Source organism: Delphinapterus leucas, chromosome X, assembly GCF_059928025.1.
Source record: "Delphinapterus leucas isolate spDelLeu-1000000601 "Yukka" chromosome X, BTC_Dleu_Yukka2, whole genome shotgun sequence".
Taxonomy (NCBI): domain Eukaryota; kingdom Metazoa; phylum Chordata; class Mammalia; order Artiodactyla; family Monodontidae; genus Delphinapterus; species Delphinapterus leucas.
Genome location: NC_143150.1, coordinates 40,315,498 through 40,537,765, shown reverse-complemented (window position 1 = coordinate 40,537,765; position 222,268 = coordinate 40,315,498). Strand labels below are relative to the sequence as shown.

The 222,268-nt window shown below is 39.2% G+C and overlaps 3 protein-coding genes and 1 pseudogene across 11 annotated transcripts; 3 read left to right on the top strand and 1 right to left on the bottom strand.

Annotated features, from left to right (window-relative positions):
- Positions 1 to 2,291: 2,291 nt before the first annotated feature.
- RNF128 (ring finger protein 128) lies at positions 2,292 to 100,683 on the top strand. Of its 2 annotated transcripts, none has more exons than XM_022566418.3 (7): positions 2,292 to 2,886; positions 66,721 to 66,968; positions 85,903 to 85,974; positions 89,914 to 89,996; positions 90,886 to 90,982; positions 91,779 to 91,947; positions 99,256 to 100,683. In XM_022566418.3, the coding sequence occupies exons 1-7, from the start codon at positions 2,481 to 2,483 to the stop codon at positions 99,387 to 99,389; spliced, it is 1,209 nt and encodes a 402-aa protein (XP_022422126.1). In that variant the 5' UTR covers positions 2,292 to 2,480; the 3' UTR covers positions 99,390 to 100,683. The 2 variants fall into 2 exon arrangements, with proteins under 2 accessions (XP_022422126.1, XP_022422125.1); XM_022566417.2 differs by lacking the exon at positions 2,292 to 2,886 and adding an exon at positions 40,875 to 41,885.
- Positions 100,684 to 107,329: 6,646 nt separating this feature from the next.
- TBC1D8B (TBC1 domain family member 8B) lies at positions 107,330 to 193,352 on the top strand. 7 transcript variants are annotated; one of them, XM_022566412.2, is made up of 21 exons: positions 107,330 to 107,627; positions 123,647 to 123,757; positions 126,181 to 126,299; positions 126,807 to 127,032; positions 127,747 to 127,987; positions 131,107 to 131,314; positions 131,973 to 132,140; positions 155,970 to 156,119; positions 156,649 to 156,799; positions 157,281 to 157,495; positions 174,825 to 174,942; positions 175,883 to 176,168; positions 177,120 to 177,249; positions 177,782 to 177,880; positions 181,729 to 181,797; positions 181,971 to 182,211; positions 182,997 to 183,062; positions 184,948 to 185,031; positions 186,522 to 186,578; positions 187,927 to 188,024; positions 189,837 to 193,352. In XM_022566412.2, exons 1-21 carry the CDS (start codon positions 107,498 to 107,500, stop codon positions 190,230 to 190,232), a joined length of 3,363 nt encoding a protein of 1,120 aa, XP_022422120.1. In that variant the 5' UTR covers positions 107,330 to 107,497; the 3' UTR covers positions 190,233 to 193,352. The 7 variants fall into 7 exon arrangements, 6 of the variants coding, with proteins under 6 accessions (XP_022422120.1, XP_089760357.1, XP_089760354.1 ...); XM_089904231.1 differs by having other exon boundaries at positions 107,458 to 107,627; positions 123,630 to 123,757; XM_089904228.1 differs by lacking the exon at positions 107,330 to 107,627 and adding an exon at positions 107,634 to 123,382 and having other exon boundaries at positions 131,155 to 131,314.
- LOC149744210 (cytochrome c pseudogene) lies at positions 162,033 to 174,798 on the top strand (annotated as a pseudogene).
- A 17,416-nt stretch (positions 193,353 to 210,768) lies between the features above and the next one.
- RIPPLY1 (ripply transcriptional repressor 1) lies at positions 210,769 to 213,437 on the bottom strand. Of its 2 annotated transcripts, none has more exons than XM_022566424.2 (4): positions 213,295 to 213,437; positions 212,348 to 212,423; positions 211,668 to 211,732; positions 210,769 to 211,130 (listed from the first exon to the last, which is right to left on the bottom strand). In XM_022566424.2, the coding sequence occupies exons 1-4, from the start codon at positions 213,435 to 213,437 to the stop codon at positions 210,881 to 210,883; spliced, it is 534 nt and encodes a 177-aa protein (XP_022422132.2). In that variant the 3' UTR covers positions 210,769 to 210,880. The 2 variants fall into 2 exon arrangements, with proteins under 2 accessions (XP_022422132.2, XP_089759977.1); XM_089903851.1 differs by having other exon boundaries at positions 212,369 to 212,423.
- Positions 213,438 to 222,268: the final 8,831 nt, after the last annotated feature.

Genomic DNA, 222,268 nt, shown 5'->3' with positions numbered 1-222,268 from the left:
AGCCCGAGTGCCTAGAGCCCGCGCTCCACAGCAAGAGAAACTACCGCAATGAGAAGCTCGCACATTGCAATAAAGAGTAGCCCCCACTCACTGCAACTAGAGAAAGCCCACGCGCAGCAATGAAGACCCAACGCAGCCAAAAATAAATTAATTAATTTAAAAAAAACTACAACTAGATCCCGTACTATTCATCATGTACAACTTGTACGATCTAAAGTTCTTAAATTGTAAAGTGTGTAAGAATTACCTGGAGAGCTATTTAAAATGTGAATTCCTATATATATTCCTCCAATTTTGATTCAGGCTGACCCAGAAATCTTCACTTTTAATAAACTTCCAAGTGAGTCTAATGTAGGTGTTCCACAGATAAAATTTTAAAAACACTGAATAAGTACTAGACCACTCACCCCCCCCCCAGCAAATTACCTTAAGACTTAACTGGAAAATTGCATTGATGGGTATTTATCGTTCTAGGACTAATTTTACTTAACTGTAAAATTTTAAAAACAATCTAAAATTATCTTTGTGAGTTATGACTCTCTGAAAGCCATACAAGGAAACATAAAAGCACTTACATACAAGGTATATAATGCTGGTTACCATACAAAGTCATGCACTTCAAACTTCAGAGCAATTAAAATAGTTTAGCAAAGTTCACCAGCGCTGCCACAAAGTGTTATGGAAAGTTGTCATTTTAAAAGCATATAATGATGTTCCTTTAGAAGCAATTTAATAACTGGTAGAGAAGGTTAACTCAAATTTCTACAACTTTACTAATGAATTGCCTGTTGAATGCTGATGTTGAATTTATCACAGATGTCTATTAGCAATTAGCAGACTAATCATTTTGACAATAACACTTGTTTTCAGTTTGATAGTTTTCTTTATCTAGTGAATACAGTCTTTATTATGAGTTTTAACGTTGGCGATAGTGTTTACTCTGAAATAGACCATGAGCTAATACACAAGACCTTTAAACTTTTCATGAATAATTATTAAGTGATTACTGTGTGTAAGTTGTTACTAATACCAGGTACTGTGAGGGAGATATGAGTAATCAGCAGCTGTAACAGGATAAAAAGGTTCATATTTCTATTGTGCATCTGCTGGGATTTATCCATCAGGTTCTACTGCAGATTCCGTGAACTCTCCTCTGCTGTTAACTGTTGGTTCCCACTTTCAGGGTCCACTCCAATGCTAATACCTCAGATGCCCAAGAACGGACAAGAAGTGTGTGTGGAGGAAAATAGCTTTATTGATCATGTCCTTCAACAATGTTTCCTATTTTCTGTTGTCCTGTCCCCTTGACTCTAGTGGTATTCCTTATTTCAGACTATTTTCCTTGGACTTCAGGCTACCATTGTGTCTGCCTTCCTTTTGACCTGGTGTCTTTCTGCTTCTCTGATAGCCTGTTGCCTATTTGTGTAGTTTGCTGACTCTTGGCCCAGTCAGACTCCTGATACCTCTGTTTGTCTTGTTGTCCATTCATCTACTCCTTCACTAACCCCTGATTCACTTTGTTATAAAGCAGAAACTAACACACCATTGTAAAGCAATTATACTCCAATAAAGATGTTAAAAAAAAAGAATATATAAAAAATGCAAAAAAGAACAGAGCTTACAGTAAAGGAAGCGATGAAATAACTAAAGCTGTCTATACATTTGAAAGAACTAGAATTAAAATTTTTAAATGTTAAAAGATAAACCTTGAACAGTCTTTTGTTAGAGTATAACACATGGGACATAAAAATTAATGGAATGCATCAACAGATATTTGAGTGCCCACCATGGGCAAGGCCTTGTACTTGAAAGGATCTCTAACGACGAATATGTTTCCTTTTCAATGAATAAACAAAGGTAGCATAAGATGTTCCTTGGGGAGCCTGTTAAGAAAAATTCCACAAAGAAATAAGAGAAAAAGGCTGTGAAATCAATTCTACCAATGCCGTAGCAATTAAAATGATGGATCTTAACTTACTTCCGGCTGAACTGGTTGATAGCATTGTTTCAGCAGGGCTTGGAAAACCAGTTCGGTGTTTTAGATGATCTGAGAGAGGTGACTTTCATTTTGTCACATGGTAATCCCAAGAGTCCAGTTCCTCATTCCAATCCACTCCATGTTTATGAAAGTTCATTAGCTGGAACAGTAAGAAGAAAAAAATGTCAGTGAAGGAAGTCATCCAATCCTGATAAGTTGACATGTAGAATAAAGTTGATGGTGTTATTTATTGCTAAGGTAATCCTGGTTAAGGGTTACATGTGTGTACAGTTGGAGGAGGGGCAGGCAAAACGGAATGTAGCTAAGTAAAGTGAAATAGAGCTGATGTATTCAGAGCTTACGTTGCTAGAGGTGAGATCAGTTACCTACTTGCAGCTGAAATTTCAAACTTCTGCTTAGTGGGGACCTGAGTGGACAAATGGTGACTGATAGTTGGAAATATCAGCAGACATCTTAAATTTTATGCTCAAATGAATGAGCAATGAACCAGGAGAATAAGTCCAGTTGTTTTCAGCTGCTGGTAATTTTTACCTTTTTATTTAAAATCACAGCGCCTTTTTCAATGAATGCCCGTGTGACTGTGGCTTATTACAATGAAACCAGCAACTACACTTCAACAGAGACATGTGAATGTGGTGTTTATGGATTAGCCTCACCGGTGGCTAATGCTATGGGGGTGGTGGGCATCCCTAAGAGCAGTAACTACCTAGCTTGTGACTACAACACTGAATTTACTAATACTAAGAAGCCCTGGATTGCACTGATAGAAAGAGGTAATTGTACATTTTCAGAAAAAATTCAAGCAGCAGGCAGAAGAAATGCTGATGCTGTTGTGATTTACAATGTTCCAGACACTGGCAACCAGACGATACAGATGGCAAATTTCGGTAAGTAAGAACTGATTCCCAAAGAGGGTGAATGTCTTTGTTTCTCTTAACATGGTATTTCCATCTACAATGACTCAGGGTCTGGCAATGAGGTTGTAAAACAAGTGTATTTTAAATTTTCTTGCCTGGCACTACTCTGAATTACTTCACTATTATTTAATATTGGCAATTAATTTGTTTCAAGGTCAAAAGCAATTCATGAAGTGGTTCCTGTTTTCTTTCACGATGTTCTTAGCTCTACTAGTTTTCTCAGTGTGTATTACAGAATTGCTTTTTAATAAATGTGCCTTTACCTGTAACCATTCAAGAAAATATAAATATTTAAATTTCATTCTTAATTTGTACTTTTCAGTTTGATTCAGGGTTGTATGTATTCAAGTGTGCAGTAACTGCAAAACTGATTCATTATTATGATTAAACAGTAGCATATTGTAAGTGTGAAAAATGCTTACAGAAATGAGAATTCAACTCTGCTGTGTGCATGTGATATTTTAATGTCTGTGGGACTAATATACCTAAAACTACTCTGTAAGAAACATTATACATTGAAAACGGTAAGGCTGAAATTGGATACCTCTGTAATTCACACCAAAAGTAAAGATTTCCCTTAAAAATGTTTACTTATGACTTCTTAAGTAAATATAATTATCAAATTTATTAATTTTGTGAAGGAATGTACTTCTTAGAATTACTGTTTTCATTTTGTAAAAAATGCCACTTTCCAAATAAATGGTTTTAAACTAATGAAGAAGTAGACTTCTGAAACAAGTTTTCTATACTGTAGGTGGGTAAAGGTTTTTTTGACCCCAGACTTGGCCAAAGGAGAAAAATGGTAATTTCAAACAGGGTAAGATCTGGTCGAACACAATACCAGGATAATTGGTATTCTCACCACCAAGTTTGGCCTCTGAGAAGATTAATGTAAATTAAATCAACCAGATTTCAGAACTGTAAGAAAAAAACAAATTTGTGTTAAGAGTAGTAGAGTGGAACATCCAGGTTGTGTACCTACAGTATGGCAATTTAGTACTAATCTTTGAAAAACAAGCTGCTTGTTTCTCTGGGTATCAAAAACTAGGTAACATGGTCTTTAACAGTACAAAATTATTGTAAATGTACAAAGCTCTACTCGCTACCTTTTGTAATATATCCTGGACATTTCGAGAACCCAGGCATTCACATTTTTTTCTTTTGAAGTTAAGAGCACTTCATAAACATTATCTGCATGTACCTATAATTTTACGAGTGAATTTTATTTTTGTAGAAATAAAATGAGGTGGCTTTCTGTTGAAAATTAGAAATTAAACCTTTTCTAAGGAACCTACTTGCTCTATGTTTCAACTTAGAGATTCTGAGTATTCTAGGTTTCCTTTTACATGCATAGCCACATTCTGCTGTTCACTCCCCTGCTTTCTTTGGGATAATTTTCTTTCTTTTTTTTTTAATTGAAGTATAGTTGATTTACAATGTTGTGTTAGTCTCAGGTGTACAGCAAAGTGAATCAGTTATATATATATATATATATATATATATTCTTTTTCAGATTATTTTCCCATATAGGTTATTATAAAATATTGAGTATAGTTCCCTGTGCTATGCAGTAGGTCCTTGTTGTTTATTTTATATATAGTACTGTATATATGTTACCCCAAAATTCCTGATTTATTATCCGTCCCCACCTTTCTCCTTTGGTAAACATAAGTTTGTTTTCTATGTCTGTGAGTCTGTTTCTGTTTTATAAATCTTCTGCTTTTTTAAAAGTATAAACAGTATCAAACTAAATAGTAGTCATGTTTTCCAAACTTGCTTTGCATCATGCAGCAAGGGCCAACTACTGGGAAGTAGGTGCTCAGCCACTGAATTTAAAAGACTGACCAAAACAGTAAATGTCTCCAAAAGGCATGCACAGTCATTTGAGTATATGTCTCTGAGCAGAATTTAAGAAACAAAGCAGTTACATTTATCATTGAATATATACTTCCAATATAATCAAGGATATGTGATCAAAAACATTTTTTAAAGCTACGGCATTGCCCGTTTTAAAATAAGCACATTTGAAAAGATAGCATAATCATAGTAATTGTAATAGTTAATATTTATTGCCATTTAATATATGTCAGGCACTGTTTTAGGGTCTTTATTTAATGAATGTTGATCTTTAACGTTGAACGATCTTAACCCCAAAGAATTAAAATTGTAAGTTTAGTGTTTTGCCGTTATAAAACCTGTCAACTAGTGTGTCATTGGAGTTCTTCCTTCCCAGAAATTTCTCTTATATAGATACTATTATATGATGCAGTTGACAAACACAGGGAAGGGAGTGTGGATACGAAAACTCTATGATCAGCCCCTAGACCATTAAAGATTGAGTCATTATTTTATAACATAAGCCAAAATTGTGTTTGTTTTTGCTGTCTTTCATTAGGGTTTTGTTTAGGCACAGAGGGTAGGGCAACAACTCCTCCTCCTCCTCCTCCAAAAGCTCAAGGCTTTACCATCTATCACATTATCTATTTTTTATTAGTTATCTATTTTATACATATTAGTGTATATATGTCAACCCCAATCTCCCAATTCATCCCACCACCACCACCCCCCGCCAAACTCCCCCCTTGGTGTCCATACGTTAGTTCACTACATCTGTGTCTCTACTTCTGCCCTACAAACCAGTTCATCTGTACCATTTTTCTAGGTTCCACGTATATGAGTTAATATATGATATTTGTTTTTCTCTTTCTGACTTACTTCACTCTGTATGACAGTCTCTAGATCCATCCACATCTCTACAAATGACTCAATTTTGTTCCTTTTTATGGCTGAGTAATATTCCATTGTACATATGTAGCACACCTTCTTTACCCATTCGTCTGTCAATGGGCATTTAGGTTGCTTCCATTACCTGGCTATTGTAAATAGAGCTGCAATGAACATTGTGGTACATGACTCTTTTTGAATTATGGCTTTTTCAGGGTATATGTCCAGTAGTGGGATTGCTGGGTCATATGGTAGTTCTATTTTTAGTTTTTTAAGGAACCTCCATACTGTTCTCCATAGTGGCTGTATCAATTTACATTCCCACCAAAAGTGCAAGAGGGTTCCCGTTTCTCCACACCCACTCCAGCATTTGTTGTTTGTAGATTTTCTGATGATGCCCATTCTAACTGGTGTGAGGTGATACCTCATTGCAGTTTTGATTTGCAGTTCTCTAATAATTAGTGATGTTGAGCAGCTTTTCATGTGCTTCTGGGCCAACTGTATGTCTTCTTTGGAGAAATGTCTATTTAGGTCTTCTGCCCATTTTTGTATTGGGTTGTTTGTTTTTTTAACATTGAGCTGCATGAGCTGTTTATATATTTTTGAGATTAATCCTTTGTCCATTGATTCGTTTGCAAATATTTTCTCACATTCTGAGGGTTGTCTTTTTGTCTTGTTTGTAGTTTCCTTTGCTTTGCAAAACCTTTTAAGTTTCATTGGGTACCATTTGTTTATTTTTGTTTTTATTTCCATTACTCTAGGAGGTGGATCAAAAAATATCTTGCTGTGATTTATGTCAAAGAGTGTTCTTCCTATGTTTTCTTCTAAGAGTTTTAAAATGTCTGGTCTTACATTTAGGTCTCTAATCCATTTTGAGTTTATTTTTGTTTATGGTGTTCTAATTTCATTCTTTTACGTGTAGCTGTCCAGTTTTCCTAGCACCACTTATTGAAGAGACTGTCTTTTCTCCATTGTATATCCTTGCCTCCTTTGTCATAGATTAGTTGACCATAGGTATGTGGGTTTATCTCTGGGCTTTCTATCCTGTTCCATTGATCTCCATTTCTGTTTTTGTGCCAGTACCATACTGTCTTGATTACTGTAGCTTTGTAGTATAGTGTGAAGTCAGAGAGTCTGATTCCTCCAGCTCCGTTTTTTTTCCCTCAAGACTGCTTTGGCTATTGGGGGTCTTTTGTGTTTCCATACAAATTTTAAGGTTTTTTGTTCTAGTTCTGTAAAAAATGGCAGTGGTACTTTGATAGGAATTGCATTGAATGTGTAGATTGCTTTGGGTAGTATAGTCATTTTAACAATATTGATTCTTCCAATCCAAGAACATGGTATATCTCTCCATCTGTCTTTGTCATCTTTGATTTCTTTCATCAGTGTCTTATAGTTTTCTGAATACAGGTCTTTTACCTCCTTAGATAGGTTTATTCCTAGGTATTTTATTCTTTTTGTTGCAATGGTGAAAGGGATTATTTCCTTAATTTCTCTTTCTGGTCTATCGCTGTTAGTGTATAGGAGGAATGCAAGAGATTTCTGTGCATTAATTTTCTATCCTGCAACTTTACCAAGTTCATTGATTAGCTCTAGTAATTTTCTGGTTCCATCTTTAGGACTCTCTATATATAGTATCATGTCATCTGCAAACAGTGACAGTTTTACTTCTTCTTTTCCCATTTGTATTCCTTTTATTTCTTTGTCTTCTCTGATTGCCCTGGCTAGGACTTCCAAAACTATGTTGAATAATAGTGGCGAGAGTAGACATTCTTGTCTCGTTCCTGATCTTAGAGGAAATGCTTTCAGTTTTTCACCATTGAGAATGATGTTTGCTGTGGGTTTGTTGTATACAGTCTTTATTATGTTGAGGTAGTTTCCCTGTATGCCCACTTTCTGGAGAGTTTTTATCATAAATGGGTGTTGAATTTGGTCAAAAGCTTTTTCTGCATCTATTGAAATGATCATATGGTTTTTATTCTTCAATTTGTTAATACAGTGTATCACATTGATTGATTTGAGTATATTGAAGAATCCTTGCACCCCTGGGATAAATCCCACTTGGTCATGGTGTATGATCCTTTTAATGTGCTGTTGGATTCTGTTTGGTAGTATTTTGTTGAGGATTTTTGCATCTATGTTCATCAGTGATATTGGTTTGTAATTTTCTTTTTTTGTAGTATCTTTGTTTGGTTTTGTTATCAGGGTGACAGTGGCCTCATAGAATGAGTTTGGGAGTGTTCCTTCCTCTGAAATTTTTTGGAAGAGTTTGAGAAGGATGGGTGTTAGCTCTTCTCTAAAGGTTTGATAGAATTCACCTGTGAAGCCGTCTGGTCCTGGACTTTTGTTTGTTGGAAGATTTTTAGTCACAGTTTCAATTTCATTACTTGTGATTGGTCTGTTTATATTTTCTGTTTCTTCCTGGTTCAGTCTTGGAAGGTTATAACTTTCTAAGAATTTGTCCATTTCTTCCAGGTTGTCCATTTTATTGGCATAGAGTTGCTTGTAGTAGTCTCCTATGAAGCTTTGTATTTCTGCAGTGTCCATTGTAACTTCTCCTTTTTCATTTCTAATTTTATTGATTTGAGTCCTCTCCCTCTTTTTCTTGATGAGTCTGGCTAAAGGTTTATCAATTTTCTTTATCTTCTCAAAGAGCCAGCTTTGGTTTTATTGATCTTTGCTATTGTTTTCTTTGTTTCTATTTCATTTATTTCTGCTCTGATCTTTATGATTTCTTTCCTTCTACTAACTTTGGGTTTTGTTTGTTCTTTCTCTAGTTCCTTTAGGTGTAAGGTTAGATTGTTTATTTGAGATTTTTCTTGTTTCTTGAGGTAGGATTGTGTTGCTATTAACTTCCCTCTTAGAACTGCTTTTCCTGCATCCCATAGGTTTTGGATCATCATGTTTTCATTGTCATTTGTCTCCAGGTATTTTTTGATTTCCTTTCTGATTTCTTCAGTGATCTCCTGTTTATTTAGTAACGGATTGTTTACCATCCATATGTTTGTGTTTTTTACATTTTTTTCCCTGTAATTGATTTCTAATCTCATAGCGTTGTGGTCCGAAAAGATGCTTGATATGATTTCAATTTTCTTAAATTTACCGAGGCTTGATTTGTGACACAAGATCTGATCTATCCTGGAGCATGTTCTGTGTGCACTTGAGAAGAAAGTGTAATCTGCTCTTTTTGGACAAAATATCCTATAAATATCAATTAAATCTCTCTGGTCTACTGTGTCATCTAAAACTTGCTTTTCCTTATTAATTTTCTGTCTGGATGAACTGTCCATTGGTGAAAGTGGGGTGTTAAAGTCCCTGATTATTGTGTTACTGTCGATTTCCCCTTTGATGGCTCTTAACATTTGCCTTATGTATTGAGGTGCTCCTATATTGGGTGCATAAATATTTACAATTGTTATGTCTTCTTCTTGGATTGATCCCTTGATCATTATGTAGTGTCCTTCTTTGTCTCTTATAATAGTCTTTATTTTAAAGTCTATTTTGTCTGATATGAGAATTGCTACTCCAGCTTTCTTTTGATTTCCGTTTGCATGGAATATCTTTTTCCATCCCCTCACTTTCAGTCTGTATGTGTCCCTAGGTCTGAAGTGGGTCTCTTGTAGACAGCATATATATGGGTCTTGTTCTGGTATCCATTCAGCGAGCCTGTGTCTTTTGGTTGGAGCATTTAATCCATTCACGTTCAAGGTAATTATCGATATGTATGTTCCTATGACCATTTTCTTAATTGTTATGGGTTTGTTTTTGTAGGTCCTTTTCTTCTATTGTGTTTCCCACTTAGAGAAGTTCCTTTAGCATTTATCGTAGAGCTGGTTTGGTGGTGCTGAATTCTCTTAGCTTTTGCTTGTCCATAAACCTTTGGATTTCTCCATTGAGTCTGAATGAGATCCTTGCCGGGTAGAGTAATCTTGGTTGTAGGTTCTTCCCTTTCATCACTTTAAATAAAAAATGCCACTCCCTTGTGGCTTGTAGAGTTTCTGCTGAGAAATCAGCTGTTACTCTTATGGGAGTTCTCCTGTATGTTATTTGTTGTTTTTCCCTTGTTGCTTTCAGTAATTTTTCTTTGTCTTTAATTTTTGTCAATTTGATTACTATGTGTCTCAGCGTGTTTCTCCTTGGGTTTATCCTGCCTGGGACTCTCTGCACTTCCTGGACTTGAGTGGCTATTTCCTTTCCCATGTTAGGGCAGTTTTTGTCTATAACCTCTTCAAATATTTTATCATGTCCTTTATCTCTCTCTTCTCCTTCTATAATGCAAATGTTGTTGAGTTTAATGTTGTCCCAGAGGTCTCTTAGGCTGTCTTCATTTCTTTTCATTCTTTTTTCTTTATTCTGTTCCACGGCAGTGAATTCCACCACTCTGTCTTCCAGGTCACTTATCCGTTCTTCTGCCTCAGTTATTCTGCTATTGACTCCTTCCAGTGTATTTTTCATTTCAGTTATTGTATTGTTCGTCTCTGTTTGTTTGTTCTTTGATTCTTCTAGGTGTTTGTTCTTTAATTCTTGTAAGTCTTTGTTAAACATTTCTTGCATATTCTCGATCTTTACCTCCATTCTTTTTCCGAGGTCCTGGATCATCTTTACTACCATTATTCTGAATTCTTTTTCGGGAAGGTTGCCTATCTCCACTTCATTTAGTTGTTTTTCTGGGGTTTTATCTTGTTTCTTCATCTGGTACAAAGTCCTCTGCCTTTTCATTTCGTCTCTCTTTCTGTGAATGTGGTTTTCCTTCCACAGGCTGCAGAACTGTAGTTCTTCTTGCTTCTGCTGTCTGCCCTCTGGTGGATGAGGCTATCTAAGAAGGTTGTGCAAGTTTCCTGATGGGAGGGACTGGTGGTGGGTAGAGCTGACTGTTGCTTTTGTGGGCAGAGCTCAGCAAAACTTTAATCCTCTTGTCTGCTGATGGGTGGGGCTGGGTTCCCTCCCTGTTGGTTGTTTGGCCTGAGGCATTGCAACACTTGAGCCTACCTGGGCTGTTTGGTGGGGCTAGTGGTGGACTCTGGGAGGGCTCACGCCAAGGAGTACTTCCCAGAACTTCTGCTGCCAGTGTCCTTGTCCCCAGGGTGAGCCACAGCCACACCCATCTTTTGCAGGAGACCCTCCAACACTTGTAGTAGGTTTGGTTCAGTCTCCTATGGGGTCACTGCTCCTTCCCCTGGGTCCTGATGCACACACTACTTTGTGTGTGCCCTCCAAGAGTGGAGTCTCTGTTTCCCCCAGTCCTGTCAAAAAGTCTTGCAATCAAATCCCATTAGGCTTCAAAGTCTGATTCTCTAGGAGTTCCTCCTCCCATTGCCCGACCTCCAGGTTGGGAAGCCTGACATGGGGCTCAGGACCTTCACTCCAGTGGGTGGACTTTTGTGGTATAATTGTTCTCCAGTTTGTGAGTCACCCACCCAGCAGTTATGGGACTTGATTTTATTGTGATTGCACCCCTCCTACCATCTCACTGTGGCTTCTCCTTTGTCTTTGGCTGTAGGGTATCTTTTTTGGTGAGTTCCAGTGTCTTCCTGTCGATGATTGTTCAGCAGTTAGTTGTGATTCCGGTGCTCTCGCAAGAGGGAGTGAGCGCATGTCCTTCTACTCCGCCATCTTGAACCAATCTTTGAGTGTTCTATCACCTTATCTTTTATCACCCCTAAAAACCACCTTTTCAGAAAAACACACTCTAGCCCCCCTCAGGGCTGTGGACCCCCTTCACTTCCTTGGTTGCCACTATCTCTTCATTCCTTCCATCCCATTTTCCATGCTAGGCCTTCCTAGCCTTTCCACAATGCTGTGCCTCTTTATGTCTTACTGATGTCAATGCCCTCCAACCAAAGGCTCCTAGGAACAGACCTGTAGTTGAAAAAGTTGGGTTTATTACTTACTGCAGCAAAGGGAGAATGCACACCACGGGAAGCGATGGGGTATCTCAATAAGAGGGCTTAAGAAAGGATTTATAGGATTTGGGCTTGCTTCAGATGATTTGGGGGAGGGTTTAAGGAAGCAGGCCATTGACCAGCCAGCCCAGTTTGCCTGAGACAGGGATTTCCTCGAACTTGGGACTTTCAGTGCTAAAACCAGGAAATTCCTGGGAAAACCAGGCTGAGTAGGTCACTCTAGCTGGCTTTATTCTGGATTTGGATACTGTCAGAAAGTAGGGGGTAATTCTGTGACTGGATTTCTAAATAAACCTTATTTGTAAGTGGGGAGGACTAACCTGAAGCTACAGCTATAATTAGTAAATAAGCAACAGTCACTCATGTTAGCCAGGATGGGAGATGTTTGGTCATTTTTGGATGCTGTTCATATTTTGACTGTGTTCAGACATGATTACGGAATGGTCTTGTTTTTGTCTTGATCTATCATGGCACAGAATGACCTTCTCTACCATTGATGCTCTGTGAAATTATTTATGTTCAACAAGAAAACACCAAAGCCTGATTGGTAGTGCCAGGCCAGGTCCCAGATATCAAGGGCTGCTTGCCTCTTTCTCAACAACAGTATACTACGCCTATGTCTTTACTGCTGTGCAAATACATTATCTCCTCCCATTTTATGTATCAGTCCTTCTCCATCCCCTATAGCCTGCCTTCAAGGTCCCCAGCAAGCCTAAGGGATGCTTCTGCACTCCTTGCTTCTCATGGTTTCATGATGTGGATACAGAATGTCTTTACTCCTGGGCCCAATCCATTCATAGCCCCCCTACTAGCAATATCCCTTTTCTGAAGGGGACAACTTCAGTCTGAGAAGTGCTCCCACCGAGGAGGAATGGTGTCTAACCTAGTACTTGGAGGTAAACCTTTAATTCTAAGTTTCCCAGTTTGAAGTGTGTTTTGATTTGCATTTTGATGCAGTTGGAAATAGAAAGATATGCTTATGGTATCCTTAAGTAATTATGTAACTTCTTAACAACCCTTTCCAAATGCTCCAGAGACGTTCATCCATCCAGTTGTCCCAGGTGTGCAAGAAAAGGCAGGACTCCTCAGTTATTAAAGCAGAAAATTCAGACTATGTTAAGTACTTGCTTGCTGACAGAACAGGTTTTGAAAGTTAAATATGCTATTAATAGGTTAATTGCCCTAAGGATTAGATTTTAATGTAGTTTATTTCAGCAAAATCAGTAATCTAAGAGGAATAAAATGTTTCTTAACGTTTTTATCATTATGACTGTGTTCAGCGAAGTGTATTACAGGGTGAGGTCTGCAGCATTTCAGAATCCTCCAAACTCACCAATTCCCCAGCAAATAAGTACATGGAAAGGAAGGGTTTAATCAGAGTAGCAAACTCACATGTTTTAGAAAAAAAAATTTTCTAGAACTGAGAGGGGAAATAAAAACATAGTATATAAATGAAGTGAGAAGATAATAAAAACTTCAATAAGGCTTAGACTCTGATATATACATGAGTTTAATTCAAGAAAACTAATCAGTTCCACTTCAAATGAATCTCAGATCTGCCCAGCACCATCTCCAAGACTTCATCCTCAGAACTCTGCAATAACTTCCTAACTCATCTCCCTGCTTCTCTTGTCCCCCTTTAAGCCCACTACCCACACTGAAGCCAAAGTGGCTTTTTAGAATAAAACCAAACCACACCTTGTTTAAAACTCTTAAGTAGCTTCCCACTGCACTTAGAGTACATTCAGACTCATTTCCATGTCCTCACCCAGCCATGAATTACCTGGCTCATGCCCACCACTCTGACCTCATCTCCTCTCACCTCCCTGCACGCCTCCTGCCCCCTACACTGAGCTCCAGCCACACTGGGCTCCTTTCAGTCCCTCAATCCCACTAAACCCTTCCCTGCCTTGAGCTTGAAAATACTTGAAACCGCCCTCTTCTTCACACTCACACATCTCATTAAAGATCAAGTCCTGTTGATTCAACCTCCAAACATTTCTGAAATCCATCCCTTTTCCCACCTCTGCTGCATCCATCCAAGTCCAGGCCAATATCCTGTCTCACCTGGACTATTGCAGTAACCTCCCAGCGGGTCTCCCTCTTATTCTCGCCCCCCTATAGAGTCTTGTCTTCCACCCAGCAGCCAGAGTGATCCCGTAGAAAATGGAATTCAGTCCCAATTAGAATAAAATCCAGGCTTCATGCCATGTCCTACAAAGCCCTGTGTGATGAGACCTGATTCCACACCCCTCTCTCCCACATGACTATGCCTCAGCCACTCTGGTCTTCTTTCTGTTTCTAAACCAAAAGAGCTAGCTTTTGCACTTGCTGTTCCCTCTACCGAAGTCATTTCTCTTTCATGTTTTCACATAATGCTTCCCCCAAAAATATAACCATGTCACTACTTTCTCGACATGGCAGCTGGAGCGATCCTCTAAAAATCGAGGTTGGATCACATTGCTCTTCTTCTCAAAACCCCCCAGTGACTTTTCATTGTTCTTCAAATAAAGTCTAAACTTTGCCATGCTGAAAAGGACTTGCATCATCTGGCCTCTGCCTACCTTTCCAACCTAACAGTGCCACCCCTGCCCTACCAATGCCTAACCACTCTGACCTTCAGATATTTTCTCCAACCCATGAAGATTTTTCTGTGAGACCCTTTGTGCTTGTTTTTCTCCCCATCACTATCATCACTACCACATGTAACAGGTTCTCCGAATCCCAGTTTAAATGTCTCTTCTTTGAAGAACTGCCCCCCTACCGCATTAATTCCAAGCAAAACCTGGTGCTCATTTCTGTTGAAATCTCTTATAATGTGTAATGATTTTCTTATTTGCATATTATCTTAAGATGATTATTATAATGATTTTCTTATAATGTGTGATGATTTTCTCATTTGCTTATTATCTGTCTTTCTGTCTTTCCCACTTGATTGTAGGTTCCAGGAGGGCAGAGACCATGTCATCCATTGTAGTGCATAGTCTTCACTAGTTGTTAAATGAATGAAAGTTTAAGAAACTTGAAAGCAATTCCCTTTTATATATGAAAAGATATACAAGTTTAAGTGAAGTTGATTAGGTGAATTCAGCAAACTATTGTACTTTAAAATTGTTTTTATTTTTACCTATACAAGTAATACTTTCTCCTTTAAAAAACAACACAAGATATAAAGTCCCCCTTGACTCTTGCCCCCAATCTCAGGCCTCTCCCAAGAGATAACTGTTGTTATTCATTCAGTAGGTAACCTTTCAGGCTTTTTCTATTAATTTTTACATATGTATACCTGTAGAAACTGCAAAGTCAACCTGTGTTTTATTTTTCACATTAACGAAGTTATTCTGTAGCCTGCTTTTGTCACTCAATAGTAGGAATTGGAGTTATTTCCATACTAATAAATTTATATTTAGATCTAATCCATTTTTAACTACTGCATAATATTTCATAGTGTGAACACACTCATAACTTATTCAACCACTCCCCTACTAATGGACATTTGGGTTGTTTTCAACTCTGCTCTTTTACAGACAATACTTCAATGAACATAATTATTGCTGATACCTAAGGAAGTTAACGATATGACCTCGCATCACTATTGATGTTGCTCTTGCATGTGACTGCCTTGTTGAACTCCTATTTCATTTTAATAGTTGGCTCTTGAATTTTCAGGATAAATGACCATTTTCTCTACAAAGCTTTACCTCATCTTTTATATTAACTGTACCTCTTCATTCTTTCCAGTGGTCTTATTTTATTGTCTAGGGTTCTAATAGTGATAATATACACACGTTTGACGTGTTCCTGACTTTACTACCAAAATGCTCCCACTGTTCCACCATTAAGTGTGTTGTTTGATAGAAGTTTCTGGGAGATACTCCTTATCAAGTTTCAGGACTTCAGTAAGGCTTCTGAATCGTGTTATTCTCACTGGCAAGCTATAATATAAATACATATATATATATATATATATACATATACTTATGTATGTATATGTGTAGATAGATATAAGATACAGCTATAGGGCTTTCCTGGTGGCGCAGTGGTTGAGAGTCCGCCTGCTGATGCAGGGGACACGGGTTTGTGCCCTGGTCCGTGAAGATCCCACATGCCGCGGAGCGGCTAGGCCCGTGAGCCATGGCCGCTGAGCCTGCGCGTCCGGAGCCTGTGTTCCGCAACGGGAGAGGCCACAACAGTGAGAGGCCCGCGTACTGCAAAAAAAAAACAACCAAAAAACACATACAGCTATAGTCACTATTGTAGGATATGATCCAAAGGGGAAATCCAATAGTTTACTGTCAGCTAAGGGGAAATAATAAAGTGATATACAGAAACAAGCTGAAACTAACACACCATTGTATAGCAATTATACTCCAATAAAGATGTTAAAAAAATAAACAATAGGTAAAAGGGACAGTTTTGGTTTTCTTTCTTTTTTTTAGATATCATTTTGTTGGTGCCCTTGATAAAGGGGATTGAAAACATTTTTGTTGCTTATACATATGACTCCAAGTTGAGTGTCAAATTGTAAGACACAAACAAAATTTAAAAGTATCTTGACAAACTAGAAAAACTGTTTATTAAAACAAGATGAAGTGCCACAGTGAATAGTAAAGAATAATAAATGTAGGGACAGATATAAAATAGAAAAACCTATCAGATTTATAAGCAAAATATTTGACAGCCACATTGCACCACAAGTTAAAGAGTGATACAGTTATTTTAAAACTAGTATGATCGTGAGATATGCCAACAAGTATATAATATGTTAGGTCTGGAAAATACCTCGGCTATGCTTGGAATTCACAAAACCATGAAAACATCATAACCCTTACTGTAACCTGGCTTACAAAACAGGATTTTAGTACCTCTCTCTCATACTCTCAAATAAATTCCCAAGTGTCTGTCTGTCTGTCTGTCTCTCCCCGCCCCCACCTCCCGCCATATAGGCACAGACATACATAACTGCATAAGAATTTATATTTTTATAAGGGAGTCAAAGATACAGTACCTCCGGATGCTGGTTTCCAGAAAGAAACAAAATGAGTAAATTCACTATGAGCTCATTAAAGTACATTATCTCCCTTTTCTCCATTTTAAAATCTAGGAATACTTTTTTAAAATCAAGGAATATTTTGTAATATTTTTGTTCATTGATATATATTGTTCATTGATATATATTCTCTACTTACCTCTTGTCCTCTTCCTTCTAAACTTTTAATCTTTTATTTATTATATTATTATTTGCTGCCAGGACATTGATTGCCCCCCAAATTATTGAGAATTACTTGGAAAGAATGTGCACACGGATGTGTGTGTGTGTGTGTGTGTGTGTGTGTGTGTAAGTACAGACAGAGAAATGCCTGGATAGGATTGCATAAAATAGAATAGTTCCTCTTAAGTACCCTCTCCCTCTATTTTCAGCAATCCTTGGTTCCTAAGTTCTCTTACCCCAGCTACCCCTCTTCCATCACTCAGGCTTACCTTCCCTAGACAGCAAGGACTTCATGTAAATAAATTATATCTGTTTCCATCTAAACTCTCAAGTCTTATGTCCTACTCACTTAGGTAATTGTTAGATATGCAGGAGCTACTTTGTTAAAGTATCCCAGGGGAAACTTTATTTGTTGTACTTGGAAACAACATGACTTAGACAAACAAACCCAATTTCTAACTGATGATAATTTCAGGACCTTTGAAAGAACTGTGGAACAGTAAATTGGGGGAAATCATATTTCAAAGCATCCCTTATCACATCATATAAGCAATAACCTACTCCACCTAACGTTTTAGATTTTTAGATGTATATCATATTTGTATCTAAATTTTTAATAATATATATTATCATGTGATCTTTTTTAAAAATTATTGTATTTATTTATTTATGGCTGCGTTGGGTCTTTGTTGCTACGCGTGGGCTTTCTCTAGTTGCAATGAGTGGGGGCCACTCTTCATTGCGGTGCGCGAGCCTCTCATTGCGGTGGCTTCTCTTGTTACAGAGCATGGGCTCTAGGTGCGTAGGCTTCAGTAGTTGCAGCACGAGAGCTCAGTAGTTGTGGCTCACAGGCTCTAGAGCACAGGCTCAGTAGTCGTGGTGCATGGGCTTAGTTGCTCTGTGGCATGTGGGATCTTCCCAGACCAGGGCTCAAACCAGTGTCCCCTGAATTGGCAGGCAGATTCTTTTTTTAATAGATCTTTATTGGAGTATAATTGCTTTACAATACTGTGTTAGTTTCTGTTGTACACCAAAGTGAATCAGCCATATGCATACATATGTCCCCATATCCCCTCTGTCTTGAACCTCCCTCCTATCCTCCCTATCCCACCCCTCTAGGTCATCTCAAAGCACCGAGCTGATTTCCCTGTGCTATGTGGCTGCTTCCCACTAGCTATTTATTTTACATTTGGTAGTGTATATATGGCCATGCCACTCTCTCGCTTCGTCCTGGCTTACCCTTCCCCCACCCCGTGTCCTCAAGTCCATTCTCTATGTCTATGTCTTTATTCCTGCCCTGCAGCTAGGTTCATCAGTACCATTTTTTTTAGGTTCCGTATATATGTGTCAACATACAGTATTCGTTTTCTCTTTCTGACTTACTTCACTCTGTATGAGACTCTAGGTCCATCCACCTCACTACAAATAACTCAATTTCATTTCTTTTTATGGCTGAGTAATATTGCATTGTATATATGTGCCACATCTTCTTTATCCATTCATCTGTCGATGGACATTTATGTTGGTTCCATGTCCTGGCTATTGTAAATAGTGCTGCAAGGAACATTGTGGTACAGGACTCTTTTTGAATTATGGTTTTCTCAGGGTATATGCCCAGTAGTGGGATTGCTGGGTCGTATGGTAGTTCTATTTTTAGTTTCTTAAGGAACCTCCATACTGTTTTCCATAGTGGCTGTATCAGTTTACATTCCCACCAACAGTGCAGGAGGGTTCCCTTTTCACCACACCCTTTCCAGCATTTATTGTTTCTAGATTTTTTCATAATGACCATGCCAACCGGCATGAGGTGATACCTCATTGTAGTTTTGATTTGCATTTCTCTAATAATTAGTGATGTTGGGCATCTTTCATGTGCCTCTTAGCCATCTGTATGTCTTCCTTGGTGAAATGTGTATTTAGGTCTTCCGCCCTTTTTTTTTTCCCCGCCCATTTTTTTTTTTTTTTTTTTTTGCGGTACGCGGGCCTCTCACTGTTGTGGCCTCTCCCGTTGCGGAGCACAGGCTCCGGACGCGCAGGCTCAGCGGCCATGGCTCATGGGCCTAGCCGCTCAGCGGCATGTGGGATCTTCCCGGACCAGGGCACAAACCCGTGTCCCCTGCATCAGCAGGCGGACTCTCAACCACTGCGCCACCAGGGAAGCCCCCGCCCATTTTTTAATTGGACTGTTTGTCTTTTGATGTTGAGCTCCATGAGCTGTTTGTATATTTTGGAGTTTAATCCTTTGTCCTTTGTTTCATTTGCAAATATTTCCTCCCATTCTGAGGGTTGTCTTTCGTCTTTTTTATGGTTTCCTTTGTGGTGCAAAAGCTTTTAAGTTTAATTAAGTGCCATTTGTTTATTTTTGTTTTTATTTCCATTACTCTAGGAGGTGGGTCAAAAAAGATCTTGCTGTGGTCTATGTCAAAGAGTGATTTTCCTTTGTTTTCCTCTAAGAGTTTTATAGTGTGTGGTCTTAACCAGATTCTTAACCACTGGGCCACCAGGGAAGTCCTATGTGATCTTCTTTATCATGCAATGATAGTGATACCACGTGGTTAAATAAATTAGTCTCTAGCAATAATCAATATATTGGCACCTCCTCAGTGGAAAGCACAAATAGAAGGAAATGAAAATTTGCTTAATAATTTACTTGCTTTCAATTTGTATTTTACATGACTGTCTCCATATCATTATTCCTAATACGGGGAGCTCTTTCTTTTCTTTCAGCATTGCACCTAATTCCTATTAAAATATGGGTTTTTTTGCCCTTTATGAAGACAGTTGTTAACAATAAATATTCTATTAGCTATGTGCTGCACATTCTTCTAAGAGTAATTAATCACTTCAATAATCCATGAGGTACAAAGTGTTAGTATCCCCATTTTATATATATATGGAAACTGAGGCATAAAAACGTTGGTTAACTTCCCCTCATGGTCATACAGCTAGTAGATTGCAAAACTAGGGTTTGAACTCTATACCTCTATACCATGACTCCAGAATCCGTGCTTTTAATCAGTACACAATACTATAATACCTTTCTGGTGAGCATATACTATGCAAGGCACCATACAAAAATGGTACCAAAACACGATCATTGCCCTCAAGGAGGAAAATGTAGTAGGGAGAAACGATATTTATACAACTAGTAGAAGGCAGAATATAAAAAGCACTATTAATAGAAGTGTTAAGATTATTGGAGCTGAAGAGGTTAAGAAATTTTGAGGTCATAGTGTTGGGAAGGTCATCAACGTGGATGTTAAAGTTATAGATGATTATAACAGAGAACTGAAAGATCAGTAGTGGGAGTATAAAAGGGAGAGCTACAGAGTAGGCAATCAGAAAGTGGAGTATTTCTGTTACGATTTCAGAAGTTGAGCAGATCAGGATGATAATAATGTCCAGAGTCTGGTCATGGCAGTGGGGTGACTACACTGGAATAGAGACAAAATTCCCTCAAGTTGAATCACAATGAGGTCAGAGTGTTGGATGATGGAAGAACTTAGGGTGGAGAGAATGCCTGTGATCCAAATGACAAAGTCTTCATATATGTGGTGGAATGACTGGGAGGCTGGTCCATGACCAAACAGGGAGGGAAGGAATAGAAGGTGGTAAAACCAAGTGCCATGAGTCTCTTGACTGTCATGAGTCTCCAAAAACTGGGTTTTACTCATGACGGTGGGGGAAAAGTAGTCTGGAGACAACCATGTGGGAGTGAGGAGACCCCTTGTAGCCCTGAAGTATGTAGGATACAGAAGGATGAGCTGCCTCTACTAAAAGTAACTGAAGGAGAAGTGGTGTTCTCAGGGGTAAGATGGGTCAGGGACCATAAGGAAACATAAGCTTTAGTGTAATCCTCAGTGAAGAGGAAATGACAGAAATTTACCAGTTAGGCATGCGTCACGTAACCAGAGATCTAGAAGACACAGTGGAAATTCGGGGGAAAGAGCAGTAGAAGAAGAAAGTAATGAACAGTACAGAGAGGGGAGCACAGAAATGAAGATTAAACATATTAGCTTCCATTTGGGGCAATAACTAAGGATGACATGAATGTGAGAGAAGGAAGCATTAGTGTGAAGGTAAAAGTGTCTCAGACAAATAGAGGACTTGGGTTACCAGTGAAGAAGGCTGGCAGTCTATATAAAACGTAAGAGAATTATTCACAAGAGAGCAGGCACTCTTGAAGGAGTTGAGAAGGGCAGAGCTGAATAGGGTAGAGATGAAAATATGAAAGAATTTAGATCAGTGGGGTCCTAGAGCTGTGGCTGTAGATTACAAGGGTGAAAGATGGGCATGTTAATGTTTGGGCAGGGAGGGGGAGTACACTGAAGGTAATAGGTGCTGAATGACCCAAAAGTAAAACTAACCAGCCTTAAGGTTCCAAATGGAACTTCTTTAAAGTCTTAAGTCAGGTGCAAGTTGGGGCTTGAGTTAAGTGTTACATAGGTATCTGGAGGATGTTTCATGAAAATATGAAATCCTTATAAAGAATTAGCTCATGACAAAATTCTTTGGGGCCATTTTAATAAATCAAATGTTCTGGGAAATGATCTGTTTGTTATGACTAATGCTTTTAGTAAAAACTGGTAGAAACCTAGTCAAGGCCTTAGGATTTCAAAATTGCAATGATTAAATGTCCGTATGCCCCCCATTCCAGAATTGAATTAAATCCAATCTACATTTACTTGTGTATATTTTTAGCTTTTAAATGGAAATGTAAATTGAGTTCTTCTCCTCAAGCAGTCAATTCAGTGACAGAGGCTGAGGAGGAGGAGTGTAGAATCAGTCACATAGGAGGTCTGACATTATTTTACCTCTAAAAAATGCCTACATGGACCAAATAACCATTTGTCAAACTAATTTTTCCACTGATTATTTTTATTAACCTCATACAGGATATAACCAGCATCTAAATGCTCAGTAACTTGTGTATGGTAAGATCAGCTGCAGTTGGAGGCCACAGTGGTTAATTCTGAGAAATTTAGTACCATTCCGACCATACAGGCAAATGTTCTTCGAAAATTAGTCTTGTCAAAAAGCCAGGATATGCAAAAAGGCCGTATTTACCAAAGGGCTTTGAGGAGAATTCTTGGAACAGAAGTTAGATGGAGAGAGGGGTAAGTTGCATTTTGGCTGAAGAAAGATGTGTGGTTTCTCTGACCATTTCACAAAGAACACATCCTTTCTCCCCTGAAAACTGTAGCCCTTTGGCTGAACAAGGGAAGCTTAAAGAAGGCCTAAAGAGAAATACTAGGGCTCTAACCTGATGCATATTATCACATGACATCTCCCTCACCTAGGATACAGGGGTGAGGTTAAACACTAGGGCATAAAACCCTTGGGTGCTATTCGTTCTTGTTTACATACCCATAGCCTGGGCCTAGGGATAGCTCTGCAGTGACTAAGAGGTAAGCTCCTAGGGAGAGCAAGCTCTGGCTGACAATTGGGTTTTCTAACATGGGAATAGAAGAAGACATAAAAATGTGGGGGTTTTTTAATCTAACTGTTCCCAGTGCAGAACTAATATACACCATAAACTTCCTTTCATCATAGAATAAGTCCTAGCCCTTCTCCAAAATAATGAAATATTACTATATTCTATAATTCCAATTATAGAGCTTGCCAGCTTCAAGCAAGTCTAATTTAGTAAAGTTTTACTCTACTTGCAAAATAATTTGATAATGAAAGTAGGGTTCTATTTTCTTTATTCTGTATGCTTGGACTGTACTTCTGGCAATGAAAAAAGTTAAATCTAAAAGAATATCCACATTGTTCATTTGTGAAAATTGTTTAAACTATTGGATGTCCTATTAATACGTCTCTGAAAAAAATTGATGTCCACAGCCCATTAATTCTCACTCTGTGAACACTTAAAATGTTAGTAAAGTGGTAAATACAAGATGTGTCTCCTTCAAGCAGTAATACCTTACAAATCTGGTCCTTTAGGTTTCCATTTAATGGACCTGTGCTCTTAACCTGTAATTACATTTTAAAAACTTGCAGTTGTGGTGTTTTGTGGGGTTTTTTTTATGACATTTATTTGGGACATTTTTATGCTATAACTTCGTATGGGAATATTTCCATTTCCTTGCAGTAAGATCTTGGAGATAGTATATATTTTTAAAATATCTTCTCATAGGGCTTCCCTGGTGGCGCAGTGGTTGAGAGTCCGCCTGCCGATGCAGGGGACACGGGTTCGTGCTCCGGTCTGGGAAGATCCCACATGCCGCGGAGCAGCTGGGCCCGTGAGCCATGGCCGCTGAGCCTGTGCGTCCGGAGCCTGTGCTCCGCAACGGGAGAGGCCACAACAGTGAGAGGCCCGCGTACCGCAAAAAAAAAAAAAAAAAATCTTCTCATATCACATACCCTATTTGCACGTTAGAGAAAGAAAATATTACTCAGAGTAGAAGGGTAATTCAAGGCTTCTTTGCCTTCAGCTGAACAAAAGGGCAAAAACAAAAAAACAAACAAAACCACTATTGTCCTAAATTTACCTTCAGATACATTTAATTACTGCATAGATTGTAGTATTCTGATTTCTGAAAGGCTAAACAGTAAAGTACCATGTTCTACTGAAATATGGAAAAATAGATAATCTAAATTCCTTTAGTATGTTTGTTTTCCTGTCCTTGAGTCAGTTTCACCCTTGTCTTTGACATACCAGTAACATTCATAACAAAAGGAAAGCAGGGAAGACTAATATATACCACAAGACAAATCTCTAGTGCTCCAATCATTACTTTTGCACCTGTTGTTATTTTATTTTGTTAATGGTGTAAGCAACTGGATAAAACTCAGAGAACAGTAATTTCATTGAGGGAATTGACTTAAATGAATCCAGAAGAATTTTCAGTTTGATAAAAATGAAAACCTTTTTGACTCCCAGGGGTATGAAAGCTGATCTTGGCACCTTAGGGAGAAATTCATAAAGAAAATAGCCAGCTATATTCTGGCCAGTTCTATTTTTTGAGCGCCAGTTGGCACTGGGGAGAGTACAAACAATAGTCTCTAGATTTTGTGTAGTTTCATGATTTGCTTCTTCTGAAGCTATAAGCAGGAACATGTCAAGTAAAATGTGGCTATGTGTACAATTTATACAACCGAACTGTGTATACCCCCATTTCACTGTAAGGAAGTTGTGGGGAAGATACTTGCTGGATGGTCCATGGCTTGTTAGGAACCGGGCTGCACAGCAGGAAGTGAGAGGCGGTTGAGCGAGGGAAGCTTTGTCTGCCGCTCCCCATCCCTCCCCATTGCTCGCATTACCGCCTGAAGCACCCACCCCTGTCTGGTCCATGGAAAAATTGTCTTCCATGAAACCGGTCCATCGTGCAAAAAGGTTGGGGACCGCTGCCATAGAGGATGTTGGGGGGAAGGGTAAGCTGTGACAAAGCGAGAGAGTGGCATGGACATATATACACTACCAAACGTAAAATAGATAGCCAGTGGGAAGCAGCCACATAGCACAGGGAGATCAGCTCGGTGCTTTGTGACCACCTGGAGGGGTGGGATAGGGAGGGTGGGAGGGAGGGAGACGCAAGAGGGAAGAGATATAGGAACATATGTATACGTATAACTGATTCACTTTGTTATAAAGCAGAAACTAACACACCATTGTAAAGCAATTATACTCCAATAAAGATGTAAAAAAATATTTTGATCCAACAAAAATATAAAAATAATTTTTGCTGAAGAAAACACTGAATCTAAATCCCCATTCTTCTCCATAAGCAAAACACCCTCTTAACTTATAGGAACACCTGCTGATTCATAGGATATGGTCTCAGACAAAACCTTTGGGATAGGGGCCGGGCAGGAGGTAGGTAGAAATGCATCTTTGCAAACCCTGCAAAAATCTTGAATTAAAATCCACCTCTTTGGGGGCTTCCCTGGTGGTGCAGTGGTTGAGAATCTGCCTGCTAATGCAGGGGACACGGGTTCGAGCCCTGGTTTGGGAAGATCCCACATGCCACAGAGCAACTGGGCCTGTGAGCCACAACTACTGAGCCTGTGCGTCTGGAGCCTGTGCTCCTCAACAAGAGAGGCCACGATAGTGAGAGGCCCGCGCACCGTGATGAAGAGTGGCCCCTGCTTGCTGCAACTAGAGAAAGCCCTCGCACAGAAACGAAGACCCAACACAGCCAAAAATAAATTAATTAATTAAATTTAAAAAAAGAATCACTTATTAAAAAAAATCCACGTCTTCACAGATATCCTCTTGTGGCAGAATGATTTAGTTGGTTTGTATAATAATGTAACAATTACATAAAATATAATAATGGTAGAGTTATTTAGTTGGTTTACATATTTATGCAGCGATTACCTGACAATAAGATTATCTTCATAAAACACAGGGGGATTCTCAAGTGCATAACAAAGTTTTCGTTTCTTTGGGTCTAGATAGCATTTTATTTTTTAATTTATTTTTGGCTGCGTTGGGTCTTCCTTGTGGTGCGTGGGCTTCTCATTGTGGTGGCTTCTCTTGTTGCAGAGCACGGCCTCTAGGCGTGTGGACTTCAGTAGCTGTGGCACATGGGTTCAGTAGTTGTGACTCGAATGCTCTAGAGAGCAGGCTCAGTAGTTGTGGCACACGGGCTTAGTTGCGCTGCAGCATGTGGGATCTTCCCGGACCAGGGCTCAAACCCGTGTCCCCTGCATTGGCAGGTGGATTCCCAACCACTGTGCCACCAGGGAAGCCCTAGATAACATTTTAAATCTTCCTTTTGAAACCAGCTAAGTGAGCCAGACTTATCCGTGCCAGAAAGACTCATGAATCTGTATTTAGGGTTTATTCATTGCATGTGATCATTACAGGGCAATTCCTTTTCTCAACCCACTGTACAACCTGATGACACAGCATTCTTCAATTCCAATCTTATAAAAGAAAGGCCCAGCAGAGGGCACGTTAAGCATTTTTATGACTAAACACCTTGGTACTTGTCTCAAGGATATTTAAACAGTAAGATGCTATATTGGCATCTGAAGTAAAGTTTCCAATGTCTTCTGACATCATATGGCAACTCTTTCAATTAAGAGAACACCAAGATACTCAGTCAAGTTCAGCCAAATAGATTTAAATAAAACAAAAATCAATCTAATTGATTACTTTAAAACCAAGCACCTTGAAGATGTGAATAAATTCCCAGAATGAATAAAACTAGTGAGTTCATAGATCCTCTTTAGTGGTTACATGCTCATGGGAGTAAGGCGATATACAGAATATAAATATGCTAAGTTATGCCACTAATTTAATTACCTGCATGCAGCTAGTCCACTGGCAGTGTTTAAATCTCAGGCTAACTTTCTTTGATCACTCAAACTACTTCAGAGTCACCTCTTATGGGTCTGAAGGGAACACCTGCATAAAACATAAGATGAAAATGTGCTGAAAAATGCATTTCAAAGCCAACTCCAAGTGTCTTTGATAATCTGCTCTTTTGTATTATCTACATCACTGCTTCCCATCTACTAGTATCTATAACTGAGATCTGACTCCTTTCTTAGGGGACTAATAAACAATGACCCTGAGAAAACTACACCTTCAGTATAATAATTCTGGTGTGTACCTAGCTTTAGGTGGAAAATGAAATTCAACTCAAAAAATAAAATAGTTGATTTCAATATCTGAAGGAGAAAGCCAGGAAGGCAAGAATATTGTTTACATTTTAAGAATATAATTCTTCTAATAAGAGAAAGATCATCAGAGCTTTGGTAAATGACTACTACTTTAAGCATGAATGCCCTCTATTCCTAAGTACTTGACAAACTGCAATGAACTAGAAAGTTGCTTATTGCAAGACACCATTTCCCTTACATTTTTCTCCACCTTTTTTCTGCCTACACATCTAAAATGTTACTCAACTCAGCTGTTTATTTTCCCATCACAGCATTTAAACTCTTGCTCTTCCCCCTCTTTCTATTTTAATAACCCTTTGCCACAGTTAGCATCATATATGTTTACATGCTACCAAAATAAATAAAAGATACTAGTTGAACAAGGCAACTGGATGTTCCACTTTTAAACAATTGTTTTGGTATTATGTAGGTAAGCCTGACTCTTGAATATGTCCTAATATCTATTCATCTGCATCTATGTTCTCTTCCAAAATTACTTTATGCACTTGAAACAATTCTTCCTATTTTTAGCTTCTTTTTTTTTTGTGCGTTACGCAGGCCTCTCACTGTTGTGGCCTCTCCCGCTGCGGAGCACAGGCTCCGGACGCGCAGGCCCAGCGGCCATGGCTCACGGGCCCAGCCGCTCCGCGGCACGTGGGATCCTCCCAGACCAGGGCACGAACCCGCGTCCCCCGCATCGGCAGGCTGACTCTCAACCACTGCGCCACAAGGGAAGCCCCAATTCTTTCTATTTTTAAGTGCCAGCCCTGTCTTCTTCCGTCATTATATTTAATAATTGAAATGGTAAAACTTTAGTTTCTGTAGCCTACGTAATTCAAGGGGATTTCAATTAGTCCCTTGGTTAAATCCAATACAAAAAATAAGACATTTATGGATAAAAATAGAATCCATCTAAAGAGGGGATTCTTAGGCTGGGGTCCTCGGAGATGCGCAGATAGGTCATACAAGGTCTTTATGCAGCTGAAGTTTTCTTTTTTATTTGCTTATTTATTTATTTTTGGCTGCGTTGGGTCTTCATTGCTGTGCGTGGGCTTCCTCTAGCTGTGGCGCGTGGGCTTTCTCTAGTTGCGGCGAGCGGGGGCTACTCTTGTTTGCGGTGCGTGGGCTTCTCATTGCAGTGGCTTCTTTTGTTGTGGAGCACGGACTCTAGGCGCGTGGGCTTCAGTAGTTGTGGCGTATGGGCTTAGTTGCTCTGTGGCATGTGGGATCTTCCTGGACTAGGGCTCGAACCTGTGTCCCCTGCTTTGGCAGGTGGATGCTTAACCACTGCACCACCAGGGAAGTCGTTATGCAATTTTATTACATGTTTAGGTTCTTGTGCTCACCACCACGGTCAAGATTCAGAACAGTTCCATCACCACATTGTTCCCTCGTGGGCCTTTTATAGTGACACACAACTCCACCCCATACCCTCTCCGTGGCTCTCTTCTTCATTACTACAATTTTTCATCTCAAAGATTTTATATAAATGGGATCATACTGTATGTAATTTGGGGGGATTGGCTTTTTTCACTCAGTAAAATTATCTGGAGATTCATCCAGATCATTGCATATATTCATAGTTCATTCCTTTTCATTGCTGAGTAATATTCCACGGTATGGCTGTATCACAATTTGTTAACCATTCACCTATTGAAGAGCATTTGGGCTGTTTCCAGTTTCTGGCAATTATGAATGAAGCTGCTATATATATTCACATATATATTCATATATATATGTTTTAGTGAATATAATTTTTCATTTATCTAAGATAGAGGTCCATGACTGATATTGCTGAGTCATATGGTAGTTACATGTTTAGTTTTATAAGAAACTGACAGACTGTTTTCCAAATTGGCTATACCATTTTACATTTCTCACCAACAGTGTATGTGTGTGTGATCCAGTTCCTCCACATTCTCACCATCATTTGGTGTGATCACTTTTTTTTTTAGCCATTCTGATAGGTGTGCAGTGATATCACATTGTGGTTTTAATGAACATTTCCCTAATGGCTAATAATGTTGAACATCTTTTCATGTGCTTATCTACCATGTGTATACTATTCTCTTTGGTGAAATGTCTGTTCTTGTCCCAGAAAAAAAAAAAAAGCATCCCAAATAGGAATGGGTTCTTTTTACATAGGAATTTGAGTAATATCAGTGGATAACAAAGTTTTACAAAAGAAAGAAATGCTGTTAAACCAGAATTTTTTTATTGGCTATCTGCTAAGACAGAAGCCATAACATTAATTCTTACTTAACCCAGTGAAGGTGTTTCTGTGGAGAATCTGGAAAATAGAATCCAGGAACAATGCTTGGCTTTTGGATAACTTGACTGTAGAGAGAATTGAGAGAATACAAGTGAATGAAGAGATAAGAGAGCTTTTGGTAAGTATTAGATTCCGTCATTTCATGAACACGTTTTCTAGCGAGTACCAGTAGTGCAGATATTTTATATCCTTGGTATGCTTTTGATATATTTAAATATCATTTGTGGCCTTGTTTTACGGGTCACAGTTGTATACTCACCCAGAAAGAGAGCTGTCTACTTCAGCTCAGGCAGGGTAACAGAATTACCTACAGGCAGAACTATTACTCTCCTCCAAGAAGAGCTTGAATCAAAAACCTGCAATAACTATCCACTGCCTAATAAATCAAGACCAAATTCCTAAATACCTTTTCAAGGTCAACAAAACCCTAACCTACCTTTTCTGCCCTATCTCCTGCTACTCCTCCTCTTATGCTCTCAACAAACTGAAATAATGTTTCCTAAATCCCCTCTGCTCTTTCCTGACTCTGAGCTTTTGTTTCTGCTATATCCTTTACTGAAATATCTTCTCTCACCATTGGTACCTATAAAAATCCCACCTATCCCTCAAGGCCCTGCTCAGACAGACGTTGCTTTCTCCATGAAATCTCCCCTAATTTCTTAAGTCAAAAGCAAACATTCCTGCCTCTATACTCACACAGGACTTTGTACCCCTTCCCAGCACCCATCTCTCTGACCACTCTTTTGTTTAAATGCCCTGCCATTGCAATAACATGGATGAATCTCAAATGCACTTTACTAAGTGAAAGAAGTCAGACACAAAAAAAACTACATACTGAGTGATTCCATTTATATGACATTCTAGAAAAGGCAAAACCATAGGGACAGAAAACAGATGAAGGGTTGCCAAGGGTTAAGGAGGTGGGGGGCTTTGACTATAAAGGCATAGTATGTGGAATTTTGGGGGTGATGAAACTGTTCTATATCTTGATAGTGGTAGTGGCTACATGACTATATATTGAATATTTGTCAAAGTTTATGGAACCGTACACTAAAAAATGTTTATTGTATGTAAATTATACCTTAACAAACACAGCAGAAAAAAAATCATACCAGCTAGCCAGCAAACTAACCAGCCTGCCCTCCAGTTCTTGCCGTCCACTTACTGTTTTTCAAATGTACTCTAATGTGCCAGGCTAAGAGCAGGGGCTACAAAGAAGAAAAATACATGGTCCCTCCTCTCAAGGAACTCAGTCTCTGATGGAGGAGATATGTAAGTAAATAAATGCAGCATGGAAGATACTATATATAATACACATATATTTCAGACACAGTGGAGGTATAAAGGAGACAGTGGTCAGATGGACCTAGATTGTTGAGATCCTAGCCATCAAAGCTTAGAAATTTCTATTCTGTTCAATATACAGTGAGAAATGACATAATCATAGCTATGTTTTCAAAAGTATAAATGGCAGTAATATGAAGGATGACTTGGAGTAAGGGAGAGACTAAAAGCAGGGAAATCAATTAGAAGGCTATTTACAATAATCTGAGAGAAAATTAATATCACTTCTCTTCCCCATTAGTAGGCAATTGAGATTAGACTAGGCTTTCAACTAAAGCTTGTATTGCTTATAATCTAGATTCACATAGGCAAAAACAAAGAGAGGGCTCACAAAATTTTCCTTGGTACAATTTACCCCAAGTAGACTAAGATACTAAATGGAGGGACCTTGTTGCAACTATCATAAGACTTTGTAGATATTAGAAGCTCTAAAAAATGTTTATTATTCTAAGGAATAAATTAGAGAATGTGTGAATTTTCTTTTAAATCACCGAAACTCGAAAAGAGAAAATTATAAGTCCTGTATGCCCAGTGATGCTTATTGCTTATCATTTTGTATGTCGGATGGCCCAGAGGGTCGAGGTTAGTAAAAAAATTTTTTTTCCTAAATTCAAATACTGACTGCAGTTATCAGGTGGGATTAGTCTAGCACATTTTTTTCCCAGAAAGTCTGTTTCTTCTTTGCTTGTTCACTGCTACATAACACAACTTGCAGTGACAGGGCTAAGATTCTGTTAAAAAAAAAAGGCTGGATAACAGCAGGCGTTATAAATCTACTTTGTTCCAGTATACTACCCTTAAGCAATTGACTGTTCCACCTGTCTCGGAACTTGAAAACCTCTGCTGAAAATGCCTTATGAGGGCATAACTGAAGGCACTGATATAAGACAGCCTTATTCTTGGAATGTGTGTGCTGAAAAGTTTTCATACTGCCTTGAATCCAAACAAACAGAAGGTCCTAAAACCATCAGGGTATTGAGCCCTAAACACCTTGTAGGGCCCAAACATATGCTCTCATCGGGTCTGTAAACACCTCAACCATAACCGCCTCAACAAAAGGAAAACATTTAATGAACTGGTGGGATTATTGAAGGTAAAGTTGACAAACTCTTCTTCAAACAAACAGGAGCTTCAGGCTTTCAATGTCTGCTCCCTCTCTCTTTTTTCCCCCCACAAAAAGCAAACATTGCTGAGCCACTTCATTGCCTCTGCTAAAAGGCTTTCTGTGGCTCCAGAGCTGACAGCATCTAGAATATTAAGCAGTTGTTGACTTCTGTGTCCAAACTAGTTTGTTCTGAAGGACCTGAAGTATACTGATCCTATCTGCACACAAAGTTACATAGAGACAACTTAGAAAAGAGTATACCCACCCTCTGCTAATTGGAAGATTGGCAGCTAAGGGAGAAGTGATTTTATGGATTCCTGAGTGTGCTGTGGTTCAGTGGATCTGGACATTTTTTCCTTTTGATGATTCCATTAGTGTTTTTCCTCATTAAAGTTCCTATACTTTATACTGCATGATTTGTGGTGAAGTCAAACCAAAGTAATTTTTGTAACCACAAAATACCCTTTTGGGTTTTTTTGTTTGTTTTTTAAAATTTATTTATTTTTATTTTTGGCTGCATTGGGTCTTCATTGCTGCGTGTGGGCTTCCTCTAGTTGTGGCGAGCGGGGGCTACTCTTCCTTGTGGTGCGCGGGCTTCTCATTGTGGTGGCTTCTGTTGTTGTGGAGTGCGGGCTCTAGGTGTGCGGGCTTCAGTAGTTGGGGCTCGTGGGCTCTAGAGCACAGGCTCAGTAGTTCTGACACACGGGCTTAGTTGCTCAGCGGCATGTGGGATCTTTCCGGACCAGAGCTCAAACCCGTGTCCCCTGCATTGGCAGACAGATTCCTAACCACTGCGCCACCAGGGAAGCCCATAAAATACCCTATTGTTGAAGGCCTGCTTGTCTCTTGCCCGTTTCCTGAGACCAACATAACCATGACACATCTAATTCTGGTGTGACAGAACTTAATTACTATGTGAATCATGAGTGGGAGGCCAGCTAATTTCAGTTGTCTCAACTGTTTGCTAGTACCTGGTCACTTATTGCCAGATACTTGTTTACTCCAAGTTTTTGATCGATTTTGAGCCCTGGCCAGCAGCAACTAATCCTAATGCATATAGTTGGCAGCTGTGAATTTTTGACTTTGCCCCTTGGAATACAAAGGCTGCCTTTGCCCACACTCAGGCTGACTTTAGCTTCTAAAGAGTAAACCTTGGGACTTCTCGAGTGGCACAGTGGTTAGGAATCCACCTGCCAATGTAGGGGACACAGGTTTTATCCCTGGTCCAGGAAGATCCCACATGCTGCAGAGCAACTAAGCCTGTGCACCACAACTACTGAGCCTGCGCTCTAGAGCCCATGAGCCACAACTACTGAGCCCACATGCTGCAACTACTGAAGCCCGCCTGCCTGGAGCCTGTGCTCTGCAACAAGAGAAGCCACTGCAATGAGAAGCCCATGCACCACAATGAAGAGTAGCCCCCGCTCACCATAACTAGAGGAAGCCCACGTGCAGCAACAAACAAACACAGCCGAAAAATAAATAAAACTTTAAAAAATAATAAGTAAAATAAAGTTTCTACTCTAAAAAAAAAAGAGTATACCTTGGCCTCAGTAGGTGATTGTGATTATGTGCTACAATATAACTATGTTTATTCTTTTTTTATGATATTTAATTAATTAATTTATTTCATTTATTTATTTTTGGCTGCATTGGTCTTTGTTGCTGCATGTGGACTTTTTCTAGTTGCGGCGAGCGAGGGCTACTCTTTGTTGCAGTGCGCGGGCTTCTCATTGCTGTGGCTTCTCTTGTTGCAGAGCACGGGCTATAGGCGCGCGGACTTCAGTAGTTGTGGCACGTGGGCTCAGTAGTTGTGGCTCACGGACTCTAGAGCGCAGGCTCAGTAGTTGTGGTGTAGGAGCTTAGTTGCTCGGCGGTATGTGGGATCTTCCTGGGCCAGGGCTCGAACCCGTGTCCCCTGCATTGGCAGGCAGATTCTTAACCACTGCGCCACCAAGGAAGCCCACTATGTTTATTCTTAAACTGCTTTTCAGAAGCCTCAGCTTTACTAGGAATTATCAAATTAGGCTCCTATTAGAATGGAATCCCATTCTGTCTGTAGGCTAAAAAAAAGCTTACTGCCCATGTGCATTTTAAAGAACTTAACCCCTCCCTAATTTAGTAAACTGATCTTATCCATGCCTGCGAGGCCCACTCCCTTCTACAGCGATTCTGTCATTTGTCCTAGGCAGTGGCAAAATCATAGATATTTATTTTAGCTACACTAGCTGATTTGGTAGGCTTTAATCTGAAGGAACACTAAGTGGTTCAATATATATCTGCACAATTTTCCATTATTATTATCCCTATTTTGTAGCTGAGAAAGAAGAAAGAGAAACTTCCTTGGTGTCACATAACCAGTCAATGGAAAAGTTAAAAATAACAACAGAGACTGGAATGAGGGAGTTCTGTGGATCTAGTCTACTGAGTAGCACAAACGGATTGGAAGTAAACCTCAAATATGTGGCCATATCTGTAGGGCACAATTCATTAAAAACATTTTTTTCCCATTTTCCCCAAGCAATTGTTTTTCTTTCTTTTAATATACATAAATCTCTTGTGGACACAAATTTAGTTCTTTGGAAGTCTTCATCTTACTAGAAACCTAAAAAAAAAAAAAAAAAGGAGAGAGGAGACTGCATGAGAACAGATTAATTTCCCAAGTAGGTTGTCCTGATACTGCAGGCGAGGGTAAAAATCACTCATGTCCATCTTTCCCTCCAAGCACCTCCCCTGCCCAACTTTCCCCTGGAGCCATTGCTGCCCTCCCATGCCTTGGGCCCTTCCCCACTCTTATCCCTTTTTAGCAATCTGGGATCCCCTCAATCATCTCCCCAAACTCAAGATAGCTAATCTGATCCCTCAATAGCAATCAACTTGACACAGCTTAAATTTTCTGCATTATCCTTATCAGTACAATTCCTTTCTGTACCAGTTTTCGTCAGTGGACAAAAAACACCCTTTCCACACATAACACATGTTCAGGCATTCCACTCCACACATGCATGGGAGCGAGTGTGTACAACTGAAGATGTAGACATTTATAAATGATGATGAAGCACTTGACAAAATGTACTTTCATAATCTCTGTTATCTAGGATTTCCAGGGCTGCTCAGCAAGAAATCAGGGCACCCTGATGAGGGGTTCTTAGTAGGTTAAATGTGTTACCATATCTGGTTGAAAAACACTGACTCTTTCCACCTTGTAATAATATCCTTACTACGTGTGTGGAGAGGTAGTACAGCAGAGTGAAAATGGTATAGAATTTGGAGTCCGATATGCTCCCATGTGAATTCCAACTCTGCCACTTACTAGCTGTGTGACCTTTGGCAAGATACTTCACCTTTCTGAGCCTCATTTTCCTCATCTGAAAATAATGGGCTTTTATTACTTGTTGTAAGAATCAAATGATATAATTAATACACATACAGTGTCTGGCACATAGTAAGTTCTCAATAAATATGTTTCCTTCCTACCTCTACTTTGGAAGGTAGTGTTATAAGGAGTGGAATGTTGCATAAGGAGAAGAGTGTAGTTTTGTACTAAGATGTTGGGTCAAATTCTAATCCAGTCATTAGGTTATTCCCTAATGGGTGCCCTCAGCAAGTTACTTAACCTGAGCGCACGTTGCTTCTTCTGTAAGATGTAGCATATAATACTTATCTCATGGTTGTAAAGTATCTGGCCCCTAGCAGGTTCTCAATGGTAGCTATTTCTGTTACAGGTATAAGACTGTTCTTAGTTTCAGATACAGCACACCTACTGTTGTAAAGCCCCTCTCTGAAATTCTGTCTTTTCTTCGAGTGCATGAATTCTTTGTTTAAAAATATCCCCTGTTTTTTGGGCTTCCCTGGTGGCGCAGTGGTTGAGAATCCGCCTGCCGATGCAGGGAACGCGGGTTCGTGCCCCGGTCCGGGAAGATCCCACATGCCGCGGAGCGGCTGGGCCTGTGGGCCATGGCCGCTGGGCCTGCGCGTCCGGAGCCTGTGCTCCACAACGGAAGAGGCCACAACAGTGAGAGGCCCGCGTACCGCAAAAAAAATATATCCCCTGTTTTCTAATGGTTGTATACCCACTTGAGCTGACTGAGGTTTACCTGCATTTGCAAGTAACAGTATAGTATTTGAAAGTATGCTGCAGCATCACATTTGGGGCTTTTTGTTCTGTTTTGTTTGGCTGCTCTCTCTCTCCACACCACCGTCATCTTCTTGCTATAAAAGGGGCAACTGCCTTGAGTGGAAATTTGTTGCCATTCATTCTCTACACCTATATTGTCCAGCTGTGTGGCCACATCATCGCTTTGATGCCAGGACACTAGTTGTCTCAGATGGTGCTTTACCATTTAATGGTAAGAAGCCAGATGTGGTGTCTCATTTCCTGCAGACATATTAAAGGCTGAACACTATGGCCCATCTCTGCACCACCACAGAAACTCAGTATGATCGGAAACTTAATTGGCCATGGTGGTACCCTGCTGTTGCTTCTGCAGGATGCTGCTCTGTTTACCAGTTCATCATTAGATAGTGCACTGCTCAGGGCAACTTTCAGTTCAGTGTTGCTGATATAAATATTTGGCAAGGCTAGCCTTTGTGGTAGGATTTGAGGAATTCAAAAAGCCTCCTGGCCCAAATATATCTCTGTCACTGGTCACAGTGCCTGAAATGCATGCAAGAAACATTTCACATGAACTTTCCTTCTTGGGTATAAGGCAATGTTAGAATGCAAATACCACTCTCTAGAGGGAAGATACTGAGTCATTATCGGCTATTAATACTCAGAGTCAGAAGTGCATTGGAATCCTGATTCTGTTACTAGCTGTATGAACTTAGGGGGTTGCTAATTCTCTCTGAGCGAGTTTCCTCTTCTGAAAATGGGGATAATAATGGATGGTTGTGAGAATTTAATGAGAGAATGCATGTAAAGAACATAGTAAATGCTCAATGAACAATAGCTGTTATTAGCCTTAGGGACAGCAGGGCTCCGAAGGAATACATTTAGGACCTGGTAAATTTGGTTTGAGGGTCAGGAATAAGGTGAAGTCTGGTACCAGGAAACTGCTCACAGCAAAGGCCCTGGTGGAGTGGTGATATTACAGCTGGGGAATAGCATGGAAACTCTGGGGACCTGGGGTTGGAAGAGTTGGGTGGGAGGAAGAGGAAAGACTGAAGCAAAATCACACTGCATTTCCATGAACCTTCCAATAAGAAAAGCGCAGTACTACTCAGGATGCGATGCTTTGTGAGGTAGTAAGCTCTGACACTGGGAGTGTTCAAGCAGAGGCTGAGTGCTGGCTACCCTCAGGATACTCAGGGCTTCTCAAACTTATATTTACATACAAATCACCTGGGAATCTTGTTTAAATGCAGGTTCTGATTCAGCAAGTCTGGGTGGGACCTGAGATTCTTCATTTCTCATGAGCTTGCTGACAGTGCTGATGCTCCCGATCAACAGATCTCATCCTTAGTAGCGAGGCTCTGTTGCAGTTTGAAGAGAAATCACAGTGAGACAGAGGGATATGGTTAGGGAAAGCCAGAGAGTTACCCGGACAAGGCTCCATAAAGTAGGAGCACTCTGATGCAGTCATGATCTACAGTCTGGTTCTTGGCTTTGTAAGCTTTGAAATTTGATTGGTAGTATTAGCAGAGCCTGGGCTCCTGGGGACTGACTCACAATTAAACAAATTCACGAGACCAGTATATAAACCAGAATGCCAACTGATTAATTTATTATGAGAAGTATAACTTCCAGTGGAACAGATACTAGTGTTTGCTGATCAGAGAATTACCTCCCTGTAGGCATATTTACAGGAGGAGCTAAATGATGAAAAGAAGGTCGCTTGGTGAGGAGGAGCTCATAGCAAGGGGAGTTCATAGGATGATTTTAATGGTTCATGTCATCAAGCTATGATAGTCTGATACCTTCATCTCCACTACTGGTCTAGACCTCCAGATAGTGCTGAGGGTGTTAGCCTCCGTATCAGTCTCTCTGCCTCCTGTCTTGCCCTCATACAATCCAGATTATCTATGTAAGCCTAGGTCGATACTATCATTTGTTTGATCCACTGATTTCAATATAAATTCACAACCTAAACTCATCATTACAAAAAGTTTAAAATATAGAGAAAAGTTGAAAAATATTACAGCGAGCACCTATATACCCACCATCTAGATTCAACAATTGTTATCATTTTGCCATATTTACTTTATGTATCTGTGTGTGCACATGTGCATTGAGCCCACACTCTTTAACATAGATTTCTAAACTCTTCATGTTGTGGCATAACCCACTTGACCTGCTTCACTCCCCTGGGCTCCCCCTTTGCTCCCCCAGACATGCCTAACTATTGAATGTTAGTTCCCTGAAGTTCGCTGGTGTTCTCATGTATTGCCTATTGCCTATGCCTGAATATCCTTACTTTCTTTTTTCTTGATTAGCTCTATTTGTTCGCAATGAGAGCCACGCCCATGTTGCCATAGCACCCTATACTCTTCTCAGTGATAACATGTATTACACTATACTGTTATTGTGTGTTTGCCTCTTTGACTTTCCTACTAAACTATGAACTCCTTGAGGGCAGGGACTGTTTCATTTGTCTCTGTATACCTGCACCTCTCAAGTGTCTTGCGCTTGGTAGGTGTTCAGTAATCAGAGAATCCAACTACCTGCTGGACAGTTCTACCTAGTTACATCATGGGTACCTTGAATTCAACTTGTCTAAACTGAACTCATTTCTCCTCCTACCCACTCTACACATTTAAAACCCTCCTCCTAATTAAATGCCATTCAGTCTTCCAAGCCAAAAGCTTCAGAGCAATCCCTAACTCTTCCCTCTCATTCATCCTCCAAACAAGTCCTGTTGATTCTATATCCAAAATACATTACCAATCTGTCCATTTCTCTTTATCTCCACTGCCAATTTAGTCCAAGCCACCTTCATTCCTCACCTGGAGCACTGCCAGCAATCCTGTATCTGGGGTCCCTGCTTCTACTCTTGTCTCCTCCAATTTTTATTCACAGAGAAGCATAATGATCACTAAAATTCAGATCTGATTTTATTACTCCCTGCTTAAACCCTGATTATATTACTCCTTGCTTTTGAATTAAGTCCAAACTCCTTAGCTTTACCCAAAGGACTCTCAAGAACTGACCCCTTTGTCCCTCTATAACTTTATCTCTCGTACTCTGGGTTCCAAACACTTGGTGTTTATAGAGCCTGTAGTATTTGTTGTTTCTCAACATTTTCAGTTTCATGCCTCAGTGCCTTTTCTTGTATTGTTCTCTGTCTAGAAAGGCTAACACTCTCAAAGTCAGCACAGGTGTAACCTCCTCTGGGAAGCTTTTTCTTACTTACCAGTCTGGGTTAGTTCCTCTTCTCTAACACCCACTACTGCCCTATGCATACCTCTAGTGTAGCTCTTATACTATATACATCAGCACTCTCTCTCTATATATATTACAATTATCAGCTTGTTTGTCTCATCAAAGGTAATTTATGAGCTTTTTGAGAGCAGAGTTAATGTCTTATTTTGTTTTAACCCAATGCTTAGCCCATGATTGGCATATAGTAGATTGCAATAAATATTTAAGAAAGAATGAATATTAACAAATGTCTCTCCAAACTTCATTTTTGTAAATACCTTATAAAAGATCTCTTTTCTTTTAAACACATTGTTTCTTCAAAGTACAACATAGTTGACTGTCATGCAGGTTTTATATGTATATATTTTCTGCCGCACAGCGCGGCATGTGGGATCTTAGTTCCCCGACCAGGGATCAAACCCACACACCCTGCATTGGAAGTGCGGAGTCTTAACCACTGGACTGCCAGGGAAGTCCAAATCATGCAGGTAATATTGATTGAATATTGAGTGTTCTTCACCAGCAATTTCAGACAATTTCTGGAACTGTACCATTTCTTTTTTATATATAAATTTATTTATTTTTGGCTACGTTGGGTCTTCGTTGCTGCATGCGGGCTTTCTCTAATTGCAGTGAGCAGGGGCTACTCTTTGTTGCAGTTCGCGGGCTTCTCATTGCTGTGGCTTCTCTTGTTGCAGAGCACGGGCTCTAGGCACGTGGGCTTCAGTAGTTGTGGCACGTGGGCTCAGTAGTTGTGGCTCACAGGCTCTAGAGCGCAGGCTCAGTAGTTGTGGCACACGGGCTTAGTTGCTCTGCGACATGTGGGATCTTCCCGGACCAGGGCTCGAACCCGTGTCCCCTGCATTGGCAGGCGGATTCTTAACCACTTCGCCACCAGGGAAGTCCCGTACCATTTCTTTAGAAGACAGATGCTACCCTTTTATTTTCCCCTAGGTAATTTTTATCTAAGAGATTAACATCATCAGTAGTTGGGGGTGCCATGCTATTGGTCCCATATACCTCCCTTGACTTCTAAAGTCCCTTTCAACACCTACGATTCATGTTTCACAAAATTGCCCATTTATTTGGATTCTAGGTGCTCTTTGGTTATGGTGTTAATTTTCCTCTAGGTTTCTCTCAAGCCATAAGAGCATCACGTGCAGGATTGTCCCATGCTTAATCTTTGCAAATAATATTGATTAAATAAATGTTGGGCCAGGGGAGTGGAATGATTGATTAGGAATTTAACAAATGTTGGGCTGGATAAAGTAAATTATATTTATTTGAACTGAAAAAAATGGCTAAAAGTAAACATCCTGAACATTACTTTCTCTGATTATTACCTCAAAGTAACAACCTTAATATTATTTTAAAAGTATTGGGTCCCTGAATCTGTTTAATAATAACAGTATTTAACAGATATAATTTTTACACTCTGCTAAGCACTGTTCTAAGTGCTTTATATGTATGAACTCATTTAATCATCTAGACTACTCTATGAGGTAGGTACTATTATTATCCCCATTTTACAGATGATGAGGAAACTGTGGCACAGAGAAGTAATTTCCCCAAGGCCAAAAGTTATCCATAACTGTCAGACACCAGAAGTATTAATTCAGTTTAATCTATGCATATTTATTGAGCACCTACTAAATGTAACAACTGACAGGGTAGATAAAAATTGTACACTTAAAGTAAGGAGAAATCTTAACGCAATAGTGCTGTGAGTGAATTGTCAAGGTGAGTCAGGCTCTTTTTTAGTTAGTGGGAGATGGAGAAAGATTGTTAATGTCATGAATGGCGCAGACATATCTGTTTGGGTAAGTCTGGTTTGCGGAAAATGGAAGAAAAGAGGCTTAGTTTTGAGGAGTATGAAAATGGTCATTCCTTTTTGAGGGCTAAGATTACTTTTAGAAGGGGCATCTGATGCAGTATATTTAGTATGAGGTAAGGGTAAGAAGGAAATACATAGGTATGACGCTTGTTTAGAGAAGGAAAGGAAAAAGTTTAAAACAAAAAAAGGCAATGCTCTCTTCTGCACCCCCCCCCTCCCCCCCGCTTAGAGAATTAGTAAATAGCCTGCTTAAGCACCACTCACCTACCCAAATTCTCTGGACTGCAAGTCAGACCTTTCAGATCTGCGCTTTTTAGAAGTACTTTCGCATTCTGGCACCTTAAGCCAGAAATGCCCCGCAGGCAAACGTTACGAGGGAAAAATATATTCTTGCAATTCAAAAGGGACTCAAATCCTACCAACGAGCGTTTCTGTTCTGTTTCCATAGTTCCTCGCCTGTCCACTTTTCACACAACGACTTGACACACCTGACCACACAGCCTCCGATCCTATTCTAATGCCTGCCCATCTTGTTACCCCCTTTTTTTTTTTAAATTTATTTAGTCTATTTATTTTGGCTGCTTTTGTTCTTTGTTGGGGTGCACGGGCTTCTCATTGTGGTAGCTTCTCTTGTTGTGGAGCACGGGCTTCAGTAGTTGTAGCTCGCGGGGTTGGTTGCCCCGCGGCATGTGGGATCTTCCCGGACCAGGGCTCGAACCACTGTTCCCTGCATTGGCAGGCAGATTCTTAACCACTGCGCCACCAGGGAAGCCCCCTGTTACCCTTTTAAAAGGCGGATCCCGCAGTGTCCTTTCTTCCCTCCCAGCCGCCTCCACCCCCAGTCGGCTGGGCGGAGCTTCACGCTAAAGCCCCGAAGCCCGACGCGGCCAAGGCAGTAGCAGAGAGGACTGAAGCTCCGAAGAGCTGCATCTGCGGCAACATCTCCAGCGACGTTACGTGCCTGTCGGCTTCGACCCAGCCCGCCGCGCGTGCCAGTCGCTCCCCGCCCCCTCCCCACCTGGCGCGCACCTGGCCAAGGCCGGGGTCCCGCCGAGAGCCGGGAAGGCGCGTGCCAGGGGCCCTAGGGAACCGCAGAGCGCGCGCGCCATGGGGCCGCCGCCCGGGGCCGGGGTCTCCTGCCGCGGTGGCTGCGGCTTTTCCCGATTGCTGGCCTGGTGCTTCCTGCTGGCTCTGAGTCCGCAAGCCCCCGGTTCCCGGGGAGCCGAAGCAGTGTGGACCGCGTACCTCAACGTGTCCTGGCGGGTTCCGCACACCGGAGTGAACCGCACCGTGTGGGAGCTGAGCGAGGAGGGCGTGTACGGCCAGGATTCGCCGCTCGAGCCAGTGGCTGGGGTCCTGGTACCGCCCGACGGACCAGGGGCGCTGAACGCCTGTAACCCGCACACGAATTTCACGGTGCCCACGGTCCCGGGGGACTGGGGCAGCAGCGTGCAAGTCTCTTGGTTGGCCCTCATCCAGCGCGGCGGGGGTTGCACCTTCGCAGACAAGATCCATCTGGCTTACGAGCGAGGGGCGTCTGGAGCCGTCATCTTTAACTTCCCGGGGACCCGCAATGAGGTCATCCCCATGTCTCACCCGGGTGAGTGCCGCTACCGAATTGCGCGCCATCAAACCCCTGCCAAGGCCATTTTCCCTTATTTTCCTCAGTGTAATCTTCCCCCTATCCCCTTGCTCCGAAGGAAAACGAGTGTCCTTTCTGTCCCCATCGAGTGAGGGCAGGGTCCTCTCTTCCCCGAGATTCACCCTGCGTCGGGGGTTTGGGCGGAAAAATCCTTTAGAATTTGCCTCTCTGGTGAAAAAGGGTGAAAACAGAGTGAGGAGGCTGGCAACTCGAGAAGGACTGTTTGGGCTCTTTGCGTCGTCTTTTCCTGCTGTTTCACGAGGGTGGTTTGCATTGGATTAATTGGTTGGTGGTGGGCATTGGCTTTGAAATGACTGGGAAGAAGCCTACCCGAGAAGCCTGCCTGGAAATCCCTTCCTCAGTCTTGTCCTGATTAACAGCCTCAGGCCCGCAGCAGATTTTTTCCCTCCTCTCTCACTGTTTTCTCTGCATGTTTCCTAGTATCAGGTACAAGATTGTGTTACTGTGCCCTGTTAACCTCATTCCAGTTTTGGTGGAAACTTTGCTCAGCTGTTGGGTTCTTCTCTGCCCAGGGGTCTCAGGTCCCAAGTGATTTTTGGTATCAGTGCTTTCCTTTGCATTTGAACAAATCTGATTCAGGATATTGAGTGGCAAAACAGGTGATTAGTGTTATTAAAGAAGAAGAGGTTTCTGCATGAGGCTAGCAAAGGCCTAGGCTTTGGAAAATGTAATCCAGGTAGGTCTTAAATTTGTGCAGATGAGGTGGATTACTGTTTTTCCCCTCTTCAGTTATCCTTCCAGAAACCTTCTCCCTATTTGTGATTAGGTATCCATACCATATGTACATAGTGATCCTAGGCCCCAAAAGACAAAGAAAAAAAAATCGGGGGAGAAAAAGGCAGAGACACGTAATAGTAGTAGCAGTATATCATAGTTGTTGAGAGCTGGGCCTCAAGTCAGACCTTGGTTAAATTCCGGCTCCATTGCTTACTAGTCCTGTGACCTTGAGCAACTTATCTGAAGTCTAGCCTGGATTCCCTCCTCAAGCAAATGGGAAAGAACTAAGAATGAACCACTCCCACAGGTTTGCCTTGAGGATGAAATGAAATAATGATGGGAAAGAGTTTAACACATCATCCTTCTCTGTAAAGGTTAGGTGATAGGATCAGCTTTTCAGAGTTGTTGGAGAGATGAATCTGCTTGTTTAGCTACTGGAGATTCTGTGTTTTTCCTAAAACAGTATGTCTGGCCCTGTCTAGAGAGCACTTGCACTGCGTGGCTGGGTGGTATAATGGAAAGAGCACTGAACTGGAACTTAGGAGATTTTAGCTCTTTTAGTCCCTTCTCTGCCTCTACCAGCTTCACAACCTTGTACAAGTTACTCACTGGTCAAATGATAGTATAGAGGCAGGAGGAGGAAGCCAGGTTGGCAGATCGTGACAAAAAATGAACTAGATGAACTCCCTTCCAGCTCTAAAATGCTGTGATTCTTAGATTTTATACTGATTAAAGAAAGGAGCAACTGCATCTCTTTTGGTTGATAATTCGTTGATTAGAATGAAATTACTTTTTAAAGGCTGATAGAAACAAAGAATAAGGGCTTGGTATATTTTAAAGTCCTTACATATCAACTGGCTACCTAAATGCAAGGGTTTGACTTTGCTTCCTCCCAATGAGATTCATTTGCACAGATGATTTGGAATTGAAGAGTACTCTTTAGTTAGAGAATTCCAATTTAGACTGCTTTCATCCTACTTCTGTTAAGTATATAAGCTTATATTTATCTGATAGATTTAGGGGACAATAAAATTAATTTTGTTGAGCTCCCACTATGTGCCAGGCACTCTACATACATCTTACTTATTCTTTATTGAAAGACAGTATGGTGTACTAGGAAAAGCAAACGCATTGTAGTCAAGAATGAGAATCAAATTCTGGATTTACCACACAATAGCTTTGTGTCCTTGGTCAGATTATTTAACATTACTGAGTTTCAGTTTTCAGAAAAGTGTTTTGATACTTTAAAAATGTATTATTATCTGCGGGTTCGTGCCCCGGTCCGGGAGGATCCCACATGCCGCAGAGTGGCTGGGCCCGTGAGCCATGGCCGCTGAGCCTGCGCGTCCGGAGCCTGTGCTCCGCAACGGGAGAGGCCACAACAGTGAGAGGCCCACGTACCACAAAAAAAAAAAAAGAAAAGAAAAGAGGTGCTAAAAATGTATTATTATCTGAGATGCTGACTGTAGCAATGTTACACTTAGGCTAACTAGCTAAAATAACTAGCTAGTTACTTGAGGAATGGAATCACGTTTCTTCCTTGAACTCCTGGAGAAACTACTTTTCAACACGGGAAAAATCACTTTGCATTTCATCCACATATGTTGTTAAATATTTGTTTCCAGAGTGCTGTGTTGTTTGCTTTGCTCATTCCTGAGAGTAATCCCAGGGTTTGTTGTAATCTCTGGTCAAAAACGATTTCTCTTGGATTTTAGTGGCAAAGAGGTAGGACTGAAGTTTATGTGTTGATTAACAATATATATTGCCATGAATTCTACAAGGGCCACCAAATGTGGAAAAGCCATTGCTGTGGTCTTTGTTTACAAAACCTTTCTTCACCCCCTCTCACAGGGGCCTATGCTTGAATTGTCTGTCCTTTGTTGGAGTTCGTGTTGATCATCCACACCCACCTATCACAGTCCTGTGACCATGAAGACCCATTTGTTTCAAGTAACAGAACTAACTGGTTTAGAACAGTAGCTTTAAAACTTTTGTGTATTGGAGAGAAACTCCACTATATAAGTGCAATCGATTAGGAAAATCAGACTATTTTTTTTAAAAATCAGGCTATTTTTATGGATACCAAATTTTCCCAGAGGGTAGCTGTAGGCTTGCAGCAACCCATGCAGTTTATTTCTGTATATTATCTTCCAGAAAATCCTGATTCACACAGATAAAAAATTTTAAATGACAGATTTTTATTAACAGATGATCCTGCAGTCTCTGGATATTTTTCATTCAAATGGATCCAGAAACTGGGAATAAAATGCAGAGAAAATTTTGGTTTCACAGTTTAATCACTATTCATGTCTTATTTAAATATGAAAATCAGATAAGAAGCAGCCAAAACAGAGTAAGCACTAAAGCTGTCTAAAAGGTATGGTTGTCACGATGAGACACGTTATGCATGTTCTTGTTGTTGCACAACTAACTAGTCTCCTTTCGCCAAGCAGATGAGCCTGAGCCTTGCATGCTTTCTAATTGAGCACAGCCCACGGGTTGAAGTGGTGTCAGTACTTCCTTACACAATTTTCCTTGAGTCAACATGTGCAGGCATGAATTTATTGAAAGACCTGTGCAAAGCTTCCACGTTCATAATCCATGACGCATTTACAAGAACTTGAAACATATTCAGAGGGATGGCAGGAGAAGCATTATTCCTGAGGGCTGTAAAAAAGTGAATGAACCAAGCCATTTAAGTTAGTGATTTGGTGGTCTTCCCTGGGATAGAGTTTGCTATATAAAACAGTTGCTTGTATACATTGTTGAAAGACCTCTTAGAGTGTATTAAGAAGATGGCCTCTACCAGGTTTTTTTTTTTTAGGTTTTCTTTTTCTTATTGAAGTATACTTGATTTACAATGTTGTGTTAATTTCAGGTGTATAGCACAGTGATTCAGTTATATATATACATATATAGATTCTTTTCCCTCATAGGTTATTGTAAAATATTGTGTATAGTTCCCTGTGCTATACAGTAGGTCCTTGTTGGTTATCTGTTTTATATATAGTAGTGTGTATATGTTAATCCCAAACTCCCTCCCTCTGCCACTTAATATTTTTAAAATCTTAGGCCAGTATTTTACTTCTCTAAGTCTCAGTTTTCTCCTGTGTAAGATGGGCATAATAAAAAACTTACCTGAGGACATATATACACTACCAAATGTAAAATAGATAGCTAGTGGGAAGCAGCCGCATAGCACAGGGAGATCTGCTCGGTGCTTTGTGACCACCTAGAGGGATGGGATAGGGAGGGTGGGAGGGAGGGAGATGCAAGAGGGAAGAGATATGGGGACATATGTATATGTATAACTGATTCACTTTGTTATAAAGCAGAAACTAACACACCATTGTAAAGCAATTATACTCCAATAAAGATGTTAAAAAAAAAACTTACCTGTTAAGGGATTAAATGAGATACTACAGATAAAGTGTTTAAATGAGATACTACAGATAAAGTGTTTAGCATAGAGCCTGACATTTAGGAAGCTACTATAATTTTTCTTTATTACAGTTAAGATAGTTAAATGTATTTTAGAAAATGAAAAGTGATTTGTATGTTGGTGGTATACAATTTGAAAATGAATAGCCTAGAGTACTTCAGGGTCCATATTACCTGACATCTGACTGTAACCCTTTAGGAATAAGTTGAGTAGACTGACTGTTTTACCAGAAAATGATCTTTTGGCCCACCTGTGTTTGTCATTTTTTTCTCAAGTAACTGCTTATCCCTCAAGTAACCAATCTTCTTCCCATTCACAAGGACTTTGAAATAGGATTTTCCACTGATTTATTACCACCCAATCCTTTCTCAACCACTTGACATTTAGTTTTTATTCTTTGTTGGGTTTTTTGTTGTTGTTGGCTGGTTTGGTTTGTTTTTTTTTTTGCCCCCTAGTAAGTTGACATCAAAAAGAACCTATTTTAGTAGAATGATAGGCTCAAAAGAAGTTGAGAAGAGAATGGGTGGTGATGATTTACCAACGTAAAATACCATTCCAGAATCTGTTCCACGTGCATCCTTTTTGATCTCTCTGCAGTACTGTATTTGATATTGTTGATCACTACTTTGAAACTCTTTCCTAAGCAGTCTCTTGCTTCTCTTGCCTCTCTTTTGTTTCATTTCTGTTATTTTATTAACATACTCATCTCATACCTTTTCTTCCTTGCATTCATACCCAGGCCCCCAACACTCTCCCTCCAGTAAATATCTGCCACGTCCAGTTGATTTCAGTCTTCTCACATATGTTCCTTTCTCCCTCACAATTGTTTTTACACTGCTTTCAGTTCCTGTGTCTTCTCATGGGAACAAATACTTAGCCTTGGTCTCCCTGCCTCCAGTCACTTCTTCCCTTCGGTTCTTCCTCCACGTGGCCACCGGAACACAGCTCTGGTCACACATACGCCATTGCTCAAAAGCCCATTACTTATAAATTTGAGACTATGCTTCTCAGCATGGCATATAAGACTCTTAATGATCTAGTCCCAACCTACTTGTGAAGCTTTATGTATTTCTTGTCTCATATTGATCCCTAAACATGTTCTCTACCCTTTCCCATTATCATTCCTTTGCTCGTACTTCTGCTTTTGCCTACATACCCTTTTCTTACCAGCTTTGTTGGTCAAAACCTTACCCATCCTTCAAAACCGAGCACAGATGCCTCCTCATCTTTGAAGACTTTCGTAATTCTTTCTTTTCCTCTTCCCACCACAGCCCCCACACCAAAAACAAAATAGTCTCTTCTCTTATCTCCTGTAGAACACCATCTCTTATAGTACTTTCTGCATTTTTTTAACATCTTTATTGGGGTATAATTGCTTTACAATGGTGTGTTAGTTTCTGCTTTATAACAAAGTGAATCAGTTATACATATGTTCCCATATCTCTTCCCTCTTGCATCTCCCTCCCTCCCACCCTCCCTATCCCACCCCTCCAGGCGGTCACAAAGCACAGAGCTGATATCCCTGGGCTATGCGGCTGCTTCCTACTAGCTATCTACCTTACATTTGGTAGTGTATATATGTCCATGCCTCTCTCTCTTCGCTTTGTCACAGCTCACCCTTCCCCCTCCCCATATCCTCAAGTCCGTTCTCCAGTAGGTCTGTGTCTTTATTCCTGTCTTACCCCTAGGTTCTTCATGACATTTTTTTCCTTAAATTCCATATATATGTGTTAGCATACGGTATTTGTCTTTCTCTTTCTGATTTACTTCACTCTGTATGACAGACTCTAGGTCTATCCACCTCATTACAAATAGCTCAATTTCGTTTCTTTTTATGGCTGAGTAATATTGCATTGTATATATGTGCCACATCTTCTTTATCCATTCATCCGATGATGGGCACTTAGGTTGTTTCCATCTCCGGGCTATTGTACATACAGCTGCAATGAACATTGTGGTACATGACTCTTTTTGAATGATGGTTTTCTCAGGGTATATGCCCAGTAGTGGGATTGCTGGGTCATATGGTAGTTCTATTTGTAGTTTTTTAAGGAACCTCCATACTGTTCTCCATAGTGGCTGTACCAATTCACATTCCCACCAGCAGTGCAAGAGTGTTCCCTTTTCTCCACACCCTCTCCAGCATTTATTGTTTCTAGATTTTTTGATGATGGCCATTCTGACTGGTGTGAGATGATATCTCATTGTAGTTTTGATTTGCATTTCTCTAATGATTAATGATGTTGAGCATTCTTTCATGTGTTTGTTGGCCATCTGTATGTCTTTGGAGAAATGTCTATTTAGGTCTTCTGCCCATTTTTGGATTGGGTTGTTTGTTTTTTGTTATTGAGCTGCATGAGCTGCTTGTAAATTTTGGAAATTAATCCTTTGTCAGTTGCTTCATTACTTTCTGCATTTTGCTGGTAGTTTTTTGTTTATATATTTTACCTTCCTACTGTATCGTAATCATTTTAATGTTTTATTATTGTCATATTCCCCATAGGAACCTTTATACTTTATGTGCTCTGGAAATGCTTCTTGAGTGGCCTTAAATACACAACAATGCCAGAGGGTCATATGATTCCCTAGAAAAATATCTAACGGAAGGGGATTGAAATTCAATTCATTAAACATTTATCAAGGGTCTATTGTATGCTAAGTACTGTGCTTCTTGCCTGAATATACAAAATAAGGAGGACTAAAATTGTACAAATACTTCAAGATTGCAAACGCCCTAATTTTTATGTTGGTCACCATCATGTGCCAGTTTATGGGTTTTTAATGGCAAAATGACCTAGGTAACAAAGAAATAGTGACAGTGAGTATTTACGTTGAACTTTCCCTGTTCTATTTTTTATTGATGTTTTAAAATTTTGATTTACACCATTCAACTTATGTCTCCAATTAAAGTGCTTCCAGTGAACATGTTGATGAATGTGGAATCCCATAACATAAAAACCTTACAAAAATATAGCCTGATTGGTGAATTGTTTTTCTAAGCACATAAAGAACTATTTCCCCCGGTCCATGGAAGATGTGTGTTGTCTCATATAGAATGCCACATTTAGTCTCTGTTCTCAGGCTTAAATGGAGAAAATAGAGGAGAGTACCAAAGATATTTTCTAAGTTATTTTATGATTATAAACTTAACCATGCATCTTGCAGAAAACTTGGAAAATACAGAAAAGTATAAAACTAAAAATAAAAGCTACGTATAATTCCACAATTCAGAGATGGTACCATTAATATTCCTTCTAGTCTCTTTTTCCATGTATCCTACTTTTATCATAATGGTTATTTTTTCATGAATATTAATGTAGTATTAATAAAATACAGACAGTTTAAAGGAAAACACAAAAAGCCATAAATATAACCATTTTAGCATTTGGGGGTTTTTTTTTGTCATTTGCTCTGCATATATATTATTTAAAGAATTATAATTATATACTATATATACAGCTTTGCATCCTGCTTATTATTGTAAGCATTTTCCCATGTGATTAAAAATAGAGAGAGGGTTCTCTTGTAGACTGAAGATGGTGGTCATTGATTGGAGGGGTGGGAATTGAGCTTCTCTTCCATTAACCAGCAGAAAGGAAGTGCAGAAATGGTGACAAGGAGGGGTGTGAATTGGAACATTTAAAACAAAAATATGCCCCAAAGAGCCTTACATAAAAATATACTTACTAGCCATAAATGTGATCTGGTCTAACCCATGTTCATTGCCTATTGTGGCCTTGGTGTTTTGAAAGGTTTGATCACCATTTGTACCTTAGTTCCTCTTCTCCTATAATATTCCTATAGGTGATGTCTGTTACAAATGAGGTTTGCAACCAGTTTCCTTGTTGCTTGGTTAAGTAGCACCTCATTGACTAAAATGGCCTTTCTTATTCATGATGACCACTGAACTGTAAACTATTGTTGGGGTTTTTCCCAAAGTTTTCTTGATAGGGTACCACAAATACTGCCTAGCGGTGAATAACTTTTTGTATATGTAAATTTCATCAAAGAATAATGTACATACCAAATAGGTACAGAAATAATTAATGTATAGCTCAGCGAGTTTTCACAAAGCAAGCACACCTGTGTAACCAGCACCTGGCTCAAGAAGCAGAACAGTACCAGAACCCCAGAAGACTACCTTGTGCCCCAAGACAAAGAATCTTTGAAGCAGCACAATTGTCAGCTTTGTCTCCTGAGGAAATGACTTCTTGCAGCATGTGGCAGGAGCCTAGTCACCTACAGAAACAAATCCTTCACTGTATTGGAGCTAGTTAACTGTGGTGATCCTCAGCTGCACACTGTAGGTAGTTATTTCCAAGCACAGAATACACGCACTTTTAAAAAATAATTAATTAATTAATTAATTAATTTTGGCTGCATTGGGTCTTCGTTGCTGAGCACGGGCTTTCTCTAGGTGCGGCGAGCAGGAGCTACTCTTCGTTGCAGTGCTTGGGCTTCTCACTGTGGTGGCTTCTCTTGTTGTAGAGCACAGGCTCTAGATGCATGGGCTTCAGTAGTTGTGGCGTGTGGGCTCAGTAGTTGTGGCATGTGGGCTCAGTAGTTGTGGCACGTGGGCTCAGTAGTTGTGGCTTGTGGGCTCTAGAGCATAGGCTCAGTAGTTGTGGCACACGGGCTTAGTTGCTCTGAGGCATGTGGAGTCTTCCCGGACCAGGGATTGAACCCGTGTCCCCTGCATTGGCAGGTGGATTCTTTTTTTAAGTGATCTTTTAATTTTTTTATTTTTAACATCTTTATTGGAGTATAATTGCTTTACAATGGTGTGTTAGTTTCTGCTTTATAACGAAGTGAATCAGCTATACATATACGTATATCCCCATATCTCTTCCCTCTTGTGTCTCCCTCCCTCCTACTGTTCCTATCCCACCCCTCTAGGTGGTCACAAAGCACCGAGCTGATCTTCCTGTGCTATGCAGCTGCTTCCCACTAGCTATTGGTTTTACATTTGGTAGTGTATATATGTCCATGCCACTCTCTCACTTTGTTCCAGTTTACCCTTCCCCCTCCCCATGTCCTCAAGTCCATTCTCTAGTAGGTCTGTGTCTTTATTCCCATCCTGCCCCTAGGTTCTTCATGACCACTTTTTTTTAGGTTCCATATATATGTGTTAGCATACGGTATTTGTTTTTCTCTTTCTGACTTCACTCTGTATGACAGACTCATTCTATCCACCTCACTACAAATAACTCAATTTCGTTTCTTTCTATGGCTGAGTAATATTCCATTGTATATATGTGCCACATCTTCTTTATCCATTCATCTGTCGATGGACACTTAGGTTGTTTCCATGTCCTGGCTATTGTAAATAGAGCTGCAATGGACATTGTGGTACATGACTCTTTTTGAATGATGGTTTTCTCAGGGTATATGCCCAGTAGTGGGATTGTTGGGTCGTATGGTAGTTCTATTTGTAGTTTTTTAAGGAACCTCCATACTGTTCTCCATAGTGGCTGTATCAATGTACATTCCCACCAACAGTGCAGGAGGGTTCCCTTTTCTCCACAGGCAGGTGGATTCTTAACCACTGCACCACCATGGAAGTCCCCATGGACTTTTTGACACAGTTATTAAGCCAGTTTAGAGTTGCCACATTTTGCTGTTAACACCCCACTTTGGAGCCCTATGGGCAAAGCAGAGCACAAGGGCTCTTTGTTATTTTTCCATTTCTTGTTCTGTCTTTTTCAGCTGTATGTATGTATGTCTTTCTAGATATCATGACATATAATTATTGCTTGAATTTACCCATAGGCTTGTTACAATATTGATTTCTTCCGAAAAGAAAGTTTGGTGATTCATGCCTGACTTGACGGAGGCTGTTGGGTTCAGACCTAGTCGCGCTTTACTTGGTTTTAATGCTTGAATGCTCAAGTTAGATACAAATCAGTGATTTTGAGTTTAACCTTATTTATTTTGACCTTTTTTGAAAGAAGATGGTGCTTGAACTCACTTGTTGGGGTGTGTGTGTATGTTTCCCTCAAGATATTAATCATTATCATTTCAGATAAAATGTTGAAGTAGCTTAGTTAAATGCTGCCTGCAACTAAAAAGTCTTAGCTTTTGAAAGGAAAATATACCAAAATGTTAACCTTGGTTATATCTGGTTGGTGGAATTATAGGTGATTATTGTCCTCGTCATTATCATTTGTCTGTGTTTTCTGAATTTCCTATAATGAATGTTTTATACTTGTAATCAGAAAAAATCAGGTATTTTAGAAAATCCAAAATTCTCCTATAGTGTTGATAAATCCTAAAGAAAGCATTAATAATGTGACATTTGCAACAACAGGAACGAAGCATACCTTATAATAGAAATGATTTACTGACTATTGTGAGAATTTAAGGAAGAATTACTTTGGTCTTTTGAATATATCTAACTTACATAATTGTTAGTGACTAACTGTTAACACTAACTGGTTTCTTTCTTGTTAACACTAACTAGTTTCTTCATATGTAAAATGAGCCTTGAACACTACAGAACTTTAAAGAATGACTTTTTCTATTTTAATATGGAATATTTCTCTTCTCTTCCTTTTGTATCACGAGTGGTGTTTTTTTCTTTCCCCCCTTACACATATCTCACCTTTCTTGGTTTTTTTGTTTGTTTCCCATAAGAGGCCTGCTTCCCTTCACTAGCCCCCTTCAATATCTATTCTATTCAATACTTTTAAGATTAGTGCTAAATTTAACAGCTTAGGAAGAAGAATCCAATATATTGGCAGTTTTAACCCATGACACACTGAGTTCATCTGATGACAATAGCTTCTGTCATTCTAGAAAAGAGGAAGAGTTTTTGTGAGAATAAGGGCAGAGGAGAATCATGGTGTTCTTATTTTACACTTCATTAATGATATGCAGAACATACAAGCTCAATCAAAATTGCATTTAACACATCAGTAAAATTGAATTACAGATCTTCCTCAACTTATGATGGGGCTACATCCTGATAAACCAATCATAAGTTGAAAATATTGTTAAGTCGAGAATGCATTTAATACACCTTAACCTACCTAACATCATAGCTTAGCTTGGCCTACCTGAAATGTGCTCAGAACATTTATATTAGCCTACAGTTGGGCATATTTGATAATAAAGTGTTGAGTATCTCATGTAATTTATTGAACACTGTACTGAAAGTGAAAAACAGAGTGGTTGTCTGGGTACAGAACGGTGGTAAGTGTATTGGTCACGTGGCTGACTGCTGCTGCCCAGCATCATGAGAGAGTATCATACCACACATATCGTAAGTCAAACCATCATAAGTTGGGGAACTTCTGTACTTGTTTTCAAAATTGGCATTTCCCTTGAAATACTATTCTGCTATGTGAATCTCCACAAGTTGGTGGTTTGCACAAGAAACTGTCAAATTCAAGGGTAGCTTCTGTACCACTTCTTTTTCTCTTAGGATACATTTTGTATCCTACTTTTATACCCACTTCCTTTGCCTTTCATAGCTTAATTAATTGTACCTTAGATATTCCCCCCACCTCTCTCTCTCACTGAACCCCATCTTCCTTTTCAAAAAAATTTGAGCTTCTTTCTATGTGATGCCATTTATTTTGAAGAGAAATTAAACATTATAAGCAGCCAGTGCTTTCAATATCTGACGAACTTGAATGTGTCCATAACTCAGTCCCACAGTCTCCACAGAAACTTCCCATTAACCATGTAATCCTCCTGATTAAATATGCATTTTCCTTACGTCCCACTATTTAAGATATTTTAAATGTTTTTTGTTTTGTTTGTTTGTTTTTTGCTTTAAGTATTTCTGTGATTTTTTTCTGAGAAGTTTTATTACAAATATAGGTTAAATAATAACTTACATTTGCTTTGAAGTTTTTAGTCCTCCAAGCATTCCACACGGAAATAATCTGTGGGCTCATTTGGGAGCTCAGACACTGTTTACCAACATTACTATGGGAAAATGTATTGTCTCTAGTTCCAAACAACTCATTTACAAATGAATTTTTTTTTAGTTCTTTAAAAATTATTAACATCTTTATTAGACTATAATTGCTTTACAATGTTGTGTTAGTTTCTGCTTTATAACAAAGTGAATCAGTTATACATATACATATGTCCCCATATCTCTTCCCTCTTGCATCTCCCTCCATCCCACCCTCCCTATCCCACCCCTCTAGGTGGTCACAAAGCACCGAGCTGATCTCCCTGTGCTATGTGGCTGCTTCCCACTAGCTATCTGTTTTACGTTTGGTAGTGTATATATGTCCATGCCACTCTCTCACTTTGTCACAGCTTACCCTTCCCCCTCCCTGTGTCCTCAAGTCCATTCTCTAGTAGGTCTGTGTCTTTATTCCTGTCTTACCCCTAGGTTCTTCATGACCTTTTTTTTTTTTTTTAGATTCCATATATATGTGTTAGCATACGGTATTTGTTTTTCTCTTTCTGACTTACTTCACTCTGTATGACAGTCTCTAGGTCCATACATTCTTGTACTAGTTTCACCTGGTCTGAAAATTTGAGGGTAAAGTGGCATGATGGAGGCCATGTCAGAATTTTATTTTATGCCTAGTCTATGGCCTGGTTTTGTGCTCATTTTTCCCCCCCTGGGTGCAGCAGCAATTTATTCAGTGGAATTCTCCTTCCCAAGGTCTCACATTACAGGAAAACAGAACCAATAACTACAAGGACAAAAGAGCACCATAATTTCCAACATTCACTTGTGTAAGTTTCCTTTCCCCGAAACTCCTAAATCTCCTGTTTATCTTTTTTACTGCCTAACAGAGATCTGATTATTTTTAACCTGTTGTGTATATATTGTTAGTCAGTAATTGCTTTACCTTGAGCCATTAAATAGTCTTATCAGATTCTGAATAGCTCTGGATATCGTGCAATTTATTATCCCAAAGGGTTGAATACATTGACGCTGTGGAGTTTACTGACTAGCATTCCTCCAGGAAACATTAATAAAGAGCAGCAACAAATATTGAATTTGGTTTCTAGAAATCTTACTACTCCAAAACAAAAGCTATGACAATAGAAAACTTTAGCATAAACATTTTAATACAATTACAGAATACCCTATTAATCAAATAATATACATACTACAATTTCTGCCTGGCCTGGCAATAGCATATCTTATTATTTTATTTTCCTCAGTATCAGCACAAATTTAAGGTTGTATAAACACTCAACCTGTTCCAACTGCTTCAAGACTTCCCTTTTATGTCCTCTGAACTTCCTCATAAGTGTCCAAACAACCAGTCTGCTAGTGAACCAGGATAACTGGGTTCTAACTTGAACTTGGGGCTAAAATGGCATCCATCCTAGCTCCTGAATGTAAGTGTGAAACTGAAGTGGACTCAAACCCCAGGCTGGAGAGGGATTATTGCCACCATTAGTGCTGCTCTGGCAGTATGGTGATTTCAGTGGGATCAGCACTGTAGCAGTAAGCGTCACACTAAACCCAGGGTTTGCAGAATAGGATTACTATTTAATTTGTTACCCGTGTATAGATAATTTGTCCTTGCTTATAAGCAAACAGTGTTGAAGAAATGCCATCTTTGAATGCAGGGAGGAGGCGCATCTTAGACTCTGTTCACAATTATCTTTAAAGGATGAATTTGTTTTCAGATTCAATCAAGATTCAAATTACCACTAAATATAGCACAGTTAAAATTGCATTCATCAAATATTTATTTGACATGTGTTACGTGCCAGGCACTCTGTTAGACATTGTAGTTACAGTGGTGAAAGACCCAGTCCCTAACGTGAAAGAATCCATAGTTTAGTGAAACTCAAGTAAACCAGATAACCTCAAGGGAAGCCTGCACTCGACAGTGTAAAACCTATCTAACGCAGATGAGTCAGGATCTTATAAAAGGAGGTTGAACTTTATTCTGTAGGTGAATAAAGCTACAGAGCTTTATGGAGACCAGTTAAGGGCCTTTGGCAAAGAGCTCTTTAAAGGCCTTTGGCAAAGGAATTACATGAACATTTTTCCCATTTAGAAAAATTTATCCAGTAGCTGTGAGGGGAATGAATTGGAAGACTGAGACTGGTGGTGTAGAAACCAGTTAGGAGGTTGTTACAGTGATTTTGGTGAAAGACAATGGTGACAATGAAGCAGTATTATAACAGAAAAGAAATGGGCCTGTTTATTATGTAGCTAATTTTCAAAAAATAAGTCTATTGGCAGAGTTTTTCCATGCAGGGTAAAGGATTGGCATTGATCTGGCTAGAGTGACTGGAACACTATCTTGAAACTCCTTGACCATAACATCAAACTATAATCAAACTCCAGCCCGATACTTCTGAAAGTATGGGCCACAGACCACATGCAGCAAAAGAACCCACAGAACTTGTTAAACCGCAGATTTCCAAGCCCCACCCCAGACATACTGAATTAGGGAATGGGGCCCAGGGAGTTCAATGTTTTAACAAGTTTCCCAGGTAATTCTCATGCATATTAAAGTTTGAGGATCATTGATCTAGCCTGACAGTTTTCAAAATATGATCTGGGAGCACTGGTCCCTGAGATTCTTTCAGGGGCCCATGAGGTCAAAACTATTTTCACAGTAATACGTAGACATTATTTGCAGAATTCACTATGTTGACATTTACACGGATGGTATAAAAGCAACGGTGGGGAAAACCTGCTGGCACCTTAGCACCAGTTAAGACAGAAACAACAAGCTGTGTTGTATACTATACCTCCATGCATTTACAGTAAAAAGAAAATGCCAGTTTCACTTAGGAATGTCCTTGATGTAGCAGTAAGAATAAGTAATTTTATTAAATCTCTACTCTGTCATGCACAACTTTTTTTTTTTTGCCTATTCTGTGTGGTGAAATGGGAAGTAGGCACAAAGCACTTGTATGACTGAGTTGTGAGCTGAACTAGCTGTTTTCTCCAAGCAACTCCTTTTTAACTTGAAAGAACTACTGACAAACAATGGTTATTCAGCCTTGGGTGTTTGGAAGACCTATTAAACACTCCTCAATCTTCTAATTACATATCTGTGTGAGTACAGATTCACCTTCATATACTTCAACCAGAAAAACAGTTCACAGTAGATCTAGTGCAGAAGCAGATATGAAGATCCAACTGTCTTCTATTAAATCTGACATTAAAGAGGTTTGCACAAATGACAATGCCACTCTTATTACGTTTTTTGGGAAAATAGTTATTTTTGATTAAAAATGTTAATTAACATATATTTACAGCCGTTATTTTAAATGAATGAATAAACACATGTAAAATTTCTCTGTTAATTTCTAATATGATTAATATGAATAGAAATAATCTACATAAACAAAAGTTCTTTGGAGTCTTCAATAACTTTAAAGAGTATAAAGGAGTCCCAAGTCTAGAAACTTGGAGAAATGCTGATCTAGCCCTTGGGTTCTTAACAATGTGCTAAACATTACCACTTGTGGAAATCAGAAGAGGCCTGGTAGGACTAGAGTTTTTAATAATAATTCTAAGAATTGTTTATCTGTGAATATGACATGTCATCCACAAATTATGCATCTGTGACCTTTGGAACAGCATGGTTTCTAATTTCCTAGTGTCTTTAATATGCTGTTTCCTGAGGGTTCCAGCTCCTGAGATTTTTTTTGGTGCCATATCAAATCTGTGACCCATTCCCTAATGTAGTGTTACCTTCAAAACCTGGGGGTACAGGACAGAAAGAAAGGCAACTTGCTGAACTACCCATGGCTGTGTGCTTCTGTTTCATTTGTTGGCTTAAAAGGATGCTAATAATAGAAGGTGATTTTGGTCATCTTCACTGCCACCACCCCTCCCTGAAAAAGATGATTTGTAACAGTACAAAAAGTTAAGAACCATTGCTTTAACTGACAGGCAACCTGTACTAAAGCCTATTTCATATTCTGCTATAGACTAGAATTTACCTAAAGACTAGTTAGGAGCATAACATATTAAAGGGATGTGCAGAACTGATTTGTCTGGTTCCCAGTAAACCACAGACATGTATTTCCAGATACTTTTAAGAAATCATTTGTATATTTGTTTGCTGAGGTGCAATGATAAAACTTTTCTTTTTTTCATCCAGAGAGCTGCCATGAAGCAGTCGATTTAAGAAACTAAATTTGGTTCATTGGTGACTGGCAATAACTAAAAGGGGGCAAAAAACCAAGTTGTCACAAAACAGGAATTTGAATAAAAAGAGGCTAGTCTGGCTTAAAAGTTTAGATAATTTTTTTTATTGGTTTAAAAAAATCCCACTTAGGACTGCTTGGTCTGGGGAGCTTTGATATCCCTCTTTGAAATACATTGACCTTCCCCAGTTGCTCAGAGTTTGGGCTATGAGGGAGGGGGTGGGGGGGAACCGCACTTTTAAAAGCTACTGTGGACAAAACGAATGTTTAGAAGTTCACTTGAATTGGTTCCAGATTTTCTAATGGAGGAAATATTTGTTAGAGAATTATGTTGGAATTTGTCACACCTAGATCTTGTTCATTCCAGATACAAGTAAATTCAGAAGTGGTGACCCCATTGTATCATCAGAATGTTGGGCAGTATTGAATGTGAGCTTATTTTTAGAAGAGCTACTTTGGCTTTCAATTGCCTTTATCATTTGTAAGTCGCTCATTGTGAATACTTCTTTCTAATATTAAAAGTGGAAAACTGGTTGAAATAGATACTAGAACAGCTTTCCTCGCCTCCTTGTATTTTGTGTTTGAATGCCAAGGTGCTGTAAGTACGCCATCCATATGCTTAGGATATTTCATATATTGTAAAATATTTTAGACTTTATTTTACATTTTGACATGTTAATATTAAAATGTGGGGGGGGGGAGGAAGATCCAGAAGCACAGAGCTCACTACATGGTTTGCACTTGATAAATAATTTATTCAGTGAATTTGTCTGTGTTCACAAATAAATAAGATTAGACCAAAACCATAATATCATTAGTTTTTTTGAAAGAAATGAATGGGGTTGGCCACCAGCAGGATCCTAGGGTCAAATTTCTATATATTATGAATAATAACTAAAAAGTATTTTTTGCCAGTAGTGCTGAGGATAGATAACCTTTATTTATATTAATTATAATTGAATGATATTTTAATTGAATGATATTGAGTAACAATAGTAAGAGTTGCTACGGCCTATTTTATTACCTTTGCTCCCAAGATAGGCACATGCCAAAACCTTTATTCACTGTTGAACATTTGAAATTGGAGTCTGAATTTTCTCTTCTGCTTAATTATTATCTATTCCTAATCTGTCCCTTCTCCCAAAATACTCTAGATATCAGAGTGAGAATGTGAAAAACTTGAGGCATAGAATGTTGTTAGTGATTTTTAAGTGGGAAGTTCAAGGATTCCCTGTAGAATTGAGTGACTGCTACAATGATCCTATCAAGATAAATCCTATCAAGATAAATTAAAGTTCTGCTGGACCCAGGAACATGTGTTTAAGCAACAAGGGCCCAGATTAGCTATTCTTGACCATTAAATTGTTAATTATAAAGTGGTGTTAATACACTAGAATTGTAAAAATGACAGCTTGTTTTTAATTTTTTTTTTGCTTTTCAACTCTGAAAATTTATCAGATACAAAGCATTAAAATTTATGTATTTGCATAGCACAGGGAGATCAGTTCGGTGCTTTGTGACCACCTAGAGGAGTGGGATAGGGAGGGTGGGAGGGAGACGCAAGAGGGAGATATGGGGCTATATGTATACATACAGCTGATTCACTTTGTTGTACAGCAGAAACTAACAGCATTGTAAAGCAATTAGACTCCAATAAAGACATTTTAAAAGTTTATGAATAAATCCTTGAAACCAAGTGCAGATTTAGAGAGATTCAAATCCTGAAATGACAGCTGTTCTGTGATCAGGGTTTAGGCCATAAAGGTTTGTTGTCCAATTAATGATCAGTCTTCCTCACCAGACATTTTTAGCACGTTAAAGATTTTTCTTTTCTTTTTGGTGGGAATGGGTGCTATGATTTTTGGAAAAGCAATTAAATTAATAGCTGTTTGAAAATTCCATAAGGATAGCAGGAGAGATGTAGTCATATTCCTTTGCCAGAATTGATTTTAGAAGCTTAGTACAGCCCTGCTTCCTTCAGGCAAAAGCTGCAACCCAATGGTCTGATTCCCACTTCAGGGTTATTTTTGCCACGTGATACTTCTTCCCTCCCTCAAACTCTAGTCTGTTTCTGGTTACCAATTTTTAAATAAAGAGCACTACCAAGTTCAGAAATATCAAAACAAGTACAGTTTGTTATATTACAAATTACTGGACATTGAAGGAAATTAAGTTGTCTTTTTTATATAGGAACCTATTCTAACCCAGTATCAGTTCGGAATGTGATTTGGAAATCCTTTTTTTCTACTACTGGCCATGAAAATGGATATGTACAATTCATTTCGCTGGCTTAGTTCATATTCCTAGTGGTGAATGGCTAATATATAGGAGACATTTGCAAGTGCCTAGAAGGCAGGGACTATATTTTATTCCTTTCTGTAGCCCCAAGGCCTAGCACAGTGTCTGGCATGTGTATAAATACTTATAAAATACTTAATGAGTTTAGAGGTACTGTCTTCTGTATAACTGATCCACAAGAAGATTAATTGAATAGCCTTGATCTTATTAGCACCATGTTTTAATCAGCTGAGCTGTACAACCCATATTTGGCTTCTTAAGCCTGGTACTTTCCAAATGAGATAGTTGTTGTAGCAATATTTTGGATAGAAAAGTGAAAAGCTTGACACCTTGTATAAGAGTCTATGTATTAGTACATCAACATTGGTTTTAAAGATCAACTGTAAGGGGCTTCCCTGGTGGCTCAGTGGTTAAGAATCTGCCTGTCAATGCAGGGGACACAGGTTCTAGCCCTGGTCCGGGAAGATCCCACATGCCACGGAGCAACTAAGTCCATGCACCATGACTACTGAGCCTGTGCTCTAGAGCCCACAAGCCACAACTACTGAGCCTGTGCTCTAGAGTCCAAGAGGCACAACTACTGAAGCCCGCGCACCTAGAGCCCGTGCTCCACAACAAGAGAAGCCACCACAATGAGAAGCCCGTGCACCACAACGAAGAGTAGCCCCTGCTCGCCGCAACTAGAGAAAGCCTGCACGCAGCAACGAAGACCCAACGCAGCCAAAAATAAATAAATAGATAAATAAATTTATAAAAAAAAACAAGAAAGAAACTGCCAAACTGTTTAAAAAAAAAGATCAACTGTAAGAATGGTTTAAGGAAATAGCGATAATTTTAAAGATTGTTAAAACTATTTCCGTTTAATACATTATTGTACTACTGTGAGAGAATAAACCGATATGCAAAATTCTGCAGCATAAAGAACATAGATTCAATGATACAGGTTAGGTTTCTGTTAACTGAGCTTGTTTTCTTGAGTGTCTGAACTCCTGTCTTCAAAGAAGATCAATTCTTATAATCACTGAAGAAGTGCTTTGAGTTTCTCCAGGAAGGGAATAACAATACTTCATCCTTCCAAATAGGCAAAAGATTGTATTTTAATCATCCCGTTGAAAAAATGTCATTCTTCATCTTTTCTAAATCTTATTTAAGATGAGAAAAACTTCTGGGCTTTCTGTGCATTTTCAAAGTTGCCTTCAAGTTTCTATTCCTCAACACACCAGAAATCAGAGAAATTAAACATTCAAAATAAGTTCTGAATACGACCACATCTGTGTTTCTTATAATAAATGGCTAACTTTTTATACAGAATATGTTTTGTGATGCTTTGAAAAGATCACTTTCAAAGTCATTAATTTTAATTTGAGAGGTTTGGAATTAGCTGAAGCATAACAGCCTCTTGAATCTCCAATATTTTAAGGACAGGAAGAAAGCTTAAGGGAGAAAAAGGCTCCACATGCCCGCTGTAGCAAAACACACACACACACACACACACACACACACACACACACACACTCTCTCTCTCTCTCTCTCTCTCTCTCTCTCTCACTCACTCACACGCCCCAGTCAGAAAAAGGTTTTTATTCCGTTCCACAAAAAGAAGTCTGATTGTTCTTCTTTGAAGTTTTAGGGTACATATTTTGTGTTTTTAACAATAGCAAATAGGAAAACAAATTTTACTTGGGGCTGTACATGAACTTTGGCTTTTTAAAGTAGGTATGAATAAGTGAAAAGAATAAGCAAAGTAATTTCGTTATAAGTTTTGGATTGTATACTACTTGTATTTAAGTTTTGACTCGGTAATGTCCAGTGGTGCACTGGAGTCATCTGACTCAGCCAATTGTACCCATATTTTCCCAACTCTACATTCATATGGCCATGGGAGTAGTATTTATACCATGGAAATTGGCACACACTACAAATCAAGGTTTCTTCCACCTCCCCCAAGAGCCAGTTGTTAAACATTTACCACTCCCCATCCCGAATGTACCTATTTAATTTTTATTTTTTACAGTCAAATAATAGCTTTAGGTTTCATTGAAGATAGAGAACTGATGTAGAATGGTGGTGAAGAGCAGAGGCACTGAAGCCAAACTGCCTGGGTTCAGATACCAGTTCTGCACGTATTAGCTTGTGTTATCCTAGGCAAGTTAGTCACTCTTATCTCTAATGGGATAATAGCAATGCCTACCTTATAGGGTTGATGTAAGGATTAAATATGTTAATACAGGTAAAACACTTAGAATAGGGTCTAGTTTACAGATGAATCTTATCTGGCAATTTCAGTTATCCAGAACATAGCCAGGGTTCAGGAAGTAAACAAAAATGTCACTGAGCAACCAAACTAAATATCAGAGGGTGGTACTTGCACTGAAGCCCTCAAGCTGTCTCTGGGAGCCTGTTTTATTCTTTGTTTAGATCCAAGCTTGATTGACTTTTCATAGCTGACAGTAGATTAGATGTATAAAATTAGAAAGAGGGGAGAGATGCTGCTAGAAGCAACAAGTGACAACCTCTCTCCCCCAAAGAAAATTACCCAAAGTGAGAACTCAAAAATGAGTCAGAGGGGCTTCCCTGGTGGTGCAGTGGTTGAGAATCTGCCTGCCAATGCAGGGGACACGGGTTCGAGCCCTGGTCCAGAAAGATCCCACATGCCGCAGAGCAACTAAGTCCCTGTGCCACAACTACTAAGCCTGAGCTCTAGAGCCTGCGTGCCACAACTACTGAAGCCCACACGCCTAGAGTCCGTGCTCCGCAACAAGAGAAGCCCATGCGCTGCAACAAAGAGTGGCCCCTGCTCGCCGCAACTAGAGAAAGCCCGCGCACAGCAACGAAGACCCAACACAGCCAAAAAATAAATAAATAAATTTAAAAAAAAAAGAGTCAGACTGGATGATATCTAAGGTCCATTCCAGCTCTCCAAGTCTGTGACTTTGGTGAAAAATCATAACAGTTTGGGGACAAATAACCTAACTACTGTATTAAATAATGGCTTACAAAGATGATCCACTATCAATAGTAAATCATAATCAGTATATCCTAGTTAGGAAAATAGGGCTGTATGGATGCCTTTTTAAAATGTCCGTTCAAAATTGTTGAAATTAAGTATTTGTGTAAAACTTTTTGTTACTTGGGAATTTAACTTATATGGAATACCTAATTCTCTGACAATACCAGATAAAGGAAGGCGTTACTGTAGTTAATTAAAACAGTCTCTGCCCTTAAAATGTTCTTTAGAGAGGGGGTAACAGAGGAGCAAAGAGGGAACATTTACATTCTCACTTGGAACTGGGGAAAATAACACAGGAGGCAGCATTTGAGCTGGGACGTGAGTAACACATAGGCAGAGAAGGAAGGGGGAGTGTTAGAGCAGATGTAGAGCATTTTAGGCTGAGAGAACAGAATGAGCAAAAGGAAAGTTATGAAGAGTGAATGACACTAGCCGATCCCATGTGGCTGGATCTAAGTGTTCATGAGATGGGGGTGTAGTGGAGGTACATCAAACTGGAAAAGTTGGCTTGGGACCAGATCATGTAAGGCTTTAAATGCTAGGCCAAGAAGTCAGAAATTTAATGAGTAATAAGGAGCCATTAAAGACTTTTGAGTAGGGAAGAGGCATGATCCAACCAAGTGATGACAAATGTCAACCAGGAAGGCTGATGAAACTTTAAGGGAAGGGCGAAAATTGGAGTTAGAGTGACCAGTTAGGAGGTTACTGAAGTAGCTCAGGCAAGGAAATTATGAGGGCCTACATTATAGGGCAGCAGGAATGGAACAGAGGATCTGATAATGGGAGATGCCAGGGCAGTATTATCTGCATGACTGACTACGTTAGCAGTGAGTATTCAAATGTGATTCTGAGGTTACTAAACCTGGTGACCAGAGGGTTGTGATGCCATTAAGTGTGATCAGGAACAGTGGAGGGGGAACAGTTTTTAAATAGTTGCAAGGGTGTAAGGAGGAGGAGATATATAATAATGCTTAGAAATAGATCTTTTATATGATTAGAAAGCTAATTCAGTAGATAGTTGGACTACATATAGCATATATGAATATGAATTGGGGCGATTGAGGCACAGCATTGTTCCTTATGTGTAGACAATGTATATTTCTTGACTATCCTTGTTTTTTATTTTTTCTCCTTCCTACCCTAAATTTATTTTATTTTATTTATTTATTTATTTTACAACTTTATTGGAGTACAATTGCTTTACAATGGTGTGTTGGTTTCTGCTTTATAACAAAGTGAATCAGTTATACATATACATATGTTCCCATGTCTCTTCCCTCTTGCGTCTCCCTCCCTCCCACCCTCCCTATCCCACCCCTCCAGGCGGTCACAAAGCACCGAGCTGATCTCCCTGTGCTATGCGGCTGCTTCCCACTAGCTATCTATTTTACATTTGGTAGTGTATATATGTCCATGCCACTCTCTCACTTTGTCCCAGCTTCCCCTTCCCCTTCCCCATATCCTCAAGTCCATTCTCTAGTATCCTTGTTTTTTAATCTCCGCTTGACCACAATGGCCAGTGTGTTCCTGAGCATCCAGCCCTGCCGCCCACCTCATATCTTCTAAAAGAATGAAAACTTACTTCTGTTAGTCAAAAACATTTAGAAGGACACATCTGTGATTTAAAAAGAAATCTTTAAAATTATCATATATTCCCAAACCTCATTTTTAGAATGATATATGCTTTCAAAAATTATTCAGGTTACAATATCAGAAATGAACACTAGGTTATATAGTTAATCAAAACTTTATAGCCAGAAATTCTCCTGATAGATGGCTTGTAGTGAAAAGCCAAATAGTGACAATAGAGAATTGAAATAATTTCTGTGCTTTTAGTGCCAAAGCTAGAAATGTAAAGCCCCCAAATAAAGAGAAAAATGAGCCTCTCTCTTGCAAAATAGCCAGTTCTTTAGGACTATTTGCATTATATACTGATAGAGGAAAGAGATGCAAAGAAGACATTTCAGCCTCGTTCACTTCCCATTGCTTCTGAGATTTTCCTCATGTAAATGGGAAGAGAGTGAGTCGTCAATGTTACCAAACTGAGTAATGGCAAATGAGTCAGCAAAGTTATATAAAAGGGTTTAACTAAATGGCTGTCATATGTAAAAATAATGTCTTTGGAACTTTAAGGATCTTTAATAATACCCTATGAATATATTTTTTGAATTAGTAACTTCAGGTGAGAAGAGGATCTTGATCTTTCGTAGACTTTGGCCACTGGGGGCCATAAACTTAAGGGATTACTTGCATAATAATTCTGCTATATACATTGCCATTTAAGGTTTGTACTCTTGATTTGATCCACTGAAAGTGTGAATGCTATTAACATTCAAAGAACTCTATTCTCTTACTAAAGATTATTGGTCTCAGGTCATTTAAACTAGAAGGAATATAAACTGTGATAAGCGTTGGAATGGTGAGAGTAATCTAACATTCACACACCACTGGGAAAGATAATGTCTGTTCTTTATTTTTATCATAAGATTTATAAAGTCGGTAAAGTGGGAGATGTTATAGAGATTTAGCCTTTAGACTAAGACTTATAGATGATTAGACTAAGTAATAAGTTTAGTCTGATTTCAGACTTGACTTTAGTTGGGGTTGAATAGAAACACATTTCTATCAATTTTACATGTTATATTCATTGCTAACCTGATTAGGTCCATGCAAAACCTTAGAGCATCTTGGACAAATTTTATATTGCTCTTGAGGATATAGAAAAATGGCACATGGACATATATATAGGTTGTCCATTTGGGCTTGTAATCATTATTTGTCTCAAATTACTAATCCTGATATGTAGATCCTTATACATTTTAGTAGTGAGCTCATGAGATAGTCTATCACTTCATAAATTGGGAAACATATAGTTAAATAGTTTTGTCTTTCTCAAATCTCAGATTCTCTAGGAGAATCCCCTACCATCCAGGTGACTACTTGTCTTTAAGAAAGCCTTCATGTAAGAGGCAAATTGGGTCCCAAACCCAATACTTTTGAATTATAGGTGGCAAACCTGAGGGGAGGGGAGGTATTTGTTGTATATCATAGCTTCCTTACTAAACTATGAGTTCCTTAAGATCAGTAACCAAGTCTCAGCATGTTTATGTTTCATTGAGTGTCATTTAAAATCATTTTAGCAATTGGATTTTTATACTAAGAATGCTTTACCAAACTAAAACTGAATTCCTTTTCTTTTACAGGTGCAGGAGACATTGTTGCAATCATGATTGGCAATCTGAAAGGCACAAAAATTCTACAGTCTATTCAAAGAGGCATACAAGTAACAATGGTCATTGAAGTAGGGAAAAAACATGGACCTTGGGTGAATCACTATTCAATTTTCTTCGTTTCTGTGTCCTTTTTTATTATTACGGCAGCAACTGTGGGCTATTTTATCTTTTATTCTGCTCGAAGATTACGGAATGCGAGAGCTCAAAGCAGGAAGCAGGTTTGTAATGGCCTTTCTTCCAATTTAAAAATATTTTACTGTTTTAATTGTAGATTCAGTGTCATGCATTTTAATATTCTTCACTTGCTGGACAATGATCCATGCATATGTTTTGTGAAAACTGGTAGTTTTTAAAAGTATGTCACCTTCTATCCTCTGAAATCTCTTATTTTCTGAAATTTGTCTATGGCCTTAATCCTGCCTGGTTAAGTCTTCTAATACCTCATTAGGGAGCACAGCCAGCATTTAAGTATATATGGGTGTAAATACATATGTTCATTTACACATTTTTTCTAAATTACAAAAGCATTTCATACGCAATATAGAAAATTTAGAAAGTACAAGAGAAAAAAACCTTCACCCAAAACTCCATATAACAACAACAACAAAACTGTAGTCACCACCCAAAGGTAACCACTGTTATTTTACATGTAAGTGTGTGCCTGTACATGTGTGCATTTGCATTTGAGGGCAGGGCTGGGAAGAGAGACTAGACTGAATGTCATGAGTAGGCAAGTTTAAAGATCTAATTGTGCATCATATAGTACTAGGCTCCAAACAGAGTCACATATTCATAATCTCTCCCATATTTTAACAACTGATGTATAAACAGGTACAAAGTACAGAAATAATAGAACAAAAATACCAAAGCATCATTGAACAGGGAAGAACTTCTGGTTATGTGGCATTGATCCTACCACATTTAAAGTGCCCCTCATTCCTCTTATATCCTTACTTCTCTTCCATACCCAGCTTAACTTCCATGGCCACTCCCATGCGTACGTCTTCAGTTTCCTTGGCCCTTCTCTCTCTTTGTTAACTTGCTGTCAAAACCCAACCCTGATTAAATCCTACTTCCCACCTACTCTATGCCAGTTCTTTGCTTAGCTGAAGTAGGAGACAAACATTAGCATCTATACAGGCTAATCTCATTTTTAAATTTATAATCACAAACTCAGAGTGAGTTTGCCTACTGCTGCCCAACAATCATGCCATGTTTTCTTAACAATTTCCTCTCCTTTCCTAGGTTACTAATCATACATATTCCTTTCTCCTTAAACCTCCAACACGTCCTCCAACTTTACTCTCAACTTGTATTTTGGATCTTATTCCACTGAGAAAATTGAAGTAATCAAGAGTACTTCCACAAGCTTCCACCACATGTACCCATCTATCTGCATCTGTGTCTATACCCGATATCCTCTGCCTTGTCTTCTGTTGCTGTAGACACCCAAACATGCTATTAATTGCTTCCATTTTCAGAAGAACTTCTCTTGACCCCAGGCCAGAAACCTTGGAGTAAATTCTTTATTCTTCTCTTTCTCTCACTTCCCGCGTAACCTCCATCAGCAAGTCCTGTTGTTTTCTACCTTCATTATATATCCAGAATCCGATTACTTCTCACCACTCCCATTGCTTCCACCCTGGTCCATGCCACCGTCATTTCTTAACCTCCTCTCCTTCTCGAGAATTCTCAACACAACAGCAGAGTGGTGTGCCACTTCTCCAGAATGATTAGTAGGGATTTAAGGCTTTCAGCTGATCATATAGTAGAGGCCAGATTGTATTTTATATGTACTGAGAAGTTCCTCCAAAGGCAGTGAAATTCTGGCCACTTCATGCACTCTATCTCGAATAAGCAAAGATGAACCCAATTTATTTGAGAGTAGGGAAGCAGTGAGGATTTCTATATGGCAAGAAAGTTAATTAAATTTGGGAACAGATGAAAAATTGAAATCGTGTTCTAAAACCTTTGTAAAGATTTAGACACCAGCATGTGGTAATGAGTGATGATTATCTCAATGTTTAAAGTTAATTGACTTCTGTACTTCTCCTTAGAGAAGCAGCTTATCACACTGGTGGCAGGTTCAGCCCGTTACTAGCTGTAGTCAAAAGGATGTTTAAAATTCCTGTGCCAGGCCATTCAATAGTCTCACACTGTGTTAATATTTGGCATTTGTATATAGTGCTGATCTTATCTCTGAAGTTGAAAAGAAATTGGTATCCAGTATGACGAACTATTCAAATGTTATAGTTACAGTGACAAGAGTGTTTGGTTCAAAGTTTATAGTTACAGTGACAAGAGTGTTTGGTTTGTGCATGTTCATGGTGGGGTATGTATTTCTGTACGCCAAGTGCTATATTAAATCTATTAATGTGGCATTAAAACCCATAAGCAAGTCATACAGTTTATAAAGAACTGTCTGGTGTTGCACAAGCTCCATTGGATATTTGACTCCGGTCTCATCAAGTAAATTTCATAGTTTATAATATATCTTAAGAAAATCAGCTTCTGTACACATGGTTAAGAATAGCATTAAAACTTCTCACCTCACCAGTACTGAACCAAGATGGTGGAGTAGAAGGACGTGTTCTCACTCCCTCTTGTGAGAACACCAGAATCACAACTAGCTGCTGGACAATCATCAACAGGAAGACACTGGAACTCACCAAAAAAGATACCCCACATCCAAAGACAAAGGAGAAGCCACAATGAGACGGTAGGAGGGGCACAATCACAATGAAATCAAATCCCATAACTGCTGGGTGGGTGACTCACAGACTGGAGAACACCTATACCACAGAAGTCCACCCACTGGAGTGAAGGTTCTGAGCCCCACATCGAGCTTCCCAACCTGGGGGTCTGGCAACGGGAGGAGGAATTCCTAGAGAATCAGACTTTGAATGCTAGTGGTATTTGACTGCAGGACATAGACAGGATTGGGGGAAACAGAGACTCCAGTCTTCCAGGGCACACACAAAGTAGTGTGTGTATTGGGACCCAGGGGAAGGAGCAGTGACCCCATAGGAGACTGAACCAGACCTACCTGCTAGTGTTGGAGGGTCTCCTGCAGAGGTGGGCAGTGGCTGTGGCTCACCGTGGGGACAAGGACACTGGTGGCAGAAGCTCTGGGAAGTACTCCTTGGCGGGAGCCCTCCCAGAGTCCACCTCTAGCCCCACCAAACAGCCCAGGTAGGCTCAAGTGTTGCAATGCCTCAGGCCAAACAACCAACAGGGAGGGAACCCAGCCCCACCCATCAGCAGTCAAGCGGATTAAAGTTTTACAGAGCTCTACCCACCAAAGCAACAGTCAGCTCTACCCACCACCAGTCCCTCCCATCAGGCAACTTGCACAAGCCTCTTAGATATCCTCATCTACCAGAGGGCAGACGGCAGAAGGAAGAACTACAATCCTGCAGCCTGTGGAACAAAAACCACATTCACAGAAAGATAGACAAGATGAAAAGGCAGAGGGCTATCTACCAGATAAAGGAACAAGATAAAACCCCAGAAAAACAACTAATAGAAGTGGAGATAGGCAACCTTCCAGAAAAAGAATTCAGAATAACGATAGTGAAGATGATCCAGGACCTCAGAAAAAGAATGGAGGCAAAGATCGAGAAGATGCAAGAAATGTTTAACAAAGACCTAGAAGAATTAAAGAACAAACAAACAGAGATGAACAATACAATAACAAATGAAAACTACACTAGAAGGAATCAATAGCAGAATAACTGAGGCAGAAGAATGGATAAGTGACCTGGAAGGCAGAAGGGTGGAATTCACTGCCACAGAACAGAATAAAGAAAAAAAGAATTAAAAGAAATGAAGACAGCCTATGAGACCTCTGGGACAACATTAAACACAACAACATTTGCATTATAGGGGTGCCAGAAGGAGAAGAGAGAAAGGACCAGAGAAAATATTTGAAGAGGTTATAGACAAAAACTTCCCTAACATATGAAAGGAAATAGCCACCCAAGTCCAGGAAGCACAGTGAGTACCATACAGGATAAACCCAAGGAGAAACACGCCAAGACACATAGTGATCAAATTGGCAAAAATTAAAAACAAATTATTGAAAGCAGCAAGGGAAAAACGACAAATAACATGCAAGGGAACTCCCATAAGGTTAACAGCTGATTTCTCAGCAGAAACTGTACAAGCCAGAACAGAGTGGCATGATATACTTAAAGTGATGAAAGGGAAGAACCTACAACCAAGATTACTCTACCCGGCAAGGATCTCATTCACATTCGATGGAGAAATCAAAAGCTTTACTGACAAGCAAAAGCTAAGAGAATTCAGCACCACCAAACCAGCTCTACAACAAATGCTAAAGGAACTTATCTAAGTGGGAAACACAAGAGAAGAAAAGGACCTACAAAAACAAACCCAGGGGCTTCCCTGGTGGCGCACTGGTTGGGAGTCTGCCTGCTGATGCGGGGGACACGGGTTTGTGCCGTGGTCTGGGAAGATCCCACATGCCGCAGAGTGCCTGGGCCTGTGAGCCATGGCCACTGAGCCTGCACGTCCGAGGCCTGTGCTCCGCAGCATGAGAGGCCACAACAGTGAGAGGCCCGCATACCGCAAAAAAAAAACAAAACCCCAAAACAATTAAGAAAATTGTCATAGGAACATACATATCGATAATTACCTTAAACAGAAATGGATTAAATGCTCCAACCAAAAGACACAGGCTTGCTGAATGGATACAAAAACAAGACTCATATATATATGCTGTCTACAAGAGACCCACTTCAGACCTAGGGACACATACAGACTGAAAGTGAGGGGATGGAAAAAGATATTCCATGCAAATGGAAATCAGAAGAAAGCTGGAGTAGCAATACTCATATCAGATAAAATAGACTTTAAAATAAAGAATGTTACAAGAGACAAGGAAGCACACTGCATATTGATCAAGGGATCAATCCAAGAAGAAGATATATCAATTTTAAATATATATGCACCCAACATAGGAGCACCTCAATACATAAGGCAACTGCTAACAGCTCTAAAAGAGGAAATTGACAGTAACACAATAATAGTGGGGGACTTTAACACCTCACTTAGACCAATGGACAGATCATCCAAACAGAAAATTAATAAGGAAACAGAAGCTTTAAATGATACAATAGACCAGGTAGATTTAATTGATATTTACAGGACATTCCATCCAAAAACAGCAGATTATACTTTCTTCTCAAGTGTGCATGGAACATTGTCCAGGATAGATCACATCTTGGGTCACAAATCAAGCCTCTGTAAATTTAAGAGAATTGAAATCATATCAAGCATCTTTTCTGACCACAACACTATGAGATTAAAAATGAATTATAGGAAAACAAACGTAAAAAACACAAACACATGGAGGCAAAACAATACATTACTAAATAACCAAGAGATCATTGAAGAAATCAAAGAGGAAATCAAAAATACCTAGAGACAAATGACAATGAAAACACGATGATCCAAAACCTATGGGATGCAGCAAAAGCAGTTCTAAGAGGGAAGTTTATAGCTATACAAGCCTACCTCAAGAAACAAGAAAAATCTCAAATAAATAATCTAACCTTACACCGAAAGGAACTAGAGAAAGAAGAACAAACAAAACCCAAAGTTAGCAGCAGGAAAGAAATGATAAAGATCAGAGCAGAAAAAAATGAAATAGAAACTAAGAAAACTATAGCAAAGATCAATAATACTATGAGCTGGTTCTTTGAAAAGATAAACAAAATTGATAAACCATTAGCCAGACTCATCAAGAAAAAGAGAGAGAGGACAGAAATCAATAAAATTAGAAAGAAAAAGGAGAAGTTACAACAGACACCGCAGAAATACAAAGCATCCTGAGAGACTACTACCAGTAACTGTATGCCAATAAAATGGACAACCTGGAAGAAACGGACAAATTCTTAGAAAGGTATAACCTTCCAAGACTGAACCAGGAAGAAATACAAACTATGAACAAACCAATCACAAGTGATGAAATTGTGAAATTAAAAATCTTCCAACAAACAGAAGTCCAGGACCGGGCTTCCCTGGTGGCGCAGTGGTTGAGAGTCCGCCTGCCGATGCAGGGGACACGGGTTTGTGCCCCGGTCCGGGAAGATCCCACATACCACGGAGTGGCTAGGCCTGTGAGCCATGGCTGCTGAGCCTGCGCGTGTGGAGCCTGTGCTCCACAATGGAAGAGGCCACAACAGTGAAAGGCCCGTGTACCGCAAAAAAAAAAAAAAAAAAAAAATGTCCAGGACCAAATGGCTTCACAGGTGAATTCTATCAAACCTTTAGAGAAGAGCTAACACCCATCCTTCTCAAACTCTTCCGAAAAACTGCAGAGGAAGGAACACTCCCAAACTCATTCTATGAGGCCACTATCACCCTGATACCGAAACCAGACAAAGATACTACAAAAAAAGAAAATTACAGACCAATGTCACTGGTTAATGAAGATGGAAAAATCCTCAACAAAATACTAGCAAATAGAGTCCAACAACACATTAAAAGGCTCATACACCATGATCAAGTGGGATTTATCCCAGGGATGCAAGGATTCTTCAATATACGCAAGTCAATCAGTGTGATACACCATATTAACAAATGGAAGAAGAAAAACCATATGATCATCTAAATAGATGCAGAAAAAGCTTTTGACAAAATTCAACACCCATTTATGATAAAAACTCTCCAGAAAGTGGGCATACAGGGAACCTACCTCAACATAATAAAGGCCATATACGACAAGTCCACAGCAAACATCATTCTCAATGGTGAAAAACTGAAAGCATTTCCTCTAAGATCAGGAACAAGACAAGGATGTCCACTCTCACCACTATTATTCAGCATAGTTTTGGAAGTCCTAGCCACGGCAATCAGAGAAGAAAAGGAAATAAAAGGAATACAAATTGGGAAAGAAGAAGCAAAACTGTCAGTGTGTGCAGATGACATGATACTATACATAGAGAATCCTAGAGATGCTACCAGAAAACTACTAGGGCTAATCAATGAATTTGGTAAAGTTGCAGGATAGAAAATTAATGCACAGAAATCTCTTGCATCCTATACACTAATGATGAAAAATCTGAAAGAGAAGTTAAGGAAACAATCCCTTTTACCATTGCAACAAAAAGAATAAAATACCTAGGAATAAACCTACCTAGGGAGACAAAAGACCTGTATGCAGAAAACTATAAGACACTTATGAAAGAAATTAAAGATGATACCAACAGATGGAGAGATATACCATGTTCTTGGATTGGAAGAATCAATATTGTGAAAATGATTATACTATCCAACGCAATCTACAGATTCAATGCAATCCCTATCAAATTACCAATGGCATTTTTTACGCAACTAGAACAAAAAATCTTAAAATTTGTATGGAGACACAAAACACCCCAAATAGCCAAAGCAGTCTTGAGGGAGAAAAACCGAGCTGGAGGAATCAGACTCCCTGACTTCACGCTATACTACCAAGCTACAGTAATCAAGACAATATGGTAGTGGCACAAAAAGAGACACATAGATCAATGGAACAAGATTGAAAGCCCAGAGGTAAACCCACCCACCTATAGTCAACTAATCTATGACAAAGGAGGCAAGGATATACAATGGAGAAAAGACAGCCTCTTCAATAAGTGGTGCTGGGAAAACTGGACAGCTACATGTTAAAGAATGAAATTAGAACACTCCCTAACACCATACACAAAAATAAACTCAAATGCATTAGAGACCTAAATGTAAGACCAGATGCTATAAAACTCTTAGAGGGAAACATAGGAAGAACACTGTTTGACATAAATCACAGCAAGATCTTTTGTGATCCACCTCCTAGAGTAATGGAAATAAAAACAAAAATAAACAAATGGGACCTAATGAAACTTAAAAGCTTTTGCACAGCAAAGGAAACCATAAACAAGACGAAAAGACAGCCCTCAGAATGGGAGAAAATATTTGCAAATGAATCAATGGACAAAGGATTAATCTCCAAAATATATAAACAGTTCATGCAGCTCAATATTAAAAAACAAACAATCCAATCCAAAAATGGGCAGAAGACCTAAATAGACATTTCTCCAAAGAAGACATACAGATGGCCAAGAAGCCCATGAAAAGCTGCTCAACATCACTAATTATTAGAGAAATGCAAATCAAAACTACAATGAGGTATCACCTCACACCAGTTAGAATGGGCATCATCAGAAAATCTACAAACAACAAATGCTGGAGTGGGTGTGGAGAAATGGGAACCCTCTTGCACTTTTGGTGGGAATGTAAATTGATACAGCCACTATGGAGAACAGTATGGAGGTTCCTTAAAAAACTAAAAATAGAATTACCAAATGATCCAGCAATCTCACTGCTGGGCATATACCCAGAGAAAACCATAATTCAAAAAGACACATGCACCCCAATGTTCATTGCAGCACTATTTACAATAGCCAGGTCATGGAAGCAACCTAAATGCCCATTGACAGATGAATGGATAAAGAAGATGTGGTACATATATACAATGGAATATTACTCAGCCATAAAAAGGAACGAAATTGGGTCATTTGTAGAGATGTGGATGGATCTAGAGACTGTCATACAGGGTGAAGTACGTCAGAAAGAGAAAAACAAGTATCGTATATTAACGCGTATATGTGGAACCTAGGAAAAGGGTACAGATGAACCGTTTTGCAGGGCAGAAATTGAGACACAGATGTAGAGAACAAACGTATGGACACCAAGAGGGGAAAGTGGCGGCAGGGTGGGGGGGGTGGTGTGATGAATTGGGCGATTGGGATTGACATGTATACATTGATGTGTATAAAATTGATGACTAATAAGAACCTGCTGTATAAAAAAATAAAATTAAATTTAAAAACTTCTCACCTTTTAGAGAAGGCTTTTGAGAGGGCATTTTCCACTCCTTAATGGGTTGTATCTGTTTATCCTTTGGTGACTAAAGGATTAAATATATGACTGATAATCGCTTTTGCTTGTATATACTTGAGAGTGCTGAAATGTCATTTACATATTATTTAATTTTCCTGACTTCTTATTTTTAAAACATAAAGCTTGATGCATATGATGGTTATAACTATCACTAAATATTTAACTGCATTATACCCATTTTGCTGGTAAAAATAATACTGAAACTGAGTAATGAAAATTTACCTTTGTTAAAATTCATTAGAATGTTCAGGAGTGTCTTCCCTCTGAACCATTATGACACATAGTAGATAATGTCAGGCAAACTGATAAATGTATAACCATAAATTTTGATGACCATAATGCCCAATTATAATGGACAGCATATAGTGGTCGTATGCCTGAAATTCCGTAGTATGATGTATCAGAACACACATCATCCCTGTTTTTGTGGATAGAAAGCTTTTAAACAAGATGAAAAATATCAATGGGTTGTGAATGAAAATAACATATTAGGCATTATATGGTGGATTCATGTCTTCACTGGGAACAACCCTAACCTAAGACAATGAAGATTATGGAAAACCTTCTGGCATGCTCAAACTAAACTGAGTTTGGGAGTCACCATTATCCACTTGGCTCTGGCATGAGACACCCAGCATTTTTGGGATATAGTGCATGTACCTTAACCTTACTCAAGCAGTCAGTACTCAGTGGAAACAGGGTATGTGTTGGATTAAACATTGGCCAGTGAAACAAAACAGGGCTGTAGGTGAAAGAGAAGCTGGCCTTCATATAATGGAACAAGCTGAATTTACTTTTAATGAAAACTGTCTTTCAGAAGAAAAGAAGTTACTCTCTGAAATAGATTGGTAGGAATCATCTTCCAAGAGCAGAGAAAAGAATGGGAATCCACTTGGAAAGCTGATAAAAACTTAGTAATATGGTCACACAGACCCAATACATAATGCTAGAGAATGTTAGCACTCAACACTTGAAAGAGCGTATACTCTGACACAACAGGGTCTGTTAACTATTTTACTCCAAATGGGGACCCAAGTAGTCATGGGGTAATGACCTTCCATTTTTAGTTATGGAAGTTCAGGAAGAGCATCTTTTTTTTTTAAAATAAATTTATTTATTTATTTATTTATTTATATTTTTGGCTGTGTTGGGTCTTCATTTCTGTGCGAGGGCTTTCCCTAGTTGCGGCAAGTGGGGACCACTCTTCATCGCGGTGTGCGGGCCTTTCACTGTCGCGGCCTCTCTTGTTGTGGGGCACAGGCTCCAGACGCGCAGGCTCAGTAGTTGTGGCTCACGGGCCCAGTCGCTCCACGGCATGTGGGATCCTCCCAGACCAGGGCTCGAACCCGTGTCCCCTGCATTGGCAGGCAGACTGTCAACCACTGCGCCACCAGGGAAGCCCCAGGAAGAGCATCTTTGAGACACATGCAGAGCCACAAACTTTCTGGGTGAAATTGTAACTTACATTGCTGATTGCTGACTCACCTCTCCCAAAGGATGGACCAAAATAAGATGAGTTATAGGAATAGGAATAATACTGAACGATACCCATGTATTCCCCATGGGAGGGAGACAGCCTTTCTGCACAACAGTCAATGGGAAAATTGTATAATAGTGTGAGTTGAGACAAATGATTGACTTTGTCCTCAGCTAACATGGAACCTAGAAATGACAGAATCATCACCACTGGTGGTAACACTTGTCCATAAGAATATCTGGTATGTGGGCAAAGAACAGTTTCTTCTAGGAAGATTTAATAAACACTTCTGTGATACTTCCTGACTTCTTTTGTAACCAGATGAAACTGTATCATAACCATACTGTGATATGGTGTAATACTGGTATTGTTGGTAAGGTTCAACTGCCTTATATAAATACATCTTATGATAATGAAATGTATTGGGAAGCTGAACTAAAACCTCCCCAGGATGTGATACCAATGGAGAGTGACTGGCCTGAGGAAGAATTAGATATAGTTCATTACTTTAAATAGCTCTGTACAAGTTTATCCCAAAGTTCAAGTGGCCATAGGTCAAGGGAGTAAAGAGATAATTAAATTGGTACATCAATATAAAGATGTTTTAAATGGTCTTATAGATTGGAAGAATTATTTCTTTGAGCCTATTTTCATCCTTCATTGCCTTCTGCAAGTATTAGATATGGTTATGTTGTTCTTGCTTACCTTATATATAAATGCTGTACTAATTGTAAAAGCCCAAAATGACTGTTTTGTTGTTAAAAAGACCATGATTGAGAGAGAGAGTAGATTGTAAGGAAAGAGACAACACAGTAGGTCTAGCTGCTTACTCCTTGAAAGTCTCCAAGGAAACCATGCTTGGCCCTTGGCCAACCCTGGGAATGTGGTCGTCAAATGGTTTTATTTTGTTTGTTTTGTTTTGTTTGCTTTTCTGTTTTCTTCCAGTTTTATTGAGATATAATTGACTTATAGCACTGTATAAGTTTAAGGTGTACAACACAATGATTTGACTTACATACATCCTGAAATGATTAACACAGTAGGTTTAGGGAACATCCATCGTCTCGTGTAGATACACATTAAAGAAATAGAAAAAAATATTTTTTCCCTTGTGATGAGAACTCCTGGGAGTTACTCTCTTAATAACTTTCATTTATAATATATAGCAGTGTTAATTATACTTGTCATGTTGTACATTATATCCCTAGTACTTACTTATCTTATAATTGCAAGTTTGTAGCTTTTGACTACCTTCATCTAATTCCCCCTTCCCCCACCATCTGCCTCTGGTAGTCACAAATCTGATCTCTTTTTCTGTAAGTTTGTTTGGTTGGTTTTTGCCTGCGCCACGCGGCATGTGGGATTTTAGTTCCATGACCAGGGATCGAACCTGTGCCCCCTGCAGTGGAAGCGCGGAGTCTTAACCATTGGACGGCTAGGGAAGTCCCAAGTTTGTTTGTTTTTGAAATATAATTGACCTACAACGCTATGTTAGTTCCTGGTATGTAACACAGTGATTCAATATTTCTATGCATTTGAAAATGATCACCATGATTGTCTAGTTGTCATTTGTTACCATAAAAAGATATTACATAATTATTGACCGTATTCCACACACTGTGCATTCCATACCGGTGACTCATTTATTTTGTAACTGAAATTTGTGCCTCTTTATCTCGCTGTATACAATGGAATATTACTCAGCCATAAAAAAATGAAATCTTAACCATTTGCGACAACATGAATGGATCTAGAAGATATTATGCTAAGTGAAATAAGTCAGGCAGAGAAAGACAAATACTGTATGATTTCACTTATATGTGGACTCTAAAGAACAAAACAAATGAACAAACATAACCAAATAGAAACAGAGTCATAGATACAGAGAGCAAACAGGTGGTTGCCAGAGGTGGGGGGCAGTGGGGGGAGGAGAGAAATAGGTGAGGGAGATTAAAAGGTACAGACTTCCAGTTACAAAATAAATGAGTCAAAGTGTTCTTTATGTTAGTGATTGATGATTTTGTTATACACATCTGGAGCAACAATCAGGATAAATAATATGCACCTGGTTTTGTTGTTGGGGTCCTGAGTTTGGAGCAGCATGGCCAACTGCTAGCAGAATTATCTAGTGACCAGTCCCCCATCTGAGCCTCAGATCCTGAGACTCAAATTGGCTTCCTGGGCAGAGATATGTAACACATGTCCTTATACTTTGCTGCCAAAGAGATAGCACTCCTGTGTGGTCTCAGATGAGGAAGAACTTAGCTACATTAATATCTTAAAATTTGTCCTTGAACTTAAAGCATGACTAAAAACTATCTGAAACATTTCTGGTTACATTAAATTTTCTCTACTGTCCTAGTATATGAAATTAACTGGAAGACTTACCAGGTGTCTGCATGCTGTACCAGTATCAATATATACATATTTGTAGTTGGTGCATTTGTATGTATCTGTTCCTGCCTGAATTTGAGATTTAGAGCCCTTTACAAAACCACTGCTTTGGCTCTTGTATAAGAAGAGCAGATTAAACAAATTCTCGTCTGAGTAGGACCTGGTTTTATAGTCTTTCTCTGACTTTCTCACTGGACAAAAGGAAGCTCTTAAAATGGGTCTGTCGGGATTTTTAAAAATATTCACTTACTCTAATAAAGGTTTTGATTGTCTTTCTTTGAAAAATGCTATAATCTGAGTCATAACCTATCTCTTAGGGTAAATTCCCCCTTTTCTGACTGCTCTTCCTTACAGTGCATTTTCTCACGCTGTTCACAGGGATCACCTTTGTGTAAGTGGTCTGTACTCCTATTTCTGTAGTTCCATAGACTTATGGGAAGCTGTTCTATAGTCTGCACCTCCTCTTTCCTTTAGGAATACTCTCATTCAAATATTATACAGAGGTTTTTTGGGGCTTTATCTTTTTTAATTGAAGTATAATTGACATACAGTATTATATTAGTTTCAGGTGTACAATACAGTGATTCCATGCCTAGGTTTTTGCTGGGGAAAAAAGTAGATTTCTCTCAGTTCTCATATATCTAAACAGCCACATCATTCAAACTTTGATTTTGTTCACAGGAATGTATCTGAAGAAAAGAATCCTCTTACTATAATCCTTGATTTTAAGTATTCTGTTTTATAAATTCCGAGCCAAATTTTTATGAAAATTTTTATTTTAAAAAAGTGGTGAGGGACTTTCCTGGTGGCGCAGTGGTTAAGAATCTGCCTGCCAATGCAGGGGACCTGGGTTCAAGCCCTGGGCCGGGAAGATCCCACATGTCGCGGAGCACCTAAGCCCACGCGCCATAACTACTGAATCCCGCGTGCCTAGAGCCCGTGCTCCACAACAAGAGAAGCCACCACAATGAGAAGCCCGCACACTGCAACAAAGAGTAGCCCCCACTCAACGCAACTAGAGAAAGCCTGTGCACAGCAACGAAGACCCAACTAAGCCAAAAATAAATGTTTAAAAAAAGTGGTGACTTAAGAACAGGGAAATATAGTTTGCTTATATCTACCCTCTTTTCTTGCTTTTACATACCCCAATCCGCTCCCTCCCCCCACCATCAAGTAATTAGGTTTGACTACGTGCCTAGTGTTATTCATGTGGGTTTCAGTTAAACTAAAAGCTGAATGCCGTGGGACCAAAACCCAGGTGACAAATAACCAGACTAAAACATTTATTTTACTTAGTTTGATATAAATTCACAGATGAACTAGGTAAAATATCTTTGAGTTCACTGTAATTTAAAAATTGAACATTGTAATATAGGGTAAGAATTGACCTGACTCTTCATTTTCAGTCCACTTAAAGTGTCACTCAGAAACAAAACAACTATACAGCTGAAATTCTTCAGTGACTAGAACCATCCCAGCTTTTGAATAGACTAATGGCATTAAGCTTCTGTTAAGAAAATTGGCGAAAAACCAAGATGCTTTGAATCAATCTTCTACTCTGCCAAATATTCTTAGACCAGGTATCTCTTAGGATTGGGGAGAGGTGGGTAGAGTCTATTGATATAAAATACCTGTTTAAAAGAGCTCCCCAGGGCTTCCCTGGTGGCGCAGTGGTTAAGAATCCACCTGCCAATGCAGGAGACACAGGTTCGAGCCCTGGTCCGGGAAGATCCCACGTGATGCGGAGCAAATAAGCCCGTGTGCCACAACTACTCAGCCTGAGTTCTAGAGCCTGCGAGCCACAGCTACTGAGCCCGCGTGCTACAACAAAGAGTAGCCCCCGCTCGCTGCAACTAGAGAAAGCCCACGCACAGCAACGAAGACCCAACACAGCCAAAAATAAATTTATTAAAAAATATATATATATAAGAGATCCCCAAATCACAGTAAGTAGCCAGTTGAGGAAGGATTTGAAGATTGGATAATAGCTGACTTTGAGGGGTTTTTTTCTTATTTCTTTCATTTATCTTCTTCACAAGGAATGTGAAGCCCTTTAAAGGCTTCTTTGCTGTTACACAGTGGAGGAAGTGTGCTATAGTGGAGAGATCATGGGCTTTAAAGCCACATAGAACCTGGGCTTGAATTGAATAGCAGCTCTGCAACTAACCAGCTGCCTGGACTTTAGTCAAGCTTCAGAACCTTTTCTTGTCCATAAAATTTGGATATTAAAATACCTATTCCATAAGGTTGTTAATGTTTAAACAAGATGACACATGTAAAAAGCTTAGGGTTAAACCTGACGCATGGCAGGGGCCCAATACATGTTCTCTAAACCTTTATTTTCCCAGATTTGATAGAATAGAAGCTTTTAATGAGTCAAACTTAGATGAGAAAATCATGAAAATCTGTTTTTCTAAACTCAGAAGCTATTCTTTGAGCAACTACTAGGCATTATGGGAATTTTTTTAAATGATTAAGGACCAGTCTTCTACCTACTCACAATCTACTAGGAGAAAAAGACACATGAATAATACAACTACAGAATATAAGAGGTAGAAACAATGTGCTATTGGAATTTATAGGGTAGGGGAGAATTCTGATATGGTGGAGAGGTACTGAAAAGGTGTCCAAAGTAATTTGTGTAACAAAGTAGATATACTCTTGAAGTTCTGTTTTTTAAGGAATCAAATATAAATTAAAGTTTGCATTGGGGCGTATTCTCTTTAAATGTTAAAGCCAGAAGTTTGACTTAAACAAAATTACCCAAACATATATTTAATATAAACTACTTGGTCTTAATTTTGTTCTCATATGTCAGTTTTTAGAGGAATGGTTGCATCTTGGGAACTTCTGCTATCAGTGTGACAGTGAAATAGTTTGAGTACTGATGGCAGTTTTAAAAGTGACCTTTATTCAGGTTCTAAAAATACAGTTTGTGCTTCTTAACAAAACCACATGTCGCTCCTCCATATTGAAAGAAATGTCTTTTCTTTATAAAAGCTTGGTAAGAGTTATTGGAAATATTCAAATTGCCCTTTAAAGGATTTTTTAAAATTCTACGGCTGCTTCATAATCAAGTCCCTTGCTTAGGATCTTCTGGTTTTTTTTTTTTTTTTTGGATCTTCTGGTCTTAAGTTCCACTTTTCTCATTCACACAGACTTGGACATTACATTTAAAGTTTGTGTTCAATCCCATCTCTCAAATTAAGTTGCATTAGTCTTGGATATAATCAAAGTTGTATAGTTAGCATTCATCCCTGATGAATTGATGAACACTAGCACTGGAGACTCATGCATTTATATTTCGTAATGAGAAATCAGACTATATAGATATAATCAGGTAAATACACTAGAGATGTATTACTTCCTTGTGAGTGCATTTCCCCAGTTGTGTCATAGAGCTTGTTACTTAAACCTAAATCAGAAGTGCTCTAAAGACAGGTTGCAAAATGATTGTCAAAGACTTCTTATCAACTACATTTTTTCCTTGCCCAGTTTTCTCTTGTTGGCTCTATTTTTGTATCATTTGCATTTTTTTCATCTTCGTGTTGAAATAGCTCATGCTTTATAGGAAAAGAAAGTAGTGATGTTTGGAAATCTAGGCCAGGGCCAGAATCCTGTGGGCCTACTGGCTGTTCACTGTAAGGACTGGCCACAATTTGACAGACCGTAGAATCCAGGAGTTGGAAAAACTTCAGAAAGTTTTGGATGGTTGTATCGTAATGGAATCTTGGAATACGAAGAGCAGACTTCCAGTACCAGCCCTATCATTCAGAGGCTGCATGCCCTTTTGGACAAGTTATTTTACTCTTCCAAGCCTCCACTTGCTCAACGTTAAAATGGAAATATCCTCTCCTTTAGGGGATTGTTGTGAGGATTAAATGAGGTAATATATATCAAAAATAATTATAAAATAACTATATAAATGTAAGGAAGTAGTACTAGCTTCCTGCTCCAAGCCACAGTAAACAAAAGATGGCTACCTTGAAGTGAGAGTTAAGTGTTCCCAAACTCTGGGCTTCAGTGGGACTGACACTAACCAACTCTGAGATTTTGAGCACAGCATTCTTTCTCTTTGGGCATCAGTTTCCTTATCTGTCAGATAAGATCTCAGGCTAGGTGAACTCTAAGAGTTTTCCAGCTCTAAAGATCCTAAGTGTGTCTCCTTTCACTGTCACCCTATTATTTACTTGTGATGCAAGTGACAGAAGGGAAAATATTTAAGCTCAAAATGAAGTACCATGCTTCCCTGGTGGCGCAGTGGTTAAGAATCTGCCTGCCAATGCATGAACACGGGTTCAAGCCCTGGTCTGGGAAGATCCCACATGCCGTGGGGCAACTAAGCCTGTGCGCCACAACTACTGAGCCTGCGCTCTAGAACCCGCGAGCTACAAGTACTGAGCCCACGTGCCTAGAGCCCACGCTCCGCAACAAGAGAAGCCACCTCAATGAGAAGCCCGTGCACCACAACGAAGAGTAGCCTCCGCTTGCCACAACTAGAGAAAGCCCGCGCGCAGCAATGAAGACCCAACATAGCCAAGAAATAAAATAAATAAAATAAATAAGTTTATTTAAAAAATTAAGTACCATCATAAAATTCCCCTTGTGAGTGAAATCCATGATTAAGTCTCAAAGAGAGAGTGAAAGGGCTTCGATTAATGCCTCTTTCCTTCTGAGAGCTAGGCCTTCCTATTAACTGTTTCTGTGAGCTATATTTGCCAGTCAGGTAACAATCTGAGAAGTTTCTGCTGCTACTATGCCAGCAAAGAAATATTTTGGCAGTAATGTCCTTGGCATCAAGCCAAATACGTTTCACAAAATGATATCTTATAGGAGGCAGGTTTGGGCATTAAGGAATTTCCTCACATATCTACACCCATGGATTATTCCCTTCCAAAATATATTTGCTACAGATATGTATAAATCTGTAATGCTAATTGATGAATAAATAGTACTTTATATTTTCATTTAATAAACATTTTATTGAGTGTCTGCTATCAGCCAGACATTATGCTGGATACTTTACTTAACGTTATCTCTAATTTTCATGTAACCTCAATGTCACCTAGGTGTCTCCCTGCTGGGGATGGAGGTACATACAGGGGGATGAGGAAGTTGTTGACATCCTCACAAGACCTCTGGTTCTGAGCAGCTACTTTCTGCTGAATTTCTATAAGTTTGTTCATTTTACAGTACAAAATAGGAAGATTGCTTATCATCTTGCCATGCTGCACATGCTATCTCTCTATTCCATACAGCATTCACCCAGGTGTGAAACCTAGCCTCTTCTTCAATTTACACATATAATATCTTCACTTGAGGCATTCGTGTATGTGGTAGATTTTACTGAAATAGAAGGAAGGTTAATTGTGGCATCACAAATAATTTCAAATTAACACCAAATATCTCATACCACCTGGGAGATTTTTCCTCTGGCTAGTTCATCCCACACAGAGGGATAGTCTCTCATTGATTCCTCTCTTTCTCACTTTTCCCTCACCTTTTAAATTTCCCCCTATACCTTAACCTCACTTCTGATTCAAATATATATATTTGAATATATATATATATACACACATATATATACACACATATATATACACATATATATATATACACACACATAGATAGATATAGATATGTATGTAATATTTTAGTCTTTGGTCCCTAAATGAGCCATGGACTTGCCTTTGCATATCCAGACTCATCTAGGTATATGTTCAGTGAAACAAAAAAAAGGCTTACCACTCTCAGAATCCACCCTCCTTACAAGGCAGTAGTGGTTATAAACAGCAATTTTTTTCCCTAATACCAAATAACACTGTAAGGATTGGTATTATCCTCATTTTATAGATGAGTAAACAAGCTCAAAGATTTAATGACTTGTCCAGGATTATTCATTTAGTAAGTGACAAAGTCAGATTTTGAAGCTAGGTCCATTTGCATCCAATGCACTTTCTACCAAACAAGACACGATTCAAAAAAGAAATTGGAAAAGATGTAACTTAAGGTCCTCTGGGCTTTTGAAAATAGGAAAATTGCTTTGAAAATTCATAGCATCCGAATCCATTTGGAATAGGGACGCATAGCTTTACCGTTGTGGCCCCAAAGCTGCTGTTTAAGAAGGTAGGGAAACATAAGGTTTCAGTAATTAAAAAAAACCCTGCTTGGTATCAGATAAATGGGCATTTATTATGGCTAATTAAATTTTATCTTTTAAAATTTACTTAGACATTGACTTTTACCTCATAAATATTTATTAATCCTCTCTACCTTTTTTATCATATTTCTTTTAAAAATACTTTTTCTAATACCTGCTATTTTTTTTATTACAGAGACAATTAAAGGCAGACGCCAAAAAAGCTATTGGAAGGCTTCAACTCCGCACACTGAAACAAGGAGACAAGGTGCATTTATGACTTGTAAATGCTATTTGTTTTAAAGCAGTGCTACCAAGCCATTGTTAAAAGCTAAATGTTCTTCCAAAGTGTGATTTTCATTGGAATTTATAAATCTTATTGATTTTTTAATTTATTTGATGCTGGAGGTAGGCTGAATAATGGCCCCCAAAGACATCTAGGTCCTAATCCCTAGAACCTGTAAATGTTACCTTATATGGCAAAAAGTACTTTGCAGATGTGATTAAGTTAAGGATCTTGAGATGGGGAGATTATCCTGGATTATCCAGGTGGATCCTAAGTATAATCACAATGTCTTTATAAGAGGGAGGAAAGGGGAGATTTGACTACAGTGCAGTAGGAGATGTGACAATGGAAGCAAGAGGTTGCAGTGATGCAAGAAAGGGGCCATGAGCAATAACGGTAAGAGTATAAGTTTGTGTCATTTTAAGCCACTAAGTTATTGTAATTTGTTACAGCAACAGGAAATTACTACAGTGCTTCAGTACAACTCTACTTGAACATCCATTTTCAGATTTAGCACAATTGAAAACTACCATTGATGTATAAAACACGTATCAAAAAATAGCTATGGAAGTTTGTACTACAATAAAAATATAGCTACAGAACTTATTGAAATAAAAAATACCATTTATAATAGCACCAAAACCATTATATACTTAGGTATAAATCTTACAAAATATGTACAAGATCTATATGCTGAAAAGGGCAAAACATAATGAAAGAAAGAAATCAAAGAAGACCTAAAGAAATGGAGGGATATACCATGTTCATGGGTTAGAAGACTCTGTCGTCAAGATGTCACTTCCTCCCCAAACTGATCTGTAGATTCAATGCAGTTTCAATCAAAATCCTAGTTGCATCTTTTGTAGGAATTGACAAGTTGACTCTAAGTTTATTTGGAAAAGCAAAAGAACTAGAATAACCAAAACAATTTTGATAAAAAATAAATTTGGATGACTCACATTTTCTGAGTTGCAGAATTATTTTAAAGCTACAGTAGTCAAGAAAGCATGGTATTAGGGAAAGGATGGACCTTTAGATCTTTGAAACAGAAGAGACAGTCCAGAAATAGACCCACACATAAATGGTCGATTGATTTTCGACAAAGGTGCAAAAGCAATTCAAAGAAGAAAGGGCAGCCAATTGTTGGCTCTCCATACGCAATGACTGAATATCCATAGACAAAAAAAAATGAACCTCAATCCATACTTTATACCCTCTGCAAAAATTAACTTGAAATGGATCACAGACTTAAATATAAAACCTAGAACTATGAAATTTTAGAAGAAAACTTTGGAGAAAAATATCTTTGTAGCTTGGGTTAGGCAAAGATTACTTAGATATGATACCAAAAACAAGTCCATTAAAGAAAAAAGAGAAATTTGTTAAAATTAAGAGCTTTTGCTCTTTGAAAGACTCTGTTAAGAAACTGAAAAGACGAGCCACAGACTGGGAGAAAATATTTGCAAATCACATATCTGATAGAGGACTGTATTCAGAATATATAAAGAACTCTCAAAACTCAAGAAGAGAACAGACAGAAGGCAGATGCTATAAAAGCTATTAATGGGCTTCCCTGGTGGCACAGTCGTTGAGAGTATGCCTGCCGAGGCAGGGGACACGGGTTCGTGCCCTGGTCCGGGAAGATCCCACATGCCACGGAGCCTGCGCGTCCGGAGCCTGTGCTCCGCAACGGGAGAGGCCACAACAGTGAGAGGCCCGCGTACCGCAAAAAAAAAAAAAAAAAAAAAAAAAAGCTATTAGCTATTAGTGGAAAAATGGTCAAAGCAGACATTTTACCAAAGAAGTATATGGCTGGCAAAAAAGCACATAAAATGATGCTAAACATCATTAGTCATTAGGGAAATACACATTAAAACCACAATGCAATACCCACAGCACATTTATTAGAATGGCTAAGACCAAGAGCTGACCAGATGTGGGACAACTGGAACTCTCATGCATTTTCTGGTGAGAATGCAATGTACAGCCAGTTTTGAAAACAGTTTGGCAGTTCTGTGTGTGTGTGTGTATGTATAAATTAATTAATTATTGGAGTATAGTTGCTTTACAATGTTGTATTAGTTTCTGCTGTACAGCAGAGTGAATGGCAGTTCTTTATGAAGTCAAATATACACTCTCAAAAGAACCCAGCAATCTCACTGCTAGATGTTTACTCATTCACATAAAAACTTGTTCACAATTGTTCATGGCAGCTTTACTGATAATTACCAGAAACTGGAAAGAACCCAAATGTCCTTCAAGTGTTGAATGGATAAAAAAAACTGTGGTACATCTATAGCATGGGATACTATTTAGCAATAAAAAGGGGGGAATCCTACTGATACATACAACAACATGGATGAATCACAAATGCATTACGTTAAGTGAAAGAAGGCAGACTCAAAGGCTATATAAGGCACAATCCCACGTATAAGATATTCTGGAAAAGCCAAAACTACAGGCACTGAAAAACAGATAAGTGGGTGGCAGAAGATAGTGATAAAAGGAGGGGTTAATTACTAAGTGGTATAGAGGAAGTTGTTGGGGTAACAGGACTATCCTGTATCTTGACTATGGTGGTGATTAAGTGACTGCATGTTTCTCCAAACTTGAAAAACTGTATACTCAACATTTAGAGTGAATTTTATTGCATGTGACTTATACCTTAATTTATTTTAATGGAAAAACGTAGCCATAGAACTTGTGGCATTGTGTAAATTCTAAAACCAGGAAGAGGTTTAAATCAGTGCTACATGTTTCTCTTTGTACTGTTCCTCTTTGGTTGACTTTATTCTTTTACTTTATTTATTTATTTGTTTGTTTGTTTTGGCTGCACTGAGTGGCTTTGCAGGACTTTATTCTTTTACTTTATTTGTTTGTTTATTTATTTATTTATTTACTTACTTACTCACTTACTCACTCACTTATATACTTACTTACTTATTTTGGCTGCACCTAGTGGCTTTGCAAGATCTCAGTTCCCCAATGAGGGATTGAATCCGGGCCACAGCAGTGAAAGCCCGGAATCCTAACCACTAGGCCACCAAGGAACTTCCTTCTTTTACTTTTTTTTAAAAAAATTATTTATTTATTATTTTTGGCTGCATTGGGTCTTTGTTGCTGTGCGTGGGCTTTCTCTAGTTGTCTAGGTGTGCGGGCTTCAGTAGTTGTGTCTCGCGGGCTCTAGAGCTCAAGCTCAGTAGTTGTGGTACATGGGCTTAGCTGCTCCGCAGCATGGGGGATCTTCCCGGACCAGGGCACGAACCCGTGTCCCCTGCATTGGCAAGTGGATTCTTTTTTTTTTTTTTTTTTTTTTTGCGGTTTGCGGGCCTCTCACTGCTGTGGCCTCTTCCGTCGTGGAGCACAGGCTCCGGACACGCAGGCTCAGCAGCCATGGCTCACGGGCCCAGCCGCTCCGCGGCATGTGGGATCCTCCCAGACCAGGGCACGAACCCGTGTCCCCTGCATCGGCAGGCAGACTCTCAACCACTGCACCACCAGGGAAGCCCCTTTCTTTTACTTTTTAAAGTCTAAATATTTTATTTTATTTTCCAACTTCAATTACATAATACACAGTGTTATTGACTGTAGTCACCATGTTTTACATTAGATCTTCAGACCTTATTCATCTTATAGTTGAAAGTTTGTACCCTTTTATTAACTTCTCCCTATTTCCCCCATTCCTCAGACCGTGGAAACTACTTTTCTACTCACTCTTTCTATGAGTTTGACTCTTTTTTTAGATTCCAATTAAGTCTAGATAATTTTAAACTGCTTATTGAAACAGTCGTTTTAGTGATGTGATGCTCCTTCTTCTGTAGGAATTTATGTAATATATTAAATAATGTATATTCTGATTTTGCTCTGTAGTTTAATGTATTTTTCTTATCCATCTGAATAACAATAACTATTTGCTCTTAGGAAATTGGCCCTGATGGAGATAGTTGCGCTGTGTGTATTGAACTATATAAACCTAATGATTTGGTGCGCATCTTAACCTGCAAGTAAGTTTGATTTTCTTTTATGTCGTCAATAAGAATAGCTGACTTACAAAAATGATTGTAGTGGGGGAAACTATTTCGAATGTTTCCAGTTTGATGTAAAGAAAGTGTTTATTTTTAACTTCTTTTCATTTAAATATAGGTGATTGCTTTATTTTTAATGTCATTAGAAGTGGTATAAGGCTAATTATACAATATTTCCATAATCTGGTACAATTTGGAAACTAGTTCCGTAAAAGACTTAAGAACCTAGCCAGCATCACTGTTTATTTAATTGTGTGTGTGTGTGTGTGTGTCTGTGTGTCTGTGTGTCTGTGTGGTACTGGATTATTTAATTCAAAATAATTCTACCAATCCTATTGAGAAAAAAATAAAATCAGCTTATGAGCACCTATTTGGAAGTCTTCATTCTTTAGCTTTTTACTATCCCTCTCCCGGAAGTTGTTCTTAACACTCTTCCTTTTAGCTATTAAATAGTGGCATTCTTGGAACTTATCACATTGCCTAAAGTATCGGAATTATGTTACACTCAATACTTTATTGTACTATATTATTGAGAATGACTAACTGTACTATTTTATAGTTAGGGAATAACAAAATAATTAAGATCCGAATTACTGAACAAAACCTTAGGTCAGGTAACATCTTAGCAATTTTTCAAGTAAGTGGTATTGAAAATAGTTTTTATGAAGCTAGAGTAATGAGGCTATATTTAAAAGTACCGTATTAGGAAATTTCCAAATTTTGTTTCTGTAATAGTGTGTTTAAAAGGAAAAAAAAAGGCATCCGTTAAAAGACTAAGTAAACTTATAGGGTAACCCATTAGTATATTAGGCAAAGTGTTGCTAGTTCACAACTGATAACCAAAATATGTGTTCTTTTCCTTCATTAGCCATATTTTCCATAAGACATGTGTTGACCCATGGCTATTAGAACACAGGACTTGCCCCATGTGCAAATGTGACATACTCAAAGCTTTGGGAATTGAGGTAAATATTGCTAAACTATTTATACGAAGGAACTTAAGCAGTGTGTTATTTATATATCTGGGCTTTCAGGAAAAAAATCCTTATTTTTTAGCTACATAATGTGCTAGACTTACGGTTTATACCAAAAATTGGACCTACTTACATCATAGTGACAGAGAAGTACCATGTTGGACCACCTCCATTTTCCTCCTTCTTCCCTCTCCTCAAATGTACTTATTATTTGGTCAGAATTGGAAGTGATGACCCCAACTGACTTCTGATACCCCTTGCTGTTTTTTACTCTCTTACTATTGCATAGCAATCAAACTTGTTGTTAACTGAGCATGTAAAGTTTGAGAGAGTATAATAAATATTAAGTTATATTTCGTAAATGAAAAAAAAAACCTACCCATTTCACAGTACACACAACAGAAAGTCAAGCTCAACAAACTCTTCCTGACTTGAGGAGATATACAGACGACAGTGATTCTCAAAACCCCTAGGGGACAGCATAGGAATGTTTTTTGAGTGCCTTCCTTGTATCAGGCATTATATTATGAAGTGTTCACCCAGATAAACATGTCAGATATTGATGGCAATCTGCCTGTAACATCTTTCACCCCATTGGACCCAATTACTCCAACTGCTCTGGCTGGGACCTGCAAGAAATTTTTGTGATCATCAAAAATGAATTGTAGGTTTAAAAGGTTAAGAAGCATTGCTCTAATAAGTCACCTATGAAGAAACTTTGTAATGATACGTCAAGGAAAAACGTATACTCTGAGAGCCTCTTAATGTGTTTAAATGCTTTCCGCAGGTGGATGTTGAAGATGGATCAGTGTCTTTACAAGTTCCGGCATCCAACGAAGCATCCAATAGTGCCTCTCCTCATGAAGAGGATAATCGCAGTGAAACTGCATCGTCGGGATATGCTTCAGTTCAGGGCGCAGATGAACCGCCTTTGGAGGAACATGTGCAGTCAGCAAGTAAGCACCATGCTGAGGGGCAATGAGTGCCCCACAAATGATCCATTGGGGATTAGACACCAGGCAGAGTACTCCTGCTTTTTAGCATTTATTCTATTCATCCATTAACACATTCCAGGTTTTTTCTAGTAACAATGATGCAATGCAGGATGCACCCCTACCTTAACTTAATATACACATTCAAATGTACCTGAAACAGATGAAATGCATTAAGAGTGGGGATTATTCACAGAAGAAAAAGATTTTTTTATTGGAAAGCTTCTCTCCAATGCATTTAAGTGTTGGCTTATTAACTTAGGCTAAGGGAGAAACTTTTCAACTTTAGAAGCCATTGTTTATTGCATATCAATCAGAACTTAAGATAAAGAATTCCTGGAATTATAAAACAGAATTTAATTTCCAAAAGCTTGATTTATACACAACTTCTCCAGAACGCATTTTTTGCACAGATCAGAAACTGTGTTTAAGAATGATGTGCTGCCACCTGTTGATTATTTGCCATGAAGTGAACAAACTGTAGAAAGTAAAACTGAATGTATTAATTTCAAAATTCATGTGAATCAGTATTAGCAACTTAGTAATGTCATACCAGTAGAGAGATTTTAGGGAATTCTGTTACTTTTTTCCTTAGAGAAAACCCATATACAAATTACTTTCCCTTTCTTTAACTTCCACCTTTTTCATGGTTTTTGTTGGTTTGATAGTTTTTCCTCTATCCTCATTTTGAGATAACCTAATTCTGGCATAAAAGTAGAAGGAAAATGAAATGTCAAGATGACTTGTAAAAGTTTCAGCTTCCTATGACATGAACCTTTGTCCTTGGTAGGCTTATCAGTTCCATAGATACCATTTCTACAGAAGTCACGAGGAATACCATCATGCAAACGCAAACCTCATGTTGTAATCTAATCTTTGGACATTTCCTAGAGTACAAAGTAGTCATAAGAATCTTAATAATCTGTGCTTTGTTCTACCTATAATAGATAATCATTGTCTATTTGCCCCAGATGAATTTTTGGTTCCTGTAACTGTGTGGTAATAGAATTCAGTGAAGATAAAGGACAGTGTATGGGATAATTCAGTTTAGCAGCATTGGTGGTTCAGTGGTAGAATTCTTGCCTGCCATACGGGAGGCCTGAGTGTATGGGATAATTCAGTTTATTGTCAGACCAGTTTAAAAAAAGAAAAAAGTCCCAACCTACTTTTTTTGTGTTCTATTCTTGTGGGGGAGGGTAGAAGGCAGAACAGTTTTTGCAGAGAATTTGCGAAGCAAATAAAATGATGATCCCTGTTCCTTCTCCTGTATTCTTTATCTCCATGAATGGTAGTAACACCTACCCGGGTGCGTCAAACCAGAAACTTAGGTAGATCCTAGATCCTTCCCTCTCCCCTTCCTACTGATTCAATATCATTTTTCCTCTAAACCATCCCCTAATTTCCAACCTTAATTCAACAGTCATAGTTTGAGCCACTATCTTCTCTCTGCCCATTCCTTCTACTCTTCCTCCCCCAAGAAATTGGGGAAGCCCAGTCCAACTCCTGTTCCTCCTTTAAAACTTGCTCCCCTTTGAGAAGCTTCCTTTGACTCACCTGTGTGGTCCTACTGTCTAGGACTGTCTAGTTCGGTAGAACTTCTATCGTTGCATTTATTGCACTGAATTGTATTAAAACCTTAAAAAGTCCCTTTGGGTAGGGACAGTGTCTTATTATTCACTATCGTATACCCAAGCACCTAGCACAGACTGCCTGCCACATAGTAAATACTCAAATTAAGTGTTGAATGAGTGACCACATAGAATAGATTAATTTTATCTATGATTATATATTAATAGTTTGGGCATTATGCCTATTAACCATTGATTATTATGGTGATAGTTGTGATTTAAATAACTTTGTAAACATACAATTGATTAGTTCATGCCTGTGTGTTCCATCATTGTGCTTAATTTTATCAGAGCACTGATTTTCAAACATAAGCATACATTGAGTCACCTGGAGGGCTTGTTAAAACAGAGGGGCAACCACCAGTTTCTGACTCAGTTGGTCCGGGGTGGGCCCTGAGAATTTTCATTTCTAAGAAGTTTACAGGTGATACTGATACTGCTTGTCCAGGGACCACACTTTGGGAACCACCGAATAAGGGCCCTAGTTCTTAACCCTGGCTGTACATTAGAATCACCCATAGAAACTTTAAACATTACGAATGCCTGGGCTTTACCCCAGAATTGTTAAATCAGAATCCATGAGATGTGGGGCCCAAGCACAGGTTATTTTTTAATTTTGAAATAATTTCAGCCTGACTATAAAAATGTTTCAAAAACAGTAAAAAGGATGCCTATATACCCGTCACTAAACTTCTCCAAATGTTAACATCTTATATAACCATATACAATTATCAAAATCAGGAAATTAAATGATAAAATGTTATTAACTAAACTGATCTTACTCAAATTTCACCACTTGGCCCATTAATGTCCTTTTTCTGTCCTAGGATCCCACATTGCATTTCCTCTTTTCTCATTTTTCCCCACTTTTATTGAAATATACTTGACATATAATCAGAGTAAGATTAGTTAAATCCATCATCTCACATAATTACGAATTTTGTGTGTGTGTGTGGTGAGAACATTTAAGATCTACTCTCTTAGCAACTTTCAAGTATTTAATACAGTATTGTTAACTGTAGTCACCATCTATATGTTAGATTCCCCAGAAATTATTTATCTTATAACTGGAAACTTGTACCCTTTGACGAACATTTCCCCATTTCCCCCACCTTCCAGCCTCTTGAAACCACCATTCCACTCTGTTTCTATGAATTTGGCTTTTTTTTTTAAGATTCTACATATAAGTGATATCATACAGTATTGGTCTTCTCTGTCTGACTTATTTCACTTAGCACAGTGCCCTCAAGGTCCATCCATGTCATTGCAAATGGCAAGATTTCCTTCTTTCTCATGACTGAATAATATTCCATTGTTTCATATGTGTGTATATACACACACACACACACACACACACACACACACACACACCACATTTTCTTTATGTGTTCATCAGTCAGTGGACACTTAGGTTATTTCCGTGTCTTGGCTATTGTGAATGATGCTGCAGTGAACATGGAGGTGCAGCTCTCTCTTCAAGATAGTGATTTCATTTCCTCTGGATATATACCCTGAAGTGGGATTGCTGGATGATATGGTAGTTCTATTTTTAATTTTTTGAGAATCTCCATACATGTTTCCCGTAGTGCTGTACCAATTTACATTCCCACCAACAGTGCACTAGAATTCCCTTTTCTTCACATCCTTGCCAACACTTAACTGTTTTCTTTTTGATAATAGCTATTCTAACAAGTGTGAGGCAATATCTCATTGTGGTTTTGATTTGCATTTCCCTGATTAGTGATGTTGAGCATCTTTTCACATACCTGTTGGCCATTTGTATGTCTTCCTTGGGAAAATATCTCAGTTCTTCTGCCCATTTTTTAATCAGATTATTTGCTTTTTTGCTATTGAACTGTATGAATTCCTTATATATTTTGGATATTAACCCCTTATCTGATATGTGGTTTGCACATATTTTCTCCCATTTTGTAGCTTGCCTCTTCATTCTTTTGATTATTTCTCTTGCGGAGTAGGTGGTTTTTGGTTTGATGTAGTCCCATTTGTTGACTTTGGCTTTTTAAGTCCTTAATCCATTTAGAGTTCATTTTTTAAGTGGTGTAAGATAGGGGTCCAGTTTCATTCTGTTGCATATTTATCCAGTTTACCCAACACCATTTACTGAAGACTGTCTTTTCCCCATTGAGTGCTCTTGGCTCCCTTGTCAAATATTAGTTCATCTCATACACATGGTCTCATACACATGGGTTTATTTCTGGGCTCTCAATTCTGTTCCACTGATCTATTTGTCTGCTTTTATGCCAGTACCATGCTGCGTTGATTATTACACTTTGTAGTATAGTTTGAAATCAGGAAGTGTGATGCCTCCCCACTTCGTTCCTCTTTCTCAGGATTGCTTTGGCTATCCAATGTCATTGGTAGTTCCATATGAATTTTAGGATTTTTTTTATACTTCTGTGAAAAATGCATTTGGAATTTTGATATGGATTGCACTGAATCTACAGATGGCTTTGGGTAGTATGGACATTTAAACAATATGAATTCCTATTTTTTAATAAATTTATTTATTTATTTACTTATTTTTGGCTGTGTTGGGTGTTTGTTGCTGCACGTGGGCTTTCTTTAGTTGCAGCGAGCGGGGACTACTCTTCGTTGCTGTGCGTGGGCTTCTCATTGCGGTGGCTTCTCTTGTTGTGGAGCACGGGCTCTAGGCATGTGGGCTTCAGTAGTTGTGGCACATGGGCTCAGTAGTTGCGGCTCATGGGCTCTAGAGCGCAGGCTCAGTAGTTGTGGCACACAGGCTTTGTTGCTCTGTGGCATGTGGGATCTTCCCGGACTGGGGATCGAACCTGTGTCCCCTGCATTGGTAGGCGGATTCTTAAGCACTGTGCCATCAGGGAAGTCCAATATGAATTCTTCTGATCCATGAACGTGGGATATATTTCCATTTATTTGTGCCCTCTTCAATATCTTTTATAAATGTCTTATAGTTTTCAGTACAAATCTTTTACCTCCTTGGTTAAATCTATTCATAAGTATTATATTACTTTTTGATGCTATTGTGAATGGGATTGTTTTCTTTATTTCTCTTTCAGATATTTCATTGCTGGTGTATAGAAATGCAACTGATTTTTGTCTGTTGATTTTGTAACCTGCAACTTTAGTGAATTCGTTTATTAGTTATAACAGTTTTTGTTGGTATCTTTAGCATTTTCTCTAGGTCATGTCATCTGGAAACAGACAATTTTACTTCCTCCTTTCTCATTTTGATGCCTTTTTTCTGTTTGTTTGTTTAAATTTTTTTTTTTTTATTTTTTGGCCATGCTGCACGGCATGTGGGATCTTAGTTTCCCCGACCAGGGATCGAACCCACGTCCCCTGCATTGGAAGCACGGAGTCTTAACCACTGGGCTGCCAGGGAAGTCCCTTGATGCCTTTTATTTCTTTTCCTTTCTAATTTCTCTGGCTAGGACTTCCAGTACTATGTTGAATAGGAGTGGTGAGAGTGGGTACCCTTGTCTTGTTCCTCTTGAGTATGTTGTTAACTGTGCGTTTGTCAAGTATGTCCTTTATTTATTTATTTATTATTTTAAAAATTTTTTGGCTGTACCACGCGGCATGTGGGATCTTAGTTCCCTGACCAGGGATCAAACCCACGCCCCCTACAGTGGAAGCATGGAGTCTTAACCACTGGACTGCCAGGGAAGTCCCCATGTATGTCCTTTATTATGTTTGGGAATGTTCCTTCTATACCCAATTTGCATTTAACTGTTACGTCTTCTTCGTCTCCAATCTGTGACTGTTCCTTAGTCTTTTTCTTTCATGACTTTGACACTTCTGAAGGCCACCAGTTAGTTATTTTGTAGAATGTCCCTCAATTTGGAATTGTCTCCTGATTCCCAATGATTAAATTTATTGTCCGTTGTCTATTTCTGGCAAGAATACCACAGAAATTATATTGTGCCCTTCTCTGGCTCATATCATATAATGAGGCACATGATGCCCATGTCTTATTACCAATGGTTTTAATTTTGTTTGCTTGGTTAAGGTGGCATCTGCCAAGCTTCTCCTTTTAAAGTTATTCTTTTTCCCTTTATAATTATTAATTATTTTATAGAGAGACACTTGGAGACTATGCAAATATCCTGTTTCTCATCATACTTTTTACCTACTAATTTTATCAATCACTGATGTTTCTTGCTTACAATAATTATTACTGAAATGTGTGCCAAATGGTGATTTTCTCTTTCCATCCTTCTTTCTACATTAATTAAGCTTCTATTTTAAGGAAGAGCTACCTTTCTCTACTTATTTATTCAATTATTTATTTATAATATTATGGACTCATAGATATTTCTTTTATTCCATAATATTATTCTCATGATTTATTCATGGTTAGATTGTCCTAGATTTGGTCATTGGGAACTCCCTCAAGTTGGTTTGTTTTCTTTCAACATGCCCCATCATTTTTTTTTTTTAGGTTTTGAAGGCCATAGGTCTTTGTTGCTTTTGGTTGTTTTCTCTTCCAACCTCTTAAGAATGAAAAAAACACTCTTAGCTATGGAGTTGGCTTGCAAGCTATAGTTTGCTGATCCCTAGGCTAGAATCTAGATTAATCTTGCACTTTCCTTGTCCTAGCCCTGGAATCAGTTATTTCTACAGGGGGTGGGGGCTTTTATTGGAGAACAGTACCTCGAAATCAAGATCTGGGCACTAGGTATGCTCATTGCTATTGGGGTGTCATTGCTATTAGCCCTTTCAAGGAACAACGCTAGGAAATATGTGTATGTACTCACACAAATATACACACACATCTACATTCACCTATCTATCTGAAGAACTGCTAGTTCATACTGATATTTCTGATTCCAGTCCAATACCACAGAGTTTATTCTAGCCTTCCCCTTTGTAACTCCTTTGTAACTCCTTTCTCTGACATTGAGAAACCTGGTTGTTATTATCCACAATATATTTACTTATTTGTTCAATCCTAAAGTACACCTAAGTTTCAACATTGCTAACACACCCCTGTGAAAAACAGTTTCACTAAACAGTGTAGTTCTTTGGTTTTAGCCTTATAGGATATAGTCAAAGTATCATTTTCCAAAGTTACTTAGGTTAGTTCTTTTCTTTCCCACTCTCTTTGGGATGATTATATATTTCATCTGTAATATAATTATATTCACTTGTTACTATTTGCATTCCATTTTGGGGACTCCTGCCCCCCCCACAACTTCCTGGTTGATTTTTTTTAGTCATTCTGCCTGTCTGTCTGTCTGTCTGTCTCTCTCTCTCTCTCTCTCTCTCTCTATCTATCTATTTATCTATCTATATATCTATGCACAGCATAGGTAATTTTTTAAAGTGCCCAGGTGATTGAAGTGTGATTTAAGAGCTATTACATTTAGAATAGAGAAGTGGAAGATATAACTTTGCTCTTAAGGATGCTATAATCTAGGTACAAGTAAGCACACGTGTGAATCAATAAAATTGTAATTGTAAATTAAAATAATGCCTTATGTGCTTTATGTAAGGCAGCACAAATCATATTAAAGGAACAGGGAATGAGCGTAAGAATCAGGGTATGATGGAATTAGATAAGTAAGCCTTCTTAGACGTGTGTTGAATTTTGTCTTAAAGAAGAGAGGGGTGAAATCATCCTAAAATTACCATTTCTTTAAAGATGAAAATCTACAGCTGGTAAACCATGAAGCAAGTTCCATGGCAGTGGATGTTGTCCCTCATGTTGACAACCCAACCTTTGAAGAAGATGAAACTCCTGATCGAGAGACTGCTGTTCGAGAAATTAAATCATAAAATCTGTGTCAATAGAAAACTTGAACCTTTAGTAATAACAGAACTGCCAATCAGGGCCTAGTTTGCTATTAATGAACTAGAATAACTTAATAAGAATGATACTGAAAGTGATGAGATGACTAATATTATGCTATAGTTAAATGACTTAAAATATTTAACCTATTAACTTTTTCCACAAACTCATTATATAATGTTTTTCATAGGCAAGTTTCCTCTCAATAGTGTAGCAACATTTTTAAACATTCAAAACTCTTGTCAAGTAGTCATGTTTTCCATTTATAACAATTTTCTTATAAAAACATGTTGCTTTTAAAATGTGGAGTAGCTGTAATCACTTTATTTTATGATAGTATCTTAATTACAAATAATACTACTTTAGCTTGGGCTATATGTGTCAGGGTTTTTCTCCAGGTGCTTATATTGATCTGGAATTGTAATGTAAAAAACAATGCAAACTTAGGCTAGTACTTCATGAAATGTCTATTTAAGCTACATTAAGTTGATAGAACAAGATTAAAGCAAAATATTCATTTTAACTATTTTTTGTTTTTAAAATTAGGCTAAATGTACTTCATATGAGTGTCAAGCATAGTTTATCAGAGAATATGGACTGGACTGGATTGATTGGTATATTAGTGACACCAATTTGACAAAAGATGATAGACAAAAACTGTACTTACAGAAACACTGTATAACTATTTCTCAAACTTTACTTATGGGACTTTCAAAAGCAGAGTATATAAATCATCATACTATTTGAAAATGATTATGAATAAGTCACACAAAAATTGGTAATTGATCTTTGTGTATGAATTTGTCTACAGAAATTACTCTGTAGAAAATATTTTCCAAACAATGTTGACTTTGAAAATTGAGTTTACATTTTACCTAAATGGGCTAAAATAACATTAGGTAAACTAAAATTCTGTCCATGTAGCTATAAATTTTGTGAATGCATTTTCTTGGTGTTTGAAAAAGAATTGGGGGAGGGGGAGAATTCCAGGTGCCTTAATAAAAAGTTTGAAGCTTCATCCACCAAAGTTAAATAGAGCTATTATTAAAATGCACTTTACTTCTATTCTCTGTGGCTTATCTTTGGTTTTAGAGTTTTGTTTCCAGTACACATTCCAGCAGAATTTAGGCAAAAGCAGAATAGACATGTATTTTTGTTGGGTAAATGTAGAATGGATGAAACCATTGCATTCTTGTACACTGATTTGAAATGCTGTAAATATGTCCCGATTTGTATTGATTCTCTTTAAATATAAAATGTAAATAAAATATTCCAATAAAAGTTTGTGTTTGGTGTTTAGTTATCATATGCTAACTTTTAATATATTCTTGGATTTAGGAGGGAAAAAGGTTTAATGTAAATGGTCATTGATATATTTGATCAATAAAAACTAAAACTTTACATTTACATATTTCACTACATAGAGAGGAACTGCTGCCACTATAATATAACTGAACCTACCATGAATTATATTTAAATGTCAGCAAGGTAAATAATGAGGTTGACCACTGATAATATAAGGTTAGAAAAAGACCATGATGTCAGTCCATCTTTATACGACCCAAGACATAAGGCCGTTTCATTGCTTTAAAGTTACCTTTTCCTTCAGCCTTCTCTTTGGCAGTATCATTCTTGGGATGCTGTTAATGAGTTAAATGAATCTCTTTATTTTGCCAAACATGTTAAGAATAAACAAACAGTTGCTTGTAACACTTCAGAACCATGATTATCAAACCAGTCTTCTGTGGCAATATGCCAAATGTACGTGTGTGTGATGCCACACAATAAAGTTGGCCTATATTCTTAGAAAATAAATCATTTCAAGCTTTGTGGGGTTTCTTCTGGGGAGGCATTTATAACTTTTTAAATTTTTAATAGCTGTATTGACATATAATTTATATACCAAAAATTTACCCATTGTAAATGTATGGTTCCAAGATGCCTCGCAAATGTATATAGAGTTGTGCGATTATTATCACCACAATCAAATTGAGAACATTTCATCACCCCAGAAGGTCCCCTCATATCCATTTGCACTCAGTTTCTGCTCCCATTCCTAGCCCCAGGCAACCACCAATCAGCTTTCTGTCTCTATGGATTTGCCTATTCTGGACATTACATTTAAATGGAATCATACAAGATATGGCCTTTTGTGACTGGCTTCTTCCACTTGGAATAATATTTTCAAGGTTCATCCATGTTGAAGCATGCAACAGTACTTCATTCTTTTTCATTGCTGAATAATATTCCATTGTACAGGTATTCCATATTTGGTTATCCATTCATCAGTTAACGAACACTCAGATCGTTACCACTTTTTGGCCATTATGGATAATGCTGCTATGAACATTCATGTACAAGTCTTTGTGTAGATGTATGCTTTCAGTTCTCTTGGGTATATGCAAAGGAGAGGAATTACATGTCACTTGTGAACTTTCTTCCTGGTATTATCTTTTGATAAGAAAAAAGATTTGGAGCAATAGACTTTATTATTTTCACATGGTCAAAATATAAGCTGGTTCCTTTAACAGTGGCAGTAGATGTATTTGTATGTATAGGTAGTCTCCAACTTAAGAAGGAGGGGTTTTCTGAGAGTTCATTTGTAGGTTTAGTAGAAATCAGGTTGTATTATCTTATAAGTAAGAATACACATGGTTCCCAGGTAAATCAGTAAAAATACACTTAAAAATACAACTGGAATGCTAGGAACAATTCTTTTCCTCCCTCCCTCTGGTTTTGGTTCATTTACTAAATATTTTAGTTATGTTCTATAATATCTGGATCAACTTTATCACCTTAGGTTATAAAAATTTTCCTTACTCATTGTATCTTCTGTTTGGAGTGGATTTTTAAAATATCTTTAAACATATTAAACAATATAAAATTTACATACTACTTAATGTAATGAACTTAAAAGAAGTTCATTATTATGGGGGACACTTTGACCACCAGAGAAAAATGTTCATTATCTTCTACCTTAGAGGCAATTCAGTGAAAAGTTTGAAAACCACTACTCACTAGTTCTTAACTTTTTTTCCTCCAGAAACATACAATCTCATGAATGTGAGACACTTATGGACATACCATTTTTGATGGTTAGAGTAGTAGTATATATAAATTGAGTTTAGCATGTATAGTTAGTGGCAATTTCTCTTCCAAATAACATCCCAGTTCTGAACCACTGCCTTAGAAAATTTTAATAGGCATGTCCTGATAGAAACTTTAAAAAAAAAGCAATTCAGTCATCCAAAATTCATTAATAGAGCTTATTTTTTAAAAGATGCCTATTAGCTCTTAATGGAAACATGATTACCCCCAATTTGTTGTGAAGTTTGATTTTCAAATATCTAATTTGCTTTCAATTAGTGCATCTAAAACTTTAATGTGCCTACAAATTACCTGGGGATCTTGTTAAAATGGCACACTCTGATTCTAAGGTCTGGAATAGGTTCTGAGATTCTGAATTTCTAGCAAGCTCCTGGGTGATGCAGATGTTGCCGGTCCAGAGTCTGTATTTTGAGTACTACAGCTTTATATGGCTCTCCTCTAGAATCTTACTGCTCCTAAGCCTGCTGCAGACTGTAAAATATCAACTAAGCTTGTGAAATTCATTTCAAATAAGAATCCAGTGGAATCTTGAGTGACAGCCTCAGCCTTTCCATGGCACAGGTTTGGAGTTGCGATTTGGGGTTTCCTAGTACCTTTTCACGTAGGTGTTTGAGACTATGATTTAGAAGGCTGAGTCAGCTGGAAGACTGACCTCTGGATAAATGAGGTATTATTCATCTCTGCGTGGTATATCATTGTGTCCATAAATACGTGGCTTGGATAAATCAGAAAACAAGCATGGGAGTAGACAGATGAATTGGGAAGCTATTATTATAGTGCCGCAGGAAAGTGATGTGAGGCTTATCTGAAGAGATAATAGGAGGATGGGATGGACTTTTGAAAAAAAACGTAGAGGGGTGTGTGTGTGTGTGTGTGTGTGTGTGTGTGTGTGTGACAGTGGAGGTGGTGGGAGTAAGATGTTTAAGACTATTCCATAACACAGCAACCATACTGGTTGATTGTAAAGCAACCATACTCCAATAAAAGTTAATTTAAAAAAAAGCCTATTCTAAGGTTCCTTACATGCACCCCAATGTTCATAGCAGCACTATTTACAATAGCCAAGATGCGGAAGCAACCTAGGTGTCCATCAACAGATGAATGGATAAAGAAGATGTAGTATATATATACAATGGAATATTACCCAGCCAGCGCAATCCAAAAATGGGCAGAAGACCTAAATAGACGTTTCTCCAAAGAAGATATACAGACTGCCAACAAATACATGAAAGGATGCTCAACATCATTAATCATTAGAGAAATGCAAATCAAAACTACAGTGAGATATCATCTCACACCAGTCAGAATGACCATCATCAAAAAATCTAGAAACAGTAAATGCTGGAGAGGAAGTGGAGAAAAGGGAACACTCTTGCACTGCTTGTGGGAATGTGAATTGGTACAGCCACTATGGATAACAGTATGGAGGTTCCTTAAAAAACTACAAATAGAACTACCATATGACCCAGCAATCCCACTACTGGGCATATACCCTGAGAAAACCATCATTCAAAAAGAGTCATGTACCACAATGTTCATTGCAGCTCTATTTACAATAGCCCGGAGATGGAAACAACCTAAGTGTCCATCATCGGATGAATGGATAAAGAAAATGTGGCACATATATACAATGGAATATTACTCAGCCATAAAAAGAAACGAAATTGAGCTATTTGTAATGAGGTGGATGGACCTAGAGTCTGTCATACAGAGTGAAGTAAGCCAGAAAGAAAGACAAATACCGTATGCTAACACATATATATGGAATTTAAGAAAAAAAAAATGTCATGAAGAATCTAGGGGTAAGACAGGAATAAAGACACAGACCTACTAGAGAATGGACTTGAGGATATGGGGAGGGGGAAGGGTAAGCTGTGACAAAGCGGCGAGAGAGAGGCATGGACATATATACACTACCAAACGTAAGGTAGATAGCTAGTGGGAAGCAGCCGCATAGCACAGGGAGATCAGCTCTGTGCTTTGTGACCGCCTGGAGGGGTGGGATAGGGAGGGTGGGAGGGAGGCAGACTCAAGAGGGAAGAGATATGGGAACATATGTATATGTATAACTGATTCATTTTGTTATAAAGCAGAAACTAACACACCATTGTAAAGCAATTATACTCCAATAAAGATGTAAATAAAAATCAAAAGGAAAAAAAAGAATGAAATAATGCCATTTGCAGCAACATGGATGGACCTAGAGAATATCATACTAAGTGAAGTCAGACAAAGACAAATATTATATGATATTACTTGTATGTGGAATCTATAAAATACAAATGAATCTATTTACAAAACAGAAACAGATTCACAGACATAGAAAACAAACCTCCTAAAGGGGAAAGGGGGGGCAGATAAATTAGGTGTGTGGGGATAACAGGTACACACTACTATATATTAAATAGATAAGCAACAAGTATTTACTGTATAACACAGGGAACAATGTTCAATATCTTGTAAGAACCTATAATGGAAAATTATCTATATATGTATAACTGAATCTGCTGTACACCTGAAACTAACACAATATTGTAAATTAACTATACTTCATTTTTTTAAATGTAGGAAATAAAAGACTATTCCAAGGTTCTTAGCTTGAGCATGTTGGTAAACAGTGGTGCTCTGAACTATGAGAAGCTGGTAGAAGAAACAACTTTGGGCAGGGAGGATATTAGAAAAATAAATTTGGCTTTGGACATGTTGCCTTGAGGTAGCTATAAACGATATGTCATGGTTTGTAGTCAGACAAATCCAGGTTCAAATCCCAGCTCTGCCGTTTATTTAGTTATGTGATCTTAGGCAAGTTACTTAACTTCTCTGAGCCTCCTGTTCATCTGCAAATTAAGGTTGTAAAAAATGTACAAACTTATTAATGAGGGTTAAATGACTATCCGTATATACAGTCATAGATAGATATAGATAGATATTACCAGCACAGTACCAGCAGTGATATCCATGGCAGTTTGTAATTCCTGTCCTTCGTCCCTAAAAACAATGTACATTAACATAAACAATCGAATAGAGTGACATGCTCTGCTCTTTTAAGGCACTTTCAGAAAAATACTTTTATTTGTAAAAGCTTGAAATATAGTGCATGACCAAGCCAAAACTATATCACAGGAGTAATTTAAAAGTGTTTTATTTACATAATCAGTGAAATGTTTTACTACAGCGGGAGCTCGCTAAATGCCCCCCGCTCTAAGCCAAAAGCGGGTCCGATTCTATAACAGGGAGCATGTGGGTGTATCTGAATGGAGTTGCGCAGTAACGAGGCATAGGAACCATCCAGTTCTGCACAGCCCTTGCTACAACTCTTAAAGTTTAAGGATATTGGAAAAGAATGTGGTTTGATGAGGAAGGAAATAAAAAGGGGAAGGAAAGGTATCAGTAAAAATAAAGAAGGAAGATACATTTGCCACATTTACTGATCTTTCACCAGGAAGATAAGAAATTATCTTCCTTAATACACATCCAAATTAGGATGGCTTTTCCCAAGGATACATTGCAGTTTGGGCTGTGGGAAGACTGCCTCTTCCCACCCTGTCCGGAAAGCTGCCTTCGGACAAACGACTGCGTTTGAGAGAATCCCAAATTGACCTTTTTCTCACCTCCAAGAAAAATCCCTGCTCGTAGCGCACGCCTGACTTCTTTGGGCTGGCCCACATTTTGCGAGGGTTAAGACACAGACGCAACTCCAAGGCAGAATTCTTTGGCTCCACAACTAGGCATCCGGGTGTGCCCCACCCCATTTTTTAAAAAAAGCCAGATCCTTGAGGCTTCATTCTCAAAATAGCTTGCCAAGAGCCCCTTGTTTTTTGTAGACTGGCTCCCAACTCCTTCCTTCCTATAAACGTGTTTTCGCTTTTAGTGCACTCTTTAATTCTGGTGGGCTTAGTTATCGCAGTAAATAAAAACGTCCCTCAAGTAATTTCTCACTATGATGTCTCACAAACCACTGACCTCATTCACCTTAGTGTTTAAGCAGCTGCGTATCGTTGTCAAGGTACAAAGAGGTGCAGCTTGCCCTGAAAGGGATTTTTTTTTTTCTTAAAGAGTTTAAGAAAGAAAAAAAATCGCTCATAAATTGTTTATATCCAGTAAAGCAAAGTTGGATGACATTTTCTGTGGCTGATTACAACAGTTAAATAGAACAAATCTGGGAAGGGAGGAGCGCTGCGTAAACAGCACTGTGTGGCTTCTGGAGATTTTATATTCTTATTGTACACGCGGAAAGAGCTTAATCTAAGGAAGATTCTCAATCAGACAAGGGATCGTATCAAACTCCACTTACTGTGTGACCTTGGATAAGTCACCGAACCCGACTGCGCATTTGTTTATTTATGTGCCAGTTGGGGAATGAGATATGCTTCGTGAGACTTCTGCCAGGATTATGTGAGACATTGTGTGAAATCTCTTTTGTACGTAAGAGCTCATTAAACGTTAGTTGCAGCTACTGCTCCTTCCCAGAATGGCCGTTCGTTACTCCCAAATTCCGGAAACTGTTTTCGACAGTTTAACACCCTTGGCTGTAAAAGGATGAGAAGAAACAACACTTCTATACCCGGGCTCACTTATTTGCTAGAAAACGCTTTAAACTTTCGATAGGCAAAATCCACTTAACTGGTGGCGGGACCCGCTTTGAAAGCACCCCAACCCAGTTCTCTCCCCAGTGGATTGTGGGAAGTGTAGTCCCGAGCTCCAGGTGCTTCGAGTACAGAAAAGCGGGGAGTAAACTACAACTCCCAGAAGGGAAAGGAACGGGACTATTTCCCAGTCGGGCGGTAGCGCTGTGGGAGGGAATTGGCAGTCTTGCTGCCTACGTGGGAGAGAAGGGAGGGTTGGGGGAAGTGTGGAAAAGCAGAACCAGAGCGGCTGCCGCCTGAGGCAGATTTGGTGGGAGAAGTAGAGGGGAGGAAACGGGTGGAGGGGTGAGGTGAGGAGGGCATCTGGGTCGCTGCTTCCGGGCGGCATAAAGTTCTTCGCGATGTGGCTGAAGCCCGAGGAAGTGCTCCTGAAAAATGCGCTGAAGCTGTGGCTGATGGAAAGGTCCAACGATTACTTCGTGCTGCAGCGGCGTCGGGGCTACCGGGAGGAAGGCGGCGGGGGGCTCACAGGTAAGCTTTGGCCATCCCCCTCACCCCCTCGCCTCTGGGCCATGTTCGCTGGTACTTAAAAGGTGTTGAGGGACACAGTCGTCGCCGCCCGCCGCCCGATCCTAAACCCTGGGCGGGGGTGGGTACTAGGGTTCTTCTCCCGCCACCACCTTTCCTTCGCCCTCACTGAATCCTGAGAACGCCTCCCTGGACCAGCAGTCGATCTTTGGGTGGAACGGGGAAAGGGAGGAGGGGTTCCTTCTGAAGCCAAGGAAGAATCTGAGGTAAAGGAAGTGTTCTTTCTGAGGCAGAGTACCTGCCCTGTCGCTTTCCATGGGGGAGGGGGCTGGTAACGAGCGTTAGACGTGGCAGGTCGCATTTAGTCTGGTGACCCGGGCCAGTTCGCAGTTGTGCACTTAACTTTTTTCACAAGCCTCCCAGCCCCTCCCCTGCCCCCCATCGGTAACAGCCACGCTGGGGGTGGGAGGTGTAATTGTGTGGGAGGAGGGATGATGAGGAAAAAGGGAGGAGCTCCAATCCTGTCTCGAGGAGTAGGCATCAAATGAGAGGTTAGGGAGTCACGGGGAGGGTCCGAGTGCGGGGGAGGGTGAGGGGTAGGTCTCAGAATTGCTGAACCCTCCGATTTATCATCTTTCACTTTGTCTCCAAGTTTTCAATCCTTGGGATCCCCTCTCAAAGTAACCTTCGTAATTCATTTCTCTCTGGAGGAAAGAGAGAAATGCCCTTTCTTTCAAAACCAAGGTTGTAAGCAAACCAGTTAAACAAACGGAAGTTTCTCTTCCCGCCTAATCTATCCTGCCTTCACTTCTTTGATTTACAAATCAAGAACTCTGTCTGGGTCTAGTGTTTAAAGCCTCCAAGGAGTTTTGGTCTGAGACCTGTCGTCTTGGGCAGGGGCATGCAAACTTTTGGTCATTGGGAGACCAGAGCTCTTTATCGTGACAACTTCTAGTTTGGTATTGTGGCCTTGAAGTGATGAACCAGACTTAATTCAGCAGCGAGATTGAACGGGAAGAGGGAAGAGTCCCAAAACCTTCATGTTAGTCCCATCCTAATCTCCTGTTGAATTACATTCGACAAATTCTTTCATTTATTCAATCCGAAGAGCCTACTATGTGCCACATGGAATGCTAGGGTACAAAGATAATTAACATTCAGTTCCCTGCCTTCGAAGTGCTCTTAATCTGGCAGAGGGTCGGGTTTGGGGGAAGTAACCAGCAAACCAGGCAAATTATAATTATAACCCGTTAACTACTAAACCAGGCAAATTGTAATTAGAACCAAATAACTGAAGGGTTGGGTAAAGATTCATGGAGGAGGTGACATTGCTTTTTCTCTTCTGGTAAATGGTGTCTACCTCAGAGATGAGAGGATAAAATGAAAGTTAACAGGAGCCAAATCAATGTGTTTTGTTAAGATGGTGATGAACATGTGCTGTTATTTCCTTTTTTTCCCAAGACCCCAGCAGTGTGGAGAGAATTTTGAGGTTCTATGGGACATTTAAAAAAAAATCTTGCATGACCTATTCATCCTATCCAGCGTCTGAAAAAGCTCTCTTGAAAATGTGGCAACAAAAATTGCCTGATTAAACTTCACATTTTGTCGTTTTCTCATTCTCAAAAATTACCAGTGTTATTTTGCAGAGGAGTCTTTCCATTTATTAGATGTATATGTTTACCAGATTAAAACTTGAGAATCAATGGTCATAATTACCCAGTGACAATTCACCCACTTGAGTCCGTTGAGAACAGATCAGAATATATTTAAAACAGATTTTCCAGCCCAGTGTTACAGCACAATATTTTGGTTCCCCATAATCTTACTTTACCAGAATTTTTCTGGTACTCCTGGCCTCATCTACCAAAGAAGTGTATTTCACTTTGTTACAACTACTGTGTTCCTGAAAATTAATAAGTAAATCAGCTTTTTGAGAATCAAATCACTGTTATGTAGTAGTAAATGTTTTTTTACTGTTGCAAATTTTCTTTATATAATCACTCCTTGCTTTCTGTGTTTGGTTTTTCATTTGACATAGTTTTTTTTTTTTTTTTTTTTTTGCCACGCGGCTTGTGGGATCTTAGTTCCCTGACCAGGGGTTGAACCTGGGCCCTCGGCAGTGAGAGCTCGGGAGTTGTAACCACTGGACCTCGAGGGGATTCCTTTGACATGCTTTCTTAGAGCGTGGATCAGTTGCACCAGTTTCTTATCTCTATCCTACCCACTCCCATTTACTCTAGCCCCATTTCTTTAGAATAAGAGAGTGTTTATCTGAAGAAATAAACCAAGATTTCTTTTTTTTTAAAATAAATTTATTTATTTTTGGCTGTGTTGGGTCTTCGTTGCTGCACGTGGGCTTTCTCTAGTTGCGGCGAGCGGGGGCTACTCTTCCTTGTGGTGCGCGGACTTCTCATTGCAGTGGCTTCTCTTGTTGCGGAGCACCAGCTCTAGGTGTGCGGGCTTCAGTAGTTGTAGCAGGCGGGCTCAGCAGTCATCGCTCGCAGGCTCCAGAGCACAGGCTCAGTAGTTGTGGCGCACGGGCTTTGTTGCTCCGCGGCATGTGGGATCTTCCCGGACCAGGGCTCGAACCCGTGTCTCCCGCATTGGCAGGCAGACTCTTAACCACTGCGCCACCAGGGAAGCCCTAAACCAAGATTTCTGCCACACATGTATGTTGAGAACAGCCACAGCCCCATTTTGTGGTTAGTTCGTATCTCTGCATGTTTGCTTTATCTGTTGTATTGTCAAGATGCTTGAAATTACCACATGAGAGCTACCACTATATTTCGTGTAAATTAAACAAAATGGATCAGAATGGAGCAAAGAGGTGTTTTTAAGGTTCGTTTGGTTCTTTGTGGTCCAGAGCAAAAGTGTGCTGATTTTCATGGCTGCTCGATTACTGTATTCTTACTTAAAATCGTGAAGCCAAAAGCTTTGATGTGCTTTACCACAAATCCACATTTGGATTAGCTCTCACGGGAGTTTGACTGTGTGCCAGCATAAGCTTGCCTTTGTCCATTTTGTTTGCTAAAATCCAATGTTACGTGCTCCCCCTTTAAGATATTCGTTTATATATTTTTTAATGAAGAAAAGATAATGACCATCTAGAAATGTTAATAGTTGTACTTTCTTTAAGATTTCATTTCTTGGCCATGTGATAATTGGCAATAAGCACCAGCAATGTAATGACTTTAGCTGTGGATTTGGTGAAGTTAGTTGACTCTTTTTTTTTTCTTTCATTCTAATAATGGAATTGGAGCAACAGAGAACCCTAGGATGGTTTTAGCAAGAGACTAATTTGGAAGTTAGAGTTCTTAAATCCTTTTCTAAATTTCTGAAACACTTCTAGTGGATATCTGGTAGATTACTTACCATTTGCCTGACTGTATCTTACTTAATTGTCCTGGTTCACAGCAGGGTGGAATATCTTGTGAAAATTTTTGTTATACATAAGATTATTTTTCAGATAAAGTGATCTGTACTTTATTACTTCTCATTTAGAGAAGTAATTCACCCTTCTGTAACTGTATTTTTGCAGTTACCTTGCATTATTCCTTGTTCCTCCTGTCTGATAAGTGTGATGACTTTTCTCTGGCACCTAAATTTATCACCTGGCTTTATGTAATTAAAAATAATTTATGCATATTTGGCTTATTAAGCACAAATGAACAATTTGCTCTGCTTGGCAGATGGGAGCTACTACATGAGTGAAATTATGGGGCTACATTCTATTAAGTATTCTAGTGTATGGGACTTAGGAAGGTCTGCCAATTAGGAAGCTTTAATTTAGATAGTTTGTCGAGAGTATTTTGCTCTTGAATCTTCCATATCTGAACAGTGTAAGCAGGTCTTGTGTGTTGGATTGACAGCCTCCCTCAATAGGCCTCTTTTTTTGTGATGTAGAACAAGACTAAGAAATAAAACATGAAAATGGAGGATGTTTCCTTATCTGTTCTTTCATCTTGGCATCATTACTTTGAAATTAAACCATCTGTAAAAACTAGAACATGGTAATGTTTGAAATGAGCTTTCCATTTCAAAATGTTTTATGATATTTATATAAACTTAATAAATCACTATGTGAGTTATCATAATTAATAAACACATACATAAAAAACAATAAGGTAGCCTTTTAAAAAAGTTGTTAATGACCATCCCTCAAAAATACAAGGCTTTTCTCTCCTTTTTCCCTACCCCGAGCTCAAGGACCAAACTCTGAAAATGTTCTCAGTTTTCCTTGGCAAAATATCCCTGCATTCCATGCTCACAAAGGAACCATCTGGTAAAATTTTGGCCTCCCAGGTACCTCATTACTGGGACCAGGGTGCACAAATGGTGGCCTTGACATTTCATTTTACATAAGGAAAGATCAACCCTCCCCCACCACACATACACTGTAAATTAATAAATATAATTTTGGCTTATTAAAGAGAAAATCCCATAGGGCAACCCCTAGGGAGGCAAATCACACTGTATGCTCTGCTCCTTTTTTCCATCCCTGGAACCTGGATCCCTGTGAAATCAAGCAAACAATTGCCTTTAAAGATTTCCTAGAATGATAAAGGACAGCTTTGTAGGAGGTTTTGACATATGAAGGATGGTCAGTGTCACCAATTTTTCTAGGTAGTAATGGAAGGATTATTATTTTTTTTGGTAGGGATACATCTATATTATTATCTGTCTAAAACATTAATTATGCTTACAACTGAATTTTTTTAACATCTTTATTGGAGTATAATTGCTTTACAATGTTGTATTAGTTTCCGCTGTACAACAAAGTGAATCAGTTATACGTATACATATATCCCCATATCCCCTCCCTCTTGTGTCTCCCTCCCACCCTCCCTATCCCACCCCTCTGGTGGTCACAAAGCACCGAGTTGATCTCCCTGTGCTATGTGGCTGCTTCCCACTAGCTATCTACCTTACATTTGGTAGTGTATATATGTCCATGCCTCTCTCTCACTTTGTCCCAGCTCACCCTTCCCCCTCCCGTGTCCTCAAGTCCATTCTCTAGTAGGTCTGCATCTTTATTCCTATCCTGCCCCCAGGTTCTTCATGACCATTTTTTTTTTAGATTCCATATATATGTGTTAGCATATGATATTTGTTTTTCTCTTTCTGACTTACTTCACTCTGTATGACAGACTCTAGGTCCATCCACCTCACTACAAACAACTCAATTTTGTTTCTTTTTACGGCTGAGTAATATTCCATTGTATATATGTGCCACAACTTCTTTATCTATTCATCTGTTGATGGACACTTAGGTTGCTTCCATGTCCTGGCTATTGTAAATAGAGCTGCAATGAACATTTTGGTACATGACTCTTTTTGAATGATGGTTTTCTCAGGGTATATGCCCAGTAGTGGGATTGCTGGGTCATATGGTAGTTCTATTTTAGTCTTTTAAGGAACCTCCATACTGTTCTCCATAGTGGCCGTACCAGTTTACATTCCCACCAACAGTGTAAGAGGGTTCCCTTTTCTCCACACCCTCTCCAGCATTTATTGTTTATAGATTTTTTATGATGGCCATTCTGACTGGTGTGAGGTGATACCTCATTGTAGTTTTGATTTGCATTTCTCTAATGATTAGTGATGTTGAGCATCCTTTCATGTGTTTGTTGGCAATCTATATATCTTCTTTGGAGAAATGTCTATTTAGGTCTTCTGCCCATTTTTGGATTGGGTTGTTTGTTTTTTGATATTGAGCATCATGAGTTGCTTGTATATTTTGGAGATTAATCCTTTGTCAGTTGCTTCATTTGCAAATATTTTCTCCCATTCTGAGGGTTGTCTTTTCGTCTTGTTTGTGGTTTCCTTTTGCTGTGCAAAAGCTTTTAAGTTTCATTAGGTTCCATTTGTTTATTTTTATTTCCGTTTCTCTAGGAGGTGGGTCAGAAAGGATCTTGCTGTGATTTATGTCATAGAGTGCTCTGCCTATGTTTTCCTCTAAGAGTTTGATAGTTTCTGGCCTTACATTTAGGTCTTTAATCCATTTTGAGTTTATTTTTGTGTATGGTGTTAGGGAGTGTTCTAATTTCATTCTTTTATATGTAGCTGTCCAGTTTTCCCAGCACCACTTATTGAAGAGGCTGTCTTTTCTCCATTGTATATTTTTGCCTTCTTTATCAAAGGTAAGGTGACCATATGTGTGTGGGTTTATCTCTGGGCTTTCTATCCTGTTCCATTGGAAGGATTGTTGACTGCATGCCTATAAGCTTTGGGCCTTTCTTCAGATACCTGGTAATACACTGCTCTCTCTCCCTTTCCCTTCCCCTGCTTGCTGCTGGGGTCTTTCCTCCCTGAAGCATAGGCTGGAAACCACCACTCCAGTTTACCTTAGGGTCCTGAATCCTCAATCCTCAAGAGTTACGTTAAAGTAATAATGATGTAGATTGTATGCAATTAGGTTGGTTTCTTTTCTTTCTTTCTTTTCTTTTTTTTTTGTTAAGATATTGGAGATTTATAATGTAAGTAGGAAATTAATATTTGCTGTCAAGTAGATGTCGTTCTAATGAAAAGAGAATCAAGACTTAAAAGTGTTGATACTGACCATCCTTCATTTTTCAAAACCTACAGAGTTGTTCTTTATTATATCATTCAAAGAGATCTTTAAAGATAATTTTTTACTTGATTTCACCTGTATCAAAATGTCCCAGGGAGGGAACTGAGCACAGTGTGATTTGCCCTCCCCAGGGGTTACCCTATGAGATTTTTAAAAATAAGTCAACTACAAGCTAAAATCCACAAATGCTTGAATACACCACCTAGTCCAGTGATTCTACCTACCCCATTCACCCTGCTTCCTTTATCTTCCCTGTTTCTTTAATATTTTTATGTGTCTATTCAGTTGTAATTGTTTTACAAAGGCTTTGTTTTGTCATTTGTAAAATGGGAACAAAACTTATTTTCCCTATCTCATGGCATTGTTATGTGAGTCAAATGAGTTTTGAAACCTTCGAGCAACTATATAGACATTTGAAGTTCATTTATCTATTAATGAAGGTACAAGATGTTAAGTGCCATTTTCTTTACCGAAGACCAAATGAGGATCTATATTTGTACCATTTTCCCTAGTAATTACTTTTCCCATGTTGTATATAGAAATTGATTTGGAGTAGTAACATTGAGTATATACAATATGCAGTGATATCACTACAAAATCAAAACACTGATAGTTAATCACTCAAGAATTTTGATATGATAATGACTATGCATCTATGGGTTTTTTGGTGGTTTTTTGGCCGCATGGCTTCTGGGATCTTAGTTCCCCAACCAGGGATTGAACCCGGGCCCTCGGCGGTGAGAGCGCAGAGTAATAACCACTGGACCACTAGGGAATTCCTGCATCTATGGTTTTTAATCAAAATAATATACAGCAATTAGAATAAAATAGCAGGACAGAATTTCTTTTTGACCTACAATTTCTCCAAACCCAGAAGTTCTCAAACAGTGCTTCTGTAGATACAAGTATAAGCATCACTTGTCTTAGTGGTATTGAAGAGTATGTATAACTTTAGTTATCTTAGTTACAGTTTTCAAAACATAATACTTGAAGAAGAAATAATGATTCAGCTGGTGAGAGCCCGTGTTTCTGGTGGACAGTTGTGGAAGGAGTATAGATGTAAAGTAAGCTAAAAATTAATAAAATAAAGGGCACTATAAAGTTTACCATGTTGCTGTACAGCTATGACATGGATTTTATATTACCTTGATGTTAGAAAATCTTCCCAGTTTTTCACCTTTTGCTGCTGTCATATGAGCACAACAGGTAAGAGTAAATCCTAAATGTGATGTTACAAGATACATTCATTCAACAGATAATTACCTAGTGTCTTCTAAAAATCGAGCACTGTTTTAGGTGCTAGAGATAACAGCAGTGAGCAGAGCAAAATCCCCATTCTCATGGGGCTAACATTTTTGTTGAGGGAGGCAAATAAACAAATAATATATGGCTGGTGGCAGTAAAGGATATGAAGAAAAATAAAGTAAGGTATAGTAATAGAGAGGGGAGGGGATTGGTATTTTAGATAAATTTGGTGTAGGAACACTTCTTTAAGGTAACCTATGCGCAGCGACCAGAGGGACTAGAGTATATGAGCCAAGCAGGTTTTTGGGAGCAGAGTGAATATACATAGTTCTGTCTGGGAATTTCACTGTGAAGGGAAGCAGAGAAATGGGTAGTAGCTGGCTACTGCCCTGGGTGTTGGGTATACAGTGATGAATAAAACAGAAATAGTTTCTACCCCCACAGACTTTATAATCTGGTGGGACAGACAAACAATAAACAAGTAAGCAAGCAAAAAACGTAATTATTGAGGTAGTCAGTAATAACATCAGCCTGGTTTGAGTGGCTTATAAATAGTCATGCATGAGAAGTATTTGAAACTCCCAAAGCAATTTTCCAGGACCAGATCTGGTGTAAAGTATGCTTATCTAATGTCCTGTTAAATGATACAAAGATTTCCTAAAAGCAGTGATTAATAACAATAGGTGGTATTCTGGTGGCAGAATCCCAGTGTGACATCTGTGGAGCAACTTGCCAAAAGCCAGTTTGGATTGTTTTTTAAAATTAAATCAGCCATCTCTCAGCACCAACAATATCTGGGCTGTGGTTTGGTAGAGAGAACTGGGGAGGACATTCTAAGTGGGAGGAATAATATGGTAGTGAAAAAGCAAAAGATGGAAGTTGTTGGGGACACAGCAAGTACTCCAGATTCATTTATTTGTGGTTGAAAATATGAGACTCAAGATATAGTGCCCTTAGCAACCAGAAAGGTTGTTGAAGAGCAATGTCCTCATCTATAGAAGAGGAAAACGCGGAAAACCAGAGAGAGAATATCAAAGGGACCTGAGAATTAAACCTTTGTTGTTTTTTGTCTCCACTGCCATTTCAATTCCCGCCTAGATGGTCTTGTTTTTTCCTCTCTCACTCCAGTATAAAAAAGTGAGTTTTAATCATTAGTTCTTCTCTTGTTTTAAACTAACCAAAATCATGGGGCCAGCTTTAGTTCTTTTAAATAATGATTTTAAAGCACTGTGCTATGTATGAGTTTTCATTTGCTGCCACACGTGCTTTTTGCTTTGCACCTGGGAATTCAGATGTTGTATTTTTAAAAATTTTCTGAGGGCTACTCATTTTGTACAGTGATGCATAAGTCTTGAAGTGTATTAAGGTGCTGTAAATAAAGATGGTAACAATTCTCATATTTCTCTATGTTTTAATCTTTAGAAGTATAGCTGGATTCGATTAATAATTCATGTATGCTTTTTTATCCCCATGACACTGTAATCTGCCATTTATGTCATCAGTTACTTACCTTTAAAAAATTCTAAATCCTTTAATGAAACAAAAATTTCAGTTAGGGAAGGAAAGGAGAGCTTAGGTATATCTAGTTTTCAAGTAAATGTCTTTAAAAAAGTGAAGGGAGAGGGAAAACAGGACAAAAGAGTTATTTTTATTAACAGTTTTCCAAAGCTCTTAGTGTAAAGTTGGCAGCTTTCAAAATGTCAGCTGTGGCTATTGGATAGTTGTAAAATAAGCATTCACAGTCTTGTTTTAAGGACTTAGAACTGGCAGCAAAAGCAGTAGAAACAGGAAAACCTACAACCTCTACTGAGAACACTACTTTCTCCTATTTGAATGTATTTCCTACTAAGAGTGCTGTCATTTTACTAATTAGTTTGTTCATCAACTTTTAATGAACTTGAGATTATAAAAAATTCAGTAAAGGTGTACTTGTTTGACTTTGTAAATACGGCAACTTAAGGCAAGATACAGAATCCACTATAAAGTTCCAGTAATCATTTCTATGGCCCCAAATTATAATCTAACATTTTACTTAGAATGGAAATTAAATCTTGTTTGTATTAGGAAGTTCATTTTAATGACTTCTGTAGCTAGAGCAGTGTTGCCTTACACAGTGTCCTCAATCTACTTTACAAGCAGAAAGAGCCACTTGTCAAATGAAAGTGTACTAAACTAGCACATTGATAATGAGTACCATCTTCAAGCTTTGGCTCTTTTATAGTGGCCCTTCCTCCAACACTCAGCTCTTGGTCCTACTTGTTCATCATTATCATTAACCTAATATAAAAAAGAAATGTTTATCAAATTTGCAGGTGTCTGAAAATGGAAAGGGACAGTTAATACCATAGATCAGTTTTCTCAACACTGGCCGTAGATTCAACTGAGAACCTTTTAAACAAACTAAATGACACTGGAATATTTATGGGTAAAATGATATGATATCTGGGATTTACTTTAAAATACTCTAGGAGGGATTAATGATAGAAGATTGGCAAAATGTTGATAATTATTGAAGTTATGTGATGGGCACATAGAAGTTTTAGTTTATTATTCTGTTTTTGAAAATTTTTATAATACAAAGTTAAGGAAAAAACAGAATACCCGGGCCCTGTCCCAGATGAATTAAATTAGAATCTCCAGGCTTTAGTAATTTTAAAAGTCGAGCTTGAGGAGTTTTTAAAAGTCCTCCAAATGATTCAAATTTGCAGTTAGGGTTGAGAATCACTATCATAGAAGGTAAAATCAAGATTCAGATAGAACTTGACAAGTTAGAATGCTCAGTTAAAATCAGTGAGCTAAAAGTTATCATAGGTAAATGTAAACTGCATTTAGGTTTTTTAAAAAATCAGCTGTACAGGACAGAGAATACCTAGGTTGGTGCTTATGTTTGTGAAGAAGATCACAGTGGATTGGTTGATCACAAGCTTAGTATGATAATAATATGACATAGGGACTGAAAAAGCTGGTATGATCTTTGACAGCATTAATAGAACCATGTAGCCCACAATATAAAAAGCCTGCATTTGTTCAGATCTTACCTGGTATTCAGGTTTGAGTGACACATTTCATAAGAGACTTTGACAAATAGGTGTGTTAAGAGAATGATAGAAGAAATAATAAGAGTTCCAGACAATCTCATGCAACAAACTGGTGAAAGAACTAGGTATATTTTAAGGTAGGCGAGAAGAATAAGCAAGGGGAGACAAGGTAACTATAATAATACTTGAAGACCCATCATATTGAATAGAGCATATGTTTTGTGTTACCCCAAAGTTGCAAGGAAGTATTGAATAGCATTTTATTTATCCTAAGAAAGACCTTCCTTTTTCTTTTTTTTAAGTGTATAAGAAATACCTTCATTTTTCTATCTTAAGGGCTAAAAAATGTTCATTGTAAAAATTTCAGAAAATATGTGTAGGTGTAAAAAAGAAAATAATGATCACCCATCATCCTGCTGCCTGGAGATAACCACTATAACTAGGATTGGCTACCTAATGTGTGTGGCCCAGTGCAAAATGAAAATGCAGGGCTCTTTGTTCAAAAATTTAGAATTTTAAGATGGGTGACGGTAGCGTATTAAAGCAAGCACAGGGCCCTTCCGAGCATGAGGCCTTAATGGACAGGCCACAAGCTCATAAAGCCAGCCCTGATTATAACATCTGGATATATACAATTCACCCTTGAGCAACATGGGGTTTGAACTGTGCAGGTCCACTTATATGTGGGGTTTTTTTCTCCAGTAAATACAACAGTACTACATGATCTGCGGTTGGTTGAACCCGAGGATGTAGAACCGCAGATAAGGAGGGCCGACTATGAAGTTATACGCAGATTTTTGACTGTGTGGCGGTTACCTCCCCTAACCCCTGTGTTGTTCAAGGGTCAACCATAAAATATTTTAGAAATAACTTTCTAATTAGTAGAAATTCCCACCAATGCAATAGGCTGCCTTGGGAGAACTCTGGAGTTTACAGGAAAAAGCCAGGCTTTCTATCAGGGATACCATAGAACAGACGAATGTATGGGTAGTTGTACTACATGACATGCTAGGGTGTTTTTCATCTCTGACATCAGTGATGCTCTATCTCTATCCATCCAAATAACTGGTTCATGAACAATAATCATTACCTGTAAATTGCCTATTTTTTAAAATCACAGAACCTTGCTTTTTTTGTTATCTTGCTGTGTCATTTAATAAAGTATTTCACATCACTTATGGTGATGAGTTTCCTTAAGAAGTTTGTTGCTACTTATATGTCAGGATGCTACCAAAACCACATAGACCTTTAATAGGGTCTAGAACATTGATACCTTACTCAGTTATAGACATTCAAAGAATGATTTGAATTTCTTGATATTTTTATATCTCTTGTTCTGTCATGCAGCTGAGAGACCGTATCTATTCTGTTCCCAATTTAATATTGCTATAGAACTTCCCATATGTAGGCTGATTCATGACCTTGGATATTCAGGCTGTCAGATGATAAACCTCTGTGTGTATGGAAAGGCAACCCAAAGTTGTCTGCTTGTTTTCTTGTACTTTTAGAACCCAGACACTGGCACATATTAATTCCTAAATGACTTGCAGGGACTTGATGATGATTATAGCTTAATGCGCTGGAAGACTTCCCCAAGTGACTAGAAATGTATTCTAGCACTAGCTTCCAAATTATTTGTTGCATGATTTTACACTAACTGCCTGATTTAAAGCACTTACAAAAACCGAACAATTTCCTTTCTACGTAGCGTAAAGCACTTATAATCTTGCAGACATTTCTGTTGCAAAAAAATGACCTTTCCTGCCAGTGGTTTTGACCACTTTGTCTGTCCCCAGTCTCAAACTTTCTATCAAAGAGCTAATTGTTATTGTTACTCAGGAATGATTATCTGTGGCCTCTCCTTTCCTTTCTACCTCCTCACACATCCACACTCCCACTGTTAACTTTCAGCTGAGCCAAACTTTTCTTTACCTCTTTGTTCTTTTTCTCATTCTTCTAATACTGCTTTTTCTAGGATATATAAAGAAGAAAATAGAATTTGAGCTACTTTTATTTAAAATGTGGTAAACATGAAATAAATGATTTTCCTCGCAAATTTGAAAAAAAATTTTTGAAAGCTTTTTTAGATCTTAAATTCTTGGAAGCCAAATCCAGCAGCTTTAACAGTGCCGTGTTTAATGAATGCTTTTGTTTGAACTCCTTTATTTTGACAGTTTTGTCAAGGTATTGCATGTTTATTTATATAAACAGACATTCATACACTTGATTCCATTTTTTCAACCTGAAGATAGTTACCTCTTTTGGTTGTTTTTTACTACCACTCTTTTATCTATTTTAGTATTTTCACTTTCCCATCTTCAAACTGAGAACATCCTCCTTTTTTCCATTTCCCGAATAATTTCAATTACATTGCTCTGAAGAAGCCAGCTGCATATGTTTAGCTCCCACGTTTATTTCTTTTTTTTTTAAAGACTTAAAAAAATTTTATTTATTTATTTATTTATTTATTGGCTGTGTTGGGTCCTAGTTTCTGTGCGAGGGCTTTCTCTAGTTGCGGCGAGCGGGGGCCACTCTTCATCGCGGTGTGTGGGCCTCTCACTGTCGCGGCCTCTCTTGTTGCGGAGCACAGGCTCCAGACGCGCAGACTCAGTAGTTGTGGCTCACGGGCCCAGTCGCTCCACGGCATGTGGGATCCTCCCAGACCAGGGCTCGAACCCGTGTCCCCTGCATTGGCAGGCAGATTTTCAACCACTGCACCATCAGGGAAGCCCCCACGTTTATTTCTTTATCTTTCACCAACTTCCACTTTTCTTACCTTATCCTTGATCTCTTAGCCAGATCTCCAATTTCTTACCCTTTTTCACTCTGAAAGTGATAGATTTTGCCTTTTATCTTCAAGCTCTTCAGTAATTCCCTCATTATTAGTTGATATATAATCACTTCCTCTGTCTCTTCTCTTCATTCCCATTCTCTCTTCCCTGGTACTGTCTCTTTCATAATATTTGTTTGGATGTTCATATTTCTTTTTCTTAGTCTTCAATTCATATTAAAGCTTTTTCATATCAGATAATTTCTTTTTTTATGCAAACTTTACTTATTTATTATGTTTGCCTGCGTTGTCTTAGTTGCGGCATGCGGGCTCTTCCTTGCGGTGCGCGGGCGTCTCTCCAGTTGTGGCGTGCAGGCTCCAGAGGGCATGGGCTCTAGTTTGTGGCAGGCGGGTTCTCAGTAGTTGTGGCACGTGGGCTTAGTTGCCCCACGGTATGTGGGATCTTAGTTCCCCGACCAGGGATCGAACCAGCGTCCTCTGAATTGCAAGACAGATTCTTAACCACTGGACCACCAGGGAAGTCCAGATAATTTCTTCTTTCTATAATCTGCACGTGTTGTGATTGCCAAAATCTTTCTTGATACTTGGCCTCCACTATCAAAACCCTCTGTAAGATTGCTAATTGATGTTATGCTGCATTTGTGACCCCTATTTTTACTTTTTACCAATTCCTACATCTACTTTCGCACCCTTTTTTTTCAGCTGAGCCAAATTTCTCTTTATTTCTTTGCTCTATCTCCTAGTCTTCTAATTTACCTCCTTCTATGCTTATAATAACTTCCTACCTCACATCTGCCAACCTACCTATCTTCTCATTCAAAGCTTGCTTGAAGTCTTAACTCCTTTTAAGTGGGTAAAGATAGGAAAATAGCCAAAGGCCTGTTTTATAATTGATTTATTTTTTCTAAGTCTATATGCTAAATAAAAGAGGAATGCCTCATAAAGTAAAACAAACACTCAACCAATCAAAGCTTCCAGAAAAGGAAGGTAAATTTATGTACTTCAGCCATCTCACTGATACAGTTAAGTCAACAAATTTTGCTCCTGTTGTGTCCAGCAATATGTTGAAAGTTAGGGATACAAACCCAGAGGTAGAAGACATGGTTATTGTCCCCAGAGAACTAATAATCTAGATAAGGAGGTAAGATAAATACACATGAAGCACTTAGAAAGTAGTTGTAATAACTAGCCTAATAATCAGAATTCTAGGTTGTGTCATATAGACTTTAAGTGCCATAAGTAATCAGACAAAAGGGAAGGCATAATTGCTTGGGGTTGCCAGTGAGGATTTCATAGGGGAATTGGGTCTTGAAGAAAATGTAGAATTTGGATTAGCCAGACTGGGCTACAAGACTTGCGTTAGCATTTCTAGGTTAAAAAGAGACTTGCTTAGCAAAGACTTTAAGGGAGAAATTAGTTGTTTAAGAAAACAGCGAACTTTATTCTAGGGAGGAGTAGGAAATATCAGATAATTAAATTGAAAAAGCTAAATGATCAAAGCCTTGAATTCCAAATTGAGAAATTAAATGTTAAAAAGAAATTCCCCTTACTTAGGCATTTTAATTAATCAAGGTTTTTTATCTTGTTTAAATATCCATTGTTTTCTTATAATAGTATTAGCTAACACTGAGTCTTTTGCTATGTGCTAAGCATTGTGCTAAGTGTTTTATGTGTAATAATAACTCATTTCATCTTTACAACAACCTTTTGTGGTGGGCTCCATTTTTACCCCCTTATTTTACAAATGAGGATGAAGAAAACGTAATTACAACTGGCTCAAGTTGACACAAGTAAGTACCAGAGCCAGGATTCAAACCTAGGTAATCTCTGGTACCAGAATCTACATTCTTTTGTTTTGTTTTGTTTTGTTTTTTTGCGGTACACGGGCCTCTCACTGTTGTGGCCTCTCCCGTTGCAGAGCACAGGCTCCGGACGCGCAGGCCCAGCGGCCATGGCTCACGGGCCCAGCCGCTGCGCGGCATGTGGGATCCTCCCAGACCGGGGCACGAACCTGTGTCCCCTGCATCGGCAGGCAAACTCTCAACCACTGTGCCACCAGGGAAACCCCAGAATCTACATTCTTATCTGCTCTATACACAACCTCGTAAAGGAGGTAAATAAGTGCTGCAAATATATCATGAGGTTTAGACAACTGAACCTGACTTATTCTTTTATTGAAAGATAATATTTTCAAGAACTACTGACATTGGAGCAGCGTAATCTCTTCATTCTGAGTATATTTTTTCTTTAAGAAAAATCTCTATAAGGAAGCTTTGGGCTAGAAATTAAAAAAAAACATTGGTTGTTAGTCATATGAAGCGATATTGATTTTATCTCTTGTAAAATCCTTGTTTCAACAGTCTCTTTATTACAATAGGACTTCTGGTTGGGACTCTGGATTCAGTCTTAGACTCCACTGCTAAAGTAGCTCCATTTCGCATCCTACATCAGACACCAGATTCTCAAGTTTACCTGTCAATTGCTTGTGGTGAGTATGATTTTTAAAACATGGAATTCAAACAAATAAGGACCTTAAGAAATTGAATATTTAAATTTACTTATACTTCCCAGTTGTTTTGTTTTTTTTTTAAATTGATTTTTATTGGAGTATAGTTGATTTACAAATAGAGTCACAGATGTAGAAAACAAACGTATGGTTACCAAGGGGGAAACGGTGGGGAGGTGAGGGATAAATTGGGAGATTGGGATTGACATATATACACTACTATATATAAAATAGATAACTAATAAGAACCTGCTGTGTAGCACAGGGAACTCTACTCAATACTCTGTAATGACTTATATGGGAATAGAATCTCCCCAGTTGTTTTGATTTAGAAATGAGTTAAATGTGCAGCTCTATTTGAGAGACTAGAAAGATATTTATTTAAGAAGGATTATAAATTATTTTTTAGAAATCCATTAATGTGAGGGACCTAAAGCATGTGTTCCAGCAGTGCTGATTCAGAGTAAATTTTGCTTAGTGCTACTGCTGTATGACTCCTTTCTTCAACTTATTGGGTTGGCCAAAAAGTTCATTTGGGTTTTCCATACCATCTTACGGAAAAACCCAAACGAACTTTTTGGCTAACCCAATACCTCTCCTGCTTAACCCAACTGCTAGGAAGATGAGAACCTCCCCCATGAAGTACTTTGTTTCATCTCTAATAACTCAGATGAGGAGAATCAAGTTCAAAACTTAAAGGTTGATCCCTAAGAAAATTTAAGCCTAAAAATCTGAACCTTTTTTAGTTACACACCGACTTTCTCGCAAAAGGCACCATATCCTTGAAATATGAAGGGATATCTTACACATAATGCTACATATTCATCTATGCTGGGGTGGTTCAGATGCTTCCACATACATCTTTTGTAGTAGAAAAGGAATTAGGATGGTTCTTCCTAACAAAGAAACTCAAAATTAAAAAAAATACAGTGACAGTTTACTTCTTTTATGATGCCATTACAATGTTGGTCTAAATTAGAATCCGAGATTTGTGGCTTTTTTAATGTTGAAAGGCTGCCTTTTTCTCATTCTTTCTCCCTTCTCCCCCCCCTCTTCTTTTAAGTATACATACTTTTTAAAAAACTAAAAGCCTGTCAATTTCTGGACAGTTCATATGTGTGAACATACAGCATACAATTAATTTTTTAAAATGTGTGGCTTGTTTTGTGCATCTCCCTCTAAACTTCCTTTAGTGTTTCTGGTGAGTGTTTTCTCCTGGCTCTTTTAAATTGAATGCTGTTTAAACTAAATGCAGAAGATATTACACCTGCTGACATCATGAGATGTCTATAACCTCAACTCTAAATCTCGTTGGTAGAAATTATTTAGAAAAAAATACCCTTTTTACTTAAAAAAATGGATGATAATACAACTTATTCCCCCAAATTAACCTGATACAGAAATATAGTAGTTACCTACTAATGAAGCTTCTTTATACCTAAAGGACCAAAATAAAGGCCTTAAAATTTCCCCATGGCTTTTATTTGTTGTTCATTAAAGAAAGATATTACACATGGTATGATGACTTGAGAAACATGAATACAATTCTAACTGAACTGTAGGAAATAGGCGATTTTGCAGTGTCAAATTTTTTAATGTATCACTCTTCCATATATTATAAAACGTACTTAGAAGTCAGGATATTTCTTTTGAATGAGATTTGTATAATCTGCAGTGCTAGAGAGATCTTAAAGGTATGTGGGTTATAGGGGGAAATTGATAGATATTGAAATGTTCTTCAAACCAAAACAACCCAGAGCTAAGTGTAGTATTTAGTCTGACCCTCAATAAACCACCTAACACTGATGCAGGAGGTCACAAGGATTTAACCTTGCTACAGGATTTCTAACCTCTTTCATAAAATTTCTTTAAGTTGAATAGACCTTTTAATGAAGGAGTTGACTCTGAGCAAAGGCTTCATACTTTCTGAGATAGAGTTGCCACAGTTGAAATCCACATTTACACAGTGTGCATAGGATTGTCATGTGCATGCTGTTTTCAGTCACGCAGATAGGCACAGTACTGACTGTATTATTTGAAGGCCAAAGATTAAATTATGTTTATTTATATTCTGGTACTCTATATATTCTTTTAAAAGGACTGGTTACTGTAGGCACCAGTTACTGACACCTTGTTTTCAGAATTTTATATCTTTTCTCATGAGTTGTATTTACTTTTCTCCACTTTCCTTAAATATTTTATCCTTTCTACTTATAGTGTTCCTACCCACATATAGTGATGAAATAGAGAATAAATGTAGTACCCCTATTCTTTTATGATGATCATTTTTGAAAATGAGCAAATATAATTTTATTTCTTTTAAAACTAAGCTTATAAATATCAAGAGCAGTTTTTTGTGTGTGGAGTTTTCTTTGAGTCTTCCATTCTCTTTTATTATGAATCAGGAGCCAACAGAGAAGAAATAACCAAACATTGGGAATGGTTAGAACAAAATATCATGAAGACCTTGTCTGTGTTTGATTCTAATGAAGATATTACTAATTTTGTACAAGGAAAGATAAGAGTAAGTGGCATGGATATATTTTGTAGATGGAATACTAAAGTCTTTGACCCTCTTATTTGAGGATCGAAGCTGCATGGCAGGTCATTGTTTTACTGCCACCTTTCAGGATTGGCAGAAGCACATATATGAATATCAGAATCAGAACTAAAGACATTGTAAAGTTAGCAGTTAGTCTTTGGTGCCCTTGTGAGTGGTATTAGGGATATTTTCATTTCAGAATCTTTTGCATTTGCAGTTTGAATGAACCCTTCACTCAATCAAAATAATATTTAGCACCTCCATTTGTGGTAGCTCCTTGTGAGGCATTAGAAAAAGCCTAATTACAAAATTAAACAAAATCTGCTCACCTCTGTCCTAAGAGATGTGTGTGCACATGCATGTGTGTGTGTGTGTGTGTGTGCGTGTGTGTGTGTACACAGTTTTATTCAATGAATTGTTTAAATATGTGAGAGATATTTTTGTTGGTAGGTAATTACTAATTTTCAGAAAATATTTTGTCTCCTTTAGGGATTAATTGCTGAAGAGGGAAAACATTCTTTTGCAAAAGAAGATGACCCTGAGAAATTTCGAGAAGCCCTTTTGAAATTTGAAAAATGTTTTGGTTTACCAGAGCAGGAAAAGTTAGTGACCTATTACTCGTGCAGTTATTGGAAAGGACGGGTTCCTTGTCAGGGTTGGCTATATCTTAGCACCAACTTTCTGAGCTTCTATTCTTTTTTGTTGGGATCAGAAAGTAAGTGGCTTCTGTTGCTTACTATGACTTTGAACTTGCAGACTGACCTATCAACTCTGTGGTGGTGTTAGGTTGCATATAAAGTAATAGGATAGATATTAAGGGTAATTAAACTGTACATTAAAAAGTTCACTTCATCTAGGGAAAGAATACTTTTAAGACTGGTTGTTTAACATAAGAACCATTAGAATTGTGTATAGAATGCCTTGCATATTGTGGGAGACAAATGAATATTAAATGATGATGGTGATCTAGCATGTGACTCCTTTCTTTCACTTGTTCTAAACTACCTACTTTCTTTAATCTATGTTTTAATACTTGTTTTAAACATACAATATACATATAGTAATCATAGTACCTAATGGCTCACAGCTACAAAGAAGAATCAAACAGTACTGTTCATAGCACATGTATAGCTTTTACACCAATGGTTATATAATTGTGTAAATTGAAATGTCAAATTTAATATCAGGTTTAAATATCAAATCAGAAAAAATTAAAAATTATTTAAAATTATATCTGTTCCTAGGATGACCAATTATTGTATGTTCATTGTTATGCTTCAAAATTTTAACTAATATCTTGAACTCTAAAATATTTTAGTTGTTCATAGCATTTTTCAAGTGGTTAACTATTGTTTTGAAAGACCTGATTGATAAATATGAATCAACATTGAGAAATTTAATCATATCTGTTTATAATTCTTATTTGCAGTAAAACTCATTATCTCCTGGGATGCGGTCTCAAAACTTGAAAAGACTTCAAATGTCATACTGACAGAGAGTATTCATGTGTGTTCCCAAGGAGAGAATCACTACTTTTCAATGTTTTTGCATATTAACAAAACATACCTTCTTATGGAACAGCTGGCAAACTATGCTATAAAAAGAATTTTTGATAAGGAAACATTTGATAATGACCCAATCCTTGATGATCCTCTACAAATTACTAAAAGGTATTCAAAGCTTAATTAATATTTACTTTTTAAGTATTGTTTGACCAAAGAATGGTAGCATTGAATAGCATTAAAAGTTAACTGTTCTTAAAAAAGTTTAATTGTTCTATGTTATATGATAGTTTTTCTTTGGAGTAATCATAGATGTGTGGGCTTTTTTAGTTTATTCATGTGCATTTCACAAATAGTATCCTCTCCATTCCATTATGGTTTATCACAGGATATTGAAAATAGTTCCCTGTGCTATACAGTAGGACCTTGTTTATCCATCCTATATATAATAGTTGGCATCTGCTAATCCCAAACTTCCAATATTTTCCTCTCCCACCATCCCCCCCGCCGCCAGCAGCTTCATTTTTTATTAAAAGCGTAAGTTAGTAGAGTCAATGGAACATGCGCTTCAGGATGAGAGTAGAGAAACCCTGGGACAAGTCATAATCTCTCAGGACCTCAGTTTTCTCAGCAGTCATTTGTACCTCAGAGAGCACTTGTGAGGAATGAGCAATATAACGTTTGAAAGCACTTTGTAAAATATAAAGCACTAGATAAATGTTAATCATTATTAATGCCTGCATCAGAAGTATCTGTCTGGTAGCTGTTTGCCACTATATTTGGTTTGCTGAAACTGACCAGAGCCATTTCATCCTGCTCAACACTCAGAACAGTTGGCTGAAGTGAGCTGAGCATGCCAAAGGGGAGGGAGGGCGGAGGGGATCCAGAAATAGCTAGTGAGAACCACTTCTGGCAAGGAGGATGAGGGTATAGACTGCATGGGAAAGTGTAAATGAGACAAACCTAAGCTGCAGTCCTATGGATAGACCAGAACAAGTGACCTGGATGGTTGTGTGATTGCTACATAGCCCTAACTTGGGTACAGTTGTTCCTCTTGCCTATTCTTAAACCATTCCTAAAAGCTATATACATAAGGGTTCCTTTGTGAGCCTTTCTGCTTTTCTGGAAATAGATCAGTGAGGTGAATTTTTTTTTTTTTTTTTTTTTTTTGCTATACGCGGGCCTCTCACTGTTGTGGCCTCTCCCGTTGCGGAGCACAGGCTCCGGACGCGCAGGCTCAGCAGCCATGGCTCCCGGGCCCAGCCGCTCCACGGCATGTGGGATCTTCCCGGACCGGGGCACGAACCTGTGTCCCCTGCATCTGCAGGCGGACTCTAAACCACTGCGCCACCAGGGAAGCCCGAGGTGAATTTTTTTACACCTTATTACCAAAATTAGGTCCCAGTGTGCATGATTTATACATAGAACTCTATAAGAATTAAAAATACAGCTTATGTTATGTTAATAGTGAGGCATTTGTTTTTGTAGGTTTTTTTTTTTTTGCGGTACGCGGGCCTCTCAACGCTGTGGCCTCTCCCGTTGCGGAGCACAGGCTCCGGACATGCAGGCCCAGTGGCCATGGCTCACGGGCCCAGCCGCTCCACGGCATGTGGGATCCTCCCGGACCGGGTCACAAATCCATGTCCCCTGCATCGGCAGGCGGACTCTCAACCACTGCGCCACCAGGGAAGCCCTGTAGGTTGTTTTGATTGGCCACCATAAACAAACATTTTTAGCCATTTTATTTCCCTTAAAATATTCTAAAAGGCCAGCTATCAATGAGTTATTCATTACCAAGTCTGTATTTAAATGAGGTATAGGAAATTCATTTTTGTCTATGTGCAGTTTTAAAAGAGCCTATTGAAAATTGTATATATCTAAATCCTTTTTTCTAGTAAGTTAAAAAGAACAATAGCTTATTTAGAATTAGTCTCCAAATGACTTTTTTATAAACTGGAGTATCTTTATTGCTTTGGCTTATTGTTTTTACAAATATGTATTACAATAGCTAAATTCAGCGTATATCCTTCCAGGCCTTTTAATGCATGAATTAAAACTATTTGCCAAAAGCATGGAGGGGACCTAAACATCACATATTATTCTACAATCTGCTTTTTCTCCCCCTTAAAATAATGTATCATGGACATCTTTTCATTCATGTAAAAAGTCCTTATCCTTTTAAGTAATAGTGAAATAGCCCACCAAATTACAATTTAAGTGAAGTAAAAATTAATGTGGTTCTCTGTTCATATTTATCAGAATTATTTTTGAAAGACATGGTGAACTGCCACATATTCAAATAGTATATGCTGGAAGGATAAATTTAGTTTTTAACTTTTTTGGCTTTGAGTTAGAACTTGCATAATTTACTCACTACCGCAGATGGCATTGCTGCTTAGCACAAGTGTTTATTGCCTCTAGAAAAACTGTACTATTTTAAGCAATTGTTTTTTATTATATACTTATGTATCAGTTAACAAATCATCTGTATTTATTGACACCCATTCTGTGCCCAATACTGTGCAAGAAGTGTTGTTTTATCTTGCCTCTACTTTTGAATTTTTTAAATATTCATTTACATTTTTGCTTCACTTAATTTTATTTATTTATTTTATTTGTTTATTTATTTTTTTGTGGTACGCGGGCCTCTCACTGTTGTGGCCTCTCCCGTTGCGGAGCACAGGCTCCGGACGCGCAGGCTCAGCGGCCATGGCTCACGGGCCCAGCTGCTCCGCGGCATGTGGGATCCTCCCAGACCAGGGCACGAACCCGTGTCTCCTGCATTGGCAGGCGGACTCTCAACCACTGCACCACCAGGGAAGCCCCTTTAATATTATTTTTATGTACTAGTCTTCCCATCTAAATTTCGATGCCATAAATTTTCATTATTTTATTTTGTTTGAACTGGGTAACTCTTTTGATTTTCTGATAACCAGATGTAAAAATTACTGTCTGCCAAGATTGATTTTAGCCATACTCACATGTTATGAATATATAATAATATAGTAATCTTCCAGAAAATCACCCTTTAATAGATGGTTTGAAGACCTACATCACCTCTAACTGTTGTGCATTGTAATCTACTAATAATAATACAAAATTGGAAAAGAGAACAAACAAAATAAATTGGTTTGGAATCAGTGTTTCTTCCATTTCATAATTTGTTGAAGAACATAGCATGTAGTGCTTAATCATTCTGCTTTACAGTGCATTTAGATTAATCAATATGGACATGTGTATCCTTTAGAAGTCATCATTTGAGCCCCCCCTTTTTTTCTTTCCTATAGAGGTCTGGAAAATCGAGCCCACAGTGAGCAGTTTAATGCTTTTTTTAGGCTGCCCAAAGAAGAGACTTTGAAAGAAGTACATGAATGTTTCTTATGGGTACCATTCAGCCACTTCAACACTCATGGAAAAATGTGCATCTCAGAAAACTATATCTGCTTTGCTAGCCAGGATGGCAATCTATGTAGTGTAATCATTCCATTACGAGAGGTAAAATAAATTTAGTTACATATCAGTTTTTAGTTCAAAAATGTTACCATTCACAGAGTAAAATACCCTTTAATTCTGTAAATTATTAAAAACTCAATATGCAACATCCTTTTAGTAATTTTAAATAATAATTTTTAAGTGCAGTTATATTCTTCAGGGTAAGAGTACCATTCCTAAGGATAAGAGTACTAGGATAAGAGCATTACAGCTCTTATTGAAAATGAAAAGAGAAAAAAATTAAAAATTAATAAACAAGATAAGGGTTTGGGATGACTCAACACGGAGCATGATCACTCAGATGTTTATGACATGGATACCAAAATTTATACTATCATATTTGATACACATGGTCAGAAAGAATAGAATTGATAGCTTTTGTGTAAGTCAGAAATCAATTGTTCATATTGCGGCCCTGAATTTTTACATTTGTATTGTCATTTTTAAAGGTTACATGTTAGTTAAACTTTTCCTTTAGAAGTGAAATATCTTGCACTAAGGTTGCTTGTATTAGTGGTACAACTAGTACCCAAAGTCTATTTCTTACTAAGTCCTACCACAGACCAAAACTTGTAGCCACAAAAAAATAAGCTAAACACATTTTGCCTGACCTTGTCAGTAACAAGGGAAAATGCGATTCATTTATGTTTTCATCCCCCAGGTCTTAGCTATAGATAAGACAAATGATTCCAGCAAATCTGTCATCATTAGCATCAAAGGAAAAACAGCTTTTCGCTTCAGTGAAGTTAAAGAATTTGAGCAATTAGTGGCAAAACTCTGGCTCAAGTGCGGGGCAGCTTCAACTCAGTATCACGATATTAGCACAGAGGTAAGTATCTAGCAATCAAGTCATTTTGATAAAAAGGTTTGTGTTTTGTGAGGTCCATACTTTCAAAAGGAATTCATAGTACCTTTCCTATTTATACTTAGGTTGAGTTTTTTTGAAAGATGAATACCAAAGAAATTATATTCTCTAAGGCACATCATAAAGCAAAAGTGAGAATTAAGGACTTTATCTTTTTTTAGGAACTCAGACTTTTAAAAAAATTATTATCATTTGATCTTTCTTGACTATATTTGCTATTTATCATATATACACTCCTTGTACTTTCACATAACATGGCTTTTAACAACTCAAACTATATTTGAGAATTCAATAAGGCATTGAAGAAGGACTTTCCTCTTATTGCTGTAGAGAGACAATCTATCTTATTATTTAACATCAAGTAGGTCAGCCTTATTTGCATAATCTAGGCCAAAGCAAAATAGTGACATATCTATTTACTAGTAAAATATTAGAGAAGACAAATATTCTTGGCAGAGAGGGTGATTAAAAGCCTGATTTTGATGTTTGTCTTTTATGGAAATGTAGATAGTTTCAGTTCACATTAATTTTCTTTTTCAATGCCAAGGAATCTCATGTTTTAATAGATTGATAAAACATCACATTATAACTACATATATATATGTGTGTGTATATATATATATATATATATATATATATTTTTTTTTTTTTTTTTTTTTTTTTTGCCGTACGCAGGCCTCCCACTGCTGCGGCCTCTCCCGTTGCAGAGCACAGGCTGCGGACGCGCAGGTTTAGCGGCCATGGCCCACGGGCCCAGCCGCTCCGCGGCACATGGGGTCCTCCCGGACCGGGGCACGAATCCGCGTCCCCTGCATCGGCAGGCAGACTCCCAACCACTGCGCCACCAGGGAAGCCCCCACTACTTATATTTTAATTAAAAATTCAAAGAAAAAAATCAACATTGGCTTTATTGGCTATATTATTTTACTTGGATTGGATTATAGAGGCTTTTACTTCTTTCTCCAGAGCAGAGACTGAAAATATTATGCTAAGTCAATTAGAATACAGGATTGACAAGACTAACTCTTCCTTTGATAATAGAAAAGCACAATGAAAACATAATTTTAAAAAATATGTGTATCTCAGTTCCAGACACAGAACTTTCATGTTGGCCATTAAGAGTTTTCTTGCCCCAATTTACTAATCTTTCACTCTCTTCAAATATATACCCAGGATATACCATAGTTTGATGTGAGGACATAAGTAAAATCTGATCAGTCTTGCTCCCATATTCTTATTATCTCACTTTTGTTTTTCTGTCCTAGTCCATTTCAGATTCAGTCTGTATGTTGGATGTAATGCTCTGCTTATCTTTCCTTCTGTAATTTATCTGTGTCTCTTAAACCTGAATAACTGGATTTTTTTCCCCTGAAAACTCTCAGGCCCCTCTAATAGTTGGATATGCTCAGCAGTTAAGAAAGGATTTTGTTTCAAAATGTTTACCATCTTTTCAGATGTATGTCAAAGTTCTAAGCTTTCTAGTTTCTCTTAACCATTTTTAAAGGTTTTAATAAAGATATGTACAAAATACCAGTTGGTATACTGGGTCCTTGGAAATGTATTTTTTTAAAATTGTCATAACATTCTATTTTCCCTGAAGACTTTTATCTTAGCAATGAGGAAGAATATTAACTTGTTTTAGTATTATCTGTATATGTCTAGCTTTATTTATAGTACATTTTTTAAAATAGTAAAGAGAGAGCTTGTTAAACAGGAGCTGGTTCCATTTGATTTCTAAATGACAGAAATTGTAGTTACATTATTTTATAGCTATACCTAGCATACTAAAACAAAAAGAAAAAAATTCTGTAATTTTACCAAATCTGGTAAAATTTACACAAACAACAAGACTTTTTATTCTAAATCTCAAAGAAATTTAAATCAACAAATCTAAATATGAATACAGGAAGGACTAGGAAATTTTTCCTGTGAGTACATCAAAATATGATACAAAGAACAAATGCTCCCAGAAACAATTGGGATTATACGTACATACCAGTTCTGTCTAAATTTTTAAATATGTCAATTAAAATTCTCCACATTTTGTTAAGTTATGTTAAAATCTGGGTGCATATATGGATTTTGAAAAATTCTAATCAAATGCTTAGAAAACACATTAATTTTTTATTTTTTTATTAACACATATACTCAAGAAATATTACCAGATATGGTAATTTTTCAAAACTATACAAAATGAAATAAAAGTGGGCCCTTTTAGCTTAATTTTAAGCAAAGTGGCCTAAGAGGGAAAATACTGCTAAAGATCCTTTACTTGATGCTTTGAGACTACATTATAAGTGGATCATAGGAACTATAGAATGTCAAGAAGACGTAGAAGTTGAGCTATGTATGCATTGAAGTGTTTAGAAGGGCAAATATCTTCTACAGATTATCAAAGCATATATAAACATACTTGTTTCATTAGTTCTCATAACCAGCCCTATCTTTCTAAGCTTTTTAAAATTAGAAGTAATGGCTTCCTTATCCTACACAATAATGCAGATAAGAATAATAGTTTAACCCACAAAACTGGTGTTTGTTTGCCTTAATAAGAATAAAGTAATATGTTTTCTGTAACTATAATATAAATTAGGCTGTGTGGAGTAGATTTATTTCAACGTTAGGAAATCAGAAATTTTATTAAAAATAAAATTAGCGCTAATTTAAAATTACGTGCTATGAACAGGAGCCTATTTTAAGATAAGCTTCTGATATCTAAGAGAAGTATTTCCTTGTATTTTTGGTGTAATTTTTTATTTTACAGGTCAACTCTGGCCCCCAACCATCATTATTATGCTGAGTTTGTGAGATATTCTAATTTAAATCTAATAGTTTGTAGAAAAGTTACACATAAAGAAATATTAATCTTTACCCTGCCTTTTCTTCACCTTTAGAAGCCATATGCTATTTCTAAAGTCAATAGCAGATACCAAAAACCAAACCAAGTCTAAGAATACCTGTTATAAAGTCAACAACCTGTGTTGCTTCCTCATGTGATTGGATTTTGCTCAGGCACCAAATGTCTGATGAGTGCCAAATTTATAACTGTCACAAGTGTGAGCACCCGAATTAATGGATATATAAAATTGGTATGGCCATGGGGCAAAATCCTCCCATTCAAAAGAGCCAGAGCCAAAAAAAAAAAGTTAAGTAATTTAAGCTTAGTTTCCTGAATACTTTATTATGCTCTTCAAACAATTCAAATATTAAATTGATTTAAACCAGCATCTTTGAAGGTGAATATGTTGATGTGATTTTTGTGAATACTTAAAAGGTAATCATGGATAGAAGCAGCACACTTGTCATCCCTTTTATATATTGATGTTTGGGGTTTCATAACTTAAGGGTTAATTTTTCTTTTCCTTCTTGGCTACTTTTCCTGTAGTTTAGATATACTACTAATAGATAAACTGGTTCCTCAGTCATATGGCCTAAATTAAGGGAATGTACTTTGCTTGAGACCCAGACTCCAGCCATGAATTTTTAAATCGGTTTTGCAAAAACATAATCCCTCATTAGAACAGCAAAATGTAACATTAATAGTAAAGTAGACTTGTCAAAACAAGCTTTTTAAAAAAGAAAAGTGTTGTAATATAGGACGTATACTCACTAATAGTTTTTTCCTTTGTAAGATTCTTCTGTCCTACCCTTATATTCAGACATTGATTTGAATCCTCCTTTTAAACTTTCCCTGAATCCTCTTAACTTCCAACCCTTCTAGGTCTTGTTGGCTTCTTGGGTTTCAAGGTGAAATACTACTGGACTGCTTTACCCTAAACTTCTACTTTTCCTCCACCTTAGGCATGGACATTCTTTTCATCTTTCTTAAGCTACTAAACTTAAAGGGATGATGTTAAGTGAGCCTTTTTTTAGTACCTCTAGTGGTAACTTCAGACTTCTGGTATAGTTACAATCCACAGAAGCTGGGTAACTGATATGTGTTCAGAGTAAAGCTTTGGAGATCATAAAATTAATGTGGAAATGCAAGGGACCCAGAATAGCTAACACAGTATTCAAGAGGAAGAACAAAGTTGGAGGACTCACAATTCTCAATTTCAAAACTTACTACACAGCTGTAGTAAACAAGACAGCATTATCCTGGTGTAAGGTTAGACATATAGATAGATCAGTGTAATAGAATTGAGAGTCTTGAAATAAAGTCTTACATTTATGGTCAGTTGATTTTTTTAAATTAATTAATTTTATTTTTGGCTGTGTTGGGTTTTCGTTGCTGCGTGTGGGCTTTCTCTAGTTGTGGCGAGTGGGGGCTACTCTTCGTTGTGGTGTGTGGGCTTCTCATTGCAGTGGCTTCTCTTGTTGCAGAGCACGGGCTCTAGGTGCGTGGGCTTCAGTAGTTATGGCACATGGGCTCAGTAGTTGTGGCTCGCAGGCTCCAGAGCGCAGGCTCAGTAGTTGTGGCGCACAGGCTTAGTTGCTCTGCGGCATGTGGGATCTTCTGATACTAGGGATTGAACCTGTGTCCCCTGCATTGGCAGGCAGATTCTTAACCACTGCACTACCGAGGAAGTCCCTGGTCAATTGATTTTTCAACAGAGTGCCAAATAAATGCAAAGAGGGAAATATAGTCTATTCAACAAATGGTGTGGGCACAATGGATATCCACATACATATACAAAAAAACAAAGTTGAAACTTTTTTTACACCATACACAAAAATTAACTCTAAATGGATCAAAGACCTAAATGTAAGAGCTAAAACTGTAAAACTCTTAGAGAAAACATAAGAGTAAATCTTCATGACTTTGAATTAGGCAATTTTTTTCTTAGCTGTGACATAAAAACACGACAAAAGAAAAAATATGCAAATTGGCTGCATGAAAATTAAAAATGTTTGTTGTACAAATGATACCATTAAGAAAGTGAAGAGACAATACACAGAATGAGAGAAAATATTTGCAAATTATATATCTGATAAGGGACATCTATCCAGAATATATAAAAAACTTACAACTCAAAAATAAAAGGCAAAGTTATCTAATTTTTTTTAACAGTCAAAGGATTTGAATATACAGTTCTCTAAAGAAGATAAAGAAATGGCCAGTAAGCACATAAAGATCTTCAACGTAAATAGTCATTAGGGAACTGCAAATCAAAGCCACAATTAGAGACCCTTTCACACCCACTAGGGTGGCTCTAATAATAAAGACAGACAATAACAAATGTTGAGGAGGATGTGAAGAAATTGAAATCCTTCATACATTGTTGATTGATTCTTTGTTTTAATAATTTCTCTTTGTTGATATTCTCTATTTGATGGGACATAGTTGTCATACTTTCCTGTTTTAAATCATTTTAATTAATAGAGCAGTTTTAGGTTTACAGAAAAATTGAACAGAAAGTACAGAGTTCCTATATACACCCGCCCGCCCTCTACTATGCCCAGTTTTCCCTATTATTAACATCTTGCATTGGTATGGTACATTTGTTATAACTGATGAACCAGTATTGATACATTATTAACTAAAGTGCATAGTTTACATTAGGATCCACTCTTGGTGGTGTACAATTCTATGGCTTTTGCCAAATACATAATATATGTACCATTATAGTATCATACAGAATAATTTCCCTGCCCTAAATATCCCTTGTGCTCTACCTGTTTATCCCTCTCCCCAACGCTTGGTAACCACTGATCATTTTACTGTTTCTATACTCTTGCCTTTTCCAAAATGTTATATAGTTGGAATCATACCATATGTATCCTTTTCAGACTGACTCCTTAGCAATATGCATTTAAGGTTCCTCCATATTTTTTGTGGTTTGATACCTCATTTATTTTTTTTTGAATTTTTAAAAATTCAACAAATATTAAACTTCAACTATGTGTGTAAGGAACTGCTGGGTTCTTTTTTTTCCCCCAGATTTATTGAGATAATTGACATATAACATTGTGTAAGTTTAAGATGTACGATGTGATGATTTGATACACATATATTAAAATGATTACCACAGTAAGGTTAGTTAACATATCCCCCACCTCATGTAATTACAATTTTGTTGTTGTTGTAGTGAAAACATTTAAATTCTACTCTCATAGTAACTTTCAAATATACAATATTGTTAACTGTAGTCACCATGCTGTACATTAGATTCCTAGAATTTATTTTTCATATAAACTGGAAGTTTGTACACATTGACCAACATCTCATTTCCCCTACTCCTAGCCAAACCACCGTTCTACTCTGCTTCTATAAAGCTGGCTATTTTATATTCCACATATAAGTGAGATCATACAGTATTTGTCTTTCTCTGTCTGATTTATTTCACTTAGTGTAGTGCCCTCAGTGTCCATCCATGTTGTTGCACCTTGCAGAACTTCCTTTTTATGGCTAAATAATAATCCTTTGTGTGTGTGTGTGTGTATATATATATATACATATATATACATATACACACACATATATACACACACCACATTTTCTTTATCCATTCATCTGTCAACAGTTAGATTTGTCTTAGATTTTGGGAACAATGCTGCAATGAACATAGGGGTGCAGATATCTCTTCAAGATAGTGACTTCATTTCCTTTGAATATATACCCAGAAGTGGGATTACCAAATCATGTGGTAGTTCTAATTTTAATCTTTTGAGGACCTCCATACATGTTTTCCATAGCGCTGTACCAATTTACATCACCACCAACAGTGCGCTTTGGCTCCCTATTTTCCACATTCTTGCCAACACTTAACTCTTGTCTTTTGATAATAGCCATTCTAACAGGTGTGTAATTATACCTCATTGTGGTTTTGATTTGCATTTCCTGATGATTAGTGATGTTCAGCACCTTTTCATGTATTTGTTGGCCATTTGTATATCTTTGTAAAAAATATCTATTTAGGTCCCTTGTCCATTTCTTAATCAGGTTTTTTGTTCTGTTTTGTTTTTTGCTGTTGAGTTGTGTAAAGTCCCTTATATGTTGTAGATGTTAATCCCTTATCTGATTTATGGTTTGCAAATACTTTCTTCTGTTTTATATGTTGCCTTTTCATTTTGTTGATTATTTCTTTCTCTTTTCAGAAGCTTTTTAACCTTATGTAGTCCTACTTATTGATATTTGCTTATGCTTTTGGTGTCCTATCTTAAAAATTGTTGCTAAGACCAATATGAAGGAACTTTTTACCCTATATTTTCTTCTAGGAATTTTATAGTTTGGGGTTTTATGATTAAGTCCTTAATTCATTTTGAGTTAATTTTTGTGTATGGTGTAAACTAGCAGTCCAATTTCATTCTTTTGCATGTGGATAATCAGTTTTCCCAACACCATTTATTGAAGAGACTGTTCTTTCCACATTGAGTAGTCTTGGTTCCCTTTTCAGATATTAGTTGACTATATGTGGATTTATTTCGGGCTCTCACCTCTGTTCTGTTAGCCTGTGTGTCTGTTTTTATGCCAGTACCATGCTGTTTTGATTACTGTAACTTTGCAATATAGTTGGAAATCAGGAAATGTGATGCCTTCAACTTTGTTCTTTTTCAGGATTTCATTGTCTATTCAGGGTCTCTTGTGGTTACATGTGAAGTTTAGGATTTCTTTCCATTTCAATGAAAAGTGCCATTTGAATTTTGATAGAGATTGACTTGAGTCTGTGGATGGCTTTGGGTAGCATGGACTTTTTTTTTTAACATCTTTATTGGAGTATAATGGCTTTACAGTGTTGTGTTAATTTCTGCTGTATAACAAAGTGAATCAGCTATATGCATATGTATATCCCCATATCCCCTCCCTCTTGCGTCTCCCTCCCACCTACCTTGTCCCACCCCTCTAGGTGGTTGCAAAGCACTGAGCTGATCTCCCTGTGCCATGCAGCTGCTTCCCACTAGCTGTTTTAAATTTGGTAGTGTATATATGTCAATGCTACTCTCTTACTTTGTCCCAGCTTACCCTTCCCCCTACCATGTCCTCAAGTCCATTCTCTATGTCTGTGTCTTTATTGCTATCCTGCCCCTAGGTTCATGAGAACATTTTTTTTTTTTTAGATCCCATATATATGTGATAACATACGGTATTTGTTTTTCTCTTTCTGATTTACTTGACTCTGTATGACAGACTCTAGGTCTATCCACCTCACTACAAATAACTCAATTTCATTTCTGTTTATGGCTGAGTAATATTCCCTTGTATATATGTACCACATCTTCTTTATCCATTCATTTGTCGATGGACACTTAGGTTGCTTCCATGTCCTGGCTATAGTAAATAGTGCTGCAGTGAACATTGTGGCACATGACTTTTTGAATGATGGTTTTCTCAGGGTATATGCCCAGTAGTGGGATTGCTGGGTCATATGGTAGTTCTATTTTAGTCTTTTAAGGAACCTCCATACTGTTCTCCATAGTGGCCGTACCAGTTTACATTCCCACCAACAGTGTAAGAGGGTTCCCTTTTCTCTACACCCTCTCCAGCATTTATTATTTGTAGATATTTTTTTTGATGATGGCCACTCTGACTGGTGTGAGGTGATACCTCATTGTAGTTTTGATTTGCATTTCTCTAACGATTAGTGATGTTGAGCATCTTTTCATGTGTTTGTTGGCAATCTATATATCTTCTTTGGAGAAATGTCTATTTAGGTCTTCTGCCCATTTTTGGATTGGGTTGTTTGTTTTTTTGATATTGACCTACATGAGCTGCTTGTATATTTTGGAGATTAATCCTTTGTCAGTTGTTTTGCTTGCAAACAGTTTCTCCCATTCTGAGCGTTGTCTTTTCATCTTGTTTATGGTTTCCTTTGCTGTGCAAAAGCTTTTAAGTTTCATTAGGTCCCATTTGTTTATCTTTGTTTTTATTTACATTTTTCTAGGAGGTGGGTCAAAAAGGATCTTGCTGTGATTTAGGTCACAGAATGTTCTGCCTATGTTTTCCTCTAAGAGTTTGATAGTGTCTGGCCTTACATTTAGGTCTTTAATCCATTTTGAGTTTATGTTTGTGTATGGTGTTAGGGAGTGTTCTAATTTCATTCTTTTACATTTAGCTGTCTGGTTTTCCCAGCACCACTTATTGAAGAGGCTGTCTTTTCTCCATTGTATACTCTAGCCTCCTTTATCAAAGATAAGGTGACCTTATGTGTGTGGGTTTATCTCTGGGCTTTCTGTCCTGTTCCATTGACCTATATTTCTGTTTTTGTGCCAGTACCATACTGTCTTGATTACTGTAGTTTTGTAGTATCTGCAGTCTGGGAGCCTGATTCCTCCAGCTCCGTTTTTCTATCTCAAGATTGTTTTTGGCTATTTGGAGTCTTTTGTGTTTCCATACAAATTGTGCAATTTTTTGGTCTAGTTCTGTGAAAGATGCCATTGATAGTTTGATAGGGATTGCATTGAATCTGTAGATTGCTTTGGGTAGTATAGTCATTTTCACAATCTTGATTCTTCCAGTCCAAGAACATAGTATATCTCTCCATCTGTTTGTATCATCTTTAATTTCTTTCATCAGTGTCTTATAGTTTTCTGCATACAGGTCTTTTGTTTCCATAGGTAGGTTTATTCCTAGGTATCTTATTCTTTTTGTTGCAGTGGTAAATGGGAGTATTTCCTTCATTTCTCTTTCAGATTTTTCATCATTAGTGTATAGGATGCAAGAGATTTCTGTGCATTACTTTTATATCATGCTACTCTACCAAATTCATTGATTAGCTCTAGTAGTTTCCTGGTAGCATCTTTAGGATTCTCTATGTATAGTATCATGTCATCTGCAAACAGTGACAGTTTTACTTCTTCTTTTCCAATTTGTATTCCTTTTATTTCTTTTTCTCCTCTGATTGCTGTGGCTAAAACTTCCAAAACTATGTTGAATAATAGTGGTGAGAGTGGGCACGCTTGTCTTGTTCCTGATCTTAGAGGAAATGGTTTCAGTTTTTCACCATTGAGAACGATGTTGGCTGTGGGTTTGTCATATATGTCCTTTATTATGTTGAGGTAGGTTCCCTCAATGCCTACTCTTTCGAGTGTTTTTTTTAATCATAAATGGGTGTTGAATTTTGTCAAAAGCGCTTTTTCTGCACCTACTGAGATTGTCACTTTTTTGTTTGTTTTTTTTTTGCGGTACACGGGCCTCTCACTGTTGTGGCCTCTCCCGTTGCGGAGCACAGGCTCCCAATGCACAGGCTCAGCGGCCATGGTTCACGGGCCCAGCCACTCCGCGGCATGTGGGATCCTCCCGGACCGGGGTACGAGCCTGTGTCCCCTGCATCGGCAGGTGGACTCTCAACCACTGCGCCAGCAGGGAAGCCCTGTCATATGGTTTTTATACTTTAGTTTGTTAATATGATCTGTCACATTGATTGATTTGCATATACTGAAGAATCCTTGCATTCCTGGGATAAACCCCACTTGATCATGATGTATGATCCTTTTAATGTGCTGTTGGATTCTGTTTGCTAGTATTTTGTTGAGCATTTTTGCATCTATGTTCATCAGAAATATTGGCCTGTCGTTTTCCTTTTTTGTGACATCTTTGTCTGGTTTTGGTATCAGGGTGATGGTGGCCTCATAGAATGAGTTTGGGAGTGTTCCTCCCTCTGCTGTATTTTGGAAGAGTTGGAGAAGGATAGGTGTTAGCTCTTCTGCAAATGTTTGATAGAATTCGTCTGTGAATCCATCTGGTCCTGGGATTTTGATTGTTGGAAGATTTTTAATCACAGTTTCAATTTCAGTGCTTGTGATTGGTCTGTTTATATTTTCTATTTCTTCCTGGTTCAGTCTTGGAACGTTGTGCTTTTCTAAGAATTTATCCATTTCTTCCAGGTTGTCCATTTTATTGGCATAGAGTTGCTTGTTGTAATCTCTCATGATTCTTTGTATATCTGCAGTGTCAATTGTTACTTCTCCTTTTTCATTTCTAATTCTGTTGATTTGAGTCTTCTACCTTTTTTTCTTGAGGAGTCTGGCTAATGGTTTATCAAATTTGTTTATCTTCTCAAAGAACCAGCTTTTAGTTTTATTGATGTTTGCTATTGTTTCTTTCATTTCTTTTTCATTTATTTCTGATCTGCTCTTTATGATTTCTTACCTTCTGCTAACTTTGGGGTTCTTTTATTCTTCTTTCTCTAATTGCTTTAGGTGTATGGTTAGGTTGTTTATTTGAGATGTTTCTTCTTTCTTGAGGTAGGATTGTATTGCTATAAACTTCCGTCTTAGAACTGCTTTTGCTGCATCCCATAGGTTTTGGGTCGTGCTGTTTTCATTGTCATTTGTTTCTAGGTATTTTTTGATTTCCTCTTTGATTTCTTCAGTTATCTCTTGGTTATTTACTAGCATTTTGTTTAGCCTCCATACGTTTGTATTTTTTACAGTTTTTTTCCTGTAATTGATACCTAGTCTCATAGCATTGTGGTCAGAAAATATACTTGATCTGATTTCAATTTTCTTAAATTTACCAAGACTTGATTTGTGACCCAAGATACGATCTATCCTGGAGAATGTTCCATGGACACTTGAGAAGAAAGTGTACTCTGTTGTTTTTGGATAGAATGTCCTATAAATACCAATTAAGTCCATCTTGTTTAATATATCATTTAAAGCTGGTGTTTCCTTATTTATTTTCATTTTGGATGCTCTGTCCATTGGTGAAAGTGGGGTGTTGAAGTCCCCTACTGTTACTGTGTTACTGTCAATTTCCCCTTTTATGGCTGTTAGCATTTGCCTTATGTATTGAGGTGCTCCTACGTTGGGTGCGTAAATATTTACAATTGTTCTGTCTTCTTCTTGGATTGATCCCTTGCTCATTATGTGGTGTCCTTCTTTGTCTCTTGTAATAGTCTTTATTTTAAAGTCTACTTTGTCTGATATGAGAATTGCTACTCCAGCTTTCTTTTGATTTTTATTTGCATGGAATATCTTTTTCCATCCCCTCACTTTCAGTCTGTATGTGTCCCTAGGTCTGAAGTGGGTCTCTTGTAGACAGCATATGTATGGGTCTTGTTTTTGTATCCATTCAGGCAGTCTGTGTCTTTTGGTTGGAGCATTTAATCCATTTACATTTAAGGTAATTATCGATATGTTTGTTCCTGTTTCCATTTTCTTAATTGTTTTGGGTTTGTTATTGTAGATCTTTTCTTTCTCTTGTGTTTCTTGCCTAGAGAAGTTCCTTTCATATTTGTTGTAAAGCTGCTTTGGTGGTGCTGAATTCTCCTAGCTTTTGCTTATCTGTAAAGGTTTTAATTTCTCCATCAAATCTGAATGAGAGTAATCTTGGTTGTAGGTTTTTCCCTTACATCACTTTATTTATTTATTTATTTGATCTCCCTTGCTCTATACACCGTAATTTATTAAACTGAATCCATGACCTTTCCAAACATTTCTTATTTTATCGCATTCCAGATTTTTGTCATTTCTTACTCTTCTTTTAAAATTTTTGAATTTTATTTTATTTATTTTTTCATACAGCAGGTCCTTATTAGTCATCAATTTTGTACACATCGGTGTATACATGTCAATCCCAATCTCACAATTCATCACACCACCACCACCACCACCACCACCACCCTGTCACTTTACCCCCTTGGTGTCCATACGTTACTTCTCTACATCTGTGTCTCAATTTCTGCCCTGCAAACCAGTTCATCTGTACCATTTTTCTAGGTTCCACATATATGCGTTAATGTACGATATTTGTTTTTCTCTTTCTGACTTACTTCACTCTGTATGACAGTCTCTAGATCCATCCACGTCTCTACAAATGACCCAGTTTTGTTCCTTTTTATGGCTGAGTAATATTCCATTGTATATATGTACCACATCTTCTTTATCCATTCATCTGTCAATGGGCATTTAGGTTGCTTTCATGACCTGGCTATTGTAAATAGTGCTGCAATGAATATTGGGTTGCATGTGTCTTTCTAAATTATGGTTTTCTCTGGGTATATGCCCAGTAGTGGGATTGCTGGATCATATGGTAATTCTATTTTTAGTTTTTTAAGGAAACTCCATACTGTTCTCCATAGTGGCTGTATCAATTTACATTCCCATCAACAGTGCAAGAATGTTCCCATTTCTCCATACCCTCTCCCACATTTGTTGTTCGTAGATTTTCTTTTTTCTTTTTTTTTTACATCTTTATTGGAGTATAATTGCTTTACAATGGTGTGTTAGTTTCTGCTTTATAACAAAGTGAATCAGTTATACATATATATATGTTCCCATATCTCTTCCCTCTTGCGTCTCCCTCCCTCCCACCCTCCCTATCCCACCCGTCTAGGTGGTCACAGAGCACCGAGCTGATCTCTGTGTGCTATGCAGCTGCTTCCCACTAGCTATCTATTTTACATTTGGCAGTGTATATATGTCCATGCCACTCTCTCACTTTGTCACAGCTTACCGTTCCCCCTCCCCATATCCTCAAGTCCATGCTCTAGTAGGTCTGTGTCTTTATTCCCGTCTTACCCCTAGGTTCTTCATGACCTTTTTAAATTTTTTTTCCTTAGATTCCATATATATGTTTTAGCATACAGTATTTGTTTTTCTCTTTCTGACTTACTTCATGCTGTATGACAGACTCTAGGTACATCCACCTCACTACAAATAATTCAATTTCGTTTCTTTTTATGGCTGAGTAATGTTGCATTGTATATATGTGCCACATCTTCTTTATCCATTCATCTGTTGATGGACACTTAGGTTGCTTCCATATCCTGGCTATTGTAAATAGGGCTGCAATGAACATTTTGGTACATGACTCTTTTTGAATTATGGTTTTCTCAGGGTATATGACCAGTAGTCGGATTGCTGGGTCGTATGGTCGTTCTATTTGTAGTTTTTTAAGGAACCTCCATACTGTTTTCCATAGTGACTGTATCAATTTACATTCCTACCAACAGTGCAAGAGTGTTCCCTTTTCTCCACACCCTCTCCAGCATTTATTGTTTCTAGATTTTTTGATGATGGCCATTCTTACCGATGTGAGATGATATCTCATTGTAGTTTTGATTTGCATTTCTCTAATGATTTATGACGTTGAGCATTCTTTCATGTGTTTGTTGCCAATCTGTATATCATCTTTGGAGAAATGTCTATTTAGATCTTCTGCCCATTTTTGGATTGGGTTGTTTGTTTTTTTGATATTCAGCTGCATGAGCTGCTTGTACATTTTGGAGATTAATCCTTTCTCAGTTGCCTCATTTGCAAATATTTTCTCCCATTCTGAGGGTTGTCTTTTCACCTTGTTTATGGTTTCCTTTGCTGTTCCAAAGCTTTGAAGTTTCATTAGGTCCCATTTGTTTATTTTTGTTTTTATTTACATTTCTCTAGGAGGTGGGTCAAAAAGGATCTTGTTGTGATTTATGTCATAGAGTGTTCTGCCTATGTTTTCCTCTAAGAGTTTAATAGTGTCTGGCCTTACATTTAGGTCTTTAATCCATTCTGAGTTTATTTTTGTGTATGGTGTTAGGGAGTGTTCTAATTTCATACCTCTACATGTACCTGTCCAGTTTTCCCAGCACCACTTATTGAAGAGGTTGTCTTTTCTCCACTGTATGTTCCTTTTTTTTGCATCTTTATTAGAGTATAATTGCTTTGCAATGGTGTGTTAGTTTCTGCTTTATAACAAAGTGAATCAGTTATACATATACATTTGTTCCCATACCTCTTCCCTCTTGCGTCTCCCTCCCTCCCACCCTCCCTATCCCACCCCTCCAGGCAGTCACAAAGCACCAAGCTGATCTCCCTGTGCTATGCGCCTGCTTCCCACTAGCTATCTACCTTACGATTGATAGTGTATATATGTCCATGCCTCTCGTTTTGTCACAGTTTACCCTTCTCCCTCCCCATATCCTCAAGTCCATTCTCTAGTAGGTCTGTGTCTTTATTCCTGTCTTACCCATAGGTTCTTCATGACATTTTTTTTCTTAAATTCCATATATATGTGTTAGCATACGGTATTTGTCTTTCTCTTTCTGACTTACTTCAGTCTGTATGACAGACTCTAGGTCTATCCACCTCATTACAGATAGCTCAATTTCGTTTCCTTTTATGGCTGAGTAATATTCCATTGTATATATGTGCCACATCTTCTTTATCCATTCATCCGATGATGGACACTTAGGTTGTTTCCATCTCCGGGCTATTGTACATACAGCTGCAATGAACATTTTGGTACATGACTCTTTTTGAATTATGGTTTTCTCAGGGTATATGCCCAGTAGTGGGATTGCTGTGTCATATGGTAGTTCTATTTGTAGTTTTTTAAGGAACCTCCATACTGTTCTCCATAGTGGCTGTACCAATTCACATTCCCACCAGCAGTGCAAGAGTGTTCCCTTTTCTCCACACCCTCTCCAGCATTTATTGTTTCTAGATTTTTTGATGATGGCCATTCTGACTGTTGTGAGATGATGTGAGATGATATTTCATTGTAGTTTTGATTTGCATTTCTCTAATGATTAATGATGTTGAGCATTCTTTCATGTGTTTGTTGGCATTCTGTATATCTTCTTTGGAGAAATGTCTATTTAGGTCTTCTGCCCATTTTGGGATTGGGTTTTTTGTTTTTTTAATATTGAGCTGCATGGGCTGTTTATATATTTTGGAGATTAATCGTTTGTCCATTGATTCATTTGCAAATATTTTCTCCCATTCTGAAGGTTGTCTTTTCATCTTGTTTATAGTTTCCTTTGCTGTGCAAAAGCTTTGAAGTTTCATTAGGTCCCATTTGTTTATTTTTTCATTTATTTATATTACTCTAGGAGGTGGATCAAAAAAATCTTGCTGTGATTTTTGTCAAACAGTGTTCTTCCTATATTTTCCTCTAAGAGTTTTATAGTGTCCGGCCTTTCATTTAGGTGTCTAATCCAGTTTGAGTTTATTTTTGTGTTTGGTGTTAGTGAGTGTTCTAATTTCATTCTTTTACATGTAGCTGTCCAGTTTTCCCAGTACCACTTATTGAAGAGACTATCTTTTCTCCATTGTATATCCTTGCCTCCTTTGTCATAGATTAGTTGACCATAGGTGCGTGCGTTTATCTCTGGGCTTTCTATCTTGTTCCATTGATCTATGTTTCTGTTTTTGTGCCAGTACCATATTGTCTTGATTACTGTTGCTTTGTAGTTTAGTGTGAAGTCAGGGAGTCTGATTCCTCCAGCTCCGTTTTTTTCCCTCAAGACTGCTTTGGCTATTCGGGGTCTTTTGTGTCTCCATACAAATTTTAAGAATTTTTTTCTATTTCCATAAAAAATGCCATTGGTAATTTGATAAGGATTGCATTGAATGTGTAGATTGCTTTGGGTAGTATAGTCATTTTCATAATATTGATTCTTCCAATCCAAGAACATGGTATATCTCTCCATCTGTAGCTATCATCTTTAATTTCTTTCATCAGTGTCTTATAGTTTTCTGTGTACAAGTCTTTTGTCTCCCTAGGTAGGTTTATTCCTAGGTATTTTATTCTTTTTGTTGCAGTGGCAAATGGGAGTGTTTCCTTAATTACTCTTTCACGTTTTTCATCATTGGTGTATAGGAATGCAAGAGATTTCTGTGCACTAATTTTGTATCCTGCTACTTTACCAAATTCATTGATTAGCTCTAGTAGTTTTCTGGTGGCATATTTAGGATTCTCTGTGTATAGTATCATGTCATCTGCAAACAGTGACAGTTTTGCTTCTTGTTTTCTTATTTGTATTCCTTTTCTTTTTCTGCTCCGATTGCTGTGGCTAGGATTCCAAAACTATGTTGAATAATAGTGGTGAGAGTGGACATCCTTGTCTTGTTCCTGATCTTAGAGGAAATGCTTTCAGTTTTTCACCATTGAGAATGATGTTTGCTGTGGATTTGTCTTATATGTCCTTTATTATGTTGAGGTAGTTTCCCTCTATGCCCACTTTCTGGAGAGTTTTTATCATAAATGGGTGTTGAATTTTTTCAAAAGCTTTTTATGCATCTATTTAGATGATCATATGGTTTTTCTTCTTCCATTTGGTAATTGGTGTATCACATTGATTGACTTGCGTATATTGAAGAATCCTTGCATCCCTGGGATAAATCCCACTTGATCATGGTGTATGACCCTTTCAGTGTGTTGTTGGATTCTGTTTGCTAGTATTTTATTGAGGATTTTTCCATCTATATTAACCAGTGACATTGGTCTGTAATTTTCTGTTTTTGTAGTATCTTTGTCTGGTTTTGGTAGCAGTGATGGTGGCCTCATAGAATGAATTTGGGAGTGTTCCTTCCTCTGCAGTTTTTTGGAAGAGTTTGAGAAGGATGGGTGTTAGCTCTTCTCTAAATGTTTGATAGAATTCACCTGTGAAGCCACCTGGTCCTGGACTTTTGTTTTTGGAAGATTTTTAATCACAGTTTCAATTTCATCACTTGTGATTGGTCTATTCATGTTTTCTATTTCTTCCTGATTCAGTCTTAGAGGGTTATACCTTTCTACGAATTTGTCCATTTCTTCCAGGTTGTCCATTTTATTGACATAGTGTTGCTCGTAGTAGTCTCTCAGGATGCTTTGTATTTCTGCGGTGTCTATTGTAACTTCTCCTTTTTCTTTTCTAATTTTATTGATTTCAGTCCTCTCTCTGTTTTTCTTGATGAGTCTGGCTAATGGTTTATCAATTTTGTTTATCTTCTCAAAGAACCAGCTCTTAGTATTATTGATCTTTGCTATAGTGTTCTTTGTTTCTATTTCATTTATTTCTGCACTGATCTTTATGATATCTTTCCTTTTGCTAACTTTGGTTTTTGTTTGTTCTTCTTTCTCTAGTTCCTTTCGGTGTAAGGTTAGATTGTTTATTTGAGATTTTTCTTGTTTCTTGAGGTAGGCTTGTATAGCTGTATACTTCCCTCTTAGAATTGCTTTTGCTGCATCCCATAGGTTTTGGATCATCATTTTTTCTCTTTCATTTGCCTCTAGGTGTTTTTTGATTTCCTCTTTGATTTCTTCAGTGATCTCTTGGTTATTTAGTTCTGTATTGTTTAGCCTCCATGTGTTTGTGTTTTTTACGCTTTTTTCCCTGTAATTCATTTCTAATCTCATAGTGTTATGGTCAGAAAAGATGCTTGATATGATTTCAGTTTTCTTAACTTTACTGTTGCTTGACGTGTGACCCAAGATGTGATCTATCCTGGAGAACGTTCCATGCGCACTTGAGAAGAAAGTGTAATCTGCTGTTTCTGGATGGAATGTCCTATAAACATCAATTAAATCTATCTGGTGTATTTTGTCATTTAAAGCTTCTGTTTCCTTATTTATTTTCATTTTGGATGATCTGTCCGTTGGTGTAAGTGAGGTGTTAAAGTCCCCTGCTATGAATGTATTACTGTCGATTTCCCCTTTTATGGCTGTTAGTATTTTCCTTATGTATTGAGGTGCTCCTATGTTGGGTGCATATATATTTACAATTGTTATATCTTCTTCTTGGATAGATCCGTTTATCATTTTGTAGTGTCCTTCCTTGTCTGTTGTAACATTCTTTATTTTAAAGTCTATTTTATCTGATATGAGTATTGCTACTCCAGCTTTCTTCTGATTTCTATTTGCATGGAATATCTTTTTGCATCCCCTCATTTTCAGCCTGTATGTGTCCCTAGGTCTGAAGTGGGTCTCTTGTAGACAGCATATATATGGGTCTTGTTTTTGTATCTATTCAGCAAGGCTGTGTCTTTTGGTTGGAGCATTTAATCCATTCACATTTAAGGTAATTATCGATATGTATGTTCCTATGACCATTTTCTTAATTGTTGTGGGTTTGTTTTTGTAGGTCCTTTTCTTCTGTTGTGTTTCCCACTTAGAGAAGTTCCTTTAGGATTTGTTGTAGAGCTGGCTTGGTGGTGCTGAATTCTCTTAGCTTTTGCTTGTCTGTAAACCTTTGGATTTCTCCGTCGAATCTGAATGAGATCCTTGCCAGGGAGAGTAATCTTGGTTGTAGTTTCTTCCCTTTCATCACTTTAAGTATATCATGCCACTCCCTGCTGGCTGGTAGAGTTTCTGCTGAGAAATCAGCTGTTAACCTTATGGGAGTTCTCCTGTATGTCATTTGTCATTTTTCCCTTGTTGCTTTCAGTAACTTTTCGTTGTGTTTAATTTTTGTCAATTCGATTACTGTGTGTCTCAGCGTGTTTCTCCTTGTGTTTATCTTGCCTGGGACTCTGCACTTCCTGGAATTGGGTGGCTATTTCCTTCCCCATGTTAGGGAAGTTTTCGATTATAATCTCTTCAGATATTTTCTCTGGTCCTTTCTCTCTCTCTTATCCTTCTGCGACCCCTATAATGCAAATGTTGTTGCGTTTAATGTTGTCCCAGAGGTCTCTTACGCTGTCTTCATTTCTTTTCATTCTTTTTTCTTTATTCTGTTCCGCAGCAGTGAATTCCACCATTCTGTCTTCCAGGTCACTTTTCCGTTTTTCTGCCTCAGTTATTCTGCTATTGATTCCTTCTAGTGTAGGTTTTTTAAAAAATTTTATTTATTTATTTATTTTTGGCTGTGTTGGGTCTTCGTTTCTGTGCGTGGGCTTTCTCTAGTTGTGGCGAGCAGGGGCCACTCTTCATCGCGGTGTGCAGGCCACTCACTGTCACAGCCTCTCTTGTTGCGGAGCAGAAACTCCAGACGCGCAGGCTCAGTAGTTGTGCCTCATGGGCCTGGTTGCTCCGTGGCATGTGGGATCTTCTGTTCTTCTTCTGCGACCTCTATAAGTCGAATGTTGGTGACTTAAATGTTGTCCCAGAGGTCTCTGAGACTGTCCTCAATTCTTTTCATTCTTTTTTCTTTTTTCTGCTCCCTGGCAGTTATTTCCACCATTTTATCTTCCAGCTTACTTATCCGTTCTTCTGCCTCCGTTATTCTGTTATTGGTTCCTTGTAGAGTATTTTCAGTTTCAGTAATTGTATTGTTTATCACTGTTTGTTTGCTCTTTAGTTCTTCTAGATCCTTGTTAAATGTTTCTTGTATTTTCTCCATTCTGTTTCTGAGATTTTGGATCATCTTTACTGTCATTACTCTGAATTCTTTTTCAGGTAGGTTGCCTATTTCATGTTCATTTATTTGGTCTTGTAGGTTTTTACCTTGCTCCTTCATCTGTAACAAATTTTTTTGTCATTTCTTTTTTTTTTTTTAAATGGGTGATGCTCTATTCCTGTCTTACTGGTTGTTTGGCCTGAGATGTCCAGCACTGGAGTTTGCAGGCAGTTAGATAGAGCTGGGTCTTGGTGCTGAGATGAGGACCTCTGGGAGGCCTCACTCTGATTGATATTCCCCGGGGTGTGAGGTTCTCTGTTAGTCCAGCGGTTTGGACTCAGAGCTCCCACCACAGGAACTCGGCCCCGACCTCTGGCCTGGGAACCAAGATCCCACAGCCTGTTCGCTGGGGGTTCCTCCTGTTCCCTTAGGTGTCTATAGTCCGTCACCAGTGCCTGGTAGGTTCCCTAGTTGTGAGGAGCCGCAAATTCCGCGTACTCCTAGCACGCCATCTTGACTCCACCCTTCAGCGTGGACATTTTAACAATATTAATCCGTTTTTTAAATAAATTTATTTATTTTCCTATTTTTTGGCTGTGTTGGGTCTTAATTGCTGCACGTGGGCTTTCTCTAGTTGCAGGGAGCAGGGGCTACTCTTCATTGTGGTGCGTGGGCTTCTCATTGTGGTGGCCTCTCTTGTTTCAGAGCACAGGCTCTAGGCAGGCGGGCTTCAGTAGTTGTGGCACACGGGTCTAGTTGCTCCATGGCAGTGGGATCTTCCTGGACCAGGGCTCGAACTTGTGTCCCCTGCATTGGCAGGCATATTCTTAACCACTGCGCCACCAGGGAAGTCCCACAATATTAATTCTTTTGATGCATGAACACAAGTTATCTTTCCATTTATTTGTGTCTTCATCAGTTTCTTTCATCAGTGTTTTATCAGTTTTGATGTATAGATTTTCACTTTCTTGGTTAATTTATTTCTAGGTATTTTATCGTTTTTGATGTTAATGTAAATGAGATTGTTTTCTTTATTTTTTTTCAGATAGTTCATTGTTAGTGTATAGAAACACAACTGATTTTGTATCCTGAAAGTTTACTGAGTTTGTTGATTAGTTCTAACAGTTTTTTGATGGAGTCTTAAGGATTTTCTCTATACAAGATCATGTCATCAGCAAACAGTTTTACTTTATTTCTGATTTAGATGCCTTTTATTTGTTTTTCTTGTTAATTTCCCTGGCCAGGACTTATGGTACTTTGTTGAAAAGTAGTGGTGAGAGTGGGCACCCTTATCTTGTTCCTGATCTTAGAGAGAAAGCTTTCACCTTTTTACCATGGAGTATGATGTTAGCTTTGGGCTTGTCATATATGGCCTTTATTATATTGAGGTATGTTTCTTCTATACCCACTTTATTGATAGTTTTTATTATGAAAGGATGTTGAATATTTGTCAAATAATTTTTCTGCATCTATTGAGATGATCATATGATTTTTACGTTTCATTCTATTAATGTGGTGTATCTTATTTTGTTGATTTGTGTATTTTGAACCATCCTTGCCTCCCAGGGATAAATCCCAGTTGATCATGGTGTATGATCCTTTTAATGTGCTGTTGAATTCAGTTTGCTAGTATTTTGTTGAGAATTTTTGCATCTGTATGCATCAGGGATTTTGGCCTCTAGTTTTCTTTTCTTGTAGTGTTCCCATCTGGATTTGGTTTCAGGAGACTGCTGGCCTTGTAAAATGAGTTTGGGTGTCTTCCCTCCTATTTAATATTTTGCAAGAGTTTGAGGATTAACGTTAATTCTTCTTTACATGTTTGGTAGATTTTACCCATGACACCATCTGGTCCAGGGTTTTTTGTTGTTGTTTTTGAGAGGTTTTGTATTAGATTCAGTTTCCTTACATATTATTGGTTATGTTCAGATTTCCTATTTTTTATGATTAAGTCTTGGTAATTGTATGTCTCTAGGAATTTGTCCGTTTCTTCTGTGTCATCCCATTTGTTGGCATATAATTGGTGAAAGTAATGTCTTATGATCCTTTTAATTTCTGTGTCATCAGGCATAAAGTCTCTTTCATTTCTAATTTTATGTTTGAATCCTCTCTCTTTTTTTCATGGTAAATCCAGCTAAAGGTTTGTCAATTTTGTTTATCTTTTCAAAAAAAACAGCTCTTAGTTTTGTTGATAGTTTATTTCTTTTTATTGTTGAAAAATATTCCATTCTCTGGATATACCAGGGTTTATCCATTCACCTATTGAAGGACACCTTAGTTGCTTCCAGTTTTTGGTAGTTTTGAATAAAGCTGCTATAAACATTCATGTGCAGGTTTTTATGTGGGCATAAGTTTTCAACTCATATGGTACATACCTAGGAACACAGTTGCTGAATTATACGGTAAGACTATGTTTAGCTTTATAAGAAACTGTCATACCATCTCTTAAAGTACTGTATTGCTTTGTATTCCCGCCAGCAATGAATAAGAGTTCTTCTTGTTCCACATCCCCAGTAGCACTTGGTGTTATCAGTGTTCTGGATTTTAGCCATTTTAATAGATGTGAAATGGTATCTCATTGTTTAAATTTGCAATTGCCTAATGACATATGATGTTGAGCATCTTTTCGTATTATTGTCTTTATATCTTCTTTGGTGAGGTCTCTGCTTAGGTATTTTGCCCACTTTTAAATTTGGTCCTTTATTTTTTTAAACAGTTTCCTTTAGTTCTTTGAATGTATATATATAATAGCTGCTTTCCATTCCTAGTTTAAAAAAATCTAAGAAGTAAGCCCCTTCTGGGACATTTTTTTTGTTGGTTGCCTTTTATTTTTAGTTCTTGTTTGTATTTTTAAGCATGGCTTCCTCAGATCACCCCCTGAGTCAGTCTAAATCAGTGGTCAGTCGATGATGGGCCAGAAGATTTCCTTAAATGCCTTGAACCAGTAAGTTCTCCACCTTTTGCCAAGAGGATCTTTGTATGAAGGTATACTTCATATTTTAGGAAGTTTATAAATCAGCCTTAGTTTTCATTTCTTATTTCCAGAGTTGAATGACTGGGGCTTTCTCCTGTCCCATTTCTTTGCTGGGTAGGTTCACAGTCTTGTATACTCATGCATACTTTCAGATCCCCAAGAATATGTTGGAACCTTTCAAAGTTCCCCTATGGCCATCTAATTTTCAAGGTCTTCCTTTTAAATTTTTAGCCAGGCTCTTGTTTGCCCCAAATTGAAATCACAGCCTTAGGCAGCTGTGATATTATCAGAAGATTGCTATGGTTTTCTTGGAATGCCCGGGGGAAAGGACTTTTTACATAGAGCTGAGCTCTGAGTCAAATCAAATGATAACAACACCCTAGGAATGGAGATTTTCCAGGTAGCTGCTAGTTTGGTGAAAATATTGACTGTGTTCTGGGGATGGGGCTTTTAATACAGTTCCAAAAGATCCATTGGTGTGATAATGCTGACTTTCATGGCTACCATACCTCTGAGCTTGGAAGGGAGGGAGGATGGGAATAACCTCAAGTTAAAACTTCACAGACTGGTGTTCTTACTGAGGTTCATTAGTTTTTTTTTGAATCATACTTTTCAGTTCATTCTGTGCCTTTGGTTAATTTCCAATGTTCTGACCTGTTTTTTTTTAATGTTTTTCCTGTATTTTATTGCCCAAGTAGGGGAATTCACTCACTAAGGTCGTGAGCTTGATGTTCTGGACATTAGTTTGTTGACATCTCTAATTTTGGTGGAAAAACAATGTTCTTCTGAGACATTGCTTTAATATTTATTATGTATATAAATTGTGGTTTGTAAATGACAGATAAAACATTAGCACTTTTTCTTTTTGCGGAAACTTTTAGGCACACATTTGGGACAATTATATTCTTTCTTTTTCAGGTTCCTATTAGTTCTGAGTCTGTAGACCCATCTGATGATATTGAGGTACAATCTTTGATATGTCAGAGAGAATGCAGCAAAACTGTGAACACTGAAGCCTTAATGACAGTATTTCACCCTCAGAATTTGGAGACTCTTAATTCCAAAATGGTAGGAAAACAAAATATTTAAATCTATAGATTGAAACAGTTGATCAAAAATAAAAATCTTAGATCAGACTGAAAACTCTTCTTTTTGGGCTTGAAGAGGTCTTCTAGCAGGTACTACTGTGTGACATGTTTGGTTCCATTACAAAATAGGACTGTTATCAAGAATTAAGATGAAAGTTGAACCTTGGGCTTTATTTGCATAGATTTCTAACAGTCAATCCTAATTGGGGTGATTGGTGAGAATGGTGGTTCAAAGCTTTACCTCCTAGGTGTCATGGTTTTACCATTTTAATATGAGAAGAACTAAAATAGTAAATTAAACCTGTTATGCTCACATGGATTTTAAAGATTTTTGTGATGACAGTGGTGCAGGGTTTAGCCCATCTGTGAATACTGATTTTGACTTTCTGTGTTTTTGTTTTCCATAGGTATTGTTTCATGGTGAAGAGAGTTATTGAGTTATTTGAAACTTAATTTCAAATTAAGTTAATTTCTCACCATGTTTAGTTGCTTTGATTTTTTTGTTATAGTTGAAAGAAAAGATGAAGGAACAGTCCTGGAACATCCTGTTTACAGAATGTGGGCGTGGTGTTAGCATGTTTCGGACCAAAAAGACTCAAGATCTTGTTGTAAGAGGGATTCCAGAGACCTTAAGAGGAGAGCTCTGGATGCTTTTTTCAGGTATTACATTTATTCACTTTATTCATTTAACAGACATTATCTATGCCCCTTCTAGGAGTTATGTACTAAGCTAAATAAAAATAATTACAAAGATGGCTAGGACTAAGTCTTATCATGAGTTCAGACTAGTCACAGAGAGTACGGTAGTTATGTGTACTTACCTATATATCCATACATCCATTGTCTGAGCAGATTAGTTTATTAGGCAATAGCTAACTGCAAGAGACAGGGTGGGAATCTCTAGTATCAGAAGGAAGTTAAAGGGAAAAGACAGTTCATGAAAATGTTATTCTTTTGGATAAGATTCCTGTCCTAATGTTATAGATTCTAGTGGGAAGCTTTTCCTTTTATTTGTTTGTACTCAGATAACACTTGAGCATAAAGCTTAATTTAAAAGTAATCCAGTTCTTCATGTATATAGGCAAGTAGTAGCTTTGTTATGTTCCTCTTCTTTTGTATGTTAATGTGATCATCTGTACAGGTGCTGTTAATGACATGGCTGCTAATCCTGGCTATTATGCTGAAGTGGTTGAGCAGTCTTTAGGGACCTGCAACTTGGCTACTGAAGAAATTGAACGTGATTTGCGTCGCTCCCTGCCTGAGCATCCAGCCTTTCAGAGTGACACTGGCATATCTGCTCTGAGGCGGGTACTCACTGCTTATGCATTCAGGAATCCCAAAATTGGATACTGCCAGGTATGATTTCATTATGAGCTCAACTGTTATCATGTTCCAAATGATAAAATCACATCAAATCCAACTCTACTAATAAGGACAGAGATTGGGCTGAGATTGATAGTGGATATTATTAATGCAAGAATGATAGTGGGAATACTTAGAATTGATATTCCATTAATTCATTTTTCTTTTAATTTAACAAATATTTACTGAATTCCTGCTCTGTAAAAGATACTGTGCTAGGTGCTTAAGACTATATAAAGCTGAATCAGATAGTAATCCTGCCCTTAAAAATATATGGACTGGTAGGTATTAAAACATATTCAAGGACTTCCCTGGTGGTGTAGTAGTTGCGAATCTACCTGCTAGTGCAGGGGACACTGGTTCAATCCCTGGTCTGGGAAGATCCCACATGCCATGGAGCAGCTAAGCCTGTGTGCCACAACTACTGAGCCTGCACTCTAGAGCCCACACGCCGCAACTGCTGAGCCCACACACCACAACTACTGAAGCCCACGCACCTAGAGCCCATACTCCGCAACAAGAGAAGCCACTGCAATGAGAAGCCTGCACACCTCAAGAGTAGCCTCCGCTTGCTGCAACTAGAGCAAGCCCGTGTGCAGCAACAAAGACCCAATGCAGCCAAAAATAAATTTAAAATTTAAAAACAAAAACGCATATTCATTGGCAAAAGAAAAACAAATGAGACAATTTATTAGAGAAATATTAAGTCTCACCAGGATTTATAATAGGGATAAGTTGGAGGAACAGAGAAGGCTGCATGGAAGAAGTGGCATTTTTAGGTCTTGAAATTGGTGAATTTTAGATATATGGAGATGGAATGAAATACCATTTGTAGGTGAAGGGATCAGTGTAACCAAACACAGAGGTAAATGTGGAATATATGTAGGACCATGTTCTGTTTAGTAGAATTGTAGAGTGAATGAAGTGAGGTAATTGAGGGAAAAAATCAAAAAGGTAGATTGGGATAGGTCAGGAGTTTGAATGTTACTTTGTAGACAGTGGGGGAATCACTGAAAAAAATCCTGTAGGACACTAAAGGGTATGCCAGACTGCTAACACAAATAATCTCAAACACAATAAAAGTTTACTTAAAGGAATAAACAGAGGAGAGCAAATATTCAAGTCAGTAGGTAGCTCTCCTCCATGTGATTATTCAGGGATTTAAGCTGACAACAGGCTCTGTCATCTTCAAAACATGGCTTCCAAGGTGCTCTTTCATTGCCATTACTACTCACAGGAAGAGGGGAGAGAGCATGGAGAAACAATCATGAGAAATTTTATTGGCCAGGCCTGGAAGTTGCATACATCACTTCACCCACATTTTATTGGAGGATCTTGGTCTCATGGCCACACCTATTCATAAAGAAGTCTGCAAAATGTAGCGTGGTTGAGCACATGTACATCCAGATACTATGGAAGAAGGGGAGATTGGGTTATGGTGGATAGCTAGCACTCTCAGCCACACATTCATTTATGATGGGGTTGAGTACCCATAATGATTACATATCAGTCCTACCTATCCATTGAAACTTATCAATAGAGAGGTATTTTTGAAAAGCAATTTAAGTGAGTGGATCATCTGAATGACCAGTATTTAGCATGTTTTAGGATCTCTGAAAGGTAATAAAGAAGCATAATGCTTCTTTTCTCAAAGAGCTTACACTCAGCCTATAATGTTATCTATATGTGGTAGTTTAAAGGCAGCTTCAAAGTAGGCAACACTTGATTTTTGACTTCTAAAAAATGAAAGCAAAATTAGAAACATGGAGGGCCAGAGGAAAGTTATTCAGAGTTAGGTAACACTATAAGCAATACCATTCAGGTGAAAATAAGCCTACCATGGAGATCAGACTGGCTAGGTTCGTGCTGGAATCAAGAAGTAAATAAGTTTGTGTGAGGCAAGATCATGGTGAATCTTTCAAGCTTGGGAGAAGTTTGAATTTAATATGATAAGCAGGTTTTGTTGCTTTTGACCAAAAACTCAGGTGAGCCATACTGACTCATGGCTGGCTGACTGGCTTTGTTTATCTTTTCTTCTTCCATCCTTCCCTCCCTTCCTTCCATCTATCTGATCTATCTTCTTCCTTCTTTTCTTCCTTCCTTTGCTTTTTTCATTCCTTTTTCCTTTCATCTATCTAGAGATAGAATTCATGTACCAGAAACTTCACCCATTAGTGTTTTTTAGTATATTCACAAAGCCGTGCAACCATCATCACAGTCTTAACCTCCATAACACTTTCATCACCCCAGAAGGAAGCCCCACATCCATTAGTAGTTACTCCCCATTTCTCCCTACTCCCAACCCTAGGCAATCACTAATCTACTTTTCTGTTTCTATGGATTTGCCTATTATGGATATTTTATCTAAATGGAGTGATACAATATGTGGTCTTTTGTGTCTGCCTGATTTCATTTAGCATATTGTTTTCAAGGTCCACCCATGTTGTAGCATGTATTAGTACAATACTTCATTCCTTGCTATGGCTGAATAATAGTCCATGGTATGGATATACAACATTTTGTTCAACAGTTGGTAGGCATTTTGGGTTGTTTCCACATTTTTGCTATTGTGAATAATGTTGCCATGGATATTCGTGTACAATTTTTTGTGTGGATGTGTTTTTTCATTCTTTTGGGTATTTAGCTAGAAGTGGAATTGCTGAGTTATGTGGTAACTTTATGTAACTTTAACATTTTGGGGCAATGCCAAACTATTTTAAAAAGTGACCGTACCATTTTACATTCCCACCAGCAATGTGTGTGATGGTTCCAATTTCTCCACATCCTCGGTGACACTTGTTATTATCTCTCTTTTTGAATATAGCCATCCTAGTGAATGTGAAGTGGTATCTCGTTGTGGTTTTGATTTGCATTTCCCTAACATGCTTATTGGCCATTTGTATATCTTCTTAGGAGAAATGTCTATTCAAATCCTTTGCCCAATTTAAAAATTGGATTATTTATCTTGTTACTGTTGAGTTGTAATGGTTCTTTATATATTTTGGATACTAATCCTTTATCAGATATAGTATTTGCAAAATTTTTCTCCTGTTCTGTGGATTGTTTTTCTATTTTCTTTTTTTTTTGTGGTACACGGGCCTCTCACTGCTGTGGCCTCTCCCGTTGCGGAGCACAGGCTCCGGACGCGCAGGCTCAGTGGCCATGGTTCACGGGCCTAGCCGCTCTGCGGCATGTGGGATCTTCCCAGACCGGGGCACGAACCCATGTCCCCTGCATCGGCAGGCAGACTGTCAACCACTGCGCCACCAGGGAAGCCCAGTTTTTTCACTCTCTTGATGGTGTTCTTTGAAGCACTAAAGTTTTAATATTTGTTTTTGTATGCTTTTCGTTTGTTGTGTGTGCTTTTGATGTCATATCTAAGAAGCCAGTGCCTAATCCAAGGTCAAGAAGATTTAGTCCTATGTTTTCTTCTAAGGGTTTTATAGTTTTAATGCTTAAATTTAGGTTTCTTGACCATTTTGTCTTAGTTTTTGTGTGTGGTGTATGGAAAAGGTTCAGCTTCATTCTTTTACTTGTGGATAGCCAGTTGTCCCAGTGCCATTTGTTGAAAAAAAAGCAGTCTTTGACTCATTGAATTGTCTTGGCACCCTTGCTGAAAATCACTTGACTATAAATGTTAGGGTTTATTTCTTTTTCTTTTCTTTTTTTTTAGAAGATGTTGGGGGTAGGAGTTAATTAATTAATTAATTAATTTTTGCTGTGTTGGTCTTCGTTTCTGTGCGAGGGCTTTCTCTAGTTGCGGCGAGTGGGGGCCACTCTTCATTGCGGTGTGCGGACCTCTCACTGTCGCGGCCTCTCTTGTTGCAGAGCACAGGCTGCAAACGCGCAGGCTCAGTAGTTGTGGCTCATGAGCCTAGTTGCTCTGCGGCATGTGGGATCCTCCCAGACCAGGGCTCGAACCCGTGTCCCCTGCATTAGCAGGCAGACTCTCAACCCCTGCGCCACCAGGGAAGCCCTAGGGTTTATTTCTTGACTCACAATTCTATTCTATTGACTTATGTTTCTGTTCTCATGCCAGTATCACACTGTCTTTTTTACTACAGCTGTGTAGTAAGTTTTGAAATTGGGAACTGTGAGTCCTTTAACATTTTTTTTTCCAAAATTGTTTTGGCTTTTTAGGTCTCTTGCATTTCCATATGAATTTTAGGATCTGTTGTCAATTTCTGGATAAAGAAGAAAAATCCAGCTGGAATTTTCTTAGTCATTGCATTGAATCTGTAGATCAACTTGGGGGATATTGTATATTAACAATATTAAATCTTCTAATACATGAACACAGGATGTTTTTCTTTTCCATTTATTTAATTCTTTTAAAATTTCATTCAAGGTTGTTTCATAGTTCCCTATGTGCAAGACTTTACTTCCTTTGTTAATTTTATTTCTAAGTTTTTTATTCTTTTTGACATTACAGTAAACGGAATTGTTTTCTTGATTTTATTTTTGGATTGCTCAATGCCAGTATATAGAAATACAATTGATTTTTGTATATATTGATCTTGTATCCGCAATCTTGCTAAGCTTATTAGTTCTAGTAGATTTTTTTTGTGGATTCCTTATTTAGAATTTTCTATATACAAGATCATGGAATCTGAATAGTGATATTTTTTACTTCTTCCATTCCAACCTGGATGCCTTTTTTTCCTCTTTTTCTTGCCTGATTGACCTGGCTATAACCTTCAGTACAGTGTTGAAGAGAAGTGGTTAGAATGCATATTCTTGTCTTGTTATTTACCTTAAGGGGAAGCAATCAGTCTTTCATCATTAAGTATGAGGTTAACTGTGGGCGTTTTATAGATTCTTTTTATCATGTTGAGGAAGTTCCCTTATATTGCTAGTTTGTTGAGTGTTTTTATCATGAAAGGGTGGTGGATTTTGTTAAGTAATTTTTCTGTGTCTATTGAGATAATCATGTGATTTTTTCCCTTTATTTTAGTAATATCATTGTTGACCTGAAACAAATAGACCACCAGATATTTCTTCAGCAAAGATGGATTTATTCAGGAGAGCAGAGAATTGCAATTTGGGGTCTACAGCCATGGCGAGCTATGGGCAAGTCCCCCAATGGCAAGGGGAGGAGAACACTTTTATAGAGAAGAAAAGGAAGTTGGAAGGGCTATAGTAAACTAAGAGTCCATGGCTTTTCATGGGCCTTGCCAGGAAAGAAGAGTCTTTTTTCTGCCTGTTGGTCTCTGCCGTAGTTGCAGGGTACAAGAGCGCCCCCTTCTGGTCTCCCAAATCTTTAATTGAGGTTTCCGTTTGTTAATTTTTTACATTGTGTATTACTTTTGCTGACTTTTTTTTTAGTTTATTAAAAGTGCATATTTATTGTAATAAATTTAGAACATAAAAATTACATAAAAGAAAAGAAAAATCATCTATAATCCCACTACCCAGAAATAACCACCACTAACATTTTTCAGTATTTCCTCTTAGTCTTTCCATGTAATTAAGTGTTCTTAAAAAGAACATAGTTCTTTCCTAAATTTCTCTATGGCACTCTGTTATACATCATAGTATATTTCATCAGTGGCTTGTTTGGGGACATTAAAATTGTATTCTTGTGAATTCCCTGGTTGTCCAGTGGTCAGGACTCCACACTTCCACTGCTGAGGGCCCGGGTTCAATCCCTGGTTGGAGAACTAAGATCCCACAAGCCACGTGTTGTGGCCAAAAAAAGAAAATTGTATTCTTTATTTTTGTTTTATGTTGTCTCATTTTGTTTTGTAAAACTACTCTTAACAAAACATCCTTGTGACTAAATCTTTACATACCTCCTTGTATTTTCCTTAGGACAATTTCTTGCAAGAATAATTGCTTTGTCCAAAAAAAAAATTCTTTCTTAGGCCTCTTATTAACATTTAAAAAATTGTGATAAAATATACATATTTTAATCACTTTATAAGTAAAAATGCAGTGGCATTAAGTACGTTTACAACATTGTGTAGCTATCACCACTGGCTATTTCTAGAACTTTTTCATCATCTCAAGCAAAAATTCTCTACCCATAAAGCAACTCCCCATTCCTCTTCTCCCAGGCCCTGTTAATCTCTACTCTACCTATTATCTCTATGAATTTGCCTATTACAGGTACCTAATTTAAGTGGAATCATATAATATTTGTCCTTTTTGTGTCTTGGTTTTTTTTTCTAACATCTTTATTGGAGTATAGTTACTTTACAATGTTGTGTTAGTTTCTGCCATATAACAAAGTGAATCAGCTGTATGTACATGTATATCCCCATATCCCCTCCCCCTTGCATCTCTATCTCACCCCTCTAGGTGGTCACAAAGCCCCTAGCTGATCTCCCTGTACTATGCAGCTGCTTCCCACTAGCTATCTATTTTACATTTGGTAGTGTATATATGTAATGCTACTCTCTCACTTTGTCCCAGCTTACCCTTCCCCCTCACTGTGTCCTCAAGTCTGTTCTCTAAATCGGGGTCTTTATTCCTGTCCTGCCCCTAGGTTCATCAGAACTGTTTTTTTCGTTTGTTTTTTTTTTTAGATTCCATATATATGTGTTAGCATACAGTATTTGTTTTTCTCTTTCTGCCTTACTTCACTCTGCATGACAGACTCTAGGTCCATCCACGTCACTACAAAAAACTCGATTTTGTTTCTTTTTATGGCTGAGTAATATTCCCTTATATATATGTGCCACATATTCTTTATCCATTCATCTGTTGATGGACACTTAAGTTGCTTCCATGTCCTGGCTATTGTAAATAGTGCTGAAGTGAACATTGTGGTACATGACTCTTTGTGAATTATGGTTTTCTCAGGGTATATGCCCAGTAGTGAGATAGCTGGGTCATTTGGTAGTTCTATTTTTAGTTTTTTAAGGAACCTCCATATTGTTCTCCATAGTGGCTGTATTAATTTACATTCCCACCAACAGTGTGAGAGGGTTCCCTTTTTACCACACCCTCGCTAGCATTTATTGTTTGTAGATTTTTTTGATGATGGCCACTCTGACTGGTGTGAGGTGATACCTCATTGTAGTTTTGATTTGCATTTCTCTAATGATTAGTGATGTTGAGCATCCTTTCATCTGTTTGTTGGCAATCTGTGTATCTTCTTTGGAGAAATGTCTATTTAGGTCTTCTGCTCATTATTGGATTGGGTTGTTTGTTTTTTTGATATTGAGCTGCATGAGCTACTTGTATATTTTGGAGATTAATCCTTCTCAGTTGCTTCGTTTGCAAATATTTTCTCCCATTCTGAGGGTTGTCTTTTCGTCTTGTTTATGGTTTCCTTTGCTGTGCAAAAGCTTTTAAGTTTCATTAGGTCCCGTTTGTTTATTTTTTTTTAATTTCTCTAGGAGGTGCGTCAAAAAGGATCTTGCTGCGATTTATGTCATAGAATGTTCTGCCTATGTTTTCCTCTAAGTTTTATAGTGTCTGGCCTTACATTTAGGTCTTTAATCTATTTTGAGTTTTTTTTTCTTTGTGTGTATGGTTTTAGGGAATGTTCTAATTTCATTCTTTTACTTGTAGCTGTCCAGTTTTCCCAGCACAACTTATTGAAGAGACTGTCTTTTCTCCATTGTATATCCTTGCCTCTTTTGTCATAGATTAGTTGACCATAGATGTGTGGGTTTATCTCTGAGCTTTCTATCCTGTTCCATTGATCTATATTTCTGTTTTTGTGCCAGTACCATATTGTCTTGATCACTGTAGCTTTGTAGTATAGTCTGAAGTCAAGGAGCCTGATTCCTCCTGCTCCGTTTTTCGTTCTCAAGATTGCTTTGGCTAGTTGGGGTCTTTTGTGTTTCCATACAAATTGTGAAATTGTTTTTCTAGTTCTGTGAAAAGTGCCATTGGTGGTTTGATAGAGATTGCATTGAATCTGTAGATTGCTTTGGGTAGTATAGTCATTTTCACCATATTGATTATTCCAATCCAGGAACATGGTATATCTCTCTATCTGTTTGTATCATCTTTAATTTCTTTCATCAGTGTCTTATAGTTTTCTGCATGTAGGTCTTTTGTCTCCTTAGGTAGGTTTCTTCCTAGGTATTTTTTTCTTTTTGTTGCAATGGTGAATGGGAGTGTTTCCTTAATTTCTCTTTCTGGTCTTTCGTTGTTAGTGTATAGGAGGAATGCAAGAGATTTCTGTGCATTAATTTTGTATCCCGCAACTTTACCAAATTCATTGATTAGCTCTAGTAGTTTTCTGGTAGCATCTTGAGGATTCACTATGTATAGTATCATGTCATCTGCAAACAGTGACAGTTTTACTTCTTTTCCGATTTGGATTCCTTTTATTTTTCTTCTCTGATTTCTGTGGCTAAAACTTCCAAAACTATTTTGAATAATAGTGGTGAGAGTGGGAAGCCTTGTCTTTTTCCTGATCTTAGTGGAAATGATTTCACTTTTTCACCATTGAGAATGATGTTGGCTGTGGATTTGTCATATATGGCCTTTATTATGTTGAGGTAAGTTCCCTCTATGCCTACTTTCTGGAGGGTTTTTATCATAAATTGGTGTTGAATTTTGTCAAAAGCTTTTTCTGCATCTATTGAGATGATCATATGGTTTTTATCCTTCAGTTTGTTAATATGATGTATCACATTGATAGATTTGCATATATTGAAGAATCCTTGCATTCCTGGGATAAACCCCACTTGCTCATGGTGTATGATCCTTTTAGTGTTCTGTTGGATTCTGTTTACTAGTATTTTGTTGAGGATTTTTGCATCTATATTCATCAGTGATATTGGCCTGTAGTTTTTCTTTTTCTTGACATCTTTGTCTGGTTTTGGTATCAGGGTGATGGTGGCCTCATAGAATGAGTTTGGGAGTGTTCCTCCCTCTGCTATATTTTGGAAGAGTTTGAGAAAGATAGGTGTTAGCTCTACTGTAAATGTTTGATAGAATATGCCTGTGAATCCATCTGGTCCTGGGCTTTTGTTTGTTGGAAGATTTTTAATCACAGTTTCAATTTCAGTGCTTGTGATTGGTCTGTTTATATTTTCTATTTCTTCCTGGTTCAGTCTCGGAAGGTTGTGCTTTTCTAAGAATTTGTCCATTTCTTCCAGGTTGTCCACTTTATTGGCATATAGTTGCTTGTAGTAATCTCTCATGATCCTTTGTATTTCTGCAGGGTCAGTTGTTACTTCTCCTTTTTCATTTCTATTTCTGTTGATTTGAGTGTTTTCCCTTTTTTCTTGATGACTCTGGCTAATGGTTTATCAATTTTGTTTATCTTCTCAAAGAACCAGCTTTGTTTTTTGTTTTTTTGTGTTTTTTTTTGCTTTTGCTGTACGCGGGCCTCTCACTGTTGTGGCCTCTCCTGTTGTGGAGCACAGGCTCCGGACATGCAGGCTCAGCAGCCATGGCTCACGGGCCCAGCCACTCCGCGGCATATGGGATCCTCCCGGACCAGGGCACGAACCCGTGTCCCCTGCATTGGCAGGTGGACCCTCAACCACTGTGCCACCAGGGAAGCCCCAGCTTTAAGTTTTATTGATCTTTGCTATTGTGTCCTTCATTTCTTTTTCATTTATTTCTCATCTGATTTTTATGATTTCTTTCCTTCTGCTAACTTTGGGGGTTTTTTTTGTTCTTCTTACTCTAATTGAGATTTTTCTTATTTCTTGAGGTAGGACTGTATTGCTATAAACTTCCCTCTTAGAAGTGCTTTTGCTGCATCCCATAGGTTTTCGGTCATTGTGTTTTCACCGTCATTTGTTTTTAGGTATTTTTTGATTTCCTCTTTGATTTTTTCAGTGATCTCTTGGTTATTTAGTAGTGTATTGTTTAGCTTCCATGTGTTTGTATTTTTTTACAGTTTTTTCCATGTAATTGATATCTAGTCTCATAGCGTTGTGGTCGGAAAATATACTTGATACGATTTCAATTTTCTTGAATTTACCAAGACTTGATTTTGTGACTCAAGATATGACCTATCTTGGAGAATGTGCCATGAGCACTTGAGAAGAAAGTGTATTCTGTTGTTTTTAGATGGAATGTCCTATAAATATCAATTAAGTCCATCTTGTTTAATGTATCATTTAAAGCTTGTGCTTATTTATTTTCATTTTTGATGATCTGTCTATTGGTGAAAGTGGGGCGTTGAAGTCCCCTACTATTACTGTGTTACTGTCAATTTCCCCTTTTATGGCTGTTAGCATTTGCCTTATGTATTGAGGTGCTCCTACGTTGGGTGCGTAAATATTTACAATTGTTCTGTCTTCTTCTTGGATTGATCCCTTGATCATTATGTAGTGTCCTTCTTTGTCTCTTGTAATAGTCTTTATTTTAAAGTCTATTTTGCCTGATATGAGAATTGCTACTCCAGCTTTCTTTTGATTTTTATTTGCATGGAATATCTTTTTCCATCCCCTCACTTTCAGTCTGTATGTGTCGCTACATCTGAAGTGGGTCTCTTGTAGACAGCATATATATGGGTCTTGTTTTTGTATCCATTCAGCCAGTCTATGTTTTTTGGTTGGAGCATTTAATCCATTTACATTTAAGGTAATTATCGATATGTATGTTTCTGTTACCATTTTCTTAATTGTTTTGGGTTTTTTATTGTAGGTCTTTTTCTTCTCTTTTGTTTCCTGCCTAGAGAAGTTCCTTTTGCATTTGTTGTAAAGCTTGTTTGGTGGTGCTGAATTCTCTTAGCTTTTGCTTGTCTGTGCACTTAGTATGATTTAGGGAGCCTCCCTCCTAATGGGGGGGTTGTGTTCCTGTCTTGCTGGTTGTTTGGCGTGGGGCGTCCAGCACTAGAGCTTGCTGCCCGTTGGGTGGAGCTGGGTCTAAGCATTGAGACAGAGATCTCTGGGAGAGCTCTCGCCAGTTGATGTTAGGCGTGTCCAGGAGGCCTCTGGTGGTCTGATGTCCTGAACTCGGCTCTCCCACCTCAGGGGCTCAGGCCTGTCAGCTGGCCGGAACATCAAGACCCTGTCAGCCACATGGCTCTGAAGAGAAGGGAGGAAAAAAAGAGAGCAATAAAATAAAAGAAAGTTATTAAAATAAAAACATCTTTAAAAATATTATTAAAATTTAAAAAATTAAAAAGTAATAAAAAGAAAGAGAAGAGAGCACCCAAACCAATGAACAAATCCACCAATGATAACAAGTGCTAAAAACTATACTAAGATAAACATAAAAATCAAACTAGTCAGTCACATACAGCAAACCCCAAGTCTACAGTTGCTCCCAAAGTCCACCTCCTCAATTTGGGATGATTCGTTGTCTATTCAGGTATTCCACAGATGCAGGGTATATCAAGTTGATTGTGGAGATTTAATCCGCTGCTCCTGAGGCTGCTGGGAGAGGTTTCCCTTTCTCTTCTTTGTTCTCACAACTCCCAGGGGTTCAGCTTTGGATTTGGCCCCGCCTCAGCGTGTAGGTCGCCAGAGGGCGTCTGTTCTTTGCCAAGACAGGACGGGGTTAAAGGAGCAGCTGATGCAGGGGCTCTGGCTCAGTCAGGCCAGGGGGAGGGAGGGGTACGGAATGCGGGGCGAGCCTGTGGCGGCAGAGGCCGGTGTGTGTTCTCTTGGGGAAGTTGTCCCTGGATCACGGGACCCTGGCAGTGGCGGGCTGCACAGGCTCTTGGGAGGGCAGGTGTGGAGAGTGGCCTGTGCTTGCACACAGGATTCTTGGTGGCTGCAGCAGCAACCTTAGCATTTCATGCCCGTCTCTGGTGTCTGCACTGATAGCTGCGGCTCGCGCCCATCTCTGAAGCTCATTTAGGTGGTGCTCTGAATCTCCTCTCCTCGCGCACCCCAAAACAATGGTCTCTTGCCTGTTCGGCAGCTCCAGACTTTTCCCCAGACTCCCTCCCGGCTAGCCGTGGTGCACTAACCGCTTCAGGCTGTGTTCACGCCGCCAACCCCAGTCCTCTCCCTGGGATCTGACCTCCAAAACCTGAGCCTCAGCTCCCAGCCCCCACCTGCCCCGGTGGTTGAGCAGACAAGCCTCTCAGGCTGGTGAGTGCTGGTCGGCACCGGTCCTCTGTGCAGGAATCTCTCTGCTTTGCCCTCTGCTCCCCTGTTGCTGCGCTCTCCTCCGTGGCTCTGAAGCTTCCCCCACCCCAACCCCATTTCCACCAGTGAAGGGGCTTCCTAGTGTGTGGAAACTTTTCCTCCTTCACAGCTCCCTCCCAGAGGTGCAAGTTCCATCCCTATTTTTTTTTTTTTTTTTTGCGGTACTCGGGCCTCTCACTGATGTGGCCTCTCCCGTTGTGGAGCACAGGCTCTGGACGTGCAGGCCTAGCAGCCATGGCTCACGGGCCTATCCGCTCCGCAGCATGTGGGATCTTCCCGGACTGGGGCACGAACCCGTGTCCCCTGCATCGGCAGGCGGACTCTCAACCACTGTGCCACAAGGCAAGCCCCATCCCTATTCTTTTGTCTCTGTTTTTTCTTTTGCCCTACCCAGGTTCGTGGGGAGTTTCTTGCCTTTTGGGAAGTCTGAGGTCTTCTGCCAGCATTCAGTAGGTGTTCTGTAGGAGTTGTTCCACATGTAGATGTATTTTTGATGTATTTGTAGGGAGGAAGGTGATCTCCACGTCTTACTCCTCCGCCATCTTGAAGGTCCTCCCCTTGTGGACTTTCATGTTTTACCACTCTTGTATCCCCAGGATAAATCTTACTGGGTCATGATGTGTAATCCTTTTTATATGTTAGTTCAGTTTTCTAGTATTTTGTTTGGGATTTTTGCATTTATATTCATAAAATGTATTGATAATAGTTTTCTTTTGATGTCTTTGTCTGGTTTTAGTGTCAGGGTGTCAAAGAATGAGCTAGGTAGTGTTTCTTCCACACCTATTTTTTGAAGAGTTAATGAAGGATTGGTGTTAATTCTTCTTTAAATTGTGGTAGAATTGGCCAGTGAAGCCATCTGTTTCTAGAGTTTTCTTTGAAGAAAGTTTTTTCATTATTAATTCAGTCTCTTTACTTATAATAAGTCTGTTCAGATTTTTCTGTTTCTTCTTGAGTTGGTCTTGGTGGTTTTTCTAGGAAATTGTCCATTTTATCTAGGTTGTCTAATTTGTTAGCATATAGTTGTTCATCATATTCCCTTATAATCCTTTTTATTTTTGTTAAGGTTGGTAGTAATATTCTCTATTTCCTGATTTTAATTTGAGTCTCTCTCTCTTTCTCTCTCTCTTTGTCTCTCTGTATCTTTCTGTTTTTTGTCTTTTTGGTTAGACTACCTACATGTGTTTCAGGTTTTTTAATCTTTTCAAAGAACCAACTTTCGGTTTTGTTGAGTTTTCCTTATTTTTCTTCTATTCTCTATCACTTCCTGTTTGTGCAGAGCCTCAAGATTAGCCAGAGGTAAGAGCTTAGGGCTTTTTCTGTTCTATCATGAACATGTATACAGCTCTGGGCAGGCATGAAGCCATATCATGCACTTTGCCTTCTAGATTCCCAGGAATAAGTTAGAGCGTTCCAAAGCCCCTTTTGGATATCCCATTCCCCAGCTTTTTATTTTAACCCTTTATTAGCCTATTGTTTGGCCCAGTTGTTATCCACTGCCTAGGCAGATGCATGTTCAACAACTGCTTCTGATTTTTTCAAGGAACATTTTTTCAAGGAAAGGCTGTTTGCCTTGGGTGAGCTCTGTGTCAGGTCAAATAAAGACAGCCTTATGAGTGCGGTTTTCCAGGGAATGACCAGACGGGTCAAATAATGACAGATCTCTGGGAATGGGACTGTGAAGGCACTCCAGCCCCATTCTGTTTCCTCCCATGGCTGCTAGGTGCTGCTTTTCACCATGATTGCTGAGTGTTGGTTTTTTAGGCTTTTGTAAAGCTGAGGAGGAATGGGACTTGGACGATTTAAAATGCCACAGAGCTCACTGTTTTTGCTGAGATTCAACCATTTCATTAAGTAAAGGCTTCCTGAATTGCTGTAAGCTTTTGGTGCATTTTCAGAGTTCTGAAAAATTGATTTTGATGATTTTTGCTAGTGTTCTTGTTGCTTTTATAGAGGAAAGCATTTTCGGAGAGCCTTGCTCTGCCATTTTCACTGATGCTTCTCCCATTATGGCTTCTTGAACAGGAAAGTGATGGAGTAAAAACTGAACTTGAAGTCAAATATTGTACCAGATCTGACAAAGGATTGACATACTTAATATACAAACCTATAAGAAAAGTGTTGAATTATAAAAATGAACAATGGGGGCTTCCCTGGTGGCGCAGTGGTTGAGAGTCCACCTGCCGATTCAGGGGATGCGGGTTCATGCCCCGGTCTGGGGGGATCCCACATGCCGTGGAGCGGCTGGGCCCGTCAGCCATGGCCGCTGAGCCTGTGCGTCCGGAGCCTGTGCTCCGCAACAAGAGAGGCCACGACAGTGAGAGGCCCGTGTACCGCAAAAAAAAAAAGAACAATGGACATGAAAAGATGAATCACAGAAAAAAATACAGATTGATAATAAAGTTTAGAAAAGGAAGTTCAATATCAAAGAAACTCAAATTCAAACCATGAGATACCATTTTCACTATCAAATCAGCAAAAGCAATTTTAGTTATTACAATTCTTAGTATTGGCAAAGGAGCAGTGAAGTAAACATTCAAATGCTATAGGTCAGAAAAACAAATTGGTACAGTCAATTTCTGGAATACAATTTGGCAGTAATATCAAGTCGTTTAATAATAATATTCAGGGGAACCTCTTAGTTGTGCACGGAGAAAGAACGATTTAAAAATGGGTGATGTTGAGAAGGGCAAGAAGATTTTTGTTCAGAAGTGTGCTCAGTGCCATACTGTGGAAAAGGGAGGCAAGCACAAGACTGGGCCAAATCTCCATGGTGTGTTTGGGTGAAAGACAGGTCAGACTTTCAGATTCTCCTACACAGATGCCAACAAGAACAAAGGCATCACCTGGGGAGAGGAGATGCTGATGGAGTATTTGGGGAATCCCAAGAAGTACATCCCTGGAACAAAAATGATCTTCACTGGGTTTAAGAAGAGGGGAGAAAGGGCAGACTTGATAGCTTATCTCAAAACAGCTACTAATGAGTAGTAGTTGGCCACTGCCATATTTATTATGAAACAAATGTCTCATGATTTTTTATGTGTACCATATTTAAATTGATCTCATACGCTGCAATTCAGATCATGAATGGCTGAGGTAATATTTCTGTCCTGATTTAAATAAGATTGGTTTGTGGCTAAAAGAATATGATCAGCTTGGACTTCCCTGGAGGCTTGGGAGGCAGAATCTGCCTGCCAAGGCAGGGGACACGGGTTCGAGCCCTGATCCGGGAAGATCCCACATGCCACGGAGCAGCTAAGCCCATGCGCCACAACTACTGAGCCTGCTCTCTAGAGCCCGCAAGCCACAACTACTGAGCCCGTGCGCCTAGAGCCCGTGCTCCGCAGCAAGAGAAGCCACCGCAATGAGAAACTTGCGCACCGTGATGAAGAGTAGCCTCCGCTCGCCACAACCAGAAGAAGCCTGCACGCAGCAACGAAGACGCAACACAGCCAAAAATAAATAAATAAATAAAAATTTAAAAATAAATAAATTGCTGTTAAAAAAAATATATATATATATGCACCTAAATGGCATGTTGATTATTTAAAAAAAAAGAATATGGTCAGCTTTTTGAATTTTGATAGTGATTCCAGTTCAACAAGTACTATCACTCTTTTCCCCTTCTAAAGAGATGATTAAACTTGAATAAGAAATGTTAAACTTTTCAGGCATATAGTGAATGCCTTCTCAAACCCTATAGGAGATTGGTTTTATATTTAGATTTATATAACTGTTTATATTAATATATTTAAATATTGAGAAGATCTCTTCACTGTCTCATAGAACAGCAAGATTTACCTGTGTTTCAAGTTGTGTTCATTCGCCTGTTAAGGCAAGGGCTGAAGATACACTGGCAATGTCCACTTTCTCTTTTTGGTCTTAACTATGCCAATTTAATTAAAATTCTCTATCTATCTAAAATATTGCCTTTTACTTAATGAAAGGCATTTTAGTGTGGTTTATGTATAGCATCAAATAGAGAATATTTAGTACTTCTTACACACATACCACATAAATAATAATATTCATTGACCAAATAATTTAATTTCTATGTATCTTTACTGAGAAAATAGTAAACCACTTGGATGAAGATTTATATACAGAGATATTCATTGCATTGTTATATATAATAGTGAAGAGTTGAAATCAACCTAAATGTTCAATAATAGAATAGCTAAATAATTTATAGTATATTCAACTTAATAGATTTTTTACAGTCATTAAAAATACTGTTTTAGAAGACTTACTTAATGGCATTGAAAATGTATAATATAATGTTAAGTGAAAAATCAAACTTTAATATGCAGTTTGGTCTAAATTTTAGAAGGGGAAAAAGGAAGGAAACACAAACACAAAAAAAGTACATCAACTTGTTAATGGTGGTGATCTCTAGGTAGGTAAGATACAGGAGATTTAATTTTCTTCACACCTTTCCATTCTTCCCAGATTCTATACATTATGGGTTTATTAACTTTATAATAAGGGCTGTGGCCAAATGTTATATAAAAGTAGTGATCTGACATTTGTATGGAAGATAGATTAGAAGAAGGAGAAAGTTAGGGTGGTAGTGGGAATGGAGAGGATAAAGAAAATCTAAAAGTCATTTTAGGAATTCCCTGGCAGTCCAGTGGTTAGGGCTCTGCGCTCCCACTGCAGGGGGCACAGGTTCAATCCCTGGTCGGGGAACTAAGATCCTGCATGCTGCGTGGTGCAGCCAAATAAATAAATAAATAAAAATAAAAATAAAAAAACATTTTATAAGAAGAAACTCTAGGATGTGAAGACAAATTGGATGTGGCAGATAAAGGGTTTCTAGCGTGATCAAAATTAAGGTAGCAAAGAAGAGAATCCTATTTAATAGAGGAAAGATTTAGTTTTAGACACAATTGAGGATGATTGACATCTAAGGGATGTTCTCCTGTAGGTAGTTGAAAATACAGATGAAGTTTGTTTCTCCAATGTTAGTATGTCCTTGAAAGTATGTAGTTTTTTTTTTAAGACTTGGCAATAATTAATATTTTTTAACTCATTGAAATTAGTCTAAATTTAGAGAGGTTTTGCTTATTGTATGCTATGTTCGTGATATTATTGCTTCATTTTCCTTGAATGTACCGTGTAAAATAACTGATTAGCAAACGTTAGTGTGACTTCACCTTGTTTTGCTTTGGACTGGCTCAGAGTTCTCATGTTTCCATTATGATTACTCTCATAGTTGTTGTTGTTGCTGAAAATTACTATGTTTGAATAAGAAATGTAATTATTACCCCAACAATATTTATTTTTTATTTTTCTATGAATTTTAGGCAATGAACATTTTGACTTCAGTATTGCTTCTGTATGCAAAAGAGGAAGAAGCTTTTTGGCTTCTGGTTGCTGTATGTGAACGAATGTTACCTGATTATTTTAATCGTCGAATCATTGGTAAAAAACAAAACACATATACATATGCGAACACATATTTCTTTTCTAAACAATTTATAGGCCTCTTGTCTATCCAGTTACCTATCAAATGGAAGAACTGATAATTAAGTTGCAAAATATACAAAATGCAAGCAATATCAAATGTCACATTCACTGACATGCTCAAGAGAAGAGCTTTTTGCGCTGAACATATGATTGGAAAAACGTATTATTTAATACGTTGCTTTTTAAAAATAAAGTGCCTGGTCTGTTTCCATATAAAATAGAAGTTTTAAGTTTACTATCTCTGTATTGCTAAAACAGTGGTAATCTGAAGCATCTGGAGCTACTGGAAAAATTTTAATAGTCTCTTTATGTGAGAGAGATTTAAATCAGCTTAAAATCTCCACATTTTTATGAATTGTATAGATATATTCAAGCTTTGAAAGAAGGATCAAGTTCTTAGTTTGTTACTTATATAATATTTTCTTCAGTCATCAAATATTTGTAGATCCATGATCCCCTACCTTAAAACCATAGGTGGTCTCCTTTGTACCCTCATAAGCCTTTGGTGTCATGGCTAGGTCGTTGACTGTATTGTCTTGTGTTATAATTATTTGTCTATTTATTGCAAGTTCTATTAGAGATTAAACGCTTTGAAGATGAGACCATTTAATTAATTGATGTATCTCTTATAGTACCTATTACAGGTTTCTGCACATAATAAAGATTCCATAGATAACTGTTCCAATGAATATGAATTGAGTTTCTCAAGTGCTTCTTGATGCATGATACTGCTAGCAGATAAAGAGATGCATGAAATATAGAAAAGGCACTGAAGAAGTTCATAATTTAAGGAAGAGAAATGAGATATATCAGCCTACTAATAGAAGTGGGAAGGTATTGGAAACAAGTCCTTTTGAAAGGTGTTCATTTTAAAATTTCTTTTTATGTTCTCCAGGTGCCTTGGTGGATCAGGCAGTCTTTGAAGAACTTATCAGAGATCACCTTCCCCAGCTGACTGAACATATGACTGATATGACATTCTTTTCCTCAGTTTCTCTCTCATGGTTCCTCACACTTTTTATTAGTGTGCTACCTATTGAAAGTGCAGTGAATGTGGTGGACTGTTTCTTCTATGATGGAATAAAGGCCATTTTACAACTGGGATTGGCAATACTTGACTATAATTTAGACAAACTTCTGGCATGTAAAGATGATGCTGAAGCTGTGACAGCTTTAAACAGGTACTGTGAGAATCATAACATTTAAATCTGGAGAGCCCCTTAGAGCTTATGTTGTTCAAACCCCTTATTTTATAGATGAGGAAACTGAGCCCTAGAAACTTTAAATAATTTGCCCAAAGTCACAAAGCTGGTTGAATGAAAACGCTAGGCCTAAAGTCCACTCCTCTGTTTCTAAATAGAATATAACAAAAGTAAGTCAGTCACTTTGAAGTAAACCACTAGGTTATATATACATTTACACTAACATCTAATATGGTTGATTTGGTATGCTGGGACTTTCATAGTCCCAGTTCGAGCTATAAAGTGTGTAAGAGTAATTTGAGGTGGGGGAGGTGGTTGATAATATTAAATGTCCAGTGGGGGGAAATTTTTCTGGTTTTCAAGTCGTTTCAATCAGGTAAGCTGAGCTTTATTTTCCTGGTGCCTTTTCTGTGAATTCTATTTTGTATTGAAACACATGTGTGGGATGTGTGCGTGTGTGTGTTTGTGTATACACAGTATATGTTAAATGAATGAATATATGAATATTTGGGTAACTTGTAATGGTGCATCAAATCCCATTTATGTACAGAATAAAGTATAAACACCTCACTCTGGTATTTAGAACTCTCAGTGTTAAGGCCTCAATGTATCTTTCTTAAATTATTTCTCCTCACGTGCCTCTACATACCGTATATTCCACCCTTACTGGGCCATGTGGTATTTTCTGAGAACTCTCTGAGCCTATCTGCTTCCCCATGCTCTCCTCCCCACCTCTGAAGTCATTTCATCACCATCCCATTTCCCACTCCCATGTCCTCATAATTCCCAACCATCTTCAAATTCTCCTCCCTCATAAGACTGTCTCTTGTCCTCTCGGTAGAAATTAATCTCGAACTAGGGAGAAATTAGCTGTCATTTTCTCTGTATTTTACTTCTACTGATTCTTGTATTACTGTCACTTTTGGATAGGTTCTTTGACAATGTCACTAATAAGGATAGCCCGTTGCCTTCAAGTGTGCAGCAGGGTTCAAATGTAAGTGATGAAAAAAGCAGTCATATTAGAGTGGATATTACAGATTTGATTAGAGAGTCAAATGAGGTAAGTTTTTCTTATACCATAAATATAATTACATAGCATATTTAAAATGATAGATACTATAGTTATATCTCTAGTGGTATATTAAGAGTAAGATAATAATACATGTAAAGATGTACTAATGTAAAATCTGACTTCACTTTAAAAATGAGTTCTATGAACTGTTCCTACGTTATATAGCTTCCTCTACTTCAGTTTGCTTTTCATTAAATGAAACTATTCACATAGTTTTACAAATAATGACCACTTTTAAATATCTATCGCTGCATAAAAAGGTGAAAAATATTCTCTTCTTAGAAACTAAGAATTTTACCAGTGTTCTTGTACTTAGTCTAGACCCATAGTAGATGGAATCCTCTCCTGTACAGAAAAACTGAAACGTGGGAGGTGAAAATTTGCATAATCACTGAACAAGTTGGGAAAATAGCTAGGAATAGAACCAAGGCCTCTGAGAATTGAATCTGATGAAATTCAATTGTAAGAAAAGTGGATATTTATTATGAATGAGTATCCACTGAAATCATATTTTTTGCAGAAATATGGGAATATTCGCTATGAAGATATATACAGCATGCGCTGTCGAAATAGGTTGTATGTGATACAGACCCTAGAGGAAACAACAAAGCAGAATGTGGTGAGTATCCACCCAATGGGGGAAAACCAATTGGAGTAACATTTTTTTCCTGAACTTCATTTAAAAATTATCATTTCATGTTAAGAAAATAAAATAACTATACATTTGAGCTAGATTCTTGCCACAGCTTAGCTTACTGTAAATTTTTTGAGAGGAAATAAGTGATTTTCTTCTGGTTGAAACATTGGTTTTCCAACATGTTTTGTGTTATGTGACCTTTAATATTGAATGCTATGATGTAGGCATTTAAGCATAACATATTTGTGATGTGCTTCATCAATAAGAACAGCTGACCTACATAGTACTCTAGGCTGCTAATATGTATTATTATCCTTGGATACCCAAGATAAAGTGAAAAAGGAATAAACAGTGTGTTTTAAGTACTCCTTTTTAGTATTTGGATGACTACATTAGAAGCTGTTAATATTGGTTGCTTCTGGTGAATGGGATTAATAGATTTCTGGTTGGAAGAGAGAGTGTTTTACTTTGCTGTATGAATCCTTCTGTGCTGTTTGAGCTTTTATCATGAGCATGTATTGTTTTTGTAAACCTACTTGCTTAAAGGTTAAGTCCTCAGAGATACAAATCTGGGAAAATTAACATTTCTGAATACATGCTCATTGTGAATAATTCAAACATTATAGAAATGTAAAAAAGTAGAAGTTTCCTACCCCAGGAGTAACCAACATTAAAATGATTTGGCATGTATCCTTCCAGATCTTTTTTCTAAATATCTATAGATATAAATGTGTATGTGGTGGGGGGAGGGGGACAATATAGCTTTTCAAATGAGATCATACCAGTTACTTTGTTCTGCAACTTTTTTCACTCAGAGCTATATCATGGTCATTGCATATTATTGCATACCTCGCTTTTCTTAATGCACTGAATAGTATACCACAGTATGGGTATGCTATACTTTACATAACTATTCCTTGTTGATGTGCATTTAGTAGGTCTCCCTCTCTCTCTCTTTCATTTTAATGTTTTTTCGCTTTTGCAAGTAATATGTTATCTAAACAACATGGGTTTGAACTGCACAGGTTCACCTACATGTGGATTGTTTTCAATAAACATGTACTACAGTACTACAAGATCCATGGTTGGTTGAATCTGCAGATGTGGAACCATGGATATGAAGGGCCAACTGTAAAGTATATGCAGATTTTTGACTGTGTGGAAGGTCAGCACCCTTAATCCCCGAGTTGTTCAAGGGTCAACTGTATATCTAATCTTACACATTTGTAAGAGTATTTAAACATTGACAGGTCCTGCTAAATTATCCTCTAAAAGATTTGTATCAAATTATAATCCCACCAACAGTGTGTAAGAATGCCTTTTTCCCCACACTCCCACTAGCGTCACATTTTAAAAATATTAGTGGTATTAATTCTTTGTCAATTATATTTGTGGCTAACATTTCCCCCAATCTTCTTGTTTCTTTAATTTTTATGGTGTATTATGATGTATTTCAGAGTATATAACTTTCAAAATTTTATGTAGTCAAATCTCTTTTTTTTAACATATTGTGTGGGTTTCATGTCAAACTTAGCAAGGCCTTCCCCATATAAAATTATATAATTTATAAACATACTTTCTCATATTGGCTTATAGTACTGGTATTGCTTTGTTTTTTTAAAATTAATTTATTTACTTATTTTTGGCTGTGTTGGGTGTTTGTTGCTGCGCGCGGGCTTTCTCTAGTTGCTTCGAGCAGGGGCTACTCTTTGTTGCAGTGCGTGGGCTTCTCACTGCAGTGGCTTCTCTTGTTGTGGAGCACGGGCTCTAGGCGCACGGGCTTCAGTAGTTGTGGCTTGCGGGCTTTAGGGCGCAGGCTCAGTAGTCGTGGCGCATGGGCTTAGTTGCTCTGCGGCATGTGGGATCTTCCCAGACCGGGGCTTGAACCTGTGTCCCCTGCATTGGCAGTCAGATTCCTAACCACTGTACCACCAGGGAAGCCCTGTTTTTTTTTTAACATTTAGATCTTGAATACACGTAAAGTATATATTTTGTTTATAGTGTGATATAGGACTCTAATGGTATTTTTTTCCAACTGAAATAGCCCATTATTTGAATACCATTTATTGAATACTCCATCGTTACTGTACTCTACTCTGCCTTTTTCATATGCTAATATGGGTTTATTTCTGTAGTTTCTTTTTTTTCTGTAACTGTTTCTTTTTTTTAAAATTTATTTTATTTATTTATTTATTTTTGGCTGCGTTGGCTCTTTGTTGTTGCATGCGGGCTTTCTCTAGTTGCGGTGAGTGGGGGCTACTCTTCCTTGTGGTGGGTGGGCTTCTCACTGCGGTGGCTTCTCTTGTTGCCGAGCACAGGCTCTAGGCACGTGGGCTTCAGTAGTTGTGTCACGCAGGCTCAGTAGTTGTGGCGCACGGGCTTAGTTGCTCCGTGGCATGTGGGATCTTCCCAGACCAGGGATCAAACCCATGTCCCCTGCCTTAGCAGGCGGATTCTTAACCACTGCGCCACCAGGGAAGCCCCACACTGTTTTAATTATTGTGGCTTTATAGTCCATTTTGAAATCTGGTAAGGCTTTTAATATTCCTTTTTAATATCCATTTTAATGATGTCTTTTTAAATGTCCTTTAGTAAGCATTTATTGTTTTCATCATATAGATCTTACACATTTCTTGTTGGGTTTGTCTACTCCTATATATTTTATGGTTTTGTTACTAATATTAATGAGATCTTTTTTCTTTACATTTTCTAATTTGTTTATTATAGTATATGTAAAAGCCATTGATTTGCACATGTTGCTTTTTTAAGTGGCTGTTTTACTGACTCTCATTAATTCTAATTTTTTTCAGTTGAATTTCTGAATAGACAAGCATATCATTTCTAGTCTTAGAGTTTTGACCCTTCCTAATATACATACCTGTTTTCAGTTTTTTTGTATTATTGTAGTGGGTAGGACCTTCAGAGAAGTATTAAATAATAGCAGTGGAAGCAGCCTTCCTTGTCTCATTCTGGAATTTAATAGAAGTGCCTCTGGTATTTTATTGTTAAGTATGATATTTGCTGTTGATTTTTGAAGGATGCCTTTTAGCAAATTAAGGAGTTTCATTCAGTTTCTAGGTTAAGGGATTTGGGACATTTAAAAAAAATCTATATTGAATGTTAACTTTGATCAAATAACTTTTCCATATCTTGAGGTTATATTTATTAATGTAGTAAAGTACATTAAAGAATTCCTAATATTAGACTTCGTTGGATTCTTGAAATGAGTCCTATTTGTTCGTGTTGTATTATTCTTTTAATATTCTGCTTTGATAGTTTTCCTAAATAGTTTAGCTTGGTTCTTTATATCTGTGTTAAAGTGACATTGGCTTATAGTGTGTGTGTGCTAACTTTAGTTTTCATATTAGAATTGTGCTCACGTCATAGAATGGATTTTGGAACAAATCATATTTTTCTATGCTCTGGGATAGATTACGTTTTTTGGCACAGAGAGGGAATGTACATCTCCCAGTGACTTTGAAGTGTTTAATGACAACCCCATGTGGTGACTTGACAGATTGCTTATATAGCAAGACAGGAATATATGGAAAAAAACTATAGAATATTGTTGCTTATATTTATAGACATTAAGTGGCTGTCCTTTGGCAGTTATCTCTGGATATGAAGAGATGAAGGTCAAATTACATATCAGAATAGAACTGAGCTATAGTCTCTGTACAACTTTTTAAAAGGGAAAAATAGGTACATTTACTTTGTTATTCCGTTAAAAAAATATATTTTATTCTGGCAGAGGGAGATTTCTAAATGGATTCAAAGAGAATTTCTATGCTGAAGTGTTAAATTCTAAATTGCTTTTAATCCTTTTAAAGTTGCGTGTTGTATCACAAGATGTGAAATTGAGCCTTCATGAATTGGATGAACTTTATGTCATCTTTAAGGTACTGTTTTCCTTCTTTAAATGAAAAATAATATTCTTAGCAGAATTTTACCACAACTGTTCAACTGTTTTATCTTTAATTACTTTAGTAGACATGTTTAAAAGAAAAAAATCTTATAGTTACTTTTTCTGATATAATGACTTTGCTTTTTTTTTTTTCCATTTCTTAAATAGAGAGAGTTGTTTTTTTCTTACTATTGGTGTTTGAGTTCTCCAGTATTGAAGCACCATGATCCTAGTCTGCCATATTTGGAACAGTATCAGATTGACTGCCAGCAGTTCAGAGTGTTGTATCACTTGTTGAGTCCCTGGGCTCATTCTGCAAACAGAGACTCACTAGCTTTATGGACATTCAGATTGTTGGATGAAAACTCCGACTGCCTTATAAACTTCAAAGAATTCTCCTCTGCAATTGGTAGGATGATGTCCAATAATCTTTTTTAAAGCAAAAAAATAAAGGTACCCCTAGAAATACTTAGTACTGCCTATCATTGCCAATTTAGTCAGATTTTATCAGCCTGATATCAGATTTTTTATCAGATTTACATTGTCTCCAACTTTAGCAATAACTGGACCATTTTCTTTGTTTTTTGCTAAGTCTAAATATATTCATCTCATTTTGCCTCAACCCTCCCAGAAAAACAAGCTGTTAGATGTGAATGATTTAATGGTTAACATGAAGGAAGAGAATGTCCTGATTTTCCCACCTTCAGGCACATGGATTCTTCAGGAGGACGTTCTCCCTCAGTAAAAATCCAACCACATAGCCTAGAAAAGTGGTAGAGAAATATTCAATGAACATTTTGTGCCTGTAGATAGTCCACTGGTTATATCATTCCTTTGCTTTTCCAGACAACCTAGCATGCTTTCTTATCAGGGATTGCCCCTTGAAGAGGAGTTCTCTCCTCAGATGAAGCATAAGGCCTCATTCAAAAGAAAAAGTAAATTTTAGATTGGGATTGGGGGAAAGAGTTCAGCAGAAGAGCATTTTATTTATCCCTCTGATAAAGGGTATTTTGCTTATATACTTCAAGGAGAGAATCTGGCCTACTGGGTAGTTGTTTAACAGTTAGTTTAAGTAACAGAAGATTTCTGAATCCTAATTCCTGGCTAGTATCTGTGTCTTAATTAATCTGTGTTGCTGGAATTGATTGAATGTTCTTTGGCTGTGATTATTTGCAATTTAATTTTATTGAACAGACATAATGTACAATGGAAGTTTTACTGAGAAGCTTAAGGTGCTTTTTAAGCTGCATATTCCTCCAGGTAAGAATTTAACAGTTGTTAGTGATATATAGGAGTTGACTCCATTTTAACAAGTATAATTACAGATATCATTCCATTTTAACAAATAACGTAATTTTCCATATGATATAAGGTCATTGCTTCATTGTGGCCCATGGATCATATTAGCAATATTTTTGCTGATATATAGTTACACTGACATCTATGGAAGAGTTTCTGTGCAACAGATGGGTTCACAAGTTTCCTTCCTGTTAGTGTTCAATCAATTTAATGATAAGTAGTTTGTGTGTAGGAACTATCATTTGAATATTGTCATAATGTTGAATTTTTATTGTTGTTGTTGTTATTAGAGAGTTGAATTTAACTTTAGACAAACTGCTAAACTTGTGAAATACTACAAATTATTCAGAAAAATGAGACCAGGCAACAGGGATATTAAACATTTGGAAAAGGAAGCAAAATAGGGCTTCCCTGGTGGCGCAGTGGTTAAGAATCCTCCCGCCAATGCAGGGGACACAGGTTTGAGCCCTGGTCCAGGAAGATCCCACATGCCGCGGAGCAACTAAGCCCATGTGCCACAACTACTGAGCCTGCGTTCTAGAGCCCGTGAGCCACAACTACTGAGCCCGCGTGCCACAGCTACTGACCCTGTGCTCTAGAGCCCGTGCTCCGCAACAAGAGAAGCCACCGCAATGAGAAGCCCACACACTGCAACGAAGAGTAGCCCCCGCTCACCACAACTAGAGAAAGCCTGTGCACAGCAACGAAGACCCAATGCAGCTAAAAATAAATATTTTTTTTAAAAAAAGGAAGCAAAATAAAAGCTACCATTTATTGAGCACTTGCTCTGTCGAGGTGTTTGCTTTACGTGCATTCTTTTATTTAGTTCTCATGATATCCTTGAAAGGTGGTATTATCCTTCCAATTTTGACGATACGGAAACTAAGGGAAAGATTAAATTTGCTGAAGATCACATAGCTAATAAATTGGTTAGCTGAGATTCAAACTGAAGTCTGACTCCAAAGCACAGGTTTCTTTCTATTCTACCATACTGCCTTAATGTTACCACATCATTCCACTTTACTTAAGTATTTCCCTCTGACCTTAAGAGGCAGCCTTTTCCAGGCCTGATCCATAATTGGGAAACCAGTCTTAGACTTCAAAGGAACATTGCAAAAGTACCTTTTAGCTTAGATAGGGTGATTCACAAAAAAAAAAAAAAAAGTACCTCATAATTTGTCTAAAGCTACACCTAAGATCTTTTAGAGCCTTCCCAGGATAGCTGGGAACCATTCTTTACCAGACCAGAAATCTAAAAGCCATCTTTAACCCTTCACAAACTCAAGTCACAATCACAGCATTTAAAACAAAAGACAAACCAAATAATAACTATGAAGGACTTTACATTGTCAAGTCAAATTAGAATGTCTACTATTGCCATGGAATGAGTACGCTTTCAATAGAAGGATCAAAAATAGAAAAAACACTGTGTATCTGTTAGAGCACTCAACTTCGTGTTTTCCTTCTTATTAAAGACGTTTTTAAATGACTGAGGTCACGTTTTCAGAGATTCCCAAGTGCCAGATTTTTTAAACATTTTTTAAAACTTTTTATTTTATATTGGAGTATACCCGATTAACCCATATTTTTAAATTTCAACTTGTAGTGGCTCTTGGAAAACTATTAAAAAGCAAGAAATTTGGAAAAATAATAGAACTCAAAGTGATCAAGTACTTCTTGTTATTTGCTATACGGTAGAGTAATACTACTTCCACATTTCTTCACATATGTCTTTCTTTGACAGGGACCCTTTGTTGATTCTCTGCCCCCAGATTTAATTGATCTATTATAGGACTCGTTTCTGTCCCTCATTGTTATAAATGTGATTTGGGTTATCTGTTTTCAGCTTATACTGAAGTGAAGTATAAGGACCCTTCAAAGGGAGATGAACTTTCCAAGGAAGAATTACTTTATTTCAGTCAGCTCCATGGTAAATATCTGTTTTAAATTTATCTGTTTTGGGACTTCCCTGGTGGTCCAGTGGGTGAGACTCCCTGCTTCCAATGCAGGGGACCCAGGTTCAATCCCTGGTCAGGGAACTAGATCCCGCATGCATGCTGCAACTAAGAGTCTGCATGCCACAACTAGGAGGTCCGCATGCTGCAACTAAGAAGTCTACATGGCGCAACTAAGAGCCTGCATGCTGCAACTAAGAGCTGGTGCAGCCTAAATAAATAAATAAATTTATCTGTTTTGATTATTAGTCACCCAGAGGTCTTTCTGGCTTAAACATTCTTTACCCAGCTACCACTAGTAAAATTTGGGTTAATTATACCTTATACTTCTTTTGTGCTACCATAACACTTAGCACAGTCCTAAATGCATGGTAAGTACTCTATAAATATTTGACTGATTAACTAAACTACATTTTGGGTTTTGATTTATGGAATTTCTTATTTACTGGAGAATTAGAAAGAAAATGCATTTTGTTTCTACTTCTGTAGCAGAAATTTCTAAAAGGTATCCAGCCATTTTTTATGCCTTGTTAAAATGCGATGAAGACAATAGAATCTTTGATGATTGAAGGTCATAGCTATTATTCAAACAGTGAATACTTATCATAAATCACTGTAGGTGTAGGAGACCGGGATGAGTCTGTCTCCAAGACATAATTTGGAAGGGTTATGAGCTAATTTTTGTGTCTTTTGCTTCTTTTTCATAAATATGAATGTCTTAAAGAGGGATAAGTTCTTATTAATGTATGTTTATGTTACTGTATGTTAGTGTTTGAAGTGACCTTACAAATCATCTAGTCAAGTCCCTTAATTATATAGAGGGCACTGAGGCCAAGAAAGGAGAAGTGACTCGTGTAAGAGTTTTCAATGAGGTTTTACCACAATCAGGACTAGTAGCTGAGTCTTTTGACTTCCGGCGTGTGTTTTTTTTTCCCTAATAAAAGAAGTAATACAATTTAATTCGAAGAAAATCACAAGGAAGAAAATACCACATACCACCCAGAAATAAATACTTAACATTTGGTATACTTCCTTCTAAGATTTTTGTTTGTTTGTTTTTTGCGGTATGCGGGCCTCTCACTGTTGCGGCCTCTCCCGTTGCGGAGCACAGGCTCCGGACGCACAGGCTCAGCGGCCATGGCTCAAGGGCCCAGCCGCTCCGTGGCATGTGGGATCTTCCCGGACTGGGGCACGAACCCGTGTCCTCTGCATCGGCAGGTGGACTCCCAACCACTGCGCCACCAGGGAAGCCCTGAGATTTTTTATATGGATTTTTCCCCAGTGTTCCTTTTAAAGTTCTTGAATACTTTGCCGTCTAATGATAGGAGGTCAGGTTAGCTATAATTGGTTTGATGAATTGAAGAACATAAAGTGTGCTTATAAGTCTTTATGTAAAATATTATTTTACTTTCAAAAGCTATTTGTTAAATATTTTACAAAATGCAATTGTCCTCTTTTCCTCTAGTTTCCAAGCCTGCAAAGGAGAAGGAAGCAGAGTCAGCAAAAAACAGCCCTGAAAAAGGTATATGATCTAGGAGTATCATTTAGTTTAAATTATTGTTTTTGTAAATAGGGTTAACTACACAAAGGGGAAACGTGGATTCCTTTTAAAGTCTATTGATTGATTTGTCCTGAGAGCTTTTTCAGTTCCTTTGTTTTAGTTTAACAATTTCTTCTTCTTCTCTTGATACTTAAGTCTCAGAAGTTATAGAAAATACAACTGTAAATGACCTGTATTTATTTAATTTTATTATTTGAAAATATTAATTTTAATTACATAAGTAATAGATAATCCTTATAAAAGGAATCTAAATGGTACAGAAATCCTCATACCCTCACCCAACCCCACCCTGAAGTAAATGTGAAAACATTTTGGTCTGTATTCTTTCCAGACCTGTTTTGATGTATAAACAAATATAGACATCTCTCTTTTAAAAAAGAAACATTTCATAAATATTGTTGTACAATTTGCTTTTTTGATTTTGTAGTATATCATGGACATCTTTTCATGTCAGTACATTTGGATCTGTCTTATTCCTTTTAATGGGTGCAGAGTATTCCACTGTTTGGTTGTACCATCATTTATTTCAGTAACTAGCTCAATATTGATGAACATTTAGGTTGTTTCCAATTAATTATATTGCAAACTATTCTCCAACAAACATTTTTATACTTACATTTTATAATACTTTTGCACATATTTCTTTAGGATAGGATAAATTCATAGAGGTATGAGAATGCTGGATAACAAAGAATATGTACATTTAATATTTTGATAGAGGTTGTCAAATTGTTCTCCATCATTCTTTTTATGTTTTTGAGTAACATTTAGTTAAAAAATAATTGCTGAAGATCTGCTTAAATATGATAACTTTGCCAGGTTGTTCAGTATATCCTAGTTTTCTAAGAGATCTAAATAATTATTAATAAAGTCCCATTAATATCATTGTGATTAAACTCTTCAAAGGAATGAATGAATAAGTACTTTTTTGAATTTTTGAAAAAGACTCACCATAGTATGCTATGGTAACTGCATGCTAAGAACATCATATAGAAGCTATTTTAAACTTAGTGGTATGCATGAGAACATCTACATGAAATTTACATCATGTACTGTTTAATCTAAAAGGCATCCTTCTTCCTCTAGTCCCCAACCTTTCCAAAGTAAAAGTTTTAGTTTAACGGAAGTGGAGAATGTATTTTGAGAGCCAGTGAGTGAAATAAAAAGTATAGTCAGATCAATTTCTGGAGTAAAAAGTGTGGAATCTTATATCTCAATGAAATATCTTTCGATCAAAATTGTTCTTTTGGGGATTTGGGAAAATATAATGGGCTGTTCATTATGAAATGGTTTTATTCCCCTCATTGAGGAAAAGAAAAAGTTGACATTCAAGCATATCTAAGTCAATGGCAAGATGAGCTTTTGAAAAAAGAAGAAAACATTAAGGATTTACCAAGAATGAATCAGGTATAGTATTTTCAAAGAAAAATTCTGGTTTACTTGTGTGTTTTTGTATAAATGAATGTGGGTGTATCCAAATCTAAAATAGCTAACATGCTATTACAAAAATAAATAATCTATGCATCATCTCTGTAAGTTTCAAATGAGTATAGAAGAGTGGGAGTAAATTTTTAAATGATTTTCTACTGTAAACATTTAAATGCATCTAGAGTTTCATTACAGTCCTCTGCTGTGACATTTGTACCTATAGAAAAGATGTGTGTATAACATATATTTCAGTGTTTTTTATTTCCCGCTTTATTAGAAATGTTCACTTATTCAGTAAACATTTCTTAGTGCCTACTAGATGACATGCCCAATGCTAGGTAGTGGGAATAATAATTAAAATAGGTCACACCCTAGTTCCTAATCATCTTAAACCTGCTCAGACAGTATTAATGACTACTACTGACACAATTCTATTTTTTTTTTGCGATACGCGGGCCTCTCACTGTCGTGGCCTCTCCCGTTGCTGTGCACAGGCTCTGGACGCGCAGGCTTCAGCGGCCATGGCTCACGGGCCCAGCTGCGCCGCGGCCTGTGGGATCTTCCTGGACCGGGGCACGAACCCGTGTCCCCTGCATCAGCAGGCGGACTTTCAACCACTGCGCCACCAGGGAAGCCCTATTGACACAATTCTAAATCCATCTCTTTCTTACACACTATTCAGTCATTATATGTTCTTATTTTTTTTTAATTAAAATCTGTTGGTATAGGGACTTCCCTGGCAGTCCAGTGGTTAAGACTCTGCGTTCCCAGTGCAGGGGGCACAGGTTTGATCCCTGATCGGGGAACTAAGATCCCACATGCCACACGGCGTGGCCAAAAAATAAATTAAAAAAAATTTTTTAATCTTTTGGTATAGATACTGAGGATTCCCAGAACTACCAAAATGAGAAATATGAAATAACGTAGTTTTTCTCAGTGGACTAGGTAATTTGATAAATAAGTACTTTTTAAAATTAATCATGATATATTTATTCTAAATTTTTAATAAATAAACAGTATTACAGACTAAGAAAGAAAGAGAAATAAAACTTAAAGTATGGTACAATACATTTTTATGAAGTTTATCTTTTTTATTTGCTTTTTATTTACATATAAACTTTTCTGGTAGCATGATTGACTTATAGGACTTTTGTGTTGGAATAGTTTCTTTTTTAATTGACAAACATCTTCTAGGAATGTCTATGGATTATCTAGAGGCAATTAGCGGACAATCCAGGTTATTTCTTTACTTGGGCCCCACCTTAGCCTTTAAAGAGAAACATGTCCAAATGGGCTCCTTAGAGCTACCTTGTACTACTAGATAGGTCCCAAAACATTCTTCCTTATATTTAAGTCATCCTAGTTGAGCTGCCTACTCTAGCCCTTTGGGGAGATCAAGGGGAACTCATTCTTAATCTGTTCATTAAGATTGGTTAATGAATGAATGATTTACATGTAAGGAAATATGGGACTTTGCCTAATTAAAAGTACCACCTAACATTGATGGAATGCTGGCAGATACTGTCCAAGAATTATTGTATATATAATATATGTATATAATTTACTGTTATTAGGCAACAGATGAGAAGTCTTAAGTGGAATTTTCTTTCGTGGTTCATACCCATCTTTCTAGAATCAAGGTTTGTTTGTGGATTAATCATCAGTTCTTATCACTTCTGTGGTGAAGGTTACATGGTACAAATTCTAAATAGAAGACTATTCACTTCTGAGTTCTCCTGATATTTGCTAAGTCTGATATCAAATGTGATATTTCTAACTTGTGTCTTCTAGTCACAATTTATTCAGTTTTCAAAGACACTATATAACTTATTTCACGGGGACCCTGAAGAAGAGTCATTATATCAAGCCATTGCGGTTGTAACCAGCCTTTTGCTCAGGATGGAAGAAGTTGGAAGGAAACTCCATAACCCTGCGTCATCAACCAAAGGATTGTCTGGTGCAGTCTGTGCTTCTGGAGGACCCAGTGAGGGGCAAACAGAGAGCCACTTAGAGAAAGATCCCTCCTCTCTCAGGGAAGAACCTCAGTGGTCATTTGCATTTGAACAGATTCTCGCCTCTTTGTTGAATGAACCAGCATTGGTGAAGTTTTTTGAGAAACCCATAGATCTAAAAGCCAAACTAGAAAATGCAAAAACCTCTCAGTTAAGTTCTAGAACCAGGAAGTAAATCTTTTAACAGGAATTGCTTATTATAGACATTTACCAAGATTCTCATAGGTGTCAGCTTGATTTCTAGGAGTAGGGATCAGGGATTTTCTTGTTACCAATGTATTTGAAGGTGAAAAAGAAGATATTTGGAAGCACAATGATTCATTCCTTTGTGGTGTTATCTAATTTTGATATTCTCTAATACAAATATACTTTTTATATTTCACAAGGTATGCAATATCAGGGGGAGTATGCTAAATGCTAAATTTTACCACCAGAGGGCACCACCATATCACTTTTAGCAAGGAAATTACTAGTTTGTGCTGCTATTTACATATGAATTACTGATGATTTTTGAAAATGTGGTGTTATGTTTGAGTGTTAGTGATGCTGACACATCATATTGATAAATCCTACTTTCCAAATTGCCTCAGTCCTATTAGAATGCTTTAGAAAAGCAGGCTCTTAGATCTGTAGCCTTAATTATCTAGAAGATTACCATATGGGAACCTCATTTTCACGTTATCTAACTGAAATAATATTAACTTTTTAAAGTTAATCTCATTCAGTCTTCTAATAATAAATGGCTTTTTAATGAATTCTATCTTCTCCCTACCTGAGCAGTTCAGAAGCTGCTGACACACTTGTAGCTCTGTTACTGATAAAAATAAAGAACTCAAAACTCTGGGCCGATACAAGGAAAAACGATTTTGGATTTGGATTTGAGCTGGTTAAAGCCAGCCAATTCAGAAGGGTTAATAAACAGTACAATTAACTGTGTACAGGTCTCTCATTAGACCGAGAAATTACTTGAAATTCCGAGCACTGCTCTTTGTGGCATTTGTCTCAGAGTAGCTTGAGACTGCTTTGGTTCTAGTTTTAGATTTTGGATTTTCACCAGTCATATTTTAAGTTACATTAGATAGACTGAATTATTGTATTAGTCTGGCAAGTTCGTAAAGTATATATTTTTATTGTGCTTCACTTTATTGCGCTTCATAGATACTACATTTTTTTGTTTTTTGTTTTTTGGGTTTTTTTGGCTGCTGCAGCTTGCAGGATTTTAGTTGCCTGCAGGGATTGAACCCAGGCCCTCGGCAGTGAAAGCGCAGAGTCCTAACCACTGGGCTGCCAGGGAATTCCCACAGATACTACAGTTTTACTGAAAGTGAAGGCTTGTGGCAACCCTGCGTTGAGCAAGTCTATCAGTGCCATTTTTCCAACAACATTTGCTCACTTTGCATCTCTGTGTCACATTTTGGTAATTCTCGCAATATTTGGAACTTTTTCATTATTGTTATGTTTGTCATGGTGATCTGTGGTCTTTTTTTTTTTCCTTGTGGGATTTTTTTTATTATTATTCAAACAGAAAGTCACAAAAATTATAATCATCCTCATCAGTTCACTCAGTCCCATGTAATTAATTTTTTTTTTCATCTTGATCTTTTGTTAGCACTTTTATGAATTCATCAGTTTTCCACTAGAGTTCTGAAAATGCTTATTCATTCAGTTCAGCAGTATACTCAGTTACCAGAAACCTGTACCTGTCAGAGTCTTTTCCATGAATTCCTTGAAGATGAAACCCTTTTATAGGAACATTTTTGCAAAAGCATCAGAGTGCACCCATTTACTGTCTGTAAATGACAAAAGAGTTAAATGATCAGTGATCTTTGATGTTACTAATAGGACTCACTGAAGGCCTAGGTGATGGTTAGCATTTTTTAGCAATAAAATGTTTAATTAAAGTATGTACATCATTATTTTAGACATAATGCTATTGCACACTTAATAGACTACACTATAGTGTAAATGTAAGTTTTGTACGCCCTGGGAAAACAAAAAATTCATGTGACTCGCTTTATTGCAATATTTGCTTTCATCGAAGTGATCTGGAACCAAACCTGCAACATCCAAGGTATGCCTGTACTTGTGCGTAATGATTGTTAAGATAATGTATAGAATTTTGGCATCTATCTAAAAAGTTGTAATCTATTTGATTTAGATGTATAATTTCTATATACTTTATGCTGCTTATATTTCAGTCATTACAATGAAAGTTCATTTAGAGATAATGGGCTTTGTTAGCACTTTAAAGAAAAAAACCACACCTATCCAATCTTCTGTGCTGTTTCTGATAAGAACAATTTATTAATCAGTTGATTTAGGAAATTGTGGGGAGAAGTCATCCACTGGAGCTTCTTTCTTCACAAAAGACTTTGGTTTTAAGCCTTTTGACTTTTCAGATTTGAAACAATGAAAGGGCAGATATCCTTTAGGACAACCCAAGAAGTCTCCCTTTCTGGAAAAGAATTGGTATAGTCAGCCTTTGGCAAGAATCCACTGTGAACGAAGCCTAACACAGAGGGCTTCATCACCACAGGATATGTTATTTTCAGAGATATTCAAGAATTTTCAAGTTGACCCTTTGAAAATTTTGTAAATTGAGCTTGGCCAAACACTTACTAGTAGTGTCTTGAAAATTATTTTGTCAACTTTGTCTTCTCAAGGAAATTACCACTTAAAGAGATGGTTGGTAAATAAACATCTGTGCCTTTTCTCAGAAATTATTTGCCTGAAACATGTCCAAATTTTAGAGTTTAGTTAATAGTTTATATGTGAACTATCACACATCTGCTATTAAGCAATGATTGTTAAATTACACTACAGTAGCCCTATAAAGACACAAGGCTCTATGCTTATATACAAAGGCACTATTGCACATACTTTGTTGAACATTTTGTCAATTGTATTTACAAAAAAGATACTTTCTTAAGAACATACGTTATTAATATTTGGTGATTTTTAAATCAGAATATTGAAGATTACTTAGTATTGTATTTTAGCCTAGATTAATTAAAATTGAATACCTAAAGATTTCTGAATTGCAGAAAGATTATAAATGCAAGTTAAAAAGACGAACATTTATTTTCTGAGTCTGCAGGAGACATAAGCTGAACACATAGTTTTGTAGTTGCTACCTTGTTAAGCAAATGGGTTGTTCTTAATGTTTAAAATCTTATGTAGTTGTGTCACACTGAACTAGTGCATTATACCTTATGCATTAAATTGTTAAGGTGGCTTTACTGGTCTTTATAAAAAAATGTTAAAAATCTGTTAAATAAATATGAAGAATGGCTTACTTAAAGATCTTACTATTATTTATTATGATGTACTTTTATACTTAACTCAGTTATCACTTGAGGACTTCCCTCCTATATTAGTTAAGTTTCAGTTGCAGAGAACAGAGTTAATTCTCATTAGTTTAGGCAGGAAAAGATTTATTACCAGATATTAAGTGGCTTACAGAATTATCAAGAGGACTGACTCTAAATTGAGCTTTCAAGAACAATTTCCAAGACTATACCACAGAACCAGGCCACCAAGGGAGTTGCTAATTGTTCTGCTGTTAGGAAACTGCTACTTCCTACTCCATGATGAAAAGCCAGCACTACAGCTGCTACTTCCAGAACCACGCTCCACCTGCTATGATTTGTACCAGCAAAATGGATGCCAAGCATCCTGCCTCTCAGCACCCACAAGCTAGTGACTAAATTGCAATAGAACAACCAAACATCTGAACAACCATGTTTACCAGCAGAAATGGCAAAAACTTAGTCTCCACCTTCCTTCTGCCATTTAAGTCTCATGAGTGTGCATCTCATTGGCCTGTAGTACCTCCAGAATTTTAGTTGCAAGGGAATCTGGGAAATGTACTCTTAGCTTTTTAGCCCCTGCAGTACAGGAAGGCACACTAAGAGGCTGGAATGGACATCGAGCACTATATTTGCTTTCTCTTGCTGTGTAACAAATTATCACAACACACATTATCTCACCATTTCAATGCGTCAGGCCTCTGGGCTCAGCTTAGCTGGGTCCTCTGCTTAGGATCTCATAAGGCTGCAAAACCAAGGTGTCAGCCAAGCTGGTTCTCATGTAGAGGCTTAACTGGGGAAGAATCCACTTCCAAGCTCACTCAGGCTATTGACAGAAATCATTTCCATATGGTTATAGGTCTGGAGGCCCCAGCTTCTTGTAGGTGGTCTCCTGGAGGCCACCCTCAGCTCCTAGAGGCTTTACTCAGCTCCCAGCAACTGCCCTCAACTTCTTCAGGCTGCCCAACCTTGCCATGTGGGCTGCCCTCAAATGGCCACTTACTTCATCAGTCTAGCAAGGAGAGTTTCTAAAGCAAGTCTGCTAGCAAGGTAGCGTCTTATATAATAAGAACCTCGGGGCAGGACAGGAATAATGACGCCGATGTAGAGAATGGACTTGAGGACACGGGGAGGGGGAAGGGTAAGCTGGGATGAAGTGAGAGAGTGGCATGGACATACATACACTACCAAATGTAAAATAGATAGCTAGTGGGAAGCAGCCGCATAGCACAGGGAGATCAGCTCCGTGCTTTGTGACCACCGAGAGGGTTGGGATAGGGAGGGTGGGAGGGAGCGAGACGCAAGAGGGAAGAGATATCAGAACATATGTATATGTATAGCTGATTCACTTTGTTATAAAGCAGAAACTAACACACCATTGTAAAGCAATTATACTCCAATAAAGATGTTTAAAAAAATAATAATATAGTCTCACAGTAGTGACATATCCCCTTTGCCATATTCTGTTGGTTAAAGGCAAGTCACAGGTCCCATGCACTTTCAAGGGGGGAGGATTACACAGGGCATGAGCATCAGGAGGCAGGGGTTATAGGGGGTGCGTTGTAGAGTCTGTCCACCACAAGCATCTATGTTATTCACCTCTTTTCCCACGCAGCACACCCTTCTTCCCATACTTCTACATAAGAACTAATAGCATCAGTGGTATGCTGCTGCCTGTCATAACATAAATCTCCCTCATACCAACAAAAATGCACTAATCTCTCCTAAGGGAAAATCCAAGTTTCTGTTGGTCACTTGGATCCATCGATGGGTAATGTCCACTCCTCCTAATTCAGTCTCAGTCCCATCTTGATATCCTGTAACGTGTGGACTACAAAAAGTTAACTACTATCAACTCACCTTATATAAAATAGTAGAGGAGAAGTAGGGAAATAAATTGATTACTCTATATAATTATGTACCTAAAAGATAAAGGCAGAAACTATGGGTAGCTACTGCAGTCCTCATTTCTGCAACTGGTCATCAGACCATAGTTGTGTTTTATTTATTTAAATTATACAATAAATTAACTACTTTTTGGTGTACAATTCTATGAATTTTTAAGGCAGGTATGTATTCCTGTGACCATCACCACAATTAGAATACAGAGCACAATTAGAATTCCCTCACCCCATAAAACTCCCTCATACGGTCCATCCCTTCATAGTCACCACTCTCTCCCCACCCCTAACAACCACTCATCAGTTTTCTGCCCAACATATAAAAGACCAGATGTTTGCTTTCCCAGAATCCCTGCCCCTTGCAGCCATGTGACCAAGGACTGGTTAATCAGATGCTTCTGCCTGAATCTCTCAATCTATAGCAAAGCAGGAGGAAAAGTGGAGAATACATTCTGGTGGCAGTGGTGGCATCTCCACATCAACACTCTGGTTCCGAAGTAGGACTTAAGGTGCTTGTGGATGCCCAGACTTCATCCCCCCTTTTTTTGAGGGGGGAGCTTCTTAGTGCATCTTTGAGCCCCAACAGTTCAATAAAGTCTTTTTCTGCTTTTGCCAGCCAGAATCTATTTCATTGGCTATCTAAAGTAAGATTGATACATGTGACACCAGGAGCCCTGTAGCACTGAATCCCTCGAGGTCAGGTAAGCAAATTATCCTGGTAGCTACATTCCTGGGCTTCCAATCACTGGCAGAAGGGCATTTTATCCTTAATCTCACATTATACTGCAGCTTCCATTTCTGTCATCAGAACTATACCTTTTCCGCCATCCCAAAAGCACCAAGCAGTAGATTTCCTAGCCTCTAATTCTGTTTGTCTTCCTTTGAGGGTAATGTCTTTTCTTTATGGCTGCTTTTAAGATCTTGGTGTTGCCAATGTTCTGCAGTTTCTTACGATTTATCTAGCTTTTAAAAAAGTCGTGTTTGGCATTAATTATTAAATTTTGATTATCAACTATCATTCTCCAAGACCTGCATACCTTTTGCACAGGCCAAACAGGCAAGTTAAATGAGGATGTACTAGAAACCACCTCCCACCGCACATACACACACACACATCCTTCACATCTTTGGTGGGCACTCATCTGTGTGATTTCCCCAGGGATACAGTATTACCAGATACAGTGAATTCTACCTGGCCCTTCCTACCATAAATAGCCCTTATTACACCAGTCAGGGAGCAAAAGTGGTAGGTCTGCCAGTGGCTGGGTATTGCTATTTCAAATATTCATTCATAAACTAAGAACCATATGATGTACTTGCAGATCCACTGGACCCACTGTAGATGGATTCAGGGTAAAATTATATTTCTTAACTCCATGAGCCCTGACTCCAACCAATGGATGACCGTTGTGTTCTAAACTCTCCCGCTGCCCCCAACACTGGTCCTGGATGAATGTGAACTCATAGTCAGTGTCCAAAAGATTGAGAAGTATGAGTGTTTCCAGTTGCCCAGTGCATGGCTACCGTGGTAAATGACCACAGGCCCCTCTGGCTAGAAAGATAAAGGAAATCTAGGAAGAAAATCTACAACACATGCTTATGGTATTGCTGAGTCCTTCCTCAAGGGTACCTGGCTTTCCCTTCCAGGGCCTCTGGGTGTGTGAACTGACTTATATCTGCAAATAGGTGAGACTCATATCGAGCAGGACCCTGTGGGGCTCCTGGGCACACAAAAGCCTTCCTGTGTCCCCCATTTCTTGATTACAGGAAATAGGCTTCATTCGGCCTCCATGACCTTCCCTGGGTTCCAGGGAGCAGGTTCAAACAGTTGCTAATCAGGGAAGGAAGGGGATGTGGAGACAAGGAAGGAACAGTCAAGAGAAACAATAGTGCAGCCTTGGGGCAGGGTCCTGGTTCCCCCTTGAGGTACATATATTACAATATCTTTGAGCTGTTTTGCAGATACTGAAACCCCAACCTAGTGGGAGAAGTTAATTGTATGCTGCCCACACGCACGTAGACCCCAGACCAGCTGGAACCAGAAGGTTGATGATGCTGACGACCACTTACTTCACCACCAACCAATCAGAAGCATGTCCACGAGCTGATCACGCCCTCTTTGAACCATTACTGTAAAACTTCTCAGTACCCCCTCCAGGTCAGGGACACACAGTTTGAGGGCATTAGCCCGCTGTGGCCCCCTTTGCCTGGCAAAGCAATAAAGCTATTCTTTTCTGCTTCACCCAAAACTCTGTCCGAGATTTAATTCAGTGTCAGGGTACAGAGGCAGGATTCGGCTTCAAGAGGCCATGAATCTCCATCATAATAACTCAAATTAGATCTTTATTCACCAGAGAGAACTGTTTCGGCTACGCGGATCAAGTAGGAATTAGTAGGTTGCTCATCTATTTCCATCTAAAGTATCTGAAGAACAATTAGCCATTACTAAATTTCTCTGCAGGTCAAAAACATTCAGATTACTTCTCTGACCATGCTTCGGTCATGTTCACCATACTCACCCCATCTCTGGTCATTAAGTGCTGCTGCTTGTTCTTTGCTATTCTAAGATCCCATTATTCTCATTGAAATTAGCAAATTACTTTCAGTGGCAGCATCTCTCATCTCTGGCCTACTCAAGACTACCACGGTAGCATGTTCCAAGAGTGATAAGGCTCCTTTCATGAGTGTATTTTTCAATGTCTTGGGGAAGAGAACATCCCCTAGGTCCTATTGGGGGACACGGTTAGGATGTAGGTGAGTGGATCATATATCATAAATGTATTCCAATGTTTCTATTTCCTTAAGCCTTTGGAGAACTTCCTCTACATTATACCAAGGATATCTGGCATATCAACTTCATTTACTATGGGCTAATTTTCAGCCTTGGCTTCAACCAGCCAAGCAAATAGAACCACTGCCAATTGGGCAAGCTAGTAATTGAATCCAGAACCTCTGGTAAGTATTCAGGTGTTGATATATTTGGTCCAATCTAAAATTACATTCCTTCCTCCAAGGTATAGTATCCTTAAAATACATTCCCACACATATCCTCCAAATTTCTGCCATTATAAGTTAGCAAAATTTTGCAATTTCCTCCTTCCAGTTCAGACTTATATTTGTATCCTTGGAGCATACTGTGTTCTAACTCTAGTTATAGGCCTGGAAGCCACGAGAGGTGGTAGGCATGGTACGTGAGGAAAATTGGCATTCCCTCGCAAGTAACCTGAGGGTGTTCAGGTAAGGCAGGACCAGCCTCATCAAACTAGGGATGCTTCTAGGGCAAAGAAGTCTCATTGATGAAGTACTTACAGTCATCTGGATTCACCCAAACATCCTCATTTCTATTCTAGGAGGTCTCATCTAGCCAAACGAATGCCCTTACTTTCCCAAAAGTGACACCTGGAAAGGCTGTGAGTTCAATGTATACTGCAATTCAAAAACCCATAGGATAAGACTCTAATTTTCAGCTATGTGAAGCCGAATCTGGCCTCTGTACCCCGACACTGAATTATTGGAGACAGAGTTTTGGGTAAAGTAGAAAAGAATAGCTTTATTGCTTTGCCAGGCAAAGGGGGCCACAAGGGGCTAATGCCCTCAAAACTGTCTGTCCTGACCTGGAGGGGGTAATGAGAAGTTTTATAGTAATGGTTCAAAGATGGCATGAGCAGCTCGTGGACATTCCTCTGATTGGTTGGTGGTCAGGTAAGTGGGAGTGAGCATCATCAACCTTCTGGTTCCAACCGGTCTGGGGTCTTTGTCAACAAGAGATAAGAGAATACAAACTTACTGTCCTCTGTTTCTTGAGCTGGGAATTTAAATCCTAAGATTGCCATTTTCTGCCATTTTCTTTTTTTAAACCTCTACAACACAGTTAGAAGTTATCCCACTCCATAGTTCTTGAATTCATCATTAGTGCCCAAATAATCTGTAGTAGCAGCTACTTGGACCATCAAGCCTTGCGTTCAATAGGCACTTCATTGTAGATGCCCACCAGTGATGATTTGATTGGTTTGCCATTATGTGTCATGAACTACCAGTATCTCATCTTCTAATACTAACAGAATTATCACTGCTTTCAAATCCAATCAGGCTATCTAATCAATTCCAGTTCTGCATTTTATTTTCTTTTTCTTTAAATAAATTTTTATTTATTTATTGGCTGTGTTGGGTCTTTGTTGCTGCACACAGGCTTTCTCTAGTTGCGGCGAGCGGGGGCTACTCTTCGTTATGGTGCGCGGACTTCTCATTGTGGTGGCTTCTCTTGTTGCCGAGCACGGGCTCTAGATGCGTGGGCTTCAGTAGTTGTGGCTCGCAGGCTCTAGGGTGCAGGCGCAGTAGTTGTGGCGCACGGGCCTAGTTGCTCTGCAGCATGTGGGATCTTCCTGGACCAGGGCTCGAACCATTGTCCCCTGCATTGGCAGGCAAATTCTTAACTACTGCGCCACCAGGGAAATCCCCCCATTTTCTTGAACACTTGAGCACTCCTGGTACTACATCCTTCATTGGTCATGGTTCAGTTTCAGAGAGCAGAAGCCACTCTAGCTAGTTTAAAGAGGAAGCAATTTATTACAGGGTATCAATAGGTATAGAATTATATTTAGGAGGGCTGAAGAAACAGATGCTATGTTGAGCCTTCAAGAATGACCCTTGGGACTTCCTTGGTGGCACAGTGGTTAAGAATCCTCCTGCCAATGCAGGGGACACGGGTTCGAGCCCTAGTCCGGGAAGATCCCACATGCCGCGGAGTAACTAGGCCCATGCGCCACAACTACTGAGCCTGCGTGCCACAACTACTGAGTCCGCGTGCCACTACTACTGAAGCCAGTCCACCTGGAGCCCGTGCTCCACAACAAGAGAAGCCATGGCAATGAGAAGCCCGTGCACCACGACAAAGAGTAGCCCCCGCTCGCCGCAACTAGAGAAAACCCGAGTGCAGCAACAAAGACCCAACGCAGCCAAAAATAAATAAATAAATTTAAAAAATGATTCTCAAGGCCACATCACAAAACCAAGCCATCAAAGAGTGCTGCTATCTCTCCATACAGTCAAGAAATTTCTGGCTCCAGAGCCATGTCACTATTGCCACAATCTGGAAGCCATGACTACTGCCACCAGCTCCAGAAACATGCCACATATAGTACAACCTGCACCAGCAAAATGGGTGCAACATGCACTGCCTCTTGACTCCCATGTATTTAATAACTGGACCGTGGGACTTCTGCTAACCCTCCTGCAGAATAACTAAACATCTCAACCGCTATGCTTGGCAGCAGAAATGAAGCAAAAGCCGTGTTACACCTTCCAAATCTCATGCCTGTGCATCTGATTAGCTGCACCTAAATCATATTCAGAATCTCAGCTGCAAGGAAATCTGGAAAGTGTGTATTTGTGAGTGTGTGTGTCTTTATATACTTTCTATCAACTGCATGACACACTAGGATGAGGGTAGAATGGAGTTGAATACCAAGCTACCATATCTACCTCATCAAAGATTTGGTATATTTGCCTTGAACCCCAATTCCAAGATCACAGGAAATCCAGAGTTCTTTCTGTGATTTTGTCTCTATTTTCTTCTGTTTCTCTGAATCATTCTCTGCTTCTAAACGCACACAGGCTTTCTGGTGCCTCTAATCAGAACCTGGCCAAAAACTCCACCCTTCTCACTATCTTCTAAAAGAAATCAAAATACAATAAGTAGTACATGATGATTTTTGTATTTTCCCTCAAGATTTGTGAGGTTATAGGAGAGAAAGTCCATATCAAGGAGCACATAGCCATCTGCCATCTCACTGCTCCTGTCTTTTTCCTCACTTACTCTTGAAGCTGATCCCTCAAGTTCCTGTCCTTCCATGAGTCCACAGTCTTCGTATATGACTCTCCCTGTGATACTTTTAATAATTTTATTTTTATTCCCATTACTCTCCTTTTTTTTTTTTTTTTTTTTTGTGGTACGCGGGCCTCTCACTGTTGTGGCCTCTCCTGTTGCAGAGCATAGGCTCCGGACGCGCAGGCTCAGCGGCCATGGCTCACGGGCCCAGCCGCTCTGCGGCATGTGGGATCTTCCCAGACCGGGGCACAAACCCGTATCCCCTGCATCGGCAGGTGGACTCTCAACCACTGCACCACCAGGGAAGCCCCCCATTACTCTCCTTTAATCTTACTTTTTATGTTTCATTCAGCAAACGTTTTGGTCAGTTGGGATGTCTTCTACCATTTTTACTGTTGCCCTTGTGCCTGCGGTAATTCTTTTATAGACTATTTGTAAGTTTTTCCACTATTTTAGAGCACTTTTTAAAATTTCCAGTATCTTTTTGGAATTTGAATAGCGTGAGTCCTTAAGGTGGTTTCTAGAAAAAGAATTCATTTTGCTAACATGCTGAGTACGTTTGGAATGGCATAATATGTTCATTATACTCATATGTGAAGGCAGCTTAGCTTTGGAGAAATAACATGAATTGAGGATTTTGTAAGCTATTGCCAATGGCAGCTACCAAACGTCACCACCCCCAGCAATTCGAGCAAAGCTACTGCTCCAATATGCACAGTTTTGTACACAGAGCCTCTTGGACAGCTTCCCCAAGTTGATTAGGAAATGGAGTATCCAGGAAAGTTGGGCAGACAGAAAAACGGAAATATTTCAGCTACCTCTAGGAGTGAAGCCACGAGCTTCAGTTCCTCCAGTAATTTACCTGAACTGCTTTTATGCCAGATCTCCAAGGGTTTCTCTCAGAAATGTCTGGGGCTTATGCCTGCGTTTTTTTTTTTTTTTTTTTTTGCGGTACACAGGCCTCGCACCGTTGTGGCCTTTCCTGTTGCGGAGCACAGGCTCCGGACGTGCAGGCTCAGCGGCCATGGCTCACGGGCCCAGCCACTCCGCGGCATGTGGGATCCTCCCGGACAAGGGCACGAACCCGTGTCCCCTACATTGGCAGGCGGACTCTCAACCACTGTGCCACCAGGGAAGCCCCTATGCCTGCATTTTGAAAGGCAGATTATTATACTGAAGTTTCTTTCACAGTGCTTATTAAAATGCAACTCTATATAACATTTTACAATTTTCAGACTGACTTCGTCATCTAACTATTCACTCAAACCTCATTTCCAGCAAACCTAAAGAGGTTGATAGGCTAAGGACTGTCCCCATTTTAGAGATGAGGACACTTAGTCAATAGTCCAACATACTACAGAACCTGAACAAGTACCTGAGTCAAGTCTCCTGATTCTGCTGCTCTTTCCTTTCCACAACACTGCCCCTACCTCAGAAACTACTAGCCATTAATAAAATCTGATAAGTTTACAAACAAGGGATTTTTATTGTAAACTTTTCTTACCTATGGAAATTGTCATCAGTTTTCCAAAAGTGCTTGATAATTAAACAAGTTTCCATGGATCAGTTTAAGCAGGGGATATTCTCACTGTTAGCCCAAGGCAAAGCCCCTACTCCCAGGCTCATAATTTCATGACATAGTCCCGTCACTCCTGGGTGTCCATGAAAGAGCTACACACAACTAGAAGCTCAATATGAAATTTGATTTTAAATTGAAGTTGCTCCCCAGGTCCTCAGAGGACCTCAGGGGAAGGTGAGGAAATGGAACAAGTACACCCTCTCTGTCCAGCATAGACATGGGCTGGGACAAGACTCTGGCCCTTGGCAAACCTTCCTAGGTGTTGTGGGTTGAAGGAGGAGATTTCATGGCTGAATCCCACCACTCACCCTGCTTCTCTTCAAGGCTTTCCACTGAGAAAGCACAGAACGATTAAAACAGCAAGCAAAGTGTCATTTATTAATAAAAGCTTGAATCGAGAATTCAGCATACACTAGGTAACCCCTCCTCCCCTCTTTCTCTCTTTCTGTTGTAGGTTTCTCTGCTTTAACAAATGGATTGGAAAACACAACTTAAGCTACTCCTTCTCTGAACCTGAGAAGCTAGGTCTTCAGTACAAATGTGGCCTGTGCCAATCATCCAGAGCAGGTGGACCCAACAATATGGTCACAGATGTATATCACTTTTCACTATGATGACCGTGCTCCCTGGTACCCTAATGATTGATCTCAATCAGATTAGCAGCTCTTATGCAGGAAGATCTAAGAAAGAGGTATACCAAACACCAGAATTGTAGGTGAAAAACTTTGTTCTCTGCCATGGACCAAGACTGAAGTGTGGCGAGAGGGTTAAAAATGTTCCCTTTCCTGGGCTTCCCTGGTGGCGCAGTGGTTGAGAGTCCGCCTGCCGATGCAGGGGACACGGGTTCATGCCCCAGTCCGGGAGGATCCCACATGCCACGGAGCGGCTGGGCCCTTGAGCCATGGCCGCTAAGCCTGCGCGTCCGGAGCCTGTGCTCCGCAACGGGAGAGGCCACAACAGTGAGAGGCCCGCGTAGCGTACCGCAAAAAAAAAAAAAAAAAAAAAAAAAAAAAGTTCCCTTTCCCTAATATGAGAGAGAGTACACTTGCTGTTCCACACATGTCTGTTGCGGAGGAGTTGATTTTGATGCTGCCTCCCTCTCAGGTTTCCATGGTAATGACAGAGTGAGGAGCAAGTGACAGCAGAAACAAATTCAGTGCCACTCAGAGATCCAATGCTCCAGGAGGAAGTAACAAGATTCCCCTCATAGCTGAAACAAGCTTGCCAGGGTTTCCAAGTAACATAGGGCCTGAGGAGGAGGTCTTTGGTCTCAATGATCTGTTATCCCAGTAGGGCTTGTGCTGCTGCCAGTGTCTCAGAATGAGAGGAGCCCTGCCTCTGGCACTGACACTCGGGCATGCATTCTCTACCCCCCAGAGTCATGTCAAACGACACCAAGAGCTATTATCATACTGCTTCCCTTAGTGCCTGCACACAGGTGCTGCCATTGGGACCCATGCTGATGACACACATCAACACTTCCCAATCTTTGTACTGACTCAGGGCAGAGTTGCCCTTCTGAGCCCCTGATGGCTCTGTCCAACATGAGATGAGTGGCTAAATCAAGTTGGCTGTGAGTACAGGACAGCAGTTAATTTCTCAGCAGTGCCCACAGCTTGGCTGGGGAGATGTTCATCTCTCCTCAAACCTGTCATCTGACATTTAATTGTATTATTGGCATGTGTTGGAGATGTGGCTATCTTGGGTCACCAGTCCTAGTAACTTGCTGTCATTTCTTTTAGGAAAATAACATAGTTTGACAGTTTATCGGAGCTACCCTGGCCTCAGTAGAAGCAGGAAACCTGTTGTCAGAGTGCAGTGATGTGGCTACCAAACAATAAAGCTGTACCCTGGGTTATAGACACGTCCCGTTTAGCCGGAGCTCAAGGCCCTGGACGATTGCAAGGGTTGGTGGAAAAACCCTGGACTCAGCATAAGATTCAGGGGTCCAGTCTTGGTCCCTGTACTGACTTGCCGTGCAACACTGAGCCAATCACTTCTCTTCCCATCATATTCAATTTCCTCGTTGAAAAATGGGAATATCTCATGGGGCGTAGTAAGAGACTCAAATGAGATCATGGAAGCCAAGCTGCTCTGAAGTGCAGAAAGAGCCCAGCATGTGTGTAAAACAAGCTTACTAACATTCACAGGATAGTGAAGGACAAAGGTGTACAGTCCAAGGTACTTGAAAGTATCCCTGGAGAAAAGCAAGTGTCTTAGCCCATGTCTCGCCCACAAGCCTTAGGTAAGTGTTGACAGCACTTCCCTCGGCAAGACAGCAGGCTTGGAGGCACCAGGGACCTAGTAGAGCTAGATAGGGGAAGTCAAGAGGAGTCAAAGATGTAATTACTGAAATGACAGCATCTGTCAAAAAAGGAAAATGATTATATATATGCACACATTCGATATATATATACACACACACCACACACAGAGATGTATTATCTCATATCTGTAATGTGCCAAGTACTCTGCTAAGTGTTTTACATGTATTGTCTCATTTAATCCATACAATTACCCTGTTAAATTAGCATTATTATCATCCCTATCTTATAGATGAAGGAACTGAGGCTTACAGACTAATTTGCTATTTTGGCCATCATCATTCAGCTAGAAAAAAACAGTATTTGAAACCCAGGTGTAGTGTGACTCCAGAGCCTGTTCCTATAACCACCGGGCACTAAATTGCTAGCCATAGAAGGTGCGTGGGCCTCCTGATCCCTTGCCCGGTGCTGTCGGTCCAGGCTCAGTTTAGAGCTCAACCACTAGGGGGCGCTGCCTCCCCTGCTGTTAATGGACAGCGGTTGAATTGCTTAGGGACTTGTGGGAGCTGGCCGTTCTCTCCCAGGGATAGAAGACTTCTGGAAGAACCCAGAGCCCGACTCCAGGTTGTTCATGGGTTCTCCCTCAACCCCTTTTCACACTTGGCCCCAAGCCCCAGATGTCCCCAATGATGGGGCTAGAAATGCCTTTGCATGACAGTTTATGTGCTTCTCTTCCATGTAGGCCACAGACCAGGTGAGCAGCCTGCCCTTATGAGACTCTCAAGGGGGATGAGTAGAAAGGTAGCAGGAGCCAGGTGATTAAGAGCCAGCACTCTAGCTACACAGTCCCGGGTCTCCCCCAGCTGCCCCACTTCCTGACCTCTCCAAGCCCCCATTTCCTATCTGTAGGCATGAGGATAGCACGCCCACCCTGCTGGGATTTGATGAGCCTTGCTCGGGATAAAGCATGTGCGGTGCTGAGCTCAGTGCCTGGCGCATCTCTGGAGAGCTGGGCCACTGGTAGTTTCTCCTTCTGGGCCCAGACCCTTCAGCCAGAAGGAAGCTCACCCAGCCAGGGCCCGGTCCACACAGAGGCTGCACAGCGCTGAGGGGTGGGAACAGAAGTCCCTCATCCGCCCCTGGCCTCTGGTAGCCCTGTGCCCCAAAGAGCCCAGGCTGCGTGAGAGGCTGCCACTGCCCAGCAGGAGGCCCCCAAATATCCCTCCCTCGGTGACACCTTTCAGTGGCCCTCACCTCTTCGTGGCCCAGAATTGTTCCTAATGTCTGAGTCACTTCCTTCCAGCTGGAATTGAAACCTTTCCTTTCCTGCCCTCCCACAAATTTAATCCTTCACCAAGCCCTGTAGATTCCAACTCCTGAAAGCACTGGGGCTCTGGAGTGAGACAGACCTGAGTACTGGTCCTGCTGCTTATCACTGGTGTAACCTGGGCAAATGCTGTAATCTCTCCAATCTTGGCTCAGCCACTGATTCATGGTGCAACCTCGAGCAGATTCCTTTACCTCTCTGGACCTCAGTTTTCTCATCTATAAAATGGGGATAATAATAGTACTTATGTCTCAGGGTTGTTGTAAGGATTAAATGAGGTAATAATGTAAAGTGCCTGGCACTTAGAAGGGGCCATGCTCCTAGTAGCCTCTACGCAAACACACAAACCCAGGGACAAAAACCTAACTCTTAGTTTTCTCCTTCATAAAGGGGCATAATAACAGTGTCGCTCTCCGAGGATTGTTGCGATCATAGTGCTGTAGGAGATCATGGGGGTAATGTGAGCAGCAAGTGCCTGGCAGAGGGTGTGGCTACCACTTCCTGAGGACTCGCTCTTTGCCAGGTTTTCTACCTGGGTTTGTGTGCTTGCCTGGAGGTTGCTACAGGACTTGCCAGCTGGGGAGTAAACCCAAAACATAGTAACCAACACCAGGCCCCCGATTGGTCCAATCAGTGAACTCAGGCCACCTAACAACTTTGTTCGGGAGGATTCACCACCATTTTACAGCAGGGGCCTGGGGCGGAGAGGAGACAAACTGCCCACTAGATAACCACACAGGTACAGTCTGCGGGGAGGGGAGAGAGGAGGGGGTTGGTAACAACCACTGGGGTCGGGGAGGTGGCTTTCCTTGCCCAGAGAAAGGGGAGAAAATAGGCAACTCTTTTAATGAGCATGTGCAGCATGTGTGTGTGTGTGTGTGTGTGTGTGTGTGTGTGTGATAATCAGGGACGACAGAGATGGAGGTGAGAGGGTTGAGAGCACAGAGCTGACCTTGACACCTGAGGGGAGTGGGTCTCTGGAGAGAACCAACAGTGGCAGATATGGTATTTGAACCCAGGTACATCTGCCTCCAAAGCCCATGCTATTAATCACTACAATATTAATGCCTGGCACAGAGTAGGTGCTCAATAAATATTTGTTTAATGAAGGAATTTATACTGCTGCCTCTTTCTGGAAAGTTTTCTCTCTCCATCTCTACCTGAGCCCATCCTTCAAGGCCCAGCTCAAATGAAGTCTCACACTCAACCGATTTGCCCTCTTTCGGCTGCTATGGGGTGGGGGAAACGGGAGGCAGCAGTGCTGGGATGAGGAAGTATGGGGCACTAGGATGGGCCAGCTAGGGTGGAGCCAGAGGAAGGACTCAGTTTTGCAAAGATTATTTTTCCCCCTGAGTTTGTGCACTGGATCTGAAGTTGCTACAAGGACTGGATACACCCATAACAAGGTAATTCACACTGGGCTCTGATTAGTCAGAACGGTGAATTCCAATCACTTAGCAACCATATCTGGGGAAGAGGATTGGAAGCCATTTCAGGGCAGGGGACTGGGAGGAAAATGAGACAAAATGGCTGCCACTGACCAAGGCACATGCGCAGTACGGGGGAGGGGGGGGAGTCAGAAGAGCTCATTCTGAATTAAGAATTACTGCTCCAAGGGTTTTAGGGTGCTTAAGCCACTGGGGATTTAAGGATTTGTAATTCTATGCTATATAATACCCTAAAACCAAGGATATTGGGATTCCAAGGATTTTAAACCTCTACTACCTATGGTACAAGGACTCGAGCAATTTCTGAGATATGAAATGCTCAAATGAAATGAAATGCTGGGAGCTTAGGACACAAAACAAGGATTTTAAACGGAACGCTGGACATGTGGACATGTTAAAATACTAATCCCCCTTTGACTTCAAATCAATCTTGGTTTAACCCTTAGGATAGTGGTTTCCAAATAGTCTTCTTCACAATCTAGGGATCTCTGAAGGTGCCTCACAGAAAGGGGGTGGAGAGAGTTCGTTTACAGAGAGAGGACACCAAGGTAGGAATTCTTTTTTATTTTTTAAATTTATTTATTATACAGCAGGTTCTTTTTAGTTACCTATTTTATACCTTTTAGTGCATATATGTCAATCCCAATCTCCCAATTCATCCCACCACCCCAGGTAGGAATTCTGTGTCTCCCATTGTGGCTCCGGCCAGGGCAGCTCCATCTTTATTTGGTTGGTATGTTGGCTTTCTGCATTCAATTCAAAAGAAGGGTGTTCCTGCTGAAGCACAAAAAATAAGTTGAAGCCACGTTTGGCCTCTGTTTCTTTGTTTGTTTGTTTAATGGGGGACAAACACTACAAAGATGCTGTGACTGGTAAACCATCAAATGGTGCCAAGGAGCTCAGGTGGAGATGACCGATAAATCAGTCGTTAGTTGAACAAAAACCAGTCATTAGCTGACCCTAGCCTACTAATTCATTTCTGTTATAAAATTAATAATAACCACTACTACAACTATGATTACTATGAATACTACCACTTATTATTTGCTTTTACTATGTGCCAGGAGTTGTGCTAATTACTTTGCATATATTATCTCACTGAATCCTTACAACAATCCTGAGAGGAAGTATCATGACTTTCCCCATTTTACAGATGAGGAGACGGGTTCAGAGTGGATAAGTAACTTGCCCAAGGTCATACAGCTAGCACATGGTAAATTCCACTTTACCTACAAGCAGAAACAGAATGGCCTAAAGGAATTAAAGTGATCAAAGGGCAACTGCCTGGCAGCCTTAATTAAGGAACAAGGTTAAATTCTGACCAATAGGTGGCACCAGTGTGTGAGTTGCGTGGCCTGTTTAAGGCTGTGTCCAATTCAGGGAAGTCCCAGTGAGGGCTCAGAACTGAAGCAGCCTGTCTTAAGCTGAGAGAGGAGAGAAAGAGAGATGGCCAGCGTTTCGCTACTGAATCAGATAATGCTACCCTGTCCTGTCCGTAGCTCAGCAAAGATATGGGAAGCCAGCAAGTGGGGGGACAGAGCTCGTTCTACCAAGAACTGCTTTAGGAAGACCTGAGAATCTTTTTCCTTCAACATTTCCTGGGCACCTCCCTTGTGCCAGGCAGTGTGCTGTGCAAAGAAGTCACGTAGGGATATCAAACACAAACACAGTCGCATCTTACTGCACAGAAAGGGAGGTAGATGCTATGGTGGATGAGGTACTGAATGATGGGGGCACCCAGCCTGGGCTTGGGGGTCTGGGGAGGCTTCTCACAGGAGACATGTCTGAGCTAGTCCTGTTGCATGCATGAGAGCTTATCAGATACAAAAGTGGAAAAGCATTCCAGACAGAGGATTAAAGCCACAGAGGGATTAGAAAGCATGACACATTCAAAGACAGGCAGCATGAGCTTCGAGTGTTGAGATAGGAATCTGAAGAGATAGGCAAGAACCAGGTAATTGAACGGCCTAGAATATCAAGTTGAGGACTTGATTTGTGAATGTCTGAGTAGAGAAGCTATGGATTCTCAAGAGAACCTGTGATTTAAAAAAAAAAAGTCCAACTGTTGGTGAGGCAATGAAAAGCCATGATAGGGCTTTAAGCAGGGGGCACAACATGGTCTGATCTGGTGGCCAGTGTAGACGATGAATTGCAGAGGGAAAAGGAAGGCTGATTGGGGCAGGGGTGGGCCTGAGGGCCTGAGCTGTGGCAGATACAAAGGGACTTGAGAAGGTAAAATTGATAGGACTTAGTAGCCTCCCAAGGCCCCTCCCCACATGCACAGGCTCATAGCCAAGGCTGCACCTCTCACCTCTTCTCCCAGCCCCAGCCCTGCTTCCAACATTTAAGCTGCCCTCTGGGGGCCTTTTTGTTCCCTTTCCAAGCTGTCTTTGAGGTTTAATCAAGCCTGATTGCACAAGCTGACGAAGAGGGCCTGGCCCCATGTTGGGCCTCCCGTGGTACATTCCCACGAAGAAGGATCTGTCAACTGACCTCAGGTAGAGCAATGAAGTGGCCTTGAGCTGGTGTCTGACCCTCTCCCCATGGGTTCACAACGCGGGCAGAGTTCAGTTAAGAAATCAGTCCAGTTCCAGGAAAAAAGGTAAACATCATCTAGTTTATTTTTCTCCTGATTCATCTCATGCCAACACACAGACCCCAGTAGATAAGGGCCAAAAGGGGGGAGGTCCCCAAAGCAAGTTGAGTTTTTAGATGTCCCCTTCCTTTCCTGCAAGTTCCATCAGAAAGGCACCCCAGCTGTGCTTGCATCTGGTGTTGGTATCAAATCCGTGGAGGTGAAGCCAGAAGTCAGACTTTCCATGGGGAGACAGGAGTATGTGGCCACGTAGAAGGCTGGAGAGTCAAAAAGCCCTGAAGAGTGACAGTTCCCCTCTGCGTGGCAATGCTCTGTCCTCATCTGCTCCCTGGGGGCTTCAGAAAGCAAGTCTTCCTTCCCCTAGGCTTCCTAGGACGCTCTCACTGGCAACACAACAGCAGCCCAGTGAGATGCCAGAGGCCTGGGCTCGCAGGCCTGTTGGGTATAGCCAGGGTGAGCCGGTGTCTTGAGGACCCAACTTTCAATCCAGAGAGCTGTGCCTGGAGATTCCTGGCTAATCGACGCCCTGAAGCCTTGCCAGGCATACCGGACCCCAATTAGACTCTGACTGGCTCAGTTGGGACAGATCAGGAGCAGGGAGGGAGAGGGAGCTGAGGCCCTGTGCGGCGCTGGCCCTGGCGCCTTCACACACCCTTCTGGCCCTTTTTCATCTGCTTCCTCCTCCTCTTCTCTGTCCTCCTCCTCCTCCTCGCTGGCTGAGTCCTCATAGAGGTTGATGGTTGCCTGGACAGGGAAGTTCTGCAGTAAAATCTCCCCATCGCTGTACAGGTAGTCAAAGGAACGGGATTTAGGCCAGAAGAGCCTGTGGACAGAGAAGAAACACGGCCCCCACTTAGGGCACATATGTGCAGAGGGGTCAGTAGGGCCAAGAAGGAAGCCAGCCTGTAAACCCCTTCTACCTGCAGTAATGGGATGACAGGGAAAAGAAGAAAGGGTGCTTTGTAACAGAACCTTCTGGATTGTTACAAAATGGCTCCAGACAGGAAGGTCCATAGCTCATAGCTGTGGGGAACCCCAGCCCCGGCATGTATCAGTCCTGACACTGATCCCACCGCCCACCTCTGAAGGCCTCCAGCCAAGCATTCTCTAGCCCTGTGTCCTCCATCTCCTACTAAGGCTTTCTTCACTGACCCCTCCATAGGGGCTTAGGGGTCATTGACAATGACCCCAGGGAAGGCAACCTTGGCCAAGTCCCTTAACCTCTCTGGGCTTCTGTTTCCTGTTCTATGAAATAGTGATCGTAGCAGTGCCTCCCTCCTCCTGCCTCACAGGGCTGTTGTGAGGATTCAAAGGGCGAATGGATCTATGTCAAGTTCCAAGTCTGGTGCCAGAAGCTTACCTGACAGGGTGATGGAACTCAGAGTCAACCTTGGTGACCTCGGCACCTGTTGCCCCACCGGCAGCCTGTCCAAAGCAAAAGCTAGCATGTGGCTCAAAGTGTATGGCCAGATAACTGCCTCTTCCATGTCAGGGGTCAGCAGCCTGTAGGTAAGATGGTCTAGAAGAGAGCTCAGACATCTCTGGGGTCCAGTCCCCACCCCCCCAGTAAGGGGGTCTGTCCTGGTTCTAGTTGAACAACAAGTGGACAGAGTCCGGGGGGTTGTTTGCTTTCCTGCCCCTGTTCTAACACCTGTTTGGAGACCGTCCAGGGCACAGAGTCCTACTGGAGCAGACAAGACGCAGGGGCGGAGTGGAGGTGGGCGAGAGCACCGGGGTTGGGTGCCAGGAGACCGGGACGCTAGTGCCAGCTGCACCGCGGACGTGCTGTGGAGCCTGCCCTCATCCCTCCCGCACTCTGGACCTCAGGCTCTTCATCTTCTAAATTACCCAGAAACCTCAGCTCCGCCTTCCTCCCAGAGCTGTTGTGGGAATCAAAAGTCGGCAAGGCTGGGAAGGTGCTTTCCGGGGACTGCAGCCCTGGACAGAGGTCGGGGGCTCTCTGGGAAGGGACCAGTTCAGCGTGCCTGCACATGGTCATGTGTGTGTGCGCGAACACATGGAACAGGGGCTCAAACTCACCAAATCCACAGGTTTCCTCACCTGCCTTGGGAGGTCATTTGTAGAGGAGAGCCAGGGTCTCCAAAGACAAGCTCCTCTAGGACAAAGGGGAGAGGTCAGCTGGTGGAGGGAGAAGAGACGGGGCTCCCTGAGATAACAAAAGAGGCCTGCCAAAAACGTGGCTCGGACTCCGTCTCCTTCAGGAAGCATTTCTTAAGGACCCTGAGTCCAGGTCAGGACAAACGCCCCTCCTCTCTGCTTCCACAGTGTTATCACACTGTTCCGTGATTAGCTGTTTACTCGCCTTAGAGCTTCTTAAGGGCAGATTTATGTTCAATCATATCTGAATCCCCAACACCTAGCGTAATGCCTGGTACACGGTAGGTGTTTCTGTAAATGTTTGGTGAACGGTAAATGTTTGGAGGAATGAATGAGGGGTGGGTGAAAACTATCTTGCCCCCGCTCCAGGAAGTAGAGCTCACAGTTCTACCCTCTTCCTGGGCTGGGGAAAGGGGCCAAAAATATTTCTGGGTCCACTGCTTCCCCACTACCTTTTCCTGCCAAAGGTAGGAAAAGAGCAAATGGAAATCTTATGGGGTGGTCAGGAAAGAGACGGTCCTTCAGTCACAGACCTCTGGGGACTTTGGACCTCTTTCCCCTCTCTGCAGCCTAGGTCATGTTCAACCCACATTTCATGGCAATCTCCCCCTTTGCCCCTCGGTGGACTGGGCAACTTGGCCCATGAGGGCCTGGCTGCTTGGCTTTCAGCTTTGGCAATGCCCACTGTCCCCAAGTCCCCTCCTGCCAGCCGGAAGGATTAGTGACATGAAGAGCCAGTTGAGATATTGGCGCCTGAGATGGGGAGGGGGCACAGAGAACAGGGGTGCCCTGGACATCTCATTTCCTTTCCTCTCCCAGGAACCCCACTAAGACTGAGTTCAAATTGCCAAGGGCCAAGTTCCACTTACCGTTCACTTCTGCCTACTTCTTGTCTAGAGGAGAGAAAGGGCGATGGGTTTCCCAGGCCAGGGAGCGCCAGGGGGCCTTGTGCTAGGGCTGGAGCTGAGGCCGGGGCCAGGGCCGGGGCTGTGGCGCGAGCAGCAGGGTCCATCCTTAGGGTGTCAAGGCCAGGCAGGCTGTGGGGTCCTCCTATTTCTGAGAATCTCCCGCACTCTTTTGGCTTTTCCTGGGAGACCCTTTTATAAGGCCTGCCTGGACTCATAAATTATTCAGGGCCGTGCAAGGATGGGCTCCCTGACGGGTAGGGTAGGGGAGGGGAATGAAGATTTAGGAAAAGGGGCTCAGGGAGGGAGAACTGTGTCGCTGGGTGTGAAATCTCTCCCAGTTGAATAAACAGAGAGTCAGTGGGGGGCAAGGAGTTCTCTTTACCTCCAAGTCAGAAAGGAAAACACAAAAGGGGCAAATCGCACACCGTTTGTGCAAATTCCCCAGGCAGTAGCAAGGCCTGAGGGGTGGGGAGGGAAGGAGGGAAGCTCGTTAGAAACCACAGAAAGTTCTCAGGCGCAGAGGGCAGGGTAGACAGGCCTTTAGCAAAGCTGGTTCCCAGTGAGAGGGCACAGCTGATCCGGCTAAGGCGAGTGAGGGACTCATGTTATTTCAGCTCAGACCCCAAATGGAGTTGCCAGGTGGACCTGATACGGGATGACTGCCATTAAGCATATCACCGGGGTTAAGGAAGAAAAGGAGGTTGTGGGTAGGACTGGTCGGATGCCTGCAGGGGGTGAACCTCAAGTCTTCTTTCCACGCCCTCCTGTTTAATGGTCAGTTCATTTGCAAAAGTGCCTGAATCCTCTCTCCAGCTTCAGCAGTCAGTGGTCCAGGAAAGGAGCGCGGGTGGCATTTCTAGGGTTTCCAGGTCAGAATCCGGATCTCAGAGCTCAGCTTCCAGTTGGGGCGCCAGGGTGCAAAGCTGCTGACCATCCCTGGCCCCGGGGCCTTGGCTCCCTCACGTGTGAGAGAAGGATGCGAGCCCAGTGGTCCCAAAGGGCACCATCAGCCTGAACGCTCTGCGACGGGGGCTGGATAAATGGGTACTGACCCCGGGCAAGCCCAGCCGCTGAGCCACGGTCTCGGCCTCGGCCAGTTTTCTGGGTCTTTGCCAAAAAGTTTGCAGTTACAACTACTGGCAGGTCCCTTATGCATTAGAGGTCCGAAAATATGCCTCCTAACCTCAGTGTCGAGCACCGACGCGGATTTATTTAGCTTCTTGGATATTCGTCACAGCCGGGTGTGTAATCGTCAAAAATTAGAGACCGCCTCAATGTCCAATAATAGGAAACCAGTTACGTTAATTAGAGGAAGTCCTTGTAACCGAGTACTAAGCAGGCACTCACAACCATGTTCTGGGAGGTATAATTATCGACACAGAATGTAAAAAAAAAAAAAAAATCAGATGCTAGAATAGTATGAATAATTTGATTCAAGGGCTCTTCTTTTCTCTGTTCACCTACCCCTGCCTTCACCCACTTCAGATTCCAGCCCCACTGTGTTCTTTGCAGCAAAGGAAAATTGGGAACAAGCCAAATGTCTCACTTTAGAAAGCTGGTTAAAGAAATCATTGAACGGCTATACAATTTTATATGAAAATTGGCTTGGTAGAGGATTGGGAAAAAGTTAATATATTGAAGAGTGAAAAAAAGAAACCTGTACAATATAACTTAGAGGATGATCCTGTTTTGGTAAGAAAAAAAAAAAGGTGTAGCATATACAGGAAAAAAAAAAGAGAGAGACTGGTTAGAAGAAAGGAGAAAGTTACAGTAGTCATTCTGGGGAGTGAGATTGTGGTAGATTTTTACTTCCTTCTTTAGGCTTTTCTGAGTGTTTCTAAAAGTTCTGCAAGCCCTGATACTCCTTGGGTAATAAAAAGTAAAGACACATAAAAATAAAAAGAAAGAAAGAAAGAGATGCTTATCCACAGAGGAGAGAAAACTCCTGGGAAAATGACAGCCATTTTCAAATATCTGAGGATTAGACTGCAATGAGATTACACTTGTTCTGTGTGACTTCAAAGGTAGGGCTGAGGCCCATGGGTAGAAGCTACAGGGAGACACATTTTGGCTCAATCAAAGGAAAACTTTGCAACAGTCCAGCCAACACCTAAACCAGAGACCTGGCACTGTACTGGCCCTCAATAAACAGAGCTTTATTATATGCGGCGAAATGAGTGGAGCCTTGGGCTGGGCTAAGCTCTCTGTCCCTGAATTGTATAAGTGCAGTCTGGATCGTGGATCCTGGATCCTGGAGTGGAAAATCTAGAGGGTGGGGCAGGAGATAGTGAGCAGGGCTGCTGGGGAGCCCGAGTTTCTGTTAGTCTCTGAGGGTTCTTGCTAAATTTGCCTCCAGAAGATGAAAATGTGCTTGTATTGTGTCAATACAATGGCTCAGATGAGCGCCTGAGGGGGAACCAGGTTGAAGAGACTGGGCTGGAAGGAGATGGTATGTGAAGGAGAAAGAAGCAGACCTATTGTCACACCTGGGGATCTTTTTGATCTCTAGGTGGCCATGGACTCTGAAAATGGGCAGGAGCAGGGACAGAATGGGAGAAGAGGTAGCTATTCCTCCAGAGCCCAGGGTTCATTCCCAACCAACCGTGAACTTGTGTTTATTCAGCCACAGTCTCTCATGATCGGGGCTGTCCAGCCCCTTCATTCCCCTGAGCAGCAATCCTCGGAGTTCCCCCCTCACGCCAGCTCTCTCATCCTTTCCCAGAGCCCAGGTAGCCTTCAGGCCTGTGTTCATGGATCTTTCTTCTCCCTACACAGCTGCTCTGTCTTAACTACCTCCTAAGAATTACCTCAGTCTCATTCAGCTTGTGGGAGATGAAACCACTGGCCCCTCTTGGGGGCCTCTCCCCAGCCTGAAGGATTTAAGGCCTACAAGGGTTGCTGGGCAAAAATGGGAGCCTGGCTGTTCTCCATTGCCCTCAGCACGCGACAAGAGTGAGGTGGGCAGCAAGGGGGCAGGAAAGGTCTGGGACCACCAAAATGAAGCACTTCCTGTCAGGGCAATTATGATCCTACCTCTGTTTCCCCTAACAGCCCTACAGTGCCTCTGGGTTTTGTCGGTGATGGCTTTGCCAGAGCATCGAAAGGGCTGGGTACCTCCTCTGGGCCAGATGCTGCTGGGCATTGCCAGGCAAGAGAATGGTCTAGAAAGAGGAGCGGACACTGCCTCAAGGTTCTGACAGCCTAGGGAGGGAGACAAGACCTAGGGAGGGGGGAAGACTTGATCAACCTCAGCCGGGCCTGGTACCCCTCCACCACCCTGAAGCATGTTCCCTTGTCGACTCCCCAGCTCCAGTCTCCATATTCCGTGGGCCACGTTCCAAACTTCCTTCAGCTCCTACCACATTCCCGCCCCACCCTCTCCCCACAGAACAACCTCTGCTCCCACTTCCCTGAGAAAACAGAGGCTTTCAAGCGTGAATTACCTCAATGCCCTGCCCCCCACCCAAACCTGGCCGGCCTCCCCAACTTCCTTCCCCTCAAGCGCGCCCTTCTCAGGGGACGATGTGCCCCTCTTGTTAAAGGCTAATCTGTTCACGCCGGGGGCCGTGGCCTCATCCACCCTCCTTCTCTGGGGCCTTCCTCCAGGCCCTTCTCTTCAGGAAACTTCAGCTTCTTTATTCCAGCTCTTTCCCTCCTGGTTATAAAGTGCCTGTCTCTGTCATCCCCCAGAACAAGGTCCCTCCTTCCCTAGATGTGTTCTCTTGCTCCCCTAACTTGCTCTCTCTCTCTCTCTCTCCATCTCTTTCTCTCTCTTCCCCTCCCTCCTTCCCTCTCTCTTTTCGTTCCTTCACCCTCAGATTTGTTGAAAGTAGAGTCTATACTTTTCCCAACTTCCCATTTATATCTCAACCTACTCCAGTTTGGCCTCAGCCCCATCCTCCTAGGGAAAGTGCACTACCAAAGGTCCCCACTGACCTCCTAATTGCCAAGTTCAATGATCTCTTTGAACTCTGGGTGGCCAAAGGCCCTGTTGGCCAAATCCTCATTTCTGAGGCTCTCCCTTCTCTTTTGGTCACTCTCTCCTGGTTTCCCTAGTACTTCTGGAACCATCCCCCTGGGTGTCTTTTGCTGACCTCTCTTCCTCTGCTCAGTCCTCACATCTGTGGTTCTCAATTAGAGTCCACAAATGAGGCTGATACACAGTAATATTTTCAGTAGGTCACGGCAAAATGGGAAAAACATCAAAGGTAGAGCTTTTCAAAAATCTCAATGTATTCAATTATAAAACATTGTCTTTTATTCTGACATTATGCCTTTCCTAATTTTGGGGTGGCAAAATATTCTTTCTTTCTTGAACCGATGGCAATGATGGATATTAATTTATTTCTTTAGTGTCCCTACTTGGCAAAATAAAAGTGTTAGTTTCTCTATGTCAGTCCCATTAATGTTTATTCAACGAATGAAAAATTGACCCATATTTCCAGCCTGAAGTTTTCCTGATAGGTGTCTCAAACTCATTCCAAAACCAAACTGGTTTTGTTTCCCACAAACTTCCTCTGTACCTGCCTCGATAAGCAGCATCATATTGGCCCAGTCACTCAAGCTAAAAGCCTCAGCCACCAAGCCCCATTGGTTGTAGTCTTCACCATTTCTCACGCTTGTCCTCTCTGTGCTCCCCACTCTCCTGGTTGTTTCTTCAATTATGGCCTCATCTGTCCTCTGTCACCTGGATGCTCGAAGCAGCTTTTAGATAGGCTCCCCCATCCTTGACTTGGCCTTTCTGATCCATCCTCCTCACAGCCACTCCAGTGATCTTTCTATAACACAGGACTGAGTATGCTCTTCCTGGGCTTAAACACTTCCAGTGATTCCCAATTGCCTATGGGAAAAGTCCAATCTCTTTTGTGTGGCAGTCGAAGCCCTTTGTTGCCTAAGCGCAGCCTGCCTCTCCAGCCTTCTACCTCCAGTGCCCATCCTCCACTGCAGCTCCCCTTTAGAGACCTCCACTCTATAAACAGGTCATGCCTTGCACCTGTAATCATTTCACAGTTTAGAGATGCTGAAGGTCTCAATCCCACCCTGTATGCGACTTGTCACGGGGAACACTGTGGGTCACAACCAGTGGCAGAGCTTAAAATCGATTTAGTGGGTTGCAGACAGCATTTGACAAAATGAATGAATAGCAGATAGAAAAGTGAATCACATGGGGCAAGGGTATATGTTGTTCTGTGAAGCTTTTGCTTTAGCCAAATATCTAGATCTAGATTGAAAGATACACAAATGCATGTCCTGGATGACGCTTTAAAATCCGTTTCTTACTGTGGGTCCCAGTCATAAAATTTGACTGCACTCAAGGGGCTAGAGGTTATTCTGGGACTCATTTAACTAGTGCTGTTCATGTCAGAGTCCTTGCTCTCAAAATGGGTCCAGTCTCACTGGGGAGTGTAACAGGGGTCAGCAGAACAGGTGATGCCAGGGAGACCTCATGGAAGAGGGGTGATTGAGTGGGGCTGGGCTTATGTGGGCAGAGAGAAGGGGAAATGTAATCCTGGCACAGGAGTGGATAGTAAGAGGACAGAACATTTGTTAAACATTTATGTACAAGGCCCTGTTCTAAGCATTTTGCACGGATTCATTCAAGTCTCACAAACAACCCTGTGAAGAAGATACTATTTCTAGCCTCATTTATAGGTGAGATTAAGGTACTTGCCCAAGGTCACAGAACTACAGGTGACAAAGCTGGGATTTGAACTCGGGTAGTCTCTGTGCTCTTAAGCACTGAGCTGCACCCCCTGCCACTGGGGGCCGGTGCAGAAAGCGGGCCGAGCAGAGGAGAGGGAGAGCCTAGGCCAGCAGGAAACCGGAGGAGGACCTAAAATGCCAGGTTGAAAGGCCCAGAACAGGTTCTGCTCTCACCTCGGGAAAGGAGATCTTACTCGTTCTCTCCAGCGTCTGCTTCTTGAGCCAGGGTTCCTGGGGTTAAGGGCAGGAGGCCTAAAAACCAGAATGGGGGCCAAGTGGACGCAAGAAGCTAGGCAGGGCCTGCTCTAAGAGAGGAGGGAAGGGGACAATTCTCTTCCTACCCAAGCCTGTCCCCAAAGCAGAACTAGCAAATGGTGCCTGGGGCTTCTGCCCTCAAGTCCAAATGTCCCAAATGTGCCAAGTCTTGGGCCCAGCCCCTTGGGTGCCTGGGACAGGGGGTCCCCTCTGGAGAACAGTTTGTTGCCGGGTCAACTCTCCCCCTGCGCTTTTTGCCTCTTGGCCGCCATTTGAGCCAGGGCTGTGGCCCATGTGGTGCTGGGCTCTCTGGACAGAGCCCCTCGCAGCTCCCCATTTGCTCCTCGTTTGGACGGCAGGGGCCTAGAAAAACAGAGCGCTGAGGAGGCAGGAGGCGTGGGAGGGAGGGTGCCTGGGAAGGTCACTCCCTCCTCCATCAGATCCATCCAGCCCCATCCCTGGCTCCTCTGGCCAGGCTCTCCAGCCTCTTCTCTGAGCCAGCTTCCTTTCCCAGCCTGGCCTGAGGCCTGGGGAAGATGCAGCAATGCTGAGTTCTCAGTAGTGCATTCTCTTCTCTTTTCTTTTTAGTCTTGGCATCCTGCAGATCCTGCCTAAGTAAACAACAGATACCGGTAACTAGCGCCAGATGTCTTCTTGGGAGGTGGATCCTGACAAACTAGTAAGAATAACCAGCACCGCAACAAAAACAGTTAACATGTATTGAGCCCTTACGATGTGCCAGGCGCTTTATTGCTTTATTATTTCATTTACTCCTTGTGGAAACCCTATGAGGTAGGTACTATGATTCCTCCCATTTAAAGGCACGCAGGAAACTGAAGCACAGGAAGATTAAGTGACTTACCAAATAGCTAGTGAGGAACAGATCTGAGACTGGGATTCAAGTCTGTTTTGTTTCAGCGCTCTTTGAGATTTTAGCATCCAGCTGTGTGGAGAGTGTGGTCCATTTAGCAATTGCCCCGGGTACCCCACTTCAAGGCCCGTGTGCTGCTATAGAGTTAGGCGGGTGGCAGAGGGGGCCAATGAAAGTGGGTGACTGGTGTCACGAGCTGAGCACATCTCCACCATAGCCATCACCAGTGCCCTGGGACTGGGCCTGATCCGTCCATGGCACCACCTCTCGACTACAAAATAGGGACAACCCGAAGTTCTGTCCGTGCTTCCTTCGTGACAGCTCTGGACTCAGCCCTCACTAGTCATTGCTACAGAATGGTTTGGCTACCACACTAGCTCAGGTGCTTATCATCTAACGTCTATATTTTTGCAGTAGACCTTAAAGTGGAAAAGCTTGGGCTTTAGAGTTAGATGGACTTGGGAGTGTGTTCCAGCTCTAGCACTTAGCTGTGTGACGTGGGGCAAATAACTTAGCCTCTCATTTCTCAATTTCCCCATCTGTGAAATGAGATAGTAATGGCGCCTACCTCACAGGGTTGTAGTGAAGATTGAAGGAAAGAGTGTATAGATTGTTCAGCCTGACACATATTTAGGACTTAATATATGTTGGCTGTTACCATTATTGTAATTATTCTGTTTTTCCCCTCCACCACTGTGGTTATTCAGAGCATAGGCTTTGGAAGCAGGCCTGGGTTGGAATCCCTCCTGTATAGTTTACCATCCAGGTGGCCTTGGGTAAGTTAACCAATTTCTCAGTTTCCTGGAGATGAAAACAATAGTACCCATCTCACAGGTCCTGAGTGAGGATGGAATGAAATACTGTAGGTAAATTGGTATTAATTCTTTTTGTCCCACACACTTTCAGGTGTTTCCTGCATACTTGGCCAGATTCAGCTTCCTAAAGCACAGCTTCCATCCTGCTCACACATCGCATTGGCAACCCATGACTGACAGAATAAGCCAGGCATTCACAGTGTTCCCTATAACTTCAGCCTCACTTCTGACTCCACCCAGCTTCCCCTCTCACTTCCAGCAGGCTTGTTACTACATTGGCCCTGCACATGATCATCTCTACCCCTGCCTAGGCCTGGAATGCCTTCTGTCTCCCCCATGTCTCAAATTCTACCTCTCCCTTCCAGGTCCTCCTTGAACCCACACTTACTCCAGGAAGCCTCCAAGAAATCTTAATATCTGCCTACTTCCGTGGCCTTATCATCTGAGTTCCCTTCTCAGATGTGAAGCAAGGTACCCTACTGAGGTGATCAGGGGAGGGGCCGTGGCTTTGTCATCTCTCCTCCCTCCCATCAGCACCTGGCACAGGACTGGGTACACCGCAGGCACTCATTCCATGTGAATGGAATGCCATTTGACACAGGGTAATTGGTCTGAGAAGACTAACAGATTCAGTCTAGCAGAGCCTTGGGGCTCTAGGGTAGGGTGACAAATAGCCGTGACAGGTGCATGGGCCTGGATGGGTTTCGCTGTCAGTATTGTAAGACAGAGTATCCAAGATCGCAGGATGGGGGAGTTTTAGAGGGTAGCTGTTGACTTGGCTGGGACAGCTCAGGAGCAAGGCAGGTTATTAGTAAGGAGCTGCATAGCAGAGGTCCTCGGGCAGGGGGAAGCTAGAAATTATCTTGAATCCATAAATTCTCTCCTCTTTATTCCCAGCTGTCTGCTCTATTTGATAGAACATTTCTAAGCATGTTTAAGGTTTCATCTCCACCCTCCTTTCCCTCTCCTTCCAGCCTTGGCCTAGACCAGCAGCCCTAAAATTATGATCCAAAGACCCATCGGGGGTCCCTCAGATTCCATCAGGGGGTTCAGTCAAAGCTACTTGATAATACTGAGACATAATACTGAGACATTATTTGCAGTTTTCACTGTGTTGACATTTGCACTGATGGAGCAAAAGCAACAGTGGGTCAAAGCACCTAAGCATGGATCAAAGTGGTGGCACCAAACTATATTCACGTTATTCTTCATCATCGATGTATTCCTGGTAGAAGAAATATCAGTTTCACTTAAGAATGTCTTGATTGAACAGTAAAGATGATTCATTTTT

Coding starts and splice junctions, on each gene's coding strand:
- RNF128 (XM_022566417.2), top strand. CDS start 41,393: ATGGGGCCGCCGCCCGGGGCCGGGGTCTCCTGCCGCGGTGGCTGCGGC. Junction 66,969..85,902: donor GAGCTCAAAGCAGGAAGCAG/GTTTGTAATGGC, acceptor TTTTTATTACAG/AGACAATTAAAGGCAGACGC. Junction 89,997..90,885: donor GTGCGCATCTTAACCTGCAA/GTAAGTTTGATT, acceptor TTCCTTCATTAG/CCATATTTTCCATAAGACAT.
- RIPPLY1 (XM_022566424.2), bottom strand. CDS start 213,437: ATGGACCCTGCTGCTCGCGCCACAGCCCCGGCCCTGGCCCCGGCCTCA. Junction 212,424..213,294: donor GAAGTAGGCAGAAGTGAACG/GTAAGTGGAACT, acceptor CCTTTGTCCTAG/AGGAGCTTGTCTTTGGAGAC. Junction 211,131..211,667: donor GAGTTCCATCACCCTGTCAG/GTAAGCTTCTGG, acceptor CTCTGTCCACAG/GCTCTTCTGGCCTAAATCCC.
- TBC1D8B (XM_089904227.1), top strand. CDS start 123,250: ATGTGGGATCCTCCCAGACCGGGGCACGAACCTGTGTCCCCTGCATCG. Junction 177,881..181,728: donor AAACAACAAAGCAGAATGTG/GTGAGTATCCAC, acceptor ATCCTTTTAAAG/TTGCGTGTTGTATCACAAGA. Junction 188,025..189,836: donor ATTTACCAAGAATGAATCAG/GTATAGTATTTT, acceptor TGTGTCTTCTAG/TCACAATTTATTCAGTTTTC.